Source organism: Mesocricetus auratus, unplaced genomic scaffold (assembly GCF_017639785.1).
Source record: "Mesocricetus auratus isolate SY011 unplaced genomic scaffold, BCM_Maur_2.0 Super-Scaffold_100676, whole genome shotgun sequence".
In the NCBI taxonomy this organism is placed as follows: domain Eukaryota; kingdom Metazoa; phylum Chordata; class Mammalia; order Rodentia; family Cricetidae; genus Mesocricetus; species Mesocricetus auratus.
In genome coordinates this window covers 180,964,000-181,193,559 of record NW_024429266.1, presented here as the reverse complement: position 1 = coordinate 181,193,559, position 229,560 = coordinate 180,964,000, and the positions used below count along the sequence as shown (strand labels likewise).

Genomic DNA, 229,560 nt, shown 5'->3' with positions numbered 1-229,560 from the left:
TAGAAGGATTATGAACAACCTTCCCCCATCCCACTATGTAGTGATGGTTATCCTGATATTCCTATGTGGACCAGGCTGACCTGGACTTTGTTGTGATGGTTCTGCTGCTGCCTCCTGAGTGTTAGGACACTGATGCGTGTGACCATTCCCAGCTTCCCCTCCTTCAAAACACTTTTTCTTTCCTTTTTTCTTTTCTTTAAAGACAGGGATTTATGAAGCTTGGGCTAGCCTTAAACTCACTAGCTATGTAGCTGATGATAGCTTTGAACTTCTGATTTCCCTGCTTCTACCTCCCAAGTGCTGGGATTACAGGTGTGCCCTGGCATGCCCAACCATTTCTCTATATCTCCCAAATTTTCTTAGATACACATTTAATTTTTTAGGGGGAGACAGTATTCCTCATTGGCCTGGAACTAGCTATGTAGACCAGACTGACCCTGGGCTCCCAGGTGCTGAGATTAAAGGCATGTGGCACCACTCTCGACTCAAATTTAATTGAAAAAAGTAAATAGATGAAATTCATAAGGAAAGGGAGAGAAATGATCTAGGTGTTCCAGGGAATTTCCCCCAGCATACTCTAGAGCCCCTGATGGCTCACTGGGCACCTCCAGGTGGTATGCAATTGATGTGGTTAGGAATTCTAAGATTATCACTTACCCTGCTGTATAAAAGTGATTCACTCACAAGCAAGTCACTTCTTGTTTGTGCTCTTAGGCCTTTAATCTGCAAATTAGTAAATGTAAATTTTTATAGGCTGACAAGGGGATTAAGTGGCAGAACCAAGAAAATCCAGGGACGCATTGTCAGACAGTAGTTAAAGCGGTTCCCTTTCCTCACTCCAGACCTAGAGCTGAGCACCTGCTCACTCCCAGGGAACGCAGACTCGGATGCAGAGTGGTGGTCTGCCGAACCATGGCGCCAATCCTGTCAATGCCAAAGTCACACTGGCATCCATGGAAAGGCAGGGAACTCTATGAGAAGATAGAAACACACAGTGGGTACGAGAAGATTGTCTTTCTCACTGACTCATGGGTCAAGGGTCAGTCCTCTTCTGAAAGTTCTGCTGAACCATCTGCTAGCTCCAGCGGAGCCTCTGCTGGACGCAGTACTGAAGTCAGTGACCTTACAAACAAAGCCGGCTCCTCTTCTCTCTGACTACAATGTCACAACTGTATGAAATAAGCACACGCTCATAGGAATGTGTCTAAATCTGTCCCATCTTCCATGTAATCTACTTCAGTGTTTGCAGATTCTCTCAGGTTCTATGAGCTATGACAGTTCAGGGAGTTGTTTGGGAGCTTGAAGGGGCCTACTTAGGCTCCAGCACCAAGGCAAGCTCCCAGAGTTGGGAGAGAGGTACATGAGCTGAATTCACCCTAGAAGGAGCTCTTCAACTATAACCCCCTGCAGGGAGCCAGGGGCCAACATCCACGGTCGCTGTCACTTCATCCAGGTGCTCATCGAGGTCTCAAGAGGAGATAGATCCTGCGTACCAAACCCTAAAAGTTGAAATTCCCAAAGATAAAAATTTCTGAAATGACATCCTAGGTATATGTAATCCTAGGACCTGGGTAGTAGAGGCAGGAAGATCAGCGATTCAAAGCCAACTCGACCCTGTCTCAAAACCAACTTCTGGTAGTGCACATCTCTAATGCCAGCGCTAGAGGCAGAGGCAGACAGACCGCTGAGTTCCAGGCCAGCCTGCTCTACAGAGCGAGTTCTAGGCCAGTCAGGGCTAAATAATTAGACTCAAAACAAAAACATAAAGCAAACAACAAAAAGAAGAGGAAGAAGAAGAGGAGGAGGAAGAAGAAGAGAGAAAGAGAGAGAGAGAGAGAGAGAGAGAGAGAGAGAGAGAGAGAGAGAGAGAGAGAGAGAGAGAGAGACTAGAATCCCAAACACTGAAATTCTGAAAGTCAAGTCAAAACAATTCCTGTGGAAAAGGAGAGCTATATTAGGAGTGTAGCAAGCTGGATTCTGAGACTGCATCAATGTATTCTCCGTTATATACAAGACAATTGTCAAGCTACTTACTTTCTTACTATTTTCTGCCCTTTCTCACAATACCATGCTACCTTCCAAACATCGTCCCTTAGCTGGTTGAGGTGACACACAATCTCAGCATTCAGGAGGCTGAGGCAGGAGGATGGTGAGTTTGCCGATCAGCTTCAAGAGCCCTGCCTCAAGAAAAAAGAAAAGGATAAAAATGCTGCTCATAAGAGACTAAGAATTGGTCGGTGGTGGCACACTTCTTTAGTCTCAGCACTTGGGAGGCAGAGACAGGTAGATCTTTTGTGAGTTCAAGTTCAGCCTGGTCTGTAGAGCTACACAGGACAACCAGGGCCACACAGTCTTGAAAAACTAAAAAAGAGAAAGAAAGAATAAGAAGAATTTGATACCCAGGGCGGGTTGGTGGGCAGCTGACACAGGGCTACCTTTGCACAGACTCTCAGTCAATGGTGAACTGCTCTCAGTCATGAATTTGACTGGCAAAGCAGAAAGGCCTCTTACATTTTCCAACCAATTTACATAGAAGAACTAGCTCATGCTTCACTTTGGCCAAAATTGTCTCCACTGTTTTTATCCAATATAAATAATGTATACATGACCCACAGATCTGAAATTTACTTATATTCAGTTATATATTAATGACTATATAGCAAATCACTTTATAAATTTGAGTTTGAAGGTTTGGTAATTTGTTGTTGTTTTTTTTTTTTGAGACAGTGTTTCTCTGTAGATTTGGAGCCTGTCCTGGAACTCGCTCTGTAGCCCAGGCTGGCCTCAAACTCACAGAGATCTGCCTGCCTCTGCCTCCCTAGTGCTGGCATCAAAGGTATGCGCCACCACCGCCTGGTTTGGTGAATTTTACAGAAAAAAAGAAAGGGAACATTTCAAATAAATCTCCAAACCATAATGAATGGTTTGGGATTAGGTATGAGCAAGTATTTGGTAAATGGATTTCAAGGTATTATCAATAAAGTTTATTTTCGTCCCATTCATCCCAATGCATTTGGTGGAGAGTCAGATGGTTGAGGAAAGAGCTGTGAAAACCTCATGTAAAGAAGCTTCGTTTGCCCAGCACTCAGGAGGCAGAGGCAAGAAAGCTTAAGTTTGATATCAGTGTGGGCTACACAGACTCTGCTTTAAAAGAATAGGAAAAAATAATAATCCAGGCATGGTGGCTCACACCTTTAATCCCAGCATTCAGGAGGCCAAGGCAGGCAGATCTCTGTGAATTCAGAGTCCAGCCTGGTCTACAGAGTGAACTCCGGGACAGCCAGGGCTATATAAAGAGACCCTGTCTCAGAAAAGGAAAGAAAAGAAAAGAGAAAAGAGGATAATTTATCTCCATTGGCATTCCATCCAGCTGATTAAATTCCAGGAGCTTTTAATGAATTAAAAGCTGCAATAGCCTGAAGGAGTCAGCCAATGCCTAACTAGTTGGAAAATAATTATGTGCACAGTAGGACAAGAAGCCACTTAGGCAGTGCTGTTGCTGTTCAATCACCAGCTTTGCTTCTGCCAGATCTGTGGTCTGCATAGGAGAGCATGTGGAATGGATGCCAAATGCCCAAAACAACACAGAAAAGGGCCCTGGAGATAGGAGCATCCAATGGCGAACGCTCCCATCAGTGTGTAGAAAGATCATAGAGGAACTTTCAAAAGAGCCATGCCACATGGAAAATGGATGGGAATGGATTGTCCTAGGAGATCTGTGCATCACCACAATGCATGTCTATAGAGTTAATGATTCTGGAATCGAGCCAGCTTGTGTGGACTGTTTTCCTGAAATTGTCTTTGATCTATGTTTAATCGTTTTTTTTTTTTTTTTGTGGGGAGCGTGTCAGAGGACTTGGGGCTCCAGTCCTTTCTTTTACCCTGTGGGCCCTGGAAATCAGACTCAGGTTGTCAGTCTTGGCAGCAAGTGCCTTTCCTTCCTGAATCCTCACCAGCCCCTTGATCTAGTCTCTCCTTTTGTTTTAGTTTTGCTTTAGATTTGTTTTTATATGTGTGGGTGTTTCACCCGCGTGTATGTCTCTGCACTATGTGCATGCCATTGTCCATGGATGTTAGAAGTGGGCATTGGATCCCCTGGAACTAGAATTACAGATGGTTATTTGCCACAATGTAGGTGCTAGGATCAAACTTAGCTCCTCTGGAAGAGCAGTCAGCACTCTTAACCACTGAGCCTTTGCTTCAGTCCTTTGATCTACTATTTATTTATTTGGTTTTTTGGAGACAGGGCCTCACTGTATAGCTCTGGCAGTCCTGGGATTCACTATGTAGACCAGGATGTCCTCAAACTCACAGAGAACCACCTGCTTCTGTCTCCCAAGTGCTGGCATTAAAGGCATGAGCCACTGTAACAGGTTTGATCTATTCTTGAAGTACACTTTTTTATTCATCCAATTTGTTTTTTAGTAAACAGTTCTGCATTGTTGGATATAGAATCTAGGACCTTAGGCTGGGTGTTGGTGGCGCACGCCTTTAATCCCAGCACTCGGGAGGCAGAGGCAGGCGGATCTCTGTGAGTTTGAGACCAGCCTGGACTACCAAGCCAGTTCCAGGACAGCCTCCAAAGCCACAGAGAAACCCTGTCTCGAAAAACCAAAAAAAAAAAAAAAAAAAAAAAAAAGAAAGCTAGGACTTTATACATATTAGGTAAGCACTCCACCAACTGAGTCACATCCCCAAGTTCCTCACTTAAATTTTTCTCCCTACTATTTTATTGTTGCTTTTGTTTGTTTGAGGGTCAAGAGTTCAAAGTCACCTTAACTATTAATACACAGCAAGTTCAAGGTCAGTCTTGTGTATTTGATGAGACCCTTGCCTTTTAAAACAAAAGAAGAAAAAGAAATTGAATTATTTTCCAGAATAATTACATTGTTAAGGTGTTAATCTTTCAGGGTTTTAGAATTTAGAGATACTTTATCACTTAGGATTATGGCCTTTGGGACTGCGTATTTGGGGATCGTAGCCGGCATTCACCACCATCATGATCATAATAGTAACAAGAACAACCTAGTTTGATAAGCCTTTCTAAGACATCTTTGTGTCTTTCATCTTATAGCTCAGAGAGGCAGTTGTGACCCACTCATCATCATGCTTTGCTTGGTCCCTTCGCTAGCTCTTCCAGCTCACCCGCAGCTGTCCCCGCGGGGAGTTCTGTTTTCAAGAGCGAGCCTAGCAAACACTCTGTGTGCAGCAGGATCCTCTGGGGCAGGAAGCCTTGCATAGTGCTGGAATTTCTAATCCTTAAGATGCTCCTATGTGTGTAGACTGGGGAGGGAGAAGGGGAGAGAAAAAAGAACAGCGGTGGTGTGATTTGGGTCTAAAGAACGGGTTATCTGGGACTTCATTTCATTTGGGTCACTTGAGGCTCAACCGACGCCCAAGAGAGAGGCCAACGCGTCATCGCTTATCCGTTACCTTTTCTCCACAGCCTTCCTCAGCCACCAGGGCAGGCGCCTGCTCCTGGTTGCCGTGGCAACCGCGAGGAGCCCTAGCCAGTTCCGCTACTGCACTGACTTCTGCAGCCTTAGCTGAGATGCAGCGGTGAGGACCGACAGACGGTGGCAGACCCAGGTTCTTCATTCCTTCCTCGCTGCTCTGGACTCCGAGAGAACGAGGGAAGGCACAAGGATGAAAGAAGTGTGCCTTGGGGCCTCCGGAGGAGACCCTTTGCTGGGATTGTAGCCGGAAGGTGGAGTCGCCACACATAGGATGCATGCCGCCACAACAGCTGCACCTGTGTCCTGAGGACCGGTCAGCCTCGGGAGGCAAGCTCTCACCGGCGAGGCAGATGTGAAGTGAAGCTCCAGTCCGTAAGTACCATCAAATCTCCTTCTGGGTAAGCAAATCCCTTAAAGGAAAAGGTTTTGTGTCTTGACGCCTTAAAAAAAAAATCACATCTTTCAATTGTTTATGCCTTTCCTTTCCTTGCCTTTCTGACATATATGAGATTCTTGGAACAAATCTGTCTGCTTTTAAATGCCTTGTTCTCTTAACCAGTGGGAGCGACACTCCAGTATCAGTGTCTCCTTTCCTGCACAACGCCCCACCGGCTGATACCATGCACCATAACACGCCCCAAAGACTGAGAAACACAGCTCTCAGTTTCTCAGCCAATACAGTTCCATTTTCTTCATTTTTCAGTCCCCCAATCAAAGAAATAACATCCTTAAGCAAGCTGGCGGTATGCCAGATGTCAGAGGACAGAGGGCTGCCTGGGATCCCCACGACACCGTGTCCTTTCTACAGGCTCAATGTGAATCCATTAGCTCATCCACAGGCGACAATAATTACACTCAGAGGGACGTTTGTTTCCGTCCAGTAGAGGGCGCCGACGCTCGCCTGCACAGCTCGGTAAACAGGCCAGAGGTGCCATCCTCACACGGTAGGCATGCATGTGTGCCCCTGGCTGCGGAGGACCCAAGGCGAGTCAGCCTCTGTCGATCGTTAACAAAGGGATGGTTATATTGGTCCCCTTGGAAGTCAAGGGAAGGGCAAAAAGACTTCCAGAGCACGGCATTCGTTTCAGAAGCAAATGTGCGTGTTTCCAGGGCAAAGTACTTTGAGTGCTTCCATCAGTGTCTTTTCCTTCCCCGCCAACCCTTCCTCCTCGAGCCCCCAGTCTTTTCTTACAGCCCTGGCGCTGTGATGAAGTGTTTACTGTTTACCGTACTGGGAAGACAAGAGAGAAAATAGGGAAACCTAGTTGGAATGAACGATAAACCAACGGCTGCACTTGCAGGCCCCTGCAGTTGTCAGCCCTAGCTGCATGTTGGAACATCTGGGGTTTCCTGCCCCAGACATTCTGGCTTAGCTCCCAGGTGATTCTAAAGCGCTGAGGTTGCCCGCCGCCGTTCTAATCAGGATGACGTATTTCCAGGTGAACTCGGCACTGGTTTAGCCTCTCAAAAGCGCGGCTGCTGGAGGACGGGGGTGTATTGTTATTGTCATGTGTGACTAGCCACCGTGTGGAAGAGAGCTGGCAGCACCTTTGACTGCCTGGAGCAGCTGAAGGTGAAAGGGATGTTTCAAAGGAGGGAGGGCGCACCTCTCTCAGAATGGGCTCCTTCTGAAAACCTTCTCACCTATATTCCAAACCAAGGAGAAAAAGAAGCGCGGGCTTCTGAGGGACTGTAGAGGGAAAACTGCAAGGGTCTTAGAAACGGATTCCAAGTCTGTATGCTTATCAGAGTCACACCTGTAACTGCCCAGCTCTCCAACTGCGAGGAGAACAGCTATGGGCTATCGGAAAGAGCAGGGGGTGGGGCGTGGTGATTTATGGCTGTAGCTCTGGGACTTGGGAGGTAGATGCCAGAGGATGATGGGTTGAAGGCCATCTTCAGCTGCATAGAAAGCTTGCGGCCAGCCTGGGCTACGTTAGACTTCAAAGACGGAAGGGAGAGTGAAAGAGAGAGAAGGCAGCCGGGCGTTGGTAGCCCACGCCTTTAATCCCAGCACTTGGGAGGCAGAGGCAGGCGGATCTCTGTGAGTTCGAGACCAGCCTGGTCTACAGAGTGAGTTCCAGGACAGCCTCCAAAGCCACAGAGAAACCCTGTCTCGAAAAACCAAAAGAGAGAGAGAGAGAGAGAGAGAGAGAGAGAGAGAGAGAGAGAGAGAGAGAGAGAGAGAGAGAGAGAGAGAAGGCAGGAATACGGTAGCCATTTGAACAAAGGAAAAAGCAAATAAAACGACCTAGAAATTATAGTTCTAATCCTTTTCAAGACTGAACTGATTACAGCTTTAAAGCCCTCCTACACCTAAGGGAAATCTTACAAATGTCCTTTCCCTGAGAACTGGAACACCAGGGTAACATCCTCTTCACAAACACTCTTGCAGACCAGGAAGCAAAAAGCTTCTTCTAAACTTTGCATTCTAAAGCTGTCTCATGAATATTCATAAGTCATAAATGCTGGGAAGCAGGCAGAGACTACACAGCTACTTCTCCACAGCCTGCAGTGCTCACTCAATTAGGTGAGACCTCAGACTCCAGGCCTGTGCGGTGAGAACTGTAACCAGTCTACAAAGCCAGGGCACCAAGTGGAGCCTGCCTAGAAGCCCAGCACTTAAGAGGTAGTAGTAGGAAGGTCAGTGGCTGTTCGCCAGTGCATGGTGGGTTCTAGCCCAGCCTGGGCTACGTAAGATTCTCAGAAGCCAAACTGAAACAAACTACAAAGTGTGACCTGGTGCTTTCTAAGACTTTCCCATTAATTTTGATTAGATGGAGAAAGGGCTAACGTCTTCTTGGGGGGATGGGTGCAAATGACAGTCCTGCCTATTGTACTGACAGCCTGGCCTCTGTCATTCATTTCATAGATTGGAAGGAGAATTAAGTGACCACATAAAGAGCGCCCACCCACCCAACTGCGATCACAAGGCCTCCTGTGCCAGGCTGAGAGAGGGGGCCAGGAGGATACCCACACAGAATGGCCACGACTCTCCCACATATTGTACCAGATAACTTTGTCTCCGCATTCCCAGCTAGGGACTGGGACAAGCCTCTCCTTGTGCTTATTTACCAAGCAACCCCAAAGAGTTACAACATCTCCATCCTTCCTTTACTTATTGTCTCTTTAGAGGCTCTCTCTCCCTCCCTCCCCCTCTCTCTCTCCCTCCCTCCCTCCCTCTCCCCCCTCTCTCTCCCTCCCTCTCTCTCTCCTCTCTCCCTCCCTCCCTCTCTCTCTCTCCCTCTCTCTGCCCCCCTCCCTCCCTCTCTCTCTCCCTCCTTCCCTCCCTCCCCCCCTTCTCTCTCTCTATCTCTCTCTCACACACACACACTGTGTTGCCTCCTCGTGGAGCTGCCCTGTTCTCTGGAGACCGCCTCCACTTACCCTGGGCCTTCTACAGGGTTTCCCCAGCACTTGCTCAGCACAGGAAGGCTGTGGATACCCTTTGCCTAGGCAGCTCTTAGCTTCCCTCACTGACCAGTGCTCTTTGGACAAGTTCTGCCAGACAGTGACTCACGGTGGCTTCTGCTCTCCAGCCCCAATACCCGTTTCTGACTGGTCACCACAGAGTTGACCCACCTCACAAGGCAGGATGCCAGCACTACAAAGGCTGCCTGTCCTCTAGACGGCTAACCAAGAACAGAACAGTACATCTGGGTCTCGCCTCACACCATGCCTTCCCACCACAACCACCAAGAACTACTCCCTGAAAATGACAGCGTACTCCACAGCTGGAAGTGTCCAGTAACCCAGCTCACCCCCAGAAAGAGCTACCTAAACTCAGAGGGGGAGGCCTCAGGAGTCTCGGGTGCTTTATTAAAGCCCAAGTTGATACTTTAGCAAACTGGATTGTGGCTTATCGGTGAGCTGGGAAATCAATTTTGTGGGTCACAACCCCAAATGTGCCACACAGATGGAGAGGTTTTGTTGGCTGAAATGTGTGTTGGCTTTGTATATATGTATGTCTGTTGTACACTGAGTCACGAAGCTTTTGTTTTATTTATTCTTGGAGTTAGGGACCAAATCCAGAGCCCTGCCCTTGCTAAGCCACACCCCCAGGCAGCGAGATTCAATTCTTTGTACGGGTCACAGTCAAACAATAGTTATGCTCATTCCCTGCAGTGAACATTGAAGGAAGTCAGGACTGAATCACAATAAGATAGTCAGGTTCCAGAAGAGCTGACAGAAAGTAGAATTAAATATATTTTGGAGTGGTTTAGTGCTAGGAATTGAACCCGGGCCATGTGCAGGCTACGCAAGCATTTTACCATGGACACGGGCTGACTCAGGCCTTCTGCATGCCCAGTTCTGAGAGGTCTCTGTCCTGCGTATGCTGATGTGAGAGCTGGTTATAAGCACTCCATGCCCTTCTGTGCACTGGTCTTCTGATAGTGAACCGACCCTTTTATTTTGTTATTTATTGTAGAAGAGCTGAGAATTGAACCAGGGATTTGTATGTGCTATGACCATGGGTTCTATGCTGAGCAACTCCTAGACTAGAACAAACTTTTCACAAGACATTTTGAATAATGCAGAAAGGAAAACCAAAACATTTCACTATATTTTTATAGTTTTCATGACATTTGCTTTATTTAGGGAGGGATGCACCTGGTCCACAGTACTTGTGCGGAGGTCAAAGGTCAACTTTTAGGAGTTAGTTCTCTCCTTCCACCATGTGGGTCCTGAGGATTAAAATTAGGTTGTCAGGCTTGGCAGCAAGCACCTTCACTCACTGAGAGATATATAAATCTCCAGCAAGATGCTCAGTGAGTAAAGATATAAGTAGCTCACACCTCAGGGTTAAGGCGATGGCTCTGGGAGAGCCTGCCTCAAAAATCCTAACATGGATGATGGTGTTGTAGTCAAGTGAGAAAGGCAGAGGGAGGAGGAAGAAGATGGAATGGGAGTAAGAGCTACCCGGGAAACCTGTTCTCTCTTTCCAGGTTTTACAGTCTCTGCACCAATGCCTGCCACCGAGTTCCCAGGTTCTGCTTAACCTGTGGCTTGCTACACAGCTGAGCCTCAGATAGAGCATATCTCTGTGCCCTATTTATTTTTCATTTTGACATGCAAAGTAGCAGGTGGACACGCCCTCCCCAGTCCTCTTTCCCATATGTGCTTCATTTACATCATCCCAAAGAGGGACGGACAGCCTGGCTCTATTCCTTCCCCAAAGGCAGGCAGTGCAGCTTTCCAGTGAGTCTGTGTTTACACCAGTCCAGTGCTCCCCCAACTCCAAGGGCATCTGAATTTCCTGGCAGGCATTCCGTGGACTAGACACTGAGAAATATCCAGGTTTTAAAACCCGATATGGAGCCGGGCGTTGGTGGCGCACGCCTTTAATCCCAGAACTCGGGAGGCAGAGGCAGGCGGATCTCTGTGAGTTCGAAGCCAGCCTGGTCTACAAAGTGAGTTCCGGGACAGCCTCCAAAGCCACAGAGAAACCCTGTCTAGAAAAACCAAAAAAAATAAAAATAAAAAAATAAAATAAAAATAAAACCCGATATGGGACCATCCAGATGACTCGTTGTGTAAACGCACTTGATGCTAAGTGTGATAACTGAGTTTGATCCCTGGACCTGTGTGGTGGAAAGAGAGAACCAGCTCCTGGAAGTTGTCCTTTGACCTCTGTGTGTGCTAGAGATTTGGCAGAGATTTTGAGATTCTATTGGGATCTACATAGAAGCAGCATCACTTATTCTGTTTGCTTCACTATGTGGGTGCAATTTGCCCTTTTAGGTCAACCAAACTAATGCTAGTGCGTACCTGTCTTAGTTAGGTCCTTATTGCTATGAAGAGACACGTGACCACAGTAACTCTTTAAAAACAAAACAAAGCAAAAACATTTAATTAAGGGGGCTCACTTACAGTTTCAGAGGTTCAGTCCAATATCATCAAGGCGTGGAGCATGGGAGAAAATGTGGTGCTGGAGCTTAGAGTCTTTGACTGAGGGGTAACAGGAATTTGACTGACAGTCACCCCGAGGGAAGCTTGAGCAAAAGAAACCTCAACACCCGAACCCCACAGTGACACACTTCCTCCAACAAGGCCACACCTCCTAATAGTGCTACTCCCTTTGGGGGCCATTTTCTTTCAAACCACCACAATACCCTAGGCCAGGCACTTGAGGCAGCAGCATTGCTGTTTCCAGTTTCTATTTAAAGTCATTGCAATCCTGACACAATAACGTCAGTAGGGTTTTTATGAAGAACGTAGGGAGGTAAACATTTGAGCTCATCTTGGTTGTATAACAAATCATTATTCCCATAAAGCCTTCATATCAAACCTTGGGTTCAAATTCTGACCACAATGCTCATTAGTTGTGTGACCTTGGGAAGTGACCTTGGGAAAATATCTTAGTGTCTCTGTAGCTCAATTACCTTATAGCACTTTATAACTGAAAGGGGTAAATTAAACTCAAAGGCTTCACTTCTAATAATTCAGAAATAAAGGGACCAGACCGTCACTCAGCCCCCTGCTTTAGCAGCCATGACAGGCTACAGAAGAGACATGTAGAACTCTGACACGAGGAAACTCCAGATCCTAGCCTCCTGGAGTCTAGGGATAGCCTCCTAGATACTTGGTTCCTGGAACTGTTTGGCCACAAAAGAAACTCCAGGGGGTCCCTGTCATGGGTGGATGAACAATCATTACACCTTGCTTTTGCAGTTTAGTGGGTCTGTCTTTCTGGTGGTCTCTGGGGACTTTGCAACTTGAGCACAACAATAACCAAAAAGTGTGACAATGATATAGGTGAGGTTAGTATGGGGCAGTCCTGTGGTGTAAACAACAGAGACTCTTGGGCTAACTCCTGGAAGGGTGAGGAGAGTTAGAGGCTGGGAATGAGCTCATGAGGTGGCTTCCAGGTGTCAGGAAGGATGAGAACCAGGTGGGGAAGGTGACCAGCTGTCTCCCGCGGCAATTCTTGGTTGGAAGAACTTGCCCTGGTGTACCAGGCTTTTCCTTTTAGGCCATCAACCAGCTCGGAAATCATGATGTGGGGGGCTTATTTTAATGTTTCTCTTTGTCTGTTTTGCCTTTGGGCTTTTTACCTTTGTTTCTATACATGTTACTTTCCTATACATGTTTGTTTGTTTGGCTGTGGGCTGGCTAGGCACCCCCCCCCCACCATGGACTAGTTCTTTCTTCTGTCTTCTCATGAGTCTAGATTCCTCCTACTTATTCTCTCTGCTGGCCAGCCCCACCTATCCCTCTTCTGCCTAGCTATTGGCTGTTCAGCTTTTTATTAGACCAATCAGGTGCCTTAGGCAGGCAAGATGAAACAGTAACACATCTTTTCATAATTAAATAAATGTAGCAGAAACCAATGTGACAACCTTTACACAGTTGAAGTAACATTCACAGCATAAACAAACATAACACATCTTTATGTAGTTACATATTCCACAACAACCCTGTCTTCTGTGACTCTCAGCTTCCCACTCAAATTCCCGGAAGGGAGGTCAGAGTGCCTTTAGCGGGGCTACCTGCCACCAGTGAGAACAACGGGACCTTAAGCTGTGTGCCCACCTTGCCTTCAGGTCCTGTTCCTGGGTGTGATGGATGCTGGGTGGGCAAACACACAAATGTCCTGCTTGAAACCAATGTCGCCAAGCGTCGCAGCGCAGGAGACAAAGGTGCATGGTCTTGTGAAACCCTAGGTCCCTGTGTCATGATTCAGCACACACAGAAGATATTGGGACAGCACCCTGGGGTGAACTGGCAAGGAGATTCAGGAGGAGGAGCTTGGCTGGGAGAGTCTAGCCACCTCTTGCCCTATTACCCCATCAGGCCTGGGGGCTGAAGGTAACTCTGTATGGTGCCCTTTAGTGACCAATCCTGTAGAAGCTTGAGCTTGGGTGGTAAACTTCAGCCCATCTGGTCCCTGCTTTTCTTCCCCTAAGTGAGATTGGTGTGGGTTTTTTGTTTGTTTGTTTGTTTGGTTTCGTTTTTTGAGACTGGGTTTCTCTGTATTGTTTTGAAGGCTGTCCTGGAACTCGCTCTGTATACCAGGCTGGCCTGGAACTCACAGAGATCCACCTGCCTCTGCCTCCTGAGTGCTAGGATAAAAGGCCTGCGCCACCAACGCCCGGCCTTTTTTTTTTTTTTTTTTAATTAAGTTGTTGTCCTTGCTTTATGTTGCCTGTGTTTTCAATGCTAGGAATAAAACCTATGGTGTCTTTTAAACCCCAAGTTAAATTTTTGTTTATTTATTTTGTGCGTATCTATGTGTTTATGCTTCTGTGCCGTGGTGTATAGAAGGAAGCCAGAGGACAACTTCTGAGAGTTAGTTCTCTCCCTCCACTGTACGGATACTGGAGATTGAACTCAGGTCCCCAATCTTGGTGACAAGTACCTTGAGCCATTTCATCTGACCTAACCCCAAGTTTTCAAAGGGGCCTTTGTCATGCCAGGCATACAGTCAAAAGCGGTGACTGGAGTCAGCTGTCCTGTCCTGTGTGTGTGTTCACAGTCAGGGTTCCGTTTTCAGAGAACACAGACAAATTCTCAGAGAGGCAAGGGACACCTGGCCCTCGAGGCCGGGTGACTGTCATGCTCTCCTCCCTTCATTTTCCTGGGAGTGTAGAGGAGCGAGGATCTCTGGTTTGCTTGCATGTTCCAGGGAATGGGTGGTGTTCTCCATGCAAACAGAGGGCTCTCTAAGCAAGGGGAAAGAATTTACTGAAAACTTGTAACTAGTGATGTAGTTTGAGTCCCTAAGAGGCCATAAAATCTAGACAGAACATTTTCCCTCAATTCTTTTCTGTCCTGTCTTTTTTGAGGAGTGAGAGGCAGCTGCTCTGAAGTGGTAACTGTTTTGTTATAAAAGTATGCTCAGCACTCAAGCCTCTCCCCAAATGAAAAGGCACAATAAGAGAAAATGATTTCTTTAATTATAGCCATTTTCCTGCCACCTGGTGCTAGGAATGAAATTTACCGCCTTTGGCATGGCTGGCACTCACTGCACCACGAAGCCACACCTCCAGCCCAAGAAGACGACATCTGGACACTCAGTCCCCACCCACTGCACTGTTTACCCAGCGTTCCCCTTCACATTCTTTCTTTGAACTGGTCTTGCTGACCCCCACCCTTCAGGTTAGGTCCCTGCTCCTCTTGAAAGGCCTTGGCTACAGGGTATGAGCCCAGCTCTTCTTTCCAAGCTGGAACTTCTACAGGCAAAGGGAATCTCACTTCCCAGATTACCTCTTGCTATCTGCCTTTTTTGGGGGGAGGGACATTGGAATCCCCCCTCCTCCACAAAGTCTTTCAGATCTCATGTAAATTTTCTCAGCCTTGGGAGCAGCACCCTTCACCTGGCAATAATTATTTCAACCCACCCCTCACTCCCCGTTCATACTGTCAGTCCTAGAAGTTAGACCCTCTGCCTCGTTATCCTTGCCACGTCCGTCATACCCAGAAAAGTGCCTTGTCACTCAGACACTCAGGGGGGGATGACTCAGAGCTAATCAGAGGCTATAATCAAACTACAGCTTTTGTGACCTCTGATAGAAGCAAGGAGTAAGCCGGGCGGTGGTGGTGCACGCCTTTAATCCCAGCACTCGGGAGGCAGAGGCAGGTGGATCTCTGTGAGTTCGAGGCCAGCTTGGTCTACAAGAGCAAGTTCCAGGACAGCCTCCAAAGCCACAGAGAAGCCCTGTCTCAAAAAAACAAAAACAAGAAGAAGAAGAAGCAGCAAGGAGCGCTGCAGATCCTGTGGAGATTATTTGGTATTTCTGTCTTTCCCCAGTTAGACATGATAGATAAGAAATATTCTGGAGCTGGAGAATTAGCTCAGCAGTTGATAGCACTTGTTGCTCTTGAAGAGGACCCTGGTTCAGTTCCCAGCACCCACATGGCAGCTCACAAATATGTGTAACTCCAGTTGTAGGGGATCTGACACCCTCTTTTGACTCAGGGGGCACTAGGCTCACATGTGGTGCATGGGCATACATCCAGGCAAAACTCTTATACACTTAAGCTAATAAAACTTTAAAAAAGAGAAAGAAATGTTTCTGCACTCACTGGAGCAGCTCTCTTTAGAAAAAAAATCTACTCTGGGAAACAACTGGTCCTGCAGATGTTTTCAGAAATGACACATTTCTGACTTACAGGGGGAACCTCACTCAGGTAGACTATAACTTGAAAATGATGTGTGGGAAGTGTTGGATGATCAAAACCTAGCATCCTTGGATGACTTGGAATTTGATTTAATAAGTTGATGAATTTTGCCAATCATGCTAAGCTCTTGCTTCCCCCAATTGGGTAGGATCCTTGCAGCGTAAAGATGTAAATATTGTACTAAAGTGGGCATGTGGCTTCAGAGAAATTCTACCTAATGAGAATTGATATGATATTAAGAAACAGATCATGGGCCTGGAGAAATGGTTCAGTCATTAAAGGCTAGGATCATACCAAAATATAAGAAACAGACTAAGGCAAGACAGAGTATAGTGAGGTATTATGTTCATATCATTTATAAGACACTTAAGTAGTTTTTCAGTAATTTCCTTTAACCTTCTAGTGAGTCTTGCAAGACAATCTTAATTCTCATCTGACATGCTCTAAGTACGTAGCAGTGAAAGGAGAAAGAGTTTGGGCAAACTCGGAAATTTCCCACATCTATTACCTAATTGCCTTCATTCTGTCACTTGACTTCCATTTTCTTAAAAAAATTTATTTATTTATTTTACATATCTGGGTGCTTTGCTTGCACAGATGTTTATGTACCACATACTTGCCTGGTATCTGCTGAGACCAGAAGAGGTGTTGGATCCCCAGAACTGGAGTTACAGGTGGTTGTGAGCCCCAGAACTGGAGTTACAGGTGGTTGTGAGCTGCCATGTAGGTGCTGGGAATTGACCCTGGGTCCTCTGGAAGAACAAACACTGCTCTTATCTGCTTAACCATGTGTGTTCTTTTAGAACAGCAATAAGTGCTCGTAACCGCTGGGCCATCTCTTCAAATCCAGTGGACTTCATTTTTATATTTTGTTATTATAAAAGATGTATGTTTTAGTGGTTTGATTTTTTTTCCTTTTTTAAATAGAGACTTTCTGGCTGACTAAGTTTTACTTGATTTTATTTTTAGATTTGAACCTGTTTCAAAGAAGTCATTCTGAGTTCTGTTAAATGCCATGAAAACATTTACTATAACAAACTCCTTGTGACTTGAAAAAAAAATTATCTCCAAAACTAATGTGCCAAAGGACAAGTTTAGAGCCAGTGGAATGGCCCAGTGAGTAAAGGGTCTTGGTGCCAGAGCCTGATGGCAATTCCAAGAACCCACATAATGGAGAGAAGGGAACTGACTCCCACAAGCTTCCCTCTGACCTCTACTTGAGCACTATGGCATGCATCCCTTTCCTCCAGCAACATAAATAAATGTAAAAATAAAAAGGTAAGTCCATCCCAGCCAGCCTATATTGTAGTATGACTTATGCCAGATCGAAGCCCTGAATGGTCTTGAACTCACAGAGACCCACCTGCCTCTGCCTCCCTAGTGTCACTATGCCCAGCCTTGCAGGCTTTTCAGATCAGGAAGTTGCCTACCTCATGATAACACGATCATCCCACACAAGAAAGTACCGCTGAACCAAGGGTGCCCTGCGGCTCCTCAGAACCAGTGGGTGTGATGCTCACCTTTGGTAGGTCACATTCTTCACTAGTGTCACAGCTCTGAAGAATGTCCCTGTTGAGATTCTTGAGATCTTCACAGGAAGCAACAACTTCCGGTGAGTGTGCCAGGAGTAGCTGTACTTGGAGTTCTTCTTTGAGAGTATTAGCATCATCTTTTCACATTGGTAAAATGCACATGTTAGATTTGAGGCGTAAGGTACAATGTGACCACTTTGGAACTCAAGGTGGACGTGTTCCTCATAATTAGAAGCTGTGAAGGGCTCCTTGTCATTGAAGTAGCCCTTGAGAGAAAGTGGTGGAGGGGGTTCTCTGCGTGACCAAACTCGAGGAGGCCTGCAGAAGAAACTGGCTGAGACCGTTCCCTGTGCTCGACTGCTCTGTCCAAGTGTTGCAAGGTATCCTAAGACAGTGGAGTGGCACAGACTGTTAATAGTACAGTAATAACTTCCTTTCCAATATTGTTTCGGATCACTCAACTATTCCAACACCTTTGCATTGTCTTTGTCAAGGCAGCATACCAAGGAAAATGTTTATGGTTTATTAGTTTTAATATATATGCATATATATATATATATATATATATATATATATATATGACTGTTTCTTCTACAGGTAGGCATGTGCACAAATGTAAGTGCAGTGCCCATGGAGACCAGAAGAGGGCATTGGATCTCCTTAAATTGGAGTTAACAGGTGTTTGTGAATGCCTTGTGGGTGCTGGGAACTGAATGAACCTAGGTCCTCTGGAAGAGGAGAAGGTGCCACTGAATTATGTCTGCAGCTCTAGCCAATTAGATTAAACACCATCAATTGCCAAGTCACATAAACAGGTGAAAAGAAGCTATCTAAGTTAAATCTTCATTGAATTGTTTATTGGCACTTGGGAATGATGATGATGATGATGATGATGATAAATAATCCCTTTTTAAAAAAGTATTCTGGCAGGGCGTTGGTGGCGCACGCCTTTAATCCCAGCACTCGGGAGGCAGAGGCAGGCGGATCTCTGTGAGTTCGAGGCCAGCCTGGTCTACAAAGTGAGTTTCAGGACAGCATCCAAAGCCACAGAGAAACCCTGTCTCGAAAAACCAAAAAAAAAAAAAAAAAAAAAAAAAGTATTCTGAGTTTTGGGTCCAGGTTTGAAGCCTTGTACACGCTAAAGAGCTGTAGAGGTCCTTCCTACTTTAGTTAACAAATGTCCCACAATGACCAGAAAGCTCTCATTAGTTTGTCAGTCGTCCTTGGAAGGTATCTGCCTGCAGCCCTGTGGGAGGCCGCCCAAGGTGGCAGTGCATCCACAGCCCCTGCAGGAAGGGGGCGCTGTGGCCCACACAAGTGTGCTTGCACTCCCAGGCCAACCCCCCAGGCCAGGGTGCAATGCAAGAGAGAGCGCTCCAGCCAGCGCTACAGGGACACTGGCCCCCTAACGTTTTTGTAGCTTTATTGAACTTTGATTTTGGGACAGGGTCCATGGGGCCCAGGCTAGCTTTGCCTGTGATCCTCCTGCCTCAGCCTTTAAGTGCCGAGGTTACAAATTGTCCCACTATTTTTCTAACGCGCTAGATTTCACACTTGCTCTTATTCAAAAGGTGGACAGGCAGTGTGTTGATTTTGATATTTTTATTACATTCATTATTCTGTATATATGTGTGGGCATGCCTGCGGAAGTCAGAAAACACCGAGCGGGAGTTGGTTCTCTGCTCCCGCCATGTGTGTTCAGGGGGATCAAACTCAGGTCCTTAGCGCCTCTGCTCACTGTGCCGTCACCCCACCTCCACCCAGTGTTTCTATTTAAAAAAACATTGTCCTAATTCATTCTCCCCCTCCCCACTAGGGTAGGTTTGCCTGTGGTTTGTTTCTACAGGTACACAGCATTTGTCTGGACCGATGCAGAGACTTAAAGAACCCAAGCACACGTCTATCTGTGAGTCTATGTATGTATACACTGCAGAACAGTTTTCTGATAATGCAGCTGCACATGAGGAGATACATCTGGGGTAGAGGACGTATGCAACCCAGTGTTGCAACCCTTGCCTGGCATGTACAAAACCCAAGGTTCTGTTCGCAGCATCCCTAAAATTAGAATAAAGACAAGCCCGGGAAAACCAAAAACCCTGTTGGCAAGGGTTGCTTAGTCTCTAGACAGTGAGAACCCTGTTGAAGTGGGAAGTCTTTCTCAGAGGCCGGTGGGTGGGACTCTAGGATTTTATCACAGTAAGTGAGGTGGCAGCTCTGCATTGCATGGTGGTCTTGGCAACTGATCTCCCCTACACAGGCCCGTCTTGGTTTTACCTGCAATTGCTATGTAGAACTCCTGACTATTGCTAAGCATGTGCAGGCTGGTGGGTTTGAGGAACCCTTTCTCAGTTTTGAGACTATTACTCTGTGAAAAACCCCAGCACTCGGGAGGCAGAGGCAGGAGGATCTCTGGGAGTTCGAGGCCAGCCTGGTCTACAGAGTGAGTTCCAGGACAGCCTCCAAAGCCACAGAGAAACCTTGTCTCAAAAAACAAACAACAACAACAACAAAAAAAAAAACTGATACAGACATAGACATGTGATTTTTGTCAAGTTGTATTTCAATTTCCTTCCTGCCTGTTGGCAGGTTAAAAACTCTCTGTCTCTGTCTCTGTCTGTCTCTGTCTCTGTCTCTGTGTGTGTGTGTGTGTGTGTGTGTGTGTGTGTATCAAGGTCTTGCTGTTAGATGGTAGTCTAGGGATAAACTCAGACCCCAGGAGTGTCTCTGGTACTGGGACACTGCCACCTGTGCACCCCTTAGCTGTCTTCCAGCAGACTAGGCTAGTTCAAAGCTAGGACTTTGGTATAGAAGAGAAAGCCAAGGACTTTTTTAAAAAATGTATTCACTTGTATTTTATCGTGAATGCTCTTCATGAATACCAGAAGAGGGCATCAGATCCCATTTTAGGTGGTTGTGAGCCACCCTGTGTTTTCTGGGAATTGAACTCAGGACCTCTGGTAGAACAGCCAGTGCTCTTAACCACTGAGCCATCTCTCCAGCCCCAGGAAAGGACCTTTTAAAAAGTTATTTTATTATTATTATATATATGGGTGTTTTGCCTGCATGTAACGCTGTGTCCCATGTGCATGCTTGGTGTCCTTGGAGGCCAGAAGAAAGTACTACAGATCCCCTGGTACTGGAGTCATATATGGTTGCTAGCTACCATATTCGTGCTAGGAATGGAACCTGGGTCCTCCGGAAGAGCAATCAGTACTCTTAACGGCTGAGTCGTCTCCCCAACCCCAGAGGCAAGGACTTGAAGCACATTGTCCTTTTCTCTGCTGGGTCTCTGTGACAGTGGATATAGTTCAGGAATGAAGTTTCTTCTAAACTACCCTGCACTTCCTTTTTGATTCTCCTACCCCACATCTGAGCCTGTGCAAAGCATCCTGGGAATTTCTGAGTTATGGGAAGCTTGGGAATTCCCTGGGAAGACAAAGGATGAAGTCCTAGCAGCAGGTAGACACACTAGCAAAATCATGTGGGAGAGGCTTTGGCAAGATGGCTCAAAGGATAAAAGGGTTTGCCCTCAAGCCTGCCAGTTTAAGTTCTGTCACTGGAACTCGGATGTTCGAAGGAGAGAACACAAGTTGTCTTCCAACCACCACACATACAAATAAATAATCAAAACTTATATATATCCTTTTCTTATTTTAAGACAGGGTGGCGCACGCCTTTCATCCTGGTATTCAGTAGGCAGAAGCAGGAGAATCTCTGAGTTTGAGGCCAGCCTGGTTTACAGAGCAAGTTCCAGGGATACACTGAGAGGCCCTGTCTCAGAAAATAAACACACACACACACACACACACACACACACACACACACACACAGAGAGAGAGAGAGAGAAAGAGAGAGAGTGGGGGGAAGGACGGAGGGAGGGAGGGAGAGAGAGCTAGAGAGAGAGAGAGATAGAATTAACACAGCCTGTATTTATTTATTTTCAGGGTTGTATTCTAACTGCCAGTGTGACAGGATAGTTTTACTAAACACCTGGTTCAGAGGCAATGCACACTGCCCTTCCTCATGGACACAGCTCATTCCAGCTCCAAGAATGCCGGGAGGTGGGAACACTTCCTTTTCCTCTGCTTCTGAACATGCCGACATGGCAGATACATAAGCTCACTGTAGTCACTTCTTAGCATAGTCCTTGAACCTTTCCCCACAGATTTTGCTGTTCTGTATTTCTTTCCTTGTTGCTTACAATTGTTGCCTAGTTGTTACATGTTGTAAAAGGATTGTGCGGGAGTGGGAGATTACAGTGGACAGAAAGTACAACTTGAAAGACCAGGCTGCATTTATTTATTTTTGGAGGTCTCAGGGATGGAACCCAAAGCAATATGCATGCTATGAGATTACTCTACCACTGAGTGACAGCCCAGAGCTCTGGCTTTTCTCAGGCAGGGTCTCAGAATGTACACCAGGCTGACCTGGATCTTGCAACTCTTCCTGCCTCTGTCTACCACGTGCAGGCAGTTTTATTTAGCAGCTTTCTTAACCTTTGCCAAGATGGTCTGCTCTGTGAGCTGCTGTTTCCTTCCTTTCATAGACAAACTCCTGCCAGCACTCCTTCCTCCACGCAATATCGCAAGTATTGAAACAGAAGTGTTTGAAATTCTCTCCCTCTCCTCTCTCCCCATCCTTGCTACTTTTCCTCTCCCTTCTCCTCTCTTTTGCTGGGGACCAAACCTAGGGCTTCAAGTAAGCTAAGCGTTCACTCTACCACAGGGCCCCCAGCCCTGGCACGATCTCTTATTAGAGTGTAGTAGATTTATCAAAAATAGGAGACAGTGTTTGTCTTGCTTTGCTTTCAATTGCTATGATAAAAACACCATGATCAAAGCGACTTGAGGAAAGTGTTTATTTTAGCTTATAGTTGTAGTCCATCGTGAAGAGAAGTCCGGGCAGGAACTGATGCAGAGGCCATGGGGAGGTGCTGATTAGTGGCCTGCTCCTCATGTTGCACACCCTGCTTTCTTACACACCCCAGGACCACTTGCCCAGGGGTGGCACTGCCCACACTTGGCTGGACTCTCTTACATCAATCATTAATCAAGAAAATGTCTCACAAATTTGCCTACAGGTCAATCTGATGGAAGCACTTCCTTAGTTGAGATTCCCTTTTCCCAAATAACCCTGGCATGCATCAAGTTAACAAACAAAAACAAAACACTCCACCACACCCCTCATCCCCACCCCCTGCCTCCAACTGTGTCACACTGCAGGATTATGAGGGTGGTTGCTAGAGTCCGGCCTCTCCGGGCCCTGGTACAGATGAGTTCTTTCACACTTTGTTTTTTCTCAGGAGGAATAATGGTATGACTAGAAATAATGCACTTCATAGCACTGATGTGAGGTCGGAATGAGAAGACGCAGATAAACCTCTCCTAGCACATAAGATACACTGTGTCTGTTCAGTTAGTTTCTTCAGTTATGACAAACATACCTGGCATGACAGTTTAAGGGAGGAATCCTTTTAATTCGTGGGTTTCCATCTTTGGTTCCTGGCTCTGTTGACTTGGGGCCCCTGATCTCAGGCAGAAGAGCACAGCCATAGGAACATGTGCACCTCACAGTAGATAGGACGCAGAAGACAGGAAGAGGCCAGGGACAAGATAACTCCAAGGACTGGCTCCTAACGACCTACTTCACCCAGTTAGGCCCCACCTCCTAAAGTTTCCAGCACCTCCCAAAATAGCATACCAGCTGGGGGCCGAGCATCAAATACAAGAGCCTTTCTGAAGGACACTTATCTAAACCAAGCGGTAGCAGCAACTAGAGAAAGAGGCTTGCATTTGGGGGCAGAAAGCATGGAAACTTAGGGTCATGAGGACACACAGTAGGTAGAAATGGGAGTCCTTACTTGTCAGCAGCCACAGTCCATCCAAGAAGACTGCCCATCCGAACGGGACTTCTGGGTGTCTTCAGACAATAGTTGGAAGATTCAATGTCTGGTTGCAGGTAGAACTCTTAGAAAAGGCATCCTGAATACCTTACAGTTTGGACGCCGTGGAGTACAGGCTGAAAAATTCTGGAATAAAGGAAGTGGAGGGTGACAAAGCGTTTGTCACCAAGCTGGAGGACTAGAGCTGGATCCCCAGGACTCATGGTAGAAGCAGAGAACAGACTCCTAAAAATTGTCCTTTGACCTTTACATGCGCCCTCCAGCACCCCATGCACCTCCCAAATAAGTTTAAAAAACTTAAATAGAATGCAATTGGTCTGAGGCAGTCCTAGCTTTCTGGAGTAAAAGTCTAAAATGGAGCAGACAAAGCCTTCAGGAATGTCTGTAGGTCTTCAGCTAGGCATGGAGGGCGACGGAGAGCATGGTGAACCCTGCATTGTTGAGTGGTGTGCTACAGACTTTCGGCCAGGAACAAATTCTTTAGCAGGGCCCGAGGGTTATCAGCCCGGGGGATTTGCTGCTGAAAGGCCGGAATGCTGCCCAGTGTAGCAGGCCAGTTGAATTAACTGAAGCCTCGACCGCCTCCGGGAGGAGCGGTCTACACAACCGGGTAGGAAGAATGCTCTTACTTAACATATGAAAGAGCATCGAAAGAATATTCGACCTGCCTTCCCGTAATAAGATACTATATACAGTAATGTCTGTAAAGGTGTGAGTCAGAAGGTCTACCCAAATCCAACAAAAGTTCTTTAAGATGCCTGGAATTGAACAGATTAATAATCTGCAAGGGATGAAGAATTAAGAGAAAGGTTTGCTAGAGGTCATCCACGTCGCACTGGAAAAGGAAACTGAGGCAGGGAGTTGGCGTTACCCACTTAAAGACACATAGATACAGGATTCAATTCTCCCAAATTTTCGATAGCTTTCCCCCGAAAATCCGACACTTTTCTATTCTGTCCCATCTGGATGAGATCAGGAAGACAACTCTAGCTTTGTTTTGTGGCGGCTTCTGAGAGCAACAAACAAGTCCCCTTTAAGGGCGTACCCCAGTCTCGGGTCTGGCCGGCTTTGATATGCCCCCGGTGTTATCCCGTTGGCCGTTTTGTGTGGCTTCTCGCCCCGTCCAAGGTTCCCAGCCAATCACCTTTTTCCTCTCCTACACCGTTGGGCTTTCAGGAATGTACCATATGGTCCAGGCCGAGGGGGGGAGAGAGCGTGAGTGGGTAGTAGTTATGCATTCCTTTACCTTCTGCTTGTGACTCGTGATATTTTCACAGAACCGAGACTGGAGGTGGCAACCCGGTCTCTAAGAACGAGAAACGCGAGCGAGCTGCCGGACCACTGAGCGCGCGCCCCCCTGTTGCGGTCGGTGGTCTAACCTGGAGGGCCGCAGCCCCCGCCCTCCCATGTGCCCGCCCCGCCCCGGCGGCGCCGCTCCTGCTGCCGCCGCTGCTGCCGGGCCGGACGCTGCGGGCTAGCGCGCGGGGGCTGCGGCTGCGTGTCCCGGCGCGCGGCTGGGTGGCCCCGCCGGCCACTAGGACACAGCAGCATGAAGCAGAGGTGAGCGCTGCGCTCCTGGGGAGCAGCCGCATCCCGCCCACGCTGCACCTCGGTGTGCCGGGGGTCGGCGGCTGGCCCACGGGCGGCTTTGGCTCGGGTGGCCGCGTTGCCCCGATGCGTGGTTGGGACGTCTCTCGAGCAGCCCCGGGGCCCCGGCGTGCCTTGTGCCTGGAGCCTTCCTCTGGCGGACGCTTGCCTCCGGAGCGCTGGCGGAGCTGCGGCGCTGGCGAGGAAGCCCCTCTGCGCTTCCCGCCCTGCCGGGCCGGTGTCTGGGTCCCTGACCTCCAGGAATCGGGTGCTAGGTCAGGTCGCGCCCTGGGGGAACTCAAGTGAGCAGTCTCGCTAGTAGGAGCGGGACTGAGTGACTGGGACTGGGTGTGCCCAAGGTGGCTTTGTAGTGGCGAAGACCCAGCCTGGGTATTGGGGCTGCGCTCTCCGATGGCCCTAGTCTGGAGCCCAGCCGGCGCAGTGTGTAGGTTGCCGAGGTCGTTAATGGCAGGTGGCCATGAGGGAACTCTTGACATTTCCGTCTGGTGGTAGACTGAGTGGGTTGCAGGCAGCCACCGAAGCCTCTTATCTCAGTGTTACCCCCTTCCTAACTGCCTTACAAAGTGACAACACTGTTAGAGGCCCCCGTGTCACCCTAGACATCCCTTGCTTAAGAATAACCTTGCAGAGCCCTACCCAGATATGGGTTTGCCTGGTGTTCTCAGACAGCCAGCCGGCGTGATGGCCGATGGCAGGGTTTGGCGTCTCTGCTTGGCAGGGCTCGCATCATCCAGCTCCTTCACAATTGTTGCTGGGAAGAGGGGTCCTTCAGGCGCCGCAGCACAATTGGGGTCGTGGGTCAGCCTTGTATCTTGGCTGATTTTTCTCTCGAGTCTGGAGACAGAAAGTTATTTCCAAGAATACACACCACATCCGTATTGCTTTGATTTTAGTGCTTAAGTCAGACATTAATTATGGCTTGTGTGAAATGGATTAATGCAGAGCAACGGAGATCATTACAGACGTGGCATTTGTTTATTTAAAGTGTCCTGTGGATGGAGAGAATAGCATTTAAATACCAGGACACCAGTGTGTGTTTGGCCCCATTTGACTATTTGCCACATACACAGCCATTTGAGATGATGGTGAGAGTGAGATTTTATGATGAGGAAGACATCTTACAGATTGCTGCTGCCAGCAGGAATAAGTTCACTCCGGACCCCGCGACGAAGGATGTGGTTCATTGTGGCTGCCTTCTGTGAACCCACCTCCCAAGGGCCATTAAGAGGATATCATAAATTTCATTCTTGATCTCCACAGGCACTCAAGTCAGTTATTTTAGCCTTACAGTGAGCCTTTCTTACGCTCTAGGTTGTAAAAGTCTTAAAGGTCTTTTAGTGGTGGCTACTATGTAGCGTGGGTTGATTTCAGAATTATAGCTAAGGCGGTGTCTGGTGGGTGGTTCTTCAGGGGTCATTTTGAACTTGTACCTGGTTCCTCGGCTAGAGCTCTTTTCTGTGTTTAGGATAGCACCAACTTTTGAGAAGTCTAAAACTTGACTGCCAACCGGTTGGGCCTCTCTCCCTACCAGGATGTTTGTATCCTGTGGTTTCTGTGGGAGAGAAGATAATGTCGGGAAAGTGCCTCACACAGTGCTGAGGGCATAGTAGGTGTTTTTTGCACAGTGCTGAGAGTACTCGGTAGGTGCTCAGTAAATCCTCTTTGATTGGAAGACCCGGCTGGGGATGGAGTTGGGCCTCGAGCCCTCCTCTCTCTGAACTGGAGATCAGCTCCTCTCCCTCCAGCTCCCACGTCCTGCTTTCTAGACATTTTAATAGGGGGTTGTAAGCAAAACACTTCTGGGCTAGGAGAAATTAAAGGAGAAAATTGAGGTTTTCCATCTGTCTCATGCATTTTTGTTGTTGTTGTTATAGTTTGCTGGTTGTTTTGTTTAGAGACAGGATCTCTTTCTGTGTATTCCAGTCTGGCCTTAACTTGCGAAGTAACCCAAGCTGGCTCCTCACTCTCCTACCTTCTGCCTGAGCTTACTCAGTGTTGGATTGCTCTCTCTCTCTCTTCTCTCTCTCTCTCTCTCTCTCTCTCTCTCTCTCTCTCTCTCTCTCTCTCTCTCTCTCTCTCTCTCTCTCTCTTTCTCTCTCTCTCTCTGATAGGGCCTTGTGTACCCTGGGCTAGCCTTGAACTTCTTGTACAGCCAAGGATGACCTGGCCTGATCCTGCTTTGTGGTAAGGGAGCTCCTGATCCGCCTGCCTCCACTTCATGAGTGCAGCAGAGATGACAGGTGTGACCCACCACACGCAGCAGTATGCTGTGGGGACATCAGACCTTGAGCAGAGACCCACTTCCCCATTAGCCTGGGACCAGGCAGCTGTAAGACAATGTTTACTAAAAACATGTTTACTAAAAACAATACAATGCTGGGGCAATAAGTTCCTGAAAAGGGCTTGCCCACGGCAACTGCCCTGTCCTTGACCTTTTCCAAAGACTAACCGCCTCCTCAGACCCACCCATATCCCTCTGATGTCAGGGTATATAATAACCAGCCAGAGTAGGAATAAAGGAGAGCCTTCTTGAGGAGCCTTCTGGGTCTATGTGTTGTCAATCCCCGACACCCTCCGCACATTCTCGGACACAGGCTGCGCAGCGGATACGGCAGTATGCTGCACTTTAAATATTTATTTTTATTTACAGGTGTGTGTGTGTGTCTGTGTGTGCCACATGTGTGCAGGTGTCCTCGGAGGCCAGAAGAGGGTGTCGGATCCTCTGGAACTGGAGTTACAGGTGGCTGTGAGCTGCCTGACATGGGTGCTCGGAGCCGAACTTCTGGAAGAGCAGTGATGTTCTTTTCCAGGTCCAGGGTTGCATTGTGAAAGAAAGGATGATGCGTGCCCTAGAAGAGTTCTTAACTACCACTCAGTAGGAAATTTGACCTTCTTTGATCTGTCCTGGAACTCCACTCTATAGACCAGGCTGGCCTGGAATTCACAGAGATCCACCTGCCTCTGCCTCCCGAGTGTTGACTACTCTTGTTAGGTGAGGATTTTACTTGGTGGATTGGTATGTACTAGTGGAACTAGAATCATGACTTAATTTTTCCAGACAGTGACATCTGAGAAGTGGCCAGGACGGCTGAAGCTGGACCAGCAGTTAAGAGTAGCTTTCGTGGACTCTGTTCCGGGCTCGGCAGGGAGCCACCGTTTGCCTCCTCCCTTCTTGTAACTGGTCCTGTGAGCAGATTAAAAGGCTATCAGAGTTAATGTACTTGGGAAAATAGGAACCATCATTGGTTTGTTTATGTTACATGGTATTGGGCGTGGCATTTTTACAGAAGCCAGACTCTGGATTCAGTTACTGCCCTTTGTTTGAAGAGGTGAACTTCTTATTCTTCACCAGTTGATCCTCTCTGGAGGCAGGTGCCTGGGCCTCACTCAGTGAGCCACACCCCCAGCCCCATGTCATTGATTCTTACTTGACTGTAATGTAGTCAAATTGTAGTACAGTGTTTCTCCGATTTATAGATGAAGAAACAGAAGTAATGTGATTGGCTCCGAGTACAAATCCATTGAGCCTTGATTTGAATTTTTGTGTTACATTGCATTGATGCCTCTGGAGGGAAACATGCCTACACCCCTCTTGTTTTTAGATACTAAAAGGTTTATGGCAACCCATTGCACGTTTCTAATTGCTGGCAAGCAACGTCATTACTCTTTGATTGCTAGTCGACGCCTCGCTAGGTGCACACCAGCTGTACATAACTTATTCTAGGTATTCCCCGTTTCATAGGACAAACTAGAATTGATAGGACATCCCAGGGCAAGTAAGTGACAGAAAGCCCTGGCTGAAAGCAAGGCTAGGGTCAGCCTAGAGCTTACTCTGGGGAGTGTCATCCTAGCCTCGTGCTACAGTGGTGACTAATGGGCAGATTTTGGGGTCCTGACACCTGTTATAATCTCCACCCACCCCCACTTTCTGTAGTGAATAGTCATTCTTTTATGGGGAAAAGCAACAGAAAAAGCCATTTATATTTGAGAGTGTGAAGTATTTGATGAAACCAGACAGGATGATTAGGATCAGAGAGAGTGGATGTGGTTCGGGGTGGGGAAATGTTCCTGGGACCCGCAGCTGTCCCCAGTGCTCAGGCCCTGTCACCTTTCCCTGGTTGAAATTGTAGCGTTGGAGGCCAGGCACTTTTGCTAAGGGCTGCGGAAAGGCAGGTGCTCCTTCTCTGCTTTCTCTGGAAAGCTGAACACCTGCTTCCTCACAGATAACACAGCACATTATCTAGTTTTGCAGGAATTGGAGGGGACTTTGTTTGGAAATTTACCTAAGTTCATTGAATGGACTTTCCCTCTTCTTCCAGTCAACCCTTCGGGCATGGTCATCTTTGGCTCCATTTTTCACAGTCCTCTCATGCATAGGGATTGGGTGGGGCAGGGTGGCTGTCACTCGCCTTGGGTGCTTAGATATACCAATAGGCAGAATGACTTTGCTGTCCCGGTGAGGCTCAGTCGTACGTGATCAGCTGTTTTCTTGAGGGTGGCTCAGCTGTCTGAAGGGGTGCAGATGTGACTACTGAAGACAGGAAGACAGTTTCTCTAGCCCTGCTATGGACAGACATGTCTCTCGGGAGGCCGAGGCAGGCAGATCTCTGTGAGTTCCAGGACAGCCTCCGAAGCTACACAGAGAAACCCTGTCTCGAAAAAAAAAGAAACAAAAATAAAAACAAAGACGTGTCTCCATTGGCTAGTTAGGTTTGCACAAGAGGGTGGCAGACTGCTTCATCTTAAAAAAACAAAAACAAAAACAAAAAACCCAAACCTGTGAAGCCGGGTGTTGGTGGCACCCACCTGTAATCCCAGCACTCAGGAGGCAGGGGCAGGCGGATCTCTATAGAGTGAGTACCGGGACAGCCACAGCTACACAGAGCAACCCTGTCAAGAAAAACAAAACAAAACAACAACAACAAACAAAAAGAGGAAGAGATCATCAGAGTAAAGATGGGAGGAGGGGCTGTAGGCTTTACCTCATTGAAGGTTGGGGGCCCAGAAGCTTCTGCTGAGCAGGAAGATCCCTGTTGAGAGCCGTGGAGCTCTTCTGCGCCTCAGATGTTGCTTCCCCTGCAGTGCCTGGCTCTGGGATCGAGACTGGCAGTGAAGTTGGGGGAGGGGATGGTGGCCGGCAGAGGGGCTTTCTGCACTGGGAGGGTCTACAGGTGCTGTGACATTGTGTGGTGAAAGACGCATTCTGGTGAACTCTGGGAAGGGGACAACATGGCCAGTGGCTAACTAGTCACTGCCACTGAGTTTTCCTTACAGTTTTAAAATAGATGTTCAGGGCTGTGGGCGTGACCCTGTGGTAGAACACTTGAACCCCAGCAGCACCATTTAAACTGGCAAAGTTCTACTTTGTTTGATCCAACCTGTTTTGTCTTATTGCCACTGCCTGTGGGGCCTGGAAAGGCTCTCTACCTTGGATGCCTGGGGAGAAGAGGGAGGGGGACAATGCCCCCTCCCCCCTGGCTGCCCTGTGATGAGGGATTCCAGGGTTGGTTTGGGAAAGGGAGAGGTGGGGTGAGCAGCCTGCTGGAGCTATGGGCTATTAACAGTCCTGATCACGTGATCATGGTGGCAGACACTGGAGAGCCCTGACTGCCGAGTCCTAAGCCAGCCAGCCTGGGGACAGCCAGTTGTAGCAGGAAGCAGTGCTGTTACCATCCCTCCTTTGACTAAGGGTGGTTGTATCGGGACTCTTCCGCAGGCCTTTAGCTCTGCACCGGTGCCCTCACAGACTCCTGTGACTTTTTTTCTGTGCCACCTGACTGTCTTCAAACTCACTCTGTAGACTAGGCTGGCCTTGAACTCAAGAGGTCTGCCTGTCTCTGCTTCCCAATCCCTCTGCTGGGATTAAAGGTGTTTACCACCCCCTGACTACTCCTGTGACTTTTAAAAACTATATCCACACTTCTCCCTTCTGTCTAGTCACCTGACTGAAATGCCTTCAGGAGATGGGCTAAGTAGCATCCAGTTCACTATTTATCTATCTATTTGTTTAGTTTTGTTTGTTTGTTTTGAGGTGGGGTCTCACTATGTCACCCTATGTCTGGAACTTGCTATGTAGACAGGGCTGAATCTGAACTCAGAGATCCTCCTGCCTCTGCCTCCCGATTGAAGGTGTTGGGATTAAAGATGTGTCTCTCCATGTCTGGCCATGTTTAAGTGTTCCATTCTGGAGCATTTGAAGGACTGCACAGGGCAGTAGATCTGCAGGGGCCAGGGGCAGTGCTGTGGGATCTAGGAATTGCTGAGTGTGGCCTTTTTCCTCTCTCTGTCTCTGTCTCTCTCTCTCTTTTGCCTGGTGTGAGTTTCTCCTTTTTGGTGATTTCATTTTCTCTCACTTTGTGTGTATGCATATATAGTGGTTAATGGTGTATTGTGTGTGCATGTGTATTGGTTAATGGTGTATAGTGTGTAGAGGTTAATTGGTGTATAGTGTGTGTGTGTAGAGGTTTATGGTGTATAGTGTGTATGTATAGAGGTTAATTGGTGTATAGTGTGTGTGTGTGTGTGTAGAGATTTATTGGTGTATAGTGTGTGAGTGTACAGGTTAATGGTGTATAGTTTGTGTGTGTGTGTGTGTGTGTAGAGGTTACAGTGGCACACACGGGAAGGTATGAGGGCAGCTTTGGATATTTGGTTCTCTCCTTTCACTGTGGATTCCAGGGATCAAACTCTGGCGGTCAGACTTGTGCAACAAGTAATTTCCCCACTGAACCATCTCACTGGCTCTGGCATGGGTTCGTCATTCCCAAGGCTCAAGCCCAAATCAGTTGGCATTATCTTAGTTTCTTCATGGATAGGAGGTAGGCTGGGAAGCCTACCACTGTGTATGATTAGTTGGCAAGTGGCCTTTATTTATTTATTTATTTATTTATTTATTTATTTATTGTTTTTCGAGATAGCTCTGTGGCTTTGGATGCTGTCCTGGAACCAGCTCTTGTAGACCAGGCTGGTCTGGAACTCACAAGAGATCCACCTGCCTCTGTCTCCTGAGTGCTGGGATTAAAAGCGTCCACCACCACCACCCGGCTTGGCAAGTGGACTTTTTAGAGTGGAGCCTTTGACCCAGTTAGGCCTTGACCAATTGGATTTACTTATTTCTCTTTGAATATGGAAAAGGAAAGTATTTTACTAGAGACTTGAATTTTGTCAGTTTGTTTCCAAAACAGGTAGGCTATTCTCAAAACCAGCCTTGCAGAGGTGGGGGTGGGGTGGGGTCAACTTTCTGTCTTTGGTATTTTAAGTGCCTCTGAATAAGTGGGCCTGATGGTCAGTGATAGCGGAGTAGCCACCACAGTTACTGCTTACCCAGGGCCCATACTCTGGGTTAAGTGCTTTATGGACACACACCGTTTCCCCCTTCCCTGTTTTACAGTAAGGACACTCACTGTTCCAGAAAAGGTCACATCCATAAACCCAGTAAGTTCTGTAAGCCGAGCCTATAATTACCGTCATATTAGATGAACCTTTGAGGAAGCAAAGCAAGAGGGATTGAAGAGGAAATAGACAGTGGTAAGTTGAGTCAAGCCCTCAGGATTCACTGAACACTGTGTGCCCTGCTCTGGTAGAGAAGGCCAGATAAGGAGAGCTCCTGGGCCTATGTCACACTCAGGGAGCCGGAGAGCAAGGAGGAGCAGGGGATTTCCCTAAGGACTCCAGGTGGTGACACACTCCCACTTGACGTGTTTATTGACGAGCTTCTGCAGAGGCTGCAGGAAGCTGCCATGTTTGTTGGGGGCAGCACAAAAGCAGTAAGCCATCCTGCATGGTGATACGTGATCTGATTGGTCAGGACCCCTGAACTTGGAGTAGCAAGCATCTATATACATGGCTGCAGCGCGGTCCTTTCCTGGACTGGCTTGCTTGTCTCTTGCACATGACAGTGGGGCTTTCTAGTCTTCACCTGCCCTCCGTGGTTGTGGCTGGGATGCTTGTATTTTGCCAGTAGGGTTGGGTTGTTTTGTAGCTCTTCCCCAAGGACCTTGGCTGCAGGAAGGGCTGGGCCACCTCCCCTTCCTGCGCACTGCCATTGGGTCCATCACCACTGGGGATCTGTTGGCTGGTGCTCTTGTCCATGCCCAGCCGCTGCTTGCCAAGATGAGAAACAGGTACTCCATCGGCGTTGCAGATCTTCCTAGAGGACGTGCTGCGGGCCACACCCTCTCGAAGGTGTTCTGCCGATCGTCATGGTCACTTGGGTGTAGAACCGTGTTAGCACTGCTGGGACTTCTTTGATGCCACGATTGCAGCCCTGTTCCTGCTGTGACCTCGGAGCCTGGGTGGAGCCTGGTGGTAGTGGTTTCAGACTCCTCTCCCAAGCCTCCACCTTTTGTTCATCTTTTGAGGCCACTGCTGTTTGAGGGCTGATGTGGACAAAGGCCTACTTGGACCTCTCAGTGCTGAGTGTGCTCAGGGAATTGCAGTTTGGTTGTGTTTTAGTCTATTTTCCAAGACCTTTGGGCCACTTAGGTCCATTCTAGTGGAAATGGTTTGTATATCCTGGAAGCAAGTCAAGTGTCTTCTAGCCTCTGCCCTGGGGTACTGACTTGATTAGGTGAACAACTTTGGTCCACACTGCTTCTGAAGGGTTTTCTCTGACCAGCAATCCCAGAGCGGTGCTCTCAGGCTTAAAGGTGATGTAGGGAAATGTCCCCCCTCCAATAAAATCGTGCCTGTTCTATACCTCTTGGCTTAAGTGAACTTCATCACAGTAAAGGACTTTTGTGATGACATAATCCCTTTTCTAGGAACACGTTTTGTGTGTATGTGACCTTCAGGCATCCTGATCTTCCACCATTGGTACAAATGACTGCCTGTCTTTTTGTTTTTGTTTTGGGTTTTGAAACAGGGTCTTACTATATGGCCAGGCTGGCCTTGAACTCAGCTTCCAGAGGCCTGTGGTTACAAGTGTGAGCCACCTCCCCTGCCTGCCTGTCACTTTTACCCCCTTTACCTCTTTATCCCACTGTTAGATACGCAGCCTCAGAGGCGCCGAGCTGCCTAACCTGGCCTCTAACTTCCCTGGCCTGTCTCTTGTCTTGCTGGTGTGGTAGGTACCGTCACGGGCTGTCAGTCAGGGTGTATGCTGTGTTGGTAGGGGCTGGCTGGCCCAGCTAGTGCTCATACACTATTCATCGGCACGCCAGAAGTTGTCTGTGCCATCTCCAACTGTGCCGCCTCCCCATGCGGGCCATGTATAGTTGCCTGCCTTTTGTTTGCAGGTTATTTAGCAAGCTCTTGTGGGCTCTGAAATACTTGGTGTATGCAGAAGGCGGGGCAATCAGAGTGGCATCCGTAGGTCCCCCGTAGTAAAGGAGATGGGGGGATTTGACTGAAAAATGTTAGGCTGTGGGTTGGAGAGGAGCCTGTCTCCTGGTGTCTATTTTAGAAGTGCCCTTTATGTTATGGTCTCTTTCTCCTTACACTAAGTATGCATAGTTACGTGATACCCATTGAATATGTGGGAGCGTACGGCTTGAAGAGGCTAGGCGACTTGCCTGAGCTCTCTGAGCTCACACACAGTGGTTTTAACTCAAGAGTAGAGGCACCGGATTATGTGGTGGGTAAGAGCATGGGTTCTGACACCTGACCTGAGCATATGATCTTGTGTGTGTTCCGTAACCTGTCTGGGCTCAATTTCCTTATCAGGGTCATTGGGATAGTAGATGGCATGCCTCTGCTTCAGGTACAGGCAAGCAGAATCCCACCAAGCACGTGGTGGGCTCACGGTAGTCTTCGTGCCTCTGCTTCTGAGCTTGGAGTGCAGGCCTGGAGCTCTGGGATTCCTCTCAGGAAGGGAGCAGCCTTGGGCAGCATGTGTGGGTTCGGGCTGTGCAGTGAGCCAGAAGTGGGTTTCTGTGCAGAGTCCTCCACAGGAAGCTTGAGCAGTACCAGCTTTAAGGAGGAGCTCACCTGCCACCAGGCCTCTCCTGCAGTCCCATCCAAGGTTGACTTCACCTGCTCACTTCTAATTGCCTGCCACTCGCGCTGGCTCTCTGATTACTGTCTGCCTCGTTCCCTGCTGCTCAGCACTCCCTCTCCTCCTAGTAACCTTTTAAACTTCCTGAAGTCATATATTCATTAACTTATTGATCAGGCCTCTTGACCTGCTTCTCTGTACTGGGTTTTAGGGCAAGGGCAGGTTCATGGAAATGTATATTGTCACTGCTCATGAACCTGCCTGCTTCAGAGGACATAGTGCTAACAACGCAGGCTCTGTGTGTGTGTGTGTGTGTGTGTGTGTGTGTGTGTGTGTGTGTGTGTGTGTGTGTGTGTAAAGGCAAAAATAGTATGAGCCACTGATTGGGAAAAACAAGGGTGATCACGGCTATAAACTGAGAATCAGTTGTGTGCCCTGCCCAGTGTTTGTTTGGGTGATACAAGCATGGTTAATTCTGTGTCATCTGAATTTCACCAGTGAGGACATAGAAACACTAGCATGGACTAAGGACACGCAGTCCTTAGTCCTGGTCCACACTGACCCCTGGCCTACAAAGGAGGCGTGATTCATATGCAGCCTGGGTCATTGATGATTGTTTAGTGGAGAAGAAGTTCCTTTACCTTGTTTATATAAATGTTTGCTTTTCCCCCAGACTTTACAATTTTTTAAAATTTGTTTTTTGACAAGTTTTACAATGTTTTGACTGTATTCACCCCACCCCAACTCCTCCCATATCTGTCTCCCCTTTTCTTCCCACCCAACTTTATGTCCTTTTTTCCCCTGCTCATCAAGAACATCTGTGATGCACCTCCTTCTCCTGAGGCTCAGGGATCATTGCAGAAGAAAGGGGGAAAAGAGTATAAAAGCCAGAGGCTGTGGCTGAATACAGGGAAACTGTCATCCAGGCCCATCAGGGCAACAGCTCTATGAACTCACAGCACTTAGGACAGCATGCACGAGCTCTGTGTAAGCTCGAGCCAGACCAGATCCCAGCGTAGCCAGGGGAGGTGGATGTGAAACCCCGGGCAGTTGATAGCTCCCTGGAGAGGGACAGTCAGTTTTAAGTGTGTTGCCTCTGGTAGGTTGACCGTGCACCAGTGTAAGGCCACCTATCCATGGGTACATGGGTAGCACAGAGAAAAGGATACATCATGGAAGCAGTAGCTCAGAGTTGAGAGCAAACCCAGGATGCCCGGGTGCTTGGAGGTGAGTAAGCTGCATCCTCTCCCTGTGGAATCTTGGTGTAGCTGGGGAGACAGACACACAAATAGATGACTCCCTCAAAGTGTGGTCAGAGCTGTGATGAGGCAGACGTAGGTACAGTTGGAGCTGAGGGGAGGGGCCAGGAATTCTTCCCAGAGCCTTGAAAGGCAGGCTAGTGGCCAGCAGAGATGGGCTTTCTAGAAGATGAGCATGGCCGTGAGCAAGTGCATGGGGCCAGTTTGTTCCCAGGGTCTACGTGTGCCTCTGCACACCTTACAGGCAGTGAGTCTGTGGAGGTGGGGTACATCCGGAGTAACAGATGGAAGTCATATTGAAAGACAGGTAACAGGGTAGGAGAGAGGGGAGAGCAGGATCGTGGTGGGAGGAGTTGGCTGGGGATGGAGCATTTTCAGTTCTGGGAGCTGGGTCCTTTCTGATGCCCTCAACTCTGCTCTGTGATGTTGTCTGCCTTTTCCTGACAGACTTGATGTTCTCCAGATAGAGAGGCAACTGCCAGCCAAAGGAATTTCATCTGTGTTCATCTTGGGAATACATCGGGGTTACTTATAGGAATATGGGTCACATCACTAGAAATTCCCATTTCAGTGTGGGTGATGGCCTCCCAGAAACTGCATCAGAGTCCCCGCCGCAGCCAGCCGTCCACTTCTTTTTATTTATTTATTTATTTTTATGTACGTTGGTGTTTTGCCTGGGTGTAACTCCCCTGGAACTGGAGTTACAGATAGCTGCAGACTGCCATATGGTACTGAAATTGAACCCGGGTCCTTTGGAAGAGGAACCAGAGCAGCCAGTGCTCTTAACCACTGAGCCATCTCTCCAGCCCCAGCCTCCCACTTCTTATATGCCGGAGTGGTTCCCCACCACGCACAGCTGGGGCAGGATTACACACAGCTGGGAATCCCCAGGTCCACAAGGGACTTTTAATAGGTCCAATCTTGTGAGGGTCTCATGATGGTAATGGCTTTGCCTAGTCTCAGAGGACAGCATTCCAGGAATATTGTGACTGGCGTTGAAGATAGTGCAGTGCAGATGGGTGTGGCTACAGGCCGCTGAAGCTGTTATTTATGAAATAAATGTAGCTTTTATCAGTTATAAAAATGGATCTTGTTTTGATTTCCCTTCGATCATTTACATGATGTAAAATGCATCGTTAACTTGGAGGTTGGATTTGGCCACTGGTTGGAGTTTGCACATCCCCAGCAGCTGGTAGGAATCCATATGTAGCATGACAAAGGACTGGACCAGGGTGTTGGCACTGAAGATAGAGAGGAAGGAACCTGGTGCCGCACTGAAGATAGAGAGGAAGGAACCTGGTGCCAGGGATGCTCTGGAAGGAGGGTTCTGACTAGCTAGCAGTGAGGAGAGGGGGAGCCCAGGCAGCGGGAGAGCTTCTGGTTAGGTGTTTCCTGGCTCCTTCTGGTGAGCCAAGAGCATGCGTGAGTGCTGGAGAAAGCCCGGGGTAGCTGAGTCTGTCTGTGCTTCAGGTGTGTGTCAGAGCGTGAGTTGTCTGACGTCTCCCTCTGCACGCATGCCATCGTGCCTGTCAGCTCGCTGCTTTTGCCGCCTTGGTTTTGGGTGCACTGGCAGGAGGTCCTGCTGTAACTGTGCTGGGGCCAGGTGGGTATTTGGCAGTATTTCCTATTTAGGAGAAGCTGCAGAGGCACTGTTATCTAGATGGATGTGTTGGATTTCATTGTTCATGTTTGCCCCGGTTGCTTTACCATTGCACCTCTAGTCAAAATGCTTCAGTGCAGAGCTATCGAAAATAAGACTCAATGTTCCACTGCCACAGTACCGAGCACCACGGCACTTAGCATCAACGAGGAACTGTAGCCTGATTGTCTTTGAAGCTGGTCCCCTCCCATAGCTATTGTTGCTAGGTGGCTGCCACACTCAGTAGCAGGCATCCGTCACTGGGAGTCTCCTGCGGCAGTGGCCTGGCGGGAGAGCAGTGTGGGGCCAGAGGGTCACCTGCTGTCACTGTCTTGAACTTAAGCCCCCCCCCCAATGCTCTGTCTTTCCTTGCTGTCCCCGCCAGCTTTGTGAGGGTGCCAGTCCCCAAGAGAACTGTGGACACGGCACGTGAGACCTGTTGTTGTCGTGACTCAGTTTCCCTTTTGATGTCTTCTCTCACTGCATCTCAGCCTGTGGAGCAGAGTTCTCCTAAGATGCACCCCCAACCCCCCGCCCCGGCTTTACCTGGTCAATAAAATGAAATGAAACTAGTCATTTACCAGGTATTAGGTGTGTGAGGGTAACATTTCTGACTTGACAAAATGATTTTCTTTTGGCTACTTTTGAAAGGACTCAAACCAGGAATGGGAGTATTTAAATGCATGTCCCTCGATTCCTTCAGAGTAACTTGCACAGCTCTGTGGGACATGATTCTTGGTTCTGCTTGGGTGAGGGGGGAGGAAAGGAAGGGAAGGTTGTCTTCTAAGTGTAAAGCAGATGACCCACTGCAGTGAGCTAAATTCTGTCACATCTTAATGCCCTTTGCCTTTGTAAGTGTCCGTAGCCTTTGTAGATGTGTCTGGGCCTTCTCAGGGCTTAGTTTTTACTGGCCTCTTCAGAGCCGACTCTTGTCATCTAGGACATATGAAATGCCAAGGCAGGAGCCCCACCATCTGTAGTCTTAAGGCCTTGCTAGGCATTGAGAGACTGGGCAGCCATCAGTGAGGATGAAGGTGTGGTACCCTCTGCATCTTCTGTATCCCCTTTCCCCATTCCGGATGAGAAATCCCGGGTCTGGCACTAGGCGGGTAGCTCAGAAGTCACTGGATGGTTTGGCCTCACATTCCTAGTCAGGGAAGATGTTGGCTTCCAGATGTGAGAGTAAAATCAGACAGGCATGCTCTGAGGCAGCCGACAGTGCCCTTCACACGCCACCTCCTCAGCACAGATGGGGACATGCTCACCACTCATGCAGGAGTGCTGGGGATAGATAGGCCTTGCCAAGCTGCCCCGGCAAGCCTGCTTGTCCTGAACCCTCTAGTCCATGGAATCCACAAAACAACACGCACACATTTAGCAGCAGCATCTTACCCAGAGACTTTGAGGTGGGGGTGTAGAGGTTGTGGGCTCTGTTTTCAGAGTTCATGGTTCACTCTGAAAGTCAGTATAACATGAAAGAGTAGGTAGTGAGCAGCAGGAGGGATAGAGCCAGGACAAACTTCATGGGTTTTCTACTGCTTGGGGCAGCGTTGATGTCCCCTGTTGCCCCTGCTCAAGTTACTTAAGTTTGCTTTGGATGTATTCCCCACATGCCCCTACACCTGGGCCCTTACACACACTCCCCTCTAGCAGAAAAAACACTCTTTCCTAAGGTACCACAAGTCTGAAAACCTAAAAACCCTTCAAGCTCAGACCACTCCAGTTGAAAATTCCAGTGTAATGTTAAGTGTATTTGACCTGATCCTGTAGTCCTAGCTACTACAGGAGGCAGGAGAATTGCTTGAACTCAGGAGACTAAGGCCAGGCTTGGCTGGTCTGAAGAGATGGCTCAGTGGATAAGAGAACTGACCTCTCTTCCAGAGGACCCAGGTTCACTTCCCAGTACCTACATGGCAGCTCACAACTGACTCTAACGCCAGTTCCAGAAGATCTGCCGCTCTTACACAGACGCATGCAGGGAGAACATCAGTGCACATAAAACAAATGTGAAAAAGAGGCTCAGGAACTGTACTGCACAGGGAAAATAATCTTAGCATGACTTGATGTGGTGACTGCATTCCCTTCCTTCCTTCCTTCCTTTCTTCCTTCCTTCCTTCCTTCCTTCCTTCCTTCCTTCCTTCCTTCCTTCCTTCCTTCCTCCCTCCCTCCCTCCCTCCCTCCCTCCCTCCCTCCCTCCCTCCTTCCTTCCTTCCTGTTTTTCAAGATAAGGTTTCTCTGTGAAATAGTCCTGGCTGTCCTGGAACTCACTATGTAGACCAGGCAGACCTCAACTCACAGAGATCCACTTGCCAGCGTGCAGTCGGCTGGGCAGTGGTGGCACACACCTTTAATTTCAGCACTTGGGAGGCAGAAGCAGGTGAATCTCTGTGGTTTCTAGGGCAGCCTAATCTACATAGTGAGTTCCAGGACAACCAGGGCTACACAGAGAGACCAGGTCTCAAAGCCACATAACCCCTATTGCTTTCTCTGTCTCTCCAGCGTGCCTGCCATTGACTAGCTTGCTAGCTAATTTATTTATGCGTATTGAGAGACTGTGCAGAGCTTTGGAGCTACAGCAGAACCCCTGGTTTAGATCTTGCTCTTACCATTTACATGTGTGACCTTGGGTAGGTCACTTAGCGCCTCTTTATCACCTCATCTGTAAGAATAATATGTAACTCAGGATTTTTGCTAAGAGTGTGATTTGTTGTTGATAAAGGTGCAGCACCTACCATGGGATCCGTGCTATAGGTGTTTGGTAAAGAGAGCCTGTTCTGTGTTTCCTCCTGTTAACATGGGAGCTTCATGAGACCAGAGTGTCATCTGTCCTTTCGGATCCTTGTCTGTCCTTGAGAACAGCCATAAAGCCAGCAGTGAAAACACACTGGGCTGTGGGGCATATTGGCCTGGCAAGGTGTCTGGGAGCATGCAAGCGTGATCTGTGTGGACAGCAGAGCCCACCTGGATCCCCATCGCCGTGCTGTTAGGGACTGCATCGGGTTGGCTGCAGAGTGGGAGGGAAGCCTCTCCAGCCTGACTGGTTCTTTCCCCTCCTTAGCACTTCTGGGTGAATCGATCGATTCAGGGATTCAGGAAGTCTCCCGAGTCCAGGTTTACAGAGGGGACAGAACAGGACGCCAGGTGTGATGCCACAGACCAGCCTGGAGTGGCTCTTGAGGTTCTATGTGTTGTTAAACTTCTATGCTAAGTATCAGGTTTGGATTTTGGTATATGTGGTAACTAAATTTTATTTTAAATTCAGGGATTTTGGGGTTAGTACAAGTACTTCCGTTTACTCCATACTGACCCATTTGCTTTTGCATGTGTTTTCTTGTTTTTGAATTTTCAGTTCAAACAACAACCGCCACAAAAAGAAATGCATGGTACTTTTTCATATCTACTAGGAAGCCAAGTATTTGGTTAATATTTGAGCCCAATTTTAAGGGTGGGCTGGGCTTGTGATATTGAACTGAAATAGGGCTCCTGTCCCTTTTTACAAAAAGTCACTGAATGGGGCTAAGGAGTTAGCTCAGTGGGTAAGAACCTTTACCACGGAAGCATGAGAACCTCTGTAAAGCTGGACTCCAGAGTGTGCGTCTGTACACCCAGTGTTCCTTTGGCAAGATTGGAGTCATAGGCCACTAGACTGGTGTGCGTAGCTGTTACAACAAAGAAAACACACACACACACACTAACACACACACACTAACACACACACACTAACACACACACACTAACACACACAAACACACTAACACACACACTAACACACACACACTAACACACACACTAACACACACACTAACACGCACACACTAACACGCACACTAACACACACACTAACACACACACTAACACACACTAACACACACTAACACACACTAACACACACACACTAACACACACACACTAACACACACACTAACACACACACACTAACACACACACTAACACACACACTAACACACACACACTAACACACACACTAACACACACACTAACACACACACTAACACACACTAACACACACACACACTAACACACACACACTAACACACACACACACTAACACACACACACAGATTTCTTTAAAAAAATCACTGGTTGCATTGGAGATTTCTTTCAATGAATTCCCAGCACCCACATGGCAATTCACAACTTTCCATAACTCCAGTTACACCCTCTTGTGGCATCTGCAGAAACCTGGTGCACGTGTGTACAAATACATGCATGTAGGAAAAACACCGTGTATGTATACACATATATATAGCAGAGTCAATTGTATGAAAAATACCGTGTATGTATACATATATACATATACATACATATATATAATATATATATATATATCAGAGTCAGTTGTAGGAAAAACACCGTGTATGTATACACATCTATATAGCAGCGTCAATTGTAGGAAAAATACCGTGTATGTATACACACACACACATACATATATAGCAGAGTCAATTGTAGGAAAAACACCGTGTATGTATACACATATACATATACATACATACATATATATATATCAGAGTCAATTGTAGGAAAAACACCGTGTATGCATACACATCTATATAGCAGAGTCAATTGAAAAACAGTAGTGGTGCTGGAGAGATGGCTCAGTGGCTAAGAGGACCTGGGTTCAATTTCCAGCACCCACATGGCAACCTGCAGCTGTCTGTAATCCAGTTTCAGGGGATCCAACACCCTTATACAGACATACATGCAGGCAAAACACCAGTGCAATGAAATAAATAAATCATAAAACCCCAATATTTTTATCATATATGTCATTTAAAGTATACAATTCAGTGTTTTTCAGTGTGTTCAGAGCTGTACAGCATTTACTGTAACCAAGTCTAGGACATTTTTGTGAACCCCCACAGCAGCTGTGAACTGTGCCTCTCCCTGGCTTCCATTCTTCCTGTCTGTAGATGGCTGGTCTGGCATTCCTTAAAGGCGGCCATGCAGTTACATGTTTGTTGTTGTGGCTTTTTATTTTTCTTGCCTGCAATTTTTTGTTTTGTTTTGTTTTTTTCACTCAGCCTGTTTTCAAGGCTTATCCTGTTCTTGTGAACATTGGAATTCTGTTCTATTTTATAGCTGATCAATATTCTGTAAAATTCACCATCTAGACCAGGCTGGCCATGAACTTGCAGCAATCCATGCCTCATTTCACAGGTTTTTTTTTTTTTGTCCACATTATCTGTGTCAGTGGTTCTCAATCTTCCTAATGCTCATGTCGTGGTGACCCCAAATCATACAATTCTGTGTTGCTACTTCATATCTATAATTTTGCTACTGTTGTAGTGTAAGAATTTTAGAGATAGAGGTTTGCTAAAGGGGTCAAGACCCATAGGTTAAGAACCACTGATTTCCAGGTGGTGGTGGTGCCCACCTTAATCCCAGCACTCAGGAGGCAGAGGTAATTGATCTCTGTGAGTTTGAGGCCAGCCTGGTCTACAGAGTGAGTTCCAGGACAGCCAAGGCTACACAGAGAAATGCTGTCTGGAAGGAAAAACAAAACAAAAACCCTATTGGCTCTACTCCTTTACCGTGTTTTTAGGAATGCTCATGTTTTGTGTGGCTGTGTGACTTTCCTCCTGGCTGTGCAGACATAGGAGTGTAACTCCTGGGTTGTCTGGTAACACTGGGAGGAGCTGCCCAAGTGTTTTCCGAAGCGCTCCCGAAGAGGTCCAGTTCTGCACATCTTTACTAACATTCAAGGCCTCCCTCCCTGCCTCCCTCCCTGCCTCCCTCCCTGCCTCCCTCCCTGCCTCCCTCCCTGCCTCCCTCCCTCCCTGCCTCCCTCCCTCCCTCCCTGCCTCCCTCCCTCCCTGCCTCCCTCCCTCCCTCCCTGCCTCCCTCCCTCCCTGCCTCCCTCCCTGCAGGCTCAAGCCACCTTCCCACTCATCTCCCAAGAACCTGGGACAATGGGGATGCTCTACTGTGCACAGCTCCTGCCTGCCTTATAGTCATTCAGAATTGTGAAGTGATGTCTTTTATAGCACGTTGGCTGTTTAAAACAATTGGTTACATTTTATTGTTGAATTGTTGGAGGGTTTTTTTGTTTGTTTGTTTGTTTGTTTTTTGGTTTTTTGAGTCAGGGTTTCTCTGTATTGTTTTGGAGGCTGTCCTGGAACTTGCTCTGTAGACCAGGCTTGTCTCGAAGTCACAGAAATCTGCCTGCCTCCCGAGTGCTGGGATAAAGGTGTGCACCACAAACGCCCAGCGTTGGCGTTCTTTATATACTCTGAAAGCAAATTCCTTATCAAACATGTGGTTTGCAAGTATTTTCTTCCATTATGTGGGTTGTCTTTTCATTTTCCAAGTAGTGTTTAGGCCACGAGGCACACAAGTTTGTTTGTTTGTTTTTTGTTTTTGGTTAAATCCAGCTTGCCTTTAGTTCTCCAAAAAGCCTAGACTTACATGCTTGAGTTCAGGGTTTTCAAGTGTTTGCTGCACTGAAGTCTGGAGAGCTGAGTTAGCCTCCAACAGTCTCAGGCTTTCTAATCTCAATACCTTGTTGACTTGGTTTTAGTTTTGGGAGACTTAAAATCCTATGCAAGCAGAACTGAGGTCATGTAGTTTCTGAAGGCGTTTTACTAACGATACCGCTGAGGAAACAAAAGCCAGGTGTAAATTGATTCTGGCTGAACACAGGGACTCGGCCTGGGACTCTGCGTCCGGCTGGATTTAAGGTTGATGCAGGTGTGCTGAGGTGTGTGTAAGTCCAGACCTGGTCTGGACTTCTGGTCTTTGGAGAATGGAGCGTGGCTGTCTCTGGTGCTTCTCGTGTCACCCAATGGGATTTTCAGCTTTATTTGCTCAAGTAAAATAGAAAGCTTAATGACAAGTGCATCTGGGTTGTGTGGACAAGCAAGCAAATGAAAGTGTGGAGGTATCTGCTGTCCCATCCCTCCCACATACTTCAGCAGTCCAAAGAAAACCGGAAGCTACACAGTGGCATTCTGCTGACTGTCATATTTGCTGCCCTCTGTGTGTCACACGGCCTTCCCCACTCACCAGTAGATCTTGTGTCCCATGAGAGGGGGGAGAGCTGGGGGTGTCTAGGAGAGTCTGTTTGATGTCCAGGGTCAGTGTAGCTCACTAGTAGGTGGGAATGCTGGGTTCTTCTTTTGGGGACACAGCTGGGGTGACTTTTAAATGTGTTAGTTCACAGCCTCGTTTCTCTTAGCTCTTTATCTCCATGCCCAAATTGGGATAAGTGAGCGTGCTGGATTTTTTTCTTTGCATGTAATCTGAACAAGCAGTGAGGGAGTGGCCCACGAGAATGAAAGTATCTGAGGAACAGGAGGACTGAGTAAGGAAATGGAATGACTGTGAGTTCTGACTTTCTGAACACAAGGCAGTCGTAGGATTTATTAAGTAGGAAGCTTGTGACAGTTGAAATAAGTCCTAGGGACTGTGGGGCAGTAGAATGCTCGACTAATATGCATGAGGACCAAGGTTCCATTCTTAGCACAAAAGTAATTAATTAATTAAGAATTAATAAAAACTATGGGCTAGAGAGATTGTTTAGTGGTTAATAGCACTTGCTGCTTTTGCAGAGGATCTAGATTTGGTTCCCAGCACCCACACGGCTGCTCACAGACACCTGCAACTCCAGCATTGGATACCCTCTTCTGGTCTTTGGGTAGAAGGCACACATGCGTACCTACAGGCAAAACACTTAACACATGTTTAAAAAAGGCTTTAAAAAATTAAAGCATTCCCAGGCTTGTTCATTTAGTGTTGTCCTGGAAGCATCAGAATTTGTGGATGACTGTTTCCCAAGTATAATATTGAAGTGAAACATGGTCTCATATTCATTCCCATTCTGATGGAACCTGAATCAATTAAGTGTTAAGTTTGGAAGACCCTAGACTCAGACTGCTCGAGTTGTGCTTCCATGTCTACCACCACTACTGTGTGTCCCCAACACAAAGTTAGTACTGTAGTCACCCTGTGAGATTATTATAAGGGCTCACTGAAACCATGGCCAAGCCAAGAGAGATGAACTAACACTCACTGCAGAGTAGATGCCTGTGAAACGATAGTTTCTACTGTTAAAAAGCAGACACAGCATTAACATGGACACAGCCTTCTCGATGAAGGTCGTGTCATGTAGCAGTGCTGGCAGTGGCACAGAGAGAGTAAGAACAGTAAAGCCACTGCAGACGTTTCTGTTTGTTGAGCATCTGTGTATGAGTCTGGTTTGTTGAGCACCTTTGTATTAGGTCCCGTACCATGGGCTTCCTGTATGTGGCTTTATTTAATTCCCGTAGCTGTATGTAAAGCATGTCTCGCCAGCCTTGTGAGGGGCATGCTCAGAGTTGGACAGCTGCTCACATGCCTTGCTCGGCCGCCTTCCTTGAGTGTGTTCTTCTGGAGTTTAGAAATGGGAAAGTGGGGAGCTTGGCTGCCTACGTGAGCCATAGTCAACCTTCCAAACGCTGTGACCCTTTAATAAGGTTCCTCATGTGGTGACCCCTAGCTGTAACATTGTTCCCATTGCTACTTTATAGCAGTAATTTTGCTACTGTATAAATATCCAATATGCAGAAGATCTTAGGCTACCCATTGAAAGAGTCTTTTGATCCTGCAAAGGGGTCATGACCCACATGTGGGCTGAGAACCACTGGCCCGGGAGAAGGAATTCTGAATCTTCAGTCTTCTGGTGACAGTTATGCCTTCAGGAGAAGGCCTTCACTTGTCCTTTGAAAGGACCCAGGATCTCCTCTCCATTACCCCACCGCAGGGTAGGGGTGAGAACGGAAGGGTGGCCTGTGGCCGGCACCCTCGTGACCTCCTCACTGTTCATCTTGTGCCTCTGCAGAGCTGCAGGGCCTGGTGACACCTGTGTCTAGACTCATATAGGTGCTTGGCAGTGAATTCTCCAGAAACAAGACTTACAAGACTCAGGGAGGCTGTGGTGCGTGGTCTCCCTCTCGGTGAGTGGTGCTTCTTGTTGTTAGTCTTTTTTTTTTTTCCTAAGCTTTTTGAGACAAAGGTCTCATGTAGTTCAGGTGACCTTTTGAACTTGGTATGTAGAGCATGGCTTTGAAGTCATGGTTATCCCTGCCTGCCTCCACCTTTCAAGTCTTGGGATTGCAGGTATGTCCTACCATACTCAGAGAAACAAGGTCTGGATACTAGGCTGTCCTTGAACTGCTTCTTCCTCCTGAGGGCTAGAATTCAGGTATGAGGTACCATGCTTGACTTCTAGTCACTTTTTAAAAAATATGTATGCTTGTGGAGGTCAAAGGCCATCTTGGGGAAGTTCTCTCCTGCTGTGTGATTTCTGGAGATCGACTCAAGGTGTCAGGCTTATCGGCAAGCTCCCTTATTTATGCTGAGTATAAGTCCTCTTTTCATCTCCTTGATGGCATCCTTTGAAGGACAATATGACCCCAGCCACTTCCCAGTTTCTCCATGTCGTGAGGCTTGGCGAACCACAGGACGCTACCAGATGGCAGGGGAGTGTTGATAACCTTTAAGCCCACATGCACACATTTCCCTGCTCCCTCTTGTATCAAGCCGGTTGGATAAACTGTGGTTATACACCCCACAGGGAGTTAAGATTAAAAACCCACAGCGGGCAGGTGTGGGTGGAGGCAGGATGAGAGTCTGCCAAGAGGAATCCGAGCCTGCCGAGCCTGCTGTGAGCTTGGCGAATCTGGCCTGGGCACCAGGTGAGCTTCACGCGGTAGGGTGTGGCCTGCTTGGCTGGGCATGTGCAGACTTAACAGGGGTGCCTATAGCAGGTATGTGGGCCTGGCAGGAACTGCTCATTGAGCATTGGCATGATAGGTTGCTTTGGTTCTGGCATTGCCAAAGGCTACATACACTGATGGATCAGGTTACTGTTGCTGTGGGAACCATGACCTTTGAATTTCCTGGCTTATGCCTGGAATTTTGCTTGCATAATGCTGTAACAACTTGGGTTCCCCCTCCCCCTTTCTCCCTTCTCTTTGGCATCTCTTCCCTCTTTTTTTTTTTATCTCAAGAAATCATAGCTCTTTGCTATTGCTCCTTCTCTTGTGGCAGTCTTACCCACTTTCTTCCTGAAGTGTGTCAGCTGAGACTCCAGCCCGTGGCCCTGGATTGCCCAGCTGACACTTCTGGTCTCTTAATGAGACCTTTGGAAAGGGTGGGCCTCCCTGGAGCTGACAACGGCCTAGATGCTGTGCATGTAGGGTGGGCTCAGCTGTGCTCCCATGAGCACTTGCTCTCACTGTTTCTGTCCTTGCCTGCCCTGTCCCGTGTACCTGCTGTGTGCCTGGAGCATGCCACCCAGCTGGCTTAGTCAATTTTCTCCGGACTTTAGTTTCTGCTTGGGGTCCCACCCTCTCCCGAGAGCCTGTGGACACCTCTTACCTTGATGTTCCTCTTCCCTGTGAGCTGCACCATTTGACTAGAGCCAGGTGGAGCCTCAGGGTATGTTTTCTTGTCTCAGGTCCCTTTTACTTTTTACTTTTTTGTTTTGGGATGTGGTGAGTAGTCTGATTTTTCTTTTTCATAGACTGAGTTATACAATTCTTAAAGGCTAAGAGTTTTAGCTGTTGGTTTACTTGTTGAATAGTCTATATATGTGTACATGCACATACATATATAGATATATGTGTCCACTCCCCCCCAGGTTTTTCAAGACAGGGTTTCTTTTTGTAGCCCTGGCTGTCCTGGAACTCACTCTATTGACCAGACTGGTCTCAAACTCACAGAGATCCACCTGCCTCCGCCTCCCAAGTGCTGGGATTACAGGCATGCGCCACCACATGGCTGTCAGTTTATATTTGATGTGCTGAGTTAAACAAGCCTTGTTGTCTCACTCTTGGTTTGTTTTGAGATAGGGGCTCGTGTAACCCCAGCTGGCTTTGAACTCCATATCCTCCTGTCTCTTCCTCCTGAATGCTGGAACCACAGGTGTGTGCCACGGTGCTCAGCTTTGTCGTTTTATTTCTTTCCCTCGCTTCCCTCCTATCCGTCCTCTCTGGAGATGGGGTCTCGTGATGTTACCCAGGCTGGCCTGGAACTCCTGGTTCAATCAGTTCTCGAGCCTTGGCCTTCCAAGCGCTGGGATAGCAGGTGCCTACCACTGTGCTCAGCAAGCATGAATTAGTGTCCTGAGGACTTCAGAAAACAAATGTTTGTATCCAAATCTTAGATGTCCAGCCTGGCCTTGCGTGGCTTCACCTGCCCTGCTGCTCTTGGCACTGAACTCTAAATCCACTGGTCTTTGTTCCAGGAGGGCCTGAGTCTGGCCTTACTGGGTGGCCTGTGCATGAGGGTTTCCTTCTGCCTTCTGCCTTTACTTGGCACAGCCCTGTCAGGCAAAGCAGCGCTTCCCGTTACCAAGGTCTTCCTTCCATACCTGAGCTAAGGGAACCTTCTAGGCCCATTCCTCAGCTTTTGTTTTGTTCCTCACAGACCATGTCAGGGCACACAGCATGGACTCCCTGTTCCTCACAGACCATGTCAGGGCACACAGCATGGACTCCCTGTTCCTCACAGACCATGTCAGGGCACACAGCATGGACTCCCTGTTCCTCACAGACCATGTCAGGGCACACAGCATGGACTCCCGGCTTACGGGGAAGGGCCCCCTGTACTTCCCCTTCTGGACACAAGAGTTTTGTTCACTCTGTGTGCTCAGATCCGACACAGTGCCTGATACCAGTGGGTTCAGTGGGTTCCCAACTCGGGAACTTTCTGCAAGACAGGCAAAGAGATGTGAAACAGCAGTTTTAATTCTGCTGCTGTAGTTGGCTTGGCACACACAGGCTTTGAGGGGTCACCCGGGGTGCCAGAGATAAAATCCATCAGTCTAGGCTCTCCCCTCACCCCTACTTCAGCCTTCTTTTGTCTGTTTTTGGCTTGTCTGAGAGTGATTTGAGTCAACTAGAGTTCTTCATCCACAAGGAGGGTGAGGCAGATTATGAGTCTGGCCTGTGGAATCCTAGACACTTGTTTTGGGACTCTCTTTGGGGACACTCACTTTTTCCTAAACTTGCAGAGTCATGTGTGAGAGACAGGCTGGGTCTCTGGCAGAGAAGTCAGCTCTGCTCCTCGTGTGTGTGTGTGTGTGTGTGTGTGTGTGTGTGTGTGTGTGTGTGTGTGTGTGTGTGTGTGTGTGTGTCCGTCCGTCCGTCCCTCAGCTCGGCCCGCCATGTGCCTTTTTGGCCCCCTGAAGGCTGCTCCTGAGCTTAGCCTTCGTCTCTGCTACCTGGGCCCTGCCTGTGAGAACCTGTCAGGAGAGACCCGAGGGCCTGGTGAAGTAATGTCTATGAAGGTGGGAAGAAAGGATCTGTGTGGCCAGTGCTGAATCACTAATCAGACTCTCCTGGCTTCACTCCGCCCTGGATTTGCCTCCCGGTGCCATGCTGCAAAAAATGACAAGAGAGAGTGGAGTGGCCTCCCCGTCCTTTCTGGCTCAGGGTCTCTGAAGCCAGTTCTCAGCATCTACCAGAAAATGTCTGTCTGGGACCTCCGCTTGTGAGGCGTCCTGTATACCCCTGCATTCTCAGAGCTAGCCACACCCACTCTTAGCCTGGGGAGGGGCTGATGAGGTTTCCTTTCTCACATTATTGACCAGGAGCCAGGCGTGGATGGCTTCATGCGTGTGTACTAAGCCTCTTTCTCCATCCATTTTTCCAGTGAGCCCTTAACCAGCTGTGGAGTCACCCTGTCTTCCCTGCTCCCCAGCTCCCACTGGCTAAAGGTCTTTCTGAGGGTTCGAGAAGAAAGTCTCTGGTGGGAACTGTGTCAGATCATTGTATTTGCTCTTAAGTTTTAATTTTCACTTCTTATGAAGTATCAGGTTCCAGTGCTAGTATCTCTTACGCCGTTGGCCATTCTTGTGGTATGGGGGAAGGCCCGCAGGCCTGGCATCTGCTGTGAAGACGCCGTCCACTTCCATCTGTTTCACTGCAAGGACTGGTAGGTCTGTCTGACCCGGGCAGGGGCCAGACCGGAGCCTCCAAGTTCTCCAGTGTCTCCTGGCTTCCCTACGACTCACCCCTGAGAACTCTGTTCTTTCTGTCACGCACAGATCCAGGCTTCCCTACGACTCACCCCTGAGAACTCTGCTCTTTCTGTCACGCACAGATCCAGGCTTCAGGCTATGGTTACCAAGGTCTCGTCCTCTCTCTTCACTCACTTCCTCACAGAGAACCTCGGGTTCTGGGCTTGCTACCCTGTTTCTCTTTGCTTACTTTGATTCTCTGCTTCTTTCTTTCCTCTCCCCTCTGATGAACTGATCTTCAGGGTCCCCTCCAACTTCTCCTGAGAAACTTTGGTTTACTTGTCGTTTACTATGACACTGGGCTGGAATTCAGGGTCTGGCCTATGCTGGGCGAGTGCTTAGCCACCAAGCCACATCCTCAGTTCATTTTGCTAAATTTTACAAGCATTTAAATTCTTTTTATCTTTTTGTTAAGATTATGAAGTGATTCTAATTGATGGGAGCCTGTTTTCTAGCATATCTCTCTACATATCTGTCTGTCTGTCTGTCTGTCTGTCTGTCTGGGTGTATTCTCCTACACTGTAGGTCCTGAGGATCAAAGTTAAGTTATCATGCCTGACAGCAAGTGCTTTTAGCCCCTGATCCATCTCACTGCCCGCTGTATGTCCGTTTGGAACTGTTGTCAAGAAGGGTCTGTCTGTTCCAGGCTCCTCATGCTGTGGGTGGTTAGCGTGCTTGTGTGTATGCAGGGGATTGACCTGAGTGTCTACAGGGCAGGGCCATCACGTGTTGCAGCTTGTGTGAACAGTGTCCTGCTCTCCTCACAGTGTGTAGAGATGCTGTTGTGAATAGCACACTAGGAGCTCATGGGGAGATGTTGAATCCATAGTACGTCTTGATTGTTGGACATTCCTCCCAGCAGCCAGCTGCAAAGAGTAGCAGTCTGTCCCAGAAAGATAAGAAATTGCTGATGGCCAAAGAAGCTTTTCTGCCAAAAAAGGCTGGATTCCGTCATGGGGATGCCTGTGTTTCTTGCTCGGTGGGTTGTGAAGCCTGCAGTGTGACCTTTTTTAGAGGACTACAGTCCCTTGGAGTGTTGTGTGTGGCAGTGCCCAGTAGTCACAGAGCTGGGCCATGCCTCAGGACCTACTTCCTCATTCCACTGGGGGATTTTTCCTGTCTCAACTCATTGTTCTTTCTTTCCTATTTTTTACAAATATCACCTAACCTTCATACTTCCCTGAGCTAGTCTACTCTCTAGTCTACTAATTGGGGAGCAGGGCCTCTTAGGGAACATGAAAGACATTGAAAACTGGAGTTAGAGCATCATGGCAGACAGACATGGCAGCAGTCTTTGAGGTGTTGGCGTGGGAACGAGCCTGCTGCATGGGAGATACAGGCTGCAGGGAGATACAGGCTGCAGGGAGATACAGGCTGCAGGGAGATACAGGCTGCAGGGAGATACAGGCTGCAGGGAGCAGGCTCGTGGCATCTGGTTCACCCTTCACCCTGTCCTCTTTGGGAAGACGGTGTCACCTCCTCTGTACAGGAGTCCTGCACTGGCTGATTGAACCTCCGAGTGGGCCACAGATTGAGAAAGTGCAGACTGCAGAGGTCAGACAGCTTGCTGGACTTCTGGCCCTGAAGCTGCCTAGCTGGACAAAATCGTCTTGCCTACTTTCTCCTCATCTGTAATTTGCAGACAACTGTAGCTGCTCATTATGTGGTTTCTGGATTAAGATAGTAGACATAATTTCAAAAGGCTTTTTAGTGTATTGGTCATAGACTTCTCGGGGTCAGATTCCAGCTGGTTCATCCCATTGTGACTTTGGGCAAGTTTCTGGATCTCTTTGTGTCTCCTTCTCTTTCCTGTAGAGCCATGTTGGCAGTTGTAAAAGCCTGATGGACCGGGACACACACACTTCTTAATGCCCATCCCGTGTAATATCTGGTTACTAAATGATAGGTGCTTTTTAAAAGTTTCATCTTGTTTAGACAGGGTCTCATGTAACCCATGCTGGCCCCAAACTTGTTTCATACTGGAAGAGAACCTTGAACTCCTGTCTCCACCTCCTGAGGGCTGAGATTGGAACCTGGGACTATACGAATGTGCTACTGAATGTGCTAACTGTATCTGACTTGACGTTTGCTATTGTCAGTACCACTGGTACCTTCATAATCTTCACCATCCTCATATCTAGGGACAGGAGACCAAGGTATGAACACCCCAGATGTGTGGTAGGAAACTGCCTCGAGTCATAATAGAAGTGACTTACCTAGAGCACTTCTAATGTTGAAATTGCAATCACATTGTGCTAATTCCAGAATCTTTAAAGAAAATACAGTTATTTCGGAGCATGGTGTTGCCTTTAGTTCCAGCACTCTTTGAGGCAGAGGCAGGAAGGTCTCTGTAAATTCTTAGTCTGCCTAGTCTATATAGTGAGTTCCATGCCAACCATGACTAACCAATGAGACCTAGTCTTTAAAAAACAGACAAAAAACAGGTATTATGGAAATCCTTAGTGTCATACCTAAGCCAGGTGTGGTGGCCCTGACTTATAACCCCCATGTCCAAGAGTCTGAGGTTAGGCATTTGGGGCCCACGTGGGCTGTCTGAGGAGATCTATCTCAAAAAGCAGAGTCAGACAATCAAATCCTCTCTCTCCATCAGCACCCAGGATGTGGGGACACGCCAGCTGCTGGGCCTGCACGCCCATACTGAGCCTTCCACTTCTGCTGGCTGGCCATGGCAGGATTCCTCTCGGCTGTTGACTCTGTCTTAGCCGGAATCAGGCTGGCCACCTTCAGTTCTAGTAGTGTAGTTGTCCTCAGACTCCACAGCCGAAGCCAGAGCCTATGACTGCTCTTTCCAAGGCCTCTGAGTCTGGGATTTATCTGTGTAGAGTGATTCTTTTCTTTTTCTTTTTAAATTTAACTCAAGTCATTGAACCTTGTCCTTTGTAGATGAAGTGAGAGTTACTTTCTCAGGACTGACTCTGACTAGAAACCAGCTGCTGGCCAGTGGCTGCAGTTCTGCGAAGAATAGCTTATCTGTGAAGTGTGTTCCCACTCACACAGCCTGTTGTCCCGTCGTCATGTGTACCGTAGCTGGTAGCGATGGGTGACAGATGGCACAGTTTCAGGAGGCGTTGTCTCACAGAGGGCCAGAGTTTCGGTGAACCGATCCCGTTGGCGCTCCCTCCCACGCAGCCACGGTTGGTAATGTGTGTGGATGTGTGGTTTGCGTGGACCAAACCCAAGCATGCAGGTAAACTAAACACACACGTTAGTTACTGGGGCAGATTGCCATGTGGTAGCCTGGTGCTAGCTGTGGTGCCCTGTGTAGTGACGTCTTCAGTTGGCAGCTGTTATAAATGACCGCAAGATGGGGCTTGGGGGCTTATGTCTGCACACCGTGTGTTGGGGACAAATGCCACGAGAAGAATGTGATGGAAGGGTGGTGTCTGGGTTTAGGTGAGCTACATGGAGATGGTTTTCCGGCCTCTCAGTGAAGCTAGCTTTCCCTAGGCACCACCCCTGAGCTGACAATGGCCTGCACTGCACTGTCGAGGTGGGAGGGCTCAGGTGAGTGGCTAGTTTCACCTGAGTGCCCTGGGGTATCTGAGGTCTGCTTGTTGTCCTCATCTCTTTGGGTTCCCACCGAGGGAGGGACGATTTTGAGTACTGCCCCAAGGGCCCCCTGCCCCTCCCCAGTGTTAGAAGACTTTATTACCGGCTTGAGGCACTATTGGAAGGTGGTATAACCTGGAGGTGGGAGTCAGAGCTAGTAGTAGGAAATTAGGTCCGGGGTGGGGGGGTTGGGGGGGGAGTGGTGAGTCCCTTTGCTTTCTGGCTGTCATGAGATGAACAGATTATTTCATCTACCTCACATTCAAGCTGTGATGTCGTGAAGCGTCACAGGCCCTGGAAACTGAGCTGAAGAAGCGTTTCCTTCCTGTAGGTGGGCTTTCTCGAGTCTTCTGTCACAGCAAAGGAAGGCTAACACCATGGCAGGGTGAGGATGGGTTAAAAAGGCCCAGTGCATAGTAGCAGTCATCCGGCCAGCCGTATTGTTTGGGGAGGTAAAGTTGCTGGAGCTTCCTATGTTTGTTTGAAATGTAGGAGAGCCATATGACGTCCCTAACATGTCAGCTGCCTTCCCATGTGCTGGTGTCCCCAGGGGAGTCTTCTCTGAACCTGCTGCTGTTGGGAATGTCATGGATAATGCAGGACACTGGCTGCAGTACTGTGTGTGTGCCTTTCTGTTCCCTGGGCAGACAGCAGATAGTGAGTGCTGCCATTGTGTGGTGTGCCCTGTGCCGGCCAATCCCTCCTCGTTCTTTCAGAATGTCTCTGGAAATGGCTTGCTCCCAGTACCCTAAAGCTACATCTGCCGTAGTTGATGCTCAGAATTTGTTAGGTGGTTCCTCCCCCCTCCCTTTTTTGGGGAACAAGGTCTCTCTGCAGAGCCCTGGCTGTGCTGGACTCACTCTGTAATCCAGGCTGATCCCAAACTCGGAGATCCACCTGCCTCTGCCTCCCAAGTGCTGGGATTAAAGGTGTGTGCCGCCACCACACCTGGTTGATGATGTTCCCATTTAAACCTTGTCTTCCCCCCTGCCATGGTTCTAATTTGGTCCACCTTCATTGCAGCAACTGCTCACACCTACTGGGTTCCATGTTCCTCTTGGCTGGACTCTGGCCGTGCTGCTATGAAGGCCACTGTCCTCCCTGGCTCTGTGGGAACCACTGTCCTTCCCAGCCCAGTGGGAACCACGTCCCTGTCCCTTGCCTGTGGTCTCTTCTGTCGTGGTCCTGATTCCCCTGTTTGGCACACCGTTGGCCCTGGGCCTACAAGAAGGATGCCGCTGGTGTGCCGCAGCACTTAGGCGAATTCTCTCCCTGGTTGGGAGTGGTGCCTCACTGTGTGTGTTGCTTTGGGCTGTTTCACAGTGAGCCCGGATGGAGCAGAGGCAGACACTTGGTTGACAGACCTGCCATTCCTCTGGTCAGTGACTGAGGAGATTGCCAGTGGGGGAGGTCTTTTAGTCTGTCTCAGCTGGAGTGTTCATGGGCAGGTGTGGATCTGAGCGGTGCATCTTCATGGGTCCATCTTCATGGGTGACCGGTGGCTCCCTTTGCTCTGTGGAAGGTGGTGATGGCCAGCCAGGTGGGTACAGTAGGGTGGTGTGGTCCAAGCCACCAATTCAGAGGTAACTGGCAAAGCGAGTGTGGCTAGGGCACAGACCTTCTGGCTTGTTTGCTTTTCCCTGTCCACTGCTCCTGAGCTGGGGCTACTTCCTGTTATGTGAAGCCATGCTTGCCTCCTTCAGGTGCCCATGTGGGGTGGAATGACAGGAACGGGCTGTGTGTGGAGAATGAGGCATTCACCTTTAGAACTCTGTTCATCTGTCTGGTGTTTTGGGGGTTGTAGGGGTGGGGTTTGAGACAGGGTCTCTCTATGTAGCATTTGTAAACCAGGCTGGCCTCAAACTCAGAAATCTGCCCGCTTCTGCCTTCCTAGTGCTGTCTTGAGGCAGATGAGGGATGGATTTGGAGTTAGCAGCCATGTGGGGAGAGAGAACAAAGTGAGTGGGAGGCTGGCTGGGCCTGTCCCACGGGAAGGAGGACCTCTGCCAGGGACGACTGCCCTGCTTACCCAGGACTGACCTATACCCCACATCCTGGGAGTGCCAGGGCTGGCCAGCCTGTTCTCACCTCTTGCTGGCCCCAGTAGGAAGAGATGGTTGTGTGTAGTCAATTTGGTCCTTCCTTTTTGGTACATTCTCATACCAAGGCTGTCAGGGCCATGCCTGTCACCCAGTCACACATCCTATCCTGTCCCACACAGCCCCTGTCTGCCCCCCCCCATGCTCATCTTACCTTGGCTTCTTCATGCAATTAAGCTCCTGGGTTTGGCCAGAGCTCTGACCCACCTGCCCCTTGAGCCACCTTCTGTCTGTGTTCTGCCCCCAGGGCCTCTGCAAGGAGGGCCTCTGTACTGGACAAAAACTAACACAGTCACAGAGTCCTGGTCCTTCCCAGCCTGGCTGTCCTTCTCACCCCTCTGGCTGTGCGGTGCACACTGTCCCTTGTCCTGGTAGCTCCACAGGTTGCCTCCTCATCCCTCTGTGTCCCCGCACTCCTTCCACCCTTGCCTTGTCCTCCTCCACAGCGCGCACGCTTCTTGCTAGGTCCTGGGCGTGGTTGTGTGCGTCTCAACTCCTGAGAGCCAAAGCTCCAGGACGCCAGGGCATCCACTGTTCTGCCCCTAGCACCTGACACTTCGGGGGCAGACAGCAAATGTTTGTGTATTGTACGGTGTATGCACATGTGTGTGGACGCGTGGAGGTCAGAGGGGGACATGGGGAGCTCTGTTCTTTCATTCTCAGACAGCTACCACAGACACGTGCCCCTCATGTGCCCACCTTGGGGTCAGCCCTGCCTGCTTGCTGCTGTGTGCTTGTGCTGTGGTCCACTCCACCAGTCCTTGACCAGAGTTTACCAGTTGCTGCATTAAAGAGGGGAATGTGTTCCACCTTCAGCAGAACATGGTGGGTGAGGCTGAGGATGCTGGGACTCCTTTGGGAAGGGAGACATCCAGGCTGGGGCTCAGCTTTCTTTTCGTTCTTGTATAATAGCTCCCAGTTATTACTGCCATTGTCTCTCCTAGGGGTAAGCTCAGCTTGGTCTTTGAGAGCCTCTAAAGGAACAATGTATGGGCCACGTGGCCTGAGACACTAAAGTAACCTTGGCCGGGTGAAGTCTCAGCTGCTGAGCTCAGGAACCTAGACTGGAGGAGCTTCCTGGTGGCAGGGCTTTCTCTGCAGGAGGTAACCACAGAAGGTAAGCAGTTGGCAACACCTGTACTGCACTGAAGACTGAGTATCCCACATCTAAATGCTTTGGGACCAGAAGTGTCAGGTTTCCTTATGGTCTGTGGCTGCTGGATCTCCAGCCGTCTTATCTCTGTCTCCCAGGAAAACCGAAGACAGATATCTGAGTCCATCTTCTGTAATTTATAATGAGTAGAAGGTGAAATCTGCTTATGGTGGTGCACAGCCAAGAATCAGGCGTTCAAGGTTATCTTCTACATAGCAAGGTCAAGGCTAGCTTGGGCTATGTGAGACCCCCCCCAAAGAAAAGTTTTGGTTTGTTTGTTTTAATTTTGGTTCATGTTTCTGGAAGCCAAGAACCTTAGAAGTGACATTGGTATCATGTCAACATCTGGTGAGAGCTTCCTGCCCTGTCATACTGTGACGGAGGTCACTGGGTAAGACAGAACAGGCACACTGGCAGGGGTTTGCATTCTATGAAGTCCTGATCCCACCATGCAGACACCTCAGTTATCCCCTGATGGCTTGCCTCAAGGCGCGTGAGCTTCAGTGTCACAAGTCCTAACCATAGCAGGAAAGAGGGGAAGGACAGCTTTCTCTGGGCGATGCGGATAGTTCACATCTTTAAAGGGTCTTCCTGGAAAGTATACCGCGTCTTCTGTCTCATAGCCAGTGCTGTGGAACAGTCACACATTTTGCAAGTTGCTGAGCTGGAGTTCTCCTGTAGAGCTTGCTTCCTTGCTGTGGTTGGAGTGTTGAACATTGTTACTTCCTGCCCTTTGGGATCTGGCTCTTCCTCCCTGTGTCCTGGGGACCTGGAGAGGACCTAGGCGTAAAGTCTGTGTAGACCCACTGTGGCTGGATGGCCTTAGTCCTCTCCTTTGTCCTTCTTCCTTGGAGAGGTCAGTGGGAAGCTATAGGTGAGGTCTCCCTGGCCAGCAGTGACAGGGTCCCTCTGTGTCAGTTTTACAGCTGCACTGTGATCTGTGAGAACAGGTGTCTTAGGGTTTCTGTTGCTCTGAAGAGACACCATGACCACAGCAACTCTTAAAAGACAGCATTTAATTGGGGCGACTCACTTGTAGTTTAGAGGCTTAGTTCATTATTGTCATAGTGGGAAGCACGGTAGCATGCAGGCAGCATGGTACTGGAGAAGGAGCTGAGGGTTCTTACATCTTAACCCACAGGCAACAGGAAGCAGTCTATCTCACTGGGAGTGGCTTGAGCACATATGAGACCTCAAAGCCTGCCTCCATAGTGACACACTTCCTCCAACAAGCCCACGCTTCTTAATAGTGCCACTCCCTTTGGGGGCCATTTTCTTTCAAACCATCATATGCCACTTTCTGACCCCAAAGGCTTGTAGCCATATCATAATGCAAAAATACATTCAATCCAACTTCAGAAGTGTCCATAGCCTATCACAGTCTCAAACTTATTTAAAAGTCTAAAGTTCAAAGTCTCTTCTGAGATTCATGCAATCTCTTAACTGTAATCCCCTGTAAAATAAAAATAAAAAAGCAGATCACATACTTCCAACATGCAATGACATAGGATATGCATTACCATTCCACAACATAGGGAAGGGAGCATAGTGAGGAAATAAATACTGGACCAAAGCAAGAGCAAAACCAGCTGGGCCAACTCCACACTCTGTGTCTCATATCTGATGTCAAATGCTCTTCAGATCTCCAACTCTGTTCAACTTTGTTGGCTACAACACACTCCTTTCTCTTGGGCTGGTTCCCTCCCTGTTAGCAGCCTCCTCAGCAGGTATCCCATGGCTCTGGCACCTCCATCTTAGGTCTCCAAGACAATTCAGACTTCAACTTTACAGTGGCCTCTCTGTAGACCTCCATGTAGGGACACCCCTGATAACACGTCTGGCCTTAGTGGTATTCCTTAGTTGTGGAGGCAAATTCCATAGCCCCTTTCTTCTGTCCTTAACTCCAGAACCACATGAATGAAGTTGCCAAGTTCTGCTGCTTACTGAGGCTGGAACATGGCCCCCTTATTCAATTATATCTTTAACTTTTTTTTTTTTTTGGTTTTTTTGAGACAGGGTTTCTCTGTGGCTTTGGAGGCTGTCCTGGAATTCGCTTGGTAGTCCAGGCTGGTCTCGAACTTACAGAGATCCGTCTGCCTCTGCCTCCTGAGTGCTGGGATTAAAGGCGTGCACCACCAACGCCCGGCCTATCTTTAACAATTTTCTGTTGTCAGCAGTTACCCTTACTGCCTAAGCTTGGCTATCCTGGAACTTACTCTGTAGATCAAGCCCAGAGATCTACCAGCCTCTGCCTTCCCTGTATTGGGATTAAAAGAATGCACCATCACACCTGACTCTTGACTTTTCTTGAATTCCCTTTTATAGATTGGAAATTTATCTGGATGGTATCTTGCCCTGAGGCCATCACTCCCTTTATTCCATTTCTTAATCTGTTCCTCTCCAGCTCCATTCTACTTCCTGGTGCCCCTTTTCTCCTCAGAGTTTACATTTTTCTGCTCCTTTTCATTATAAATCTGTGTAAGAGTAACCAGTAATAACCACACAACAAAGTCTACACTAGGCTGCTTTGATATTGCCTCTCCCAACAGAATTATCCAAAACTCTCACTTTAACCTTAGGTAGACTCTTCAGACAAGAGCAGAAAGAACCACTCCACCAAAATATCACAAGAATGATCTCTAGGCACCGTGCTAAAATTCTTCTCCTCTGAAAGCTCTTGAGCCAGCCCCCCACAGTTCAAATCATTCTCAGCACCATTGTCTTCCATACTCCTACTATTATGGCCCATTAAACAGTGCTTCAGGCATTCCACTGCTTTCCCAGCCCAAAGTCCAAACAAAAACATGGTCAGGCCTATCACAGAAATACCCCAGTCCTGGTACCAACTTCTGTCTTAGTCAGGGTTTCCATTGCTGTGAAGAGACACCATGACCATGGCAACTCTTAATAAGGAAGACATTTCATTGGGTTGACTAGATTACAGTGTAGAGGTTTAGTTCATTATTGTTGTGGTGGGAAGCATGGCCGCATACTGGCAGACATGTTGCTGGAAAAGGAGATGAGAGTTCTTACATCTTGATCTGCAGGCAACAGGAAGTGTTCTATTTCACTGGATGTGGCTTGAGCATATGTGACAGCTCAAAGTCTGCCTCCACATGACACACTTCCTTAACAAGGGCACACTTTCTAATAATGCCACTCTCTTTGGGGGCCGTTTTCCTTCAAAACACCACAGCAGATACTACTAAAAACACTGGAGCTTCTCTTCTTGCTCTCTTATTCTGTTTTGCCCAAAAACTGTTTCCAAACATCACTTATTGGCCTACAATAAGATTTATGATCAAAACTGAAGTCACTCCTCTTCCTGGACCCTGGGCCTTAGGAAACATGGGCTCTGTACCTACTCAGTGAGCAAGCCAGAGACTTACCAGTCTCCAGTGCAAACCTTCTGTGACCTTAGTCTGGGGCTTCCAAGCCTGGAGATCTATTTCTATCTCTTGCATCAACACATTGAGGTGTAGAGAAATAGACCTGTCACACTGTTGCTGTGTTTCAGTTTCCGAAGAAGTGGAGAGGGGGTTTGGTTGGTGTGTTCAACAGTATGGGTGGTGGGTAGGAGCTGGGCTACCAGTGAGTGGCAGCCTCTCCTGGCAGTCTTTGGTTCTTAATTGTGGACACTTTCTACTCTGAGTTAGGGAGAATTTGAAGGCATTGGCAGGGGAAAGGTAGTAGCTCATAGTTTTCATTTCTCAGAGGTTACCATGTGCTAGACATTCTGTGAGGATTAAATCATCGCCATTTATCCTGAGAAAAACCAGAGAGGCTGAGTGGATTATTACAGTCACACAGCTTCCTCATAGCTACAGAAAAAGATTTGAATCCAATTCAGTTTGACTCAAAACTTTTGGCCTTAACCATACGGGATTTTTGTCTCTTTTTTCATTCAATCAAGTGTTCCAGGCATAGTTTCAAGAACTAAAGATAATGGCAATAAGCAAAGCAGGCAAAAATTCCTACCCCTTGGGGCTTGCATCCTAGCAAAGGAGAATTTCTCTCTTCTCACTATCAGAGACTATCACATTTTTCTAATCCCATAGTTGATATAAATATCACAGTCTTTCTCCAGTTCCTTAGGGTCTCTGCCCATGTCCGCTTGTCCCAGAGAGCATCAGGATGGCTCACATACCTTGGGCTGTCATTTGCGGTGTGGTTGTTTACCATCCATCAAGGGAAAGATTTGGCTTTCGAGGTGGGGGACCCAGGCCTTGCCATGAGCTGTTCCTGGGCTTATTAAATATCAAGTTCACTTGCTGGTGCTTTTCATTTGGAGCTGGGCCTGGGCCTTGTGGACAGAGGACAAGGTCAGCAATGTGTTTTTGTTGGTGTTGGGATCAGACAGTGCCTGGAGACTGGTACTTTCCTTTGACTCTTGGACAGAGGAAGGGATGGGCCAGAAGAGTACTTCCTGCCATCCCGTGTCCGAGGCCTGTTGAATGAGAGCTCTAGGTTTGATGTTGTGGTGTTACCACTGGTGTTCTGATGTTGGGGATTGTCGGGAATTGTCACTGTTGTCATCTCTAGCTGTGTATCAGGCACCGGCCCAGAATTTTCACGTGTTACTACCTTCCTCTGAGATTTTTTGGTTCTTGTTTGTTTCATTTCTGTTTATGCGTATGTGTATTTTGCCAGCATATGTGTCTGTATACCATGCAAATACAGTACCAGCAGAGTCCAGAAGAGGGTTTTGGAGCGCCTAGAACTGGAGTTATGTGGGTGCTGGGAATTGAATCTGGGTCCTCAGGAAGTGCTCTTGACCACTGAGCCTTCTCTCTAGTCTGCAGACTGCCTTATTTTGCAATCAGGAAAACAGGTTAAGAAACCCCCTCAAGTCACGTGTGTAGAAAGACTCATGCTCTCTCCAGAACTTCAGAGTCATCTGTCACATATTATGGCTCTCACTAGCCCTCCGCTGGGCTGCCCAGCTTGTGGACAGATTTTTTTCTGTAACTTTAGCCCTCCACTGGGCTGCCCAGCTTGCGGACAGATTTTTTTCTGTAACTTTGCAACAAAAACTACTTAAGTTTTTATGACGTAACATTGGTTCATTGGTGAACATCATTCTCTCTTCATTTTTCTTTTTTCCCACCCTTCCCTCAAAACATCCCCAGGTTGGGCTGGTTCTACCCCAGGGCCAGAACTGCAGCAGATTTGAACCGACTGTGAGAGTGGAGTGGCAAACTTGAGGATGAGGACTCCAGCTTGTCCTGTGTCCTAGTTAATTTTCTACTATGCACTAAATATCACAGACTGACACAGTTGTGGAGGCCAGAAAGTCCCAAAGTGTGGAACCCAGCCAGGGCCTTTTTACTGCGTATCGTGTGGCAGAAGAGCAAGTTGGCAGGAGGTACCAGTCAGAGGAAGCCAGCCCAACCCAGTTTCTTCTCGGTAACCCATCCTGTGACCGGGGCATTACACTCTTTCCTAAGGGTGGAACCCTTAAAGCCCTTTCCGTAGCTTTTGGTTTTTGTTGGTCGGTTTGTTTTTGTGACAGTCCATGCTGGCTGAAACTGGTGATCCTCCTGCCTCAGCCATCTCAGGTGCTGGTATTACAAGCATGCAGCATCATGCCTGACCCCTGGTCCACCTCTCTACTCTTACTGACGGCTAAGCTTCAAAGGTGTCAGAGGGGACTTCACACCACAGCCCCTGGTGCAGAGCTAAGCAGTGTGTGCAGGGAGGCTCGCTTAGGGGAAGCATGGGTGTGTGCAGGAGGCTCGCTTAGTAGGTCTTACAGGAAAGCACCAGTGTGGGAAGAGTCTGGAGAGAAGAAGGGGCTGCCAGGAGTCGGAGCATCTTCCCACTGGTTCTAGGTTGGAAGGATTGCTGCCTCTGAAAGGTTGAATCTCACAAGTCCAGTCCTGTACCTTTACAGGAAGCAGTGTGGCTCCAGCCCCAGCACAGGCAGGATTGTGAGCCCTGGGACTCTCAGCCTTCCAGTCGGCTCTACCTTGGGAACTATGTTTTTTTTTTTAAACTCTTGCAGGGTACCCCTAGGAAATGTTACTGTTGAATTTTCTAGAAGTGAATCCTATGGCTGTCTTACTATACCATAACAGAAAAGCCATTTGACTTTATGATAACCTGTAGCAATTGTTTCTTTCCTTGGGTGGATTTGAGACAGGCCTTGGACAAGTAGGTAGTTCTGTGCTGAGGTGTTCCACTTGCTGAATAGAGATGATTAAGTATCAGGTGTGTGTGCTGTGAGAGGGAGTCATGAACCCTCATCTGGGACCCTTGGGGAAGGGTTGCTGTTTATTCCCCGTGCTCTGCTGGCATCCTTGGGGAAGGGTTGCTGTATATTCCCCGTGCTCTGCTGGGACCCTTGGGGAAGGGTTGCAGTATATTCCCCGTGCTCTGCTGGGACCCGTGGGGAAGGGTTGCAGTATATTCCCCGTGCTCTGCTGGGACCCGTGGGGAAGGGTTGCAGTATATTCCCCGTGCTCTGCTGGGACCCGTGGGGAAGGGTTGCAGTATATTCCCCGTGCTCTGCTGGGACCCGTGGGGAAGGGTTGCAGTATATTCCCCGTGCTCTGCTGGGACCCGTGGGGAAGGGTTGCAGTTTATTCCCCATGCTCTGCAGCTTCCTATTGCTCACCTGTGTTCCCAGGTCAGATGTGCAGATGCTGCATTTGGTGCAGGCAGACCCTTTTCAGTGGCAGCTCCCCTGCCTCAGTCTGACTCTGAGTACGGTCCTCTGTCCCTGTACCACCTTGCTGCTTTTTAAAATGCACACTTGAGGCTGTAGTAGTGGTCTACACTTGTTTCTGTCGCTAGGAACTAGCTGAACAAGGGTAGTGCCACCGTCCGAGACAGTGAAGGAAGTGGCCCAGCCAGGAAGCCGAGAACATCACTGCTTTGTCCTTCCTTCTGGGAGACTTGGCACAGGGTGGAACCAACAATGGGGTTTCCTTTTCTGTTTGCTGTGAGCAGTAAGGGTTAGGGGCAGATAGCTCATAGAACAACCTTTCTGGTGTCCAGGTGTCTGCGGAGTCCATGGCTTTTAGCCTCTATGCCATTGGGTGGTGGAGCAGTTGAATTTCCCTCTCTAAGACGCTGTTCCCTTTGGCCTGTGGACCCCATCGCCATGGTGCGAGTGTCCAGTGGGAAAAACCTGCTTCCCTCATGGTGGCTGGGATGGGAAGGGGCTAAGGCCCCAATATCCCCTCTGAGGACATGCCTTCAATGACCTAACTTATTCCAACAGGTCCCATCTCCCACAGGGTCCACCACCTCCTAATAGTGCCATAGGCTGTGACTTAAGCCTTCAACTCAGGGACCTCCTAGGTTCAAACTCTAATAAGCAGTGTAACAATAGGTATATTTGCATCTTCTCCCAGGTGTCGGCCCCACCCCTCCATCCCCCTCCCATGCCTGGAATGAGGAGCATTTGTGCTTCCTGTTCCCAAGGTGTCTTCCCTCCCTCCTTGGTCCCCAGTGACACCCCACCCCATGCCTCTCTATAAACTTCCCCATTCACTCTTGTCTTTGCCTCTTCCAGACCTCTTAGGTAGTAGTTTGAAGTACCTGAGCCCCTCGTCAGGCGGTGGCAGGAGCACTGCCTGTAAGCTTGTTAGAACACAGCATCACACCATCCACCTCTGGGACCCCTGGAAGCCAGCAGTGCTGTGCAGGACACACTAATGGGTGTCCAGCAGCACTCACTGCCTGCGCAGCAGTCTTGGGTTCCGCTTGTGTCCCACCTTTTGAGTTGAGTTAAATGCAATACTTCTTCTTATATAGACTCCTTTCTTTTGGGTCTCTGCATCCAGGACGGTCTTTGTACAGAGCAGGCACCAATGAATACCTGCAGATTAGTAATCACTATTTTTTTTAAATATCTATAGAAGCATAGGAGGAATTTAATGACAGATGATAATAATAACAGAAAGATAATGATGTGTTTTCATAGGAAACAGCAAAGAGTTTCATAGTACATTTGGATTTACTGAGCGACACTGTTGGAAGGGGCGTAGGCTCTAGGACTAGCCGGCCCTTGTTTCTCCATTGCATCATGACCCTGGGAGTTAATGGTCTTCTCTGAACCGTAATTTAATTTCCTGGTCCTCAAAGTGAGAGTAGCCGTATATTTAGAGTATTATTCTGAAGACAGAAGTGAGCTGATGCAGGTACAGCATCCAGCAATGTTTAGCACAGAAGTCCTCTGTGGTGGCAGCTGATGGATACATTCACGCGGTTGGCCATAACTGGTATTTTCAGGTACCTCAACTGGACCTCGCTAGTCTTTGTGATACCTTCTGTTTTATAAAGGGAACAGAACAGAGGCAGCCTCTGGGGTCATGCTCCGTCTCTCGCCTTGTATTGTTTCATAGTTTCCAGGACGGCTCATAAGCTTCAGAGGAGCAGAGTTCTGGGACTTGTGTGATCTCCCATCTTGGGAGGGGCATAGTCTGGGTAGCAGAGGAAATGCAGCCTGGCTGCTGGGTGAAGGTCTGGGAGAGCTGAAGTGTGGCTGAGGGAGAACATACCTGCCTTGCCAAGCCCTGTCTCCCCTCAGGGTTTGGTAGCCCCCCCCCCGCCCCCCAGCTGGGATAGAAGTGGTGCTGCTGTTCTTAGGTATTGGACGCCAGGACAGGAGGGAAATGAGGGAGGACTCACCAAATTATCAAAGAGTTTCTATGCAATGGCAAGTGGAGGAGGAGGATGGTACTGGCCATCCCAGAGGTCTGTAGCTCGTGTGTATCTACACGGTATAGCCAGAGAACCAGGAGTGGAGAGTTGATGTCTCCTAGGTATGCACGGTGACTTTGGAGCAATGTGGTGTCAGTGGCAGATGTGGTGTGTGGACTAGATGAGGCGTGGTGAATGTGCTGAACTCTCATATATATTGCATGGCGTTTGTTATACTAACTAGCTGGCTGTCATTTCCCATGGGATCCATCTCCTCTGCTGTGTCTAAACCTTGTTAAGTCATGTTAAAATCTTCTGCTTCTCTTCAGGGTATCAAGGTGCCTGTAGTTCCAGGTTTTAGAGTGACAGGTCACTCTGTCACAGCCAGGATGAACAGACCCACTGCAGTCTGCTGTGGTGATTTCGTGACAGCTGCACACGTGTAGCACTGTGAGCTTTAGTAAAAGGAGTGCCACGTGTCTCTCAGCCTTCCTGATGCTGCCACCCTTTAACCCAGTTCCTCATGTTGTGGTGACCCCCAGCCATTAGATGATTTCCGTTGCTACTTCATAACTGTAATTTTGCTACTGTCATGAATCATAATGAAGATGTGTGATATGCAGGATACCTGATGTGTGACCCCCGTGAAAAGGCCAGTCCACCCCCAGAGGGGTCGCAGCCGGCAGGTTGAGACTCACTTGTCTAGAGCAAGACTGCACCAAGCTTCCTCGTCCTCAGGGAACCATGCCTTAGAAAGTGGCACCACTGTTCCATGGCTGGAATTACAGCCATCCTGGCTGGTGAGTGACTGCTCCCTGTCTTGGTGGGCAGAATGTCACCTGTAAAGTACAAGCTACAGTACCCTCCATGGGCAGTGGTGGGGGCTGGCCGGATTACAAGCCCCGAACCTTGATGGACAACAGGCATTTCACACACTGCTTTTCTACAGCCACATTGCTATTTTCCTGAGAAATTAGTGTTCTTCCCCTCCCTTTGGTCTGGCTTCTCAGTCTGAATACTCTGAGGCAGGAGGCGATGCTGAGGCTCTCGCAGCCCCACCCTCCTGTTCAGTGTCAGGGTCCTGCCTCCAGCAGTGAGCCGCAGAGCAGAGGGAGGGGCCTTCCCTGGGGAAGAAGGCAGGAAAAACCAGAGGCTAAAAATAGGCAGCTGTGAGAACCTGGGTCTACTCCCTCAGACCAGACATGTGCCTCCCATGACGACTGAGCTCTGCACGGTGTTTGGGAGTCCTTGTTAAATAAATACCGCTGTCATCCTAAGTGGAAGCTTTTACAGTGCCCATATATCCTAGTCTGCCGACATTGGATGTGTGTTACCCAGCCATCTGCGGATGCAGGTGTTTACCATGTCCTTGTGCGGGTGCCCGCATGTGCATGCAGTGGGTGTGTGCATGTGTGTGGCACTTCGGAGACCTTGCTGAATCTTCCACACATCCATTTGCAGCACTTGGGAGCCTCTTAGGGTCATTGAAAGCATTTCCCCGGGCTGCGTTTTGGGCAGTGAGTGGGCAAACTGGGTCACGGGTCTACGCAGGAGGCCGTGTGCGAAGAACATAGGATTGGGGGGGGGGGGTGTATGCTGTGCTGGCTGATTGTTTTTTTCCTACTGAGCTCAGAAAAGCCAAAGCTTCCCTCCCTTTTCAGGCTTACAGCAAGGCAAATGCACCTGCCCCAGCTAGCATGGCAAGAGTCCTCTCTGTGCCCTCTGAGCTTCTAGAGGGTTCTCTAAGGAAAATTCATTATAGCTCTTGAGGACACCTGTTTTAGGGGATTTGCACCTCATCAGCCTCCAAATGATACTGTGTCCTCTGTTTTCTCCCCTAACTCCCATGTCTGCTCTTGTGTCCCTCTGTGCTCTCAGCAGATTGCCCCTGGCTCTGCCCCGCCCCGCCCGGGCTTCTGGTGGGTCGACCCCCTTGCTGAGCTGTGCTTGGTTTGGGTGACTCATGCCATTCCTTTTATCTTGGCCCACTCACTAAATATAGCTCCCCTTTCCCTCATCCCTTCTTTCTCCCATCTCTGGGCAGAAAAATTGCCTTGTTTGTGGTCTTTGATGTGGTGGGCTAGGCAGAAACATTCTTGGTGGGGTGGAGGGCTCCTGCTGCTGTCACCAGGCTGGTGTGGAGGAGACCTCAGTTCTCAGGACCCTGTCTCTTGGGGGTAGTGGGCAGCCAAATCTCAGGGTGCAGCTCTTTGTAAGGCTGTTGTTTTATTTGGGAGGATCCTAGGGGGGGTCATTAAGAATGGTGGTAATTAATGTGGGCTCTCTCTTCCTTTTAGGGGAGCTTGTTATCCTCACAGGGCCTCCAAGAGGTTAAGGACAAGAGCCCACAGCTGGTGTCGGCCCTGCCTGTCAGTGGAGGGACTCCACTGGTGAGCTTCAGCTTGGGCTCAGAGCCCCGGGAGGCGTCCGTTTTGTGAGAATTTCATGCGTGTGGGCGGGTGGGCAAGTGAGCCCTGGTCTTGGGTGGTTTCTGGTGGGAGCCCTGTGCTGTAGTCCACTGCATCGCTGGTCCAGTCGAGCTAGGAAAAGGACCTCCCTTGCTGGGAGGCAACTTAGGAAAAGGTAACTGCAGAGCCAGGAGTATGAGAGGGAGCCAGGTCTTTCTTTTGGGAGCTTTGGAGAATTATAGCCCACAGTCTATACAGTCAGCCCTGAAGTGTGTCACCTCTGTCTAGCCTGGAGTAAATGTTAGATTGTATATTTATTGCCTTTGACTTTTATTATTGTTACATTATTATTATTATTATTATTATTATTATTATTATTATTATTATTATTATTATCATTATCATCATCATCACCACCCCCAAGACTGGGTTTCTTTGTATTGCCCTGGAACTGACTCTGTAGACCTCGAACTCAGAGATCTGCCTGCCTCTGCCTCCTGAGTGCTGGATTAAAGGTGTGTGCCACCATTGACTGGCTGACTCTTTATTTTTAAGACAGGTCTCATTTATGTAGCCTGGTTGGCCTAGATTTTGCTATATAGACTAGGCTGGCTTCAAACTCGGAGACCTCTCTCCTCTGGCTCCCAAAGTCATATACCACACTCAGTTGCATACTTACTGTCTTAATTCTTTTCCTATTAACCAAATTTTTATCATTGTTTGTATTGAATCAGGCTTGCTCAGACTGGCAGGGAACTCATCATTTAGCTCAGGTTTGTATCCTGAGCACTGGGACTACAGGTATAGACCACCACACCCTACAGGTATAGACCACCACACCCAGCTAGTTTTGCTGTGTATAAAAAAAGAGTCACATGGTATATAAGTAGGACATTTTTATTTGATGGCGTGTCACATATATTGTGAATAGAAAGTTTTGGGAGCACAGAGGTGTACAGTGCTGTGATATCCATGTAGCTGTTACGAGAAGCCTGTTCTTGTCCAGCCTTCTTCCTTCCATCACTGTGGGCGCCCTGCATCCCTTACAAGCAAACACACTGTCAGTTAAAGAGGCAATGCATGCCTGGCTCCCACAGTCCTTGGGTGTTGTAATTTAAGAAAAGCAGTGCATGAGAGAAAGATGCCATGCGACAGGGTTCAAGCAGAGTTTTTATTATTATTATTATTATTATTATTATTATTATTATTATTAGGGAAAGGGATCATAAAAAGGTGAGAGAGGAGACTGGCCTTGGGGACAGGAGCAGCAGGAGAGAGGAAAGGGGGAGAGAGGGAGAGGGAGAGAAAGGATGGGAGGTGGGCATGGCCCTTTTAAAAGGGAACATAGTGGATATGCACAGGTGGTGCTCTTAGTGGCTGCAGCTGAGGGCGTATCCTGTCAGAACCCTAAGGACAGGCCAGGACAGATGCCTGAATACTAACATTGGGCTCTTGCAAAAAACTAAAACTAAAAACAAAACAAAAAATATTTATCTTGTAGGCTTTCTCCTGGGTCTTTGGTGACCAGTGTGGGCCTATGTCTAGAAGTTTGTTCTGTTTGGATTCAGGTTGCTGTTTCATACCCAGGATGACTGGCTGTGTGTCTGCTTGGCAGACTGGAAGAGTGTTTTGCTGAACAGAGGGTGGGTCGCTCTGTGCCCTCGGCCTCCACTTTTATAATAATACTGGAGCCCTGCTGCCTCTGCGTTCATACCCTGGCCTTGGCCGCACAGCTTCATTCATAAGATTGCCAGTATTTTCTGGAGGAAAGTAAGCTGCAAATCAACCGCCAAGTCCCACGATCCTCCAGCTGTGATACTCGATGGAAACCCCATCTGTGGATCGGCCACACTCTCTTCCTTGCCCTCCCCCTCCCTTTGATGCTTGGAATGCCTGCTGAAAACACACCTGCGCACAGGAGCTCCAGTGATAGTCAACAGCTTCCCTGAAACGCTGGCTCTTTGCCTGGCAAGGTGCAGTGGGAAAGATGTCACTCACTGGCTGCCTCCTGGAACAAAGGCTTTCACTGTCAGCAGTGGGGGAGGGGACACACACACACACACACGCACACTCGCAAGCACGCACACACAGGTGCAGCATTTCAGGTTTCCGATTTTCCTTTTCCTTAGTGAGCTCTTCCCGGCTGCTTCTCAGCTTTCCCCTACAGTTTCACACAGAGACGGGGAATAGAAATACCTGCCTCACACCTACCTGCACTGCCCTTTGCCTTCTGACAGCCTTAGCGCTGCTCACAGACAAAACCTGCTCCGCCTCGTCTGTGGTGATTGGCGACTGGTGACGTCATGGCGTAAAACTCAGCCTCATTGTTCTGTCTGTGCGGAGGCCCCAGAAGCAGGCAGCAAAGCTCTTGCTCTTTGTTCCCTTCAGTTGACCCCCTCAGCTGAGGTGGGAGCAGAGCCCGCTGCCTTCCCTTGATTTAGTGGCAAAGCCCGTGCCTCAGATGTGGGAGAGCTGAAGACATTGCTCGTGCTCGACATTCTTTGCACCTGGGAGACTTTGATCTTCTGCTTTAGGAGGAGGCGGGCCTTACCTGGGAGACTTTGATCTTCTGCTTTAAGAGGAGGCGGGCCTTTTGAAAGAAGCCACATCCCCTGGCCCAAGAAAGGATAGGGAGAGGCGTTGATTTAGGAAAATAAATAATCACAAAAGTGTTCTTTTTTCTGGGGCAGGGAGGGGATACCGGGCCTGGACGGAAGGCCTTGTGTGTGTTAGGCGAGCACTGTATGCTGAGTTACACCCCCAGCTCTCTTGCTTTTTTATTGAGACAGGGTCTCTCTAATTTGCCTAGGATAGGCCTTGAATTTGTGGTCCTTTCCGCATCGCCAGGCCCTATGAAACATTTTCATGTGGTTCCTTGTAAATGCTAGGAGGTTCTTTCCCTGTCAGTGTCCACAGAGGTGACCTTTAGCACAATACGGAGGACGTGATATCTGGCATCGCCTCCCATTAAAGGGCTTGGGCAGCACTCTGCCTCACTGGGGCCCTGTGGCACAGAAGGAACAGTTGGGCTGCTGGTGGCCTTCAGAGCAGGCCCCTCCTTCATCTCTCACAGGTGCCTATAAGGTCCTTCCAGACTTGGGTTTGGGGCTGCCAAATTACTAATCCTCATTCTCAGAATCTGCTCATGTCGTCTGGAAACCAGTGAGGGCCAGGTCCCCTCAGGGTTTTGTGTAGCAGAGAGCACTGATGGCCATACCTCCAAGCTCTTTTGTTCTCAGAGGTGTGCATGCTGGTGACAGACCACAGACTCGGTGAGGTCTCTGATCATTATCCCTTTGTGATCGTGAATTAACACTTGTCCTAATTGCCATTTCCAGATCGTTACGTGGGTACATCTGACAGGCGGCCCTGTTGGCAGCACAGAGGACTGGACAGGAGTCCCTCCTAACCGTCAGACTGACCTTGGTGGCCCTGGGCTGTATTTCCCTTCCTTGGGTACCCGGCGGCCACGATCACTCACTCGGTACATGGTCTTCTCCACCCACAGGGGTTTCATGGGTGTGTAGCACTTCCTTGCAAACATACAATCACCGGGCTATCTTTGGATGTGTTGTGGTGTAGCTTTACCTCAAAAGAGACAGGATGGTACAGCTGGTTCACTTTTCCCTGAACAAAAACACCCAAACCCAAATCATACACGTCACCTTCTGGAATTCTTTGGACTATTGCTCAACCGTTGATAGGCAGTTCTCCTCTGTTGCTGTTTTTCTGCTTGGAGAAAGTAGAGATCTGCTGGGCGGGTGGGTAGTGATCTGTATGCTCGTGGAGGCCGCCTAAGGGTGCATGAGCTGAGTCTCCAGCCACTCAGCTGAATGTGTGCCATATCCTTTCCCCTCTAAGCATGGTAGCTTCTAGTACTAGTTGGGGTGGAGGGAGATATGTAGACCATGTCTCCACAGAGATCCAATTTGGCTGGGGTCTGATACTGGAGTGTCTCTGCGGTTTATGATGAATATAGCAAACTTCATGTCCCACTGTAAAGACTGACCAGGTACCTGAGAAGCTGTAACTCACCTCCTTCACTCCTCACAGTGGGCGTACCCTGGCAGAGCCTTGTATAAAGCACGGTGGTGGTTTGCATGATCCCTCAGTGGAGGAGCGTGGCGTAGCATGTGAGAGAGCTTGGGTCCTGTCCCTAGCATAAATCAAACAACGAGGCGTGCAAGAGCATGGTAATTCTTCTGCAAATTGAGAATTGCTGTGTGTTAAACAATGACCACTGGTGTCTCACATGACATTCGAAGCTCGTCTTAGCATGTTATGATGTCGGTCTTTGCCAGAGAGCCCCACCTCCTGGGGAGAACCAGCTGGATCTCCCTCTTAAACATCAGGTCCGTTTCTCCAGAAAAATGGAATGAGAAAGTGCTGAAGACCATGGCTTGGTATCTTGCTGGCTATTGGCCGCGGATGGACAGGCAGGTCCCTATACCCTTGTAGCTGCTTTCCACGGTCACTGATGTTGATGCTTTTGCCCCTGTCTGATTGTGGCGTTTCTCTGGTAGACTTCCTCTGGCATGCAGTCTGCAGGGTCTCAAGGAGAATGCAGACCAGAGAAAAGTGCTGTCGGGCGGCTGTGAACATATAGCATGAGAATGGGAATCATGTGGAATAGGGGTCCCCTTGTGTTGACAGAGCAAGCACGTGCTGTGGTCCAGTGGGTGATAGGGCTCTCAGCTTTGCCCACCTATTGTGGACTTATCTTGATGGCTCAGACTCTCTGGTGAGGGATGGGAACAGTGGGCTGTTGTTCTGTCACGGGGTCAGCTGTCTTAGGAGTGGACAGGCTTACAGTCTGTAGCTCTCCTACTTTGATTAAATAGTTCTTAGTTTGGCATAAGTCTGTCCTGTGATGCAGAACTCACAGCTTTTCCTGCAGGGAGTCTGTGCACAGATCCCGAATATGTTCTTCTGTTGATGAAACACCTCCTGTTTCCCGCCAGCCTTCAGTCTAGGCTCCTGTTCTGATCCTCTCTTGGGCTGCCATTGCTTTCATGCTTATACATCCTTGGGTTTACTCCATCACTGTCTCTCTTTATGGTGGCCTGCTTTTCCTCTTTTACCGTCCTTCTATTCTGTCGTTACATTCACGGAGTTGGTCTCTCCCTGTTCCTTGGAGGGCGTCTCAGACCATCAGCTCTCTTTGTGTCACTGCACAAGTTTTTCCATGCGCTGGAGTCATGCTTTTGAAGTTGTGTCCAGTTGGCCCAGGAAGAGCAGGCGTTAGATTAGAAGCTGTTTGGTGCATTGGAAAAATCAGGCTTTGTACTCCACTGCCTGGAGTTAGGAAATCCGGAGGCCATTTCTGAGGGCCTCGGACAGGCATATCTGACCCGAGATCCAAATGGGACAAATGACTGTGATGCTGTGGCATAAAGATCTTCAGTGCACACACCTGGCCTGTATGAGGGGCTCAGGTGTCCAGCGTGTGTTGTTCTAGTGCCTTCTGAGTTGTGGCTTGAGTAGAGCCTCTTCCTGTACTAGGTTGCCTGTCGCCGATAGGCCTGCTTGCCACAAAGGACTGTGATTGCTTCAGTCTAGTACAAGGATGGGAGCCTTCTTTACCAGACTCTTCCCTGAAACTGGAAAGGCCTTTCTTTCTTGAGCACGCAGTGTTTATCTGGCTCCTTCAGACATGGTTGGGTCACCCTGCAGAAGGAAATAGATGAGTTCTTCATAAGATGCTGAAGTCTGGCCCTTGTCTCAAGCCTGGCTGAAGTCACCACTCACAGTCTCATTGTGCCCATGTAGAGACCCTGACCCTAACTGGCCCACACTGGACTTGGTGGCTCTGGTTCCCAACTGAACATAGACATGGCTCAGGGAGTGGAGAGCTTGCCGGGCAGGAAGCATGTGTCCTACTTGCTGTTTATAAGGCACACACCCCTGGCTCTGGTCAGAAGCCGCACCCCACTGGGCTCCCAGCTGTCTGCCAGATCATATGCCAAGAAGTGTTGGGTCAGTTCTTAGTATGTGAAGTCTAGTGTGGATCCCATTCATGCATGCTGCTGGCTGTCCCTTAGATGTTGGGCTTAGGATACAGAAGGTGCCTGCCTTTCATGCAGCTGTATAATATGTGTTCTGTAAAATATGCAAACCCTTGACTTTAAGAAATATTTTAAGTTATGTGAAAGTGCAGGCGCCCATGGAGACCAGAAGAGGGATAGGATTTCCTGGAACTGGAGTTACAGGCAACAGTGAGTGCTGATGTGGATGCTTAGAACAGAACTCAAGTATGTATGCATGTATGTATTTCAGGAAAGGATTTCTCTGTGTAACAGGTCTGGATGTCCTGGCACTCATTTTGTAGACCAGGCTGGTCTTAATCTGCCTGTCACTGCCTCCCAAGTACTGGGCATGTGCCACCACTGCCTGGCAGAACTCAAGATTTTAACCACTGAGCCATCTTATAAGGTCAGGGGAGCCACAACTGTGAACTCTTAGGGATGGAGTGCTTATTACTAGAATCAGTCCTTCTGTAGCTACGGGTGGAGTTGGAAAATTGGGTCTCTAGATGGAGAGGTTGGGAGGGTAGAGGAGTTCTTCTTAGTCTATAGGAGGCCTCGGCCTGGGCCATCAAACAGGACTTTTGAGTGTAGGTTTTCTTTTTGGTTTATTGAGATGATTTCTCGCTGTAGCTTTGGAGCCTGTGCTGGAACTCGCTCTGTAGACCAGACTGGCCTCGAACTCAAAGAGCTCCGCCTGCCTATGTCCCCCAGGTGCTGGGATTAAAAGTGTGTGCCACCACCTTGGAACTCTGTTTGTAGTTTTGAAGCTTCATTATTGTTAATCTTTAAATAAATGGAGCCATGCAGGGTCGCCCTTTTGTGTTCGTCTCTGTCACGGGACATGAACTTGTGCACTTCATTTGCTGTGTGTCACAGTGCCGTGGGCCCTCTGTACCCTTGAATTCTCCTTCAGTACTGAGTATGCATAGACTTATCCTAAACAATACAATGAGGCACTGAATATGCAGACTTAGTCATTATTCCTTAAACAAGGCACTGTAGCAACTATTTGCACAATATAAACATTGTCTTGTACTACAAGTTGTCTAGAGTTGTTTTAAAATACATGGAGTGTAGCTGAGGAGGTAGCTCAGTTAATAGAATGCTTGCCCAGTTTACAGGCAAGTCCTGTATTCAAACTCATCACACATAAACTGGCAGGTGGCGTCTTAGGAGGTAGTGGCAGGATGGTTAAGTTCAGGGTTATCTCCTCTATACAGCCAGGTTGTGGTCAGCCTAGGCTCTGCCTCAAATTGAACAAATGGATGGATGGAAAGATGAGTAAATAAATGAAGAAGTAAAACATTTGGGAGGCTTTTCATAGATTATCTGCAAATTATTCTGCCATGGACCAGAAGGAACTTGGGTTTTTGGGATTTGGTCCTATGTGGATACCAAAAGACAACTATAGTTTGATGTGGGATGTGCTTCTGTATGCTGTGAGTATGTGTTGCTTTTATTGGTTGATAAAGAAAGCTGATTTGGCCAGTGGCCATGAAGAATAGAGCCAGGCAGGAAGTCCAGACAAAGATGTAGAGACAAAGAAGGCAGAGTCAGGGAGAAGCCATGTAGCAGCCATAGAAGTAAGATGCCAGAACATTACCAGTGAGTCACAACCATGTGGTAATACATAGATTAGTAAATAAATATGGGTTAATTTAATTGTGAGAGCTAGTCAGTAATATGCCTGAGCCATTGACCAAACAATTATAATTAATATTAAGCCTTAGAGTGGTTATTTGGGAACTGGTGGGCGGGACTGGTGGGCTAGGGTTAGGCGAATCCACAAGAGGGCATATCAAGGATTAGGGTACACTCTTGGATACACAACAAGGTAAATAGCTGCTGGGGTCTTCTGTTCTTCCTGGGGGTGAATGGGACCAGCAGTCTGATCTCTGACCAGAGAGAGAGAGAGAGAGAGAGAGAGAGAGAGAGAGAGAGAGAGAGAGAGAGAGAGAGAGAGAGAGAGAGAGAGAGAGAGAGAGAGAGAGAGAGAGAGAGAGAGAGAGAGAGAGAGAGAGAGAGAGATCCATATTATTTAATCTTTTTTTTCTTTATTTACTTTGTTATGGTATAGTTGCACTGTACCAAACCATTTGAATTGCTGTTGATCATTTGGGCTATTCCCAGTAGAAGCCAAGCTGATATGAGCATTCCTGTGCTAGTCTCTTAGTCAGCATAGACCTACTTTCTCTCCCTATCTGCCCCATGGCACAATATTTGACCTCTCTTCCTTTGTTTTTGTTGTTGTTCTTAGCTTTTGTTTTGTTTTTGTGACCTCTGACCTGGTACTCAAGATGTAGCCTCAGGCTGGACTCCCGAGTGCTGGGATCACAGGCCTGTACCACCATGCCCAGCTCACATTCATCTCTGTTGCCTGCATCAACAAGAATGCAATTGCTGTTTTAGGTGAATGTGTGGTTAGCATCAAGAACCACTGCTCAGCAGTTTCTCAAAGTGGTTCTAGTACTCAGTGTCTGTGTTCTAGTCGTCCTCTCTCCTTACCTGCTTCTTTAATTTTAGTCATTTTCACACAGATATGTAATAGTGTCTCTTTTCTGCTTGTTACAGACATAGCCAGAAGAGCACCATTCAGCCATCAAAAGGTGCTCATTGGTGGGCGAATGAATGGATAAGGAGGATGCAGTGTTTGCCATGGTGGAATACTATTCAGCCACGAACAGGGAAGGAATGCAAGGAACCAGACATAAAAAGACATATAGGGGCTGGGGAGACGGCTCATCAGTTAAGAACCTACTGATCTTGCAGAGGACCCAAATTCCGTTCCTTGCACTCAGTTCAGTTCCAGGGGAAGCCGATGCCTCTGCACACATATACACATACCTTCTCATAAACACAAATACTCATAATTAAAAATGCCACACAGTTTTAAAGGGACAGATACATAATTCCACATACAGGCAACACCTAGAATTGTCAAATTCATGGAAACAAAGCAACATAGAGATTTCTGTGTGCCAGAGAGATGAGGGGAACAGGAGTTACTGCGTTTTGGGACTATGGGTTCTGTTGATGATGATGAAAAGTTCTGGAAATAGGTAGCAGTCATATATGTAACATGGCCTCAGGATGGTTAAAATGATAGCTTCCATGTTAAATCATTCCTGCCACAGAAGGTGAACAGACTGAACAACCACCTGCAGGAAGAGCCTGCGCTGGGGAGCCTGTGCCAGACAGTTCAGGAGGACAGGAGGGAGGGGAGGGAGGGAGGATGAGTAGGAATGTGCCATCCTCCTCACAGTGCTCAGTGAGGAGGCAGCTCCTGGGCTCTGGCTCGGCCTCTGAGTGTTGCTGTGATCGAGAAGTAACTAGACTGTGGGAGACCTTCCCATTCCTGAGTGTGACCGGAGCTGTCGAGGCAGATCTGGAGAGAGCCCGGTCGGGATGTTCAGCTGCAGAATCCTGTCTCCTGCCATGGTGGTGTCTGTGGTGACGGTGGCGGCGACTGCTGCAAATGCTTTTTTCCTTCTCCTAGTCTTCCTCCCCCTTTACACTTATTTATTTATTGTATGGATGTTTTTGCAAATGGATTCCTGTGTACCTCATGGATGCCTGATGCCCATGGAAATGGAAGGTGTCAGATCTCCTGAAACTGGAGTTACAGATGGCTTTGAGCCCATGTGAGCCCTGGGAATCGATCCCCGGTCGTCTAGAAGGACACCCAGTGCTCTTAATCACTACCATTTCTCTAGTCGCCACTATGGTCTCTTGGTTTACCTTAATGGGGCCACATCGCCCCTGTGGGGAACCTTTTCATGTGCAGACAGGGAGCACAGGCATGGCCTCCTTGAGTGAGGCCAGGCCTGTGACTTGGATGAGGCACTGTGACTTGGTACTCAATCTGAGCTATTGGCTGTACACTGGGGCTGTCAGCCAATTGAGGGTTTTTGATGTCACCATCCGTTTCTTGTTGCTTTTGCCTACACTTGTACATGAAATCAAACTGAGGGCTTGGGCCAACGTCAGTTTCAGGAGAGAAGACAGCTGAAGACCCTGCAGCCGTGTGGGTCCCCGTGTCTGTGAGACCCGTGTCTGTGAGACCCCGTATCTGTGAGACCCCGTGTCTGTGAGACCCCGTGTCTGTGAGACACCGTGTCTGTGAGACCCCGTGTCTGTGAGACCCCGTGTATGTGAGACCCGTGTATGTGAGACCCCGTGTCTGTGAGACCCCGTGTCTGTGAGACCCCGTGTCTGTGAGACCCCGTGTATGTGAGACCCGTGTCTGTGAGACCCCGTGTATGTGAGACCCCGTGTATGTGAGACCCCGTATCTGTGAGACTCCGTGTCTGTGAGACCCCGTGTCTGTGAGACCCCTTGTCTGTGAGACCCCGTGTATGTGAGACCCCGTATCTGTGAAACCCCGTGTCTGTGAGACCCCGTATCTGTGAGACCCCGTATCTGTGAGACCCCGTGTCTGTGAGACCCCGTGTCTGTGAGACCCCGTGTGAGACCCCGTGTATGTGAGACCCCGTGTCTGTGAGACCCCGTGTCTGTGAGACCCCGTGTCTGTGAGACCCCGTATCTGTGAGACCCCGTGTCTGTGAGACCCCGTGTCTGTGAGACCCCGTGTGTGTGAGACCCCGTGTGTGTGAGACCCCATATCTGTGAGACCCCGTGTATGTGAGACCCCGTATCTGTGAGACCCCGGGTCTGTGAGACCCCGGGTCTGTGAGACCCCGTGTCTGTGAGACCCCGTGTATGTGAGACCCCGTATCTGTGAGACCCCGTGTCTGTGAGACCCCGTGTGAGACCCCGTATCTGTGAGACCCCGTGTCTGTGAGACCCCGTGTGAGACCCCGTGTATGTGAGACCCCGTGTCTGTGAGACCCCGTGTCTGTGAGACCCCGTGTATGTGAGACCCGTGTATGTGAGACCCCGTGTCTGTGAGACCCCGTGTCTGTGAGACCCCGTGTCTGTGAGACCCCGTGTCTGTGAGACCCGTGTATGTGAGACCCCGTGTCTGTGAGACCCCGTGTATGTGAGACCCGTGTATGTGAGACCCCGTGTCTGTGAGACCCCGTGTCTGTGAGACCCCGTGTCTGTGAGACCCCGTGTCTGTGAGACCCCGTGTCTGTGAGACCCCGTGTCTGTGAGACCCCGTGTGTGTGAGACCCCGTGTGTGTGAGACCCCGTGTGTGTGAGACCCCGTGTATGTGAGACCCGTGTATGTGAGACCCCGTGTCTGTGAGACCCCGTGCATGTGAGACCCCGTGTATGTGAGACCCGTGTCTGTGAGACCCCGTGTCTGTGAGACCCCGTGTCTGTGAGACCCCGTGTCTGTGAGACCCCGTGTGAGACCCCGTGTATGTGAGACCCCGTGTCTGTGAGACCCCGTGCATGTGAGACCCGCGTGTATGTGAGACCCGTGTCTGTGAGACCCCGTGTCTGTGAGACCCCGTGTCTGTGAGACCCCGTGTCTGTGAGACCCCGTGTCTGTGAGACCCCGTGTCTGTGAGACCCCGTGTCTGTGAGACCCCGTGTCTGTGAGACCCCGTGTCTGTGAGACCCGTGTATGTGAGACCCCGTGTCTGTGAGACCCCGTGTCTGTGAGACCCCGTGTCTGTGAGACCCCGTGTCTGTGAGACCCCGTGTCTGTGAGACCCGTGTCTGTGAGACCCCGTGTCTGTGAGACCCCGTGTATGTGAGACCCGTGTCTGTGAGACCCCGTGTCTGTGAGACCCCGTGTCTGTGAGACCCCGTGTCTGTGAGACCCCGTGTCTGTGAGACCCCGTGTCTGTGAGACCCCGTGTATGTGAGACCCCGTATCTGTGAGACCCCGTGTGTGTGAGACCCCGTGTGTGTGAGACCCCGTGTATGTGAGACCCCGTGTATGTGAGACCCGTGTCTGTGAGACCCCGTGTCTGTGAGACCCCGTGCATGTGAGACCCTGTGTCTGTGAGACCCCGTGTCTGTGAGACCCCGTGTATGTGAGACCCCGTGTATGTGAGACCCCGTATCTGTGAGACCCCGTGTGTGTGAGACCCCGTGTGTGTGAGACCCCGTGTGTGTGAGACCCCGTGTATGTGAGACCCGTGTATGTGAGACCCCGTGTCTGTGAGACCCCGTGCATGTGAGACCCCGTGTATGTGAGACCCGTGTCTGTGAGACCCCGTGTCTGTGAGACCCCGTGTCTGTGAGACCCCGTGTCTGTGAGACCCCGTGTATGTGAGACCCCGTATCTGTGAGACCCCGTATGTGTGAGACCCCGTATGTGTGAGACCCGTGTATGTGAGACCCCGTGTCTGTGAGACCCCGTGTCTGTGAGACCCCGTGTCTGTGAGACCCCGTGTCTGTGAGACCCCGTGTATGTGAGACCCCGTGTATGTGAGACCCCGTATCTGTGAGACCCCGTGTGTGTGAGACCCCGTGTGTGTGAGACCCCGTGTATGTGAGACCCCGTGTCTGTGAGACCCCGTGCATGTGAGACCCCGTGTATGTGAGACCCGTGTCTGTGAGACCCCGTGTCTGTGAGACCCCGTGTCTGTGAGACCCCGTGTCTGTGAGACCCCGTATCTGTGAGACCCCGTGTATGTGAGACCCCGTATCTGTGAGACCCCGTATGTGTGAGACCCCGTATGTGTGAGACCCGTGTATGTGAGACCCCGTGTCTGTGAGACCCCGTGTCTGTGAGACCCCGTGTCTGTGAGACCCCGTGTCTGTGAGACCCCGTATCTGTGAGACCCCGTGTCTGTGAGACCCCGTATCTGTGAGACACCGTGTCTGTGAGACCCCGTGTGAGACCCCGTATCTGTGAGACCCCGTGTATGTGAGACCCCGTGTCTGTGAGACCCCGTGTCTGTGAGACCCCGTGTCTGTGAGACCCCGTGTCTGTGAGACCCCGTGTCTGTGAGACCCCGTGTCTGTGAGACCCCGTGTCTGTGAGACCCCGTGTCTGTGAGACCCCGTGTGTGTGAGACCCCGTGTCTGTGAGACCCCGTGTCTGTGAGACCCCGTGTCTGTGAGACCCCGTGTCTGTGAGACCCCGTATCTGTGAGACCTGGCAGCCGAAACCTCATGCTAAAGTTCAAAGCATTTTTCCCCATAAATTTCACTGTGTTTCTTTGATCAGTTGTTTAGCAAGTTATGGGGTTGTGGATTCACAGCCTACTGCTCTTCATTGTGCCTAAGAAAGTGTGCAGCTGTTGTTGGGAGGAAAGGCCATTGCCCGCTTCAGGCCTTAGCTGACCGCCATGTGTTTGGTACCTTGGCTCTGATACTGAAAGTCTCTCCTAGTGGAGAGATTTGTGCAACACTCAGATTGTGGAGGAGGGGTGCGGGAAGGCCGAAGCAGACAGGGTACAGGATCCTGTTTTGTTTTTGTTTTTTTTTCCAGTTGAGAGAGTCTCCCTACACAGCCCAGACTGTCCTTGCATTCGTAATAGCTTTACCCCAGCCTTCCCAGTGCTAGGATTACAGGTACATGACACTTGGCCTCTACTAAGGAATTCTACCTTTTTATCTGAGAAGAACTGTTTTTTGCCAGTAGTTAACTTTTTAGAAGATTGCATCAGATAGCTGGGCAGTAAAGGCTGCCAAGCCTGGTGACCCAAGTTCAGGCCTCGGAATGCATGCGGGAAAGAACTGACTCCAGCAAGTTGTCCTCTGCTTGTTCCTGTGGCCTAGAAGCAAGGCACACAGGTGCTATAGGACCCAGAGGCTAATTACCTGGTTTGCAGTTTGTTTGGGTCCCGTGACTTTTCACCGATGGCTCTTACTCTGTGGATACCAGGTGGCAGGTGTTCAGGATATTTGGTTAAACTGAATTCTCACGGGTAGGCTTTTCTCAGAGTCTGAGGGGATGTTTCATCTTGTGGGTAGGCAGTGATTTTGGTTGTCGTATGTGTTCCCAGTGTCTGGTCTCTCTTGTTTACCCGGATGCCTGAAACTGAAGTGACATTTTTTTTCTGCCATCATACAAATGTTTCAGTGACTGGCAGGGGTGAGAATAACAACTGTGCGTCAGTGACTGCCTGCCGCTGATTCTCTGAGGAGCTGAAGGTCCCTCGATGGCAGAATGTCATTGTTGCCTGCACACTCTTGTCACTTGGGGGACGGAGTGTCAGGGTGAAAACTAGATTGAGGAGAGGCAGGTGGGGTCTGATCTGATGGGATGCCTTTTCTCATCTGTGAGCCTGTCGTCACACACTACTGGACCCTCTGGGGCTTTGTGAGGTTCTTCAGAAGCTCAGGGTCACTTATTTGAGACCTTTGACAATGATACTCTATGCCAGTAGCTTTCATATGTGGGTCAAATACAGAGTTAGACAGAATGTAGCCTCTTTTGCCCAAGTGAGTAGAATTTCTGAAGGTGCTGTTAAATGAGTGTCTGAACTGCATTAGGTCCACTCAGGTCCACTCACCCATTCCTGGAACAGCTTTCTAGCTGTGGTCCTCCGTGTCCGTATTGATGCCATCCAGGAGCTCATGGGGGGGCAAATCTGGGGGATGACTTCTTGGGAGTAAGACTTACACAGGTCACAACAGCCAAGGGGGTGGTCACAGCAGCAAGAGACACTTCCTGACACCCTCCAAGAACACATGTGCACTCCTAGGCTTTAGATTTTAGTCCAGGGGCAAGCCTGAGTGTTTGCCTTCTATGGACCAGAGCCAGAAGTAGTCCTGCTACAGTAAGTTAGAGTTTTAGAGAACCCGGCTGTGTGTCACCCCAAATAGGGCCTCTGGCCATCTGTGTTGGCATTTTAGGACAGGAGAGACACATAATGTAACCTGTTGACTCTTCGGGCTCTGTGCCGGCTAATCTCAGTGGTAGTGAAATGAGTCTCCTGTAGAAACTTGGGAGGTATCTGGCTTTGAGCCCAGAACGGTTGGAATTTTAAAACTCAAAGAGCTCATGATGGCTTGCTTTTGGCAACTATATTTTAAGAGAAATGAAAGTTTGGATTATCGTTCAGTGTGGTCCTGGAGAGGGTGGGAGTCATCCTCTATACTAGGGTTCCCCACAGGAAGGGAAAGGTTGTGGGCTGTGCATTCGCCAGGCGTGACCACAGCAAACCAGGGGTGTCACGGTGGGCGGGGGATCAACAGTACTAGCACCCCATAGGAATGAGAAGAGTGGGCGAGGGTTGGCCCTGACAAGCACTTGGCGCACAGGAAGTTCTGCTTCCCTGGTGAAATTGTGCCTCGGTCTCACACTTTTCTCCTAATTGGAAGGGAGAATAGGGTTCAGGTTGGTCCTCCAGCTCCACGTCTGCTTTGGGAAGAACAATTGAGATTTTCTTTATGCAAACAGTTGAAAAAGTGTGTGTGTGTGCGTGCGTGCGCTCGCGGTGGCAGCGGCAGAAGGCTGGGATCCCGATCTAGAACTGGGGTTAATTCAGTTTGCAAGCTGTGGGTGTCACAGAAGACACACGTGACCTTGCTGAGGAGCAGGGGCTTGCCCCTTTCGAGCCGCCTGCCCCTGCCAGCTTTGTTCCCCTGCACTTCCTTCCCAGAAGTTTGCTAGTGCCGGCCTCTTCTCACTTCATCCTCTGCATCCCAGGAAGCCCACAGAACATCTGGACAGGCACCCCTGTCGCCCTAGTGTCTGAAAAGTGTAGAAATTGTCCCAAACTGTCAGTTGAAAACAATAGTCCTTTTCATAATTAGGGAACATCCGGAGATGCCCCGAGGAACTCAGCTTTGGCTTCTTCACTGTCTTCTTGTTCCCTAAATCAAGTTAATAGCAAATTAACCATCATGCAGATGTGACTGCTCCTCTTTATAGTTCTGTGACATCTGACCCTGTCTCCCAGAAAGCCTTTCTGTTCTCTTGCCTCCTTTCTGGTACCAGCTTTCCTACAGAATCTATTAAGTGCAAATGTCAACACAGCCTTTTCCTTCAACTAGAGCCATGCTCACAGGCAGACACGGAGATGTGGCCCCAGAGTTGTGGTAAGTGTTGAGAGCGTGGTATCCATCACAGGGGAGGAAAAACTGATCCAGGCTGCCTGGCAGGTGGTGGGTGTCCTTGAATCCTGAGCATGTGGTCTCTGGTGAGCAAGGAGGAGGGCACAATGGCTGAGGACAGCCAGCACAGGTGTGAGGTGCACCCCAGGAAACGTGACCAAAGCACAGGACATGCAGCTAGTGCTGGGGCTTGACGGGCCTTTGAACTTTGCTAAGAATCCAAATTGTTCCCTGAAGTCAGTGGAGGACGGAGATGGGGACAGAATGAACACTGTGGCGTTATGTGGTGCTACGTTGGAGGGAGGTTAAGGTGCTGTTCTGACAGTCCGCACTAGCAGTTTCGAGGATTTCACTAACAAGAGAGACCTTATGAAGTGGAGGTCCCGGGGAGCACTGCAGGTTGGCTTGATGGAGTGAAGAGCAGAGACTGAGGTGACTTTTTCCACCTGGCGGTGGGTGCAGTGCATTTGGCTCTGCGAGGAGGAAGGTGTGTGGAACTGAGAGAATAGAGGCGTTTGCTTTGGGATTTGTGTGTGGTGCCCGTTAGGGTGTCTGCATGGATGTGCTTTAAGGGATTTGGTTTTCACGATCATAGAAAGGTGAAGCTCAAGGTCATCCGGTTTTATGAAGAGCAGCAGATGAAAGATTTCAGGCCATCCGAGACTGCGTGCTGGGAGCTGTGCAGAGAGGAGACGGAGGCCCTGGGCTCACAGAGCAGGGGCGGGGGTTTCCAGGAAAAGCCATAGACAGGGCTCGAGTGAGATAATGACTGAGCCTTTCTCAGAAAGCCACTGTCAGCCTCGGTGGAGTGGTGGAGACAGAAGCCAGATTGTAGGGTGATGAGAAGAATACAAAAGGATTGCTCGGGACCGGGTGTTAAGAAGTGATGACAAGAGCAGATCTGGTAGCCTGACCTCGAGGAGGCCCAGTAGTGGGACGGAAGAGGCCAGTGACTCAAAGGGGGATAGGGAGAGGGAAGCCCCCTCCCCCATGGCAGCTGAGCGGGAAACTGGCATAGGAAGAGGTTTGGATTTTGTAGCGGATGGGCAGGGTGGTGGTTACACGTTATTTGAGTGTTCTTAATGGGAGGAAGTTGGGGGAAAGCACACGGTAGAGACGAAACCACATTTCCAGGGGTTAGAGGGATGAACTGTACATCTTTGACTGTCTCTGAGGCAGGTGTAGGGGCTGGAGGGCAGGGAGCCCCGAGCCCACTTCCCCAGAGAGAAAGGGAAAAGACCACAATAATTGTGTGTAAGAGATAAAGTTGTTGGAGAGTGGGGTGGAGTTGTGGATGGAGCAGGTCACTTGAGACCCAGACCCAGGTGCCAGGTCAGGATAAACGGTAGGTGTGTGTGTGTGTGTGTGTGTGTGTGTGTGTGTGTGTGTGTGTGTGTGTGTGTGTGTGTGTGACCGACCATTGGTTGCGTCAAGACCCCACCTGGGATCAGAGACCGTGTCCCTGTGGCCCCTTCACTCAGCACTGCTGGGATTTGCCACCCTAGTTGTTTGGTTGTGTCCATTTCACTGTGGAAGGTAGTGGTCCGGGTATTAGTTTACACCCCCACCCCCACCCCACCCCTGTATCAATCAGAAGCTGGATATAGAGATGCATGATAACCTCCCTACCTTCTGTCTTAATGGAGACAGTGCCATTCAGACTCCTCTGGCTGGTGGCAGTGTGGTGGTTTTCTGACAGGCTTCAAACATACACTTAGGAATTAGAAATACTTTGGTTCTGCTGTCTTAGGGTTTCTATTGCTGTGAAGAGACTCCATGACCACGGTACCACTTACAAAGGAAAACATTTAACTGTGTCTCACCTACAGGTTCAGTTCGTTATTATTGTGGCAGAAAACATGGTGGTTTATAGGCAGACATCGTGTGCTAGAGAAGGAGCTGAGAGTTCTACATTTTGGTCCAAAGGCAGCAGAAAGGGTGTGGCTTGAACATGTAAGACCGCAAAGCCCACCTCCACAGTGATACACGCTTCCGCCAAGAAGGCCATACCTACTCCAGCAAGCCCACACCTCCAGGTAGTGCCACTGCCTGTGGACCAAGCATTTAAACGCATGAGTCTGTGGGGGCCATTCCTATCCAGACCCCCACACGGTCCTTCACTTACCACATGGGAAGCCGGCTGCTGTTTCACAACACTGGTCCCGCTGTTGTTCTGGAAATGGGTACTTTCCATGGGGCAATTCTTCTGAGGTGATTGGCTGTTGAAGCAGAGCTGCCCCTAACTACTGGCCCCTGTCCTGCTCTCTTTCCTGCTTTCCCCCAAGCCATTCCCCCTTAAATTTCAGGCAGGAACTGGGTCTGAGCCGGGTAAGGGGCCTGCTGCAGAATCTTTCTTCCCCACACGGGATTCCCAGGTCTCTGAGTGCCTCCCAGCCTGCTGGCATGAGTCTGCAAGTGTGCCACCCACTTCCTTGTAACATAGCACCTGCCTTGTGACCTCATAGGTTTCTAGACCTTGGCACCAGGCTGGAGAAGCTGTCTACTCAGGTCCTGGCCACTGGGCGCTGCTTAGGCAGCAACTGTCCCAGCTGTGATGACGGGCTCCGTGTTGGGGCCTGGGAGCTACAGAACAACAAGTAACATTTATAGCATGCCAAAGTAGTGTGTGCTCCGGAGAAAACCAGGAAAATGGCACAAAAAGTGGTATCTGGTGGTGGTGATGGCAGTGGCAGTGATCCCAGGCCTCATACATGGCTCTTCCACTGAGCGACAGACATCTCAAGCCCAGTGTGGTGGCTGAAGTTAATACAGAGCAGGCTGTTTGGGTAGTGTGTCAGCTAAGTTCACACCCTGAGAGGCAGAGAACCATTTATCTGTTCACTTCTGTATTATTTTCTAGAGCCTGGAGAAGTACAGGGTGGCTAACAGGTAATGTATATGTTTATATGTATTTATAGACATTCAAATATATCTACATATTTAATACACATTGAATATATATTTATATACATACATATTTGAAAAAGTGAGTGGGTCTGGGAAGGTTATCTTCAAACAAAAGAGCCGCAAAAGGAACAGACCTCTGTGTGGGATAGCGGGAAGGCTTGTGAGGTGGGAGGGAGGGCTGGGGCTCAGCAGGAAGGGGTGAGGATCTGGGTGGGCTCCTTGACACTTTCCTGAGGGTCTGAGATAATGCTCAGTTGGGGCTGCTCGATTTGTCCACTCTGCTGGCTGGCAAGCACACAGTGGGATGTTCTAGAAGCCGCCGACTGATGTGTGATGTTGCAACGGATGAAACAGCATCAGATCAAGAATCCAGCTGTCCTCTTAGACGCACATTAAGAGATCTGCAAAAATGTCAAAGTTACTTTTCTGTTTTAGAAAGTAATTGTTTTCCATATATAATGGAATGCTGTTCAAATACATCGGCTTCCCGGTTGTAGTTCATGAATAGCAAATATTGATCACCATGATGGGTGGAGAAAAACTAGGCTTGAAACCTGGCTGTTGGGTTTGATAGTGTGGAAGACATTCAGTACCCTGTGTATTGGCTTGCAGTGGCAGGGATGTAGGTTCAGGAGAGAGGGAGAAGAAGCAGCTATGGCTGTAAGCACAGGCAGCTTGAAGGGAGTTTTGCTGTAATGGGACTAGAGTGAGCGAATTATAAGGGATGGGGTCAAGGCGGAGTTTCTAAGGTAAGAGGCTTACATTGATGGGAGTGGTCTCTCTGGGGTGGAGGAATTGGTGCAGGAGGCATTGTAAGATGCTTAAGGGCTCAGGTGGAGCATGGCCTCAGATAAGCCCATACATGGTTGCTCATTCATTTTCATGGGAAGGCAGAGGAGACAGGCATAACCACTGATTAATGGTATAAGCTCATAGAAAAAACATTAAGAAGGTTAAGAAACTGAAGACCATGTCAAGAAAAGCGGTCAGAGGAGCTAAGGAGAATGTGCAGATTGCTGCCATGTGATAGTAACTGGTTTTGATCTGGACACCTTCAGTGATAGGGTTTAGATTGTGGGGTGACAGCATCCTCGAGAAGTCAGCATTTCGAAGGGCTCAGTGATGGCTGACCACTTCATCAGGCAGAGCTGCTTGTCACTTGTGCTGTTGTGTGTCTAGCTTGGTTAGAGGGAGCATGAGGTAGCTACTAGACTGTTTCTCAGATGCTTCCCAGCTTATCCGTGATGTATCTTAACATTCCATGGTGTTCTTACTAGGTAGACTGGAACACTGAGAACCCCTGGATTCCAGTGGGGTGCTGGAATATATTCTAAACCCTTGGCTACCTAAAATTATTTCTCTCCTGGGAGCTCTATGGTGGCCTTTAGGAGGCATTCAAGTATCTCTGGGCTGCTGCATCATGGCAGCTGTGGCCCTTGAAGTCTCCCCTGAGGTATCGCGAGCCTCTGTACTTGGAGTCACTTGGTAGCCCATCATTCCACAGGACCTAATGAAGTACCTACTGTGTGCCTGGAACAAGATGCATACATAGTACAGAGCAGACAGGAGCTGACCATGTGGAGAAGGGAGCACTTGGAATTCTCTATTGCCTGTGCTTCCTCCATGCTCAGTGACCTTTCTCTCGGGTCAGACCCTCCCACCTCTCAGCCTATATGAGAGCAACACTCTGGTTAGTGGGGCCAGAGGATGCTGGCCTTTGCATCCTGCTGTGATTCAGCTCTGTGCAGTTGTAGAAGGTGGCTGAAATTCATCTGTCCCGCCCGCCTTGAGTTCCTACAGTGATTATGGGGTGGGGTGGGCATATGCTGAAGACTGCTGAAAAATAGACAGGTTAACACTGTTTTAACTGCTTCGCCTTCCAACAGCCAAGAGGAAACATCGCCAGGAAACTAGGTTTCTCTTGCTTACATTTGCAAAAGGCTCTGTTTCTAAAGAGCAGATGCCGAGGGAGACTGCCATACGAACAATCCTGGACTGCATGCTCTTGCTCTTGAAACTGCGTGTCTACTGATAGCCAAGCATTCATATTCTAGCAGTTGTAGCTGCCTGTCCCCTGAAGGGGGACATGCCTTGTGCTGAATGCTTGTTCCCAAAGCTACATTTTCCAGTGCTTGTCAAAATGGCGAATGCCGTGGGTCCTAGGCAGCTCCAACCCAAACAAGACTTCACTGCCCTTTGCAATCTTTACTTATTTTTATTTCATGTGTATATATGTGTGCCTACATGTGCATGTGTTGTGTGCCTGGTGCAGGAGAACAGAAAAGAGGTTAAATCTGTCAGTCTGTTCCTCTGTGACTTCTGGGAGCGCAGCCTGGGGCCGCTAGTACTCTGAACCACCGCCCTCTCTCTCTAGCCCTAAGCTTCTTGAAGCTGCAATTTACCATGAGCAAATGAAGGCTATAGGGCTGGGGAGATGCTCCTCTTGCTGTGAAGGGGAAGTGCACCAGAGTTCAGAGCACACAGAACTCACATCAGTGCTGGGTGGGTGTGGTGGCTGTAATTCAGCATCAGAAGACAGGGCTACTGTGAGCATCACTGACACCGTCGGTAATGGTTGGGTTGGTGTTTGCCTCAGTTCTGGATGCCTTGTGTGTCCGGAGAGCAGAACCCCAGGTGGAGGTCAGTTTGGTTTTTGGCTCACTTCATTTCTCCGTTGCTTAAGTAGTCTTGTTTTCACAGTGAAATAGGCTGTTGGCAGAGAAGCAATAAAAAAAAAGTAAGAAAAGTTATAACAGGGGTTAAGGCTATTCTTGCAGAATTAGAGACTTGGAAGAGAACCCAGAGGTCATGTGATCTCAGCTTTTGTGGAACACCTCTAGAGACAGTCCACAGCCCCCAAAGTGTTGTCTCCCAGTTCTTCTTCACCATCTTCTCAGCCATGAGGGCTTCAGTAGGTGCGTTACCATAGGGTCATTCCTTCCAGAAGGGGATTGCTTGGCTCCTATCCTACACCCGCCAACTCCACAGAAACAGGGTTCCCATTGCAGATCAGGCTATGGCTGCAAAGACCTGGTCACAGCCTTGAGGATGCTTGCAGTTAAGAGAGATATTTGCAGAATGGCAGAGCATATGAAGGCATCCGAAATGTGAATAGGATGCACAAAATGGGGAGGGGCCCCGTGGGGGCAAGACTGATTCCATGTTTCTTTACAGTTCTGCTGAATGTGAGCTTAATGCTAAACAGCATGGAAAGTCAGAAAATTTGGTAGGATAGAACACATTCAGAAACAAATAGTTGTGGAATTGACGTCTCTATGAAAACACTTAACAAACTAGCCTCAAAGAAGACATATATAGAAAAGCTCACAGTAAATACCATACTCAATAGAGAGACACAGAAACACGTGCTCACCATGCTAACTAGTGAGTACACACCATGCTTACTAGAGAAGACATAGTAAACAGTGCTTGGAATAGTAGTGAAGACACAGTACATACATGCTAGTGAGGATACAGAACACACTGTGCTCACTAGTGAGCACACAATACACATCGTGCTCACTAGTGAAGCCATAGTGTAGACGTGCTGTCATCACTAGTGAAGGTACAGTACACACCATGCTCACTAAAGGAGACATACACTCAACATGCTCACTGAAGAAGACACGGTCCACAGTATGCTCACCAGTGAGTGAAGACACAGTATACAGTACATACATGCTGTGATCACTAGAGAAGGCATAGCAGACACCTTGATCACTACTGAAGACGCAGTGAATGCCATGATCACTAGTGAAGACACAGGAAACTATGCTTGGAAGTGAAGACTGAAAGCTTTTGCTGCTAAAGTCAGGATCCATTCCCAGGGCCCACCTCCGCTGCTTCTGTCTAGTGTAATGTTAGATGTTACCTAGATCAATCAGTTTGGCAAGAAAAGACGCCCACACTGGAAAGGTGACGTCATTGCTGTTGGTAGGTAATAGAATCCATCCACAAATGAGAACTAATGAAGGACTCAGGAAAGCCAGCCTGCACATGTCAACTGTGCCCTACAGGGGATGATCTGAGGGAATTACAAAAGTAATTCAGTTTACAATGGTTTCAATAAGAATGAAACGCTTGAGAGTTAACCAAGAAAGTAAATGCCATATACAACAAAACCCCCACAACATTACTAAAAGAGAATAAACATAAATGAAAATACATCCCACATTCTTGTGCTGAAAAATTTAAGATGTCAGCATTATCCAATACGAGCAAAAAACTAAAATTCTTAACCAAATTCCTAGGGGCTCTGAATATCCAAGACAATATTTGAAAGAAGTTTATAGCTTGGGTACTTGCGTTTCTTGATTTCAGAAATTGTTACAGAGCTGTAGTAATCCAGCCAGGCCTGGTGACTTATGCTTGTAATCCCAGTACTTGGAAGACAGAGGCAGGAGAATCAGGAGGTAAAGGCCAGCAGTGGTTACATAGTGAGTTTGAGATCAGCCTGAGCTAAAGGAGACACTGTCACATAAACCCAAGCAAACTAAACAAGCTGAGGAAATGGCTCAGTGAAGTGTTTGCATTGCAGGCATGAAGACCTGAGTTCATAGCCTCAGAGCCCACAATGTCAAAGTTGGCCACAGTGGTTCTCAGCTGTCACCCAAGCACTGGAGTTCTCTGGTCAGCCAGGCTAGCCAGATCTATCCAGCCTCCTATACCGTGTGTCTCTGTAACTCCGTTTCCCTCCCCGATAGGCCTGACAGCCACTATTCTACTCTCTGTCTCTGATTTTCCTAAATATCTCACTTAAGTGAAAGCATAGAACATTTGCCTTTGATCTTGGTGATGGTTGTAAGAAGGGTCTCATACAAGCCAGGTGGTGGTGGTGCACGCCTTTAATCCCAGCACTCAGGAGGCAGAGGCAGGCGGATCTCTGTGAGTTCGAGGCCGGGCTGGACTGACAGCCTCCAAAACAATACAGAGAAACCCTGTTTCGTAAAACCAAAAAAAAAAAAAAAAAGGTCTCATACAGCTAAGCCTCACCTTGAACTCCTAACCCTCCTGTCTCCATCTCGCCCACATGTTGGTATATATTGAAATTAATAAGTGTATGTGTGTACACATACACATAGTTCTACACACATATACACAGTCCTTTATCTAGTCATCTGTTAATGGTTTATCCATTGTGAATGATACAACCGCAAGGAAAAGTATACAAATCTTGAAGGTCTTGCTTTCATTTCTTTCAGAGTTGAGATTTTTGCATCATAGCATAGCTCTGTTTCTGATTCTTTGAAGAACCTCCATACTATTAAATTTTGGTTTGCTTCCTTCGAGCCAGAGCCTTGTCTAAGAGTTGTGAGTTGAGTAGCTGAAACAGTTACAGGCAACAGAGGTGTTTGAGTTAGGCCTCTGGCTGTCCACAGGCCAGAGCTTTGGTGTCTGTCTGTAGCCTAGTAGCCCAGCCACTCAGCTGCAGGAAGACCATTTGAGAACACAGCCATCCTGGTGATTTGGGTGCTATTTCAGGGGCAAATCACAGACACACTCACTAATCAGAATTGCATTTCATCTGCATCCCAACAGTGTTCCAAGGCAAACGTCCCTGTTCACCTGCTTCCAAGTCTCTTGGACTGCCTTGGTGCCCATAGAGTGGGCCAGGGAAAGGAGTGCATCCTGGATGGCCTTTTGGGTTCAAGATTTGTATACCTGCTGGCATAGGTGCATGAGGTGGGCCTCTATTTTCTTATTCTTCTGATTTTCTTTCTTTTTTCTATTTTTATAAATCCCCCCCCCCCTCTGTTCTAAGAACTGGGAGTCAGGGCAGCCTTTCCTATTAGGAATGTAAAGCACAAGGCTGTTCCCTGTGCTCTTGCAGACCTGTCTCCACAGCCCTGTCCTCCACAGCCCAGGAATGTGGAAGCGGCTGAGTCAGCAATCAGCTGCTGTGAGACAAAACACAGGGTGCTGTGTCTGGCAGAACCACACAGATGCCTGGAACCTGGAAACCTGGCCTCGCTGTTTCTTCCTCCTCAGGCTCCTCACTTCCCTTGCTGCTACCTGCCCGACCCTGACCTTTCCACCCTCAGGAGCTCTGACTCCTCTGGCCGGGTTTCCTGGTCTCTAGGTTCCTGCGATTATGAGTGTTGATTTTCCCAGAATGCTTGGATGGGCGGCACACTGAGTGAGGAGAAGCCAGGAAGACTATGATGCAGCTTTGACCTTCGGGGGGGGGGGGCAGTGACGTTTAACAGGATGGGCCCCTCTGCCATTCTTCCTGGCCATTCCCAGTGTGAGTCACAGGGCTGGGCAAGTCCCCTGGGGAGGGGGCAGCCCTGGTGCTGCACAGCATGGTATATGAGATGGGCAGAACAGTGCTGGCTGCCCTGGGCTGTCTTCCTGCTGGCTCACCTGGCTCACAGAGGCGAAAGGGGAGGCAGCCCAAGGGACTCTGTCTCGTGTAGTTTTACTCTGGGTGCCCATTGCATTGTCCTGAGAACCAGCCTCCTTCTGTTTATCTGGTGTCATTAGTGCCCTGCGGATCATGATCCCTTAGCCAGGGCACCTAATACTTGCCTGCCACTCCAGAGCAGATACTCTGCACCCTTTGGGGACCTGGGCCGAGACTGTGTGTTAGAATAGCATTGTACACTCAAACAGGCACTGGGGTGCTTGTTAATGAAAGGGTTCAGCCATGATGGAATTTGATTTTGGAATGGCCTGTGATGGTCAGCAGCTCTGGGGACGGGAGAATTTATTTCATAGTAGGCAGTAGCCAACCAAGGGGATGTCAGCTCGAGTTGTTCTTTGGAAAGTAGTGTCCAAGATAATGGTCAAGGGAAAGTGTGCTACAAGTTAGAAAGGCTCTGGAAATGTGGTGTGAGATGGGTGTAGTGGTCCACGCCTTTAATCCCAGCATTTGGGCTGTGGAGGCAGGCAGATCTTGGTGAATTTGAGTCCTGCTTGATCTACATAGTGAGTTCCAGGACACCAGAACTATGCACATCATGAGACCCTGTCTCAAAAGAAAGAAGGAAAAGAAGGAAGGAAGGAAACAAGGAAGGAAGGAAAGAAGGAAGGAAGGAAGGGAAGAAAGAGAAAGAAGGAAGGAAAGGAAGGAAAAGAAGGAAGGAATATGTTGTGTGGAATCTTGAACATGCTGGGCTCAGCAAGAGCTACACGGTGCTGAGAGCATTGAATTCTGGCAAGAGCTAACCAGTGGCTGCCAGCTAGGAACAGAGGAAAACCATGTTCCTTCTTGGTGGATAATCAGGTCAGGTGTGTTCAAAACTTGGGGAACGTTGCATTGTAACTCGGGAAGCGTTAGGTGGTTGTGAATTCAGGTAGGGCATGGGGGTTGGGGTCGGAAGGGGCAGGGCAATCCCCACTCTCTGAAGCCCAGTCATAGCCAGTTGTTTTTCCTTGCTGTCCTTTCTTCTGCCTCTTCCGTCATAAAGATGTGAATTTTTCCACTCTTACAAGCTGTCTTTTCACTGACTACCATTTCTGAGTCTGGGCTTGTAAGAAAAGAATGGACTCTTTTTATGGCCTTCAAATTCTTTCTTGCTGCCATGACCTAAAATAAACCTTTATTTAGGGGAGACTGGAGGTTGGTTCTGATTAATTCCAGGATTTCTCTTATTTGTTTTGTGTGTGTGTGTGTGTGTGTGTGTGTGTGTGTGTGTGTGTGTTTATTCTTTATTTGTGGGGCTAGGGATGAACCCAGAGCCTTCACATGTTAGTGTTCTGCCACTGAGCCATACCCCCAGATAATTCATTCTTCTTCTTTTTTTTAAAATCTTGTACTCTTGGCCACTTGGATATCGAGAGAGGCTGTGTTTATTAGCAATGACTTTTAGTGTCCAGAGCCAGGAGGGCTGTTGAATAAGTCACAGTTTTGTGGTAAGAAGCCAAAACAGTGTGTGTGGTAAGATCACCATCTTGTTCTCTTAGGCCCGTCCTCTCTCTTGGGAAGCAGGAGAGGAAACGCTGATCTCAGTACTTTCCACCTCCTACGGAACTCAAGATGGGGGGGGTGATTTAATCCCATGAAGTTTTAGCGGGATATGTAGAAAAGTGGAATGTCCCCCACTTCCCTGAGCCTTCTGTTGCTTAGTGATCTGTCCAAAGAACAGCGTCACTCAGTCTTACGGTAATCCATGTCATAGAATCTGGGGTGTGTCTCCGAGAATCGGTTCCATCAGTACCAACACCTGGGGGCTCCCACTAGCTTGAGTCCATTCACTCGATAGTGAGCAGCTCCTTGCCCCTCAGTATTAGTGCAATGCATCTCCCCAGTTCCCAGAGGAAAGCTGCTTCACAGCAGAGCTCCGCCCAGTGCCATTCATCCCAGCGACAAGGGACGGTGAGTGAGCTGTTCTAACTGGAGCACTACAGGAGTGTCGTGGGCAGAGCCGTCCCAGAGGACTCCAGGCCTCCAAGAGTTGGCAGTCATCAGTCCTTCCTTCTCACCTTCCAAAACGGGAACTGAAGCGGCCGGAGGACTTCCCGAGGGTCACACAGCAGCCAGTGCAGACTCCAGGCCATTCAAATGTTTGGCTGCACACATCCCGGGAGACTGGTGGTGGCCATTTCTGAGTAGTACTCAGTATGAATAACATTGTTGCTATCCTAAAATATGAATTGGGAAAGTGTGGTGGCTGTAAACCCACCCGCATGTACCATGAGCAGGGGAAAGCTTTACGATTCTTATGTGCCAAGCGACTGATGTCTCCTGCTTCCTAGCCATCCCTGACACAGTCCTTTGGCTTTCTTCAGCTCTCTGTACTAATTCTTGCAGTAGTCTTTGAAGAGGGCTTGTCTCCCTGCTGGCCTCTGTCAGGTTGGTTGGGGTAGCTCAGGTCTTGTGCAGAGTTCTGGGCTCTTCTTGCTCATGGGCCGTCAGTACATACCGTCTGCTTGAATAGTTCCCACTCCTGCCACATGCCGATGACTCCTAAACCTGGTCTCCCTCATCAGCCGCTCCGTAAACTTCAAGGTCATCCATGCTAAGTACTTCCATTTAATGGGTTCAAGACAGAGAGATCACCAGCCAGCCACACAAATGAGCAATTTTGGTTTTAATCCTTTGGCTTGCTGTAGTTTGGCCTCCACCAGAAAACTGGGAATCACTAGTGACTGATGCCTGTGAGACCCTCACAGGACAGCTGGAGTGACCACCCTGCCCGGTCTTGCATGCCCTCCTTCCCTAACTGGAAGCTGCTGCAGTCCCTGAATAGCCCATTGTAACATTGTCTCTGTGATCATGTTGCCTACTAGACTGTCAGCTCCCAACACCCTGTGTGGTGTCTGGAGTGTCTCCAAGAACATCTGTCAAGGACATGAGTGTCACCAGTCTTTGGGAAGTGTTCATAAACACAGAGATGCTGACCATTGTCTTTTTCTTCCTTGTTTTCCCTTAGATTAAGGTGACAGTGCCAGGTGGATCCACAGCCATTCCACTGCCCCCTGTGGGGTCGTGCCAAGAGTAGGGGAGCATGGAGGAGAGGAAGCAGGAGACAACGAACCAAGCTCATGTCCTCTTTGACCGGTTTGTCCAGGCCACTACCTGCAAGGGAACCCTCAGAGCCTTCCAAGAGCTCTGCGACCACCTGGACCTGAAGCCTAAGGACTACCGCTCCTTCTACCACAAGCTCAAGTCCAAGCTCAACTACTGGAAGGCCAAAGCCCTCTGGGCCAAATTGGACAAGCGGGGCAGTCACAAAGACTACAAAAAGGGAAAAGCATGCACTAACACGAAGGTAAACGGCTGATCTTAGGGCCTGGAGTCACAACACAAGGACTTGACCTGGCTTTCATGAGGGACTGAGAAGAGGAGGCGGGGAGAGAACAAGGCCTCATCCTAGCTGCAGGGGTTAGCTGTGTGAAACCTTGTTACCTGTGTTCATTTGACACTGCTACCAGGCCCCAGCCTATGTCATACATTCAGCATTTGAGGGCAGGCGGATAGAAAGTTTTTATCTTTCTGAAGCCCTCCCCCTAGCCTCACGCTGTTAGAGGAGCAGGCCCCTTAGCGGGCACACATAGCCAGGCCCATATGATTATTCTATCTGAATGTGACTTCATGGTTCTTGGCCTGTCACCTTTTCCAGAGTCATCTTTCCATATCCAGCATCAGATAAGGATTTGTCACAAGTGTCATCAGGCTTCTTCCCATCCATAGTCCAAAGGTTGACTGTAATTCACAAACAAGGGCCTTGGAAATGGAAGTATTTCTGTTGCTGTCTTCACAGTGTAGAGTTTCCACAAAATAGGCTTGGACTGAAGCCCGAGATTTGCACTCACCTGATTGGGAATAAGTATGAGGAAGTGAGAATGTACCCTCACTTGTGTCAGGACAGGCGTGAGTGACAGAGGTAATTCCGGCCTTCCTCTTTGAAGACCTCCTCCTGTGAAAAGTCTGGGAGAAATTAGTAAACAAATTTCCAGTGGCTTTAGGGCTCTTACTTTGGCTTTTCATGACATTTAATTTACCCCGTGGTATACCTAGAGACCTATCCCATGGAGAAATTCAAAGATCTGAAGGCATGATTTTCATGAGTGACTGCTAGACTTTAATTTAAAATAAAAGGAGGGGCCTAAGGAGAGCTCAGAGGTAGAGTATTTACTTCCCAGGCCCTGGGTTCCAGCCTCAGCATCTCCTCTTCTCCCCCCAAGAATTACACACACATACACACACACACAGAGGGGGGGGGAGGAGAGGAGAGAAGAGAGGAGAGAGCATAAAAAATGAAGAAAAAGAATGCAAAGTCAAAGCATCGTGTGTCTTCCTTCAGTGCCTAAAGTGCAGGCTGCTTAAGGTCAGGATTTGTCACGCCCCAAGTGAGTTATCAAGAGCACTTGCCTGAACTTTCAGTCTAGAAATGATTTTAAAACTCATATCAGGGGCTGGGGAGATGGCTCAGCAGTTAATAGCACTTGCTTTCCTTGCACAGGAATGGAGTTGGGATCCCAGCACCCAGACTCACAGTAACTCTAGGTCCAGGAGATCTGACACCTTCTTCTGGCCTCCTTGGGCACCTGCAATACACACACATACACACAGACCAAAATAAATATATTTTAAAACAGGATAAAACAAAGTTCTGGTTCCGGGACATCTGATGCCTTTTCTGACCTCTGTTGAAGGAGTTCAACAGATGGTGTACACACACACACACACTCAGGCTCTCTCTCTCTCTCTCTCTCTCTCTCTCTCTCTCTCTCTCTCTCTCTCTCTCTCTCTCTCTCTCCCTCCCTCCCTCCCTCCCTCCCTCCCTCCCTCCCTCCCTCCCTCCCTCCCTCTCTCTCTCTCTCTCTCTCTCTCTCTCTCTCTCTCACACACACACACACACACACAAACACACACACTCAGGCTCACACACATATACTCAGGCTCATATACACATTTGGGCTCACTTATACACACATAAAATTTAATAAACAAAAATATTTCAAAACAAAACAGAAAAACCCAAAATTTTTCCATTCATGAACCTTTCTTTGGGTCTTGAAAGTTGCCACCTGGGAGACATTTGCATAGTAGACCCAGACCCGATTGCCTGGATATTGCTAATAAGCTTGTATTTGGGCAGCAATCTGCCTATGACGTAGGAACTTCCTAAGGATCCTGTTTTGATGGAAGATGAGAGGTGATTTTTTTATGATGTTTGTTGAGGTGATGACCCACTTATGTCTTGCTGACCTGCAGGTCCTCTCGGCTGCTTGGGGTATACATGGTAGGGTTTAGTCTTCTCTATGCATAGCAGTCATGAGCTCTTCCTTCAAGCCTTTGCAAGTCTCTGCTCTCCTAGACAGGCTTCAGGTGTGTCAGTCCTGGAGCATGGTCCTGGGAGTGATAGTTATAAGGAATGTGCTTTGAGAGGTGTGGCCTCTGCCCTGAAAGCACCTGTGTTTTCCAGTGTCTCATCATTGGAGCTGGCCCCTGTGGTCTCCGCACGGCCATCGACTTGTCCTTATTGGGAGCCAAGGTTGTCGTTATTGAGAAGCGAGATGCCTTTTCCCGAAACAACGTCTTGCATCTCTGGCCCTTCACCATACATGATCTTCGAGGTCTGGGTGCCAAGAAATTCTACGGCAAGTTCTGTGCTGGAGCCATTGACCACATCAGTGAGTACCACCCACTCTTCCTGCTCCGTGTTCAGTAGACGGAGACAGGTAGGCTGCCTGAGGAATCCCTCCTCAGCCAGGGTGTGCCCCTGCCACTAGTGTTCTGTAACCTAGGCTTCTTAGCCTCAATTGGACTTGGTGTACAAAAAAGGATTAGAGTTTGGTTTAAAAATTCTTAATTAGGAGCCAGGCATGGTGGTGCATGCCTTTAATCCCAGTATTCAGGAGGCAAAGGCAGACAGATCTCTGAGTTTGAGGCTAGCCTAGTCTACTGAGGGTTACACAGAAACCCCAAACACACTCTCTCTCTCTCTCTCTCTCTCTCTCTCTCTCTCTCTCTCTCTCTCTCTCTCTCTCTCTCTCTCTCTCTCTCTCTCTCTCTCTCTCTCTCTCTCTCTCTCTCTCTCTCTCTCTCTCTCTCTCTCTCTCTGTCTCTCTCTCTGTCTCTCTCTCTGTCTCTCTCTCTGTCTCTCTCTGTCTCTGTCTCTCTCTCTCTGTCTCTCTCTCTCTGTCTCTCTCTCTCTCTCTCTCTCTCTGTCTCTCTCTCTCTCTCTCTCTCTCTCTCTCTCTCTCTCTCTCTCTCTCTCTCTCTCTCTCGTTGAGTCTTGGGTTCTTGCTGAGTGCCCATGGTATTTCAGTGGAGGGGGGAGAAGGGTGGGCACCGGAAATAAGGTAGACAGTTTGAATTTCAACCCTCTGGTGGTTCTTAGTTCAGTGGAAGGAATACACAGGCTTAGGTTCTGTGTTGTGATCTTGCGTACCCTCTTCTGATAGAGGAAAATAGTGCCATGGGGCCCCAGACCTGGGAAACCACATACAAAGAAGTAAGAGTCATAGCTTGGACACAGATGCCAAGTCTGCAGTGAGAGACTGTGCTCTGATTAAGTCAGAGCCTTGTATTTTTCTTAAGCTGGTCTTGTTTTCATGAAGTGGTGAATCTGAAAGCAGTTTGCAACAGTATCTGCATCATCAAGCTGGAGAAGTCTTTTTACTGTCATTAATTAGTCTGGGGAGACGTAAGTAAGTAACATTTGTTCTGAGCTCCTCTGTATGTGACCTGGAAATACATTCAGCCATTAGACCTTTTGATGTTTGAAGTGGTTATACCAATTTATCCAACACTAGCTGGCGGCTGCCACATTCCATTGGCAAGAGGAAGTGCTCGGCCCATCTGCCAGGCTGTAATTTGTAAAGCATCTTGGAACCCACAGTTGTCTGCAAAAATCAAGTGTGTGCTAGCACAGGTCCCAGTGAGTCTTTGGGAGTGTGACTCAGAAGTGTGAGGACATGGTCAGCTGAGCAGAGTAACCAGGATGACTTAGCAGGGGATTTGCGCCTGCTCATAGCTCATTAGTCACAGGCTGTAGGTAAATTTGACTGTAAGAGAGACCCTAGGGTCGTTGACTGGCTGGATTTGTGGTCCTTTTCTGTGACCAGATTTATTTGAGGGCAGAGGTGTCTTACACCAGGGATAGAATTTCTGTCTCACTGTAACCTGTTATTGATGCCAGGTCTAATAGGAATTCATTAGGCATCAGATATGTTTTTTACTGTGATCACGAGCAGGATTCAGTCCTTTTGGACCTCAGTTTCCACGACTGTACGTCACTGTTGGTGGGAAATGATGAGATAGGGTGGGGCTGTGCTTTCTTCTGTGTGTCTGGTAGGAGCATGTGAGGTCAATGGGGTTGAGTGGAAGATGGATGCTGTGGCACCCTACCTGTGGGTACACCTCCAGTGCTTTCAGTAAGTAGGTGCCTCTGAAGACTGTGGTGCCCTGATAAGAGCGGCACTCACAGGGCCGCTCTGTCGTCACGTTAGGTTATTTGGAATACCCGGCTCCAGAAGCAGAGTGGCCTCGTATATCCAGAATGTTTGTTCCACTGTTTGATGTTACCTTCACAACATGGAGGAATAAAGAGAACTTCTGAGACATGCTGCTGCCACAACAGCCTTTGGGATCCTAAGCAGACATGGATGGGTGGAAGCCTCAGGGTAGACACCTTGGGGCTCGCCCCTTCCAGTCCCCTCGCCATCAAGATCTTTGTGTTCTAGGTATCCGTCAACTCCAGCTAATCCTCTTGAAAGTAGCCTTGATCTTAGGCATTGAAATCCATGTCAATGTGGAATTCCAAGGACTTGTTCAGCCTCCTGAGGACCAAGAGAATGAACGTGAGTTGGACAACAGAGGAAGGAACACGGGCACTGAGTGGGTGAGAACAGATGAGATCAAGGGAGGAACCAGAAGGACTTGCAGGTGGTTTTCAGTGCTGACTAAAGGGGCTTTGTTCACGCAGTCTGGGCTTTTGAGAACTTTTGGCTTACCCAACAGGCCTTTGACATGGTGTTAGGCATGGCAGGCATTTGTATTGTACAAAATGTAAAGGCAAAGAAAGTGTCTTTGTAAGCTTTTGTCAAAGCTTTCTACATGAGTCTGGCCCCTTATTCTGTAACATGTAGTACTTTGGACTGGGACAATGTATGGTCTGGGTGTGGCTTCCTCTGGGTCGTGACCTTCATTTTGCTTTTGGTTCACAGGGATAGGATGGCGAGCATTGGTGCACCCCAAAACTCACCCTGTATCAGAATATGAATTTGAAGTGATCATCGGTGGGGATGGGCGTAGAAACACCCTGGAAGGTACTGGCTTTGGCCCATTCTCCCTTGCCTGACTCATTATAGATTGGAGACTGGCCTGTTCCCAGAGACCACAGTCCTAAGAATTTGCATATGTGCTGCCCAGTCAGTGCCTGCTCGGGGCATTTCCCACAGAGCACTAGGAGACAAGCTGTGCCTAGAGGTATTGGGACCACAGCTTTTAGTCTGTGCACAAACGTGCCAGGCACACGGAACCCCTCCATTTTAAGGGTAACAGTTGGTACTGAGCAGTAATCTGGGCAGATGGATCTCACATTGTCCATGGTGTGATAGGAGCCTTCCTTCTTGAGTTGTCCCATCCCTGTTAGGTGAGCTGCCTGCTTTCCCTGACTCTGGCCCCCACACTCTCGTTTGAAGTCCTTATCCTGTCTCTCTTTCATTCTAGGATTTCGTCGGAAAGAATTTCGTGGCAAGCTAGCCATTGCCATTACGGCAAATTTTATTAACCGAAACACAACCGCAGAGGCCAAAGTAGAGGAGATCAGTGGTGTGGCTTTTATATTCAACCAAAAATTCTTCCAGGAGCTAAGAGAAGCCACAGGTTGGTTGGTGTCCGTGCCTCCAGAGCCCAGGGGCTGTTGGTGTGGGTAGCCATGACTGTCACTGCCATGTCCTTTGTCTACTGTTTTTTGTCACTCCCATCCTTTGCTCTTAGCGTGTTTCCACACTGCTGCTTTCATGTGTCGCCCTCAGTGAGCAGGCTGCCCTGGGGTTTGTTGTTGGTTTGCCTTCTGCAAACTCATCCCCTGCTCGGCGAGCCAGGTTCTCTGTGGGATGAGCAGGCTGCCCACTGACAGCTCTGGTTTTGTTGACACTGTGACTTTTGCTATCACTGTTGGCCTTCTCTGAGGTCATCTGAGCTCACCGGCAACCATTGCTGGACAGGAATGGGTTGTGTGTGACTGTTTTCTGGTGGATTGAGTTTTTCTGCTGCTATGAAACAAAAGAGTGTCTTCTTTTTGTTTTCTAGATCTTGATTTCTTTCCATTTCATGTATCTTACAGGTTAACTGAAGAAAGATTCAATATTTCTCTATATATATTTAGGTATCTATCCTGTTAGAAATCTAGGAGATGCCTCCAGCTTCCTTGGTGATTATCAGAGGTTTTACCTGGTACCTAACCCATCCCCTCTTGTAGATTGGCCTTTACTTTGCTATTCCCATATCATGTCTTGTTGGCCATGGACAACCTAGGATACTGAGTGAGTTATAACGCAGCACAAAGGAAAGCATGCCTCATGATTTCCATGCACTATGCAGCAAGTGAGGCTCTGAGCCTACCCAGCTTTCGTGCCTGGTGCTCTTCAGTCCTTTCTGTGAGACCGCAGTTCAGCCTTGTGGATCCCCTAAAGTCCAGTCTCCATGATTCTCACATGACTGTCTTCTGGTTGCAGGCATTGACCTAGAGAACATCGTCTACTACAAAGATGACACACACTACTTTGTGATGACGGCCAAAAAACAGAGCTTACTGGAGAAAGGGGTGATACTGCATGTGAGCAATGGGTTTCTTTCAGGCAGCATCTTTGTTGAACTGCTTGGTAGTCACTAGGTATTTTAGTCTGATAGATTTTTCCTAAAAGGGAATAGAAGTGGCACTCAACACATCTGGAAACTCCTGCTATTTGTTAGTTTAACTTAGAACTATTTTTATCATGGGAAATTGAAACTATAAGCAGAAAGAAGAGGGTAGAATGGGCCTATGTGGCCAGGGTTATGATTAGCTTTAACAGTTACCATCATGGCCAGATCCCTTCCTCTCTCCCCTCTCCTGCATCAGACATCATGTCCTGCATAATTAGCCAGTTTAGCTTTAGGTAACCTGATTTACAATTACAGTAAATCCCATACAGGACAATCACTGATCAGTACACCCTCCCACACCTACTGTTTCCCAACCATAGTAATGGGGACTGAGCCGAGAGCCTTGTGCATGCTAGGCAAGAATTTTGCCACTGAGCTGCACCCCTAGACTTTCTTTCAAAGAACAGTTTCCTTTGAGACAGGCTCTTACTAAGTGGCTCAGACTGGCCTTGAAGTAACACCATAGCCCCAGGCAAGCCTTGAAAGTGTAGTTATCCTCCCTTAGCCTCTGAACAGCAGACATTATATGCCTGTACCACCAGGCCTCACATTAGTGAGTCCTCTTTGGGTGAGTCAGGAGCGGGCAGGGTGGCAAGTGTTGAGCCAAGAAGCAACCCTTGGTGTTTACAACAGTCTGACCGTGACTCAGGTTTTACTGCAAATGTGGTTACTATCGGTCCGGGAACACCTACCTGACCAGATCAGGGTATATTTAAGACTCTTTCTAACTAACAGCAAAGGCCTGGTGTCCATCCCTAGCCAGTTCCAGCTCAGCCCTTTTTCTGGGTGACTAATTGTGTGATCTACCCTGAGCTGATGGCCTGAAGTCTAAATCACAGGCTGCATGGTTGCTGAAGGAGGGTGGCTGCTGTGTCACTGGGTCTCACAGATGTGATGTGAGAATTACTGTCTCCGTGTGATGAATGCACAGAAGAAACCTCAAGCGTGCTGACTTGGCCCCTGCAGTTCCCACCAGCCTCAGAGCTGACTCTTAGGGAGCTCTTTGTGTCTGCAGGATGGTAACACATCAGGCCCCTTAGAATGAGTCACACGATTGCTTTCTCTACAGCAGACTGGGGTGTGAATGGGCAGGCACACGCTTGCGACACAAAGTCCCCTTGCCACCATGAACCTCGTGTCCGCCTCTCAGCATGGCAGCCCTGTGGTGTGTAGGGAGCAGCAGGACAAGGCTCTTGGTACAGAGTTCCCTGCCAAACAAAAGCATGGTGTGTTTGGCTGCTTTATGAAGCTGGCTGGTTCATTATCTGAGGCTCTTCTGTTGCTGTTACTACAACAGTTGGGATGCCTGAGCACAGAGTCAAGACTCAAACCAGCCACCTATGAAGACCTGGGTTCTCACTTAAAATTAAGTAAGAACAGTCTGAAATGCAGAGGCATGGTTTACTTTGCTCCTATATTTTTGTAGTACAAGGGGTTTAAGCTGTTAAATACTAAAGCCATTGTGGCTACTTAACATTGAACAAACAGTATTTCCAGGACCAACTTGAGTGTTTGTGTTTGGGCTTTTGACAGCTTATGGTTGTCACTGAGTACCATTAGGGGCACTTGGAACCCACGGGCCCCACTTTAGGGGAGCAGACTTGACTGAGTCAGTTCACAGGAACCTCCAAAGCAGAGAAAGCCCTTTTTGTTCCTTGGTGGATTTTCATGGAGCCTTGCAGAAATTTCTAGTTCATTTTCAGTGTGTCCCCTCTCATCACCCTGGACCTGCTCTTGCTTCACACTGCACTTCTGCTTGCACTAAAGTTTTCAGGTTCCCTTTGTGTGTGATAAGTCTGAATTTCTTGCTGCCAGAAGCCATCAGACACCCAGATTAAAGTGGTGACAGGAAATACCATAAGCTTTAAAATGCCTTTTCAGTTGACGAGGGGCTGTTACATGGCTGTTTTATTTGATGATTGTAACAACTCTGAGCTAGATGGGCTTTGCTGCCAGTGTGTGGGAAAGGCAGATCCATTAGACAGCAAAGTTGATTCACTCTTCAACACCGCCACCACCCCAATCCCTGTTCTTTGGAATCGGTATCATAGACTTGGTTGAGGAATGTAAAACCACCTTAGGGAGAAATCCGCCATGAGACAAGGTCATGTTGGATGCTCATTGTGGGACTCTAGCAACCCTTCTTGGGCTGCTCCATCTTGGCCTTTGCTCTTCCTGGATAGGACTACACAGACACGGAGCTGTTACTTTCCCGGGAGAACGTGGACCAAGAGGCACTGCTGAACTATGCCCGGGAGGCTGCAGACTTCTCTACCCAGCAGCAGCTGCCTTCTCTGGATTTTGCCATCAACCACTACGGGCAGCCTGATGTGGCCATGTTTGACTTTACCTGCATGTACGCCTCTGAAAATGCTGCCTTGGTACGGGAACAGAATGGACACCAGTTACTAGTAGCTCTGGTTGGGGACAGCCTCCTGGAGGTGAGTACTGACGGGGGCAGGGAACAAGAGGAAATAATGACAAGTGAGTCTGGGTGTTTAGGGTTGTGGGTGAACAGAGACTCCTTGCAAGAATTGTACCAGTAAAGAGGAAAAGTGATGGTGGGCCCCTGGGACACTGGATTCCTTCCCTCTTTTAATAGCTGAGTTACTTTAACTCTGCACATATCTCCTTTGCAGCCTTTCTGGCCAATGGGAACAGGAATAGCCCGGGGCTTTCTGGCTGCTATGGACTCTGCCTGGATGGTACGAAGCTGGTCTCTGGGCACAAGCCCCTTGGAAGTCCTGGCAGAGAGGTAATGGGGAGAAGCCATGGGTACCTCCTGCAGGACTGGGGAGTCAGCCTGCTCACTCCTCAGCCAAGTGCAAGTTCTTCCTCCTCCTTGTTTGTTTGTTCTTTCTAGAAGAAGCTTTCATGTCCAAGTAGAGAAAGGCAAGGTACTGTTTTATAGAATCCCAGAAACCTCAAGGTGATCTGCCCAAGCCTCTCTTCTCACAACCCCCCTGCTAGTGGTGTCTGCATCTCTCTGCACCACTGCCTGGTCCTGATTCTTTTCCGATAATTACACAAGCAAATGCACAGTAACAGCAGGGTGGCACCCTCGACCCGTAAGGAAGTGTGGCAGTGGGAACGTGTTGGCAGTGGGGATTTGTTAGGATTGACTAGCTGATGGAAACCCAAGGATGCCGCTAAACATTTCTTGAACCCCTAGATGTCTGGAAGCAGATGACTGTAAATGAGGCAGGGACACTAGGATTTTCTTGTTGTTTACCCTGACCAGAGAAACAGGAATGTGAGATTTCCTAGATGAAACTGATAATGGATATTATTCTCTGATGATCATGGTGGGGAGCGTGGCACCAGGCAGGCATGATGCTGGAGCAGTAGCTGAGAGCTCATATCTGATGCATTGGCATGAAGGAAAGAGAGAGCTAAGTGGGAAGGGCATGGGCTTTTGAAACCGCTAAGCCCTCCAACAAAGGCCACACCTCCTAATTCTTCCCACACAGTTCCACCAACTGGGGGCCAAGTAATCAGACATATGAATCTTTAGGGCATTCTCATTATAACTGCCACATTTCTGGTAGCCATATTGTAATGCAAAATGCATTTAGTCCAACTTTATAAGTCCCCATAGTATATCCCAATCTGAATACTTCAGAAGTCCACAGTCTCTTCTGAGATGCAAGGCAGGCTCTTAATTGTAAGCCTCTATAAAATCAAAAAGCAAATTACATGCTTCCAAAATACAATGGCACAGAACATACATGACCATTCAGAACTGGTAGACTGGGGGTACAATGAGGAAATACTGGGCCAAAACAAGACTGAAACCCAGAGGCCAAAGCTCCGTATCTGATGTCAGCTTCAACCTTGCTTGCAGTAACACACTCTCTCCTGGGCTGATTCCAGTCCCTATGCTCCACTCTGCCTGGCAGAATTCCAACATCCTGGGATCTTCACCACAATTCAGGCTTCACTTTTACACCTTCAAGTGACCCCCCAGGGCCAAGCAGGGACTCCCCTGCCTTAGCCTGGCCTCGGCAGCACTCCTTAACCTAAGGAGATTACATGACACCTTTACTGGTGTCCTCATGACTCTAAACTTTAGAATCTGAACTTTGAACCTTGCAACCGGTGTTTCCAAGGTTTGACTGCCTACTTGGGATGGAGCCTGGCCCCTCCTTGAATTACATTTGCATAAATTTTGACTAGTTACTTTTTAGGAGCAGAAAATCCCGTAGGCCTTTTGCTTTCATTAGCTGCAAGGGTAGCTGGGTGGTGTGGGTGTCCTGAGGGCACCACTCCCTTTTTACCTCCCTTTCTACCGTTTCACGCCAGGCCCCCCCCTCTCTCTCTCTTTTAGCACAAGCCTTGGTGCCAACATTAAATTTTCTTGTGCTCCTTTTCTGCTCAAACTGTACATCTTGTATTACTGTGGCCCTATTAGTTTCTTTCATTGTAGACCTGCATCAGAATGGTTGCTAATAACCATGTGACAGTTAACATTAGGCTACCTTGAAATCTCTTTTGCCGATAAAATGAGTTCAGAGCTCTTCAGTTTAGCCTCAGGCAGTTTCTTAGGACTAGGGCAAAAGCAGCCACTTTTTTTTTTTTTTCTCAAAATATCACAAGAATGACTTTTGGCTCAGTTGCTAACATTGTTTCCCTCTGAAACCTCTTAAGCTGGGCCTCCGTAGTCTTCATTGCTCTATGCTATATTGTCCTCTAAGCTCCTACTAGGATGGCCTGTTAAACTGTGCTTACAGGGTTCAGCTGCTTTCCTAATCCAGAGTCCCATTGTCTTCTACACTGCCCCCCAAATCAGCAGAGTCAGGCTGGTCACAACAATACCTCACTCCTGGTCCTACCGTCTGACTTAGTTAGGGTTACTATTGTGATGAGACACCATGAGCAGTGCTTCTCAGGGAGGAAAAGATTTATTTGGCACACATTTCCATATCACTGATCATCATCAAAGTCAGGACAGGAACTCTGGCAGGGCAGGAACCTGAAGGCAGGAGCTGATGCAGAGCCCATGGAGGGCTTCTTCTTCTAGTCTGCTAAGCCTGCTTTCTTATAGAACGACCAGCCCAGGGGTGGCACCATCCACAATGGCTGGGCCTTTCCACATCAATCACCAACTAAGAAAGTGCCCTACAGGTTTGTCTACAGCCTGATCTCATTATAGGTGTTTTCCTAATTGAGATTCACTGCTCTTAGATGACTCTAGCTTATGTCAAGTGACACAAAAACCAGCCAGCACAATTTAAATCTTAATTGTAAGGCATGCATCTGGATGTAATGGCAAACCTTATTTTTTCTTTGTTTTGTGTTTTGAGATAAGAGTCTCACTCTGTACCCCACCTTGGCTAGTACTCACTATGTAGTCCTAGCTGGCATTGAACTCAATGTATTCTCCTGCCTGAGTGTCCCATGTGCTATAATTATAGGTGTGAGCTACCATATCTGACACCTCACTCCCACCATGCTGTGGTCCAGACTTCTAGCTCATGACCTTTGGGGAAGTAACCATAGCGCTGACAGACTCTATGAGGAATACACAGACCTTTCTGCTTTCTTATAGAACCACAGCCCAGGGGTGGCACCATCCACAATGGCTGGGCCCTCCCACATCAGTTACTAGCTAAGAAAGTCCCCTACAGGCTTGTCTACAGCCTGATCTTATTAGAGGCATTTTCCTAATTGAGATTCACTGCTCTTAGATGACTCCAGCTTGTGTCAAGTTGACATATAAACCAGCCAGAGCACGCCTTTAATCCCAGCACTCGGGAGGCAGAGGCAGTCGGATCTCTGTGAGTTCGAGGCTGGGCTGGACCGATAGCCTCCAAAACAATACAGAGAAACCCTGTCTCGTAAAAACCAAAAAAAAAAAAAAAAAAAAAAAAACCAGCCAGAGAAGGTGTTTTGGAAGTATCTTTCATCCTTTAGATTAATTATTCTACTGAGGGAAAGGTTCAGCAAAGATGACTTCATGGGTATAGGACTCAGGACAAGCCAGACTATGCCTTCCACTAACCTCACCCAAGTTGGCTGTAGGTTCCTTTTTAATTTCTGTAAAAATCATAGTAAATAACAGCACACTACATTTCTACACTAGTGGCATTTGCCACCACCCGCAGCACTGTCCCTGCTCTTCTCTTTGGCCCTTCCCCTGGTCCAGGTCCATGAAGTCAGGGTGAGTTCTGGGTCTGGAGGGAAGAGCTGAGATAGATTTGATAAGATAGGTTCATCAGGGGAGACTGTTTGGCTAACTTGGCGGGTAATTCGGTGCTTGTCAATGCTGCAAGCACACTGTTGTAGGCCACTGCATGTGAGCACACTGTTGTATGTCATTGCAGGGAAAGCATTTATAGGTTGCTGCCTCAGACCACCCCTGAGAACGTGAGCAAAAACTTCAGCCAATATAGCATTGACCCTGTCACTAGGTATCCCAATATTAACATCAACTTCCTCCGGCCAAGCCAGGTAAGAGCCTTCTTGTAGCTATGTCCTGTTAGGCCCATGTTTTGGACGCTTATAACTCTGGTCAATAGATAGATAGGAATGTGAATAACTGTGTTTGTTATTATACAGTATATATTCCAACAGAAGTGTGTGTAGCTGTGCTTGTTATTATACAGCACACACTAAGGAATTCAAGTTGATGTCTCTGTGTTGTTGAAAGTTAGTATTATTTCCCATTACCACAGTCAGCAACTGGGGCACAGAGGATCAGTCCTTCCTTCCTTCCTTCCTTCCTTCCTTCCTTCCTTCCCTTTATTGGTTGGTTGGTTGTTTTGAGTTTGGGGTGGAGGTGGGGAGATTTGAATGTGCTGTAAGCCAAGCATACCTGGATTTACTACATAGCCCAGGCTGGCTTTGAACTCGTGATGATCCTCTTGAATCAGCTTCCTGGGAGCTGGAGATACAATCATGAACCACCATGTCTGGCCAAGTAGAGTTCTTTAATGACTTATAGAAGATCAGATCTAGAACTTCATCCTTCCTCTCCTAATTCAGACCACACAGAGTAGGGCAAAGGTTCAGTAGTCAGGAAGGATGACATCACTGACAGCATCACCACCCATCACCTGAGACTCAGCCCAGTTGTTTCTCTTTCTCTGAACCTGTTTTTCACCTGAGAAGTGTTGTTGATAACCTCTGCCTACGCAGCATCATTGCCGGACAAACATGGTTGTGCTCTCAAAAGGGCTTTGAAATGTTAAGATGCTTTCCACAAGTAGAAGGCATTGTTGTTGGTGTTGGCCTCGATGATAGACTGACTTTTTTAGGACCTGTAAAGCCACCTTTTCTTGTGACATCTAACAGAGCACAACAGTCCCAAGGAACAGGACTCATCAGGAAGCAGCCTCCTTCACATGTTTGTCTCCATTCTAGAAGAGTTTCTGCTTTGCCTTCTGCCTGATGTCCACAGGCTTTTTATATGTGTTTGAACAGTGTTTGTAACTACCTTGAAGTTGGCAGCATCAGATCAGAGGGACACCATGGCCACCTGGCTTACTTTCAGCACAGCTGCTGACGTTCATGTTTTGTGTGTCTCCAAACCCTCATTCCACTGAAGTTCTCGGGTTGTCATGTGGATTCTGTCCAAGCTTTACCATGGGTGTATAGCTCTGCTTAGCCTCAAGCCCTGCACTGCCAGCAAGTAAAAATAAATACGTGTATAGATCTTGCTTCTTTTAAGTGGGGTTTTGTTATTCAGGGTTTGATTTTCCTTTTCAACCATTCAACTTCCTGCCAGGTGCGCCATTTATATGATAGTGGAGAAACAAAAGATATTCATCTAGAAATGGAGAACCTGGTGAATTCCCGAACCACTCCCAAGCTGACTCGCAATGGTGAGTTCCAACAATGGCCTAAGCTGTTTAAAGAAGACTGCCCTCATCCATCAAGCCATTGCATGAGCACAATGCTATCAAAGGCCCTGGGCTGTAGCCAGTGGTTTTACCCTCTGGGGGGTATTGTGTTGTTGTCCGGGTATATTTTTATGTCATGACTGGGGTAGGTTTGCCAGTGGCTTCTAGTGGATAGAACTGGAGGATGCTGCTTACACTTTTTGGGATGCGCAAAATGACCCTCACACACACAGAAAGGTATTGTGGTCTAAGGTAGTATAAGAGTATAGAGATAAATTATCGTTTCTTGAAATTCTCCTAGGGAGATACAAACAAATGTCTGTTTGTCCCAGATAGGGAACCAACAATAGACAAAAGTGAGTCCACTTAAGTGCAGCTCTGTGCACCTGTGAGTTAATAAGCGTACCTGCAGGGAACATGTCCACTCACTGATATCTCGCTCTCACACAAATGATGACCCCCCCATAGCTGTGTGGATGGAGTCATCCCTTCAGTTAGCCCTCTGCCTTCTCTGTGCTCTAGCACCTCCTGAGACTGTGTGCAGCTGGGGCAGCATTATGTGAAGCTGGGAGGGAGGTGTTTCTGTCCTATGAGGGAACATCAACAGCCTTGACCTAACCACTGCTGCGCTGATGAAGACGGCGATGGCTGTTACACTTGGACAGCCATGTCCTACAACAACCAGTTACAGATTCCGGAGAGGGTGAGGAAGTATGCATGCCCAAATGCACACAAGCTCCTGGGTACCCGTGCACACACTCAAGTTTCAGGAGAGAACATGTGGCTTTTTAGCTGGGTCCTGAGACAGCAACCTTAATGCTGTGGCAGGCGCCAAGTCCAGTCTGTGTTTCGTGTGTTGCAGGGCCTCTGGAGAGTGGCATTGAATACAAGTGTCGGGTGCATTACAGCAGACTGAGTAGGGAAATCCACTGGGTGCAGGGAGGCTATTTAGGAGATAGTTTAGTAGTCAGTCTGTGGTAAATGTCGCGTCTGCTGCGCGGCCTGTGTTCGAGAACGTGCGGAGGGTGTCGGGGATTGACAACACAGAGACTTGTTCAACGGTGTAAAGAAAACTTTAAGCAGGCCCCAAAAAGGTTCAAGAAAACTTCTTAAGAAAGGCTCCCATCAGAGAAGCTTCTGCTCTCTCCTCTCCCCTGGCTGGTTCTGCTCTGACCCCAGAAACTGATCTGGGCGTGGCAGAAGAGGTGGTTAGTCTTTGGACAAGGTCGAGGTCAGGGTGGTTTCTGTGGGCAGGCCTTTTCCAGGAACTTAATGCCCCCAGGCATTGTATTGTTTTTAGTAAACATGTTTTTAGTAAACATTGTCTTACAGCTGCCTACTCCCAGGCAGAAGGGGAAGTGGGTCTCTGCTCAAGGTCTGGTGTTCCCACAGTAAAGGCCAGAATCTGAGGCTGAGGCATTGGGTCACCTTGGGACTAGATTAAGTAGTTCTCAGTCCAAGCTGTGCTGTCTGCAAAGCATGTGGCCTCAAGCGGATTAGTTAGAACCTCAGAACCTCAGTTTCCTTGTCTTTGATCTGGGAGGAAGAGCGTTGCTCTTGGGTTGTGGTCCTGAGGTCTCTGGCATAGCATTTGCCACAGTGCTTGGCATGCTGTGGCTGGAAACAATATTAAAAGTCTGAAGGCACCACAGTGGATGGGCATGGACAGTTAATTGTCCTGAGAGACACAGGTAGGTTGTTGTGTTTTTGTCGCGTCAGTCCAAACAAGGAAGTGGGGAGGTGAGAAGACTGGAAAGGTTTGCGTTCTGTCTTGTGAAAACCAGGAGGCAGTTTGTATCCTCCTCCTCTTCTCCCCTAGGGTGTCACCCCTTGAGAAAGAATGTATTCCCTCTCTCTCTGTTTTTGTTTTTCAAGACAGTTTCTCTGTGTAGCTTTTTTTTGGAGACTGTCCTGGAACTCACTCTGTAGCCCACTCTGTAGATCCGCCCACCTCTGCCTCCGAGTGCTGGGGTTAAAGGTGTGCGCCGCCACCACCCAGCAAGAATGTATCTCTCTCCATTATCGTGTTCACTTGCTTCTGCGGCTGCCCGAAAATGGAGTGGGAGGATGTGCAGACCTGGGAAACACCTGAGTGAGTCAATATCAAAGCCAACGGATGGCACTGGAAGTGCTCCTTTGTTTTCTCAGACTGCTGTGCTGTGAAAGACTTAGCAAGACTCTTTTATAGGCGTTTTTAAACCATCTGTTCACAAATCACCAAGTGACTTAGTAAAGCTAAATCCCAGCTGCCTTGGGGACGGGAACAGACTGCTCGAACACAGATCAGTGCTTCTCGCACTCTCTTCCATGTTCGCAGAACTCCTCCCCATAACGAAGACGGGTCAGCCAGTCAGAAAACATCTTTCTTTTCCTTGTCGTCTTCGCATATAGTTGTTTATAACACAGGTTGCTAACCTGGGTCTTGGGAATGGTTCTCATTGTCACCCTACAGTCCCTTCACTTGGCACTCGGTCAGGGCCTTAGGAAGCGAGACTAAGGCTTTGTTTGCTTTTGGTTTAAGGTACCACAGTGGAAAACTTTTCTAATCGAATCTCCCGGGTGTTGCTGTGGAGGAAAAAGGCTTCCTCAGCCTGTTGCCAAGCAACTCTCCGGGGACATCTTGACTTTGTTGCCAGTGAGGTATCAGCTCAGTCGGTGGCACTTTGCCATCCACTTGTCTCCAGGAGTGCTGCTGGAACATGGCGTCCATGTGGCAGGTCCTTGTCACCCTGCTGGGGTTGTAGGTATCTGTCTGGGGCATTGACCCTGGAATCGGATAGGTTGGTGTCTGAAATTGTACATCATGATACCAACGACATTAACTTAGGCCTCACTGCTTTCTTCCAAAAATAGCACTGACATTTTGTCCCCACCCTCAATAATTTTGCAAACTGGATATGTGTACTGCAAAGCAGATGCTGTGTCAGCATTACTAGGTAAGCGCACTTCAATAATTATTCTTATTGTTTTAGAGTCTGTAGCTCGTTCAAGCAAACTCCTGGGATGGTGCCAAAGGCAGACAGATGGCTATGCAGGGGTAAATGTGACAGATCTCACTATGTCTTGGAAAAGTGGCCTGGCCCTGTGTGCAATCATCCACAGATACCGCCCTGATCTAATGTAAGTCACGACCAATTTCCTGTTTCATTTTATATTCACCTGAGATCCCAGAGCCCCTTATGCAGATTTTATGCTTCTTCCTAGTAAGGGTTGCATGGTAAAATGATTTTGACTTATTTATATTTAAAACTCAATCCCAAAAAATTAGCTTTAAAAATCATAGCATTCAGAAGGTCAAAAACTGGTTTTAACACCCACCTGGGCCTGGTAACATTGCACAAAGGAAAACTCTGTTTATTGGCCCCAAGTTGAACTCTTCATTTTTGGCTAGCGCTTTCTTGGATGCTATTGATCACAAGGGAAACCTGGCTAGAACACTTGGCTAGCTCAGCCCAACAGGAAACAATAGATACATACCTGATTTATGATGGTCTTGGGCATTTTCTCTGTTAAAGATTCTACATTTTGCAAGTGTGCTTGTGAGCTTCATGAGACGTCATCTTGCCTACTATCCCTCTGATACCCATTTTTGACTCCTCTATCTTCAGAATCGGTGCTGAGTGACCTTGGGTCAGCCCTGTGAACAAAGCACTCAGACCCGGCTCCAGGCCTTGTTACTATGGAAGCCAAACATTCAAAGACAGCAGCAGAACCTGGTGGATTTTCTTGGCTGCCTTCTTTTTTATCATTATGTCCACCGTTTTAATCCTTGGTTAAGGAAATCCTAAGAGACATAACCCCCTATTTTGTGATGTTAGCAAGCTAATGATGCAAGAAGTGTTAAAACCAGCCTCTCGTGATGTAGATTAACAGTGGGGACCATGTGTAAGGCTCTAGGTTTGATGGCTAGTACCACAGAAGAAAGCAACTGTAGCCAGGCATGCCTGCCATCTCAGCCTTAAGCAGGAGAGTTGAGTTTCAGATTGAAACTGTCTCCTAAAAAAGAATAAATAAATATGGAGAGGTGGAAGTGTAGCCTTTGCCTAGCAGAACCCAGGCTTGAGGTTCAGTTCCCAGACAAAATTAAAAGAAGGGGTGAATTTCTGATGTAAAGTAAATGACCATTGATGATCATCCAAGAGTTGATTAAAAAGAAAGGAGAAGGAAGGAAGAGTAAATGAAAGTAACGTTTTGTCATTTGTACCAGAGAAGCGGGGTGAGGAAGGGGGACAGCCATGTGGCCTGACAGTGCTGCTGGGGGTGGGGTGGGGTAGTCAGTTCCATCTCACAGGAAGGCAAGGAAGCGGGGAGGAAGTAGTCAGGCAGCTAGGTGGGGTGGAGTGTGGGTAGAGGGTCCTGTTAGAACGCCCTAAGTGGCCTGAGGGAGGCCAGAAAGCAGTGAGTGTGAGTCAGCACTGTTTGGACTGCATTCAGGATGAGTGTTCTTGGTTTAATAGGCTTAATCTAACAGAAAAGTAATTTGCTTTAAATGGAAAAAAGTCCGTGAGGTCAGTAGGTTAACACAAAGCAAGGAATGCCAGAATAGTGAAGTCAACTGAGAAGGAAAAACCTCAGCAAGAGCTTAAGAGCTGGGGGACCTGGGGAGGGTGTTTATGAATGGAGATGCTGGGAAAACTCAGGAGATTCAGCAGTGAAAACATCTTCTGAAGAAGCTTTTAGAATTTCCCCTCAAGAGAAAGCTTAGTAAAATTTACCAGAACTGTTGGGACAAGCGACAGTCCCAGGACATCGGGAACCCTATCCTGACGAGGAGTGTCACTGTCGGACATTAGTTTCCTGTGTGTGGACAAGCATGCCGTCCCCGCCCTGAGATTACATTATAGTAAGCAGTTGGTGTCCATGGAAGATACAGTTGTCTCCCCCCACACCTCCTCCCACCTCCGTCCATTTGTCTTGCTGGGTCGTTGTTTTCCCCAAAGGTGCTGGGCATTTCTCTAGGCAGAAGGGAAGAAAAGCCCGTCTGCTCTGATCCAGGGATGATGCCTCACTCCTGTATGTACCCGGTCCTGTGTTCTGGTTCAGGGACCGAGATGGAGGTGACTCACAGTACTGTGTCAGGCCCAGGGACTGAGATGGCCGTGGCGCATGGTCCTGTGTCAGACCCAGGGACTGAGATGGCAGTGGCGCATGGTCCTGTGTTCCGGCCCAGGGACTGAGATGGAGGTGACTCACAGTCCTGTGTTCCGGCCCAGGGACTGAGATGGCCGTGGCGCATTGTCCTGTGTCAGACCCAGGGACTGAGATGGCCGTGGCGCATGGTCCTGTGTTCCGGCCCAGGGACTGAGATGGAGATGACTCACAGTACTGTGTCAGGCCCAGGGACTGAGATGGCCGTGGCACACGGTACTGTTGTGGTTTGGGGGCTGTCAGCCCAACTTGATCCACTTCTCCTTGTCATGCTTCTCAGAGACTTTGACTCTTTGGATGAGCAGAATGTGGAGAAGAATAACCAGCTAGCCTTTGACATTGCTGAGAAGGAGCTGGGCATCTCTCCCATCATGACAGGCAAAGAGATGGCATCAGTGGCGGAGCCCGACAAGCTGTCCATGGTGATGTACCTCACGCAGTTCTACGAGATGTTCAAGGACTCACTCTCCTCCAGCGGTGAGGACCTGAGTGCTCAGGCTGGGATCCTGGCCTCCTGCTGCCTGGTCAGCGGGGCAGTCTCTAGAACCTTCCTTCACTTGTTCCTTCTCATCCCTGTGTTCTTACCCTTCTGCTGTTCTCACTTTACCTGTGAGTTTTTCCCTTGACTCTGCCACCTTTCTCCACCTCAGCCGCAACCCCTGTGCAAAAGCGGTACCTGATGACCCTGGACGTACATTGTAGTGCTGCGTCTCTGCAGAGCTCTGCCCAAAGGGCCTGCCGGTTCAAGTTCCTTTCTTGCTTCTCACCTTTCTGTTCTCAGTTTTTAGTTTGTGTGCGTGTGCTCCGCGTATGCATGTGTGTGCTCCGCGTGTGCATTTGCATGTGTGTGCTCCATGTGTGCGTATGGTTGCTCATAGGTTCTCACGAACGTCAGACAAGCTCCCCTCCCTGCAGCCACCTGCCTACCTATGCCTTTGTTTTCCATCTTGTAGACTTGGTGTTTCTCTAGTTGGTGCTCCGTAGTGATGATGTTTCCTGGTGCTCTCTCAGGTCACAGCTTCGGTGACTCTGTCTTACTGGGTTCTCAGTAACTCCTCCCTCTCTGTCTTAGAGATTCCCAGAAATGTTTCCGTGGTCCTCGGCCTGCTGCCCCAGTCAGCACTCAGTAGGGCGACAAACAGTATTCCTGTTGCAACCTGTCCTAGTTTCCTTTTCTGATGCTGTGATGAAAAACTCTGACCAAAAGCAAATTAGGGGAGCAGAGCGTTTGTGTGGCCTACATTTCCATGCCACAGTCCGTCACTGAGGGAGGTCGGGATGGGAACTCAAGCAGGGACCTGAAGGCAGGAGCCATGGAGGAACGCTGTTTGCTGACTTACTGTCTGGCTCATTTGCTCACGGGCTAATGGTTAGCCAGATATACAGCCCAGTGCCACCTGCCTGGGGCTAGTGCCATCCACAGTGGGGCTGGGTCTTCCTGTGTCAGTGAATAATCAGGACACCCCCCCCAGACCAGTTTGATCTAGGCAATTATTCAATCAAGATGACAGTAGGGTATGTCAGGTTGACAGTTACAGCTACCTAGGGAACCGCTTACGGCCGTGCAAGCGCAGTGCTTCCGAGTGTTGGCCACAGTGTCTGATCTGGGTTTTGTTTCAGCGTTTCCATTTTCAGCCTTGGGCAGGTTGCTGGATTTCCTTATACTTTGGTCTCCCTGTTTGTAAAAGGAGAGCGATGGATATAAGAATACTGTTTTGTACTAAGAATAGCAAGTGAGCCCTGAATAAATATTAGCGACTCAGTATTGTTTCTAATTACTATTCTCAAAATTGCTATTGCTGTAAGTATATTAGAATTGCAGCCAGTAAGACGGCTCAGTGGCTGAAGGTGCTTACCACCAGACAATAAACCCTGACCAGCTGAGCTCTGTCCCGGGAGCCCACAGAGAGGCAAGAGGAGAAAACTGACTCCCCAGAGTTGCCCTCTGACCCCAACACATGTGCGCCCCTGAGCCTTGAGTGGCCCTATTCATTGAGAACCCCTCTTCTGACACAGCTAAGAACATGGCCTCTGCAGTCCCAGAAACTGACACCTCCGTGTCTCATATCTCTCAACGGTCGACCCCAACGTGAAGTTTTCTTTATCAGAATTGAGCTTCAGGAGTGTGTTATGATAACCACTGACAAAGTCCAACCTTACAGAGCAGAAGTGTGGGTCGCTGCAGCTGAAGTGTCTGTCAGGAATGGGGTTGATTTTGTGTGAGTGAATGGGAAAGAAAGTGTCTAGACCTAAAAGCATGCTTTTCCTTTCTGCTGTTTCCTATGGACATGAATGCTCTGTCTTAGTCGGTAAGCCATGAGAGTCTGACGGAGCACGGTTCTGGTTTGTGGCACTGTCCTTGGTAAACATTGCTCACTCCTGTCCACAGACACCTTGGACCTGAATGCAGAGGAGAAAGCCGTCCTGATAGCCAGCACCAAATCCCCCATCTCCTTCCTGAGCAAGCTTGGACAGACCATCTCTCGGAAGCGTTCCCCCAAGGTGTGTGCTCGCCAGTGTCACATCAACAGTGACTGCAGAGCTAATGAAGGAAAGTAACCGGCTAATGCTGTCTGTGTCTGCTTTTGGTGCAGGATAAAAAGGAAAAGGATTCGGATGGGGCTGGAAAAAGGAGAAAAACCAGCCAGTCAGAGGAGGTGAGACTCCTTGTGGTTTGTCGTGACTGATTACACTAATTATCCTTTTTGGTTTAAGGGTTTGGGGTTTGGTTGTTTGTTTTTATGTGTGCATTTGTGTGCCTGTGTGAGTTTATGTGCACTGTCTATGTGCAGGAACCTGTGGAGGCCAGAGGGCATGGGATTCCCTGGAACTAGAGTTACAGGTGGCTGTGCGCTATGCCCTGTGGGTGCTGGGAATAGAACCTGGGTCCTCCGCAAGAGCAGTAAGCACTCTTAACCACCGAGTTGTCTCTTCGGCCACCTGGTTTAAGTTATTGATTCTCAAACTGGCATTGCTAGATCTTTCCATAGTCATCTGTTATGAAAGTTTCTGTGTGTATTTGCCTTCATTTCGCTTTCCAGAAACTAGCAAGGAATGTGCATACACCTGTGCTCAGGCTCTCTCTCCCTGGAGTCCCATTTGGAAAGCACAGTGACTTTGCTGAGATCTGGTGATGCCAGCCCAAGTCCATGTGCCCTGTGGTGGTGCCCTGCATCCTAGGACCTTGCTAACTCTGCACATCACAACTTTGCAGAGCGCTGTTTAGCAACCTAAAGCCGCTATGCAGTTCCTGCCCGCACATTGACAGAAGAGCACCAGTGGCTCCCTGTGACCCATCCTGATTTTTGGGTGCTTTCTACTGGGCAGGAGGAGCCTCCCCGGAGCTACCGAGGAGAAAGACCCACCCTGGTGAGCACCCTGACGGACAGGCGGATGGATGCTGCCATCGGGAACCAGAACAAAGTAAAGTATATGGCAACCCAGCTGCTGGCAAAGTTTGAAGAGAATGCACCTGCACAGTCCACTGGCGTGAGGAGACAGGTAAGCTCTGCTTCCACATGGGCCAGATGGCACAGCAAGGCAGAACTTGGTACAGTGAGATGAGCCGTGCCACAGACCCCGGGACTCATGGGCCGGGCTGGCTCCTGTCTGTCTTACCCATTCAGGACTACGTTAGCTTCCCTTCAGGTCTGAGGAGTCTATGACCCAAATCAGTAGAGAGGTCTAAAAATTCTTTGTCTGCATATGTTCACACATATACATACTGAAATTACAAAGGAAGCATGCAGCTGGCATGGCGGTGTAAATGCTGTGCTTGGTAAACTGAGGCAAGAAGATTGTGAGTTCAAGGCTAGCTTGGGGTACATGATGATACAACATCTCAAAAAGAGAAAAAGAAGACTGACATCGAAGAAATCTGAAAAGTGTAATAGAGGTGATTAAAACACCTACAATTCTGTTACTTTTGCCACACTTCTTTCTGGACTTTTTCTCAGGACGTTATTGTTTTCATGGTGGAGCCATTCTGAGAACACACTTCCTTAGATTCTGCCTTTTGTTTTTGACCATGGCACACTCCTGTGTCTTCTCAGCTCACAGGCATCTTCAGAGTGTGTACACCCTGTGCTGTTCCCTGTCTATAGCGTGGTGAATGTTTTAGTTGCTTCTCATCTTTGATAAGATATGAAGATCTCCCTTCTTGCTTCTGTGAGTGAAGATTCTGTTCCAGGAATGTGAGTCATTAGGAGGAGACTACTGGGGACATAAGTCACATGTCAGAGGCTGGCAGCACCTGGCCTGGGGTGTCACATCTTGGCTCTTCCCTGCTCTGTGAATTTTACTATGCCTCTTTAAAGAGGAGGGCCTAGCTTTTCGAAAATCTCTCTGAATTGTGTTGCACACTCCCTGATAACTGAGAAAGCATCAGGACAGAGTACATTGTCTTTCTGCATCTTCTCCGTACTCACAGACCATAGCTCTGTGGGTCAGGCAGCAGCCATTCACTTGCTTCTCATTCCTGGCTTTGGGTTGGTGTCTACAAGCCTGTCTTTCCTGTTGTGTCACAGCAGGGATGGTAACTTTCCCTGGAGCAGTAGAGGTTGCTGTACTCTGTAAGCCCCATGTCAGGAGGACAGTGCGCCCCCCAGTGGAAGGCCGCCTTAGCAAGAAGATGGCTTTCCTCATCTGTAAGGGAGTTAATTGTCCAGATCAGATAGTGAGTTCAGTTTGGGAAAATGATGACAAGAACCACACCTTCCTTTCCTCTCCTCACTCCCCTTTTTATCCTTCCCTGTGTTTGCGCTCGTACTTGGTTTGGGGGAGGCTACTATCTTTCCTTTTTTAACATAACTTCCTAAGAGTTAACTTAGCCTGCCCGCCCCTCACAGTTTATGGATATGTCTGTCCTCCGCAGGTACTTCTTTATGTCTTCTCCTACCTTAATGTATTTTATTTTGTTTTGTCTCCATGCCCTGCCCCCACTCATATGTGGCCTGTGTGTATCATAGCCGACCCAAGAGCGTGGGGTCAGCCAGCCGTCCTGCTGCCCGCCTGAGCAGGGTCGCCCTGCTCCCATCCCCCAGTGGAAACAGGTAAAAGACTTGCTAGGGTCTAGAACGGGCATTTCACCCCATCTCTGCCCCTGGCCTGCCGGAAAACCTAGCTCGCCAAGGCAGGAAGGCTCTGCACTGTGCCAGCAGTCTTTGGGAAACATTTGACAGATAGGGATGGTCTGATTCATGGTTGTGTTTACTCCCTGGGATTTGAGGAGCCTCCTAGTAGGGCTGTTAACTCAGCATCGAAGGTAGCTGGAGTGGTGTGGGAAGTCCTCAAGGTATTGTACTTGAGCCCTTAGTGCTGCTGTTGCAACCTGTTTCGGGCTTTTAGTAGCCTGTTCCCATGTGGCCTTGGCCATGCCTGAGAACTGGGGTGTGTGCCTTTTGTGGGAAGTGGGAAATATACCCATGAAAGTGGTCATGAGCTACGGATTTGCTTCTTTCAGACCGATACAAAAATGTTTATGGGTTGGGTTTTGGGGATTTTTGCTTTGTTTTTTGTTTTGTTTTTTTTCTCCTTGGAATTTTGTGCACATTTTTTGTTGGGGGCTCAGAAGCTCTGATTGTAATCAGTGGGAGGATATTTGCCTAGCTTCATGAGGCCCTTGGTTCTATCCTTAGTACCATCCAAAACAAACAGAACCTCTTCTAGGGATTTCCACCAAAACCTTTTCAGGGCTCCTGGGAAACTGCTTATTGAGACAGTTGGGAGCAGGAGGGACCCACTCAGTGGGCAGAAGAAACTTGTCAGTGGGTGGGAAAGGCCTCCTATTTTCTCCCTAGTGTCATGGGTGAGCAGTTTGTTGCGGGGGACAAGTACTGGGTGATCATCCTCATAGCAAGTGTCACTTCACTTGGACAGGGCAGGGCGAGCAGATCCTGGGTTCTGTTAGCCTCTCCCATGGCCAGCCTCATCTGGGGCCTGGAAGTGTTGGGGAGCGGTGAGTTGGGCGTTACAGAAATTGCATTTTAAAGAAAATGCCCCTTTCTAACGTTGTAACAAGACGACACATGGAAGGCAGGGCCCAGTAGGGGAGACAGAGGATGCTGCAGCAGTGTCCAAACCCAACAGACGCCACCTCAGTAGGAGCCGTTCCATAGAGGGAGGCCTTCTGAAAATGTCATTAAGAATCTGGGGTTTTTTGTTTTGTTTTGTTTTGTTTTTGACACAGGGTTTCTCTGTGTGGCTTTGGAGCCTGTCCTGGAACTCGTTTTGTAGACCAGGCTAGCCTCGAACTCACAGAGATCTACCAGCCTCTGTCTTCCAAGTGCTGGGACTAAAGGCGTATGCCACCACAGCCCAGCTTGCATGAAAGTCTTTATGGAAGGGAATAGGTAAACTCTAAACCAGAAGTTTGGAAGTATCAAGTCTTATTCGTTCTAGAAAAGACCTGAGATTAGAACAGAACAGCAGGAAGGTCAGGTGTCACTTGCAAGTGGGGGCTTTGTGTGTGGCCTGTATTGGTGCAGTTTTGCTGGGCTTCTGGGAAGGAGGGGGCAGTGGGTGTGGCTCAGACTGCTGGGTCTTGACCTCTGTCCTGGCGGAGGTCTGTCTGTCAGTCAGCTTGAAAGGTCACCTGGAACCTGGTTGTACACAGGCCATTCGTGAAGCCCAGTAACCCATAGCATTATGCCAAGACCTGTGTAGAGACAGACTGTCTTTTATTGTTGTCCCTGCCTGTCCAGCTTGTCATCCGGCTCCTATACTGTCACCATCAATGAAGTAAGATACTGACTGGTAACCTGTTGCTGGTGGCATGAAAGATGACGAGAGCCTTGGTAATCTTGAGCAATGGAAACAGTTTAGATCATTAAGTGCTTTGGGCTACATCGAGTCAGGACTTATATTGGTGCCACTGACACACTGTACCTCAGACTTTGTGCCAGTGGAATGTCAGATACTCACATTCATCATTTCCCAACTCTTAACTCATGGGTTTGGCCCTCTCAATGAATCTCCTGAAAGCGAGAGATGTGTTCAGATGCTCCCAAGAATGGGGACTCAGAGCCCGGTGCCCCGGCTGCTGCTGGAGCCGCTCACCTCCAACAGACAGCACTGCGCTGTGACTCACTGTGTGTCTCTTGAAGTGGCTCCTACTGAGACGGGAGGCACGGCAGGCGTGGTAGCCATGGCAGAGTTGGCATGAGGACCTGTTCCGACTGAGGTCATCGTGTAGAAGGAAACTGGGTAACAGCCCTGCTTGCCCGTGGTTTTTGTGGGTTCTTTCCAGTGTAAACACTGCAGCTCGTCCTCTGCCCTCCCCTTTTCCTTTTGATCTCAGAAGTATATCCTGCGACAACTGCACACGAGCCAGCCTAGGTTTGGAAACAGATTGTCATGTGAGGTGGGAACACACAGTGGAGATGTTTCTCTGACCTTATGGCTGCCACAACCCTCCCATCCCCGGCCTCTTCCCCATACAGCAGTCTGGATAAAGGAAGCTGAGAATCCTCTGGAAGGTACCAGAGGGGTCCAGGGTAATGTCTGGCTGTTGCTAGGCGCTGAGGAGTGCCTTTCTGACGTGGACCAGCCCACGACAAGGGCACACGCGGTACTGGCGGAACAAGGGCAGTTAAGTTGTGTTAAGTTGTAGCCCGTTTCCTGGCATTTCTTTGAAGCATTCAGAGCTCTCGTGCGTGAGTCAGGGGCTTAAAGCAAGGCGTTGATGGGACGTGGCCGCAGATGGCTTGGGGAAAACATGCTTTGCTACGTGTGGCCTGGTGTGCAGAGGTCATGTGATAGCCCATGTGGGACCATCTACCTTTTCTCTCCTCTGATAAAGCCCTTAGCATTAGAGAGCATTACACCAAAGTTCTCACCAGCTGTCCAGTTTAAGGCTCTGGCCCAACATGAAAGACAAAAGATTGTGACCCCTGGACACAGAGTGAGGTGCTGTAGAGGGTGGATGGTCAAGGAAGGGGCCTCTTGGGGTGCTCTGCAAATATGCAAATGCTCCTCACCGCTCCCAGGAGCAATCTCCATTGAGACCCGTTTCAATAGCATTCTTTCTGTTTGTGTCTGTTGGTCTAAAAGCCACAGGAAAAGGAGCGTGCTCGGACCTGCCCCAAAAAAGTGATCACCCTCTCTCCTCCCCCTACTCCACCTTCCTGCCGGGCGCGCAGTGTTCAGCAGGTGATCCTCTGCATGCTGTGTGTCCTGTCTGTCCTCCCACTCACTGTCTGTCTGTCCTCCCACTCACACTGCGCATGTAGGGAACCACCTCAGCAACCCCTCTTTTCAAAGATACATTTTTAAAAGGTCACTTGTAGCAAAAGGAGCCTTCATTGCTACAAGTGAGCAAGTCCTGTCGGGACCTCGGGATAGGGTCCTGTGCATTCAGATCCTGCACATTCTGGTCTAGTCCCTATCCTGGCAGGACAGCCACAAACCAAAGCATAAACTATTCATCTCAGATCCAAGGCAACTAAGCCCCAAGAGGTACGCATTTTTATAGGACCCCACTTTAAGTAGCCATGTTTCCTTTGCTGTCTTACACAATACAGTTAAGATGTGCCCAAGAAAGCTTTGCATGGCCTCCCTGCATGGGTTTGGTTCCTCGTGGTGCTGGCAGCCTGCTCTCTGGCTCATAGGCTTCTTCCAACCAACCAGCCACCCTTTCACACTCCCAGCAGATCACCGCAAAGCTGTGTTGGGAGCCGCCAGCCATGTGTGACTGTCATGCCACACAGACACACGTTCATGGTGGACACATCTATACGGTGTGCACACAGAATGGCCTGCCGACCTTTGAGCTGAAACCCTATAAAATGTAAAGCCACTTCTGAGGGCAGGGTTTGTGAAAGGATATTTTCATAATGAAGGTAACCTACCTAAAAGGTGACCGCTAATAACGCATCTGGTTATACAGGACTTCCTCACGCCCCTGGACCTAAGAGCTGAGACACAGTGGCTGTTGTGACCACCCAGTGTCTTCCTCTAAGTAAAAGCTCACAGTGTGAGCATTCGCTGCCCCACACAGTATTTCAGCTGGTTCTCACAGTGGGGCAGGTGCCACCACCACCCCACTTACAGGCTGAGGAGTAGGGTGGAGAGGCCAAGGAGCCGTGCAGAGTACAGGTGAGCACTGGGAGCCATGCGGGGTCCGAAGGCAGGCTCTGGGCTCGTGCTGCCTGTGACAACATGTCAGGGGCAATGGATGAGGGCAGACACCTGGGATGCTGGCTTCCGTTTCCCAAGGATGAACATCACAAGTTACCCTTAGTGGGCATCGTGGTCTTCCTGTCCTCATAGTTGCCATCCTAGGACTTTCCATGATCTCACTTGTGTGTTAGCGGCGAGTACTTCCATCTCCGTGCTCTTCTCCCTGTAGTAAGCCGTGCCTTGTTCCCATGTACCTATTCGTGCCTACTCCCCATGCTGGAGTTTCCTCTGTGTTCTGCAATGGTTCTTTGTTCCTCCAGTTTCCAACTCCCCACCCTCCTTCCTGAGGCCTTGCTGGGGAAGCTTCCCTGCCAACCTGCCTCCCCAGGCCTTCCACTGCATGCCTCCGACTCACAAGCACCGTGTGGAAGACACGTTTGTTCCACCTTTGTACTAACCGTAGTTCTTGTCTGCCTCATTGGAGGCAGGTGGAGGGCCATACAGAAAATTGTCCCAGGTCATGGGATTTGATATCGGCAGGATTGTGGATAGTTGGTTGTGGAAATCTGGGTGTGGGGATATGTATGAATGAACTTGAAATTCTTTCCTAAATTTCCCACTGTTACCTAGAAGACCCAAATAGAGCTGGGACGGAGCTTAAGTTTCTACTTTGTTGCCAACAGATGTACAGGGATCTTCATGCTGACAGCCGTGGCAAGCAGACTCCCCACCACGAGAGGGTAAAGAGTATGAGCCTGTGGCATGGGGTGCTGAGCACCAACAGTTGGGCACGCTGTGTGGTGGGGCAGAGGGAAGGAAGCATGCAGAACAGTCCCTTCTCCCGGCTTTTCGCACACTCAGAGTCACCCAGCAAGAGCCAGAACCTGTTTTGCTAACAGTGTTGACCCATACAATAGCATTCCCTGCAGGTTGTCTATCTGCAAAGCATTCAGACTGGTGGCTAATCCTGATGGGTTTGTTGTTGCAATGGGCCTTAGTGACTTTCCAGTTTTGTTCTCCTATCCCATTCCAAGACGTTATCGCCTCTATCCCCAAAGTAGGTTGAGGTGGGGGGACTGGGAGAGGTGAAGGAAGCCTCAGGACAGACAAGCAGTGGATTTGACAGTCTTAGCTCTTGAGATAGAAATACTAAGAGGAAGTGAAGCTCTTGCCAGAGTTTGGGGGAAAAGACAGTTGCAGGGTGGGGGTGCATAATGAGAGCTGATCTCTCCTGAAAAACTCAGAGGAGGTGTCACTGGTTAAAATGGGCCATTGTGCCAGGTTTTTTAAATGAAGGGATTATGCAGTCCATAGCCAGCCTACTTATTTCATGAAGATTTTTGCATTGATCATATCCTTAAATGTATTCAGTGAGCTGGCAATCTTGTAACTTGTGGGTGATTTCACAGATGTCCTCTCTCTGCCTTTGCTCTCCGAGAACTGCATTGAGGACCAAGCAGCAAGTCAGGTCCCATCCTGGGTCCATTAGCAAACATGTTAGCACCATCTTCTCTGCCCTTGGACCAAACTACCGTCAGGACAGGGTTAGAAGGGAGAAGTGGGGTTGAGGTGGAGGTGGCCGACCTCCCTGCCCTCCCTGTCACTGGCTCTGCTTCGCTGGTGTAGATTCAGCACGCATAGCCCCTTCCTTCTTCCCAGACATCATAAGAAAAGGAGCAGGGTGTCTCCTGTATCCTGGAGAATGCATACTTAATGAGGTGTTGATGGCTTTTAATAAACAGCATCTGAAAAGGAATCGAGGAAATACTTTGGGTAAAAGGAAGCTTGGCAGGAAACTGTGAGGTCCAAGACTGTGGTGCTCAGCGGAGAGCGTCATAGCCAAAGTGGGAATATGGCATGCAGGGAGTTGGTGTCTTTCGTTCGAGTCCTAGTGTGGGGCTCGGGCTAGATGCTGGGAGTACTGTTTACTTCTTTTCCAGGACTTCTCCCCTCCATAGCCCTGTTCACACACTGCCTCACTCTCTATGACTCACCTTCACTTAGGCCCTGCTCTGTCCGTCCCACATTCCAGCAGGTGGTCAGTTTGCTCATCCACAGAATTGTTGCTCCTTATCCTGGGTTCAAATAACTGCCACCGTCCTCTATGCTCAGGGCCACATCTGGAGCAGAGGGTAGGGAATTCCCAGGTCACCTGCCACCCTACCTTGTTACTGCCATGCCATTGAAATGTCAGCTCAAATGGAGGTACAGTGGATCTCTGTCCTTCCTATCATGTAAGGATTTTATCCTGAATGTGGTGGAAATAAAAAACAACCCTCAAGACCATTAGTCACCTTCTCTCTGCTGACTACATGGGCTCAGCATTGAGGAAGACCCCAGACACGATTGCTGTACCAGTTGAAGCCAGCCTAAGATAGACAAGGGGGCCTTAGATCTGGTTCCTGGATCACCGCTTGCCTTTTGTCTGGCGCCTTAGCAAGCAGACCTGCCCAGAGCACTGACCATAGGAGGAGCATACCTGAGTTCTGACTGTAGGGAGGCATGGAGAAGGCCTTAGGCACTGTCCACAGGACGAGGACATGCCCTCGCAGAGGGTGGTAAGGCCCCCGGTCCCGCTCTTTGGGCTGTCAGGAGAGAACTAGAACGGGTGAGAGTCTCTGCCAAGGAGAGTCCTGCACAGGTCAGCAAGGGCTCAGAGAGAAGCGATGTCACCTGTCTAATAGGAACAGTAGCTGCAGAGAGGGGAAACCTGGTAGGAGCACCAAGCCCAGGTGCCTGTGAGCATGGGGGAGGAGCAGGCGGGAAGCACGTGGGAGGGAGCACGGATGGAGCACACTTGCTTCTGGGAATTGGAAGGCCTGCTTTATTTGCCACGTATATTCCAAGCAAAACCGTCCGAAGCTCTGATTTCCTGTGTTTGAGGTATGCCTCAACATTTACTGTGCTCTGTTCTCCTCCTTGTATTTTATAGCCTGAGCCTTCGCCTTCGCGTGGGTTTTTTATTGACCAGTGGGAGCTCTCCCTTAGTCTCCGCTCCTCCACCCGCCCCGCCTCTCCCTCCTCTGACTCCCTCAGACAGGTAGCATGGCCTGGACTTGACAAAACTGTGTTCTCCTGCAGCCTCTGCTCGCTCTACTTTCACAGGTGTCACCCCCACCCCACCCCCAGGCTAGGAGGTCCCCTGCCTTTGCCTGGCTCCTCAGGCGCGTGCGTGCGTGCGTGCGTGCGTGCGTGCGTGTGTGTGCGTGCGTGTGTGTGCGTGCGTGCGTGCGTGCGTGTGTGCGTGTATGTGTTGCCACAGACACCTACATTAAAGAGACTGCTAGCTTTCTTTGAGCGTCTCACACATCACAGCCTGCCGAGTGAACCCACTGTGTCCAATATTTATAGCATTTTTCAACCCTTGGCTGAAGACTACAGAATCTGAATCGTTTTGTTGCTATCTCTCCTAAGTAGAATAGTGAGCACACAGCACACTCGATGCTTCTTTGTGTGTGGAATGAACCCTGCTTTTTCCCAGTGGCTTCGATCCAGTTCTATGGCGTTTGTTAGGGATCGGAGGGTCTGTTGCCTTTGCCTGTGTATGTGTGCGGAAGCATGTACATGTGTGTGGTGTGCAGTGGGGTAAGCCCAGCAGTTGCTACGCTTGAGCTTTCTTCTGAGAGCGGGAAGAAGAAAACCATCTGCTCTCCATGCCAGAAACAAACAGAACTGAGTCTTCACACATCCCAGGGGGATGCTTGTCGGTGTCACCGAAAACTAAAGGTGACAAACGCCTCTGTATGTGCAGCCCCAGGCCGTGGCTGCCGAGAGGATGGTCCCTGGTGGTGAGAGGAAGGTCCTGGGTGCGCACAGTGGGGGGCTAGGACTGCAGGCTGTCCCCCTGCCATCTGCTCTGCAGAATGAAGACAGTGTGACTTCCCGATCCTTTGAGAGCCCTCTCAGACGGGAGCGCTCTCTCATTTCTGCTCTTCTCTGCCTGCTGTCTGCCTGTCTCAGGCCTGTGCTTCTCCAGGTTCCTAGTCTAAGAGACTTTGGAGTTGGCAGGTAAAACCACTTGTAGGAAATCTCTTTAGTTGGGTTGGAAAGTGAAATTGATTTGCTCAGTTCCAGCCAGGTCTTTGGCTTAGCCTAGTGGGAAGTGTTTTCTCAAGTGTGTCTGTTCCCAGACTTCGATAGTTGGCCCCAAGAGAACCTGGACGTGCTGCTGCCTGGGCCTGCAGCCCTTTTACATGTGGCTTTACAGGTTTATTCCTTGAAGCCACTTACTAGGGGGTTGACGGCATCTCTGGGATAACTGTGTCTGGATCAGAGTTGGTGACAACCTCTCCCACTTGGCTGAGAGCTCCCTTTACTTCCTGCCGTGAAGTGTGTAACACCCCTGTCTCCATCCAGAGTTATGGCTCCCAGGTCTATAAAAGACTGCCACAAAACTGACTATAGACCCAGGACAGGATCCAGTTGGGCCACAGGGTGCCAGGCCTCTGTGAGCAGGACAGCTCACCGCACAGACATGAGCATCTCTCCTGTTTCTTCAGCACTGCCTAAGGGGGACTGAATTAGTTTGATTTCTGTGTGTTCGGGGAGGAGGTTAGACTGTCTCACTATGTAGTCTAGGCTATCCTTGAATTCACGGCAGTTCTCGCCCACCTTAGCCTCCTAATGCTAGGATTGCAAATGTGTGCACCATACTTCGCTTTGGATTTGTCATCTTTTGTCATTGTTCAGCTTTAAGAGCAATTCTTCCAGGATGAAAGGAGCAGCTTTCCTTCAGGGTGTAGCATGTCATGTGACTTTGTGTCCTACTGGCCTGGGAGAACACCAGTCTCCACATCTGGGTAGATGAACATTGTCTTTCTGCTCTCAAGCCCTGACCCCATACCAGTGGGGGAGTGGCCAGAGAATACCTCTTCCCAAAGAGGTCATGTGGTCAGCTGCATGGAGCAGACTCTGTGTGAGGCAGGGGGTCAACCAGTAATGCCAGAACTCTTCACACTCATTGCCCACATGGGACATCAACCTCTGCAAGAATCTGCCTGGTTTCTTTCTCAGTCTGAGGTGGTCACCTTACCCTCAGAGCCTGTCAGGCCCTCTCCTGGCTCTCGACACCGTAGCTACCCTCCTGGAGTTAACCCTCAGACTCTGTAAGTCCAGGTGTAGCCCCTCTTTCTCATCCATGTTGCTTCGTGTAAGGATTTTATCCTGAATGTGGTGGGACTCGGGGAAGACATGAAGGACAAGGTCTCCCCTGTGGAACGCCGTCTCCACTGCTGTTGCTCGTGCGTGCGCTGACCACCGTGTGGACGCCGGCACAGGGTTTTGCTCACTGCCCGTGTCTGCTTGTGGGCACTGTGTTGGCATGGTTTGCTGTTGCACTCATTTTACACCTCTCAAAGATTTTTTTTCTGTCTCCTTAATTTAATTTTTTTCCTTCTCGTTTCCCTTCATTTTGACCATTCTGTAATCTTCAACCAATAGAAGTATATAAAGATGTACACGGGCGGAGTGAGCTCATTGGCTGAGCAGATAGCCAATCAGCTTCAAAGGAAAGAGCAACCCAAAACCCTTCTAGACAAGAAGGAACTGGTAAGAGAGATCCCAGGGGCACTGTCTCTAGCCAAAGCACTAAGGCAAACCCTTGCCTGCTCTGAGGGCTTTACTGATTTCTGTAGCCACGTGGATTCCCATGTGGTAACTTTCATGAGGAGGTCTGGATTTTGGTGACTGAATTTCTAGGACTGTGGCAAATATTTAGAATGTTCTGTGGAAAAGCACTTTTCTCTTTGAAGATAGTCCCTCCGGTACTCGGGATGTGCACACATGAACACCGAAGATATGTGTATTTAGTCAATCTCCCAAGCAAAACTCTGGCAGAATAGTTGGTTTGATTGTCAAGAAGTTCTGAAGCTTGGACTCTACATCAGAAGCCTCTCCTGAATGTTGATCATCATGGGTTTAGACCCAGCTTGTTCTGAGGGTCCTCAGGAGGGCTTGTGGAGTGAAGCTACTACGAGAGCTGCTCTGGGGAGCACAAATAGAGCATTTGTAGCCACTTGTACCCATGGTCTGTGTCCATGTCGTCAGCACCCACAGAGGGCTTGTGTGGCCATGGGAGAGGCCACAAAGTCCGATGTGTTCCTCCTCTGTCCACCCCACAGGGCTCCATAAAGAAAGAGTTCCCACAGAACTTGGGGGGCAGCGACACATGCTATTTCTGCCAAAAGCGGGTCTACGTGATGGAGAGGCTGAGCGCCGAGGGCAAGTTCTTCCATCGCAGCTGCTTCAAATGCGAGTACTGTGCCACCACACTGCGCCTCTCCGCGTACGCCTATGACATAGAGGACGGTGAGTCTTTCCACACATTGGTCAGGTCAGCAACTGAGTGTGCTGCCACTCTCTCCTTCTGAGCCAGAGACTGCGGGTGGGGATAGCAGCGGTTTCAAGACAGGATTTCACTGTGTAGCCAGGCTGGCCTGGAACTCAGAGATCCACCTGCCTCTGCTTCCCAAGTGCTGGGATTAAAGGCGTGTGCCGCCACCACCCGGCAAAGTAATTCTGAGACTCTTTAAAAGTATTTTTCCAGTCACCGGACTGTGACAGCTCAGCCAAGGAGGTGATGATAAGAGTGGTGGCATAATTGTCGTCCCCCTCGTTTCACACACTCAACTTTCTCACCGCACATCAGACTGTGGAGGCTAAAGGGGGCACGCTAAGGGTTCCTAGAGCTCATGTTTCTTACTTGGGATTGATGACGGCAACCAAAATCGATCCGAGGCTTCTGCCTTATAGTGCAGATGGAAACCTCCAAGCCTTTTCACCTCCCTGGCATCAGCATCTCCTGGCCCCGGCCCAGGTCTGCTGGTTTAACTGTGGAAAGACCTTAGTTAGGTGAAGAAGTGTGCCAGCACTTAACAGCCAGCTTGTCGTCTGAAGATTCCTAAGGGGGTAGAAACAGGTGGCCAAAGGCCTTTGCGGCTCCTGAGGCCACTCCTACAGGATGCTTCGGGATTTGTGGGACGTGATTTAATTTGTTTAAGAGTAATAAACCCAGGTGAACAGGAGAGGAAACTCAATCCTCACAGGGGTGATAGTAAGCCCGTGTCTCAGTAGGTGGTCTACTCACTGGAAAGAGGGTGAAAGCTGATGGCAGACAGAGCCCATGTGACGTCATCCCAATAGAGAAACGCAGACAGCCACAGCAAAGTGATGAACTCAGTCAGCATTAGCTCTCTGCACTAACAAAGACACTGCTCGTTGAAGAACTGGAGGAGTTGGTTACGTGAGGAGGCTGATCTGCTAGTGCTGAGTCTTCGGTTCCCCCTCGCATGCCCTCTCTCTCCGGCAGGACCTTTAATTCCAAGAAGAGTGATTGGCGGGCCGCCCCCACCACTTAGAGCTGTCCTTGACACTTAGGTTTCTTTAGTTAGTCTTTTACCTTGGATGTGCCTGCAAAGACCCCTCATTCTCTTGAGGGCATACCTGAAGTGTAAGTGTGCCTCTAGGAGCTTAACCGTTTGTGCTATTCAGCTTCTGTCGATGGGATGAAATGCTGAGGTAATGGACTCATGTAAAGAAGAATTTAGTCTGTGACCCATTGGTCTGCGCTCTGGCTGAGACATGGTAGCACATTCAGGAGTGTGCAACAGAGCAGATGTGCTCGCCTCCTTACCAGGAAGCCAGAGAGGGAAGAAGGGAGCGCAGTTCACAGCGCCCTTCGAGGCACGCCCCCAGCAGCCCGCCTTCTCCCGGCAGCTGAAGACCATGGGCTGGCACATTCGGTGGGAGTGGTAGACACAGTCACACTGGCCTCCTTTTCACTCCCTGAGTATACCATTGGTGCCCCAGGATCTTGCTGAGCTGTCCCTACCTATTCTAGTATACTTTCCTAGTCATGTTGTAATGGGCTTGCTGGCCTTCCTGTCCCCACATGTCCTCTCCTCAGAGGTCTCCTCAGACTTCTGGCCGTGAAGTGGCCACTGCATTTACTGCTTTCTCACGCTAAGCCATGTGTCTTCTGCTCCGTCCAACTAAAGTGCTCGTCCACCTTGACTAGGGACCCAGTGTCCATGTTACCCATGTTGTCAAATGACACTCAGACAGTTGAGTAAATGCCAGTTTGTCTTGGGCCCGCCTGACAGATACCTGTGTCCTCCCTTTCTGTCACTCACTTTGATTGTCAAGATTGCTTAATCTAAGCCAGGCAGAAGCAGGCAGATCTCTGTGAATTCCAGGCCAACCTGGTCTATACAAACCAAGTTCCAGAACAGCCAGAGCTGTTACACAGAGACACCCTGTCTTAAAAACAAAGAAACAGCCAGGTGGTGGCGGCGCACACCTTTAATCCCAGCATTCAGGAGGCAGAGGCAGGCGGATCTCTCTGAGTTCGAGGCCGGGCTGGACTGACAGCCTCCAAAACAATACAGAGAAACCCTGTCTCGTAAAAACAAAAAAAACAAAAACCTCAGTCTAGGCACTCCCCAGTCTGTCACTTTATTGAGTTCTCTATAACTTGTGATTAAGTCACAGTTGTTAGTCTAGCTGACTTTCCTGAAACAGGAGCCATAGTACAACTGCAGACAGTGCAGGCTCTGGAGCTGGTTTCCTGCCTCAAATGCTCTGACTATGGGGCATTTTGTCAGGCAGCTTAGCCTGACTGTGCCTCACCTATGGACAGATAGCAACAGTCCGTATATCTTTGGGTTGTGTGAGCACTAAGTGAATGGATAGATGTAACACAGTTGGAATCATGTCTGGAACATAGTAATTGTTAAGTAAAAATTAGTGGTGTGGGTTTTTTTTTATAACTCATTTAAACAGCAAAAGTTGAATTTGAGAAAGAATAAGAAACTACAATAAAACTAGGTATAGTGGCACACACCTGTAATCCCAGCACTTGAGAGGTAGAGGCAGGAGGACCAGGGGTTCAGAGTCAGGGTGGGCTACATGAGTCCGTACCTTCAATAAAGAAGCGTTGATTGGTGATTGATGGAGCTTGCGCACCTCATGCCTGTGGTGGCCAACTGTTTGGCCCTACAAGGCTGGAGCTCTGTGATGGCCAACTGTTTGGCCCTACAAGGCTGGAGCTCTGTGATGGCCAACTGTTTGGCCCTACAAGGCTGGAGCTCTGTGTCTTTCGTGGGAGGAAGTGAGCTCTAAGAAGCCAGAGTGTGAGTGTGAGTGGTTAGTTGACTCTTAGTTCATCCCCCCAGCACACGTGTACTGAAAGGGAAATGGGTCTCAGTCTCATTGAGTGTGTGTGTATGTGAGTGAGTGAGTGTGTGTGTGTGCGCGCGCATGCGCGTGTGTGGGTGTGGGTGTGGGTCTGTGTGTGTGTGTACACACAAGCATGTATATCACAATGTGTGTAGAGAGGAGAGAACACCTTTGGGGAGTCGGTCATCCCCACCCACCTCGTTGAGACATTGTCTCTTACTGTTTGTGCTGCTGCACTGCATACTCTGGGGCAGCTGACCCAGGACCTCCTGGCCCCTGCCCATAGGAATGCTGGGATTGCAGATTCCCACCACCACATCCTGCTTTTTGCGTGGATCCTAGGGACCCAAGTCAGGTTGCCAAGCTTGTATGCAGTTAGCTCCTTTACCTGGCATCCATCTCTCGACCCTTGTATTATTTTTAGCACACTAGAGTTGCCGTAGCTAGTGACAAGGAGGGCAGGAGTCCGTGGTAGTGGCCGGGAGCGGAGATAGTTCTCTCAGAGTTAGTAACTGGCACCAGCCTGGCCCTTGAAGCCTTCCTGCCTCCACCCTGCACTTGTATTCATTCCTGCCCTCCCCAGAAATGCCGCTGCAGTTTTCATGTGACCATGTCTTTGTCCTCACACACTACTACTTTGTTTGCTGGGTCTGCATGCAAGCCTCAGATCTTTGCTCTGGGCACTGATTGGTGGTTCAACAACCTTCACACACCCAAAGGGGAAGGCCTCTGCATTGGATACGGGGGGGGGGGGGGGCTGGCCTTTCTGGATTGTAGGGGGAGTTGGGAGCTGTGGGGGGTAGGGTTATGCAATGGCACCATCCTGTGGCTAGCAAGCCAAGGTCACAGTTGCGGCATTTTGCTCACTCTTTCCTGATTCTTCTTGTCCACAGGCAAATTCTACTGTAAGCCGCACTACTGTTACCGACTCTCTGGCTACGCTCAAAGGAAGAGGCCTGCAGTGGCTCCTCTATCTGGAAAGGTAACTTCCTGTTAGTGGGACTATCAAGAGAGTGTTGCCTGTCCCATGAGTGGACTTGAGAGGAATCACACTTGGCTGGATACAGGCTTGCAAGCTTCTAGTGGTGCCATTGTCTCTCCAGAGACAATGCTCGGGGCTTACTCTGGGCAGAAGGGCACCTTGCTGCTTACCTAACTGTTCCTTCTCCCAGATCAGAGCTCTTTTCCTTGTAGCTGGTGAATAGGCAGCCTCGGGAGCCCCTCCCTTTCCTCGGGCCCACATCCCAGGCATCTGAGGGCCAATCCCTGCCTCCATAAGAGGAGACCAGACTGCCATAGCCATCCCGCCTGCTGCCCTCTAAGCCCGAGTTTCCATACGAGCCCTTGACTTTTTCTGCTTCAATGAGGGTGGTCTGTTGCCGTCTTGGCAGCATGCGGGCTGATTACTGCTCTTTTCAAAGGCTTGAGTTGACTGCAGAGGGACAGTAGGAGCAGGTATACAGTGGCCGTATAAGTCAGCCAGAGAGCATTTGAAGTTGTCAAGAGAATGCATATATGCTGTGTAAATGCATCACAGATTGTGATATCTAAGGGGATCAAAAGACTTCTTTCTGAGGAAGACTTCCTCTCTGAGGGATACAGTAGACAGAGTAGCCAGTCTGGGGTCATTGTCTGCTACGTTGGAAGGCAGCAGTCAGGAGTCACTGCTCTTTTTTTATGGGCTCTTCTAGGAAGCCAAAGGACCCCTGCAGGATGGCCCCACTCCAGATGCAAATGGACTGGCCAGCGTTGCCACCAGCTCAGCCGAGAGAACGCCAGGTAGCCTCACTTCCTTGTTTGCCTGGGTGGTGCACCACTCTCTCGGCCTCTGTGACAAGGCCAAGGGGGTGAGCCAGCACCTCCAAAGCAACATTTCTTCAATCGGGCATCAAGTGGCCCAAAACCCCCTGGACTCCTTTTTCATGTGTCAGCTGCTGGCGTTCGGAGTCCCCTTCCTCTATGGCCTGTCAGAGGTTCTGGTGCAGATTGGAGGGGAGTTTCACTGGCAGGCTGTGAGCCAGTGATGGTGCTGTCTGGTAAGCGGGGTTACCCACACTTCCAAGACACACCAAGGTACTTGGGGCAGACCCTGGGGGTGAACAGAAACCCAAAAGAGGCTGCTGTGTCATTTACCCAGGGAAAGCCCAGAACCATAGGCTCCTGGGTGACTCCTGTGCAGGGCCTGTTTCATGTCACAGAGATGTGGAACTGTGGCCCACAGTTTGATTGTGTTCACTACAACTTGAAGCTTGTGTGTCCCATTCCCCTGCTCTGTGTCCAGGTGGCAAGGGCCACCCCATGCTAATCACTTTAGGAATCTGAGTGTTCAGTGAGGGTCAAGACCCCCTTACCCCACTCTCATTGTCACTTCCTGTGTCAAGAGCTCAGCGGTGCCATCCTACCTCAGAAAACATGCCAGCTCTGTCCATTGCAAGGCAGAAGGGGGGATGTCAGGGTCACGAGGCCTGTAGAGAATTGTCTTGCAACCCCCCCCCCCTCATCTCCCCTTGTAAAATTAGCCATAGTGCCACAGTCTGTCCGATGTTGAGAGGTCCTGAGTACCCTGTGGCAGCCCCAGATGTCTCTCATGGGTCACTCTTTATGTGTGAAGTCTATAAGGGTGTCTTTCTGTATGTCATACATTTTCTCTTGTTTACAAGTGTATCATTTCTTAATTTTTTAACCTTTTGTATGTGGTTTTTGAGATAGAGTCTCGCTATATGTAGCCCTGACAGGAACTGGATATGTAGGCCAGACTGGAAGCAGACCTGCCTCTGCTTCCCCAAGTGCTGTGTTGAAAGGGGTGTGCCACTATGCCCAGCAGCAGATCTATCTCACACAGCCAGGTACAAACCCAAATAAAGATGAAAGATTACCAGCCAGTGCCAGAAGCCACAAGGAGTTTATGTCATACCATCCATGATGGAAGAGGAGTATTTTCTTAGCTTTCAAATAGAGCTACTTCTGTTGATAGTGAGGGATAGACACTGCCCTTGGGCACTTGTGCCAGAGGAGGGAGACTGTGCTTGGGGCTTGGCAGGAGCACTGTGGGGGTGAGGTGTATTAACCCTCCGAGGCACAGAGACCCCAGCCAGGCCTGGTGAGCTTGACTGCCATTTTTCTGTGTTCCCTGCTTATATTCTGAGGAAGCAAAAGATTGTAGGTGGGACTCACAGTTTATAACCATACTTAAGGCATGAGTGACTTTGGGCCCTAGGAAGTCTGTCAGCCCTTGGTAGTATTTCTCAAGAGTTGACACTGGCAGAGAAAAGGTATCCTGGTCCCAGACACAGCTTTGGCTTTACACTGGAATGTGCACGTGATCAGGTGAAAGTCCCACCTTGCCAAGGAACCTGACTACTCAGTCAAACAAAAAAATAGTTCCACTTTCCCTAAGGGTAGAGGGCACAACAACATTCTTTTGAAAAGAAATACCAGTGATTTTTGCCTCTCTGCCTGTCCGGGGAAAGCATAATAGGTTTCAGAATTTGGGGGTACTCTAAAGAATTAAGGGATCTATAGGTAAGGAGAAGAATGCTTCATAAAACACTGAGAACATGGGACTTGCCAGTGTGGTTAAAGAATCAACTGGGAAAGGGCCTGCGGTAGAACTGCAGGAGAGAGAGGGTCAGGACTCTGCGTCCCAAAGTGTCCCAGGCTGAATGTCCAAAGGGAGCGGGGCTGGCCCTGTACCCCAGCCCTGAGGACTCCCTGCAATGGAAGGCCAGACTCAAGGTTTGGAAATCACAGCCCTGAGTCCTGAACATGCTCAAAGTCCTGTCACTTGCCCATGAAAAGGACTGGAAAGACGGGCAGAATTCTAGAGCTGCCATGAAATAGGTTTCTGTTTCTCCTTTGGTAGCAATGCCTTTTTCAAATCCCATATTAGCTTTGAGTGCTCGACTAAACTTCTTCCAGAAAGGTTCAGACGAAGCCTAGTGTCTCAGGCTTCCAGAATGTGTCACAGAAGGGTTCTTAGCCTGGTCCCTGTTCTGTCACATGTGGCTGCCGGTACTCCCTGGAACCCACCATGGAGGAGGAACTGGAGGAGCCGGGCTGTGGCCGGTGGCCCTGCACTCCTGGTCCTGCGCCTCCTTCATGTCACAGCTCTTCACTCTGCTCCCTTCTTTCCCCTTAGGCAGGAAGTAGTGCTGTTACACAAACAAAATGACAGCAGCAAAAATACCCAGAATAACAATATAACCCGCCATAACCTCGCATAGGCCTGATTTACTGCATTGTCTTCCTCTGGTAACCTTGTCTACCGCTGCTGCTTGACCCACTGTTTCAGACACTGTTTATAGTATTTCTGTTTGTAATGTGCTTTTAATATAGAATTCCTCCTTTTGTTCTGTAAATGCTTTGTTTCCAAGCCTCCTCTTCTGACTGCTATGGATGAGTGGGCCTGGCACAGATTTCCCTACCCTGGCCTCACGGTACCTGCCTGGAGTTTAGGAAAATCCTGGAAGGCTTGGCTTTTCTCCTGGATGTGAGCCCTCGGTTGCTAATGGTTCCTTTTTTGGATAGAGGGATCCCATTGTGCAGAACCAAACGTAAGGCACAGGGCACATGGGTGGAAAGGAGAAAGAGAGCCTTTCCCCCAGTGTGCAGTATCTCGAACATTTGCAGAGCACAGAGCGAAGCCCCCCCCCCATCACCTTGTGAGGAAGTGTCTTTCATGGAGAAGCTATAGTTACACGTGGCACTGGCCTGTCCCCTGACCCCAGACACTCTTTACATGGTACATGGTACCCACTGGCTTCCACAATTGAATTCCAGTGGGCTGCTGAGAAACAGGCATTGCTCACACTAGCCAGAATAGCCTCATGCTGCAAAGAGTGTCGCTCGCCTGATGGCAAGGGCAGGGATCCTCTCATGGCTGCCGAGGGCCTCTTCCCTTCTAAGCCTGCTGTAAAACCCAGAAAAGGGGGCGCTGTGGAGCAGCTGCCTCCCCAACCCTACCAATAGAGCCAAAGCTGAGCAATGGTACTGGGTGAACATTTGTGTATGCATACCTCTCTACGTATATACGTGTATCTGTATGTGTATGGGTGTAAATTCATTGTATAGGTAGAAACAGTGAGACTGTCTTTAAAGCTACTTGTTGATCTGAAAGCCATAGGAGCTTTCTCGGGAAGTTTGCTCTGTCTTCACTCCAGCCTAGTCAGGGTTCCGAAAGAGCTCATCAGCTAGGCACAGTCATATTTGGACATGTAGAGGCCTAGACATGGGGCTGGGTCTCTCAGAAGATGGGCGGTACAGGCCCCTCAAACTCAGGTAATCAGTTTCCCTACTCAGCAAAGCAATAGTCTTGCTGGTAGGGGGCCAGAGAGTCATAGACACCTGACTTGCCTCCAGTCAGCCCGTGGGCTGTGTTGACTGCTCTGTAGTCGCCTCATCTACCCACTGTCCTGTATTTACTGTGCCTGACCGCTCCCTGCAGCACAGTGGGAACATCTTGGACCCCCTGTACCGCTGAATACTGGCCAGTGAATAAGGGGTTCACTTTAGCCACCATTCCCTTGGGGTGAGAGGCCTCAGCAAGCAGTGCCCAAAGCTCCGTACATAGAAGCCAGAGTGGGGAGGACGAGATGTGCCAAGGAACACTTTGCCTGTCCACTGACCTTCCCTACAGCTTTTAATTTGGCCTTGTTTTTAATCTGTGCTATTGTGAGTTTTTTGGTGTGTTGCTTTGTGAGTTTTTTATTTAATTGTGTAACTTTGTTTTTGCCATTACTGTGAAACCAAGGTGTTGTGCTTTAAGGTTTTTTTCTTTGTTTTTTGTTTTTCGCTTTTTTAACAAATGTTACATTCTTATTTAAGAGAATAAATTCCAAACAATCTTCAGGTTTCTGAGTTTTTCTTTTCTTTCTCTTTTTCCTGATTGGAGCGTGGGAAAGGGGAAGCTCAGGCAGATGTGGGGCATGAGCTGTGGAAGCCACCGTTCCTCAGGACCCTCGCTTATGCTGAGGGCAGGGAGAGCAGGGATGGCTGTGGGGCCAGGGTCTCCACAGAGTATAGACTCCTGTTAGTGGAAAGGCCTGGGCAGGGCGCTTTGCTCTGCAGCGACTGTAAATAAAGATCAGTAAGAGTCCTCCACCCACGTGTCCCCTGTTTAGTGAGCCAGAGTGAGGAACCTCAGGCTGGGCAGATGAAGGATAAATTTCTACACAGAGCCCACGTCGGCCGAGGGGACATAGCACCAGGTGCTGTCCTCAGGAGAACTGCGGCCAGTTAGGTGTCCTCCCTCTGTAGATAGGCTTGCTAGGGTACCTCAGGCTGATGACTGGGATCACACTGGGGAACCTTGTTCTTTGCTCCATGGCTAGAGTCTCTCCTGGGCTGTCTTAGGGGGACCTGGCTCCTGAGTTCTGTTGTCTAGTTCATTAGACCATCCTCATGCCGGGAGGGCCAGCCTGTACTCCTCACACATGCTGCTGACTGAGGCGTAGTGATACTTCTGCCACATCAGCATGCCAGCCATGGGAACACAGGCCAAGTAGGGCCAAAGTAGGCCCCTTCGTGGGTGAGGCACTCTGTATCGGGAAGTCTGGCTGTTGTTCCTTGCTGACATTTGTCCACCCAGCAGCAGACCTCTGGGCAGCTGAGGAACGCTGGGCTTCTTTATGCAGTGTCACATTGGGCCAGGGCCCTCCCTGGGACACTAGCATGCCCCCCTCTCTCTGAAATAGTGTTCCTGTGCCTTTGAAAGGGAGAGAGAGATGGCAGGTACAAGGATGACTGACCAAGAGACAGTGATGAGAGAGGCAGTGTATGGGTGCACGATCTCCAAACTCTAACCCTTAGCTGCCCTCACCGTCCCAGATCTGGACAGTGAAGAAGGCCGTTGTCATAGGACCATGTGCTGATTTGCCTCAAAGCTGATTATGATTCTGTGCCAGCCCATGGAAAGAACCTGGAAAATCTCCAAGGGAACTCAGTTTGTTTCTGAAACATCATAAAATTGTCTTGTGCGTGCGTGCGTGTGTGTGTGTGTGTGTGTGTGTGTGTGTGTGTGTGTGTGTGTGTGTGTTCCCTGACAGTTTTTCAGAATAAGACACTCCCTGACACAGAGGCTGAGCACAGGCATGGAAGGAGAACAGATTATACAAATGGGCCACTCTTATTTTCATGTGGAAATAGAGAGCAACATGGGGCCGTGTGAGACCCAAACCCCACATGTGGCCCTCTAGAGCATGAATAAGAAACCGCTCAGTGGGGCTCTCACCTCAGATCAGGCAGTTTTAGGAAGACTGGATTCCAGCTCTTTCCAGACAACTGCAGAGTCCAAGATGCCAAGCGTGGCCATTTCTCACAGCTCGCATGCAGCCAAGCTCCTGCGAGTGCCAGCAAGTAGACAAGTCCTAAAGAACGTGGTAGGACCTAGGCTGCGGCATGGCCTGCTTGCTGGTTGCTCCGGTCCCCACCCAGAGTGATTACCAAACGTCAGCAGGCCTCCTGCTTTACAATTACTCATTGTCTCCTCGTGACAACATAGTTCCAGAGGGTGCAGGTCTGATTGTGCAAACGTGCCCGCCCAGCACCTGAGGAGGGGAGGCGGGCCTCTAGACATAGGGGAGCAACCTTCAATTACTTCCGGGTGCTACCAGCCACGTGTTCACCAACTCCCTTTTACTTCCTATGGGCCATCTTTTTCTCAGCTTCTCACAGTGGTTTGTAAACATTTTTTGAGAGAGTTTGAGGTGCTTTTATAAATCTTTAAGGACAGTTGGCAAGCGATTAAGTTGCTGTCAGCTTAAGTGAAGCTAAGCTCTGCCTTGCTTTGATTTTTTTTCCCTCCCAACATGGTGTGCTCAAAATATAGGCAGAAGGTTCTCTAACAATGTCTACACCCATCTCGGCTGGTAATAGGGGAGGTTTAGGGAAACTTAAAGGAATGCAGGTTTGCGGGTCTGACCTACTGCAGACTCTGGGACATGTTGGGATAATCGCCTACAGGGTCTGTAGAGATGGAGTTGGGATTTCTATTGGCCTCTTCTGGTTTCTTTGCTTTGCTTCTGTTCTGTATTTAGATCTTTGTGATTGTACATTAATTGTGTTAAGTTGCCCACAGTGACATGTAAGTGACTGCCTTCCTCCTTTTGTGATTCTGTGAGACATCAGAAATAGTCCGTCTTCATCACAATTACTGCATAGGAAATGTAGCCTGATTCCTTTTGTGTTGTCTCCTGTGATTGTTCGTCCTTAGTAGTTACTTTACGTTCAGTTGTCCCTGTCATCAAAACCCACCGTCTTTGTACCCAGTGTCATATACCTTCCTGAGAACTAAGACTGACCAGCTGCTAGGTTTGACACTTGTTGGTAGCATACCTATTCTAAGGTTTATTCCTTGAGAAAGGGGGACCTTTGTGACATGTGCTCCTTCATATAAAAGTAATGACGATGTTGGGACTCAGTGGCTCTTACTTTTCTTCAGCAATCAAGGTTTTTGAGAAAGTTCTAGGAGGAGAATCCCCTTGGCAGTCAGTCTCTGCTTAGCACGAAACTTGACAGATGAGAGTTGTGACCCAGACTGACTGAAGAAGGCTCATCTCCAAGAAGCAGTCCTTGTGTGTGCTTGTTTCCCCCTTTGTAGAACTACCAAAAATCTAGAAAAACAGGTTAGAGAGACCAGCTGTGTGATTTCTCTCCACTGTCCCACCAGAGACCAGGTTGGTAGGCTCTGTTTAAAAGGCAACTGCTCTCCCTAGACTTGAGCCTGATGGGAATGACCAAGCTGCCAGCTTCCTTCCTCTTTGGTTCATCTTCCTGAGGAGGTGACCCTGACAGGAACCCGGTGATGCTGTGACACAGGAAGCAAGAAGGGAGGGAGGGAGGAAGGAAGGAAGGAAGGAAGGAAGGAAGGAAGGAAGGAAGGAAGGAAGGAAGGAAGGAAGGAAGGAGGCTCCAGGCAGTCCTGATGGAGTTGGAATCTCTGAGAATCAGCTGTACTGGAGTGAGGTGAGGGCACTGACCCACAGGGTACACAGGCCAAAGCCAAAGTCTTCCTGTTTGTGCACTGCCAGGAGCAGTCTTTGGGTTCAAGTACCACACTGCTGGTACAGGGCTGCCTGTGTTTGCAGCCTTTCCTGCTGAAAGGATCCTCAGAAGTCCTGTAGAAAATTGCAGGCGTGTTAACCCCCCCCTCCCCGCTGTCTTCCTCCGTGATTGACGCTGTTCAGTGCTCCTGTCCTACCAGGTTACAGAAAATAAAGCTGGAGGCAACCTGGGTGGTGGCGGCGCACGCCTTTAATCCCAGCACTCGGGAGGCAGAGGCAGGTGGATCTCTGTGAGTTCGAGACCAGCCTGGTCTACAAGAGCTAGCTCCAGGACAGCTTCCAAAGCCACAAAGAAATGCTGTCTCGAACCCCCCCCCAAAAATAAATAAAAAATAAAGTCAGAGGCTAGAGATACAGCTGGATGATAGAGTAGTTGTTTAGTGGTTGAGGCCCTAGATCCCATCCCCAATACCATCAACAAGTAAAATAACATAAGAAGATAGAAAAGAAAATAATCGCTAAGACAGATGTGGTGGCATTGTCCCTAATCTAGCATTCAGGAGGCTGAGATAAGAAGATTGCCATGATTCTGAGGCCAGCCTGGGCTACATAGCCAGAGCTACACCAACTATATAGTAAAATTCTATCTCAAAAAAGAAAAGTAAAATTAAGTAGAGAAATAGGAATGCACATAAAGGTAATGACAACAGCAGTACCCAAGGCTAATGCTTGCCATATACCAGACACTGTCTGGATATTTTATACATGCCCACTAAGTCTTACACTAGTCTGTGTTAGAATCAGGCCCAGAAGCCAGGCCATGTGGTCAAGGACTATGATCAGGATGTGCCTGCGTGCCTACTGTGTAAACAGCTTCCCTGTGTCCCTACTTAGTCACCTCATACTCAAGGCACATGAGAGAAGAGCTCTTTAGACAGCAGGAGCTTTGCACTGGGATTCCTGTGACAGTGTGGGTGTCCCCGTAGGTCAGCAAGGATGTATCTCTTTATGACAGGAAATATGTAGGTCCCATTTTATTTTTGTAAGCAGTAATTCCCAGCATGGAACTTGCCTGAGGGAACTCAGAAGACAAAAGAACAAAGACTTTTATCACTGATACATAAAAGGATGTCAAACTGAGGAAGGGGACAATCGGAGCTCTGTGCTTTACCTGTGAGAGTGTGAAATGGAGTCAGATAGTCCAAGCTGAGGCTGTACCGTTTACAGCACCTGGAACAGTTTGCACCGCAGGGGAAGCCCATCCTGCCAGCAGGCCTATAGATCTGTTGGCTTCACTTCTCTGGTTGTCCACCTTTACTTTTCCAGTGCTGGGGATGACACCTAAAACTTTACCCTTACTGGGCAAGTGGTACCCATGTATCCTGAGCCAGCTCTGTCTATCACCCCTTTTTTAAAAGCTCCAGTGATGCTTTACAACTGCCGTTCACGGTCCTCATGAGAAATTACTCTCCCTGGCTCTGTGTGCTGTCTGAGTACAGGGAAGGAGAGACGTATTTCTGTACGGACAGTTTGAGGCAAATCACCTGTGGCAAGAGAAAAATAGAATTCTTATTTTAGGTGCTGGGCATTGTCCTTGGCGTCTTCTGCTTGCTAAAGACACACTCTGCCACAGACTCACACCCCCAGCCTCTGAGAATTAGTCTCAGTTTGGTTTCAGAGCACTTAACCTGACCATCAGCTAAATGTTGGGCTGGGTGTCCATGTTATCCCAGACAGCAGCTTGGCTTTGGCCAAGCATATGATGTGTTCAGGAAGTCTCCTGAACATGCACAGGCATGGCCTGGCCCTCACCTTAGAAAGACACGCCACAACAGAGAGCCTCAGAGCTCCTAGGCAAAATGTACTTAGAAAATGGGAGAAAGAAGGACTGGGAAGGCAAAGAGAAAGATGTGTCTTCCCACAGGTGTCCACAGTCCCTCCTGGGTGTGGTGCAAGGCCTGTTACAGCAGGGGACTCTTCATTCATCACCAGGCCCATGACACCCCTGAGAGAAGATGAATAAAGGAGAGCAGTTGACTCGACTCATCTTTCAGTCCCTGGAATTCCTCCTAGTCAGATGACAGAGAGTAGGAGTGTTTGAGTGGCCCTGTGGGAGGCGGGCGGTCACCTTTGGAGATGAGGTGAGGTGAGGATGCAGGTGGTGAGAGGCCCAGGTATCTTTTGTAGGGCTTGGGTCATAGTCTTGGTGTACTGCATTGGACTGATGTATGCATGCCTTAATCTCTCACATCTCTGGCTGCCTCTCCCTGGACAACAGCCAAAGGCTCTTTCTTAAGCATGGCGGGCCTCTGTTGACTGCTCCTTCATGTCTTGCCTTTGGATGGCTTGGATCAGCACTGTAGAGGAGGATCTCTGAGCTCACTCCTCTACTTGCTGCACACTCCAGTCAAGTCACATTGCAAACTAGATGGCTCGATGGACCTGTTTTGTATGAGGTTAGAGGTCATTTGATAGTGCTTCTAAGCCAGGGTTCCTCAAGCTCAGCATTGTGGACATTTTGGGCTGGATAGTTCTTTGGGGACCCATCTGGTACACTGCAGTATCTCCGACTTCTCCCATTAGAAGCCAGTAGCATCCTCCTGCCTAAGTTGAATGAGCAACGTCTGTAGATGTTTACCAGGTGGCATCTGAGGAAGAAGTCAGGTTGTGAACTACCGATGAGAACAAGACATCAGTGATAGAACACCTTGTAGGTAGAGGACAAGAAGAGGTAGGAATTAGGAAGGTAGACACAGAATGTCACCATCCACAGCAGGACTCTGGATTTTATTGCCCACTCCTGTGTAAACCATGAGCATAGTTTCCAGGGTGTGCATGCTCGCTCACACAGAGAGCCCCCACGCTGATAGTTAGAAACCAGAACAGAATCTGAACCCCAGTGGATTATCCCTGTACCCACAGACTGTGTTCATCCCCTGTGGTAACCACAGTCTCAAAGGGCTACAATTATCCAAGTAGAATGAGCATAGGTCCAAAGACAGCGCCTTGCTTTGAGCTACTTATTGCCTCCTGTCGTCCACTCCATCTTCGGCCATGACCTTCCTGCACCTTGTTTCCCATCTGTGGGGAAATAGGTGTGGGCACCTCCCTGCTCCTCTCTTTATCCTTTGAGTCTCTTGTTAAAAAGCAAAAAGCTAAATCAAATCAATCTTGGTTGTCTAAAAACATCTCCGGGTATCAGGTACAACTGTCATCAGTAAAGAGTCCAGAACGTGGCAGAACAGTTGGAGTTGGAGACTAGATTAGGATTGATTCTACTGGCTAGCTTGTGTATTCCCTCTGGGGTCTAGACACCCTGTGGAGTTAGGCAGGATTGCCCAGTGGGGTGTACTCCTCGACAGCAGAGACATGTCAGTATAGGACTTCCTAGTCTGCAACAGTGAGCCAGGGGTGTTGAACTGCACTGGATGCCGGCTCTTTTGGAGATAGTTAAATTTGGGCAAGTGTCTGACTAAATCTGGCCTTGCTTTTCATCCAGCCTGCATGGATAGAATGTGAAGTCACCAACTGATTCCATGACGCCAAGAGTGTAAACAATTCCTAGTAGGGTTTACGTTAAACTAGATCTACGTCTGACCTAGGGAGAACCTGTTACAGTAGCCACCATTCTGACAGAGCTGGGATGATGCACAGTGCTGAGACCTCCGTGAGTCTGTGCTAGCTCAACACACAGCTCATGCCCCAGAGCCTGGGGTCACCTCATGGCCCGTTTCCAGAGCTGAGGGTTCTCTTTAGAATCGGTACGAGTGAGGTACAGCTGCAGTGCCCAGTTCCTCTCCTGCCACAGTAGCATTCACAGAACATGGTCCTCCACAGCCTGGGTCAGTGCACTGTTGGGCCCTTGGCCTGAGTTTTTAGAGTCTGTTTGCTTGTCTGGAACCTAGACACTAACAGTTCTTTCCCAGGCTGACCCCAGTGACCTTCTAATCAATGAAAACAGAAGCGTAACTGATAATGCATGAGTATCAGGTGGAAGTCGTGGGTGTTGCTAAAGGAGATTTTAGTTCTTTTCCAAAATTAGACTCAGCTCAAGAGAGTGCAGTATATGAGATTTTTGTCTTTAAAGAGGCATTGGGACGATTTCGGTCTTTCATTGACCTGTCCGTCAATCCCAAGATGTAACAAATGAGTTTCATGAATCAAAACCAAATCTACTCTGGGACTGTATAGCTGGCAACATGTGCACTGTGGCAGAACAAGCCTTTGACGTGGACTGTGAGTGTCAAAAGTGCCCTGCTTCCGGTGTGACTCAGCCGTGAGAGATTTGCCTAATGGGCACCATGGAAAGCATGACCAAGTAAATAGACCTGGCATCTTGGGAAAAGTCCATCAGCACAGACTTTCTTTCTCATTGGTCATGGGCCTGTCCTTACACCACCTCCTCCTGTTACTATTGGTCTAGCTTCTTTCTTGTATGCAAACTGCTCCCTGGAACTAATTCACTGTGACAGAAGTAGCAATTCTGCAATGTGTTCATTAAAGGGCCTTCAAGCTGAGTGTCCCCTGAATCTTTAGCAAATCTGTCAGACCTCCTCTTTCCCCGGTGTCCACTTTCCCCCAGTGCCCTCTGTACTATCTCATGGCCTTGCCCTTCTCCGGGGCATGGTTTTGCCTTGGTTCCTGGTGCCTGTACACCACCATGTGAGCTGTTTAAAGGCCTTCTTAAGTTCCTGCATCGGGATGGGGGAACTGAGCCCACAGTGTAATTGACTTGATTGTGAGACTGGTCGTGAGATTCCCTTCTGCTTAGTACTAGGATGAAAATTTGTCCCTGGTTTTGTGTGGAAATATCAGTCTCTGGCCTCATGTTCTGTGGTGCACCAGGAGCAACAGAGGTGGCCAGACTGCCCCCCTTCTCTAGCAGAGCTTGTGGTTTGGGGCCCACCCAGTCCGTGAGTGAGAGAATAATGGAGATGAGAGCCCTCTGACAGAGTGGGTTGGAGCCACTCATGGGATTGGGAAGCAGGAGGGAAGGGCTGGCCTTAGCCTGCTCTGTTGAGCAGGCTTTCCCTCCCTGGGATTTGCAGATCTCAACGGTTTAACTAGTTCGGGAGGAAAAGACACAACAGCAAGCCTACTGCTTGACAATTACCATGTTTTAAGTTCTTACCTGAGGTTTGTGAAGGTGGGCGCCAGCTAAGGAAGAGAAGATCTTAGTTAGGATGCAGGTCTCATCAGATTTAAGAGAAAGCTCTTGCAATTCCTGGAGTTTGGGCCACCCTGATACACCAACTCCAAATGTGGCCTTTTGTAGTCTAACCCAGCTAATAAATGTGGGTCGAGTTGAGAGTTATCTGGGAACCACTACACAGGAAAAGCATCCCTTCATGAGAGCTTTGTGATATGCAAGTGGAGTGTCATTGACGGAGGGAAGTAGATTCTGTACTTTAAAAGATACCTCTTTGCCTTCCTCAGATAGAGCGACACGATCTCCCTTTGGCCAGATACTGCAATAATAACTGAAAAGGCTACTCAACATTTCTTAAGTGTAAGTCCCACCAGATCGTGAAGACAGAGAACCCCTCACTCCCCTAGCAGCAACCACCAATGGGAAGGAAGCAGGAACTGAGGTGCCCTCAACATTCTTGAGATGGCACATTCCAGCCTGCGGTATCCCTGTGCCTTTTCTGGGTACACTGCAGATTTATTCCCTTTGGGGTTCCTCCCCTCAGCCTCTCCATCATTGGTGTTTAACTCAGAATTTCCCAGTTCTTTTGGTAAGCACATCTCCAAAACAGCTGAGTTTCCCCCTTGCATCCAGAAGATCTACTTTTCTCAGTGCCCCCTCCCATATAAAAACTGTTTTCCCATTAGACATAGGGACTAGGATGTAGCCCAGTAGGTAGAGTATTTGCCTAACATACTGGGCATGGCGGTGCACACCTGTTGTAATCCTAGCACTTGGGAGGTGGAGACAGGAGGACCAGACATTTAAGGGCATCCTCAGCTACATCTTTTAAGTCTGTCTGGGACACATGATTCTCTGGTTTTGTTGTTGCTGTTTTGTGTTGTTTTATGCCAAGCATGGTGATAAACATCTTTAATCCCAGCAGTAGGGAGGCAGGCAGATTTCTGTGTGATGTTGAGGTTAGTTGGGTCTACAAAACAAGTTCCAGGACACCCAGGGCTATAGAGTAAGACCTTATCCTGAGAAAAAGATTAATCAATCAATCAATTAATTAATTAATGCCATAATTTTTCCACCAGGTATGGTGGCTCATGTCTGTGAGCCCAGCACTCAGGCGTGGAGATGGAGGTCAGCCTGGGCTATATATATAGCAAGATTTTGTCTCACAAAATCAAACGAAACAAAATGCAGTTACCCCAAGTGAAGAATATTTCGTGTATAAAGGATAGTTAAAACATCCTTCCTTGCCAAATATGATGGCACATTCCATTAATAACATCACTCAGAAGGCAGAGGCCAGCCTGGTCTGCAAAGTTAGTTCAAGGCCGCTAGGGCTTTAACAATAAATAAATGAATAAAAGTAAATCCATCCTTGGATGGAAATATAGGTATGTGATGGAGTGCTTGCCTCCCATGCATAAGGCCCTGTATTCCACCCCACCCCCACCCCACCCCACCCCCGGTATCACCTTCCCCCAAAAGATCCCATATAGTACTGGGTAAGTGGAAAGGTGCTAGCTTTGAAACATTTGCTGGGCAGTTAGTCTTAACATCACTGAGACACAGAACCCTCAATGCCATACACTGATCCAAATTCTAGAACCTTCTAAGCATAAACATAACATCACAAGTGGAAAATCCCTTATCAGGAAATTATCACACACAAATTCATTTAAGATACCACACAAAGTATCCTTAAGCAGTGTATATGTGGTAAATATGAATCATAAATGAATTTTGTTTTCATCCCCAAGGTATTTCATTACGTGTAAACCAAAAACAGACAAAGAACCCTAGATCTGGGACATTTCTGGTCTTACCATTTATATAAGGGACATTCAGCCTGTTGTTGCAATAGAAGCTTATGAGATGACGGTTCAGTGGCTGTTGTAGATGTCACCCCACGCCTTGCTGTTGGAGAGTAGCTGTGCGCAGGAGTCACTAGGCTGGGCCAGTGCCTGGGAAGTCTCTGTTCCACACACAGCTTCTGCACTTGCAGTCTTAGTATCCTCTTAAGGTCAGAAGTGGAGCCGGGCGGTGGTGGCTCACACCTTTATTCCCAGCAGTCGGGAGGCAGAGGCAGGCGGATCTCTGTGAGTTCGAGGCCATCCTGGTCTACAGAGTGAGTTCCAGGCCAGGCTCCGAAACTACACAGAGAAACTCTGTCTCAAACAAACAAACAAAAGATCAAAAGTGGCTGTGAGGGGTGAAAACACATACAAGCTCATCAAGCAGCTATGTGGCAGATAAGTTCAGATGAAACGGGAGGAAAAGGAGACTGCTGGCAGCCACATTACTTTAGGTGGAGCAGGATGACACCAAGGAAGATCTGTCTTGGTTCCCTGTGCCTTGCCCCAACCTCTTATCGAACTCAGTGTCACTCAGGCTTCCCCAGCAGAGAAAGTTAACCTCATCCAAACATAAAATATAACAGTTTCCAAAGGACAGAAGGGGAGAGAGGTAAGGTAGACAGAGCAGGTCACCAGGACCCGTGAGGCCAGAAGGATTGGTCAGATGTTCCACAGCCAGGATGTCACATTTTCCACCACGTTATTTCATTTGGAAATAACCAGAAGAGAGGTGTCCAGAAGGTTCCAACACACAGGATACATGTTTGTGGAGGTGAAAGTTACTTGTTGTTTATGTGTATGGAGAGGTCATACTGTACCCCATAGATAGGTGCGGTTGGTAAAGTTTTATTAGAAGGAAAAAGAAGTTGGGAAAATGAATTCAGGACAGAAGAAGAGAAAGCCTCCAGATGGCTCGTGTGTTAGCACTGCAGCAAGGCCAGGGAGCGGGCAGGGAGAGCAGGTGTCACTGAGGCCCTGGGAACACCACACTGAAGCCTGTCCGCATCCCGCGCATGCTCACACTCTCTGTGAATCAGACAGCTACAAATAAAGACTCCTGGCAGCTCTCACGTATCAGCTGAGAGCAGGTCGTCCTGTAAGCAAGGCTGCTTTGGGAATGATGTATGCAGCGCCTGTGGGCAGTGAGTGTTCCAAAACAGAGCCTCAGGTCAGACCCAGGGCCCTTTTCCTATTTAGGATGCAACCAGATCCTGGGAGCTCTTGCCTGTTTGGTATGCATGAGGCTGTAATTGGCCTCTTGGTGACCTGAGATCAGCCTGTCCTGACTTAGAGACAATCAGCCTTGGAACTGACTCCAAGTCTTTCATTACACTCTAGCTGGGAAGTCCCTGCATGGTGGCCACTCCTACAAGGCATAAGATGCAGAGGGCAGGTGGCCAGCTACCCTGGCAAGGACGGCTGTGCCTTACCTTCTCAGATCATTCCCTGCCGGCCTTATGCTCGTTTGCTTGTTACGGCCTCCCTATGTTACAAGGCACGCCCGGCCCAAGCAATCCTACTGCCTCAGCCTAAGTGGCTGGCAAGCTTTGAAACATTTTAAATACCAGTGTTGAGAAAGTACCTGCTGCTGGTAATTTTCATTCCTTGTCTCTTACAGCTCCTTCTCCGTCCTGGGGGCTTCTATGTATTGACGGGAGGGGATGTTCTAGTCTGGCCATGATGTCATGATCACCACAAAGGTGTCCACCACTCCACTTCTTCATCCGTCTGTCAGATAGCTCCTTGGCCAGGATAGAGAATCAAGGATGCTGATCTCCTTGACTCATTACATTGTGCTTGCTGGGGCTCTTTAAGGTTGAGGGCTGGAAATGTGTGTCACACTTGGGCATTCTGAGAGTGTTGGGTACCTACCAAGTACACTCTGAATGTTATCTTCCCTTTGGGAAAACTGAACCTCTAGCTTGGGTGAGCTAGAACTCTGTCGGTGGCACTGGGTAGACACAGCACTACCATCTCCATCTTACTGTTTCTGGGTATGTGGATACGTTGGTGGGTTGATTTTTGAGGCAGGGTCTTTAGCCCAGGCCAGCCTGAACTCCCTGTACAACCAAGAGTTATGTTGAATTTTTAGTTTGCTACCATACATGAATGCTAAGCAAGCATCTTCTAGCTGAGCTGTATTCACAGCCTTTCATTTCCCCTACTTTGTTGTTTGTTTGTTTGGTTGGTTTTGAGGCAGGGTCTCACTTTGTAGCCCTAGCTGACCTCGAATTCACCGCGCTCTGCCTGCCTCTGCTTCCCAAGTGCTGGGAATAAAGGCGTGTGTGTGCTGTAACACCCAGCTTCACCTTCATTTCCATTGATGCTTTTGTCTTTGAGGCGGGGGTTTTGCTACGTAGCCCAAGCTCATCTCACTGCTCCTGCCTCAGCCTCCTGAAGGCTGGGATTATAATCACAAGCCACAAAGTCAGGCCTTCAGCCATAGTTTTGCAAAATCTCCAGGAAGATACTTGAAGTTAGGAGAGCTTTCTTCCTCTGGCACCTGGTGTGGTCAGAATATGTGGTCTGCTTCTTATTGTTTGTAGCATTTCTCCTTTCAGAGCCTCAAGCTCTGGGCTTGGACGGTTGAGTTCTGATGCTTGGTGATCCGTTTGTCTGCAGTTTGGATACTCTCAAGAGAAATAAACCAGGCAGAGAGCAGAATGACATTTTCTCATAAAGAACCACAGGGGGACAGTACAGTGAAGCCTCAAAAGGGAGAGATGACTAAGACTCTACAAGTGCCTTCTCTTTGTGTTAAAAGTCCAGGGACAGCATGGTGTCATTTGAATTACTGCTGTCCTCCTGAAGTTCAATTTTTAGTCCCACTACCACAAACTTTGTGACGTCAGGCACCTAGGTGTCTGCAGACTTCAGTTACCAGGTTTACAAAGCCAGCCTGGCTGTGGGGTTTCTAAAACTGGCTGACTATATAGTCCTTCAGCAGATCTTCCCTGAATACCCAGGACACGAAACCGCTTCCTTAGGTACTCTCATGGCTCCACGAGCATGTGTCTGTTGTAGTACTTGATAACTCATGCCTGACATGCTGTCCACAAGTCTACTTAAGAATGGAAAGGGTTTTCATCTGCCATCTTTCCCAAGGTTCGAACAGAGTTCCCAGCACACCACAAACCCGACTTTGCTTCTCTGGTGTGTTTCCATGTGGGTGTCTGCTCACTCCACCTTGAATTTACTGGTGTTAGAACCGATGAGTGTTTGTTGTGTGCCCCAAAGTGATAGTTTCCCTTCCCATCTAGAAGAAATACTGGTGTTGCTCCATATTAGTTCCTGGGACGCTTGTATTTCCGGAAGTGCACTTGCTTTGTATTTGTTCTCTGAGTTTGCATGTAAGAGTGGTCGTCGGGCTCATGCTGAGAAGAATCCCTCAGTGTGTGGTTGTGGAGTCCCCTGCTCATGTTTCTAGTGTGGAGCTGGTGGGTGTTGATTGATGAAGAGGGATGAAGCCTGTGCCCTCCTGAGCCCGGGCAGCCAGCTTTGCTTTGGAGAATAGGAGGATCTACATGCTTGGCCGCCTGCCCATCTCTTGTAGTCTGTGCTCTTAGCTCCCAGACACCTGCGTCCAGCCGTGTGTGTAGCTTGTACTTTCAAGGTTGTGAACTTCTGTAGCTCCAAAGGACGCTGTAACGATAATCAACACAATTACTGAAAGTAAAACTAAGTATTTATTGTAGAAATTACTCACAAGATACCAAACAAGTAACCCAGATGAGCCAAGTAGTCAGAACTTAGCATCAGACCTTACTTTTCAGTAAGGATTCTCCAGTCACCTTGGAAGCGGCTGCTGCAGAAGACCCTGGAGAGTGCAGCAGATGTGCTGACCGAACCCTGTACTTGCCCGTGTTCGTAGAAAATCTCTCCGGTGCTGTGGGAAAGGAGTTGAAAACACGGGCTGGGGCTGTAGGTCATTTCTTGCCTGTCATGCGTGAGGCCTTGCATTCAGTCCCCAATACCACTTGAAGCAGGGATGGTGGCACATGCCTCTAACCCTTGCACTTGGGGGGCAGGAGGATCAATCCTTGGCTACCGTGAATTTGAGGCCAGCCTGGGCTAGAGACTGTGTCTCAACAACAAAAAGCTGTACACAACAGAAATGCCAGCCCTCAGAGCCCTGGCTGAACTATTTCAGGTCTGTCTGAGAAGACAGCTGCCGTCCCAGAGTAGGTTGGCATGGCACTGCATGCAAAACTCCAGTGTTATCTGTCGGGGCTTAGACTAGGAGGGCAGCCCGGGACCTGCCCTAGTCAGAACCGCTGTTGTTCCTGACCCTCTCTCGCCCGGGCTCTGTCTTTTCTTTTTAAAAATAAAACAAAAACCCAACTTCATTTATAACTGTTGTATGTATGCACGATGTGTGGGGGGCCACAGTGCGCATACAGAGGTCAAAGGACAACTTCATGGAATTGGTTCTCTCTTTCCACCTCTGTGTGTATTCTGGATTGAACTCAGGTCTTCAGGGTGCTGGGAAAAGTGCTTTACCTGCATTGCTGGCCTGGTCCTACCTCTTCTCTGTCATTTTGTGTCTCAAAGCGCAAGTGTGTGTGCACTTAGGCCAGGACTGCCACCTCTTCCTGTCTGTATTGGTGACTGAGTTTATGGTCCAGAGTGGATGGGTATCAATCAGCTCCTGTGTGTACCAACCACAGGGATGCACGAATGCTATCAGCCATCAGGCATGTGCCTTCACCCGTATTTGCTGAGTGCTGCCTTGTGGGAGAAGAAGGTAACTGATAGGCTGGGGGTCCAGTTGGCACCCTCACATCCATACCAGCCCGGGGAGACAGGCATCATCCTGTCCACAGGCCAGCATAGTAATTTGAGAAGATTGCAGTTTTTCTAAGATCTGTCTGCCTGCCATGTTCACCACTCTAGACATGGCGGGACCTGGAAAAGTGGAGCCTAAAAATGAGGCGGACTAAAGTCTCGTGCAGTAGCCAACTTTATCCAGAGCACCAGACAATTTATACTCTGGGGATTAAGAAAAACTACATGAGTAAGTTCTCATGAGTTCAAGGACAAGCTGCACATAGCAAAAACATGTTTTTCCATAGAAGCATATAAACAAATACCAATAGCCAGTGTGATGAATAATCAGAGGTAAACTCACTCCTATCTGCTATATTTGGGAGGAGCACAAAAACACATTCTAAGGACAGTTCCTTGTTTTGAAGAAACTGAGGTCCTAAGACACTTGTCTTATTTTCTTGGCATTTTCTCACAAGCGTTCAGAGTTAGTCTCACACTACTCTGGTAGAGTCAGAATCCAACCTAGGTTTATCTGAATGTACCTGCATGGAGTGCCAGAGAGGACCAGGGTGGTAAGAAAGGACACAGGGCATCTGCTGTGGGTTGAAGGAGACTAAAGAAACACAGACATAGCCGGGTGGTAGTGGTGTATTGTATTGTAGTGGTGCAGAGGTGGGTAGATCTCAGTGAGTTTAAGGCCAGCCTGGTCTACAAAGTGAGTTCCAGGACAGCTGGGACTCTTACACAGAGAAATCCTGTCTCAAAAAAAAAAAAAAAAAAAAAGGAGGAGGAGGAGGAAATAAACCTGGATGCTTTGTAATGTTTTAAGTTTTAGAAACACTATGAATGTGAGTCTATAGTGTTACTCAAGAATACTTAAAAGCAGATATGCCGTAGGAATGGTAGAATTCAAAAAAGTACCTTCTAGTGACGCCGGTCATTCTAACGGACAAGCAAAGATCATTGACCAAGCTCAGGTCTCTGAAAGAATTACAGGGCCAAGCGCTGTGTGATTTCTAAGTCTCACCTCGTAGCTGGCCATTTGCAGGGAAGGTGTACTTGTGCGCTGGCAAGGTGGATGACACACCTGCCCCACACAGCCACGCCTGACTCCATTCTCCACTGAACAGCCATACAGAGGGCTCAGCACCAAACCCATGGCAACAGGACACAGGCAGATGCCGTGCTATCTGCAGGTCTGCAAGACACCTTAGCAGGGTACTACCAGACTTCAGTCCATCTTGGTGTGGTCCAGGAGAAGTAGAATACCCTCTCTGTGGATCCCCTAGTCCCTGGTGATGAGAGACCGTCTGAAGGCCCTGCACAGACCCTTCCCCCCAGCCCAGTCACCATCACCTGTTAGATGATGTCTCTCTGTCTGACTTGTCCAGGAGCAGATGAGGTTGTGTGGTTTCTGTGTCTCCTGCTTGGGGAAGTCCTGCCACACCTACCAGCATCGTTTCCCACCTCAGGCCAATCCACAACCCTTCCAGCTTTCAGTCACCCATGTTCTGACTTCCCAGAGAACTATGTGTCTTTTCCTAAGAAATGAGTTATGGCTGTCCCAATGGTCAACATTCCCTTCCATCCAGCACCAGCTGCCGTCATCCACTGTGGCTTCCGCCTCTGCCCTCCATCCTCACAGCTTGCCTGTCTGCTTTTCCCACAGGTTCCAGCATGAATGGCCTGGAAGAGCCCAGCATAGCCAAGAGGCTGAGAGGCACCCCTGAGAGGATCGAGCTGGAGAACTACCGCCGATCTGTGAGGCTGGTAGAGGAGCTGGAGGAGGTGCCTGAGGAGACACAGGCCGAGCATAACCTGAGCAGCGTGTTAGACAAGGGCACCGAAGAGGATGTGGCCAGCAGGTCAGCCCATGCCTCTGGTTTGCCTGGCTACCGGGTCCCTGGGGCAGTGCCCTTACTGGGTCCCTGGATTCACCTGGCAGCAAAAGAGCCTGATGAACAAGGGAATCTGAACCAGTTTGATTGGGTTAGAATCTTGGTTCTTCTGTTTCTCAGCTGTGAAGTAGGCAAGTCCCTTGGTTTCCTCGTCTATAACAAAATACCACGAGTGTTTTCCTCAAATCAGTGTGAAGGCTAAGGAATAGATAGGAACACCATGTTTAAAACTTTCCTTAGCATGTCTAAGCATTTGGAGTTTCCTCTGTGCGCTGCTGACCATGTATGTGTTCATGAGAGTCCTAGGAGTAGGTGTGGGCCTTGTGTTTTGTCTCCTTGTAGGGGAGGAAACTGATGGTAAATAGGACAGGACCCAAAATTCCAACTCAGACTTCCTGTTTTCCCTGCCACCCTGTGATTCATTCTCCCTACACCATCAAGGTCCCTGCCTCTAAATCAAGGTCAGCCATTGTTGCCACGTGACCCTGCAAGTCTAGCGCAATGTAGGTAGCCTTCGCTAGATGGAGCAGGGCTGGAAAGGGCACAGTCTGTAAGATTTCCTGACTGCCTTCACTAGATGGAGCAGGGCTGGAAAGGGCACAGTCTGTAAGATTTCCTGACCGCCTTCGCTAGATGGAGCAGGGCTGGAAAGGCCTGGAAAGCGCAGTCTGTAAGATTTCCTGAGCGCCTTCACTAGATGGAGCAGGGCTGGAAAGGGCACAGTCTGTAAGATTTCCTGACCGCCTTCGCTAGATGGAGCAGGGCTGGAAAGGGCACAGTCTGTAAGATTTCCTGAGCGCCTTCACTAGATGGAGTGGCTGGAAAGGGCACAGTCTGTAAGATTTCCTGACTGCCTTCGCTAGATGGAGCAGGGCTGGAAAGGGCACAGTCTGTAAGATTTCCTGAGCGCAGCCCACTTCTCCAGCACTTTGTGAGCCGTGAGAAAGATAACAGAAAGGTAAATCACACTTGCGATCCACCAGTTGCTTACAACTCCCGTGGGAGGGGAAAGGCCGTCACAGGAAGGAAAGCACGCTGCAAACAGCATGCCTTCATGGAGTGGGGCCTTCCACAGAGGATACTGGATCGAAGCAGAGGTGCCTCGGCCGCTGTTACTCTGCAGCCTTAGGGAAGCCACCTTGCCTCTCTGGGGCTCCTAGGGGCTCCTATGGTTAAAGAGGGACAGAGACCTTGCATGCCAGGCGCCATACACCAGAGGCATCTGGCTTCTCCAGTCAGTGTCAGTTCTGTTAGCTGACCACTGTCTTCGAGGACCCAGCATGCAGCCTTTCCCCAGCAGTTGTGCCTGTGTGTGATGCTCTCGTGGCCCAGAGTTTCTCGTGTCAGTAGAGGCGCGTGTGGGAGAGGACAGGATGGCAAAGAGGGCCAGAGTCCACACAAGCCAGGCTCTCTCACAGGACTCCCTTGCCAGAGCTGAGGCTCCAGACCAAGAAGCTTGACTTAGAGGTGATGAGCAGATGTCTGGTGATAGAGAAGGCGTCAGACTTTCTTTACAGGCCCGAGAATGTCTCCCAGAGCGCAGTTCTGAGCAGAGCTGCTTTGGGCTGCATCCCAGCAGAAAGATCTGGGGCGGGCTCTGCAATGAAGCAGTCTGGGCCAGGCCCTGTGATGAAGTGAAGAGATCTGGGAGGGGCACCATGTTGAAGCGATCTGAGGCGGGCACCATGATGAGTACCCCTCAGGCTGGCCCCACAGACAGCCCCCCTGCACACTCGAGACAGCCCCTTTGTAGGTGCCATGCCAGAGCCTTCACTACCTCAGGCTGCAGTCACGTAACTGCAGTGCATCCAGAAGTGCCGTGGGAACATGCCTACACCCCTGCCCTCAGGTGGAGGAAGCCATCAGCTCTCATTGCCAGCCCCAGTTCTGCCGAGCTCAGTGACAGGCCCTTGATCAGAGCAGGTGGCTTAACCTTGGGATGAGTCGGGGTCAAATGAGAAGTTAGCCTCTATCTAATACAAAGATCCCGTTTAAATTCTATTAAGGTTGGAAAAAGAAACAACAGGTGCTTAGGTGTGGTGTGAGTCGGGGGAACACATTTAACTTGCAAGTTCAAAACCATGGGTTCTATCCTTGGCACTGTGAAAATGAATGAAAGGTCTTTTATACAAATGAGAAAAAATAGTAATAAACCCTTATCAAATGCTTCATAAAGTGGAGGCCTCAGAGCAGGAGTTACGGAGTTTGCCTCATTTCCCTAGAAGTAGTAAGTGTTGTTGTTTTGCTAAAACTGCCAGCGATGAAACAGGAACCACAAAGCTCGACAAAACCACATGGAGTTTATTGGGAAAGGGAGCCAAGGGAGGGGTAGGTGTTGGCCAACCGGGAACAGAGATGGAAGTGGGGAGACAAAGAGACAGAGAGAGAGGACAGGAGAGAAGAGGGAGGCAGGAAAAGTACAGTCTGCCCCAGGGGAACGGTGGGAAAGAGAGGAGAGCAGGCAGAAAAGAGTGTTAGGTGGGTGGGGTCTTTCTCTTACAGGGAACCTTTGCACCTCCATGGAACCCTGGGCTGACCAGGGAACCGCCTGAGTGCATTCTGCCAGGTGACAGGGGCAGGCCAGCATAATGCCTGAATCCTGACAGTAAAGTGCCTGTAACATATGTGTTGTATCCATCTTCCCTATCGCTCCAAGTTTGGTCAGGTGCTTTTGCAGCCTTCAGCCTTCTTAGTGAGGGCCTGTCCCTGAAGATGAGAACTGATACCCTTTTAAGACTCTCCTTGTCCAAGCTGAACATAGTGGCACATGCCTGCAATCCCAGAGTCCAGCTGCGGGTACTGAATCACTGTGAGCTCCGGGAGAAGCACTGAAGACGCTGGGCACATGGCTGGGAGTCTGATTCCCTTATGTCTTGGTTAGGCGTGACCTGCTGTAGCTGTGCAGAAAGGTGGGCACGTGGCTAACATGCCTGAACAATGAAGGAGTGCTGGCAGCCGAGTTCCCTGTGCCTCAGGGATTGAACCCATGGCTCATGCATGCTAGGCACACACTCTACTGAATTATACACCCAGGCCTCTTTTAAAAATATATATATATTTGTAGTTAGGGTCTCACTTTGTTGCCTAGGCCATTTAAAGTCACTGTGTAACCCAAGCAAGTCTTGAACCTGTTACTCCCCTACTTCAGCCTCCCACCAGCTGAGAAGGTGATGATTAACCATCCTGGTCCCCATCTGTCTCAGGAGACTGTATCAGTGTCCACGCTGCTGCGGGTTCTCTTGCCTCAATAGGCTAGGACCTGCAGTTCAGATGCCTGGGTCAACAGGGGGATCTAAAGTGAGCCTAGAGTCTGAGCGTGGCTCAGTGGTACAGTGCTTTCCGGGCATCCAAGAGGAACTGGATTTACGCCTTGATCCTTGTGTGTTGTAAGAGCTGGGCAACCCTCACATTGGCCCTAAGGTTCTATGACAGCTGGAAGGAAGCTTCTACCTGCTCCTGTGGGTTTTTCACTGTCCTCCCTGCAATCAGGGAGGCTGCTTTGCAGGAGCAAATAGAAATGCCTCTTGCAAATGCTTATCCTTACAGCTGGGAGAGGGACATGGGGGCTGACCTTTCTGCTCCCATTGTCACACTCTCACAATCCCTAAGCTGTCATAAAACTAGCTGGAGTGGCACTAATAGCCATCATGGGGTGTCATTGTCATCATCACAGAGAGCTGTATTCATCACCCAAATTATGCCTGGTACAGCCATCCTAATAACATGGCATGGGTGACGTCGGCTGCACTCAGGCCCTGGGAAGCCAGGCACAGCCCCTGCTAGCCCCTAGAGAAACCGCTACGCGCACTGAGCCATGATGGAGGGATAGAAAATTTGAGATGCGTGCAGAAGTCCCCATGTCCTTACTTACAGATGTGAATGGCAAATGGCACTCACAGCACACTTCATTAACAAGAAAGTAAACTAGTGAAAACACCTAAGTGGAGAAACACGGGGCAGTAAAAATAATGGTGGGAAATGTTTCGAACTCAGGTGCCACACTTTCCGTCATTAGGTTTCCTCTTTATTTATTTATTATTTATTTATTTATTTATTTATTTATTTATTTATTTATTTATTAAGTATACAGTGTTCTTCCTGCATGTCTGCCTACAGGCCAGAAGAGGCACCAGATCTCATTATAGATGGTTGTGAGCCACCATATGGTTGCTGGGAATTGAACTCAGGACCTCTGGAAGAGCAGCCAGTGCTCTTAACCTCTAAGCCATCTCTCCAGCCCCCTAGGTTTCCTCTTGTAGTTTGTTCATTTGCTTGGTTCGTGTGTGTGTGTGTGTGTGTGTGTGTGTGTGTGTGTGTGTGTGTGTGTGTGTGTGTTGGACTCAAACCATAGCCCTGGCTGGCCTGGAACATGTGTAAACCAGGGGAGCCTCCAACATACAGAGACTCTCATCTCTGCCTCCCAAGTTCTGGCATTACAAGCATGCACCACCACACCTGGCCAGATGTTTACACTTTAAACCACCTCCTCCCAGATCTCTGCCACACCTTATGACATGCCTGGGCTTTCCTGGGTCACCTTTGCCATGCCCCGTAGTCAGTGAGTTTGCTGCAAGAAGATGACTCAGTCTACGTTAGCTGAGCAAGTGTGTCCATTGGCTGAGTTGTAGCAGGTCTCAGGATGGTCTTTAGGCAGTATATAGCGGTACACACCTATGACCCCATCTCTCAAGAGGACTGAGGACTCAGGCCAGCCTGGACTACGTAATGGGACCCTGTCTCAGGAGTTAAAAATAATTGATGAAAGAATGAGTAAATGCTTGTGGAACTGAATAAACCATAGGAATGGTGACCGTCTTAGATCCCTAGCCTTCACCACATGCCTGTTAGGCAGGCATCACATGGCCTTCCCGCTGAGGGCCACAGCTCCATGAAGCTCAGCTACTTGAGAGGCACTCAGAACTTTCTGGACACTGTCATGCTCATGGCTAGGGCCTATTACAGTGGGAGGAAGGCTCATTAATGGTCAACTTGGTGGAACAGAGGCAGAGTTGAGGGGTGTACACAGCCTGCAGTAGAGATGTCAGCATCGTGTCCCTGTGAGAAGTTAGCCAGCATACAGGACGGATGCACCCGGTTTCTGCCCCACCTCATCAGTACAGGAGTTTACCAGAAGCACCGTGAGTCTCAGCTGCATGACAGGGACTCAGAATTTGCTGGAAGCTGTCATGCTCATGACTAGGGCCTGTTACAGTGTGGGGGAGATGCAGAGGTTAGGACTCTGCCATGGAAAGACTTTCTCATGGGCTAGTCCAGGAAACTACCAGACTCAGAGCTTCCATTGTCCTGCTCCTATGGAGAAGGGACAGCGTTCCTGGCCTGGTTTCCACAAGTGATGTCACACTCACTCAGGCCTGGAACCTTGGAGTTTTTACAGGGACTCCATTATGTACATAGTAAATTTTTATAGTCCATGTGGTTGATCTAGTCTTCAGGCCAACCTAAATCCTCCCTTTCCCCTGAAGTAAAAAGTCTTTGGCCTTCCCAGGGCAACTGGCCCCTATATTTAGACTGAGTGTGGCCAGGAGTCCCCCTAGACCCCACGCCAGACAGAGCACTTGAATGCCACAGCCAACATTTCAGTGTGTGCTTAGACTCCCACGTGCGAAGGGGCTGTGGGAGCTCCCCTTCTCAGGAAGCCGAGGCTCAGCCGCCACCCCACTCCTCATGCATGTGGATCTTGGGCCCAGAGCTCAGCCCTGTGCTTTGTCCTAATGGCTTTTCTCCAGCATGGTCCAGAGCATACCTGTGACAGAGGACCAGTGTGCCGACTCTGAAACAAATCCAAAACCTCTCCAGCAGAGCCACGTATGACTGCATCCTGCCTATCTGTCATACAGCCTGTCTTGGCAGGGCCTGAAGGAGAGCAGAGGTCAGACGTTTGTCTTACGGAAGTTGTTGAATGTAGCCGAGCTGGCCTTGTGCTGTGAGGGAGCAGATGGGAAGAGTGAGGGTGACCCCATGGGGAGGCAGGGGTTTTTCTTTTCTTCTTTCTTAAAAATATTTTTTACATATTAATCCCAGTTCACTCTCCCTCCCCCCTCCTGCCCCCATCTTCCCTTCATCCTCCTCAGAGAAGGTAAAGTCTCCCATGGTAAAGGTAAAGTCTGTCCCAAATCACCACATTGAGGCAGGACCCAGGCCCTCCCCACTGTGGCTGTGTCTAGGCTGAGCAAGGTAACCCTCCATGGGAAATGGGCTCCAGAAGGCCAGGTCGTGCACTAGGAACAGATCCTGGTCCCACTGCCAGTAGCCACACATACAGCCCAAGCCAAGGTGGGGCCTTTTTTAGGGTTTCTGCTAAACCTGTGCTAGGTGTGGGGTCTCTACTGCACTTCACCTTGAGCACAAAGAATTGGATCTGCTGCCTTGTCCTCAACACGCTCGCACGCATGCACGCACGCACGCATACACACGCACGCACTTCTTCCTACCAGTTCAGCCTGTTGGGGCTTCTTCCCATCTCCATCCACCCATGGTTCTCACTGAATCAATTTACGTAGAGTCTAATTGAGTTCTCCAGCCAAACAATGGCAAGCAAGGACCTTCTCCCCAATTTTGGTGTGCCGTGAGTAGCCACTGTGCCCCACCGGCCAGATCGGGTGGGTCCGCATAGGTGTTGTACATGGGTATCTGTCCTCCCTGGCCCTCGGGTGGGTCCGCATAGGTGTTGTACATGGGTATCTGTCCTCCCTGGCCGGGGCAGGGTACCAGCCTGGCCTGCTTCCTCTCCCTTGCTTTGTTGGGAACTGCTACTTGTGACTGTGGGTTTGAAACTTCCGTCTCCTCATGCTGTCTTTCCTGTACTCTGTGTGGTTACTTCCTCTCAGCAGTTCCGAGTCGGAGATGGAGGAGGAGGAGGAGGATGACGAGGACGATCAGCTCCCCACCTCTGACCTGGGTGGGGTTCCCTGGAAGGAGGCAGTAAGAATCCATGCCCTTCTGAAGGGAAGGAGTGAAGAGGAGCTAGAGGCCTCCAAGAACTTTGAGCCTGAGGAGGTGGAGGAGGAGGAGGAGGAAGAATATGAAGAGGAAGAGGAGGAGGAAGAGTATGATGAAGAGGAAGAGGAGGAGTCCAGTGAAGGTCAGAACCGTCTCTAGTCCTGACCCCATCCACCTCCCACCCCTTCAGCTGTTTCTGCTGTGAGTGTAGGAGTGTGAACATTAGTCTGGACGCCGCCCTGGGGACCTGAGGTTTTCTGGTCCTCGCTCTTCCAGACCTTTGGTGGGATGCAGCATCTGGCAGACTGAGAAACCTGTCCCTTGTCGGCATTCGTATTTTTAACTGGAAGCAGAAGGCAGGGCTTAGCTGAGGACTGTGACCAAATTAGGTTCTTTCATTTTTCACTTTTCTCTATTGTCCCCTTCAGTTTCCTGTCGAGATCCTTATTTTAATAAGACAAGGAAGGTTAGCTCCTTCAAGGAGTCACCCATGGTGCAGAAAAGCAGGCTGCTGCGATCTTAGATGCTCACTAAACGAGCCTCGTGGGGCCTCAAGAGTGTGTCCAGGTTTTGCATTTCCAGCCATTCCAGTTGCTTCTAAAACTCCTCTTGCATTGGGCTTGAGATTTTTCTGCTCAGCCTCCTGTCTGGTTGTAACCTAAAGACAGGAGGGACTTGGCTGCATTGAGAATGTCACTCTTTCCCTGGCTGCAGAGGGTCTGTAGATGGTAAGAAAGGGACCAAGATTTGTGGACTCCCCAAGGCGGGCCATGCTCACTTCCCGGGGACACAGAGCCGAAGGAGGGACGAGAACTTGTTCTTCCAGCCATGCATCAGAACAGCATGGACACAGAGAATCAGCTCTTGGTGGCAACCCTGCCTGCTGCTGTCTGTGCTCGGGGTCGGTACATTGGGTGGTGTTAGGCATCTTCCCTTGACAGCAGTATCTTTATCTTCTGGGCCCACTCCTCTGAAGGCCCAAGTGGAATCTAGGCAGACTCCCTCAGTGTCGTGAGGCATGCAGAAGGCGTGTGCTGGGAAGAGATGGACTAGCCAGAGCATGGTCTCTCGAGTCTGTCATGTCTGCCGCGCCATGCTGGCCCCGAGTGTCCATGTGCTCGCACTCACCAGAGCAAGCCCTCCCTCTCCCAGCTCCCGCAGGGGAGAGTTGGCCCTCCTTCTCTACTCAAAGACTCCACTTCCCAGGCTGGGAAGTTCACTCTTCCCTCAGCCAAGTCCTGGTTGTTCCTTTGTCCCCAGCCTGCCTTGCCTCTTTGGGGCAGCACTGTGTGGGCAAGTGGCAGGATACTCTTGCAGGAAGCTGCGATAACTCTGCTCTCTGTTCTCTTTCCTGCCTCCATTCCCTTCTCCACTTGCCCCCCTGTGGGATTCTTGGTGCTGTCTGTGGGTGTCTGGCTCCCCCTGCTGTAGAAGGGGAGTATTGCCCCTTGGACAGAGAACTCCTGCAAAGCCAGTGGTTCCGGCATCTCTCAAAGGAAGAAGAAATGGGTACTTGTGAAGGTACCCGCTTTGCCCCTGCCCATCTCCACCCCAGCTCCCAAGCAGCCATGTAAAACGTACCTCCAAGAGCAGGTCCCACACGGAAAGGTCATTTTATAAAGCTGCTTTCAAAGGCTTTGGGCACACCTAGGCTGGCACCTTAGTCTAGCCTCCGCAGACTAAGTACAGACTAGCACACAAGTCATCAGATTCCCAGGAGACGGGACAGGGGACAGGGCTTATGGAATGGAGCCCCACTGCTGTCCCTGGAGCTTTTGCTCTGAGTTCCCTTTATCCAGTAAAATTTCCTCAGTCTCAGCCCAGGGTCTCCATGCTGCTGATGCCTACACACACACACACACACACACACACACACACGCACGCACGCACGCACGCACGCGCACACACACAGCTGCATATGTTAGCAGAAGGCAGAGCTGTACTCAGAAAAGGTTCTCTGTTGCTTAGAAGCCTTCTTTGTGTCTCACCCTCCCTGGTTGTGACACATCGAAGCTGTTGGTGAATTTGCCATGATTCAGCCCTTACTAGCACCATCTGGGCAGCCTGTCTTTGGGGATGGACTCTGAGTCTACAGAGACAGTAAAAGAGCCTGTGGGGCCAACTCTATGCCACTGTATAATCTAACATCCCCATCAGTCTTCTCTACTGCTTTATGCCGTGTCATATCGTCACGACTTTGTTACAGAGCTGTCCTGGTAGTGACAGGCGGTATCCAATCAAGAATGTTGGGCAGGGGGAGCATATACTCCCAGATGGAAGCTGGCTTTTGGCAGAATCCCCAGTGTCCTTCAGATTGGTGGCACCTGCTCTTGCTGCCTGAATAGCTTGCCCTCCCTTCCTCAGTGCCCACCCCCACGCTCCTTAGTTACTGGCTGTCCCTTTATCTTAACCCTACCATGGGCATGATCCAAGCACTAATGAGAGGGTCCTGTGGGGCGGGGGCTGCACGTGAATTCCATATGCCAGCGAGAGCATATGAGAGAGCATTTGTGAGTATTGATTAGCTGAGAGGCAAACTTCATGCCCAGAGGAGTCAGCAGGGCTCCAGGTCAACTTTGTAAGAAAGGGGGCTTCACCCACAGTGTAACAGGGGTCTTGACCTCACTCCTGCCTGGATGCTGGAGTTCAGGACTTCACAGGACAGATCTCTGCTTCATCCCCTAGCTGCCATCCCCACCCTCAAGTGCTGACCGCCTGCCCCATGTCGTTACCCCCGCCACAGCGGGCAGCACGCAGCATGTGGTCTCTGGCCAAAGGGCATTTTCTCTCCGGCGTCAGCTTTACTTCAGAGGGTGAAAAGAAAAGTCCCAGCGGAGCACGTCTGTCCTGGTGGTCCTCATGGCAGAGTGGCACCACCCTCACCCTGTGATGGACAGGAGGGTGCCCTCAGGAGCTCATGCTGTGCTAGCTAACAGCCAAGTCCTTGGGCCCCTGCAGAGATGGTCCTCGAAGGTGAGGGTCACCTGCCCTGTTCCACCCTGGGCAGCGTGGGCCTCAGATTCATTTCATGATGGAAAGGAAAGATCCCTTCTGCGTTTGGAGGAGGAGTGTGTGGATCTCACTGAACCAAGAAGCTCAGATGACTAAAACCAAATGAATAGAAAGAGTGTGTGTGCCTCTGTGTGTGTGCTCATGTGAGTATTGTGCAAGTGTGAGTGTGAGTGAATATGTGTGTGCGTGTATGTGCATGTGAGTGTGTGCAAGTGTGTGTGTGAGTGAGTGAATATGTGTGTATGTGCATGTGAGTGTGTGCAAGTGTGTGTGAGTGAGTGAATATGTGTGTATGTGCATGTGAGTGTGTGCAAGTGTGTGTGAGTGAATATGTGTGCATGTGCACACATGTGTGAGTGTGTGCATGTGCACGCATGTGTGAGTGTGTGTGCACGTGTGGTATGTGTGCACATGCACATGTGTGTTCATATGAGTGTGTGTGCCTCTGTGTGTGCTTGTGTGAGTATTGTGCAAGTGTGTGTGTGCATGTGTGTGAGTGAATATGTGTGTGCATGTATGTGCGTGTGCGCACATGTGTGCGTGTGCACGTGTGTGCATGTGAGTATGTGTGCATGTGCACGCATGTGTGAGTGTGTATGCGTGTGTGGTGTGTGTGCGTGTGCACGCATGTGTGAGTGTGTGCACCTGTGTGGTGTGTGTGTATGCACATGCGCATGTGTGTGCATGTGAGGATGTGTGCATGTGCACGCATGTGTGAGTGTGTGTGCATGTGTGAATGTGTGTGCATGTGAGTATGTGTGCATGTGCACGCATGTGTGAGTGTGTGCGCACCTGTGTGGTGTGTGTGTGTGTGCACATGCGCATGTGCATTCTCAATTTTTGCCTCTTTCTGACTCAAACTGGTCCCAGCAAACACTGTAATTCTTTGTTTCCTTCCTTTCCTGTGGTGTCTCATCCCCTCCTCCCTTCCTGTCACTGTTCACTTTCCCTTCTGTCCTCCCGGTACTCTCCTTCCTGGGAACCTGGCGCCCTAGTGGGGAACAACAGGCTGCCGCAGAGCATAAGCACAGCAGACCCCTTGGCCATCCAGGCTGATGTGCACTGGACACACATCCGTGAGAGAGAGGCGGAGGAGAGGATGCTCCCGACCTCTGAGTCCTCCACTTCCAGAGGTAACTGCTTGAGCCCCAGAGCCCAGTGTACGTCCTGCGTACCCACTCCTCGACCCTGCCGTGGCTACAGACATGCTGTCTGCTGGGGGACCGCTGTCCTTGACTCTCATTCAAAGATATGTAAAGTTCTCTGTGAGTTATGAGGTTGCTGGCTCTGCTCTACTGATGCAAAATAGGAGAGTGAACCTGACTCAGAAGACCCTAGAACTTGCTGTCTCCTGCATTTCTCAGCAGCACATTCTTTATCCCTGTCCAGAGTGGGTGTCACATGAGTGCGTGGCAGGACTAGGGAAAGGAGCATATTTAGAACTTAAAGTAAGGAGGGGGCATCGCAGGGGGAATCTCTGGTATCACTGTGTCATTGTCAACTCCAAGTTCGAAGTGAAGTGGTCTGTGTTTCACCCACCTAGGTGAAATGTGTTTTATTCTGGCTTCTTTCTTGTTTGTTTGTTTGAAGTAGGATCTTACCGTGTATCCCTGACTGGACTGGAACTTGCTGTGTAGACCAGGTTGGCCTCAGATTCAGGGACCACCCTTTACTGCCTTCTAAGTACTGGGATCAAAGATGTGCACCACCAAGCCTGGCCTCCCCGCCCCCCTTCTCTCTCTGTTTTCTTATTCTTTTGACAGTCTCACTGCTGGTCTTGAACTCAAGATCCTCCTGCCTCGGCCTCTAGAATGGCTGGCGCCGCTACATCCAGCCTCTGGCTTCTTCTGAGGAATAGCGATAAAAAGAAAGCAAAGCCCACTTAGAGGTGTGGGAGGCTTGATGCCATCCTCTTTGGCCATCTGTCTCCCATGTAGGGACCCTGGGTGGCATCACCATTTCTGGCTGAGGTGGTGCCACCCAGGGGACTTTGAATGTGTAGAAGATCACTTTCAGTTCATGGGGAAACTTGGACCTTCGTGTGATGTTTTAATCCTCTAGGGCATCGAGATGGACTGCAAGAAGGGGACAAGGACAGCTCCGCAGTCTGAGCCAGAGCTGACCTGTCTGGAGCTCTGTCTCCTTTCCTTGTCCCGGTACCCTTCGGATCACGCACATACAACCCCGTGTCGCGCCGGATGGCCCTGTCTTACATGCCTTGGTTCCTTGTCCTCCGTTTTGAATTTTAGGACTGAGTCAGCGTTCTCTGCTGAGAACTTACCAGTGTTTAACTCTGCATTTATCGTCTGTTTTAAATTCAGTGACCGGCCTTCCCTCCGTACGCCGCGCAGCAGTACAGGCCTGGCTGGAGACTGTCTCCGGAGGTAGTCTGGTGATATGTGACCCCCCCTCCCCATTCATTGTAACCTCTTTCTCTAGGCAGCTCTGCTGGCATCTTAACTCTAGGACTCAGCTCCTGTCGCTGGTGCATGTGAGGGCAGAGCCAGTGGGCGGGGCTCGTGCATGCTTAGTCAGGCAGCCCATATGCATGGACTAGAAGTGCAACCCCCATCCCCAGGCAGACTGGAGACCAAGAGTGGAGTACCATTAGTACTTAGATATGAAAGCCACGGTGAAAGGAAGCTTTTTTTTGTTTGATTGGTTTTTGGTTTTTCGGGACAGGGTTTCTCTATGTACCCTGGCTGTCCTGGAACTCGCTCTGTAGACCAGGCTGGCCTCGAACTCAGAGATCCACCTGCTTCTGCCTCCCAGCTGCCGGGATAAAAAGCCTCCACCATCACCACCTGGCTTTCTTTTTTTTTCTTCTTCTTCTTCTTTTTTGGTGAAAAGAAGCTTTTTATGCTCTAGGTTTAAACCTATAAGTAAAGTTGGGTAGCAGTGGATACGGAGTAAAATCAGATACTGTTCCACAAACCCACAGTGTGTCAGAGGAGCAGTCAAAACAGGAATTCATGGAAAGTTTGTGTAAGAGAAGAGGCGAGGCCTGGTGGGCACCGCTGAGTGTGGGAGAATTTACCCGTGGGCACCTGAACTTTGTCCCCAGACTAAACTACAGTGTCTCAGTACACAGGCCAAGAGTGACCTGAGAAGTCATAGTTGTCCTTCCTTGTTTTACTAGAAACCTGTCTCTCAAGGAGACGGGTGCCTGGCGCTTGGGGTCGGACAGACAGTCCTTACCCCGCAGGGAGTCTCGTCCTGCCTGGACAGCTTCTGCCCTCAGTGCTGAAGGGTCTCCTGCTAGCCCTAGGAGCCTCCCGAAAGAGACAGCACCACCCCTGGTTGAGAACCAGTGTCCTGGCAGTCACTTCTAGGACCGGTAGGGACGATGCTTGTGACCCTTTGTCACCACAAGCAGGGGGGGGGGGGTGTAAGCAGACGTATGTGGTAGGAGGCCCCACAAGGGGGAGAGGCCTCGGATTCTAGGATGGCTAACCCTGAATATCACCCTTTGAGCCAGAGGAAGGAGGAGCGAGACTGGGGAGGAAGGCTATCCTAGCAGGCAGCTGAAGTAAATGGCCACTCGCGGCTTCCGTAGTGTGTGACTCCTCACTTGTGTGGCGGCTTCCAGCACAGCGCTCCATCTTAACCAGAATTCCATCCCTCAGTTCCATCGCTCTAGCTGTGTCTTCGCACACTGCTGCTGCGGCTGCTGCGCAATAGCACTGAGTGTCTGCTTTCTGATGTGTGTGACCATTGTTTCTTCCGAGGTGTTCCGAGATGTTTCTTAGTAGGGAAACCGGGAAGGACCAAGAGACCAGGACCAGGACAGGCTGGTTGGAGGCTGGGCCAGCCTGGGGAACTGAGGAGTGGTCTCCTTTGGGCTGCTTCAGAGACTGTGGTCGCCACCTCAATGCCAGGCACTCGAGCAAGCATGCTGTGCACAAAGGCCCTCCGGAACAGGCCCAGATTCTGTTCCCAGCGGCCTCTCATTCCCCAACATGGCAGAGAGTAATAATGGACTCACCGTCCGAGTACCGCTTGGTTTTAAAGCGGGACCCAGGGGCGTGGTTGAGTGGGTGTTTATGTCTCCAAAGTCACATCCACACGTTCTCTGATGGACATCTTCATGAGTGGCCCAAAGCAACACAACCACGTGAAGGTTTTAGACCTGTGGGTACTTGAGTAGTTTTTCTCCAGTGTTTATCCCCGCAATTGTTGTCAGCAAACAAGAGTGCCTTGTCACTGCCCACTCCCTGGATGGCTCTGGTGTCTCAGAAAGTGGGTGGTGAAGTTAGCTGTCCAGCAGCCACCGCTTACTAAACCCTGGGCTGTCTGCCGTTCTCCAGACTTGTTTGCCATAGTTCTCCAGTTTCAAGTTTTAAAACACTCATCTGGGCACACACCTTTAATCCTGGCACTCGGGAGGCAGAAGTAGGCAGATCTCTGAGTTCAAGACCAGCCTGGTCTACATAGCAAGTTCCAAGTCATTCAGAGGTACATAGTGAGACCCTGCCTTTAAAAAAAAAACAACTATTTTTAAATTCTTCATAGATTTGAACTATGGGCATCTTGTGAATAGTGTATTGAGTAAGTATACAAAAAATGTACAATGTAGGGAATTAAATTACAACTCACAGAGCTGCCTCCTCTAACGTCAAGAAATACCCCTTCTCCCTCCCTAAAGGGAGCCTCTTTCTCAAGTTTTGTCATCACCTGAGCTCGGTGCCCGTGCTGACTGGGGGCAGAGCCAGTAGGTTGACCTGGCCTCTCCCCAGTTCAGCTCAGCTTTGAGACAGTCGGGATGTGCTTTGATGCCTTACTCCAAGTAAACCAAAAGCATTGATTGCCCTCTGGCTGACAGCACTCCCAGGCAGAGCCTGCAGCTCTCCTGCTCTCCCGCGCTCCCTCTGTATTGAGGGACTAGGCCCAGGTGCTGTAAAGCTCTAGGACTGTCTGCCTCGGGGTGGATGAAGTGGATGAGTGCTTACTTTGTTTTGCAGCCCTAAAGAGCCATGCTTGAGTCTAGAAAGGGAACTTTAGATATCCCCTGACATCTACGTCTTTAACAAACTCCTCCAAGCCGTCTCAGGAACAACAGTTCTTCATGTGCTGACACAAACAACAGCAGAGCCCTCAGGCCTAGGTTTTGTCACCTAGAGGTAGCCACGAGGAACAGGGCCCTCTGGCTGCCTCAAAATGAGGAGTAACTACCTCATGGCACATGAAGTGGCCAGCACTGGACCTGTTATGTAAGTAATACAAGTACTGTTAACAGCTGCTGATGGCCACACCGCGTCCCTTGATTATGACTGACTTGAGGATCTCATAGCAGCAGCCTCTGGAGGAAAAGGTGTGGCCTCCAGGCCAGAAGCTGGTGAAATGGCCGTGGCACCCACGCTGCTTACAGAGCGCGCTCCGTGTCTGTCCGGGGGCCTGCCTTCTCCCCGTGGCCTATGCATCACTACCTGCTCTCGCCCTGCACAGTTACTTGTCTGTCTGTCATTTTCTTCCGGTCCGTGACTGTGTCTGCCTTACAGCCCCTCTGGATGAGAATGACCTAGAAGAGGACGCGGACTCGTTGCCAGCAGAGACTGAAGGAGAAGCTGCAGAGGATGGGGACCCTGGGGACACTGGTGCTGAACTGGATGGTATGGGGCCCAGCCTTCCCTCTGCACCTCTGTGACCTGCTGTGACACGTGGGGGACTCACAAAAGACACTTTACAGGAAATTTTTAGGGGGCACCTGGGGTGGGGGGCAAAAGGGAAGATGAGTCCACAGGTACCCCCTAAAGGTGGTGGTGATTGGTCGTGGTGGTGGTGGTTTGCCCTCTATCACAGCCTCTTGTGTCGTGGTCACTGTATTTTACAAGTAGACAGATGGATGGGGAGATGGCTCAGTGGGCACAGTCCCTGCTACATAGGCAGGACTGCCTGAGTTCAGCACCTAACACCCTTGTAAAGGCTGGGCATGGAGGAAGGTGGAGACAGGCCAACCTCAGGGGCTCCCTGGCCAACCAGTTAAGCTGAAAGGCAAGCTCCAGGGTCAGTGTGACCTTGTCTCAAAAAGGCGAGGTAAAGAGCAATGGGAAACACCCAGTATCAACAACCTCTGGCCTTCACACAGGTGAGGACAGACAGACAGACAGACAGACACACACACACACACACACACACACACACACACACACACACACACACACACACACACACACACCCCAAAAGCAAAAGCATCACAGGTTTCCGCACTCAGAAGGCAAGACGGATGCTTTGTGTCAGATTTGCCTCTTACTAAGAGGCTTGGTTTGGGGGGACTTCACACCTTGTTTAGACCTCATGCCACAGTGGGTCACCCCATTGAGCAAATCTCTAATGAAGCAGGACAGAGAAAGGGAACACTGCTCGGGCTCAGTGTGCAAAAATGTGTGTCTCGCCTGCGTCCCCCAGATCAGCACTGGTCTGATGACATCCCTTCGGACGCTGAGGTGGAACTTCGCCTGCAGTGCCAGGCCAAGGTGAAAGCTGAGCTGGAGCTGAGAGTGTCAGAAAATGAGGAGGAGGAGCCGCCTGGCACACCAAAGCAGGAGGAGAGAGGTAGGGGCAGGAGGAATGACTTCGAGAATGCCAGGGCCATGCTGGCAATACCAAGTGAGGCCTTCAGAACAGCACCTATGGTGCCTAGCCCTGGATGGCCAAGAGCCCCACCATCCCTGTCCTGGTCCTTGCCTGTCTGGGGCCACAGATCTCTGCAGACAGCCTCAGCCAGGGCCACCTTTTCTTGGGTTGTTGGGGAGCGTGAGAAGAATAAAGACACATCATAAAGCTGGAGGCCCAGATCATAGCCACCACACACGATGACCAGAGTGCCAGCTACGGGAGCATGCAGGGTGCAGGCAGTGCCTCCTTGAGTCCCTTCAGTTGATTTTTTTATAACAGCCTGAGGGCAGACTATCTGAGGCCCTGCTGTCCTGCCTCAGCTAGAGGCTGGCTATGGTGTGAGACCCTCCATGGACCTGGCTGCTCCCTACTCCTGGTGTATGTAGAGTAGAAGGGACTTAATTCCTATTACAAACTCCATGTCTCTCCTTTTCAGGTCCTTCCCAAGCCGCCAGCCCCAGCCAGTCACCTCAGAAACAAGCTGTTCTGTTGTCCCCAGCCCACAGCCCTGTGGCAGAGGTAAGTAGGGCTGGGGACAGGGCGGGCGGTCCATGGGACCTTGAAGAGACATGACCCCGTCTTAGAACCCATAGTGTAAGCTCCATAAAGAGAAATGAAGCAGCCCTGTATCCACCCCATTTTGTGAATGTGAAGAATTTTGTATCTTGTGCTAGGTAACACAGTTGACGAGGTGTAGGCTTCAGGTGCTACCCTCAGTGGCTGGGTGAGGTTTTTTTGTTTTTTGTTTTTGGTTTTTCGAGACAGGGTTTCTCTGTATTATTTTGGAGGCTGTCCTGGAACTCGCTCTGTAGACCAGGCTGGCCTTGAACTCACAGAGATCCATCTGCCTCTGCCTCCCAAGTGCTGGGATTAAAGGTGTGTGGTACCAACGCCCGGCCACAAGTTTATTTTTAAGTTGATGGAATGATATTTAAGTATCTATAGGTTTATAACAGGTATGTGAAAATAAATGTGTAACTATTTAAATGAAAAACATGCCTCTAGATTGCTAGAATCACTTCAGAGAATGAATGTGAGTGTGTCATACTAATGTCTGAGGTTCTTAGTCTGGGAAGTACAACTGGTAGGGAAAACCAGGAAGGAATCAAAGCCAGGCCTTGGTCTCTGGGGCTCCAGGCAACAAGGCACAGTCCAGTAATTAACCTGAGATGTGAGAAGCCCTGGGGTGGGTAGTATAAGTGTCTGTGTGCATCTCCACAGTTCCTCGGAGAGACAGTGGCTGGAGAGGGTGTGTGTGCATCTCCACGGTTCCTCAGAGGGACAGAGTGACAAGAGGGTGTGTGTACATCTCCACGGTTCCTCAGAGGGACAGAGTGGCTGGAGAGGACCGTGCTAAGTAATGACTTTAAGTCTTCCCATACATTACCCCATGTTATCCCTTGGGGGCCCCAGAGCTCTAGTTACTGTGGGTTGTGATGAAAGCCTAAATCATTGGTGCCCTTGGTGGACCAGGAACCAAGGATGTGTGTGTGAAAATGAGGACGGACCTCCTGCAGCTCTGGGAATACTAGCCAGAAGGATGGAGAGGATTCTACTTCAGTCAGTGTAGGCCCCTGAGCTAAAGCTCCCTGAGGGAAGGCACTGACTACACTGTTCTCTTCTCGCTGTGTAGGAGGCCCTGGCCCCACTTGCCTCTGTCACCACCAAGGCAAAGTCCCCCGAGGAGCCCCTCTTCCCTGCACCTCTGCTCCCCAGAGAAAAGCCCAAAGCTGAAGTCCCCACAGATCAGAAACCTGTGCACTCGCCCATCCGATCACAGCCTATGGCCCTGCCAGAAGCCAGGACACCTACCTCACCTACCAGCTTACATCCAGAGTCTCTGGTGGCCCCTCCCACACCTCCCTCCACCCAGCTGCCCATCTGTTCCCAACCTCAGCCTTCCTCAGATGCTGCCATACCGTCACCCACCGAGTCCCCCATACGCTTCCAGCCAGTTCCAGCCAAAACATCCACACCCCTGACCCCGCTCCCTGTGAAGAGCCAAGGAGACCCCAAAGACAGACTAAGTGGCCCTCTGGCTGTGGAGGAGGCTCTGAAGCGGAGTGATCTGGTGGAGGAGTTTTGGATGAAGAGCGCTGAGATCCGCCGTAGCCTGGGCCTCACCCCTGTGGACCGGAACAAGGGGTCAGAGCCCAGCCTCCCCTCATCTGCCTTCAAGCCAATATCCCTAAAGTCCTACTCAGTTGACAAGTCCCCTCAGGAAGAAGGCCTCTGCCTTCTAAAACCTCCACCTGTTCCTAAAAGGTTGGGTCTGCCAAAGTCAGCTGGTGACCAGCCCCCACTGCTTACCCCAAAGTCGCCCTCTGACAGGGAACTGAGGAGCAACCAGGAGGAGCGTAGGGACCTCTCCAGCAGCTCAGGCCTGGGCCTCCATGGCAGCTCCTCCAACATGAAGACCTTGGGCAGCCAGAGCTTCAACACCTCCGACTCCACCATGCTCACTCCACCTTCCAGCCCTCCCCCACCCCCACCTCCCAATGAGGAGCCTGCAACCCTGCGGAGGAAGCCCCATCAAACTTTGGAGCACAGCAAAGCCTCCGCTGTCCCACCTCCCCCTCCTACCACATTCACGCGGCCCCCACGGGAGCCAGCCCAGCCCCCCCAGGGAGGAGGTTCGGAAGTCCTTCGTGGAGAGTGTGGATGAGATCCCCTTTGCTGATGATGTGGAGGACACGTATGATGACAAGACTGAGGACTCGAGTCTGCAGGAGAAGTTCTTCACACCCCCCCTCCTGCTGGTCCAGGTCAGAGAAGCTCCTGGCTAAGGAGAATGGGCGCCTCCCTCCCCTGGATCGCGACGTGCAACCACAGAAAAGAGGGCTGCCTCTGGTCTCTGCAGAAGCCAAGGAGCTGGCTGAGGAGCGCATGCGAGCCCGGGAGAAGTCTGTGAAGAGTCAGGCACTTCGAGATGCCATGGCCAAACAGCTGAGCAGGATGCAGGCCATGGAGATGGCCTCCTCCAGGTCCCGCCCAGCATCATCCCAGGGCAAGGAACTAGGGCCTGAGTCCACCAAGCGCACAGTCCTCCGAGGCTCCCAGGAGCCCACTCTGAAGCATGAAGCTACTAGCGAGGAGATCCTCTCCCCTCCCTCAGACTCAGGAGGCCCTGATGGCTCTGTCACCTCATCTGAGGGCTCCAGCGGGAAGAGCAAAAAGAGGTCGTCCCTCTTCTCCCCCCGCAGGAACAAGAAAGAGAAGAAATCCAAAGGGGAAGGCCGAATCCCAGAGAAAACCAGCCTGGGCCTCCCAGAGGAGGTAGCTGCTAAGCCCAAGTCCCTGTGGAAGTCCGTCTTCTCTGGATACAAGAAGGACAAAAAGAAAAAGAGTGACGAGAAGTCCTGCTCCAGCACCCCGTCCAGTGGTGCCACAGTGGATTCAGGCCAGCGCAGGGCATCTCCGATCGTGAGAACAGGTACGCACTGCCAAGGGATGCTCGCAGACCCAGTGTGGGAAGTACCTCCCCAGTCATTCACAAAAGATACACTCCCCTGTGCTGCTCCTGCAAGGAGCCGTTCCCCCCTCAGCCTAGTCCACTGCATGAAATGTTACTGCCAACTTGAAACTGGGTAAGATAGATTCTTGTTGGTACCCTTCCTCGGGTCACATGACCCCACACATGGGCCTGATTTTGCATGGAGCAGAGTCTTACCAAGGGGTTCTAAACAGGTATCTAAAATGCCATCTGTTTGGTGTTGTCCCATCACCTTTGGAGAAGAATCTTTTAGAGACCCACCTGTGGCTGACTTCCTTGCAGCATGATTTCATGGGGTGCTGACTGCTGTCTTGACTAGGTCTCTTTTCACCCTACAGAGCTGCAGCTCCGGCGCCAGCTGAGTTTCTCAGAGGACTCAGACCTGTCCAGCGATGACATCCTTGAAAGGTCTTCCCAGAAGTCCAAGCGAGAGGTGGGTAGACCCAGTTGCTGAAGAGGTTCAGAGAGCTGGTGACAAAGCATCCATAAATGGTAGAGAAGCAGACCGTGAAAGCTAAAGCTGGGGTGCAGAGCCAATGCCTGTTCTGATCTCCTAGTAGACAGACATTGGAGTGCTGTGCCAGCCCTCAGCCAACAGCCAACGCCACAGAGTGGTCTCTCAGTCTGAAGAAGCCAGGGTACTCTGTTGGTTATCAGTCTGGCATTACACCGTGAACAGTGTCTGCCAGGGCCAAATAATGGAAGAAGATCTGAGGTATTGCTTGGGGTCATTCAAGTAATGACTGGACACCAGGCATGAATGGGAGGTAGACCAGATAGCTCCCTCAGGAATCCCTCAGGAATAGGCCTAGCTAAGCTCACTACCTGGTGCATTTAAATAGAGGACTTTCTCTGTTTTAGGAATTGACCCTGAAGCAGCACTAATTGAAAGTCTTGGTACTGGGGCATCCACTGGGGCATGGGCACCTACCTGTGACCACCCCCTCGTGTGCCTTTTTGACATGAGTCCTCAAGGCCTGGACTTAAACAGCCTTGAGCTATAGAGCAGCCAGAACAGGCTGAGGTAGCGCTGCACCCCACATGTCACTGTTCATTGAGATGGTATCTTCCTGTTACAGGTCCATCCTCCAGCCTGTCTCAGTTCCTCTTTTAGGGATTCAGCAGACTAGAAAAAGTCAGTTTATTCTTATCTCGTTCTCGGTTCATCTGCATTTTCATCGTCTCATTCTATATTATCTCACTGGCCATGATGATAGCTCTTTCTCTACTATTTAGTTACCAAGAAGCACAGACCTCTCTTCCTTCTCCATCTCCTGCAGTCAGGCCTCATTTCTTGCACCAGGAATCTGAATGTAGGACTGGAGGCTATGTGTTCTCCACAGGGGTTCAGTCCAATGTGTTGCTCCTGGGTATGCCCGCTGAGGTCGTCCAGGCAGTAGCACTGGGACTGAACCAAAGACAGTGTGTGGATGTGCACATGAGTTTCAAAACTCATCCCAACACTGGGAGCAGGTGCTGTATTGGGAGTCCTGAAGGAGCCTGGGCAGAAGAGAATGTGGTCCAAAGTCCCCCTTGCCTCCATGGTGAGTGTGCTCATGTTAAGACAGTTCGTGTCACATCGGTCAGATCTTCCGTCTGTGGTTGCCACTGTAGTCAGGTCACGCCGCTTCTCCACAAGGTAATGAAACATCTTGCCACAGTGGGGAGTGTCAGATGTCCCCACTGACTATGCTAAACCCATCATCTTGATGTAGGCACCCAATGACCACAAGTATAAAGAGCCCAGGAACTCATTTCCATAGTCATGTGAACAGTGACAGGTGCCACTCAGATTCCTAGAACTGTAAGGCCTTGGATACCTTATTACCAGGTGCACTCCATAGAGACGAGATGATTCTCTGGTGGTCACATGGGGAATGCTGATGGCAAGCCGGGCCTGGGCAGGGGCAAGCATGGCTCTTAGGATGACATTGCATCTCACTGAGTGAGGGCAGGGCACAGTATCTACTGGGTATGGCGATTTCATGCAGCCCTAAGACTCGGGAATCCGAGGCAGAATTCCACAAATTCAGGGCCACTCTGGGCTACCTAGTGAGTTCTGGGCCACCCAGAGATACATAGAAAGATCCTGTCTAATAAACAAAGGTGTGGGTAGGGGAAGCACAGAACCTACGGTAGGGAAGAAACCAGAGCAAAACAACCACGAAACTGTAAAGGAAACTTTGGAACTACTGATGACATTTGATGGTGAATGGCAAGTGTAATACGTATTTTTAAAAAATGCCACCGGGCGGTGGTGGCGCACGCCTTTAATCCCAGCACTCGGGAGGCAGAGGCAGGCGTATCTCTGTGAGTTCGAGGCCGGGCTGGACCAATAGCCTCCAAAACAATACAGAGAAACCCTGTCTCGTAAAAACCAAAAAAAAAAAAAAAAATGCCATCCATCATCAAATTGATATCAGGTTCCTAGCAGGTGGTACCACAGAAATTATTGCTGAAGCTTCTAGAGACTGGGTCTCTGATGTCAAAAAACCGGCTGTGTAAAGATCACAGCCCGACGCATGCTGGGAGTCGAAGTGAAGAGTGTTCTAACATCACTGACTTCCTCCTTCAGTATTTCTGGGTCTTAAAATTTTCACAATTAAAAGTATCAGGATCAGTGGGACCAAGAGTGAAATTAGGCTTTTGCTTGCCCAGAAAAGGAAGCCTCCAGCCGCAGTGTAGCATAGGTGGAAGCCAGTCCTCTTCCTGTCTCTCAGACCCAGGCCCTGAGTCAGCACTTGAGAAACAAGTGCCTTGGTTTGGTTTCCATAGTGATGCACAAACACATAAAACCAAAATCTTGTTTTCACTAAATGTCTATTATACAAAAATTAATTATTCATGGTTGGTCTGTTTGTATTTGCATGTGTGTAGGCGCATGTGTGAGCGTGTGTGAAAAGCCAGAGAATAACCTTGGGTGTCACCCCTCCGGTGCCTGTCTACCTTTTATGTGTGCATATATGACAGAGCTCACCATTTAGACTAGACTGGCTATCTGTACAGCAAATCCTGAGAGATGGGACCCACCTGCCTCCAGCTCCCTGGCTTTGGGATAACAAGCACACCCCACCAAGCCAGGCTCTTTATGTAGGATTTATGGCTCAAACCCTACCCAAGGCCTTCATGCTTGTAAAACAAGTATATTCCTAACAGATTTATCTCCCCAGTCCAAGCCAGGTTTTCTAGCCACCTAAAGCCCTGACAACAAATGATAACTCTAGCTAGCCTCTTTCCTTTGCTTCCCTTTGACTCTTAAGTGCAGCCTGCCCAGCTGCTTCTCCATCACTGAGGCCCACCAGGGCCTGCCCAGCACTCTTCCAGTCCTATCCTGCTTTGTACCCCTGCAGCAACCAGCTAGCCATGCTCCCAGCCCCACTCTCCCCGGTTTACCCAAGTGTGTCATGATTCCCCTCCCTGTTACCGCCACTGCCAAGTTGGTACCAGTCCCAGCGGCGGGTGAATTAATAAAGATGCTGCTGTGTCTCCTTGTATTGGCAGCAGCCACAGACAGATACAGGTGTCAGCGCCACTCTTGAAGTGTGTCTGTGTAGGCCACTGGGGACCCCATCTGTACTTTTCCCTTTTAAACCACCCCGTTCTGCATGAGGACTTCATCACAATCTGCCCCGTGGGGGAGAGGCTGCCTATACGCAGAGCTGAAAGCAGCAAATCTGTTCCCCAGCAAGTCTGTGGGTCCTCCACTGCGCCACCCTCCGCATCCCTCCGTCCTGCATACCACCAAATTCCGATTGCCTCCACGCCTGGGTCCACAGGGCCCCTTTAGGTACTTCATATGACCCATGAGAGAGCACAGAAGCAAAGGAAACTGGCTATGGCTTAGCGCGGTTGTGATCAGCGTATGAAGTGGAAAGGTTTCCATGGCTGCCTGAACGCTGGTGCTTTCCGGGTCACAGTCACGGTGACTTATGCCACTTTGGTCCCCTTCACTGGGTATAATTCTGAAATAGCAAGTTTTCCCAGTCCCAGGACAGCTGGATACCACACTGAACCCATGTGGCCCTGTCAAGAATACTGTCTGACTCTAGAAGCTGTCAAGAGAGTCTGTAAGGGTCAGTGCCCGTTTCCTGCCTCCAGCTTCATTCTCTGCTAAGTACTCCATGGCAGGGACACAAGGGAAGGAAGGGGTGGCTATGAGTGAAAAGGATCAAGTGACCACACATTTCAACAAACTGGTCAACAAGGGGCAGACAAAGGATTCAGGGTATGTTGTTTTGTGAATAGGAAAGTGAACCCCAGCTTTATTTAACAGTGGAGATCAATGAAACTCAGCTGGTAGTGTCTGTACCCCAGGTTCCTTCTTGTTCAGTCTTGTGTGACATTGTGAGAAATGATCATGTGATTAAGTCTTGTGTTTGTTTTAAACCTCTAACTGATTTTGTTCCATTTCTGTATTCTATTTTCATTTTTTTAATCATCATTATCATTCCTGTTCTGTTTTGTTTTCTGTTGCCATCCCCTTAAAAGTCGATTTATGTACCACACGCCTTGGCATTCAGGAGAGCCTATTCATCAAAGGTAGTGTCTCATCCCCGCTGGCTGGTCCTCATTGCATGCCTGTCTGTGATTAACCACTTGGACAGCCCTGCTGGGTCCTGCAGCCACGTCCTCACTAACTGTCATACGTGCATGCAGCTGTCACAGTCAAACCTTCGTTAGTTGTGTCACAGAAGGAGGAGGAGACAGTCGCTCTTCCCTTGGCTGGAGTGCATGTCATCATGGGTCGGGGCAGAGCTGCCCCTGTGGGTCCGGGTAACCCAGCAAGGGGTGGTCATCACCTGCTCTGAACCGTTAGGGCACTGGGATGCTGGGATGATCCGTAGACCGCCTTCTGCCTGTGCGCCTGACCTACTGCTGTCATGTGAGCTCCTTGAGGAGAGGCGGTAAATGTGGGCCCAGGTTAAATGTAGACGTCTCCTTCACGGTCAAAAATCTCGGGTGTTTTGAAGGAAATAAGGAGGGTCTCACAAAAGAGGACAGCCCCCCACTCATGCTTCTCAGTGGCTGCCCAGCATCTGTCCCATCACTGAGTGCTTCGGAGTGTGGTAGCCCACATGTACAGGTGTCTGGGACAGCCATCCGTGTCTGTATGGGACTTGCCCAGTTGCCTCCTCCAAGCTCACCACCCCAACTACCCTGCCAGGTCATTTCAACCCTCGCTCTCCATGACAACGGTTGCCTCTGTACCCAAGTAGTCACCGACACTGTTCCTTTTTCAGCCTGCGGCACTGTGGAGTCACTGAGATTTAAAATGGAGGCATCCGTGTCTTCTCTCCTTCAGATGTTAGCTACTAAAACCCTTATGACCCCCCTCACCTGGAGAAAGTAATCCCAAACAAGGTGGTGGGAGATGCCCTCACTTTCCAAACCTCTTCTTTTTCCTGTATGCCTCAGAAATAGGAGGCCTAGGGAAACATTTTACTGTATTTTTGTTTTTATTTTTTAATCACAATGCCTTTAATAAAAACCACACACATGCTAGGTGGTAGTAGCACAGGCCTATGGTCCCAACACTGGAGGCAGAGACGGGCGTTTCTTTGTGAGTTCGAGGCCACCCTGGTCTACAGAGTGAGTTCTAGGACACCAGGTCTACACAGAGAAACCCTGTGTTGAAAAGAAACTTAAATAAAAACAAACAAAAACCACAAACACGTTTATGTGGCAATTACAACCTTAGTTCCAAAGGCGTGTGTCTGTCTGAGGGTCACTCTCCTAACACTCATTCCCATTAGGCCTCTTGTGCCCGCCACAGAGGTGAAGTGTCTCACATTGAGGTCTCTGGCATAGCCTCAGCATAGACGTCAGCTCCCACGTGGGCACGATCCTCCTCATACCCTCGCCAACTCCCGCCCGAGCAGCCCCCACCTGCATGCAGCTGGCTTAGGAGCTCTCTCTTGCCCTCTCTAGCCCAGAACCTACACAGAAGAGGAGCTGAGCGCCAAACTGACTCGGAGAGTGCAGAAGGCAGCGCGGAGACAGGCCAAGCAGGAGGAGCTGAAGCGGCTACACCGAGCCCAGGTACACGCTGGCAGCCGCGTGCAGGGGAAAGGGAAGCACAGCATCCCGTGCCCCAGAGGGCCTCACCCACAGCAAGGCCAGAGTAAGAGACATCTGGAAGCTTACACTGTTTCTCCACAGATCATCCAGCGCCAACTGGAGCAAGTGGAGGAGAAGCAGAGGCAGCTGGAGGAGAGGGGCGTCGCGGTGGAGAAGGCTCTGCGAGGCGAAGCAGGTACTGTCTGGCCGCCTCTGTGAGGGGCTCGTTCTCAGAGAGAGAGAGCCTGCCTTCTCCCTAGGTGAGTCAGTTGGGCGTCACCTCTTCTGGAATCCAGCACCTTCTCTGTCAGGGTTTTCTGAGTTGTTGGCGTCATCAAGGTCCCGTGCTTACCTATGGTCAGGCAGCCCAGACACCCAGGCCTGCTCCCCAGCCTGTTCCTCAGCTTGCTCTTGCCATGCAGAGCAGAATCCCAGGCCCTGTCACCTGTTCGTGGCAAGCCCTGGGCTTCCTCTTCCTCTTCCTCTCCCTACTCCTCTTCCCTACCATTTTCTCTCAAAGAAAATACCAGGGAATGAGGGAGATTGTCCCACAAGGAACCATCACAGAACTGCACTGAACAGGCCTTAGCCTGCTTTCCCGAATGTTCCTCCTGTCCTCGATTCCCTGGGCTCCCTCCAGCCCAAGTTACACAGCCTCAGAGCCTGCATCCTCTCCCATGTGGGGCTTCTGGCTACCCTTGATTTCCCTGGCTGAGCCAGGCTCGTGTCCATCAAAGGCCGGTCACTGGGAGCAGTGTCTGAGAGGCTCGGGCTTGTGAAAAGCTCTTGTGGCAATAGGCATAGGCATGGGAAACTATTACAAGGGCCGCGTGGCTGGAGCCTGGTAGGCTTGGCACAGGTGGGTACAGAGAAGATGAGGTGTCTGAGCTGTCTCTGGGTCCAAGGTCAGCCCAGCTTCAGGCATGGAATGATTGGCCTCTGCTTCCTTAAGATCCAGTCCCTGGATGGGGACCCTCGTATCTCTGCATGTGGCCACTGGCCTAGGGGTTCAGCATTCATGCTGTGAGACCTCAAAGAAGGAAGGCCAGGGCCTCTTGTTCCTTCCAGGCCCAGGAGAGTGAGCTGGGACGCCTCCTGGGCAGACAAGCTGAAGAACTAGTGGTCAGACAGGGCCAGCCATCGCCTCAAGGGTTTTCTGAACACTGGCCAGGGGTCTAGCCTTGAGGTGAGGGCCTGGTGTCAAGGATCCAATTTTGCAACTGGGGTTCCCAGTAGAGGAGTCAGGGCAGGCACAGAAGCAAGCCTTCCTTCAGATGACCCTCAGGTAAAGACACGTGTCAGCTCGGTGATGACTCTCAGCTGAAGATGTGTTCGAGAGAGAAGGGTTTGTGCTTCGCCTGATGCTGGCCCCGATGCCTGGAGCCCGTGCTACTAAAGGGGGTCCAGAAGCTTGGGTCCCTTGTACCCAGCAAGAAGACTGGGAAGCACTGGTACGAGCATCACCGGACCCCACGCCAAGCTGTGAAGATGGAATTCACCCACACGCTCTCTTGGCTTCCCAATGAGCCTGTGCCCCGTGCTGCCTGCAGGCCTCCCCCTCCCCACTTCCTCTGACTGATCTCAGTTAGCCCTCCCTCTGGAGATCCTGGGCCACAGAGCCGTAAAGGCCTTTCCCCTCCACTACTCTCTGTGCACAAAATGTCAGAAGGGAACATGCAGCGTGCCTCTCACCTCTCTCCAGGTTACCTCAGCTAAGGGACAGCTATGTCCCACAGCAGTAGCTAGCATTACTGTCTAAGTATATGAGCTCGTGTTCATAGAGTTTCCTAAAAGCACTCTGTCTCTCCCCGCTCACAAGTTTCAGAGGCTCAAGGAGATAGCCGTTTCGGTTGATGATTTCTGCAAAGTGCTTAAGCTTCCATGAAACTTTCTATACTTCACCACTTCTGTAAAAGGCATGCCACTCCAGTTGCTACCAGTAAGTCAGAAAATGATACCATTGTGAACTGGTGGCTCAGAATGTTAGATCATATACCACTCTTACAGAAGACTGAAGTTTGGTTCCTAGCACCCACATCAGGCAGCTTAAAACAATCTGTAACTCCAGCTGCAGGGGAACTGTCTCCCTTTTCTGGACTCCACAGACATCAGTCTTCACACACACACACACACACACACACACACACACACACACACACACACACACACACACACACACACCCCACTGAATTTCTCCTGAGTGGTTTTCAACTTGCTTTGGCAGGAAAGCCCATTGTACACAATTGCTAGTTGAATCTTAAAATCTAAAGGAATTATTGTAAATGTTTTTTTTAATTGAAAAACCACCAGGCGGTGGTGGAGCACGCCTTTAATCTCAGTTTCCTGGAGGCAGAGGCAGGCGGATCTCTGTGACTTCAAGGCCAGTCTGGTCTACAGAGTGAGTTCCAGGACAGCCAGGACTGTTGTCTAGAAAAACCTTGTCTCAGAAAACAAAGAAAGAAAAGAAAATTGAAAACCATGCACACCCATCCTGGGAAGTGCATGTCCCAGGGATAGCTGCAGATGTTAAGAAGCCTTAGTCATCGTGTCTGTCCGTCTGTCTGTTCCTCCCGCCCCCAGCACAGGGCTGAGGCCATCCCTGCAAGGACAGGTGCTTGCCCTAAGTGGGAGCCTTCCTTTTTTAGCGGCTCACCAGGAAGTCTCAAGGCGTCTGCAGATGGGACAGATGCTCACAAATGAGCAACTGAGTCACTGACAGCAATTCATATTCCTTATGGAGCAAACAAGTATGGAACTGGAGAGATGGCTCCGCAGTTGAGAGCACTTGGTGGCCTTGCAGTGTTCCCAGCACCCATGACTGCTCACAACCATCTGTACTTTCGTTCCAGGGGATCCAACACCCTCCACAGACACCAGGCATCCACGTGGTTACAAGTACGTGTAGGCAACACACCCATACACATAATACAAATCTTCAAAAAAAATTATAAACAAGAAGCTCCAAACATAAAGAGAAACTTCAAGTATGCTAATATGTGCTGGCATATTCGTTAGCCATCTAAAGGACCATACCAACAGTGTGCTCTGACGTCAACATCTCCTAAGCCATACCCTTCTCGAGGGTCCCTGTCAGTGGCACAAGATCTCTGTCCTGCCAGCAGGACTTGAGTTGACTTCTTACTAATGTATTTATGAGAAATTCAAAATTCTTGGGCATGAAACAAAAGGAACTTAGGCCTGAGAGCCCCACAAAAGCAGGCTTCCTGGAGGTCTTCAGTGTGTCAAAAGCTGGCTTGTGACGCCCTTGCGCATGGTGTGCAGTAAGTCTTCAAAAGTCAACAGTTATGTGGACCAGACACCTGGGAGACACCCAGAACCTCTCTTGAAGAGCCCTAGGGTTCAACAGAAGTTTGGAACCTATGTTCTAGTCCACCTCCTGACTATAGGCAGATCTTGACAGTGCACATCCCCAGTGGTACATTTGTGTTTCCAGATAGTCTTTTCCTTTTCTTATACTTAACACTCCACACCCAGGGCGGGGCTAGGGTCAGTTCCCAGTGGCTTTGTCCCTTCCTGGCAGAGAGCGTCTTGGAGACTGCGTGTACACGGTAGCTGTACCTTTCTCTGGTTCCTCATACCATTCCATTTGGCCTTCTCATTTGCCCGGCTAAGCAAGGATACAGCGGCTTCTAGCGGCCCTACTCAACTTCCTCCCTGAGCCATAACCAGCTGCCCAGAACCTGCCATCCTGTCTCATGTGGTGGTTTCGAGCCTCTATTGCTGTCAAAGGGGCCAATCTCTGTTAGTCAAGATGCCTGTCGTAGAAGAGACTGGTCTGGAGTTGTCACCAGGTAACTAACTGTATTTGTCGAAGACTTCTAAATATACAGGCTGCACGGATTAGCTCCAGAGCCCTGGAGACTAGGGCGAGGCTGAGACTTGTGGGCTTCTTGTCCTGAAATCTGAAGGGAGCTTCTCTGTTTCTAGAACTCTGACTCAAGGGTTGGCCCTCGAGCACAGGCTGGAAAGCCACGAGAGGGCACTCAGCTTTCAGACGCATCTATCCTTTTAAAAGAGAAGGTTGTGGCTGCTTGGGTCAGCATCCAGATTGTGAGGTTAGAGAGGGCAGAGGTTTTGGTGTGCTCCAGGCCCCTTCATGATTCTGGGCCCTAAAATCTGCCAACTCAGGACCCCCTGCTGCCAGGCTCCCTCTTTACGCTGTAAGACAGGACACTGCTGAGCAGGATGGCCTGTGACCTGCAACCTCAGCATGTAGGGTGGAAATTCTGCCAGTGTCCCAGCTCTCTCTGAAGATGGGGCACCTAAACCTCAGAAGACAAGGGACCTTCATCTCTAGCCCATTCAGTGAAGGAAAGCGCGCTCGCCACTAATGTGGTCACTTGCAATTTCCTTGACTTCCAGAGCTTTCTTTTTTCTTTTCTCCCCCACCCCTTTAATTTTACATCTTGAAAGCCTTACCTTGGAGCCTTTAATATCCAGAAAGTAAGTAAGAGAATATCCCTGGTCTGCCTTTAGACTTTCTTAAATCTTAGGTAAAGTTGCCTTCCAGCAGGGTTGGAGTTCCCAGAAAAGCCAAATTCCATCCTTGCTGAATCTGAATTGTAAATAGGAAACTCCCTGGTGTTGGCTGGCGACTTCATCCATAATGGTGTTTGGTTCACACACACACACACACACACACACACACACACACACACACACACACACACACACCACAAGCTGCAGAGATAGCCTGTGTGTGTGCATGCCATGCTTCATAGACATGCATGCTTTCTGGCTGCTCCACTGGGCTCTCTCATGATATTTCTGCCTGTTTTATATGTGTCATGCATTTGATAGCTTTTGGGTCGGGGTGACAGCAGGGTCATCTTGTCCAATAACTCTGTCTTCACCACTTCCTTGTTGTAGACTATTGGGGAGAGTCTTATTACAGTGGCCTCATCGACTTGCACCTGGGTGGTATGTATAGCATCGTCCACTGCCGCGCTAACCCCGAGACGCCCTTCCCTCTTGTTCTCTACCCCAGTCCCTGCTCACAACAGTGAGGAGGAACCAACCTGATAACCAAGTGGCAAAGCACAAACCCTTTTCCAGGCTCAGTGTCAGAGCGCTTGCCTAGTGTACGCCAAGCCCTGGGCTCCACCCCCAGCAAAAACAAAAAGCAGCAGCTGTCAGGTCCTTTCTCCCATGTGTGCCACAGAGGAAGCAGATTGCGCCTGCTGCTTGAGGTTTTCCTAAATTTTCTAAAACAAACAAAACCTACACCTGCCCAGCTGCTTCTGCCCTGCATCTGCAGCGTGGTGCCCTTCGTGTTCTGCTGTTGGGCAGCAGTTCATTCACACTCAAGTCCAGACTTTCGTCCTGAATCTCGGCCCCTATCATGCGTAGGCTTCACATCCACTAGGACGCTCACCACTAGTGGCACTTCCCACTTCCTGTGCAAGCATGGGCCATGGCGTAACTCAGAGCGCTTGCCTAACATGCCCAGGGTTCCATCCCCAGCACCTGCAGATAAATATGATTTAAAATTTTAAGGTAATGAGCACAGCTTCAATCATTTTCATTTGGAATGTGTCACAATAGACCCTAGAGCATGATAAAGGCTTTATGTGCTGCCTCTGCTCAGATTCACAAGAATTAGTCAAGTCCATGATGTCCCTTTCTCACTGTGGTTTGGGACTCACTCTGCACTGATCCACTGATTGCTTAGGGCTTATTAGACCTGCAGACCCTCTGACCCCAGCCCACACCTTCCGAGTCAGAAACTCCACAGACAAGGCCTGGGTGCCTATTGTTACAGACTTCCCAGCTGGTTCTGACCCCTCGAAAGCAGGGGAACCCTGGCCTTGTGGGGCTGAGTTTTTGTTGTCCTGAACAAAGCTCAGCAGAGGAGTGGCAGGTCTGGAGTCTTGCTCCCTGTCTCTGAGCTGGCTCCTCCTGGAAGGCCGCCATGTTACAAGTGTCCAGCCACGGGCTGTCTGGTGGAGCAGGACAACAGCATCTCCCCTTCTCTTGGTCAGGTGGCCTAATCTCTTCACCTGCCCTTGAGGTTTCCATGCCCTGAAAACAGAAGGACAGGGGAATATAAAATGTGTCCCCACCCTTCCCCATGAGAAAGACACTTCCTGGCTCATTTGTTTAAAAGCTGCAGTATGGAGCCAGCAAGGTGACCTATTGGGTGTGGGTGTTTGCTTCCAAGCCTGGCATCCTGAGTTCAATTCTCAAGACCCATGATGCAGAAGAACCAGCTCTCACACATTATCCTCTCACCTGCCATGACATACATGTCCTCCAGCAACACACACAAATAAATACATGTCTTTAAAAGTCAGGCCAAGCTAGGTATAATGGCACACACCTTTAATCCTAGCACTCACACACAGAAGGCAGAGGCAGGTAGATCTCTTAATTTCAAGGCCAGCCTGATCTACATAGGAAGTTTCAGGCCAGTCAGGACTATATAGTAAAACCCTGTCTTCAAAACTAAAGTCAGGCCATTAATACACACCTTTAATCCCAGCACTCAGGAGGCAGAGGCAGGTGGACCTCTATGAGTCAAAAGCCAGCCTTGTCTACATGGTGAGTTCCAGGCCAGCCATAGCTACATAGTGAGGCTCTGTGTGCAGTAGGTCATGCCTGCAGTCTTAGCAATGGGGAGCCTAAGGCAGGAGGATAGACATGAGTCTGAAATCAGTTTAAGCTAATAGGAGACTGTCTAAAAAAAAAAAAACAAAAATTATATAGAAATGAAAACCAGAGATAGGAAATGAGCCAGTCATCCCAGTCAGTGCCTGTCGTGCAATGGACTTACGTTCCATTCCCAGTACCCACATTAAGAAGAAGAAGGAGAAGAAGCCAGGCATGGTGATGTGTCCCGTGTAATCCCGGTGCTGGGGAAGCAGAAACAAGAGGCCTCCTGTAGCTTGCTGTGCTCCAGGTTCAGTAAGAGACCCTGTCTCAAAAGCAGATGGTGGGCTGGCCACTGGCTAGAGGTAAGCTAAGCTACCTGAGCTAAGCCTCTGGACCCACGTGAGAGAGAGAACCGACGTCTGCAGTTGTCCATTTTTGCAGTACCATGTTCATATCACCCTCACACCATCTGCAGAGATGGCACGGTGGTTAAGAGCGCTTACTGCTCATCCAGAGGATCAGGGTTCAATTCCCAGCACCCATGTAAGGCAGCTCACAACCACCTGTAGCTCCAACTGTAGGGGATCTGACAGCCTCTGTGGGCACCTGTACACACATGCACAGACAGGCACCCATACACACAAATAAAGGTGAATAAAATTTTAAAATGTAATAAGAAAAGCACTTAAATAAAGTGGTGATGGAGAAACACAGCTCCTATCAACCTCTCTCCTCCCTACTCCCACATACACATGCAGCACACGCGACAGTAAAATAAAAGCCAGGCCTAGGGGTGTGTACACATATGCAGCACACGCATGACAGTAAAATAAAAGCCAGGCCTAGGGGTGTGTACACATATGCAGCATGTACACAAACGTGAGCAGAATGAGTCCGTAGCCAGGCAGAGCACTTGCCCAGCATGTGCCCACAAGGTGGGAACCATCACTGGTCAGCAGGCAGAGCCCTTAGCTCCTGTGTTGGTGGCAAGAGTCGGCCTCTGCTCTCTTCATCCCCAGTCTTCTGCTTCCAGGGGTCCACTCAGTCACAGGCCCCTTTCGGTGTCCCCAGCTTCTGGAGTGCTGGGGGACCCCCACCCATAGCCATTGATGCTGAAAAAGGGCTAATGCTTGCCCCCCAGTTAACAGACCCTGTCTTGTCTAATACGCTGTCTCTCCTCTTTGCCCCCTCCTAACAGTTCCCTAAGGAATGTTCATGTCAATTCTGAGGTTATCTCCATATGTGAAAGATAATTTACCTTCCGGACGTTAAGGAGGGAGTGGTCCAGGCCCACTTCGTGCCGCATAACCCGCCCCTTCCGCTTGAGATACTGGCTTTCAGCATAGACTGTCTTTGTGTATGTCTTCAATGTTGTCTTTAACCTACTGCACAGGTAAGGAAATGCAGTGGGCTGTTTCCTGTGACCCCAAGCCCCACACTTTAACCCTGGATTTAATCTGCCGGGGGATTCTGGGATGAAACGAAATAAGAAGAAAAAAAAAAGCTCAGTTTGTCTTTGTGGCCCTGAGACCCCTTCCTCCAGTCGGACGCCATGCTGCATCTGCTCCAAACTCAGAGCCTCGCTGCTCTCCATGTCACCCACTCCGACTGCCCATGGCACCAGTGCCAGGTGGGTTCTGCTCACGTGGGCAGACACTGCTGCCCAATGAAGGAACGTACACTCCTCTCTGACGAGAGGCACTTTGTACTCCAGGACAGAGCAAGGGTCACCAGACGCTCTCCAAAGAGGAAGGCATAGATGCCACAGTTGACCCTGTTCAGCGTCTGCTGGGCTTCCCTTGGGGCACATATTTTAATATTCATTATTTGAAGAGTGGTGCCCTTTTGAAATCTGGATCTTAGAGTAGAAGCTGATTGCCCTTTACCCCTGCTTCCATAAAAGGCCACCCAGAAATGCATGTGCATCCATTGTACTGGAAACTGCTCTCAGCAGCACTTGGAACTCCGTTCCTCACCTGAGAAGGCAGACTCCTGATTCCTGCCCTGTGCTGGACCTGCTCACCACGGTGCCTCAGTGGGGTGCCTCATAGTTCTTAACTTGCCATATATAGGCCAGAGACCCACATGAAAAGTCTGTCAGGCACACCCATTATCCCAGTGCTTAAAAGGCAGAGGTGGGACAATTGTACTTCAACGCCCCGTCTGGACTAAAAAGAACTGTTTTGTTTGTTTTTAAGCCAATTTTGGGCCTGGGGATATGGCTCAGAAGCCAGAGGCCAGTGCATAATGCCAAATGAAAAAGAAAAGGTCTCTTATAGCCAGTGAGGTAAACAGTTTACTTCCTTGACTAGCTGGGCCTTGCAGTTTGTCGTTAAAGTAACAAATAGTGACATTTGAGCCAGAGAGGAAGGGTCCCCTCTGTGCACTAGATAGAGCAAGGCAACTAAAAATATGGAGACAACCAAGTCTTCTGAAAAGCCTAGGTTAAAAATACAGAGGCAGAGGCAGGCAGATCTCTGAGTTCAAGGCCAGCCTGGTCTACAGAGTTCCAGGACTACACAGAGAAAACTCTGTCACAGAAAAACAAAGCACACGTATAACTTCTAGTTTTTCAGACCCTTACTTCTCAGTTTGTGTTAAGGTAAATGAAAGGTGTAGAAATGTGGCATGAAGGACTAGAAAGGGATCCCATTCGTGGTCACCAGGAACTTAGAGAGAGGCCTGCTAAGGCCTGTTTGGTCCCCTCCTAAGTGACTTTCTCCCATTTATTTCCTTTCATTGGGCATTGACAGGGGTTTCTGCCTTTCTGATCAAGCTGAACATTTAGCCTGGCTCATTTTTTACTTGATACTTTGGTGGGTGGGTGGGAGTGAGTGAGTGTGTGTGTGTGTGTGTGTGCGCGCGCGCACGCACGCGTGTGCGGATCTCACGTCTGAGGTGTGTCTATCTTATCTCACTAGTTCTCCAGGCTAGAGATTTATTCTGCACTGAGCTCTTTAGCACAAGGCATCTCCTGGCCCTGTCCTCTGTGCCTGCAAGCCAGTAGCCTCATGCTATCTGATGCTCACACACTGAAGCATGGTATCAGCCACCTGTATCCCTGACCAGAGCCTCAGTGCTCGTAATTGCAGTGGTTGGAGATGAACCCCGGCTTGCCATGCAAAGCCTTGCTTCTGCATGATACTGGAAGGCATTAGTTGACCAAATAGACTAAGAGGTTGGGGAGTAAGAGCAGTTGAGCCTAATGTCAGTCAACAAAGATTTTGCCAGTTTTATAAATGACAGAATTGGACATAAACAAGAACCCCATTCTTCATACCCAACCCACCAAGAAATTCCCCAATCCTAGGAGAATGTTACTTCATGGCAGATCACTGGCATCAAGAGGCCTTGAGTTCTATCCCCAGCAACAAAATAGAAAGAGGCCAGGCACATGTCTGTAATGCCAACACTAGAGGATCGAGATTTTAAAGCTAACCTGGGCTACATAAGACCCTGTCTTGAGGGAGAGGGGAGAGGAAAGGACGCTTGAGATGTAAGTCAGTTGTTTGAATGCTTGCCTGCCATGCACAAGACTCTGGGTTTGGTTCCCAGCACAGCATGAATGGATCATGGTGGTACACACCTACAATCTCCACTCTAGGGAAGCAGAGGCAGGGAGATCAAAAGTTCAGTCAGTCTTGGCTGCATAGTAAGTGCCACATGAGACTCCCTGCATAATCAAAAAGTAGGCATTGAGTCCATGCTGGGTCACTTGGCAATAAATGCATCACATTGCTTTGAAACAAGTGAGTATCCAGAGTCCACCCCAGATCAGGCAATGGCTGCACAGAGCAGGCTGGAGTCCTGGTGACCAGAGAACAGAGCTGAGAAAGAAGCACACTTCTGCCTGCCTCTGACACCTTCTGAAGTGGTACATAGAGGCTTCCCGGGAGCACAGCTGGAAAGGAATGCTCTGTCTCTAGGGTATCCCTGACTTTTGGATGAAATTTGCTGCAGTATATCAGAAGGGAAGGTGTGGAGCCCACGCCCATCCTACAGAAGGACCGTGATTGACATTTGAAGGTTGGGTATTTAGACTCTGTACTCTCACATGGACAGTGCCTGGTTCATAAAAAGCCCTTTTTCTCACAGTGTCTCTGGCCAGTATGGAGCTGGTATGTCTAAAATGCAACAGGCTAGACTTCTGGGGTCTAGGTGTCAAGGGCTCTCCAGTTTGAAGTCTGTGGTAGTGTTCCTTTCCCTCAGACACAGGAACCCAGGGGCTATCCGAGATGGATACAGTGGTGAGGCCTGCCCCCAGATGTTCTCTCACTCCAAACAGCTCCCTGCTATCCCTTTCTTTTTGTCCAATCAGAAATGACTTCCTAGCCAGGCAGTGGTAGTGCACACCTTTAACCACAGCATTTGGTAGGCAGAGGCAATCAGAACTCAGCGAGTTCGAGTCCAGCCTGGTCTATAAAGCTTCACAGAGAAACCCTATCTAAAAGAAAAGGAAATGCTTTTCTCCTGGGGACTGGGGGAGGGGGCAGGACACATCTTTAATCCCAAGACTCAAAATGCAGAGGCAGGTAGATCTCTGAATTTAAGGCCAGCTTGATCTATAAAGTGAGTTCCAGGACAGGACAGCCAGGGCTACACAGAGATACCCTGTCTCGAAGAAAAGAAAAAAAAGCAAAGAAAAGCTAGCTTAAATAGTGGCCAGCACAGTTCTAGGCACTGGAGAGGTACTTAGTAGACGTTTCTTTGGAGTTTTGTTTTGAGATAAGTTGTCTTGTAGCCCAGGCTGGCCCCATGCACACTGTGTAGTCAAGGATGACCTTGACTTTGGATCCTCTGCCTGTGCCTCCCAGGTGTTGAATTACTTCACATGCCACCATGCCCAGGTAATAATTTCTCCCGTAAATTATTCTCACTTTGTCCTTAAATAAGCCCATGGTCCTTTTGGGTGTTTCTAGTTCCTTCTGGAATTATCAGCTTTGTAGATTGGGAGTTGAGTGTAACCAGGCAGGATAGAATGGCTAGATTAGAAATGGGGACCCTCAAACCATCTCTCCTTACAACCCTTGATGTCCCCGAGGGGTCTGGGCTGTAAGTAGAACTGGTCTATGTCTTCACCCCTGTGTGGTTAGCACTTCCTTTCATGTAAAGGGAACATTAACCCCTTCTCTGCCTCAGCTTTGTATTAGGGCTCTTAGTATTTTGACCAATAAAAAGACTGAAGTGTGTTTCATCTAAGTGTCACTGAGCACCTGAGCTCAGTGTCTTACAGGTTGATAGCTCAGTGGTAGAGCACTTGCCTAGCATGCTTGAGGCCAGGGTTTCATCCCCCAGCACCCCAGAAAAGGACAGGGAGGAGAGAAAAGATCCAACAAACCAAAACATGTTTCTCACATTTCCATAAAAGACAATGATATTGCTATCAAAATCATTGATTGAGCCGAGTGGTGATGGTTTGGCACCTTTAATCCCAGTAGGCGCCAGGTGGATCTCTGTGAGTTTGGGGCCAGCCTAGTCTACAGCGTGAGCTCCAGGACAGCCTCCAAAGCCACGGAGAAGCCCTGACTCTGAAACAGTCATTGATCGCCCCTGAGCTGTGCTTCGCCTGCTTGGTTCAGATCTGGTTTGGAATGGAATTCCCCATTTGATTAGTTTTTCTGTTCCATTTCTTCTTTTTAAAATAGTATCTATTAGGTGGTTTTTGGTTTTGGTTTTTCTAATTCTGAGTGATATGTATTCATCATGGACATGTTGGGGCCTACAAAGCAAGCCATGTGACTCAGACCCATCAGAACACATCCTTTCTTTTGCCTGTTGTCATGGCGATGCCTTTTTCTCCTTCTTTGTTTTAAATGCCTGCTTCACCACCTGATGCTGTCTCTTTCTAATTTTATTTTTTAACTTCTGTTCTCAATTTTCTGTTATCTCAAACGATGTTCCATATTGTAAAGGTTATATGAGGAGTGTGATCAAGATAAAAGGACCTAGGATTTATGTCTGATGTCCAGAAAGTAGTATATTTAGGTCTATGTATGCATTTTAACCTGTGTGTGTGTGTGCACACGCGTGTGTGCATGTGTGTGTGTGTGTGTGCACTCGCGCAACCAAGGCTACTTTTGATGTGCATTGCTTACGTATGTCACTGTCCTTTGCTAATGAGTATGGATGCCACTACACTGTTGTAGCTACAGTTACCTAGAGTTCCACAAAGCGGCAAAGAGAGTTGATGTGGTACTCACGGGATTCATCCAGGTTATCTGAGCCACACAGACTTTATGCTTCGAAGCCAAGCAGGCTGAGAAGGTCAGCTATGGCAGAGCACATGTTTGGAAAAGATGCAGGCATCAGCTCATCATGGCCGTACCTGCTGAAATGGGACAAAAGCACTTCACACTCTGTCTGTGGCTTTGGTTTGGAGGTGGTACCCAAGTGTCAGGTTTACTGTGCACAAAGTGCTCAGTTGGACATGAAAGGCTTTAAAGGAACAAGAAATTGTGGTCCCTGCATTTAAACCACTGCAGTGTAGAATGGCCAGTCCAACGGGGGCTTGATGCTTCAGCCCCCTGTGAACCTGAGCCCTCTTCTCATCACAGGCCACTCCCTCCATGTTCCATGGCCTGAAGGCCGTACCCTCCTGGGGCTTCCTGTGTCCTGCACGTGCTCCTGTGGTTCTGTGATGGTCCCTTGTTCAGCTCCTCTCCCTCTCCCTTGAGTAGTGATCAGGTCTCCCAAGGTCTGTAGATCGCTGTCTCCACTCCGTTGCCATCACTGTTCTCACCAGTAGTGTTACTGTGAGTCGTTGACTTGTCTTGCCAGCTCACCCCCTTTTGGTCTTACAGTCCACAGTGGGACACCATCCCTCAGCTGTGGCATTGGATGATGCCTCCAATAGGTGGGAGAGCCAGAAGAAAAGGTGGTGGTTGGTTTCCATAGCCCATGGGAGGGAGGGTGCTTCAGGCGATTAGAAATCCTTTCTGTGTGTACATAGTTTCCCCCTAACCTGGCTGGTTCAGAATGCAAAGCCGTGCATCTCTTAGCCCTACAGAACCATGACAAGGGTAAGATGCCACTTGTACAGAAAGGGTAAGATGCCCTTTCTGTGGGCATGATGGCCAAGGGTGACAGACCCTCCCTGCCCCTTAGGGTTATGGAAAAGCTAGCTTAATCAAGCACACGTGTCAGTGATGACATATGAAAAATATTTTACGTAGATTTTGTTGGTCACCCCAGTTCCCTCCTGCACACCCAGAAGCAGCGTTGGCTGCATATTTAGAAGTTTGTTGCATGGAGGTGGCAAACCTACCCAAAGCCTCTGGGTACTCTAAGGAAGCAGTCCAGGGCCACCATATGACAATGTTCCAATGTCACTACATGCCCTCCTCAGCCACTGCTGCCTGCAGCCTGGGCCTGTTCTTGTTCAAGTTCTGTGCTGGAAAAGGACTAAATTCATTTGTAGACTTTGTTTCCCCTGTTTCTGCTTCTCCATTCTTGTGGATTTTTTTCTTTTCTTCCTATTGTTCCTTTCTCACTTTTTCTGTTTTTTGTCCTCTGCTTGTTTTTATTTCACCCTCTCCCTGTCCCTCTCCACCTCCAAATTCCTCTCCTCCTTTCCCTCTTCCTCTTTCGTCTTTCTCTGTTTTCCTCTTCCTTGTTTGGTCCTTTTGAAGTTGAGCCCAGTGGCGGGACTCCACGGCGTAGACCTCTCTCCTTCTGCCCTTGCTGTGTCCAGGAAGGTAACGTAACCTCGCCCACTCGTCCCCACTGCCGCAGCCTCCATAGCCCAACAGGGAGCCAAGGCCCAGCAGTCGCTCCTCTCTCTGACTTCAGAATGTCATGAGTATGTGGCAGTTTCTTACAAGGCACAGTATCCCTTTGACTGTCTAAGGGAGGATGGGAACCGAGAGAAGCCAGAGAGCCTGTGGGCTCCAGTGTCTGCAGGCTGCGGTTCTCCTGTAGTTCCGCCTGTCATTGGTGCTTGGGGCCTTGGGGCCGGTAAACTCAGGGGCAGCATACAGAGGGATGGGGGCGGGGAGGACACCCCTGTGGCAGCAGTTTGCATTGGCAGAGTCAAGGAATACTGTCCTTACAAAGACTGGTCTACACAAATGCCCCCGAGTTTGGTTGTTTTTCCCCAGATCAACCACTGAAAACAAACTTCTCTACCTTGTGTCTTGCTGAGTGTGTCTTGTTTTAAGTTTGTCTGATTTGAAGTCTGTTGTGGTGATAAAATTGCCATTGGCAAGGCATGTGGGCAGGGGAAAGGGGGTGTGTGGCCCTGACTAACCCTGCTAACCTCTGCTCTCCATGGCGCTCACATGTGACTACCCACCCCACAACATCCCCACGCTCATGGGCTATGACTGAGCTCCAACATGGCTCATGAGCAGTGTCCCAGTGTCATCCCTGCCCGCCCCCCCGTAGAATTTCAGGGTCTGTACATGCGGGGAGGTGGGAAGGAGGGACGGACTTGGTACGCTCGTAGCTTGCCACTCTGGGCAGCCCGCATGCCTCAGGGCTTCATCCCCATGGCCACATGGGCACACTGTGCAGAGACTCCGGAAGGAATGCGTGGAACTGAGCTGCTTTGAAGCCAAAGGCCCAAGTCTATTGGAACGGGGGGAGGAGAGCTCGGGCCCCCAGACCTGTAGGCAGGCTCGACAGGCCGGGATGCAGGTGACCTCAGGGCTGCGACCCCCACGTCAGGAGCAGGAGTGTGTGTGCTTGGCACGGTCTGATGTTAACCCTTGCATGTGTCAGTTCTGTCTCCGAAGCGTGGTCACTGGCTAAAGGCTTAGGCTTAGGCCTGACAGGTGTCCAGCACACGGTGAAAGAGCTTGGCCTTTGACTATCGTGAGAGTCAGGAAGAAACAGGCTAGAGCAAGAGCAAGTCTGGCATGGGAACGGCACCTACCTGAGGGCGTTGTCCATGCTCTCGGCCTAGGGCACTTCTCGGGGCTGGACCGTCTGACCAAGTAAGCGGAGGGCACTTAGAGGGCTCCAGTCTGACACCTCTTAACTTGAGGTCTGTGAATGAACACCCGGAGTTCTGTATAAAATTACTTGGCGTTGGGATGGCAGTGTAGCTCAGTGGTGGGGGCATTGCCTAGCACATATGGGGCTCTGCGTTCCATCCCCAGCACACAAAAATAGTAGTGAAGGGGGCTGGAGAGATGGCTCAGAGGTTAAGAGCACCGGCTGCTCTTCTAGAGGTCCTGAGTTCAATTCCCAGCAACCACATGGTGGCTCACAACCATCTGTAATGAGATCTGGCGCCCTCTTCTGGCCTGCATGTATCCCTGCAGGCAGAACACTGTGTACATAATAAATAAAAATTAAAAAAAAATAGTAGTGAAGAAAGTTTATGTCCACGTGGGCAAGGAGCCACTGATACGGTGCTCTTCCAAGGCAACGCCACTCGGGCACTGAGCAGCATTGTACACTAAGAAGAAGGACTTTGTTAATTCCTGAGTGGTTTGATTTCTTTAGAAAGTCCTTCCCCCACGCTCCTGCTGCAGTCAAACCCAGGGGTGTGACTACTCCCAATGGAGATGCAGTGCCCAGTCAAACGCTGATTCAGGGCAACTCAAGTCCGCAGAGTAGGAACCTTCAAGTCCGCAGGTGGCCAAAGAGTAGGACCCTTCCTCAGCTCTGGGGTCTGCTGGTGAGGACTCTGACAGCCACCTTTATGCCTTGCGTCTTTGCAGACTCTGCTGCAGTGTGTGTTTGCCGGGCTGCGTGCTAAGAAAGGGTACTTTAGGGCGGGGGTGTAGCTCAGTGGTAGAGCACTTGTCCGGCATGCATATGTCTAGGCGAATACACAACAAAACGAGATGGTGTCTCCCTGGTGTGACTGGGAAGCAGTGAAGTGTAGGGACCCCTGAGAGAGGCAGCTGCCCAGGAAAAAACAGAGTTAAAAGAAAGTCACTTGAGAGCAAGGTGTAGAACTGGACGTGGTGGTGCATGTGCCTGTAGTCTCAGAATGTGTGGGGATAGAGACTCAAGGCCAGCTTGCGATATATGAAACGCTATGTTAAAGGCAAGGTGTAGTTTGTAAGTTTATGCTCCTGATTATTAGACTTTTTCTCCAAAGAGACCTAGTAGCAAGGAAAGAGCGCACCACCTCATACTCACGCACGCTTGCGTCACTGAGCAGAGCAGTGTTCAGCTTGCACAGAAGGAACAGTCACCCAGAACAAGGCCTGGGCGGGACTGATGGCAGGTCTAGGTCTGTCAGGCCCTGGGGTGGACACGATGCAGTGGCCTGTCATTCTCTGTGCCCTTCTCCCTGCCAGGGCTGTAGGCAAACGTTGGACCTGGCTTGGGACTGTTCCGGCAGCATCTTGCTTGGCTCTTTGCACATTTGCCCCAGTGTGACAATCCTCCTGGGCTGGGCAAACAGAGACCGTCCCCTTGCCTGACCCTCAGTCTCTCACACAGGCATGGGCAAAAAGGATGACCCCAAGCTGATGCAGGAGTGGTTCAAGCTGGTGCAGGAGAAAAACGCCATGGTGCGCTACGAGTCGGAGCTGATGATTTTGTGAGTAAACTGAGATGTGGGAACCAGCTGCAGGGGCTGCCAGGGTTTGGTGCGTCCCAGCTGTCCTAGCTTGGCCGGGTGAGAGGACTGGTCCACAAGTCACTGTTGCTGTCTCTCCCCGTCCCAGTGCCCGGGAGCTGGAGCTGGAAGACCGCCAGAGCCGGCTGCAGCAGGAGCTGCGGGAACGCATGGCCGTGGAAGGTGAGCAGAGGGCGAGCGGGTGGGAAGGCGAGGGGGGCCGCTGTCCCAGGCCGCACGCCTGATGCCTTCAGTCGCCTGGCAGATCACCTGAAGACCGAGGAGGAGCTGTCAGAGGAAAAGAAGATCCTGAACGAGATGCTGGAGGTGGTGGAGCAGAGAGACTCGCTGGTGGCCCTGCTGGAAGAGCAGCGACTGCGGGAGAAAGAGGAGGACAAGGACCTGGAGGCTGCTATGCTGTGCAAGGGCTTCAGCCTAGACTGGTCCTGAGCCCGGCTACCGTTGATTTGGTAGATTGGCACCCACCTGACCCGGCTGCGTTATCCCAAACCACCGGATCCAGGTTCAGAAGAAGCCTGGCATCCCTGGAGGATAGCACACAGACACCTGTGCTGTGGGAAACCCCAGGCGAGGGTTATCACCTGAGGTGACTCCACCTCCTAGGAAAGGCCACCTGGACTTGCCACCCAGGAGGGAGGAGATGGGTGTGTGGCGTATGTCACAGGGAAAACGCCCGCAGGTCCCTGAGGGCAGGTCCCTGGCACCTCTTCCTTCCTTCTGCTGGTGAGAGAGGGAAGTGGCTCCTCCTCAGAGCCACTGCCACCACAGAGAACCTGAAGAGTCGAACAGCCATTGTCCTAATGCTCCCTGAAGTACCACCAAAGAAAGTGCATCTACAGAAAGGGCTGTGGATGGAGGGGGTCCAGCAGGAGCGGCACCGCGGGGTGATGCCCATCCTCCCACTGCAGGGGAAGCCGGACGGCAGGCAGGTTCATTATGCAAGTTAGAAGGGCGCAGGAGGCTCTGTCCCCAGCCCCACCACACACTGGATTCCCAGTGGCCAAGTGCCCCAGTGCCGTCACCTTGGCAGTGGCCTAAAGGCCCATCGATTGCTGTGTTTTGCTTTTAGTTCACAACCATTTTGACACTGGAAAGTATTGACTTTGGGAGAGCTGAGGGAGGCCCTACCTCCCCTCCTCCCACTGACAGACAGACGCCATCCCTGGCCAGCACCGGCATCAGTACAGGAGATGGCCCTCCTTGGCGTTTTCCTGTGTTTGCACATTGAAAGGAAACTGACAACCTGGCCAGACACTCAGCCACTTCGGACCCTTTTTGTCAATTAACTTATTTTTTTAATACTTGAAAGTAAGCGACTTCATTTTTATACCTTTACTAGAGACACTGATTGCCTGTCACCTGCGTGGAGGAGTGACTGGGAGGTCTTTGTACATCCCACGCAGCCTGATACAGAGCTGACCTGGTTCTTGTTACATGCGTCTATTTATTAGCCTTCTTGATAGTGTTACTGACCTGGTTGGCACCAGGGAGCAGCTCAAAGCCCTGTGGGTCCTTGCTCACAGCTTTTCTGTCCCCTCCTCCACCCAGCACCCTGTCCCTGCTGGCACTGGACTCCTACGGGAGAGCTGCCTCTCAATGAAGTTGCATTTCAGACAGGCTGCTGTGGGCTATGCTATTGGGATCGCGGCTCTGTGGAACCCATTTGGTCCAGTTTTGCTGCCAAGGTTTTACCTCCTGTACATACGTTAAAGGTTGAGGGTTGCCCCTCTTTACTCTTGCTGGGACCAAGTAGAGTGTGACCTTGTCCTCAGGCTGGCTGATGACAGTGCGCCGGTCCAGCAAGATGGGAGTGAGTGTGTGCTGGTCTCCCCTTAACACACTGGCCACTCTGATCTTCCCTGCCTGTGTTAGGATGTTCTTGGCCGGCAAGAGCCAACAAGCACCATATAACCAGCTCCATAAGCCGAATTGTTCATTTCTCGTGATTCACCCTGAGCCTGGTGATGGGGGTCAGGGCGCTTGTCTTTCAAAACAGCAGCACATGGACCAGTGCACCAATCTGGAGAAGGGCGTGCCAGTTGGGCCTGGTGGGAAGGGCTGGTACAGAAAGCATGCCGTCTCTGGCAGCCCTTCAAGGCTCCTGAGGGCAACACAGTCAAGGGCCTACACTTACCCTGGACTTCCCGTGGGGACCACACTGTGCCTCAACTTGAACATCCATCTAAGTCCGGAGGAGCAAAAAGCTACTCACTCTTCGTCACCTTCTGCGGAAGCCGCCATCTCCTGGGAAGTGCAGGTGTGCTGCAAGCCATCACCACAGCTCTGATGTCATCACTTCCTGGTCTGACATGGCAGCACTGTTTTTATTCTCTGTCTGAAACGGGAGAGGAGGATGTTCTGGATCCCATTTTTCAACCACAATCTGCCAATCAGACTGGACTTTGGACAGGACCTTTATCGCCTGTGTGGCCTTCTTAACCCTGTCCACCTCCGCAGTGCCACTGGCAACCCCAAGGAGCTCAGCCCTGTCGTTTCCAGAGTGACTCAAGGAGGGAGGGACATGCTGCGCCTCTAGTGGCCTCACAGAGCACCACTGTCCGGTCAGCCACGACCTTGTTGATCTTTCCAAAGCACACGCTGCTTCCTGCAGTCACTAGGAAGGGGGCAGAATCCACCAGCCTGGGCCCGTCCCCCAGCTCTCCAGCCATGACAGGGCGAGAACTTCGGGTTCCCCTAGAGCACTTTTTTTTGGCTCGCAGTTTGTAACCACTAGTTTGCAGTTGATTTCAGTGGCCGGGGGATTCTCGACGTGAAGTTTCCCCACCTCTGGAAGTACATGCAGCTGTAGCCAGATGTTATTCCCAGGGATTATGTCTTCACTTGAAGGCAGGGAAGAGAAGGGTGTGTATACACTTTATACATGCATAAGATGCTGGAGTGCATTTGAGTAAGCCTGAACTCGAGGCTAAGGACAGTACATGAGGCACCAGCCTCTGCCCCTGAAGGGCAGACAGGAGGCAGCCCCTGCTCCCCAGTAAGAGCTGGGCCAGAACCCCGGGTTCTAACCCTGCTCAGCTAACATCTTTGGGCCTTTCCCCCAGCAACCATCCTTAAGATAATTTTGACCAGCAACTGTAGACTTTAAAAGATAAGACATTTTTCACTGGAACAGGAGAGGAAATGGTTTGGGGGGGACACATATCAGGGCATGGGAATATAGCTCAGTGGTAGAATGTGTGCTTAGCATGCATAAGGTCCACGGTTCAATCCCCAGTACCACATTTAAAAACAAAAACAAACCTTTTTGCAAAAGATAGTAACATGACCCACAAGAGGGAATGGTCTGTTTTATGCGCAATAAAAGTTTTTTTAAAAAAAAAAAAAGACTGTGTTTCTGAAGCCATTTTTCTTCTCTTGGCATTGAGCCAAGACACATTTCCATATGTCTACACAAACCATTCAGCCAGCTTGTAGGTGAGTGGATACAGAAAGGGTATCTCAAAGAATACAGCTTTTCGTTTGGTTTGTGATTTGAACCGTCTGTGTTATCCTGACAGCCATGAGTAGCTAGCACTTGGGAAAATCTCTGCAGCCTGTGCTTAATAAGGAAGCTGGAATCAGCCCTTAGGACTGGTGTTGCAGCAAGGCATAGAGGTACAGGCATTTAATCCCAGCACTCAGGAGACAGAGGTGGTGGATCTCGGTGAGCTCGAGGTCTGGTCTACATAGGCATGTTCCAGGACTACATGGAGAGACTCTGTCGGAAGGAAGGAAAGAAGGAAGGAAGGAAAAGAAAGAAAGAAAGAAAGACAGGTATTGCTAAAATTCTTAAGGTTCCGATGTCAATCCAAGGCAGGATTCCACCAAAGTTCATTCTGGGAAAACAATGTGTTCATTGAGCTTCCTTACAGAGCTTAGGTTACTTGCAAGGGTGTGGGTGCCCACCCCCACAAAAAAAAAACACTGTGTCCAGAAAGCCTCTACCCAGCAGAGCTGAGGGCTTCCTTGTAACCCTTGAAGTCCCCCTCCCCTCAACTTCCCCCACCTATGTAACTGGCCCCTCCCCCAGGCCACAAGCAAGTAAGACAGTTGTGTACAGCAGGTACAGGTCACAACTGGGTACTCGCTGAGGGTCATGTGACTCTTCCCATCCTTGAGGTCTGAACAGACCTAGCTGGGATCAGCTTTTGCAAGGGGGTGAGACTGAACTCTCAGAGATGGCTGGTTCAGAGGACAGTCACAATGGCTGGGCTACCAGCTGTTCCAGAGAGAAGGCACACTGGCCAGAGCCCGTGTGTAATGGGAGGTGAGAAGGAGAGGAGTGAGAAGAGCCAGCTCAGGGGGGCATACTGTGACCTTTGACCCCTGAGGGAAGGGAAAGCATGGCTTTGGTTCTTTTGAAAGGAGAGCTGGAGCTTCGTGGGCACCTGGGTGCAACCATCTTTTTACCCCAGAGGCTTTCACATAGTAAGACTGAGAAACAGGTGTGATATAGCCACACTTTACAGCAACCCAGGTGGCAGGAAATGGTAGTTTGAGGCAGGCAGCCAGAAACATTCCTCCCAAGAAACCGCCATTCCTGGCCTCAGCCACCACAGCTGACTCCTGTTGGAAAGCAGAGACTGGTGAAGACGTCATCAGGGCTAGCTTCCGGGGTCTGCCGCAAACCTTGGGTCCTCCAGCTGTACAAGTCAAAGGTAGTAAGACATATGCAAACTGGGCTCCCCTCTCCACTTGTACCTTTCTGGAGGTTTAGGGAAAGGTGTAGGTGTGGAGGCACCGCTCAGGGAGAAGCCGCCAGGCATGGAGGCTCGGGCTCTGGAGAGCGCATGTTGGGGACATCCCTCCTGGCAGCCACAGAAGCCCCAGAGCAGTGGGGGTTACCGCCCTCCTGACCCAGGGGAAGGACACGCAAGTCACCGTCCTCTGGAAGACCAGCTCCAGAAAGGTGTTTCCCTAGGGAAGCCCCTGACAGAAGGCCATAGAACACTCATAGATAATTCCATTACATTCTTCCTCTTACGAAATAGGTTCAACTGCGAGGTATTATTCATGATTCAGAGATCTGTTTTCAGGCTACCTCTGTCTGGCCTCCCAGACTGCATTGTGGCTGTTTCCTAATCATTGGTAAATAACCAGACACCTCCCAATAGTAAGAGATATCCCTCTGGTATGGACAGCTGATGGCTATCTAGTGGCCTCAAGAGGTTGAGAAAGAAGCAAGAGGGACACAGATACAGGGGAGAGGAACTGAGTTCCACAGTTCTTTAAGGTTTATTTTTAAATTTCATCTGTGTGTGAGTATGTGAGTGCGTACAGGTGTAAGCAGTGGCCAGAGGTGTCACCCCTGAAGCTGAGGTTACAGGCTACTGTGAGCTGCCGGACACGGGTGCTGGGAACTTAAGTTTGGGTCCTCTGAAAGAGCAGTGTGTGTTCTTAACTGCTGAACCATCTCTCCAGCCCCAAGCTCCGCAATTCTTTACACATATAGAAATGTGGGGTTGCGGGCCGGAGAGATGGCTCAGAGGTTAAGAGCACAGGCTGCTCTTCCAGAGGTCCCGAGTTCAATTCCCAGCAACCACATGGTGGCTCACAACCCTCTGCATTTCAATCTGGTGCCCTCTTCTGGCATGTAGGCAGAGCGCTATATATGTAATAAATAAATCTTTAAAAAAAAAAAAAAGAAATGTGGGGTTGACATCCAAAACCCTGGATGGAAAGTGGCACTGTACTCGGGTACATATGCCCTCATGCAGACACATACAGTTTAAAATAATGGAAACGGGACAGGAGAGATGGCCCAGGGGTCAAGGGCACTCCGTACTCTTGCAGACGGCCTGAGTTAGATTCCCAGCACCCACGTAGCAGCTCAAAACCGTCTGTGACTCCAGTTCCAGGGGATCTGACATCCTCTTTCTGGCTTCCAAGGTCGCCAAGCATGTACTCGGTACACATACATGCAGTCAAACACAAAAGTAAAAAAATTTTAAGTAGAAATCTTTAAAACATGGACCATGAAATCCCACAGGTTGGTTTTCTGGTGGATTTAAGACATGCACAGCTCAGCTGGTAGAGTGCTTGTCTAGCACAAAGCCCAGCACATCGTAAACCCAGGTACAGTGATGCACACCTGTAATCCCGGTGCTTGGAAGGTGGAAGCATAGAAATCATTATATGTACACATATGCAAGACTGAAATGTCATAATTATCCAACCTTAACTCACAGCAGCTAATTCAGAGGCCATCAGTATCCAGACATCCCTGGACACCTCCAACCACGAAACTCCCTAGTTTCCAAGGCCTTAGGCATTAGCCAGGAGAGAGGTGTCTCCCAGACACCCCCAGTCTTCAAGGTCATGGTGGAATCTGAAACCTGTGGCCAACCCTTTGCAGACCCCCTTAAGTCCCTGGCCCTTCTCCAGTCTGTTACCCAGCTGAGTCAAGGGGCTAGCCCACTCACCATTCTGAGCAATCTCCAAAATAGACTCAGAGTACCTGCTCCTCTCAAGAGCGCAGCAGCATACGGGACCTGTGACCATGGTCCTGAGAAGTTCCCATTTCTGATTTTGGACCCTGCCTTCAGCAACAGAGGAGAGCCAGCCTGAGACAGGTCCTTTTACTCTCTGCTTCTCTTGCTGGAAGCTGAAAGCCAATAGTGCAGCCATTAAAATGGCTCACCCTAAGCAGGTAAAAGCACTTGTTTTGTAACTCTGTTCAATCCTCAGACCCATGATAAGAAGAAAGGTGACCTCTGACCTCCACACACTTGTCCCCCACACACCACAAATAAATGCAAATTTAACTCAAAAGAAAGTATTTTTTACTTACTCTTTCAAAAATTTTATTTAGCATATATCAATTATATAAAATGGGTTTTAGGATCCCAATTTTGGACACACAGACACACATACATATAATTTAATTGTGAGCCCATAGTTTATTTATTTATTTATTTATTTTGGTTTTTTCGAGATAGGGTTTCTCTGTGGCTTTGGAGGCTGTCCTGGAACTCACTTGGTAGTCCAGGCTGGTCTTGAACTCACAGAGATCCGCCTGCCTCTGCCTCCCGAGTACTGGGATTAAAGGCGTGCGCCACCAACGCCCGGCGGAGCCCATAGTTTAAAACTCCTTTTCCTCCGGGCCAATGGAGGCTTCACCCAGGCCCATCCTCTCTTCTCTTGGGTCTGTAAATGGTGATCCTATGAATCGTCAGGAGGAAAAGGTTTTGTAGGTCACTTGGCCAAGCGACATGAAGAGCCCTAGGCATCTGACTTGGCATCCTGCCAGTCTGGCTGCTACCCAGCTGACTGCTCTTGAACTTGGCTCTCCAAATCTCTGCCTCATAAAGTGGTGGTGGGACAGAAAAGGGCCAATGTGCTCCCTGCCTACTTCTCAGACTTCTGAGTCACAGTCACATGCCAGCCTGTCCCTGCTCAGAGCCCAACCCAGAAGCCATCCCTGCTCAATTTCTTGGAATTCCTGAGGACATGTGACTCCCAGAGCAGAATGGGAGAAAGAAGGAAGCCAGGGACCGGACTGGATGTGGGAAAGTCCCATACAGGAACAAAGAGCACAGAATTAGCATGTCACATCGTAACAATAACAAAAACAAAAAGTGCATAATGGCTCACACCTGTGATACCAATACTCAGTAGGATGGACATGAGTTCTGGGCCTGCCTGGGTCATAGACTGTGCTCTAGGCCAGTTTAAGCTACAAAGTAAAACCATGCCCTAAAATTTGAAATAATTGTGTGGTGGTAGTGGTGGCTCACGCCTTTAATCTCAATACTCTAGGCAGGTGGATCTCAGTGAGTTCGAGGCCAGCCAGGACTATAGCATGAGTTCCAAGATAGCCAGAGCTGTTACACAGAGAAACCCTGTCTTGGGAAACACTAAGCAAATAGATCTGGCTTCAGGAAGAGCAAACAACACAGAAGACGGTTAGGAACCATGCTCAGACCCACCTTGCAACAAATGTTGGGGGTCACCCCATTCTTCCACTCCTTCCCCAGGAGTCCGTCTGCAACGTGGCCAGACTAGAAGGGACATTTCTGTGGCTTTGGGAGGTTAGCCCTCCAGGCCTCTGCTTTCCTTCTGTCAACTCACCAGTAACTGCTAGAGCAGATCAGAGAGTCCCAAGGGACAGCCAGGGGGTGAGACTTGGGAAATGTCGTGGGCTTCTGACTGGAAGTGCTGAGTCACAGCAGGGCTCCACTGTCTCACCCTCCCACGGCAGGGGACCTGGAGGCTGCTCAGGTGTAAGTCACAGACAGGGACTTTGTATTTCTTGGCACCACAGACTTCGGTACAGGATCTCTCTTCCAGTCACCTGCCTGTCTCTCAGGGCCTGGAGCTGCTACAGGTGGCATGGGAGGAAAACACAGTAGCCGTGGTGTGGGACACCGGCCCTGCGCCTGATCACTTTCCACCGTCCCAGTGAAAAGTCTCCCGAGGGGAGTCAGAGAGACACTGAGAGGGGTCACGGAGTATGGAGTTTATTAAATTTATTAACAGGCCAGCCATGGCATTGTATACCAACCTGATCTACAGGTTATCCATTGCTAGATAGCAAGACCTTGTCTCAAAAAAAAAGTTTTTAAGACCATGGAGGGGCAGATTGGTGGGAGCTTTGAGGAGAGCTCGAGCTGCACCCCAGCCACAGAGGCAGACAGCATGGCAGGGGACTTTGAGGAGAAGAAATCAGCCTTTCTGAGGACAGGGATATTTTCATCACCGAAGCCTGCCATCGGCCTCAAATTGCTACTCGGAGGCAAAGAAGGGGGCGGGGCGAGGAGCCTGGAGGATTCAGTGTTAATGACAAGCCTCCTGGAACTCGAACGGTAATGGAGAGGTAATGGAGATGCGGCAGGGGGCAGCCACTTTCCCAGTTTAGGAGCCGGTGTGAGCTGTGGGGCTCAGTGGAGTCCACAGGTGTAGGGAAGGTGCCCTTTGCTGGAGTTCAAGGTTTGTGTCCCGGTTGGGGTACCTGTAGGCATTTCGGCTGGATTGGGATGGGTCAGGTATTCTGACACTCGGGAGTCACAGAATACTGAGTGTTACACAGCTCAGGTGGAAAGGTATCCTGGAGATCGGGAACCAAGGACTACCACAGGCCGCAGTAAGCATAGCAGCTTACAGCCTTGCCTCAGGGAAAGGCTTCCCCAGTGTATCGGCTCCACTCCGGCAGGACAGGGTCTTCCAGCTGGGGATGTTCGCCTAGTGTAGCAGTTTTGCTTCGCAGGAGGTTTCTCGGGCGACTACAGTTCACCTCTGCTCCAGGAGAGCAGAGAGCAGAGAGCTGAGTTGTTCTGCCAAGGGAAGGTTTCCCAGGCAAAAGTGTTACAGCCCTGCTTACTCTGCTCTGCCCAGGGTCGCCTCTGCTCCATCGCCACTGCCGCAAAAGATCTTCACACAAAGCTCATCGAAGGGGTTTATTGGAAAGAAGCATCTGGACCATCCAAGCTGAACATACACCGGGTTTATAAATATAGGGATTCTTGGGAGCGGGGAAGTTTTTCCAGGGTAGGGATTGGTCTGATTTCAGTGCTGAGCTCAGATTGGCTAGAGCTCTGTTCGAGAACTGGTTACTTTTCTGCACAGGATTAGGGCCAAAGTGTGTTTCTTTCTCTGGTCCTTTTTAGCCTTTTGGCTCCAATTTTAGGGCCAGGGTGTATTTCTTTAACTGACGCAGATTCCAGGGACAAAGTGTGTTCTTTTGGCACTGGTTTCAGGGTCAGGGTACATTTCTTTAGTTCTGGTTGCAGGGCCAAAGTGTGTTTCTTTGGCTCTGCTCAGGGTGTGTTTCTTTGGCTGGTCCCTTTTCCCTACAGTACTGAGTCTGTCGTGCGGCCCATTTGTGGGTCCCTTGTTCATCTTTGCGGGGGGGGGGGCACGACAGAGCAACCAGCCGAGCGCATTGGGACCTCGGGCCGTCTTCCCTGCTCTGCACACGCACCCTCGGAGTAGAGCAGGGTCCACCAGAAAGCCTGCCTCCAAGCAGACCAGGACCAAGCACACACCCCAGGCCCTCCAGTGCCTGGCCCACAGTTGTCTTCTGTAATAGTCAGGGCTCTCTAAAGGAACAGAACTGACAGAATGGAGATATATTAGATCGACTTATAGACTGGATGTCTCCCAATGGAAAATGGAGAATCTGGTAGTAGTTCAGGCCCTAGTCTGGCCAAGTCCTAGAGGATTCATGGAGAGCTGCTGGTCTTCAGTCTGACTTTGGAATTCCAAGAAATTAGTTCTAACAGGTGGAGGAACACTGGTCTCCCACCTCACACAATCCCACCATTGGCTTACCCAGCATCTTGGGGTTTAGTTGGACTTTATATATGAAGTTCTTGGTCAGCATGGGCTATAGGAAAACTTTCTTTTGTTCTGTTTTGGTTTTTTGTTTTGTTTTGCTTTGTTTGTTTGCTTGTTTGTTTTTTTGAGACAGGGTGTCACTATGTAACTTTGGCTGTCCTGGAACTTACTCTGAAGACTAGGCTGTCCTTGAACTCACAGAGATCCCTATGCCTCTGCCTCCTGAGGGCTAGGATTAAAAGCATGTGAGACACCATCTTTAAAAAAAAAAAGAAAGAAAGAAAAAGAGAGAGGGGGGAGGGAAAGAGGGAGAAAGGAAGGAAGGAAGGAAGGAAGGGGAAAAGAAAAAATATTTTTTAAAAATTTAAAAAAGGCTCCTGCAACTAGAGCCTTCCAGACCCCACCGCCACCCGACACAGAGCTAGCAGGAGCCTGATAACAGGACACCGAGCACTTTCTATACATTTCATCCGTACATAGCATGCCTATGAGGCTCACTAGCGTCTCCTTTGATAGGAAGGACACAGAGACTCATGTCTGTTTGACTGATAGGAGAGCCGAGCCTAGTGCTGGTGATGGATAGAAGCTAGGCCGCCAAAGGAGAGCGCAGTGAAGATAACTCCCCAAGCTGGGTTCTTCTGCTCCCACCCCCCACCCCGCCCCCGACCACCTGGGAGGGGCGCTGCCAGCGTGCTCTCCCACAGGCCCTGCCGCTGTCGACATACCAGACGCTTCTTGTCTAACCACACTGTCCCAGGGCCACTGCTCAGTATTTGCACTGTCCCATCCGGGTGTGGTCCCCCTAACACAACTCGTGTCAAACTGAGGGCTGGGGTAGTAGTATGATTAAGCCCATCTCCTACTTCTCCTTCTCAAGTGCTTTACAGCTGTTTGTGAGTTGTGCTCTTTTACACAATGAGTCCTGTCATGATTGCCCTTGAGTAACCCCCACCCCCGTCTCGTTTTCCCCACATATGGAAGCTATAAAAGCACAAACCATGAGAAAGGTATGTGGGGCTTTACAACCACACCCTGGTGCCAGGAATGTGCCTGGCCTCAAACTCACTGTGTAGTTTAAGATGCCCTTTAAAAAAAAAAAAAGCCAGGTGAGCTTCATTCCTGAGACTCACTGGCCAGCCAGCCTACCCTGAAGAGAGAGCCCCAGTTCCTAGGGACAGACCTTGTCTAAAAAAAAAAAAAAAGCCAGGCAGTGGTGGTGCACACCTTTAATCTCAGCACTTGGGAGGCAGAGGCAGGTGGGTCTCTGTGAGCTGGAGACCAACCTGATCTATAAGGGCTAGTCCTAGGACAGCCTCCAAAGCCACAGGAAAACCCTGTCTAGAAGAAGAAGAAGAGGAGGAGGAGGAAGAGGAGGAAGAAGAAGAAGAAGAAGAAGAAGAAGAAGAAGAAGAAGAAGAAGAAGAAGAAGAAGAAGAAGAAGAAGAAGAAGAAGAAGAAGAAGAAGAAAAGGTAGGGCTGGCAAGAATAGATCAGAGGGAGGATAGGTATCCAGCCACAAAGCCTAAAGACCTGAGTTCCATCCCACATGGTAGAGGGAGAGAAATGACACCTCCACGTTGTCCTGAGTTCCATATGCTAGCTATCAGAGCTACCACACACACACACACACACACACACACACACACACACACACACACACACATCAATCCATCTATTCATCCAAGAACAAAACAAAAAAGCCCCAGAAGCCCCAGAAGCCAAAAGACACCTCAGATTTCTTGGTCTAGAGATACAGCTTGTGGTGAACTACTCTATGAGGATGCTGAGATTTCAAACTCCCATCCTCATGATAGAGCAGCAAGCACCCTCAAGCACTGGCCAATCTTTCCAGTTCCCTATATAACCATAGGGAGACTGAACCTTCTAATAAAAGTTCCCTGACCCAGTATCCACACCCCTAAGTATTTTACCTAAAAGAAATGAAAGCAAATCAGGCGCAGTGACTGTGGCACTTAGAATGAAAATGCCCCCTAGGCTCATGGAGACTGGTACCACAGGGATGCGTGACCTTGGTGAAGTAGGTGTGGCTTTGTTGGAGGAAGTGTATCACTGGGTGCAGGTTTCGAGGTCTCATATATGTCTGGTCACTTGGTCACTGTCTTTTCCTGCTGCCTGTGGATCAAGATGTAGAACTCTCAGAAATTCTCCAGCACCCTGTCTGCCTGCACACCACCAAGCTTCCCAATATGATGATAATGGACTGAACCTCCCAAACTGTAAGCCCCCCAATTAAATGTTTTCCTTTATAAGAGTTGCCATAGTCATGGTGTCTCTTCACAGCAATCAAACCCTGAGACAGTGACACAGGCCTGTAATCCCAGTACTTGGGAAGCTGAAGCTGGAGAACTGTTAGGAGTTCAAGGTCAGTCTGTCTCCTGAAATAAAATAAACCAATGGAAAGATTTTTTAAAGGGGGCTAGATAAGAATGTTTGTGACAGTCATCCATACCAGCCTGTGGCAGTTTGAATGAGAAGGGGCCTGTGGTGGCTGGAATAAGAATGGCCAGGCAGTGGTGGCACATGCCTTTAATTCCAGTGTGCAGGAGGCAGAGTCAGGCAGATCTCTGTGATTCATGGCCAGCCTGACCTACAGAGTGAGCTCCAGGACAGCCAGGGCTACACAGAGAACCAGTCTCAGCAAACAACAAAAATGCCCCTCCATAGGCTCATTTATTTGAATACTTGGTCACCATGGAGTGGAACTGTTTGAAAGGGTTACAAGGGTGAGGAGGTGTGGCCTTGTTGGAGGAGGCATGTCACTGAGGGTGGGCTTTGAGGTTTCAGAAGCCCATGCCAGGCCCAGGGTCTCTCTCCCTTTTTGTTTGAGGATCAAGATCTAGAACTTTCAGTTACTTCCCCAGCAACACGTGTGTCTGTGCGCTGCCGTGCTCTTTGCCATGATGATAATGAACTGAGCAAGTCCCCGATGCTTCCTTTTGCTACAGTGGCCTTGGTCATGGTGTATGTTCTAGCAAGTTTTTTGTTTGTTTGTTGTGTTTCTCTGTTTAGCCCTGGCTGTCCTGGAATTTGCTCTGTAGACCAGGCTAGCCTTGAGCTCAGAGATCACTTGCCTCTGCCCCCACCCCTACCCCAACCCTTGAGTGCTGGGATAAAGGTATGCACCACCATCAGCCAGCATATCCTGGCTAGTTTCATGTCAACTTGGCACAAGCTAGAATCATTTGAAAGGAGAGAATCTCAACTGAGAAAATGCCTCCATAAGATACAGCTGTAGGGCATTATCTTTGTTGGTGACTGATGGAGGAGGGCCCAGCCTGTTGTGAGTGGTGCCATCTCTGAGCTGGTAGACCCAGGGCTCTGTAAGAAAGCAGGCTGAGCAAGCCATGATGAACAAGCCAGTAAGCAGCACCCCTCCATGGCTTCTGCATCAATGCCTGCCTCCAGGTTCCCACACTGTGTGAGCTCCCGTCCTGACTTCCTTTTGTGATGGACTATGAATATATAAGCATAAGCCAAATAAAGCCTTTCCTCCCCAGCTTGCTTTTGGCAATAGTAAGCCAGATTAAGACTGTTTGTCTTCACAGCAATAGAACAGTGACTAAAACTGGTGCCCATGGACTCATAAGTTTGAATGCGGTCCCCAATTGGTAGAACTGTTTGGGAAGGATTAGGAGACTTTGTTGGGGGAGGTGTGTCATTGAAGGTGGGCTTAAAGGTTTCAAAAGCCTACACCAAGCCCAGTTAGCTTTTCCTCTCTGCTCCCTATTTGCAGCCAAAGATGCAAGCTCTCAGCTACTGCTCCAGCGCTATGCCTGACTGTCTGTTGTCATGCTCCCCGCCATGATGGTCACAGACTCGAACCCTCTGGAACCATGAGCCCCAAATTAAATGCTTTCTTTTATGAGGTGTCTTTGTCATACTGTTTTGTCGTGGCAATAGAAAGGTAAATAAGACACAGTCATATCCAGAGGGAATATATATTATGGATGCACACCTATGCTTTATTTGTGATTATATAATGGGTATGAATACACACAATAGCACTACCTGGAGCCATAACTGAGAAGGTCATGTTTGTACCGGTGCCCTGAGTCACCAAAGAGAAACTGCTTTTAGAGTTCTGTACCAGAGGGCAGAGGAATATACAATCCATCATTCAGGGTTTGGCAACCAGAAGTCAGGCTGGTGGCACAGAAGATCATTGCCCTCGGCTAGCCCGGCTACACAGTAATCTCTGTCTTAAGCACTCTACCCCTATCCTAAAAAGTCAGTGACCTGAAGTGGTGGGGGTGAGAGCCATGTAGAGCTAAGGTTGAAAGGTTTCCTAGTTATAGGGATGTTAGAATTTAAACTCCTCCAAGCAAGGGTATGCATCCAGAGCCTGCAAGCAACTTCTGGAATATGATTGGGTCTGTGTGATCCCAGAAATATTTAGGGACAAAGAACATCTTAGCTCATGTGAGTCAAGCTCTGCTGGCTGGGTGGATAGATAGTGTGTACCAGACAGCATAGAGCCTTTCCCCCCTCCCACGCCAGCCCATCCCTACCCCTTTCCGCCATTGACAGTATGGAGATGGAACCACCAAGGTAATCGTTCTGTGATCTCAAGCATCCAGGAGAGAAATCCCCCCTTCACACCAGTCCCCTCTGGAGGAAATACATTTATTTATTTATTTATTTATTTATTTATTTATTTTAATGAAGCTGCTTCTGTTCAAAGTTTCTCTAGTGCCCATATAAAAAGTCTACAATCAGCCGGATGTTGGTGGCGCACGCCTCCCAGCACTCGGGAGGCAGGCCAGCCTGGTCTACAAAGTGAGTTCCAGGACAGCCTCCAAAGCCACAGAGAAACCCTGTCTCGAAAAACCAAAAAAAAAAAAAAAGTCTACAATCCCATCATTGGAGAGGCAGAACGGAAGATTACTGAGCCTACTGGCTAGCCAGCCTAGGGAAATCAGTGAGGCCTATGTTCAGGGAGAGATCCTGTTTCAAAAAAATAAGGTGGAGAGTGATTGAGGAAGACGCTGATCTCTTGTTTCCAGACACACACAGACACACATACACAGACACACATACATATATATATATACACACACACACACACACACATGAACACATGCACACACAAAACAAACACACAGGAACACACATGCACACACGTACAGGCACGGGAATTGGCACTCACATGCATAAGCAAACATTTGCACACACACCCAAAATAACATCCCTGTACTCTGCTAATATAACTATGTGATTTTTGTTGCTCACCTCCTTTCTTGTCTTCTCAGATTCAGTTTCTCTGCTCAAAAACAGCAATTCTGTTGGTCCTGTTTACTTCCTCATACTTCTCAGAAATTCACTTTCTTGTTTCTCTTTCTCTTTTGTCAATGTCCCGTGTCTGTCCTTTGGGGCAGTCGCTGGCACTTAAGCATAGCACTGGGGCTTCTCTGGACATGGGGACTAGCTAGCAGTTAGAGAATATCTGCTATCCTCCTGACTCTTCACATTTTCTTTCTTGCTGGAAACAGCCTCCCCAGCCCCCCCCCCCCAACAGTTTATGGGTTCTGAAAGCGGCTGCCTAAGAGAAACATTAGGAACTGCCCGCCCATCATCTCTGATGGGGCGGATTCTGACAGGGCCACTAGCCTGGGTGCTAAGTAGTGAACTAAGACAATGCCATTTTTCCTTTGATCCTCATGTGCGAGAGGCCAGGATCAGGTGTGACACCCATCCTCGTGAAGGCAGGGAGCCAAGGCTTTGGTAACTAGGGGGCGCGCGCGGGCTCTGGGTGAACCTCCCTTCCTTCCTGTGCCCCGCGGCGGCGAGGGGTTGGACCCTCAGGTTTCCGCAGGCTGCGACCAGGCAGAGGGCGGAGCATCCGGAGGCCCGGGCTGCAGGGGGCGGGTCTGAGCGGCCACCCGGCGGGCACGAGAAAAGAAAGGAGGCGTGCGGAGCGCCTCGGAGTGTCGCTCGGCAAACCCTGCCTCGGTCTGTACGCGACTGGTTCCCCGCGTCGCAGCGTCTGCGTGGTGAGTCCGCCCACCCTTTGGGCGCACCCTGGCCCTGCGGTCTCCTCCGGGGGTCGGCGCCGAGCTTAGTTTGATATCCGTTCGGTCCTTCGCGGTGGCGGGGCTCCTGCGCCTTGGTGGAGGTGGGGTGGGGGCGCCGGCCGCCCGGTGCCACCGCGGAGCTGTGGGCCAGGCACGGGAGGGCCTGGGGTGCGTGCGTGGTCCTGGTCTGCTTGGGGGCAGGCTTCCTCGTGGAGCTCCACTCGGCAGGTGCGCGCGCGCGGAGCGGGGAAGACGGGCCCGAGCTCCCAATGCGCCCGAGGTCCCAATGCGCTCGGCTAGGCGCTCTGCCGTGGCCCCCCGCAAAGATGAACAAGGGACGACTACAGCCCACAAATGGGCCACCCGACAGACTCGGGACCCCAACCCGGACACAAACCTTGAACTCCAGCAAAGGGCACCTTCCCTACACCTGTGGACGCCACTGAGCCCCACAGCTTACACTCGCGCCTAAACTGGGAAAGTGGCTGCCCCCTGCCGCATCTCCAGTACACGAAATGGTTTGAAATTATAGGCAGAGAATGGCTTGGTTTTTTTGTTTGTTTGTTTTGTTTTTGTTGTTGTTGTTGTTGTTTTGTTTAAAGTTTGTTGAATGGTTAGCCAAATAACCCTATAGGATTCTAGAAGAAATATGCAGCCTTCAGCCACCAAGTGGCTGGGCCAACAAGGATTCACTCATTCATTCATTTATATCCTCCATAAATGAATGTACACTAGGGGTGGCCCAGGGTGGAACTGTTGTGAGCAGCGAGAGGTCGGACTGAAAGGCCAGGTGTCGTCGACTCTAGGATGGGATTGGCCCTCATCTGATAAACCTTAGATAAGCAAAGAGCAGGCTAAGCACCCAGCCCGGGCATCCCAGACTTTCTCCAGGCTACTTGCCCTTCCTGGAAGTCGGCCTCGAAACCAGATCCAGGGTGACCTAACTGTGGAAGGGAGTTGGAGAGAAACTGAAAGGATGATGTAGATTTTCCTCATGCCATCTCCACCCAGACCTGACACTGCGAAGTCCCGAGTGCTCCCCTGAGCCTTGGCCAGCGCTGTCCTCCACCAACCCCGGCAGTCAGCTTTGACTCCTCCCTCACGGGAGTCCGGTCTCTTGCTGGGACAACATTCCAGAAGCTTCAACCCCTGAGTGGGTTGAGTTCTTGCAAAATTTCGTAGGTAGGGAGAATTGTGTGTAGGTAGGTAGAAATTGTGTATGTCCTCGCCTCTGCTGGCCCTCTTGGCTAGAAAAGGAATGGCAGTGAGGTTGGCTTGTTACAGCTGCGGTTAGCAGACATGTCACCCGCTGAGTGCAGGTTCCTGAGGAGCAAGGTGCTATCTCCTGGCTACTGTGGGATGTAGTGTTGTGTGGTGCAGACAGCCACCAGGATGAGGTGTGCACTCAGTTCTGAAGAGGGTTAGGTAGGTCCCAGGTGAGTGGGGGCTCTGAAAAGGGGGTGATTAGGCCAGCTGCAGGGGAGTGCTGGGGTAGGGGAGGCAATGTTCACAGCTTGAGGTCACCTGGTTCCTCTTATTTACAAGGAAGAATAGCCTACCCTAGGGCTCAACATTGCTGGGTGCCTGGACTCCGGAAGCAAGGCTCGATGACACAGCCTTTTAGACCTCTTGAAGGGCGGTGCACGCTGTGCCAGCTGTCCCTTCCCTCTCTAGTGAGAGGTTGAGGATTGGGGATCCACTTCTAGGCTGTGTTCAAGGCCACACAGCCATTCTCATCAGGGATGCAGTGAATCTGGTGGTTCCCCGAATGTGAGCTTGAGGTTGCTGGTGTGTGAGAAACTTCTGCCGTGGGTCTGTGGTCATTGGACCTTTGTCCTGTGGCTGCATCTCTGGCCACCATTTGCCAGGCTGTGGCCGTGGAGGGCAGCTAGTGTTTCTGGTTCGGGCCACTCTTCCTGGCTGGGCACCTTCAGAAGCCACATGTACCCTTCCCTATAGTCACAGGCCTGAAGAAGACAGCTAAATTGAAGCTGCAGGCAGGGTGGAGGATGGCGGTGGTCAAGTACCACACAGATCTTTCCATGTTTGATAAGCGCATAGACAGCACTTTGTTTTTCTTTACAATTTTTAATTTTTTTTATGGCTTTTCAAGACAGGGTTTCTCTGAATAGCCTTGGCTGGCCCTAGAACTTGATTTCATAGAGATCTTCCTGTCTTGGCCTCCCAAGTGCTGGAATTAAAGGTATTCACCACCAACACTCGGCTACCAATTTATTTTTTTTAAGGTAGTAGGCTGCCCAGACTAGTCTCCTACTCAAGAGTACTTCCTTGCTGGGCAGTGGTTGCACTCAGGAGGCAGAGGCAGGTGGATCTCTGAGCTCCAGCCAGGGCTCTATAGAGAAACCCTGTCCCAAAAAACAAACAAGCAACAAGTACTTGCCTCAGCCTCCTAAGTCCTGGGACTATAGTGTGCACCATTTATATTAGTTAGCTCATTTCATATTCCAGTAATTAGAGACTAGATTATTACTCACTCCCTTCCTCAGACAGAGAGAGGCTGATTAACTTGTCCAAGATCTCAGGATCAAACCCAGAGCTCCCAGTTCTAACCACACTACATGCTCCATCCCCGGGGAGGTGCATTTGGGGCCTGACCGACCTCGAGGGGAAAGGAACCGAGAGAATGGCCATGGACGCATTTGCTTTTCAGGACGAGGACAAACCCAGGCCTGGTGGGTACCAGATGTGCACTGTGCCTCTGAGTCAGACCGCACCCTCCCTTTTGGTGGACTCTCTTCCCTCCTAGCTAGAGGGCGCCAGGGCAGCTAATGATATGAATGGAGAAGCTGAAACTTCACGGTGGGGCTTCCCCCAAGAACCATCCTGGCAGATGTCCACACAACACCGGGGAAACCACACCCCAAAGTCCTTCCCAGGCTGACTGGGGAGCATGTCCCTCCAGGAGCGTATCTTATCAGGCAAGGTGATTGTGCTGGCATCTTACCTGCTGTCCATGCTGTTCTCCCTGATGTAGGCTGTTGTCCCCTTAACAAGTGAGGAACCGTCACTGTCTTCTAGGGTGTGGGAGACCGGAAGCTGCTGTGGTAGCCTACTGCCAGTCTTAGCCCCTGAGTGTGTTGCAAGCGGTCCAGTCATCTTTTCATTGTATTTTCTGCTGGCCTGGGCACCCCCGTTTCCTCCATGACCAAGCTTGAAAAGAAGTAAGTCATGGGGTGGGGAGCAGAGGGCGAAGGCAGTGCATTCACTGCGGAGCAGCCTCTGGGACATCTGTCTGCCCCATGCTGGCATCCAAAGGGCATCTGACTCCCTTTCTAGACATCTGGCCCCACCCACTGTGTGGGTCTCTCAGAAGCCCAGATTCTGGGCAGGGAGGAAAGCTGGGACTGTGTCTTAGAGGCTTCAAATACCCAGAATGGCCAACTTCTGAGGGCCTAGTGGAGCCACAAGGGATGGGAAATTCAAGTTACGTGGTGCACAGCCCCTCTCACGCCACCCTTCAGCTGTGTGTACTTTTTTCTTTTTGACAGTGCTTGTGGTTAAATGCAGAATCTTTTTCCTGCTAAGCAGTGGTTCTACCACTGAGCTACAGTCTTGTTCTTTTTTTTAAAATATGTATTTATTTAATGTACATCGGTCTTTGTCTGCATGTATGTCTGTATTATGGTGTCAGATCAGGAACTGGAGTTACAGACAGTTGTGAACCACCATGTGGATGCTGGGAATTGAACCCCTGTCCTTTGGAAGAACAGCCAGTGCTCTTTACCTCTGAGTCATGTTTCCAGCCCTATACTCTTGTTCTTTTGTTGTTGTAGCTTTGGAGCCTATCCTGGAACTCACTCTGTAGACTAGGCTGGCCTCAAACTCACAGAGAGTTTCTGCCTGCCTCTGCTTCTGGAATGATGGATTTAAAGGTGTACACCACTGCCCACCTACACTCTTGTTCTTTTTTTTTTCTTAAGATTTATTTATTACATATACAGTGTTCTGCCTGCAGGCCAGAAGAGGGCACCAGATCTCATTATAGATGGTTATGAGCCACCATGTGGTTGCTGGGAATTGAACTCAGGACCTCTGGAAGAGCAGCTCTTAACCTCTGAGCCACCTCTCCAGCCCCTACACTCTTGTTCTTAAAATCTTTGTGTTGCTGGTGTGATGGTTCATGTCTGTAACGCCAGCACATGGGAATCCAAGGCAGGAAGCTGAGAACACATCCACAGCGAGCCTGCGCATGTCTCAAAGGCCCAAATAAGGGACTGGAGATAAAGTTCAGTCCCGGCACAGCATTAACCAGGCACAGTGGTGCACATCTGCAACCCAGCACTTGGGAAGCAGAGGCAGGAGGATCAGGAGGTGAGATCATTCTTGCCTGTATGTCACTTCCAGGCCAACCTGAGGTTCACGCTAGGCAAGCGTTCTGCTGACCGAGCTGTGTCCCCAGTCTTCGTGTACGGGGGTTTTGCTTGCACGGCTTTCATGTCTGGTGCCCATGGAGGCCAGAAGAGGGTCAAATCCCAGAAGAGGGTGTCTGAACAGACCATTGTGAGCTGCCATGTGGGTTCTGGGAACCGAACCCAGGTCCTCTGGAAGAGCAGCCAGTGCTTTTAATAGTTGAGCCATCTCTTAGGCCCGCACCCATGGAACATGCCACCGCATGCATGTGGAGATCAGATGACAGCTTGCTGAAGCCTTCCCACCGTGTGAGTCCTAGTGACTACGCAGACCTACAGACTTGCTACTCATGCTTGTCATCTCACCGGCCACTTCCATAGTCTTGCTACCTGTCCCTTACCAAATGCTTTGTAAAAAAAAATTTCTCCCTCCCTAGGCTGGCTTTGAACTCACTGGGCAGATCAGGCTATCCTCAAACTTGGAGAAATCCTTCTGTTTTAGCTTCCCGAGTGTTCCGACTGCACTTTATCTTCTTGTACATTTTATCTTCCCAGTGGTATCTTTTGAGTCATAGAAGGTTCCAATTTTGAAGACTAATTTATGCGATTTTCTCTTTTGTTACTTGCTTCTGGACTGTGTCTAAGATATTGTCTAGTACAAGGGAATTGAGATTTCCTCCCATGTTCTCTCGTTACTTAATTTTATTTTTAAAATTATGTGTGTGGGTGGTTTGACGGTATGTCTGTATACCAGCTGTGTGTCTGGTGACCTCAGAGGCCAGAAAGGGAAGGGGCATTGGATTCCCAGAGACTGGTGCTACAGCTGTGAGCCGCCGTAGAGATACCATGAATCAAACCCAGGTCCCCTGGAAGAGCAGCCAGTACTCTGCCTGCTGAGGCACCCTCCAGTCCCTGTGTTCTATAAAGTGTTATAGGTTAGCTATTACATTTAGGCCTATCTCTTTTTTATTTCCCTTTTCTTTTAAGAATTTGTTATTCAAAGCGCCACCACACCTTTAATCCCAACACTCAGGAGGCAGAGGCAGACAGATCTCTGTGAGTTCAAGGCCAGCCTGGTCTACAAAGCTACACAGAGAAACCCTGTCTCGAAAAACCAGAAAAAAAAAAAACAACCCTACTAATTGGGCTGGAGAGACGATGGTTAAAATTACAGGCTGCTCTTCCAGAGGACCCAGGGGATCTGACACCCTCTTCTGGACTCCACGAGTACCAAGCACACTTGTAGTACACAGAGATACATGCAGGCAAAACACCATATACACAAAATAAAATAATTTGCTATCGTTCAATGAACCTTTCTGTGTAGTTTCAAGTCATCTCCTGGGACCTCTGGAGTCACTTTAGCTCTTCTGAACTTGGCTTTCAAGACAGACTGCTTAGGGGGTGTGTCAGGATGCCAGAGACGCCCAGTGGTGCCAGCTCCTGACGGGAGGAGCAGCTGCGATCTTGTTTGTGGCATGTGTCCATGTCTGCTCACTGGCAGTTGGGCTTAGTCCCTCTTCGGAAGTTGACCCAGTGTGTCCTGCGCTTGCTGGTGCTGCCACGGCACCCCGAAGTTTCCCTGTCTTCCTCGGTCTGGACAGTATACCCATGGCCAGTGTATGTCTGATAGGAAAGACCTCTATCGTCCATTTTTTTTCCAAATGTATTCACTTAAAAAGTAGTTTTAATTTATTTCCTTTTATGTGTGTATTTCACCTATATGCATGGCTGTGTATCACATGGGTGCCTGGTGCCCGTAGAGGCCAGAAGGAGTCAGATCCCCTGGAACTGGTGTTGAAGACAGTTGTGAGTCACCATGTGGGTGCTGGGTATCAAACCCAGATCCTCTGGAATAGCAGCCGGTGCTCTAACCACTGAGCCATGTCTACAGCCCTCCTGCGTCCATTCTGAGGTCTTTTGTATGGACCCTAGGCAGAGGTACAGATTCATGCCTTTGCTGGTGGATAATTGGTTGTCTCGGGGTCGTTGTTAAAGCACTGTTCTTTCCCCTGGCGGTGACTCCGCAGTCAGCAGTTGAATCATCGGATAGACAGATGGGCGATCTTGGGGTTGTTCACTGTTCTCCATTTCTCTTCAACCAGGCCCGCACTGTCATGACTCTCTAGTGTTCAGTAAGTTTTGAAATCAGGAAGTAAACGTCTGTTTACTTTTTTGTTCCTTTTTAAGATGGCCTATTTTTAAAAATGTTCTCTGTGCTCCCTCATGAGTTTAGGAACTGCTTGTCACCTTCTGCAGAAAGAGCCAGCTGGGGTTTCTATAGGAACTGTACTGAGTGTGCCGGTGGTGTGGAGAGTACTGTAGTCTTACAGCGTGGTGTCTTCCATTTTTGTCTCTCAATAATGTTTGTAGTTTTTGTTTAGTGTCCAGGCCTGACACTTGTATGAAATTTATTTGTATTTTATTTTTTAATTTTTTGGTTTTTCAAGACAGGGTTTTTCTCTGTGGCTTTGGAGGCTGTCTTGGAATTAGCTCTTGTAGACCAGGCTGGCCTTGAACTCACAGAGATCCACCTGCCTCTGCCTCCCAAGTGCTGGGATTAAAGGTGTGCGCCGCCACTGCCCGGTTCTATAAGTATTTTAAATGCTTAGTATATGTATATTAATTTTTTTTCACAGCACTAGGGTTGAACTCGGGCTCTTGGTAGACATGTGTTCTTCTGTGGAGCTACAGGCCCAGGTCTTGGTATTTTCTATTTCTTTTTTTTTTTTTTTTTTCATATTGGAAGTTTTATTAAGGGGGAGGTAAGAAAATAAGGTAAAGAGACACAGAGACAGGACAGAAGGGGGACAGGACACGGAAAGGTCCTGTCTGCCCTCCAGAGGACCAGCGGAGAAAGAGAAAGCAGTATTTTGTTTTTTTTTTTTTTTTTTTGGTTTTTCAAACAGGGTTTCTCTGTGGCTTTGGAGGCTGTCCTGGAACTAGCTCTTGTAGACCAGGCTGGCCTCGAACTCACAGAGATCCGCCTGCCTCTGCCTCTCAAGTGCTGGGATTAAAGGCGTGTGCCACCAATGCCCGGGTATTTTGTGTTTCTTGGTACCATAATAACCATTTAATTTTATTTGTGAATTATCAAAAAACAATCCTTGGGGTGCTTTCTTCTCTGCTGCCTTGCTTTCCTAGAGAATTAGTTCTGGTAGCTTTTTTAGTGGATTCCTTGGATGCCGTGTGTAAGGTCACGTCAGATCATTATGCTCAAGGCATCCCGGTAGACTCCAGCATGCAGCCAGGCTTGAAAATTGCCAAGTGGGCTGGGCACCGCAGCATCTACCTGGCAGGTGGAGGCAGGACTGGCTGGCCCGTGTGCCTGGCACCCTTGCCTTCCGCTCTGGAGTCGTCTTGGTCCTTGACTGGGACATGACAGGTGAAGTGGTCTCCTTGTTGGTACATCAAGGATTCAGTTTTATGGTCTTAACATTTGTTCATCATTGTGAATGGGTGACACGCCTGTTCTCTGTTGAGAGAGAGCACCTGTCTCAGGACTTGAGCTCAGTTGAACTCAGTTTTGTGTCCAATAGGAAGAACAGCATTTGTTATCTGACATGTGAGTTTGGGTCTCTCTCCCTCTCCCTTGTGCCCCTTACTCTGTGTGTGCGTGTGTGTGTGTGTGTGTGTGTGTGGGTGTGTGTTGTTCCTTTTTAAGATCGGCTATTTTAGCCGGGTGGTGGCGCACGCCTTTAATCCCAGCACTCGGGAGGCAGAGGCAGACGGATCTCTGTGAGTTTGAGGCCGGGCTGGACCGACAGCTCCAAAACAATCTGTCTCGTAAAAACCAAAAAAAAAAAAAAAAAAAAAAAAAAGATCGGCTATTTTTTAAAATGTTCTCTGTACTCCCTTATGAGTTTAGGAACTGCGCACGCACCCTGACTTTCCTCAGTGATGGGGTGTGACCTGGGAGTTATAAGCTGAAATATGTACTTTTGTTCCCAACTTGGTTTTGGTCACGTGTTTTATTACAATAGAAAGTAAACTAAGACACACCCTCCCCTCTAGGGTGACCCATGGTACTGGGATTAAACCCAGCCTTGAACGTGTGATCCTCCTGCCTCAACCTTTTGAGTAGCTGCTGCTGGAGTCTGTGTCTGTAGTGGGAAGGGCCTTTACCTCTCATTACTGGGAAGAGTTGCGTGGATCACTGGGGTTTCGGCCGTGATGTGAGTGTGTCCACGGGAGCAGCGCTATCTGCGCAGCTACTTGTCTAATTCACTCAGGGTTACTTTAAAAACGGGCTTCTGCATTTGCCGGAAGGGCTCCCAACCCAGCTGCACACCACCTCTAAGGGCTCCCTTTTAAATCTGATAGAAGCCTCCATGACTATAGAGCTAGCAGCCCTTGGATGCCAGTTCTGCCATCAGCGTGAGCAGTCTTTGAGCCCCCTTGGGCCGTGTCGGCAGGGTCTTTGTGTGGTTGAATGGGGGAGGGGGTATACTTCCATAAGGGGTCCAAGGTTTTTTCTTTTTGATGCAGAGTTGCCAACTGGGGATCTTGCTCATATTGAGCAGGTACTCTGTCACCCAATCCCCCCCAAAAAAAACTTCCAATAGAAACAAACTCAGGAAATTCTGAAGGTTCCAAACTCACATAGTTGGAACATGCCTTCCCCTCTTATATTTTTGCAGGATTATTTATGAAAATAGCTAATATTTTTTCTTACATACTATTTACCTCTAGGAAAGATTGTAAGTTTGTATTCAGATGAATTTAATCACTATTCTTTTTTGGGGTTTTGTTTGTTTTTCCAGACAGGGTTTCTCTGTGAAACAGTCCTGGCTGTCCTAGAACTCACTTTGTAGACCACACTGGCCTCAAACTCACCTGGCTCCTGAAAAATTTGTTTTAAATTTATGAATTTTTTATTTTATTTATTTATGGCCACGCATGGTGTTACACACCTTTAATCTCAGCACTCAGGAGACAGAGACAGGCGGATCTCTGTGAGTTTGAGGCTAGACTGGTCTAGGTAGCCAGTTCCAAATCATCCAAGACTATACATTAAGATTCTGTCTCAAAAAAAAATTGATAACTTCATACATACATACATGCATGCATATATACATACATCTTTTGATCATTGGGTGTGTTTTCTTATCTAATGAGATGGTTCTCGGGGTTTCTCTATGTTTTACCCTGCTATGTTCCCCCCATTCTGGTGCAACTCAGGAGCTCGAGTGATCCTCCTGCCTCAGCCTCCCCAATTCCTGGGGCTGTGAGTCCGCACCCCTGAGCCAGGCTTAGGGAGTCAGTTAGGCCTCACTGTTTCTTTGAATGGGGTCTCTCCACTGTCTGGGATTTTCTGAACCTAAAAGTGATCTCAGTGGATAAAGACATTTGCCTGGCAAGCCTGGTGACTGGCAGTTTGATCCTTGGAGCTTGTGTAGAGCTATAGAAAGATTACTAACTCACAGAATTGGCCTCTAGCTTGGTGACCTGCAGTTTGATCCTTGGAGCTTGTGTAGAGCTATAGAAAGATTACTAACTCACAGAATTGGCCTCTGACCTCCACACATGCTGCGGCGCTATCAACGCTCACCTGTGAGCTCTTTCAGGACGCACAGTGTGCATTCACGTTAGTGTGCGTGCGTGCGTGTGTGCACATACACACATCCATAATACTTTTTTTTTTTTTTTTTTTTTTGGTTTTTCGAGACAGGGTTTCTCTGTATTGTTTGGAGGCAGTCCTGGAACTCACTTTGTAGACCAGGCTGGCCTCGAACTCACAGAGATCCGCCTGCCTCTGCCTCCCGAGTGCTGGGATTAAAGGCGTGCGCCACCAACGCCCGGCTCCATAATACATTTTTAATGTGATTTTCTTTTCTAGTTTGCACCAGAATTTGAAAAGAAAGTGGGGTCTAGGGGTTGGAAAAGGGTTTTACTGTTGTGGTTTGTAATGCCCCCGTCTGAAGGAAGGCTGTGAAGTAGCCCGGCTGGCCGAGCCTGCTGCTGACACAGCTGCCTCTCAGAGGCCCCTCTTCACTCCCGAGTAACCTGCCCGCTCGGCCGCAGCAACTCCAGGTAGCTGAGACCTTTTGCTGCTGCATGTTGATTGACCTTTTTTTTTTTTTTTTTTGGTTTTTTGAGACAGGGTTTCTCTGTAGCTTTGGAGGCTGTCCTGGAACTCACTTTGTAGACCAGGCTGGCCTCGAACTCACAGAGATCCGCCTGCCTCTGCCTCCCAAGTGCTGGGATTAAAGGCGTGCGCCACCAACGCCCGGCTTGTTGATTGACTTTTTAGACCGCGATGGGGCAGGGTGTGAGGGGACAGGACAAAGTCGCTGCTTATGAACGAGTTAAGGTTTGTGTCATTAATGGATAACCAAATCTGTTCTCGGGTCACGAGGGCCTGTTTTAATCAGCCCTATGCCGCCCTATGCTTCTGATGACACTTGGTGTTTATCGTTTTCTAAAGTTAGACCCTAGATTTAGAAAAATACAACTTTATTTACTGACCTACTTGTACTTTGCCTGCTGGGGTTGGAATTCTTGCTCATGTAAGCAGGTGTTCTACCATCAAGCTTTGCTCCCAGCCCTTTCAGGATCTTTACACCGAAAGCTATGCTGGGTAACCCTGGAAAAATCTGGTTGTCTTGTAAAAAGAAAAAGGAGGGAGCGCTGGGGTGATGAGTGCTGGGAACTGAACCGGGGTCCTCTGGTGGGGCAGCCAAAGCTCTTAACATGAGCCATCCCTCCTGCCCCCTTCAGTGTGTGTGTGTGTATGTCTGTGTGTATGTCTGTGTGTATGTCTGTCTGTGTGTGTGTGTGTGTGGTGCCCACGGAGGCTAGAAAAGGACATCAGATCCCCCTGGAGCTGGAGTTACAGGTGGTAGGAACCACCTGACATGGGCTATGGGTTCTGGGAACCAAAATTGGGTCCTCTGGAAGAGCAAGGACTCGTAACTGCCAAACCATCCCTGCAGTCTCCAGCCAGTCCCTTAAAACATACTTTGTTTTGAGGTTGTTGAGGGTCTAGCCCAGGCCCACAGGCATGCTAGACACTGCTGAACCTCTAGCTCCACACCCACAGTTGGGTGTTTTAAAGTCATGCCTTTAGGTTATTGCTGTCTGTGGAACACAGATATTGATGCTGGTGTTTCCCTACAGCCCTGCACAGGAGCTTAGTGCAGTGGATTGCAGCTATGGCCTTAGAGCTGCAGCCAGCTTTGCAGGCGTCTACAGATCCTTCTGTTTCCCATTGTCTGTGCACGCGGTTCTTTGACTCTTGAATGGTTTTTGTTTATTTATTTGTTTATTTATTTTTATGGAGGCAAGGTATCATGTAGCCCAACCTGGCCCAGCCTACGGTATAGAGAGGATGACCTTAACAACTTCTTTTTTTTTTTTAATTTAGTTTATGTCCATTGGTGTTTTGCCTACCTGTATGTCTGTGTGAGAGTGTCAGAACTTGGAGTTACAGACAGCTGTGAGCTGCCATGTGGGGACTAGGAATTGAACCTGGGTCCTCTGGAAGATTAGTCAGTTCTCTTAACCACTGAGCCATCTCTCCAGCCCGGAGTTTTCCGTCTTTTTTTTGTTTTGTTTTTCAAGACATGGTTTCTCTGTATTGTTTTGGAGGCTATCCTGGAACTCACTCTGTAGACCAGGCTGGTCTCGAACTCACAGAGATCCGCCTGCCTCTGCCTCCCGAGTGCTGGGATTAAAGGCGTGTGCCACCACCGCCCCGCTAAAATTTAATTTTTTTTTTTAACAAGATGGAAAACCTGTTGTTTTTCTGGTCATTTCTTGGGCGTTCGTCAGCCCTAAATAGATCTTGTCTTGGTGGCATTCTGTGTTCTGCTTTCCTTGCCCCTGGCACCGTGGACACGTGGTGAGTGGCTGAGTGGGTGTTTACCGTAGGACGTGACTTCCTCTGTGGTGTTATCACATTTCTGTTCATTAGTTGTGCAGATAAACTTCAGCCACACACACACTCACACGCACGCACACGCACACACGCCCAAGGACTCCCAGCTTTGTATGTAACTGCACTTACCAGCCTTGCCGTCTCCCTTCTGGTGTGGCCTGCGTCTGCACTTTGGGTGTGCGGAAGGAGGGCTTTCGTGAGGGTGTTCAGCTACTTCAGGACATTTGGCTTCCATG

General features: G+C 49.5%; 2 protein-coding genes, 2 long non-coding RNA genes and 1 pseudogene across 5 annotated transcripts in view; 3 read left to right on the top strand and 2 right to left on the bottom strand.

Annotated features, from left to right (window-relative positions):
* Positions 1-5,726: 5,726 nt before the first annotated feature.
* LOC121136702 lies at positions 5,727-8,660 on the top strand. The gene is made up of 4 exons (XR_005873758.1): positions 5,727-5,828; positions 6,265-6,400; positions 6,896-7,029; positions 8,329-8,660. It is a non-coding gene; the product is annotated as an uncharacterized LOC121136702 (long non-coding RNA).
* Positions 8,661-16,910: 8,250 nt separating this feature from the next.
* LOC121136554 lies at positions 16,911-21,214 on the bottom strand (annotated as a pseudogene).
* A 3,236-nt stretch (positions 21,215-24,450) lies between these two features.
* On the top strand, positions 24,451-204,113 carry Mical3 (microtubule associated monooxygenase, calponin and LIM domain containing 3). The gene is given in 35 exon segments (XM_040737544.1): positions 24,451-24,572; positions 68,245-68,337; positions 96,590-96,928; positions 99,089-99,296; positions 101,352-101,468; positions 101,835-101,936; positions 102,340-102,495; positions 103,350-103,450; positions 105,723-105,980; positions 106,179-106,294; positions 109,863-109,989; positions 111,266-111,362; positions 114,353-114,500; positions 116,809-117,005; positions 118,918-119,030; positions 119,123-119,185; positions 119,856-120,029; positions 131,765-131,951; positions 135,713-135,801; positions 136,511-136,598; positions 157,254-157,449; positions 164,331-164,584; positions 168,450-168,587; positions 172,953-173,063; positions 173,860-174,006; positions 174,506-174,588; positions 175,703-176,686; positions 176,688-176,813; positions 176,815-177,502; positions 177,901-177,995; positions 183,491-183,601; positions 183,722-183,815; positions 200,630-200,729; positions 200,857-200,930; positions 201,013-204,113. Coding segments are annotated over 33 exon segments (5,991 nt in total). The 5' UTR covers positions 24,451-24,572; positions 68,245-68,337; positions 96,590-96,664; the 3' UTR covers positions 201,198-204,113.
* LOC110340166 lies at positions 69,237-73,978 on the bottom strand. Its single transcript, XR_002381933.2, has 3 exons — positions 70,567-73,978; positions 70,264-70,363; positions 69,237-69,397 (listed from the first exon to the last, which is right to left on the bottom strand). It is a non-coding gene; the product is annotated as an uncharacterized LOC110340166 (long non-coding RNA).
* Positions 204,114-216,865: 12,752 nt separating the features above from the next.
* The window catches only part of Bid (BH3 interacting domain death agonist), a 27,422-nt gene continuing 14,727 nt past the window's right edge, over positions 216,866-229,560 (top strand). The window contains exons 1-2 of one of the 2 annotated variants that reach the window (XM_040739347.1): positions 216,866-217,054; positions 220,115-220,257. The gene's annotated coding sequence lies outside the window, so the exon portion shown is untranslated. The remainder of the gene's footprint in view (positions 217,055-220,114; positions 220,258-229,560) is intronic. The other variant, XM_040739346.1, reaches the window with a different exon arrangement.